Source organism: Zootoca vivipara, chromosome 1 (assembly GCF_963506605.1).
Source record: "Zootoca vivipara chromosome 1, rZooViv1.1, whole genome shotgun sequence".
Classification (NCBI taxonomy): domain Eukaryota; kingdom Metazoa; phylum Chordata; class Lepidosauria; order Squamata; family Lacertidae; genus Zootoca; species Zootoca vivipara.
Window position 1 is genome coordinate 110,030,833 of NC_083276.1, and position 225,761 is coordinate 110,256,593.

The 225,761-nt window shown below is 43.0% G+C and overlaps 6 protein-coding genes across 15 annotated transcripts; 4 read left to right on the forward strand and 2 right to left on the reverse strand.

Moving 5' to 3' along the window:
• The first annotated feature begins 1,439 nt into the window (after positions 1-1,439).
• CERS6 (ceramide synthase 6) lies at positions 1,440-83,531 on the forward strand. Of its 2 annotated transcripts, XM_035133147.2 has the most exons (11): positions 1,440-1,846; positions 23,178-23,283; positions 26,146-26,276; positions 44,152-44,209; positions 64,947-64,997; positions 68,471-68,563; positions 71,034-71,162; positions 72,803-72,909; positions 79,118-79,274; positions 80,057-80,080; positions 80,757-83,531. In XM_035133147.2, exons 1-11 carry the CDS (start codon positions 1,677-1,679, stop codon positions 80,916-80,918), a joined length of 1,188 nt encoding a protein of 395 aa, XP_034989038.1. In that variant the 5' UTR covers positions 1,440-1,676; the 3' UTR covers positions 80,919-83,531. The 2 variants fall into 2 exon arrangements, with proteins under 2 accessions (XP_034989038.1, XP_034989047.1); XM_035133156.2 differs by lacking the exon at positions 80,057-80,080.
• A 5,585-nt stretch (positions 83,532-89,116) lies between these two features.
• Positions 89,117-114,543, forward strand: NOSTRIN (nitric oxide synthase trafficking). 2 transcript variants are annotated; one of them, XM_035133169.2, is made up of 16 exons: positions 89,117-89,306; positions 94,752-94,837; positions 96,978-97,061; positions 97,750-97,812; positions 98,021-98,102; positions 99,321-99,383; positions 101,322-101,420; positions 102,731-102,856; positions 105,667-105,765; positions 106,622-106,747; positions 108,172-108,280; positions 110,325-110,413; positions 111,171-111,293; positions 112,323-112,437; positions 113,675-113,785; positions 114,343-114,543. In XM_035133169.2, exons 1-16 carry the CDS (start codon positions 89,280-89,282, stop codon positions 114,492-114,494), a joined length of 1,554 nt encoding a protein of 517 aa, XP_034989060.1. In that variant the 5' UTR covers positions 89,117-89,279; the 3' UTR covers positions 114,495-114,543. The 2 variants fall into 2 exon arrangements, with proteins under 2 accessions (XP_034989060.1, XP_034989068.1); XM_035133177.2 differs by lacking the exon at positions 96,978-97,061.
• Positions 114,544-114,820: 277 nt separating this feature from the next.
• Positions 114,821-123,156, reverse strand: SPC25 (SPC25 component of NDC80 kinetochore complex). Of its 2 annotated transcripts, XM_035133188.2 has the most exons (7): positions 123,015-123,156; positions 120,051-120,208; positions 119,345-119,410; positions 117,607-117,753; positions 116,450-116,545; positions 115,196-115,294; positions 114,821-114,945 (listed from the first exon to the last, which is right to left on the reverse strand). In XM_035133188.2, exons 2-7 carry the CDS (start codon positions 120,202-120,204, stop codon positions 114,821-114,823), a joined length of 687 nt encoding a protein of 228 aa, XP_034989079.1. In that variant the 5' UTR covers positions 120,205-120,208; positions 123,015-123,156. The 2 variants fall into 2 exon arrangements, with proteins under 2 accessions (XP_034989079.1, XP_060136317.1); XM_060280334.1 differs by lacking the exon at positions 119,345-119,410.
• Positions 123,157-133,569: 10,413 nt separating this feature from the next.
• Positions 133,570-140,449, forward strand: G6PC2 (glucose-6-phosphatase catalytic subunit 2). Of its 2 annotated transcripts, none has more exons than XM_035133202.1 (5): positions 133,570-133,888; positions 134,293-134,402; positions 136,545-136,656; positions 137,247-137,362; positions 138,343-140,449. In XM_035133202.1, exons 1-5 carry the CDS (start codon positions 133,671-133,673, stop codon positions 138,852-138,854), a joined length of 1,068 nt encoding a protein of 355 aa, XP_034989093.1. In that variant the 5' UTR covers positions 133,570-133,670; the 3' UTR covers positions 138,855-140,449. The 2 variants fall into 2 exon arrangements, with proteins under 2 accessions (XP_034989093.1, XP_034989102.1); XM_035133211.1 differs by having other exon boundaries at positions 133,570-133,729.
• A 1,243-nt stretch (positions 140,450-141,692) lies between these two features.
• ABCB11 (ATP binding cassette subfamily B member 11) lies at positions 141,693-192,616 on the reverse strand. Of its 4 annotated transcripts, none has more exons than XM_060280346.1 (29): positions 192,451-192,616; positions 188,383-188,474; positions 187,175-187,199; positions 182,823-182,876; positions 181,022-181,064; positions 179,827-180,068; positions 178,819-178,906; positions 177,210-177,343; positions 175,609-175,780; positions 174,128-174,252; positions 173,141-173,315; positions 172,258-172,371; positions 170,523-170,633; positions 170,287-170,412; positions 168,623-168,826; positions 167,312-167,482; positions 165,479-165,680; positions 163,784-163,847; positions 161,092-161,227; positions 160,778-160,942; positions 158,712-158,816; positions 158,433-158,594; positions 156,374-156,577; positions 154,090-154,331; positions 153,618-153,774; positions 149,197-149,394; positions 147,042-147,248; positions 146,392-146,538; positions 141,693-145,083 (listed from the first exon to the last, which is right to left on the reverse strand). In XM_060280346.1, exons 2-29 carry the CDS (start codon positions 188,456-188,458, stop codon positions 144,883-144,885), a joined length of 4,050 nt encoding a protein of 1,349 aa, XP_060136329.1. In that variant the 5' UTR covers positions 188,459-188,474; positions 192,451-192,616; the 3' UTR covers positions 141,693-144,882. The 4 variants fall into 4 exon arrangements, with proteins under 4 accessions (XP_060136329.1, XP_060136325.1, XP_034989152.2 ...); XM_060280342.1 differs by having other exon boundaries at positions 188,383-188,477; positions 192,451-192,615; XM_035133261.2 differs by having other exon boundaries at positions 187,175-187,196; positions 192,451-192,614.
• Positions 192,617-198,858: 6,242 nt separating this feature from the next.
• DHRS9 (dehydrogenase/reductase 9) lies at positions 198,859-216,738 on the forward strand. Of its 3 annotated transcripts, none has more exons than XM_035133284.2 (6): positions 198,859-198,967; positions 204,492-204,718; positions 206,775-207,126; positions 209,614-209,872; positions 211,990-212,153; positions 213,220-216,738. In XM_035133284.2, the coding sequence occupies exons 2-6, from the start codon at positions 204,710-204,712 to the stop codon at positions 213,444-213,446; spliced, it is 1,011 nt and encodes a 336-aa protein (XP_034989175.1). In that variant the 5' UTR covers positions 198,859-198,967; positions 204,492-204,709; the 3' UTR covers positions 213,447-216,738. The 3 variants fall into 3 exon arrangements, with proteins under 3 accessions (XP_034989175.1, XP_034989186.1, XP_034989165.2); XM_035133295.2 differs by having other exon boundaries at positions 198,865-201,572; XM_035133274.2 differs by lacking the exons at positions 198,859-198,967; positions 204,492-204,718 and having other exon boundaries at positions 206,445-207,126.
• The last annotated feature ends 9,023 nt before the right edge of the window (positions 216,739-225,761 follow it).

A 225,761-nucleotide genomic window follows, 5' to 3' on the forward strand; every position in this document is an offset into this window, starting at 1 on the left:
GGGCTCCTGCACTTGTACTACATAGTGATAAAAAAATAAAATAAAGTAATTTGTCACCGAGGATCCTAACACCCACCCACCCACCCTACATCCCAAATAAACTTCTTACAATCCCTAGGGTTTGAAAAATTATCTTCTAGTTAAAATCTGACTGCTGGGTCTAGTAAACTGTTTGCTGCAGGATCAAGCAATGTGAATCTTTGCTCGTGTGGATTATTTAAAACCATTTATAAACTACCTCACTCAGTACTTTTAAAGAATCTCTACACTGTGTACAATGTAAAAGATAATAATATCAATAAAACAAAACTACAACGCAAAACCAGTAAAACAGCAGCATAGAAGCACGTTAAAGCCAATAAAAGTGGGATTTCAGGGAATTCAAACAAATAAGCACAGGATCCAAAGGCGGAGCTGTGATTTATGTCAGCGGCCGGCAGGACACTAACCTGTCATCATCCTCTGTCTGGCTCTAGCAGCTTCAGAATGAAATGTCTGCAGAACACTTGTTTTAAATTGCTTTCTTTTGACCCCAAGTGCTCAGAAAAAATCTGTCAAAAATCTCCAGTCATTTGCAAACTAGGAAGCTAAATAAAAAAATAACAACAGGGAGTACCTCTTGTGCTATTATCGAGTGCATTTTGAAAAATTACCAAAATAAAAAAACAACCCACCATTTTTATCTTATTCTTTTAAAAAAATCTAAACTAGAACAAATTTTATTGGGTTTGCTGAGAACCTTTCCGCACTTCCTCCTCCAATTCCTCTTTTTCCCAATGCAGTTTTTCTGTGCACACTCAGTAAGCATACCCACATACTCCCCCCCCCCCCAACAACAACACCTAGGCATTTGGGGTGTTCACCTGACAACAACAGCAGCGGGTGGACCCTGGCAAATAGGTTCTTACTTATCAAGAATCAAATAAATAAACAAATAAACAAATAATCTCTCCTAGCTCTCTCCAGTCTGTGAGTAGAGTATAAGATAGTATAGAGTATAGAGATAAGATAGATAGAGATGTATATGAAGAGAGAAGAAGAAGAAGAAGAAGAAGAAGAAGAAGAAGAAGAAGAAGAAGAAGAAGAAGAAGAAGAAGAAGAAGAAGAAGAAGAAGAAGAAGAAGAAGAAGAAGAAGAAGAAGAAGAAGAAGAAGAAGAAGAAGAAGAAGAAGAAGAAGAAGAAGAAGAAGAAGAAGAAGAAGCAGCAGCCAAGCACCAAGTTGGTGCCTTTAAACCAGGCGCCAAGCGGACCCAGCAGCGGCAGGAAAGACTCTGGCGCCGTCGGGCGCGTGAGGGTTTATCGCGAATCCCGCTGCCTGACGCCCCTGCAAGCCAATCAGAGGGCGCGTCCCTGAAGCACCTTGTGACACGCAGAGGTGGCCCTCCCTCTCCTTGCCCCGAGCGAGAGAGGCTGGGAGGCTGGGCGGGTCCAGCTCGGCCGCTGCTCAGGGCGGGGTTTGGAGAGCAGCATCCGCGATCGCGGTTTGTCGCCGCTCAGGGCTTATTTAAGCCGGCCACGCGCGCACACGAGCACAGGCGCGCGTGCGCAACGCAAGGCAGCTGCTGAGCATCCTTAGCAGCAGCAGCAGCAGCAGCGGCGGCAGCAGCATCGGGCAGCCAGGGAGCCGGTGGGGGAGCAGCAGCGGCAACAGCAGCCCGAGCCAGACAAAGCAAAGATGGCAGGGATCCTCGCTTGGTTCTGGAACGAGAGGTTCTGGCTGCCACACAATGTCACCTGGGCGGATCTGAAGAGCACCGAGGAAGCCACCTTCCCTCAAGTGGAGGACCTCTACCTGGCCTTCCCCCTGGCCTTCTGCATCTTCATGATCCGCATGGTTTTCGAAAGGTCAGGCTGCGATCTGGATCTGGATGCTTCTCTCTCTCTCTCCAGCCCCACAAGCCCCCCCCCAGGCCCCCAGCCCAGGAAAGGGCTGCCCTCTTCTACTTCTTCCTATAGGCAAACCAACTCCCAACTCGCTCGTGTGGTGGGGCTTGTTTTCTTTGGGCCATTGGGGTCTCTCCGCCTCTGGGGATGTTGGCTCTGGGGGGTGGGGGGGTGAGGGGAGAGGGCTTTGCAGTTCGTATACAGACAGCCTCATGAGTGCGGATTATATGGGGTGTACGGATCAAACTTCTCTGAAGAATAAGAGGGGTGTGTGTGTGTTGGTCGCCAGCATTGGTCCAATGTTAGCAGCATTGGTCCAATGCTGCCACAGTGACTTAAAAAACCCCAAAAACATGCCCCCTCAAAAGGCGAGGAGGCATTTTGTTTTGATTAGAGAAGCTTTTCGAGCTAAGCTTTGGATCACCTTCCTGGTCGCTCCTTCCCCCAGATGCTACCAATGCAGATGGTTTTGTGGTGGGCAATGTGCCTAAGTGATGGCATTCAAGGCAAATATTCATTGATAAATGACCAGCAGGCTTGCTAGTATCGGATTGGGGGAGGGGGAACTATGCGCTTGACCCTGCTGAAAAATCCAGTGTTGTTTATTTTTGAAAATGGGAACTCCACATTGATGGTTCCACCAACTTCCTTGAAATAGGCTAATCGCCTCATTTCTAAAATGAGGAAAGCAGGGTTCAGGCAAGTCTGCCTGGAGCCCAGGCCTCAAACCTGTAAACTGCTGTCTAATAGCACAGCTGTGAGTAGGTAAGCTGTGAGCAGGAGGTGAAATGCTCTGCATATAACCCAGAGGTACACATACCTTTTACCTCGTGTTCCAGATCTCATGTACGGCATTTTGAACACCTCATGGGTTTATGAGTCCTTGGTCGAAATAATCCTAAAAACACTATTCCGTGTGGAACACCTGACTGGGGAAAAAAACACCATTTCTTTAAAAGGTTGCTTGTATACTGGTGACATAGCTTGTAGGTTTTTAAGTAGAAGAATATCAGTGTCATAAAACAGTAAAATGCAAAATATACTCAATGAATGCAATCTGATTATTAATTAAGCTAGGAATCTATCGGTTTTCAGTCCTTTGTTATACCTCCAGAATTATTTGCTCCAGGAAAAAGCCTGATGGTTAAGTTGGCAATCTTTCCTTTATGCTTTCTCTGTTCCGTTGAAGAGCTGTTTCCCTTCATGATAAACACAGGACAACAACACAACAGAAAAGAATCCTTTTTGGAAATGCAGAATAATAACTGCTGTGATAGTTAACTGAGAACACCTCTTAAATTTTAAGGTTGCTGTTTATAATGATCTACACAGAATATATCACTTTTCTTAAATACTAACCCAAACTGATCATAGACTAAATGTCAGCTAATATACTGTGTGAAGATATTGTGTGGTAAAAATGTCTATTTATTGGCAACTAGTTTTCCTGGAGGGTCATTTTGAGTACTTCTGCTCTAGCCTTTTCTTCCAAGATGGACAACATTTGTTTACTTGTTTTCTCTCCTGGATTCTCAGGAATATGCTTTCCACACTGTTACATTCCTGCATTTTCCCTGTTGTCCTGCTTTTTTAAAAAAGTTTTTTTTTAAAAAAAAAACACTGTTTTGTAGTGATTTTTATATCTATCAAAATAACAGCTCAAAGCTTTCAAATATGACATAGTGCTATTGTTTTCCCTGGTGTAGTAAAGTGCTTGGAGATGTGCCCCTCCCTTTTCTACATTACCTACCTGTCTATAATTAACTTAAATGTCTCTATTGCTCCATCCTCTGCTGTGGAGTTCTTTAAACTCCTTCTGCCTTTAACCTGTATGGTATGGAGGGGGTAGGGGGAAAGAGACCTTATCCACTTCTCTTTTTTATTAACACATTATGGGATGGATGGATGCATGCATGTAAGTCTTGAGAATTTTTTAAATGAAGGACATACGGAGCCAAAGTTATTGACTGTTGCCTAGGCTGCAGGACTGTCTTAGCACGGTAGCCTCAGCAACACAAGCTCTGACTGTCCTCCCTTGGTGTTGCTGGGTAAGTCTGCTCAGTACACCCATGGTAGGAGTGCATGATGGTGATGCTGCTACCCGTTTCATATTGCCTTTTTTCCTTCCAAGTGTTCTCAGTCTCCATTGCAAGAGACCGGCCCATTTGGATAGGTGGAAATGGGGCTTCCTATCAGTCCAAGAGAGGGGTGCAACTGTAGCTCCCCTCTGCTTGTTATTGCGGGTTCTTTTTTCCTTGTCATCTCAGCTCTTTTATGGGGTGAGCTGCAGCTATGACTGTCCTTCTCCACATTCTTTGCAATCGATTGTCCTAAAGCACATACAGTGGTACCTCGGGTTAAGTACTTAATTGGTTCCAGCGTGACATTCGCACCCCGAAAAGTATTTAACCTGAGTGGTGATAGCGTGCATGTGTGAAGCGTCGATAGAGCGTTTCTGCGCATACGCGAAGCACGTAGATCGCTTCTGCACATGCGCGTGCGGCGGAACCCGGAAGTAAACACTTCCAAGTCCGCAGAGTACTTAACCTGAAAGTACTCCACCTGAAGTGTACTTAACCCAAGGTATGACTGTATTGTCTTGGAGACTCTGAAGGAACTTTGGTCTTAAGGATCCTTCTTTTAGGATGATAACACTATAGTTTAAAAACAAAACAAAACCATGCCACTTGGGGATTAGATAATACTCTGCTGTCAAGGAGTAGGACTAACACTAGTATGACATTAATCAAGTAAAAAATAAACTGGTGTGTTTGTAACATATACAAAAACTTTGTCAGAAGGCGGCTGTTTCCCATCCACAATATTTTGCTTTTTATTACTCACAGATATTCCCTATCTGGAATGCCACAATTCTGCTCTTCCCTTCTACTTCAAACATCCAATAATCTCTCTTTTGTTCGTCACCAGTAAAGAACAAACACTTTCTTAACAATGCACATTTTTAAGAGCCCAGAATTGGATGTACACTGAGCAATTTGATAACCTGATGCTCTGCATATGTTTACCAGGATGCCCAGGCCAAATATTTATTTCTGAATCCTTTATAACTACCCTTTCATAATATAGTGCAATGTCCATATATGGCTTTTACATAGTTCACATTATTGCTTTTTATAAAGAAAGAGAAGCTCCCATTTTCTCCTGCCTAAACTCAGGAAAAACGTATGCAGAATTCTCACTTAGGTAAACTACCATAGAGGCAAAATGTACAGTACAACAGTTTTTTATATATATAAAATCAGCTCATAAAATATTGTATTCTACCGAGTTATGGAGGATGGGTTTAGTTACTTGCAGTTACACTTGAATCTCCGCATAATTGGGGTAAACTTTGTTGTCCCCGATCTTTTGCATTGGGGTGTATTTCCCTCCCCCCCCCCAGGAACTGTGAGAAGAGGGCACTCCTTGGGTTCCCTTGTGTGCCTGAGAGCCTTTCAATGGAAACATGGTTCTCTGAGGCCCCATAGGCAATAGACTGAGGAAGTGGAACATAGGAAGGGTAGAGAAATAGATTTTTGGTGAAAGGGCATGGGAGAGGGGGCAACTGAGGAAAGAACAGCTTCATGGTGCTTAAAGGAGTTAAGCACCAAAGACCAAACAGAGTTTGGTCAAAAGAGAGTGGCTTAAAGAAGGGGCACAAAGTAGGCCATTCCCTGTAAAGGTGGAATCGGAGGGAACAGTTTGTAAGGATTTGAAGGGAATAATGGGTGGTAGAAAAATTGGTGTTGAAGAAAGAAGTTGATGGGAAAGTAGGACATGGGGAAACCATGTGGCTTAGAGATGGGTTGTTCTGTACTGTTGGCAGGGTGACAGAGGGGGCCAGGGATACATAAGTACCGGTATGCTAGGTTTAGAGTCTCTTGACTCCGAGGTGTCAGTATCATGGCAATATAGGGAGCTGGCAACCTTAGAAGGACGAGGGAGGGGCGTGATGCGGTAGGTAATGTAATTGATTTGAACTAACTAGCCAATTCTAAGACTGCTGACTTCCAGGAATGTCTTTGAAAAGTGGTATGAAGTCAAAGTAAAAATGCTGTGAGCCCTCTGCCCAGCTGTCGCCCATTATTGTCATGGCTTCTCCCCACAAAATCCCGCAAAGGAAATATGGGTCTCTAACAGACTTTGTAGAATCTCACAACTCTAATCCCCAGAGTTCCTTGAGGGAAGCATATCCACCAGTGTCCATAGAGATTTGGGCCCAATACATTCATTACATTTTGATTTTATTTTTAAATGAGAAGCAGCTTGGGTAGATGGGAATTCTGAATAGATGCACAGAATGTGGAAAGGTGTGTTGAACCCCCTTTGTCTACAGCTTGTTCACACCCACGCTTTTCAGATTTTTCCACCATGCCTCCCCATCCCCTGGGCAAAAGTTTCACTTGCACGTTTGCCCTCTAAAATAAACATTTCAAACTTCTGAATTAGGAAAGACCATGGACTCAGCTACATTAGTAAAAAAACCTTTGTTTTGAATGCATTATAAACACGCACCAGATGGCACTGGAGAGTAAAAAAGAAATTATGCAATTTTCTATAACTTTTTTTCTTATAACGATTTAATTTCTTTCTTATTTATAGAATTTTTTTCTGTGTGTGTATAGATCCACCCTAGCAAAACTGTTTGGAAGTTGTGCTCAGAATGTTGTTTGGGGTCCTGATCTGTTTTTTTTGGGGGGGGGCAAACCATTGTTTGCTGGGTTTGGAAGAGAGAGAAAGCTTGCATAAAGAGCCCATATAGATTTATTTATGCAAATAGATTCTTATCCTGCTATTCCATGACAAAGGCAACATAGAAATTCAATTTAGAACAATAAAACATACCGACAAAAAAACACCCCTAAGGTAATTAAGTGAAATACTGTATTGATTTAAAGCAGATTAGTTACAATTAAAGACCTAGGTAAACAGGATGGCCTTATCCTGGCATTAAAAAAAATAGTAATGACAGTAGAAATTGAATTGTGGAGAGGGAATTCTACCTTCAGGGCTCCCACAGAAAAGGTGGGGACACCTGGAAAACTTGCTAGTCAAGTTAATATGAGAGAATGTGGTTCTCTTGTTAACCTTGACCCCATACTTGGACTCTATAGGTTAAAACCAGCCCTTTGCATTGTTCCCCAGACAAACCGGGCGCATGTGACAATCTTGTAAGTTTGCTAGTGAAATAGTTTCACTAAGAAGAGTCTAGTTAACCGTCTGGCTGCCACATTCTGGATCAGTAAAGTTTCCAAATGCTTTCCAGAGGCAGCCCCTCATATGCAGAGCATCATTTCTGTTGTGTATTGGTGTATATATGGCTGTGTCGTCTCACTACTTTACAATTTCACTACACCTTGAATTATGCTTGTTGTATTATCCTAGACAAAGCAAGCTATTCTGAAGTGCTAAACAACAGGGAGATAAAAATGAGCTCTCTAATCTAGCTCTCGCTGGGCTGGTAAACCTGTGTCTGGCCTGTCCTCTTTTCAGCCTCCTCTCAGACATAGGAGTGTGCTTTTTTTGTTTATGTACAGGGGAGCCATTCAGCCACATGGGCTCCCCCCTTGATCTGAATGGGCAGATTTACCACTTCCGTGTGAACTAGGCTTAAATATCAATTTTAAATAAGCTGATAGACTGCTGAGGTAATACAGGGGACTACATCACTTCAGGTTGTGGAATAGGCCTCAGAGCAGGTGCCAAACAGGCCCTTTTAATGGGGTCCTGGAGTCTACTTATTAACTGATTCCATAAGAATATTCCACAAGTTACTTAAGCAGGTTTTGTCTCCTTAATTTTGCCTCAAAGTCCTTTCAGAATGTGGCTATCTGTGAGTAGTACTTTCTAAATAATATTCTTAGGTTCAACCTTTCCAGCTTTAAAGGATACTTAAGTGTCTTAAGACAGTGGGTTTGTAGGTTAGGTTAGGAAGGTGATCGTGTTAACTTACTTGCTTTTATCAGAAGCATTTTTTCCCCTTACGGAATCATGTTTGCATTCTTTTTACATATAAACACTTAACCAAAATTTCAGGATCGTGGTTTGACATTGGTTTCAGGTCATCGCTTGTCCTGACGTGGGTAACCAAAGCTTCCCTTATAGAAACTATGGTTAATTGTGAAAACTTTGTCATTGTACCCAGGTGAGCCACAAAGGGAGAAGTGAAGGGCCTATGGGCCAAGGGCTAATTTATATCTCAACTTGTTAAACCAAGATAGGTTCACTCAAACTTGTGCCAATTGGTTCTTTTGAAAATGCCTTGCTAATAATGAAAATTGCAGACTGAAGGTGCATATGCAAGGCAAGATGTACATTTTCAGCTGGTTCGCGGACTAAGGCATACAAAAGGCTCACTTTTATCTCTGCTTATTACGCTAAGATAGGTCTGTCGCTCACTTTTATAGTTAACACAATTGTATATCAGTTGACATTTATTCACTGATTATAAGCTAACTGCAACAGCTAGCAATCTAATGAGAATTATTATTTTCTTTGCAGTCCTATGTATGATTACTTGGACGCACGTTTCATTGAATGTAGTAAGCAGGCGTAGAATCAGACTCTGTGTGGCTTTACACAAAGATTTAATAATGTCTGTCCAAAGACACATGACGTACAATACGCTTGACAGCCTGCTTTGAGGATTACAATTTATTACTCTCTATTTTCAAGTCTCCTTTTGACCTAGAAATGGATACAGCTTCTAATGGTGCTAATCTCACCCTATTTAGCAGGGTGTCTTCATGACCACCTCAGATTTCAGTATTATTCACCATAGTATTCCATTCAATATTCTGCTTTTCATCTTTCCTCAGTTGCTTAAATCACTTAATGCAAATGTAGTAGGAACACAAGTTGTAGCCATTTTGGCAGAAAGTGCAATCCTACGTCTTAGGTTGATCTCTATCTATGTTTGTCCCAAAGTCCTGCTGAGTTCAGTGAGGCTTGCACCCAAGTTGGTATACAGAGGATTGTACCCTTAGTCATTTCGTCAAGAACTCGCCTCTGCTTTCTGTATGGAAGTGCCAGTATTATATCTCTCAATTACATCACTTCAAGATAATTGCTCTTTCCAGAAATACCTAAGGGATTAGACGCTCAGATAACTTCTTATTCCAGTCTTGCTGATTTGTCAAGTACAAATTTTGACATCAAACTGTTTTGTTGTTGTTTAGTCGTGTCCGACTCTTCGTGACCCCATGGACCATAGCACGCCAGGCACTCCAAACTGTTATGAAACTGTTATCAGTTGTTATGAAGAGATTAAGCACAGGTTGGACAGGGATGTGCTCCCGTTCCTCTGTCCCTGCTCCTGCCAACCTAGCAGTTTAAAAGCATGCCAAAAGTGCAAGTAGATAAATAGGTACCACTCCGGCGGGAAGGTAAACAGCGTTTCTGTGCGCTGCTCTGGTTTTGCCAGAAGTGGCTTAGTCATGCTGGCCACATGACCCGGGAAAACTGTCTGTGGACAAACACTGGCTCCCTCGGCTTCTAAAGGGAGATGAGCGCCGCAACCCCAGAGTCTTAACTGTCAGGGGCCCTTTACCTTTCCCTTTACCTTTAGGACAGGGTAAGACCAGATTCAAATCCCCACTCAGCTGTGATCTTTCCTGGATAACATTGAGCCAGTCATTCACTTAGCCTCAGTTTAACCCACCTTGCAAGGTTGCTGCGAAAATGAAATTGGGAGGAGAGGCCAAGTGTGCCATCTTGAGTTCTTTGGAGGAAAGTTGAGATATAAATGTAATAAAGGAAGGGAATATATTTTATAAGTTTCAGCAGCTTGGGTAAGGGTTGGTGGGGGGGAAATCACATTCCTAGCTGCATGAAATAACTTGTTCTTCATCATGCTAGGGACCTGTTTTTTGTTTTTTAAAAAAGAGAAATAATTTCATTGACATAAGTGGGGCTGATTTTTTAATACTCCTAGAATTGTCTTGTAAGGTCCAGTTTTCCTTCAAGCTTGAAATAATTCAGATTCTAATGTCTGTTTACTGAGGCTTTAACAAATTATTTGTGATAATGGGTGTAGGTCCTTAGTTCCCCCCCCCCCAATCCCTGCTCTTAACCTTTGAACCTTAACTAATCTAGTCCAGCAGTCCAGCAGCTTCTAATGGAAAGTGCTCATTTCAAAGGGAATGCACCTCACAAATGCCTTTTAATGATAAAGTTATATGGGAGAGGCAGTGCTCCAGAAACAAAGACTGCAAGGCAGAGATGAGAGCAAGAGGCTGATCTTCAGTAAAGCTGGATAAATCTTTTCACACAGTCAATAGAGGGGATGGAGGGGAAATATCTCTGTTCTTCATACGGTGAATTGGAAAACACGACTTAGAGAATGGGTTTCGTTGCAGCACCCTCTGTCTCTTCTCTCCACCCCACCCCAACATAATCTCTCATGATTATGTCACTCTTGTGGTATTTGGGTTTCTTCCATTGTGATTGTCTGGCTGCTTCATGGTTCATAGCAGTCCTACTGGATCAGACAAACAGTTTGCCTAATCCATCACTCTTTTCCTGTAGTGACAAACCGGACACCTCTAATAAACCCACAAACAGGACATGGGAACAGTAGCTCTCCCCTACTGGTAGCTCCCCAGCTGCTGTTTGGAAGCACAGATGGTACCTGCAATAAAGTGTTGCAGCACGGAGCACTCCTGGGTGGGGTTCCTGCTAGCTGTGGCCCTTTTCAGGAGATTCCATTCTCCTCTCACCCTGTTCTCAGACTCCAAAGGATCTGTCAGCATTCCATGCCCAATGGGCACGTTTGGCCTCCATTGGGTTGTTTTTTAAAAGTTCTTTAAGGACACTTTTTTAAAAAAAACAACAACTTGGCAGCCTTTGAGGTTTCCCGAAGCATTGTTGTTGGCTGTTTGCAACTTAATGATGTGGGTGGGTGTGTTTGGTGGGGCAAAATACTCTACATGAGCAAATGGCCAGGTGCTGGTTCATGGGAGAACATGGGCAGGTGTTAGCTCTGCTCCCCTTCATCTATGAGGCGAGGGAGGAAACTTTTGGCCATTGTCAGATTGCTTTGCAAGACACCAGTGAAGAGACTATTTTGGCATCCCTTGCAGCTGGAAGGGAAGAGCATATCATCTCATGGAGTTATCGTCTTCTTTTTTCTTAAAGGGGAGGAAAGGGCTAGTTAGGGAAGCTTCCAAAGCTTTGACTAAGTCATGAGATGAAAGATCTTGGGTGCAGCTGAACCCTTTCATTTTCTGAGTCTTGCAACAGGGGTGAAGCAGTTCTCTTTGGTGAAAGAGGCAGTAGCATAATTCACTGCAGTCTAAAAGATGGGTGGTGAATCTTTTTTATCTATAGTCCCTCTCCTCCCTTTTCTGAAAGCCTGTTCTTGTGCTTACGCCATCCACTTTACAAGCCAGCTAAAATTTGCAGAAATTACTACAGTGCAGTGTGAGAACAGTTCTTGTGGCACAACCTGCATGCTTATGACAAAAACCCCCTTTTTTGTTATGTTTTTAAAACATGTAGGCTCCTAACAAAAAAAGCAGAGTGTGGCAGTGGCGACAATAGTTGGTTTTGCAAATCTCAAGGAGTTGCGTTTGGCAGCCTGCTGATTAACGGAAGCCATGCGATTAAAATGGAGATAGGGCATCTTAATTCGCCGTGATACAAAGAAAATGATGGGGCTTCAAACAAGCTTCAACAAGCCTATGAACTAATTTCTAATCCCTAATTTGCAACGACTCTGTTCCTGTACGTAAAAGAATGCCCGTGGGGGGGGGGTGTATCAGAGGATCAAGGTGACATGCTCTGCCCCCAACCTGTACACATTTAACTGAATGTCTCTGTAGAACATCTGTGTGTACGGCACTTTCTCTGCAACTGGGAACTCTGGGAAAAGCGATCTAATGAACCACAAAAGGGAAAGCCCTATGTTACAGTGGTACCTCGGGTTACAAACGCTTTGGGTTACAAACTCCGCTAACCTGGAAGTAGTTGCTCCGGGATGTGAACTTTGCCCCAGGATGAGAATGGAAATCGTGCGCCGGCAGCGCGGCAGCAGTGGGAGGCCCCATCATTGAAAGTGTGCCTCAAGTTAAGAACGGTTTTGGGTTAAGAACGGACCTCTGGAACGAATTAAGTTTGTAACCCGAGGTACCACTGTATTCACTTTGTGGACATTTTGACTGAGAGTGAGCACATCGCCCCTCTGTGCTTATTTTGCTCTGCACACTTAAGAATGGGGCAAGTGTGCACGGCTGATTGTCACCAGAAGAGGACATTCATAGTGCAAAACCTCCCTTTTCAAATTGCAGCTATCTTCCCTTTCAGGCTGCAACTTTTCTCCATGCCTTCATGTCTATTGAGGACAGTATTCATAGTATGGTGGAGTATGGAGAGCCTATCCTTGGGGTCTTGCTCTGTGCTTGGGTCACCAAACTCTCTGACTTTTTCACATGCTAATGCAGCCTCTTAACTGCTCACCCAATCAGGTAAGGTAGCCTTACATATTCCAGACCTGCCTCCGTCCACCCTACATTCTGCAAACAAAGAAAAGATAATTCAAATACTACACTGCCCTCCTCTTACATTTAACTGGTAAGCTCCACTCTGAAAATACATTTCTTCATCATCTATGTAAAATCTTTTTTTCTATATGATTCACTGGCAAGTTTCTTTCTTTCTTTTTTAAAAAGCCATACACCTGGCTATTTGGCATCTGCTGTCTTTTTGTTTTGTCATCTTGTCACCTCCATTTAAAAAAGCAGTTTCTCTTCTGACATCCCTCCACCCACCCCCTTTTCTCTAAGTGATGTAGTCACTGATCTGTTAACAAAAAAAGAACTAAGAACAGACTTGATAAGATTAGAATTAGTGAAATAGACAAGAGACTACTGGTATCTGGTTCCTTCTTTTGCTTCCCACTGTCTACCTTTTAATGGAGCAATGCATGTCAAGGTCTAGAATAAATATTAAAAAGAAAAGAACAGAAATAAATTCTCAAGACATAGGTGAATTGACTGAGATTGGCCAGAGCCAAATCTAGAGAAAGATTTGACCTAGTTCTATCAAATTGTTCAACATAGCAGACTAAGTTGGTTATAAATCTGTGGGGGGTTTAAAAAAAAATCAAATGCCTGAAATGCAGCTATGTTTCCAATTAGACAAATTCACTATTTTATTTTTAGGGTGTACATTTAATAGGTTAGGCAAATGCTGAAACTAATATTTCAAGCTGTGCTTGTGCCAAGGTGCACACAGGCTTGCTTTGTTACATTGGATTTTCTTCTCATTCTGCAATATTGGGCAGTATTCAATTGCATATGCCCATCTTTGTTGCTGGAGCAGTGAGTGTGCACACTCCAGGTTTTGCAACAGTTCTTTTACTATTGTCTTTTTCATTCTAATTTAATTACAATTACAGGCCGTGTTAAAATTTGGGTTCTGATAATAAGGTTTTTTTTATTGGTACAGATTATGCTTTTTTGAACAAATTCATTTTTTGTATGCACAGACACAAAATAAATTTTGTAAGAAATACCAGAAAGAGTGCTACAACTTAAAAAGTCCCCCCCCCCCTCTTTACAGTACTTACTATTTCTTGGTAGACTTCTTCACATGAGTTTTTCACAGTAAAACAAAAAGCATCTTGTTTTCATGTTTCTCTGTCTTTCCCAGAGGCTCATTATAATGAGTGACTTTCACCATCACTATATGTCAGGGACTTCAAAGCCAAATATCCACCACAGATTTGGTCTCTCCTACTATCTTTACAGTTGAAATACACGATGTAATGAATTAATTGTTTGCCAGACGATTGGTGTATTCATTCTCTCCCTCTCTCGCACATGCACACATTGTCCACAGAACCTTTGAGGTCTAGTCCAGAGGTTATATGTTAGTGGAAAAATGTACATATTTTATCCTATGCATCTGATTTCTTAGCCAAAGCCCCCAATTTAGAAATATTTCCTGTTGCATTAAACCAAGGCGTCGGCAACGTTTTCTGCCCGTGGGCTGGAGGATTCCCACGGACTATCATCCATGGGCCGGACATGGGCCGCACAGGCGCAGAAGCGATTTCCGGTGCCGTGCTGCCCATGTCCCAAACACCGGAAATGGCATCTGCGCATGTCTGCGGCTGCGTAGATGCGATTTCTGGCACCGCTTGGCGAGTCCCCGTGCCGTGCTGCGCCAGTTTACCGCAGTGCGTGGGGGACTTGCCGAGCGGGCAGCTCGGTTCATGGGCGGCCCGTGGGCTGGATAAACGGCCTCCATGGACCGGAGGTTGCCGATGCCTGCGTTAAACCAAGGAAAAAAGAATAACGGTATAAAGGTGGAACAAATTGTGATCTTATATCTGTCCTTTATCTTCATAATTACTTTGTGTACCTGTACTTTGTGTACCTGTACATCATTATTTAATTCCACTTCCCTTTAATCGTTTTCCAGCCAGATCCCAGAAGATAGGAGTGTCTACTCCAAACTGTTTCCGAATAATTAATCTCCATATTAAACCGCTGACACGAGGCAGTGAGATGAGCTTCATGATTATGATGCTCTATATTAGGGACTGCCAAACATCTGTCTTTAGTTGGTTGAAATTATTAATTATGCCAATGAATGGATTAATATAATAGGGTATAGAAGGACTTGTTCCTATGGCTGCACGTATTACAAGTGGAAGATGAGCAAGGGAGATGAATAGTTAAATATTTTGACTGACATTTCAGACAATGGAAAGTTGAAAGAGGAAGGTCTGGAAAAGCAGTTATCATTATTGGATCTCTAGGGCCCGGATGGTTGATGGCCCACCTTCAAATTGGTTGCTGATTCCTAGTTTTGTGCATTCTGTGAGTAACCTTTTCATTTATTTACCATATTTATAGCCCTCTCTTCACCCAAGGAGGAGCAGACCACTGTGCCCCTTTCTCCAGCAGCCTGATCACTTTCCTGCATACAATTTCCTTGTCGCCTGTGGCTAATGGCAGACTTCTTAGATTTTAAACTTTCTCAATTTGAAATTCAGATATTTGCTGAAGTATGCATAACTGGTTATAATTATTAAAACTGGGTCAAAGCTAATACAGCCGGTTACATTTTAATTGCTATTGTCACACACACACACACACACACACACACACGTACACATTCAGGAAGTGTCCCAACTCTTTTTCGTACCAGTATAGAATCCAAGGAGGCTAATAGCTTCTGTGGGGTTATTTATTCAGCCTAGGCGTATAATTCGCAGCTTTGTGTCATATAGCTTATATCAGGGGTCAACAACCTTTTTCCACTGTCCCTCTGACCTTGTGGGAGGCCGGATAATATTTTTTTGGGGGGGGGGGGAATGAATGAATTCCTATGCCCCACAAATAACCCAGACCAGAGATGCATTTTAAATAAAAGCACACATTCTACTCATGTAAAAACCATGCTGATTCCCGGACCATCCGTGGGCCGGATTGAGAAGGCAATTGAGCCGCATCCCGCTCACGGGCCTTAGGTTGCCTACCACTGGCTTATATAGCTTTTTTGCCTGACAGAATTATCTGACTCACAGGAGACAGAATTTTGCTTGGCTCTTTGCACACATGCAAAGATACTAAACAATAAGGCTTGAAAGTGCAGGTGAGTTTTGCTGCGATCCCATGCATACCTATTTGGAGGTGAGCTCTTTTGAACATAAAAAAGTGCTACTTAGTAATTGAGGGTGATGTAGCAAACAGGATGATGTCACAAAAGCACATAAGACAGTTAGATTTGCTTCATGCTGACATCACTGAAATGATACATTTGGAACGTGAACAATGCTTCCTGAATAGGCAGGCACTTCTGAAGCAATTACCTAAAAATCTTCAAAGGCTGTTTCTGACACTGCCTGAAGCTTCCATGGAAAAAATAGTTTTCTTCACAAAATGTGGTTATTAACAATATCTGACTTTACAAGTTTTTATAGGTTAGTCTGTACTCAATATTGGTTGGTTTTAAATTGCCATACTGTATATTAAGAAGAAAAAACAACTGAAAACTTATGACTTTTATTAGTGTATCAATGAAAAATAAGCATATTGCCATTGGGATCTCATAACAAGATCTCCAGCAGCTGTGTTCATTGCCATACATGAAATAATTCTGCCTTCCATAATATTCTTTTATTAAAACACATTACCAAACTGTGGATTGCCCCTCTTCTTGCAAAAAAGCCATGAACAAGAGGTCTGAACCTGGATTCTTTAGAATTCAAGTGAAACCTGCAACAAAATGTTACAACACATTATTATCCTATCTCCTGCCCAGCGTTGCATTCACTTAATCCGTTCTCCAGGATACCATAAGACATGGCACCCTACAGATGTTGAACATCAGCTCCCATTGTTCCTGCTGGCCGGGGCTGATGGGAGTTGTAGTCCAACAACATATAGAGGGCACCACATTGGCTACCTCAGTTGCAAGGTGTAATAACATTCCACTCCTCTTTCCAGTTTCCTTCATTTTTCTTTTCCAACTAACACAACATGTTCCCTTTTCTGTAGTCCCGTTTTGGCTCTAATTGGCACTCATCATTTGAGTTCCCTATTAGAGGGAGTGATAGTGGCACAAAATAGCAGGTGTCAAGAAAATGACTCATATTTTTAAGGTACTTGTGATGTCAAATATAATATCCTCTCTCTCTCTAGATATATATATATATATATAATACTTCCATTGTATAAGGAAGAGCATTTATCTTAAAACTGTATGCCTTCCTCCTACTGTATCAATTATGAAGCTAACTCTCATTCTGTTGTCTTGTCATAATTGTAAAAAAAAACATGAATAGCTTTTCCAGCACTTTTCCTTCAGGTAGAAGAATTCCAAAGAAGGAATCTGTTCCTCTGTTTGGTACAAGAAAAGAAAGTGAAATGCTGTTTTTCTCTTCCCAACCCTCTAACCAAGTGTTTAAGGTAATAGTTGTCACAATGGGCACATGGTGCATGTTCCGAGGATGCACCCATCTATGTTGGGCCGGATTCATGGATGCAGGTAGCTTAGAATCCAGGTGTATGGAGACGGTTCCACAAGGCAAGTAGTTCTCTGTGCACTTCAACGTTGCATCTTTCCACTATGTTGCTCCAAGTGCATCCATATTCATCACACTACTTTTAAAAAGGTATCTTTTGTTCCATCTTTTTAAAAACAGATTGCTTTATTTCTCTTTAACCAGACCTTCACTACTCCCTCCGTCCCTTTCAATGCATAAAGTTTTATATGGGTTGTCCCTAAAACCCAATCTTTCCCTCCCATCACTGTGCATTTGCTGTTGCGTGATTAAAGTTGGTGGAACTGCATGCACAGTTTGCAACTTCATCCAAACAGCTTGAATATTGGAGGAGTCTTCAGGCAGGCACCATGTGGCTCATTGCACACCTGAAGTGACTCTTAAGAGATGGAGTGCATGGTAGCCATTTGAGCCTGATGGATGTGGCCCCAAACTGCTTTACAAGAGAATCCAGGCGCAGAGTAACTGTTGCAAGCATTTGCACCATCCTTTGGGGTCCTGAAACTCGTATGTCAAAGGTGAGGCACTTGTGGGCCTCTAGATGTTGGACACAACTCCCTCCAGCAGCCGCCAGAATGACAAGTGGATAGGGATAATGGGAGCTGTGGTTCAGCAACATCTGAAGGGCAACGGGATCCCCACCCGTACTCTACCTCCACTACCTGTGACTGTGGGGAATGTAGCATTAGGAGTACGGACACTGTCTCCGTTCAGATATGCCAGGCAGCTGGGGAAGGGGAATACGATGCCAGAGAGGGTCAATCTTTGGTGGCATTCCTATAGCAAAAATAATGAGTCTCCTGGCCTTTAGTTTCAGATTGCTTATGTGAAAAGCACAGTGGTATGTTCACTGAAGAAAAGAAGGAATAAATACTCAAGATGTCTCCTATAAAGCACTGATATTCTGAGTTAAATGCATTAGAAGTATTAACATCCAAACCAGCACAAATGAGTGAATGTTTCTTCTCCCCCCCCCAATTGTTTTGGAAAACTTAAGCCTAAAGAGCAATTTTATTTTTAGATAATGCATCAGATGTTAACCAGCTGGCTGTGAAGTATTTATTTTTGACTTTGCAATACATCTGTATATGCTTTTCTAAAATTGTGTTCTAACTAATATGAATGTAGGCTTGCAACATTTGTATCTGTTGAATAATTTCTGGCCCACCTTTCTCTTCCGAAAGAGAAACTTAACGCGTCTAACAAGGTATACAGTAGAAACAACTCCAAAGATAAGAACAATTCCATCATTAAAGCTGTAATTTTAACACTCAAGTCAATTCTGCTGGAGGGGTTTTAGGATTCAGCACCTTCTGGCTTCTGCCAGCTGTGCTCACTGGGACAAGATACTACAAGTTGTAATAAAGGGTGTAGGTGAAATAGCTTCCCTGTGCAAGAGGGAAGTAGGCTTGGAAGTGAAAGGCATGATTGGATAGAAGGCTAATACTTTGTTTTCTGCATCTGACAAGAGGACTACAAATTCCCCCTCAGATTTGGTGATTCCGATTGATACCTTTTGCATTGCTGCAGTCAGCAAACTGTTCCTGTGGCTTACAGCCTGGAGACGCTAGCAAGTATAGAATTAATAGCCTGTTCTTTCACAGAGATTACGTAGTTCCCCAAAGTGCAACTACACTGATATGGCTGTGGCCATCTTTAGCTTTCTGCTTGCAACTGATGTTCAAGTTGCTTGCTGAATTGTTACCTTGACCTTGCTCTCAAAAAAACCCTCAGGATTTTCACACATGCTCCTCTTCCCCTTTTGTTCTTAAGCAATCCTATGAAGCAGACTGAGGGTGGTATTCAACAAATCTTTGCTAAGGGTAGACCTGTTGCAATTAATCAACCCAGTTAGTCATGGCCCATTTAATTTCAGTGGATCTACCCCGAGTAAGTTTGTTGAATGCCACCCTAAGCTGCTATCCAGCTCATGCCATAAGTAGTAACTTGGGAGCTGAACTATAGATGATTGCCTTCTCCTTTCTATTTACCATAGGTGATGTGTGTGTCTGTGTGGTGGGGAGTTCCGGAAGTGACCTTTGGATATCAAGTATGAAGAGGAAAAGGGGTGTAGGCAGGCTGCTTTGAGAGTGGGGCAGGTAAAATATGAAACTTTAGTGTCTGAATGGGTGGCTGTGGGTAGTAAAGATATAGGAGATATGGAATAAGAGGCATAGTGCTTTGGAAGGTGAGAACATGAGTGCCTGGGTTAGCAATTGAATGGACACCTGGGGCAAATAGGCTATGGAGCAGGAGGCTGGGACATTTCAAGTGTGTATTGTATCTATTAAGTACATAGTACTAACATGAGTCTGACCAAACTGCGGGAGGCAGTGGAAGACAGGAGTGCCTGGCGTGCTCTGGTCCATGGGGTCACGATGAGTCAGACACGACTAAATGACTAAACAACAACAACTAACGGCTTAGTGGGTTAGACGGTCTGCAGTTACGTGTCATTTGCATCACTTGAACCTTGGAAGACATCGAAATATTGTGTAATTTTGGACAGTTGTAACCATCCGTTCTAGCACAAATGGGTGCAATTCCATTGAAGTCTGAACTTGAACCACTTAGTACCCTCATCCCACCCACAAATGTAATCCTTGAACACGCCATCCCCATCTGTAAGCATTTGTGATTTGTCCTACATTTAATATAAAAGCTTCTCAGATATACCTGGCATACTTTACCAGTTATTTCATAAGCAGTACTATAGAAGGACTTGACTAAGGGCACAGTGATATCTGTTGTGTGTTTGAATAAATATTTTTTTCATACAGGTATCTAGAAGTCGGGGTGGGGGAATATCCTTGAATGCTGGACTTAATCTGGTGACCTGCAGTAATTTAGAAAAAAACTCTTCTTTCTGAATAACTGTCTCATTATTATTATTTTTTAAAAAATCCTGATCAGTTCAGTTATGAATCCAAAACAAAAGTCTGCTCTTTAGCGAGCAGAATGTAGGCAATGTGAGGAAATCTGCTGTGAAACTGTTGGAAAAGGAACAGCATGTCTTTTTCAAAATACCAGTGGAAATGCCACTTCATATGAGAGAGACTCTCCCCCCATCATGCCCTCTGTTTTTCCATCCTTTTGCTCTTTAGGAAATCACATTATATGTTAAATCTACAAACCAGAAACACCCCAGGCAGACTTTTCAATAAGTGCAAAGTTCTTTCTTTTTGTGGGGGTTAGCTTAAGGCGGCTGATGGCCATCACCCAGTGACGGAGTTGTATTTACACTAAACTTGACTGTCCTTCACATATGAAACACATCTCCCTTCTTGGAGATAATACTTTCAACAGCTTATGTTGCAGATGACGGGCTCCTGCATATGGAGCTCAGTCGTTCCCAAGCACACACACCCCCAGACCACTTGAAAATTGCTGACGGACTTGGTGGACCATTTGATTTTTTTTGCCTGTTTCAGAATTGTAATGCACCGTACTTGTCCTCTCTTAGTTTCTTCCCTTTTTTTGTGTCTACATCCTTCATTTCCACTTTCCATTCCTTTCAATTGCCTTCTCAGCCTCTTTGCTCTGTGCCTTTCCCTATATTTCTGCCAGCCATGGCGTCAATCCTCTAAGGAAGGCAAAGCCACCTTACCGCCCCATCACTTCTGCAGACCACTTGAATAAAGCTGATGGAGCACTGGTGGTCCATGGACCACATTTTGGTGGAACTTTGGTGTAATTGGCAGGTACTGTAATTTTGAATGAACTTCACTCCTTTGCGTTGCAAACAGAATTTAAAGCTGATCATGTTCTGTGTCCAATGAGTCAAATGGAAAAGAGCTATTGGATTTTTTTCTTTTGAGTTCCTTGAAGACTTATGAAGGTTGCAGTACAGTGGTGTCATTTATCTTAAGTCTTTTAATTTGGAGGATTTAACTTTAAAACTGAGAAAACTTTAGATTTCTCCCTGGCATCCATATTGGTGATCAAAAAAACATTAACAAGCAGAATTGAGGTTTTGCTATCTCCCTTGGAACAACCTGAAAGACAAATGAGTTGGTGAAATATTGAAAGGATCTGCTACATTTGGTGCTCAATTCTAGTTGCGTCTGATATTCTCAGGTGCTTTTAAACAAAGTTGCTACAGCTCAAATCCAGAAAATCTGAGTTACGCCTTGGCAGAGAAAATGCTTGGGAACAATGGATCTGTGTACACTCTCTCTCTCTCTCTCTCTCTCTCTCTCTCTCTCTCTCTCTCTCTCTCTCTCTCTCTCCCTGAGTGAATTGTGTCACTCATTACAATGGGGGAGTCTGACCCACTACACATAGTCATGAGAGGCATTTGACAAAAAATGGCATTCGGTTCTAGTTGATGTTTGGATGTGGCCAGCATGGAATTTAGCATGCTAATGCAGAGAAGATACACTTACATTCCCCCACAATACATATATATATATATATATATATATATATATATATATATCTGGGAAGGAGCTGCATTTCCATAGGTATTTGTGGAGAAGTCTATGTATGTGTTGTGTTAGGCATTAGGACTGCAGATGAGATTTTCTGGGACTGATACACTATTTATATTAAAGCCCTCCTCTGTGGAGTACAGTCCATGGTGACAGCCCCTGTGAGCTTGGTGCTCCTCACAAACGGCTGGAAATATAGGCAGGAAACAAAAGAGCAGGGGGGGGGCTCTGGACTGCATGTTTAATTAGGTCCAGCAGGGGTCTTAATTTGGCCCACAAGGCCATTTTCCTCAGTGCATGCCCTCTTACCGCACACCTAACACATAATGTGATGGAGAGGTTCCCTGCAAAACTGACAATGCCAGCTGCGGGCATGCTAAGCAACCAAGATAAAATTCCAGCCCTGTGCAACACAGCAAAAGCACAAATTATAAAGAATAAGTGCAGGGTGGAGACATAAGTAGTTAGTTAATTGCCAATTTGCACTGCATCCCAAAGTTGCAATGGTGCAAGAAAGCTCTGGCTCAGCGGTTAAGATGTAAACATGGCTTAAGTGTTGTGATCATGGGGATCAGTGCTGGCGTATAACCGCCCCCTCCTCCCCAGTTGGCAGTCTCTTTACATTCACTGGAGGTCTCCAGGCTTCACTGATAAACAGAAGTGTTGTCAACAGCTCCATTCTAATATCTGATTTGATTTTTGTTGGCTGTGACTCAGCAATGTTTTATTATTTAATTAATAAGTGATAGACTCTCCCCCCCCCCCCCCGCCCAGACATGAGCTGCTTCTGTATGAAGGATTGCCAGCTATTTCCCCCCATCCCTCTGGCAAGTCTCCCGTGCCAATAATGCTAACATGATAAGCTGAAGCTTTCCCCAACTTGTAGGATTCAAAAGTTGGATGTGAGAAGCCTTTTATCAGCTGCTTGCTCATCATGGAGCTGATATGGGGGCCTGGAGTCCTGCCCAGGCATATTTGTAGGAGACTCTGCAACTGAAGACGCAGAGCAAAACTGAAGGTCGCTTCCTAATCTAGCTCCTTTGGGATATGAATTGAACATAGTTTATGTTAGACACTGTCCTTGCTTATCCATTTTGAATTCATCTGTGTTTTGCTTTTGCCACTGAGAGGGAGAGGGAGAGAGTGTGTTCTGATGCAGTGAATACCCAGTCAGCCAAGAGAAGCCTGATTAGGGGAGATAAATTTCTGCTGGAGTCCAGGAATGCCCTGGCACAATTTTGTTTGTGTGTATATTTGGCTACTATGCAGTATGTGGATATTGCCATTGTCTGCTAATGCGGAAATGCTTTTCTTTTTGTATATTTGATGAGCTGATAACAAGAGAAACTGCTCTTGTCTCCCTGCCACCTCTCTGTAAAATGAGCTTAAATACCTATTGGGTGTTAAGCTTTCTCTGTCTTTAAACCTAGCATTTGACTTGCTCTCTTCTGTTCATTAGGATAATCCAGGAATTCCTCTGTAATTGTGAGCTTTTCTGTTTTAATTACAAGCAGCAGCAGCAGCAGCAGCAGCAGCAGAGGTTAATATTCCAGTTTTTTCCACTTCTCTAAATCTTCAGCTAGAAACAAGGGTCTGTGGAGTAAAGCTTCAGAAGTGGACAATCAGCCTCTGTAATACTCTATAATTATTATTTACAATTTAGCTTCTGCAACACACTTTCATCTCCTACATCTTCTCTGAATAGGTTTGATGGCAGGGGGGCCAGTTGAGACATTCTGGGAAAACACGTTCTCCTGCTATGTGAATGAGTTGCAGTGAGCTGTTTTGATTATCTCACCACTTGTGTCTAATGCCTTATTTTTCCTCTACTTTTTTTTTAACTTTGTAGGTTTATAGCCAAGCCATGTGCCTTAGGCCTAAAAGTCCAGGCCAATGGACCACGGAAAGCTCAGCCTAACGCTATTCTTGAAAAAGTCTTCACTGCAATTACAAAGGTATGGTATGTACCTAAAAATGTTTACTTTGGGAGAAAGGATAGGTTCATCATGAAATATGAAATAACTTGGGTTGGAGTGGGGGCATTGGCAAAATGCCCTTTGGTGGACTTCCTGATGGGCTTACTGTTTGGCAGCAGTGCTCTGGTGAGTGTCTGGCTCTGGGAGCCACCATTTAACGTGCTGGAGTGATGCTACATTGGGAGTGCTGTATGAAAGTGCTTCAAGACCTAGTCACCTAGCTCAAGTTGGCAATAAAAAGAACTGATTAATATTTTAAGAGGCCCAGTGCAATTCATCTCCAAGATCCAAGATTGGGATGCGGGTTGCACAGGGTGTGTGTGTGTGTGTGTACCCTGTTTCCGTGAAAATAAGACATACCCATAAAATAAGCCGTAGCAGAATTTCTAAGCATTTGCGCAATATAAGCCATTCCCCGAAAATAGTGATAGTCGCAGTTCTGGAGGGCGCCAAGGAAGAGGCAGGGCTGGATGCATAATAGAAATAAGATATCCCCTGAAAATAAGCCATAGTGTGTCTTCTTGAGGAAAAATAAATATAAGACAGTGTCTTATTTTTGGGGAAACAGGTATATACAGGTGAAACTTGAAAAAGTAGAATATCGTCGAAAAGTTCATTTATTTCAGTAATTCAACTTAAAGGTGAAACCAATACAGTGGTAACTCGGGTTACAAACGCTTCAGGTTACAAACTCCGCCAACCCAGAAATAGTACCTCAGGTTAAGAACTTTGCTTCAGGATGAGAACAGAAATCATGCTCAGGTGGCGCGGTGGCAGCGGGAGGCCCCATTAGCTAAAGTGGTGTTTCAGGTTAAGAACGGACCTCCGGAATGAATTAAGTTCTTAAACAGAGGTACCACTGTATAGAAGATAGACTCATGGCATGTAAAGTGAGATATGTCAAGCCTTTATTTGTTGTAATTGTGATGATTATGGCATACAGCTAAAGAAAACCCCAAATTCACAACCTCAGAAAATTAGAATAGTGTTTACCTACTCAATCCATAACACCTGCAAAGGGTTCCTGAGCCTTTAAATCAAGCGGCCCTCCAGATGTTTTGGCCTACAACTCCCATGATCCCTAGCTAACAGGACCAGTGGTTGGGGAAGATGGGAATTGTAGTCCAAAACATCTGGAGGGCCGAAGTTTGGGGATTCCTGCTTTAAATGGTCTCTCAGTCTGCATCAGTAGGAATCACAATCATGGGAAAGGCTGCTGACCTGACAGTTGTGTAGAAAGCCATCATTGAGACCCTCCATAAGGAGGGAAGGCCTCAGAAGGTAATTGCAAAAGAAGTTGGATGTTCCCAAAGTGCTGTATCAAAGCACATTAATGGAATGTTATGTGGAAGAAAAGTGTGGAAGAAAAAGGTGCACAAGCAGCAGGGATGACCGCAGCCTGCAGAGGATTGTCAGGAAAAGACCATTCAAATGTGTTGGGGACTTTCACAGTGAGTGCACTGAGGCTGGAGATGATGGTGCATCAAGAGCCACCACACACAGACGGATCCTGAAGGTGGGCTTCAAATGTCGTATTCCTCTTGTCAAGCCGCTCCTGAACAAGAAACAACGTCAGAAGTGTCTTACCTGGGCTAAAGGAAAAAAAGAACTGGTCTGTTGCTCAGTGGTCCCAAGTTCTCTTTTCTGATGAGAGCGACTTTTGCATCTCATTTGGAAACCAAGGACCCAGAATCTGGAGGAAGAATGGAGAGACACACGATGCCAGATGCTTGAGGTCCAGTGTGAAGTTCCCACAGTCTGTGTTGATTTGGGGAGCCATGTCATCTGCTGGTGTTGGTCCACTGTGCTTCATTAAGTCCAGGGTCAATGCAGCCGTCTACCAGGAGATTTTGGAGCACTTCATGCTTCCTTCCACAAACGAGCTTTATGGGGATGCTGACTTCATTTTCCAGCAGGACTTGGCACCTGCCCACACTGCCAAAAGTACCAAAACCTGGTTCAGTGCCCATGGGATTACTGTGCTTGATTGGCCAGCAAACTCGCCTGACCTGAACCCCATCGAGAATCTATGGGGGATTGCCAAGAGAAAGATGAGAGACATGACGCTGAGCAATGCAGAAGAGCTGAAGCCTGCTATTGAGAGCCAGTGTGGTGTAGTGGCTAAGAGCGGTAGACTCGTAATCTGGGGAACCGGGTTTGCGTCTCCGCTCCTCCACATGCAGCTGTTGGGTGACCTTGGGCTAGTCACACTTCTTTGAAGTCTCTTAGCTCCACCCACCTCACAGGGTGTCTGTTGTGGGGGAGGAAGGGAAAGGAGATTGTTAGCCGCTTTGAGACTCCTTTGGGTAGTGATAAAGCGGGATATCAAATCCAAACTCTTCTTCTTCATCATCCTGGTCTTCCATAACACCTCAGCAGTACCACAGGCTGATAGCTGCCTTTTATAATAGCACTCTTAGTTTGTAATGCACCACAAATATTAATAGGCTTTATACCCAAGTAATATGCCTACATTAAGAGCATTATTGCAAACTTTAAAACACACCCACACACATACCTTTAATACATAAATTAAACACCAGATATTTGGGCTGAACCAATGTGGCCACTTCCTGCTTGTAGTATGTTTTAGTTTTAATGATGCTTTTAACTGTATGCTTTTGTAACTGTTTGTTTTCCGATATTCCAGGATCACTACCTAACTGATGAAGAACAGTCTACAAATAAAGTTTAGTTATGGGCTAAAACCACCTTCTCCAACTGGGTCGAGGGGATATTAGTCATTAGCTTGTAGTTACTAATTGACCTTATTCTATCCTGTGTCATGTGAAATGTCAATAAAGGAGTGACTTCTTGGCCCTTTTCCTGTTTGTTTGGTAGCATCCAGACGAGAAGAGGCTTGAAGGGCTTTCCAAGCAACTGGATTGGGACGTTCGCAGTATTCAGCGCTGGTTTCGACAGAGACGCAATCAGGAAAAGCCAAGCACTCTGAGAAGATTCTGCGAAAGCTTGTAAGGAACTGTTCCCGCCTCCCTCCTTTCCCTTTTGGGTCTGTGCAATCTGGATTCTTTGTTTTGCTCCACTGTTTATTGTTTATTTTTGTCCCAAAGTCAAGGATAGGTTCCCTCCCCCCCTTGCTTCTCACAGTACAGCATCACTTCATAACTGCAGCGAATGTGGATTGCAAAATCATTTCAAACACAGCTGAGAAAATCAGGTGTAATTTCTAACTCTGTAAAGGAACCAGGATATAAGGAGAACAGATTTGTCATTTAGCTGGTTCCCTGCGTCCAAACTCAGTGCTAGCTATTGTACAAGGCTGGCTCTGCAGCTAATGAGGTGACCTGGGATACATCTTAGCAGAACCTACTTAATAGGGTGATTCGTGTCCCTTACACCAATTGTGGTAAAATTGGAGACCTATGGGCCGAATTTAGTTAAACCATGACTGGCACTCAGCTACCTGCTTTAGCTGTATATTCTTAGCAGCTATAAGGAGCCAGACTCTTTGGAGTGAGAAAATAGTTGAAAACAACTTGTTTCCTGCTGCCCCCACCTAGGATGCTATCCTGGCTTGTGATTTTTAGCCTTTGCCAGCCAAGAGCATGTTGTCAGTTGTGGGGTAGGGATGTAAAATGGCCTATCATTACTTTGCTCTAGTTTCATTGATCTGCCAGGTCTCCTGGCTGCTGACCATTGGGTAGACTGTTACCTGTGCTTAGTTACCATAGTAGCCCCATTATTAATACGTTGGGGAACGGATCAAATCCAGCTCTGGAAATGAAAATGGAAATATATAAAACAATTTGCCCTATGCATCAAGCAAGCTCCTTAAGAAAGGTATTCTTTCATTTTACCTAAAAATCTCAGGAGCCCATCTCCTTGCACTCAGATTTGTCAGCTGAATTCCTATTGCTTTACAAAAACTCTTAATTAAATTCCCATGCTAGCAGGTTTAATCAGGGCAGAATGAGCACTTAGATCTAATATTTTAAGCAGATTTTGTTTTAAGTGAACCTGCCATGCCTCCAGACAACATAGGATTGGGACACTGCTGCTGAGTAGAAAGGTGGCTGAGCCAGCAGCAGTCATTTTTGCTGGTGAACTGGGGTGCTCTTATGCTACATTTGGGGGGGTGGAGAAGGGGCTGGACCATCAGTACCACCATTAGGGGTGGCGCCAGTCAAAATAGAAGGAGGGAGAGGGCAAATGAAGTCCACCTCAGGGCCTCTCCCAACTCGACATTCCCTTCTCCACCCCAACAGGGCGAGGTTCCATCAACTGCTCAATGGAGAGGGGCCTAATGCGTTTTTAATGTGTTAGTATTGTTTGCTGTAATTTCATTCTACGCAGCGGTTGCTAGCTTGTAAGCTACCACAGAAGGATTTGTATCCTGAAAGGGAGGGTATGAATATGTGCAATAAATGTTGAAGGTAAGGGAATGGTGATTTCAAACCAGGGTTTGTTTGTTTTTTTTAGAATTTCAGGTATTAAGAAAATTATTATAAATTATCTCATCAGATAGAAAAGCAGGTAATATACAACTCAGTTTAGGCAGTATCCAATGCAGTAGTTGGATAGAGAAATAAGATGAGGTTTGTGAAGCGCCTAAAGAACTATCCAATATATAATTTATAAAACCAAGGTTCATAAAACATGCAGGAGCATAAAGTGCCACTCGAGCCAAGCCCTCACCTCTTAGATTATTCCGAGGTTACTGAAGGTGCCTTTAAGTTGCTGTGATCTTGGCCTTGTAGGGAAAAGCTGCCTCTTCAGTTGAACACAGTTTCTAATTCAGGGCTTTTGTAATATTGATGTCCTCTGTTGTTGCTTCCTGCTTAGTGACCTGTAAGACAACGAATGAAAGTGCACTGTGGCACTTAAAAAACAACAACCCAAAAAACTTTGATTTGCGAGTAACAGAATACGAAGAAATCGACCATATGATTTTGAAAAGAAATTGGAAGTTTTGAGTCAGAATTTTATTTTTGCCACATGTTTATGAACTAACTTGCCTTTTTCATAACGTGTAGCTGGGCTTCTGAAAATTGGAGCCCCGGCGCATTGAAACTTACTATCCAGAGACCTGTGTTAGTTCCAAATGTGCAACCTTTTTAAAAAAAGAAAGAAAGAAAGAATGAAGCAGCATTAGAATGCTCTTTTGAGAACACCTGGGATGAGAATTGTTATCATGGTTTTGTGTCTTCAGTGTTGTGGCTTCTACCAGATACTGCATTTTGCATATTTATAAACACAATGCACCTTCCTGCGTACATCGTGTCTTATACTACAAATCTTTTGTCAACGGGTTGGCCAGTTTGGTAGCAGCAGCCTGCAAATCATTCACTCCTGTTTTAGTCATCACCACAATAACCCCGACAGAGGTTAGACCAGGCATCCCCAAACTGCGGCCCTCCAGATGTTTTGGCCTACAACTCCCATGATCCCTAGCTAACAGGACCAGTGGTCGGGGAAGATGGGAATTGTAGTCCAAAACATCTGGAGGGCCGAAGTTTGGGGGTGCCTGGGTTAGACTGAGCTTTGAAAAGACTTTGTGCTTTGAGGCTAAGCAGGAATTTGCACCTGGGTTCAGTCTATAGTTTTCCTGCTCAGTGTTTCTAGCCCAAAACAGTCTATGGATATAATCTGGAGGCAAAATTGCTGGGGAATAGCCATACTACATGTTAGTTGATTGCGGAGTAGGCCCCCGAGAGACTGATGGTACTTATGAAAAGTTGATGTCTTGGCCCCTGTTCCCCAAACTTTATATAGAATTTGATGGGCCGCAAAGCTGATTTTGCAATAAGCTCAAGATGCCAGGGAAGAAAATGCCCTTTCATTTGCTTTCCCATCTCATCTTTCAATACTATATAGCAGGCACGTCCAACTTCCAAGAGACTGCGATCTACTCCCACTATAAAAAAAACTGGCAGTGATCTACCCATTGGATTGACCAGAGTTGAGCTTTTTGGTGGGGAGGATGAGCCAAAATTGTTGAGCTTTGGGGGGGGGATGAACCAAAGTTGGTGGATTTGGGGGGGCGGGCCACGAAAGGCCAGGGACACCCCACGATCAACCTGTTGGGACATCCCTGCTATATAGAATAGAAGAATGTGGTAGGGGGAATTGCCTTGATGAATCCCTGGAGTGTTCCACACTAAACAGAACAGCCAGATCCTAATGAGGGCACTTGGAGGAAATGGCTGCTTTTCCTCTTCTCTGCACTAAAGAGGTAAACACGGCTGCTAAATGTTTAAGCAGGCGACAAAGCATGAACCATTCCTCCCATACGTTTCACCGCTCCCTTGAACGTCTTTTCAATAATTAACTTGTACTCGACGTGGCCTTGTTTTCGAAAGCTTCTTTCACCTCCCCGATAGCTGTTGTGGCTCTGAAGACGCCGCTTTTCAGTTTTAGAGAATAATCCTTCAAAAGTGTGTTATACACAGCGAGCTAATTGCACGTGTTACTTGCTAAGGGGATCTTGCAGCTGTGAGGCTAAGGTCTGGAAACATCTCTTTTACCAACTAGTTTCTGGGTTTTTTTGGGGGGGGGGTGTTACTGGGCCCCAGGTAAAAGGTGCGGGGAAGAGGAGAAATTCCATTCATGCAAGTCCAGTGGCATATAGTTCCTTGTCAACAAGTGCCCACAGAAGATGAAAAAGGTGAGGACATACACTGCCAGCAGCTTGCTGCAGGTGTTGTCCTTACCTTACATTTTTTTACCTTGCAGGTGATGTCCCTTTATCTTGCAATACACAAAAAAACATTTCTTGTGTCTTCTGGAAGCTGCTCTGTCCTCTTATCTGAGCTAACACTTCTTTATGAAACGGAGTGTGTGAAGCAGGTAACAGCTTGTCACCACTGCATACCCATTAACATTTTCTGGGATTTTGTCTTAGAGAAGATTACGGAGATTAAAAGTATTTTAACATGTCTATATATTTCCTACCTTTTTTTTGGAAGAAGCTGTCTGATTATGATGTTTGTCTCTGATAAAACAATAGCCTCTTTTGTGGGCTGAACAGGTTTATTTGCTTTCATTCCTGTTCTCCTCCTCCCTCTGCCAACTTGGCACAGAATGTGGCTTTGTTACAGCCCTTATCGAAAATTAACAGACCCAAATACACTATTCCTCCCTCACAACAACCACTGTATCAAGATGGAAAGTCACTTGCTTATCCCATTAGTCTCTCCGCTGTGGCAGAGGCAAATTATCTGATGATTATTCTGCTTCTCTTGCATGAATGGCATGCCAAACGTTCTCCTGGGAAGAGAGGACCTGCAAAGCAAAGGAAGCAATTTGCAGGCTTCATTTAGGTTTCTCTAAAAAAAACCCCACCAACCGACTAGAGTTTTGTCCCTTTATAAAGCGACTCCTAAACTTTATACAATGATTTGACTAAGCTTTAAGATTACTTAAAACTTGATGACTTCAGTTTATTCTCTAATATTCAGAGGACTGAGAATGTGCTGCTTTTGGTATCCCACAAAACAAGGCATTTCTGGGGCAGGACTGGACTGGCGTAGGACTGGACTGAGCCAGCCCTGCAGTTGGCACGGTCTAATCTGGGGCTCTTTGCTGCACTGTCCCAGGAGTGGGCAGCTGTTTTGGACACCTGAATGGGGGTGGGGGGGCTATTCTTTGTTCCTACAATATTGCTCTGGAAGATCACTTGACGGGGAGGGGGACTATTTCTGGAAGTGGGAGAAAATCTACCGTTCATTTCAGCTGCAGGAAATACTTTGAAGTTTAAATGGGAGCTGTGACGTATTATATATGGTGTGCAGTAATAGCTCTGTCACTTATTTGAGAAGCGCGAAGCATATCTAAGACTATTCCTTGGAGCCCTGTGCTTTCCTAAAAGGTATGTCCTCTTGCCTCATCTCCTTTGCCATCCTCCTACTCCAAACCTTGATGAACTGAGATGCCATGTGGCTTCAGGCAGAAAAAATTCTTAGTTTTGCCACATTCCCTGGGAACATTTCCGTGGGAACATATGGAAAGAGATTAGTCACCTTCTTAAAGGCCTCCTATCTATATCCTGCTTTTTGTTGTTGGATCAATGGTTTTTGATCTATAGGTGTGTGGCTCTTAAAGTGGTTTATTCGACATGTTGGGCTTTTCTCTTTTTTTACACGAATGTAAATTCTATTTACTTAATAATGCCAACTGCTTTGGCTGCCTTCTATTTCTTTAGCAGTCGCACTATACTTTTCTAATATGTTGTTGCATGGTTTTTATGTTTTAAGCCACATGATGACTAGTGGGTTAGTCATTGATATGTGTTAGTGGCACCAATGAAACAATATAAGTTGGCGAGTTGAAGACCAGATCACCTTCAAAAACAACCCTCCTGAACATGTTCCATAAGAGAATGCAGATATTCAGCTTCTAGCATTGCAAAATCTTCATAAAGATAAAGACGGTGATAAAGAGAGTGAGATTCATCCAACTAACCCCATTAGCAGAAGCCCTGCACAAGGACTTGCAACGGGTATTTCCCCCCTCCTTCACCCATGCAGCCCCCAAAAAATTGGCCTGAGGGGGGTTGGGAGAATCCCCAGAATGTCTCATGAGTTTTAGAATGCATCTGATGTTGTATCATGTTTTTAATATTCTGTTGGCAGCTGCCCAGAGTGGCAAGATGGGTGGGGTATAAGTAGTAATAGTAATAGTAGTAGTAATAATAATAATAATAATAATAATAATACCATCATGCAGGGAGGAGAGGGTGGATTGTTCTATCTGGCAAACAGCAAAGCTTCTGCAGACAGTCTGATTGGAAAGAGTGTGATTTTTGAATCCCACCCAAAATATTTCTTTAATAAGATTATTGTCTAGTATAAACGTGCTCATAGGCAACACTTTTCACAAGCATACTTGAAACACGCTTTGCAGCCACAGTGTGCACTGAGTAAAGAACACATCCAAGTGTTAGAAAGGACAGGGATGATTTATAAGTAGCTTAAACATTTCACTGCTACCGGAGAAAGAAAGAAACCAAAGGGCCAACAGATCTCTCCACTTCAGCCTTGGCTTCAGAAATTCCCAGTTCTGTGCTGTTGCTCCTTATGCCCATTAAAGCTCCCTGCCCCCAAGGCAGCTGCATATCGGATCCTGTGCATATCGGATCCTGCCATAAACATGCAATGCTGACTTGGACCATCAGTTTCATCCTTGATGGTCTCAATCTGTTCAGTTTCGACTGAACATCCATCCACCTATAATAACTTTTTGTTCCTCTTTGCTTAGTGAAATCTCTCCCTGATCCTGTCGACAGTGTTGACGAGGAATTGCTCAGAGCAAATCGCACACTTACAAAATTCATCTGATTATCCGTTTGGCTATCTTTATTCCGTGGGTTTCTGCTGAGTCCCCTAGAAAAGGAAGTAGTTGTGTCCTCCTCCCATTCCCACCCCCATAAAAAGTACACAGCTGCTCCCCATGCCTTCCAAAAGGCAATTCTTTATGGTTAAATGGTGGAGGAAAGCGCACAGCATTTAGTCATACAAAAGGTATAAAACATGGTTGATTAGCAAATCGCCATAATGTTGACAAGTTAGATATTTTACTAACATTTTGTGGCTCACCTATCTACTTTATTAAATTTATTTAACTAATTTATATACTATTACTACATTTAGCTGCTTATCAGTTAAAAGTATTCAAAGTCACCCACCAAGTGATTAAATAATAATAATCAGAAAAATAATCCCATTAAAAATAAAGCTAGATGGTAAGTGTAAAAACTGAAAGGACATGAACTGAATCCAATGCTATTTCGCTAGAAAAAGAAGTGCCGGAACTCACCATGAACACCTCCCTCATTCTCTTAGAATGGCAATGGTGCCCACCTGTGAGGTGCCGGAACTGAGTTCCAGCTGGGAAAAAAAGCCCTGACTGAATCCAATTTAATCCCCTGGCAGAAGCTATAATTATCCAGTTGGTGATCTTGCACTCACAGAAATGCTTTTGATCCAGTGGACACCTCTGGAAACAGCAGAGGATTAGTGATTGCCATTTCACTCTTTGCCATGCCATTTTCCACCTTATTTTTGGAGAGACTTATAACTCTCTGGAGCTAATTTTGGGGGAGGGGGAAATTGACCAAAGTCCAAAGTTGAGCAGCAGTCATTAGATAACCTGTTAGTCCATCCATTTTCTTTTAAAAAATCTGCTTTCTGAATTGAGAATTGTACTGTAATTTAAATGCTGCATTTTGCAGACATGGCTGAGTCGTGGCAAAGTGGTGCTTCCTTGCTGAGCACTTTTCCTGCATTTCCTCCAGATGATCAAGCTCCATTAGCGTTTGCAAAGCCCTTCCTAGAAATACCCTCTTAGGAAAGAATTGCATTGAACTGACCTTGATTGAACAGGTGGCCAGAATAATTAGGCAGCTGGGAACAGCTGGAGAGGGGTTCATGAAATTTTATTTTTTAAGAAACATGTTTGTTCAACTGTGTGTTTCTGGCCTACTTATCCAGCCGTACTATATTATTGATGGCCACATACAGCTACAGAAATGTAGTGTATTGTGTTGTATCTCTTCTTCCTCCTCCCCCAACCCTTGGGTTTTTGGCCTCACTAAAATTTCCTCCGATGATCTCAGAGATGCATGGTAAGCATGTTGGCTGAGGATAACGCTGGTCTCAAGTGATGCTGTTACTATTAAATATTAAAGCTACTGTTTAAATCCTCAGCCAAGAAGAAAACTGGAAGCCAGTCAAGTCTCCAACCATATAATTCAATAGAAAGATTTTGCTTTGCATAAGTTACCTGCTACTTTGCATATTTTAACAAGAGTCTTCCTTTTGCAGTGGTGCATCTCCCTGTTCTTTTTAAAATATACATATAAAGTGTTACTGATTTTCATAGTAGTATATAAAGTCTCAAATGCAACACAACCATCAACAAACAACGCAGGTCTGCTGAGTAAACATAGCAATACAATATTTGAGTCCTACAATCTTCATGGCAATCATTGTTCAGGACAACACCACATACCGTAGTTGTGTGGGCCACTCCACGAGTATTAACATAACTCCATGAGTATTAACATAACTAATAAATGAGAATCATATTGTATTAAACAGATCTCATTTTGCCCTATCTTGGCCAGCTCTCCTGTTTTGGGTCAGATGTTTGGACAAGGCAATGATCCAAATTTGATTGTACCTTCCACATTTTGTGGGAGTCGTTTCTCCTTTCTACTATGTAAATGAGCTGCAGCCAATAACAGTGCAAGCAAAACTTGGTTTGATCCCTTGATTGCTCTCCCTCTTGTTTGATAAAAGAGCTAATATCTAAGTGGAATTGCTGATTGGTAAAGCTATTTATCTCTGAGAATACCTCCTTCTGAAACATTTGAGCGAGAGGAGCGCTCCACCACAGCAATCTTCTTTTGCCACATCTTCACCAAAAGAGAGGAGGAACATTCTTTGCCTAGATATGAGAGCTTACAGGAGTCCAATGTCAACACAATGTTAAATTTAGGATAGCTTTCTGTACTCGCAGAAATGGTATACAGAGGAGGGTTTGACCAGACTTTCCCCCACTGTTCATAAGATGGTTTCCCCATACTTTCCTAATACCCTCCGATGTACCCACGGTCTGCTCTGTTAAACTCATGCAAATAGAATAAGTGAAACCCTTATGTTGGGAGTGAAGCAGTAGCACAATAGCGTTTGTAAACCATTAGAGAACAGATCCCCTCCTCTCTTCAGCTAATGCACATCATCGCCTGTGTTATTTGAAACATTTTAGTTTTGCATCCTTCAGTTTATCCCTTTATAATACTACGCAGTCACAGGCTGCCCCCTGTGGATGAAATCTTCCATATTGCCAATCCCTTTGATATTGCAGCCTTCAAAGTGTTTATACTTACTGTTGAGCAGAATTTTGGATGGTCCAAAGTGCGGTAAAATGCGGGCTGGACAATGCTACCATTCAGTGGATTTGTAACTGGCTTACTGACCAAACCCAAAGGATGTTCATTAATGGCTCCTCATCCTGGAGAGTAGTGACTAGTGGGGTGCCACAGGGTTCTGTCTTGGGCCCAGTCTTATTCAACATCTTTATCAATGACTTGGATGATGGGCTTGAGGGCACCCTGAGCAAGTTTGCAGATGACACCAAATTGGGAGGGGTGGCTAATACCCCAGAGGACAGGATCACACTTCAAAATGACCTTAACAGATTAGACAACTGGGCCAAAGCAAACAAGTTGAATTTTAACAAGGAGAAATGTAAAGTACTACACTTGGGCAAAAAAAATGAAAGGCACAAATACAGGATGGGAGACACTTGGCTTGAGAGCAGTACATGTGAAAAGGATCTAGGAGTCTTGGTAGACCACAAACTTGACATGAGTCAGCAGTGTGATGTAGCAGCTAAAAAAGCCAATGCAATTCTGGGCTGCATCAATAGGAGTATAACATCTAGATCAAGGGAAGTAATAGTACCACTGTATTCTGCTCTGGTCAGACCTCACCTGGAGTACTGTGTCCAGTTCTGGGCACCACAGTTCAAGAAGGATACAGACAAGCTGGAACGTGTCCAGAAGAGGGCAACCAAAATGGTCAAAGGCCTGGAAACGATGCCTTATGAGGAACGGCTTAAGGAGCTGGGTATGTTTAGCCTGGAGAAGAGAAGGTTAAGGGGTGATATGATAGCCATGTTCAAATATATAAAAGGATGTCATATAGAGGAGGGAGAAAGGTTGTTTTCTGCTGCTCCAGAGAAGCGGACACGGAGCAATTGATTCAAACTACAAGAAAGACAATTCCACCTAAACATTAGGAAGAACTTCCTGACAGTAAGAGCTGTTCGACAGTGGAATTTGCTCCCAAGGAGTGTGGTGGAGTCTTCTTCTTTGGAGGTCTTTAAGCAGAGGCTTGACAGGCATATGTCAAGAATGCTTTGATGGTGTTTCCTGCTTGGCAGGGGGTTGGACTGGATGGCCCTTGTGGTCTCTTCCAACTCTATGATTCTATGAAATGGGAATTATTGATAGTGCGCCTTCTCTTCCATATCAGTAGGTTCATTTTGAGAAATGGTTGTTCACCTTATGAATGGCTGGCCAGCAAAGGTATGATAATGGGAGTGCCTGAACAGCAGAGGCTGGGGGCAGTGTTTTGATTTGTACCCATGATATATCATTATAGGGTGAATTAAATGTTTTGGCTGAAGAGCCTCATAGTGCAGTTTCAAATTTTTGGCATTCCTAGATCTCCCCTGACTTGTGGCCTATAAAGAGTGCTGTTGCAAATCCTGATCTTCTTACCCATTGTGATGAATTTGTCCAATACTCCCTGCCATTAAATAAACCACTTGTAAGCGGATAAATGTTGGAGGGTATGCTATAAAAGGAAGAATAGTTTCGGTAGAATGGACATCTTTATGGCCGCATTTCTTCCCAACCATGCCAGGTTTCATTTGTTCCAGCTATTTAGGAAAATAGCTCACCATAATTGTGCTTCTACAGCCACATCCTAAAAGCTTCTATAACATGAATGATCAAACCAAAAGTGTCTTTCCCTTGCATGCATCATAAGGGCAATATGAGCAATTTTGAGTAGTTGATCCCTACACCAGCCATGCTGTGAAATTTGTCTACTTCAGGTTTCAGTCTAGTTCAGTTTTAATGCCTGGCTCAGGTTACCTAACATCAATAGCGTGTATTCCACAAAAAGATAAATTTTGTGCTTCCTTCCTTGTCTTTGATGTAAGACTGGTTGTAGGAAGGAGCTCACAAAAGCTGTGTTGGTCCAGTAGAACAAAATTCAAAAACCAGAGAAAGCGGAAGACATTTTTGAGACCAATTCATAAAGTAGTGAGCAGGCCTTCCAAGTCCTTTTGGCTGGATACTAAGCAAAACAACCAGGTGAGTGAGGTGTAAAAAAAACTGGGCATCATGGAAAAGTCTCAGCCATTTGAAATGGTTGTCTTAAGATTGAATGTATGAGATATTGAGCAAACGTGATCAGATTAGATCATTGTTGTTGTTGTTTAGTCGTTTAGTCGTGTCCGACTCTTCGTGACCCCATGGACCATAGCACGCCAGGCACTCCTGTCTTCCACTGCCTCCCGCAGTTTGGTCAAACTCATGTTCGTAGCTTCGAGAACGCTGTCCAACCATCTCGTCCTCTGTCGTCCCCTTCTCCTAGTGCCCTCAATCTTTCCCAACATCAGGGTCTTTTCCAGGGAGTCTTCTCTTCTAATGAGGTGGCCAAAGTATTGGAGCCTCAGCTTCACGATCTGTCCTTCCAGTGAGCACTCAGGGCTGATTTTATTAAGAATGGATAGGTTTGATCTTCTTGCAGTCCATGGGACTCTCAAGAGTCTCCTCCAGCACCATAATTCAAAAGCATCAGCCTTCTTTATGGTCCAGCTCTCACTTCCCTACATCACTACTGGGAAAACAATAGCTTTAACTATACGGACCTTTGTCGGCAAGGTGACGTCTCTGCTTTTTAAGATGCTGTCTAGGTTTGTCATTGCTTTTTCCCCGAGAAGCAGGCGTCTTTTAATTTCGTGACTGCTGTCACCATCTGCAGTAATCAAGGAGCCCAAGAAAGTAAAATCTCTCACTGCTTCCATTTCTTCCCCTTCTATTTGCCAGGAGGTGATTAGATCATATTTAAGTGCAAAAACAGATTCTCACATTTCTTGAAAGTTTAGAGGCCAGCAATTAAACTCGGGTGTGTCTGAGAGGCAGGGAAGGGAAGATCTCCCAGGTGGGGAGAAGTAAGGAAAGCTCCCCCTGTATGGGATAAGGATTAAGATCCACCTCTGACAGAGGGCTTTATATATTTTTTCCTCCTTCCTTCCTTCCTCCTCTTCCTTCCTTTTTATTTAGATTAGTTTGGTTTTTAATGCATTGTATGTTGAAAAGTTTCAATAAAACATATATCCAAAAAATGTATTTTAAGGTTAAAAAAAAGCCCTTGATACTTTTTTTTTATAAAAAAAACCTTCTTATGAAATTACCCCCCTTACAGAGAGTTAACTTCAGTTATTGATGAGAACCCCAATTAGCAAGAGTTCTAATCATACAGGCCAATATTATTTTGAAAAGAAAAACATTTTTGCATTGGTTAAAAGCCCTGGACATTGCACCTTCTTGCTGATTTAAATGCTCAAGCAATCATGCAAAAATTAATCCTCCCACCCCTCAGCTGACAGCATCTCTGAGAGTGGGAGAATATAGATTGCATGGGAAGAAAGTTTAAGAATCCCTCCCATAAATGTGGTTGTTCACCCACCTTTGCATGCATGTTCTGATGAAATTTGGAGTGTGGGAGTATTTAGATTGCATGGGAAGAAAGAGATCTTAAGTATTTGCTTAAGAGGTTGTGTGGGAAGCAAGACTCCTGGCGTTTGTTTTGCAGTGAACCCGGCAAATCTCCGGTGCCCCGGAGGGGTCCCAGGCAGAGATTAATGGGGGGTAAGGGGCATGTCTCCCCTAACCTTTAGAGGGTATCAAAACAGCACAACCCATGGTCATCTGTTAATGCCTTTGTGTTGGGGTGTGTGTGGAAATCCTCGTCTTCCAGATGAAAAGGTGAGGACACTGGACTCATTGGCTCTGTCCAAGGACAGCCCCAGCAAGCTACCATGACAAGCTGTGGAATACCCTTGAATTCGAACATAATTGGCAAGTGAAGAGGCGCCCCCCCCCCGATCCTGATATCCTGATTTATGGTGTAGGAGAAAACATTGGAAAAAATGAAAGGCGCTGATTTATGCTTTTCTTGAATGGTGGAAGGAGGAGAGGCAATATTTTATGTCATGTTTTTTGGGGGGGATCTGTGTTATCTACCTTTCCCTAAAAGCAATGGAATGCAAAGTTTTGGGGGAGAGTGGACTTTAAAGATACCTCTTCGCAATGGATTATTATTTTTTATACTAAGGACTTTACCTGAAAGAAGATGGAGAGTAACAACCTTGAGGGGATTTTGAGGGATTTTGACCACCCCTTGGAACTTCATATTATGAAATAAAAATAGTACAGAAGAAAAGATTGGTAACAACTGGATTGACTATTAAGCACTCAGAAGAGAATAAACTGTGGAGTTGGATGTAATGGAACTGAGGGTCAGCAGGATGGACTGCAGGAAGATTAATTAGTTTTGGAAGGAGGAAGATGGAGAGGAGATATGGATTTTGTTGAGATTACACCAGCCCACCTCCTTGAAGCTTGATGTTGGAAATAAGAATAGTGAAAGGGACAGGATGGACCACAGTGTGTATATCATCTTGATGGCTTCTGAGACTTTCAGACAAAAAAATAAGAGATAATGGATTGTGTTTATTTATTAATGAGCTGGTTGTATGTAAAACTGAAGATTAAATTTGGCGAAATGTGAAGGGTGGGTGACGCTGGGAGATTGGCAGCATTTTCACCCTCTGAGGCTGAGTTGTTGATTACTGGGGCCACATGTCAGACAGCAATGCTCAAGGCCATGCTAATGAGAAATGTGTGTATGTTGTCTAGGAGGAAGCAAGATCTGTTTTTCGCAGGCAAAGTGTTACTCAAGTGGAATCAGAAGGAAATGTTTGAAAATTGATGAAAGACTATTGTAGATAGCTAAAAGAGGATTTACTTTACTTGTCTATTTTGAGGACAGGTTATAACAATGTATAAAAGCCGTAGCAGAAATTGGTAATTGAACAGGTGACGTGTAGAGGTGAAGGGATAGGGATGAGTGTATTTTGAATTATAGTTGGAAAAGTTATTTTATTGGGAGCGGCAAAGGAGGAAGGAAAATAGAGGGGACATCTGGGGTGGGTGGGAAATCCACTTTTAAATTTGTATTGAATTTGTATTAGCTTGGTGACAATTCGTTAAAAATTATGGAATGTCAATAAAAATAACTGGCAAAAAAGAAGAAGACTCCTGGCGTTGGAAGCACTAGCTGTAGAGAGAGGGTTTGGGGGGCGGGCTGCCTGTTTGTTTTTCCTAAAGTAGATGGTATCATAATGAAGGCATGATTGTTCAAGTTGTGTTGCTCCGGCATGCTGCCCCAAGTGTTTAGCAATCCTTTGTCTCCTTTTTTTTTTTTGCATTTTATACATTGGCTTCCGCACAGCAGACTTCACCAGTGTGTCCAATCTGCTGTGACAAAGGTGATGTGATCCTGAGAATGCCATGGGCTGAGAGTTCTTTTGCTTTGCTTTGCTTTGATGTGGATGATCCCACTCACAACCCACTGAGATAATCACATGGGTATATGTAATCCTATGACAGTTACAAAATCTTTATCAGATTTGGCTGCTTTGTTTGTTTCCCTTTCTGGCCAACTATGGAAATTGTAAGTAACTGCAGAAGTTAGAACTTGTAATTTAAAATGTCATTTGTGCTTGCAGTTCTGGTCTCTAAAGCCATTTGGAGATAAGCCAACTGACTTCTTTTTGTTCTTCGCATTTTGCAATATGTAATTTTAAAGCTTTTTCACATTGTTGGTTTCGGAACATTTTGAATCCTGTCCTGAATCATGCAGAGAGGGCAAAAATAGAAATCGGGACAAGAAGTTTATAGCATTTTAGGTGATACAATGCATCTTAGCCTGCATGCTTTAAATTCATAATTGAAGGAGAAGAGCTTCTTTAATATTATCCTTCCATTGTTTTGAGAAGATCGTTGCCGTCACAGATCTTGTTACATTGACATTATTAGTGATAATCAGTATTAATATGGGCTTATTTTAAAAGACTGCACTGTTCTTTGGCAATCTCTGCTTAAGTCTGCAGCTGGTATGAGCCATGTGAACAGGTGTGAACTCACCTGCTTGCCATCCAGATGGTTGCGGAGCCCCAAGCTCCTTAGCCTCAGGAAATGAGCCCTTTCTGACTAGGGACGAAGCATTCACCACTTGGTGAATTTATTTTGTTCATTGCATTTCCTCCCACGGGAGTCCAGGACTATCAGTTCTGGATATAGCAAATCACCAACCAATTAAAACGGTAGAAAACAGCACCAGCAGAGCAAAGGAAGAGAAGAACTGCTGGCCATTCAGCCTCAGTCACTCTCCCTGAAACTCCTAGTCAAAAACACATGGTTGTTTGATGTAAAAACAATAACAATGTGGGGGGGAAATGCAAAAGGGGTGCCATCGTGGAGAAACTCTTCCACCACCTACTGGCTGCAGCACAAACAAGTGCCTTCCGTCCACCGTACATCTCAAGGTGCTAGTTGTCAGGTATTGGAGAAGGAGCCCTTTAAGTATTTGGGGGCCCCAAAGTCATTCAGGTCTCCAAATAACAATAGCAACACCTTATATCAGGAAGTCAGTGTTTTACGAGAGGTGCCATATGATTCCACTTTGCCACCCCAGTTAATAATTGGGTGGTCACATGAAAAAAAAAATTTTATTCCATTTATATTCCATTTTTCCTCCAAGGAGCTCAGGGTGGAGTGAACACTTCTCCACCTCCTTGCTTTATCCTCACAAGAACCCTGCAAGGTAGGATAGGCAGAGAGACTGCAACTGGCCCAAGGTCACCCCCTGGCCCAGGCTCCACCCCCTGAGTGGAGATTCAAACTCGGATCTCTCAGGTCCTGGTCCAAGGACTCAGCTATACAGCTGCAAATAAAACATTTTAAGTTCAATATACAATGTGACACTAGGTGGGGATGGTATGCCTTATGGAAAATTCAGAGTATTTTTTAAAACGCTTTTTAAAAAAGCATTTTCAGAATGGTTTTTATATGTGTCTGGATTCCACCCAACACTCTGACCCCTACACCACACAATCATATGAAAATACGATTAAGTAATTACCAGGTACTGCTATACCACTTTCTATCCTAATTTGCGAGACTTGACGATAATGAAGCTGAAAGCTGTCCATTGAACACAAGGGCTATACACAACCGCTATTACAAGCCTTCGTACATTAGAGAGACCACACTTAGACAGCAGGCACAGTGGGCTGGATCAAGATTAAGTTATTTGATAATTTGACCCTGCCAAAATCAGTGACTGTTATGAGTAACTTAAGTCTGACTCCCACTCAGCAAGCCAAGAACTCTGGACATTCTCAAGAAATATTTCTAAAATTCTATTCGCAGTGCATTGGAAGGGCAGAAGCAACACTGAACATTACCACCCTCAACAAGCTTAAGGCTGAAAAACTGAAACCAGATATGAAGCTACCTCTACAAACAGGGTGGTTTAAGAAATAAAGCTAATTGTGACAATCAAATTTCAAAGTTACGTTACGTTAAATAATGCCATATAATCTAAGTATGTCTCCTGGCTAACAGATGCCTTCCAGAACTATGTCAATTAGAACTTGTGAACAGAAAGGAACAGTTGGACACTGTCAGTGCAGATACTGATTAAACACTGAACTAATTTTTTGCTTGCATCCTAAATTGTAATGACAAGCTCTAATCTGCCCATCGTACTTTTTCTTAAGCAGAGAATGCCTTTGAACAATCATATGGTTACCAGCTCTTCAACTGTGGGGATCCAAGTAGTTTATATGCAACTGTAGCAAATAGCAACGAAATTAGTGTTGACACATACTCATTGGACAGTAAGAAAGCTAGGTAGATCAACAGCAGCTGCAACCTCCAGGCCATTTTCAATGGTAACCTTACATACTGAGCTAGACGAACCAACATGCTGACTCAGTATACAGTAGCTTCCTACGTTTCCATGCAGTAATCCATTAAATGGTTGTCTGTGCTCCTCTACAGTCTGTTGTCTGTGCAGTTCATACCTTTTGACTCTGAAATGTTTACACTGTTTGACAAAACTGGTCTCCCACTGGTATAAATGCTTCTAGGGTACTTTACAGTCCATTATTAGAGGTTACTTGTCCCCCTGAAACAGTAAGCTTTACTGAGATATTTAGAATCCATTGTTTGGTAACTCTTCATTTTCCCAGTGCATTTGTGTTTCACCTACGGTATTGAGCAGAGTTTGAAATTCCCCAGGCAGCAGGCACATTTTGCACCTGGCTATCAGTTACTTGCGGTCAAGCGAAGATGCCTGGGCACCAGAATGGCGCTTCACATCTCCACCATCTGGAGGTGCAGGCCTTGGGAATCTTGGATCTTGACTGTTTTCACACACTAGCAACGCATCCTGTAGAATTCTGCACAATCAGAATGAATTTCAGGAATCAAAAAGTTGTATTGAATAATATGACTTTCAAGCCGTCTGGTCCAAAAATGGCAACTACCGTGTTTCTCCAAAAATAAGCCATACCCCGGAAATAAGCCATAGTGATAGGCAGTTTAACCTTGTAGGTTAAAATGTACCATACTTTTTTTTAAAAAATAAGACATCCCCTGAAAATAAGCCACCGTGTTTTGTTTTGTTTTGAGGAAAAATAAATATAAGACGGTGTCTTATTTTTGGAGAAACACGGTAGGCATTCCGTTTTGCCGACTATAACCCTGGTTTAAGGAGCCATTAAGGAGCCTAGGTTGTATATCTGAGTTTCTAACATAGCTATTGAGGTAGTCACACTTTAACATAAATGGAAATCATGATTCTTTTATATGCATTGTCTGTATACAACCCATGTATGCAGCCTGTGTCTCAGTGATGTACACTTTTACTGAGCCAAACTTAACTACCGTGGGGATTATTTTGATTTGTTTGCATTTAGCTGGGGGGGGGGGACCAACCTGAGTTTAATTTGCTTGGCTTCATCTGGCTCTCAGATACAGTATATATTTAATTGTTTGGCTGTGATGGGTGAATTTAACTTTTGATCAGATTCCAGTTCTGGCCCAAATATTGATGTATAGATGTGTGACACATAAAATACAATTTCTGGGGGGCATTTATAAGCTCTCCTATAAGCAGGCTCTCAGGGCAACCTAAGCAAGGTTAACAAGATAAATATATTTTACTTTATTTGCAGGTGGAGATTTACATTTTACCTTTATATATTCACCTATGGAGCCAGACTCTTGAAAAAGGTAAGGCCCATTTGAATAATGAAATTAGTGTTAATGTCCCATTGTGCTTCTTATGTGTGTCTTCCTGAATCTCCTTTGATAACGGCTTCGCTGAATTAGTCCACGTTGTTGTTGTTGTTAGTCCAGGTGCTTCTTGAACGTGCAGAAGCTTTTTAGGCACTCATGACACACTCCTGAAAGGCTCTTGCTATTTGTGTTTGGGCTATGAAGTCAAGCCAAATGTGTGACGTGAACTTGAAAGGCCAACCTGTTTTAGCTAAAGCACACCTGTATGGGTTATGGAAGAGCTAATAGGCTTATAAACACTTCAGAGTCTGTGAGCAGGGGTAGAGGCAGTTCTATAGAGACTGAGAAAGTCAGAAAATTAGAATAATGTTTACCTACTCAATCCATAACACCTGCAAAGGGTTCCTGAGCCTTTAAATCAAGCATCCCCAAACTGCGGCCCTCCAGATGTTTTGGCCTACAACTCCCATGATCCCTAGCTAACAGGACCAGTGGTTGGGGAAGATGGGAATTGTAGTCCAAAACATCTGGGGGGGCCGAAGTTTGGGGGTGCCTGTTCTAGGAGGTGAACCACAGCCTCTTCATATCATGACACAGGATAAGGTGATTTAGAAATACATTGCAGACAATAGCTGGAGAGAATTGTAATACCGGTATGTGTGCAAGCTGCTGCTAACTCTTCTTTATAATGTGGATGAAGAGCTTCCCTTTATGTGCTTTGCTCCATTGGGGGGGTTTGTCCAGAGAACTTGGATGGGATTGTCACATGTGACAATCACGTCCGCATAGATTTAATAGCTAAGCCACAACTGGCTGTGTGTTGGGGGGGGGGTTGGGTTGATTGGCTTGTTTCTGAGCATGCAGCACTCACTACTTTATTTGGGAAGTATGAAAAGCTTACAATATATTGCTCAGTCTGGCATGCTTGCGACTGGACTTAATGGTCAGGGGTCCCTTTACCTTTATGGATCCCTGTATATTCCCCTCTATATTCAAAATAAATGGGAAAACCAGCTCATCCTTTGCCTGTAGTCAGCCATCAGGTTGCTCCTTTGGTAACTTATACGGCTCTCTCTCTCTCTCTCTCTCTCTCTCTCTCTCTCTCTCTCTCTCTCTGCCTCTGTGTGTGTGTGTGTGTAAGATTCAGGAACCGTTATTTTCAGGATTGAAAGCAATCTGGGAAAGGATGGCATTCATTTAAAGAGCAGATTTTGTCTTGTTCAGAGGACGTAAGCGAAACATGAACAGTTTAGCTTTCAGAATTTCTACTTAAGTGCTGCAGATGTTTTTCTATAAGCTTTATTGTTTCTAGACATATATAGCAGGCTGAAGATATTAAGATTAATTTTTCCACACACTGAACGCACTGACTGTAACTTGCCCATATTTCACAGCTGTAGAATTAAACAAGGAGCATGATACACAAACATGATTATGCTGTTATGTTACCACTCTGGATCCCTGTCAGTATCCCATGCTATCAGAGATTTTGTGAACAGGTGTTGATTCCGAGTAGCATTTGGCAAGATCACCCACCCTGTGTAATCTGCTGGATGATTGTTTGACCGAATTAATTGTGACGCTAAGCTTTGCATACTTGTACATTTGCCCCATTGCCAGTGGAAGGCACTCCACACCGCTGTGCCTCTAGAATTAGTAGTAGATCCAGACGTATCCCCAGGCTATTTCTTCAGAGGGAACAGGTAGAACCCTACGAATCTTGTCTAGGGAACCACACACTAAGAGTGCCTTAGCCTTATCTGGATTAAGCTTCATTATAAATCATATAACAGTCCTGTCTGTATTGGGTGTCATCAAATTAGTATGATAGGTACAGTACACGATATGTTCAGCAGTTACCTAGATCTTATCTTTGTACACCATGTTCTCTCCAGCCCACTTTTTCTGATGCTGCTCTCAAATACTCCATTTGGCAGTTATAGAAGATATCCTAGATGGATAATTTCTCTAATTATGCTGGCTTCTAGGAGAACCTTAAGCCATGAGTTTCCTAGGAGCCAACACAGGCAGGGAGAATACCGGTAATTGCCTAGGTCATCTTGTCCCAGCAGAAGGAAGACAGCAGAAGGAAATGATTATGAGGATTATGAATCAACAGGGCTATCTTCCTGCAGCAAAAGTCATATTGACACAGTTACAAAAGCAGTTTTGATGCTTAAGGCGTAGCCTGTGACGCAACTGAATTGGATCTAGGGTCATCCAAGAGTGCCTGCAGCGGAACAGCATCTACCAATAATAATAATAATAATAATAATAATAATAATAATAATAATAACCTACTTTGTTGCTTGCAATAGGCCTTTGAACATTGCATCAGTTATAGTACCACACTTTTATCAGTGTGGTTTGAAATCGTATCAAAATTCGTTAAGGCATACAGATCTCAGTCTTGCATCTTAATTTACACGTGAGCTAATCCCGCATCTCTCTCTCTTTGAACAAGGTTTATCTTTCTCATTCTGAAATTGTAATGGGCGTCATTACCATGAGTCAATTCTGGAAGTTGGCTACTCTGCCAGCTCTAAGGAGCAAGGAATTTCTGTGTTCAGGTAGCTTAATAGTGCTGTAGATCCAGGCCCGGCTCTAGGGGTAGTCTCGGTGGCGCGGGGCCGGCAGGAGGGCGCTGCGCCCGCCCACCAGGGCGGGGGCGCCGGAGCGATCTCCGTGCCATGGCGCCAGGGCGCCCAACTGGCTTGAGACAGCCCTGTGTAGATCAGAGGTGAGCACACCGACAGGAATTGAAGAGAAGGCAAGGTGCCGGGGGGGGGGGGGAGGTCAGACAAGGATGGCTAGCTGAAGTTGACAAGATAGAAAAGAATCCTTAGAGTTTTTCAGTTCTGTAAATTAATTCAGATACTGCAAGAAACAGTTTTGTAAGATCAACTACATGGTGGGATTCTGTGAAACTAAGCACAGTCATCTGAAGGAGTCCAGTGCATGGATTGGTGCTGTGACCACCAGGTTTTAGGAAAGTTTCAGAAATCAAGCTTGATACCTTATGCATATGTTGAATCTTTCAGAGAACATAGCTTTGCAGGGATCGGACTGAAAAATCAAAAAGTCAGGCAAAGATCAACCTGTTTGTAATTGTTCATTCCGTAAGAAAATGAACCCTTTTCTACTCAAGCCTTTCCTTATTAATTAATAAAATCTCTATACTGCCCTTCATCTGAGCATCACAGGGCATTTTACACAAAACTACATCACATAGTAACAAACATGAACAATACCCCCCCCCACAGTTTAAAAGACCACATAGATTGTTTAATTAGCCAAAGGCAAGGGATAGAATGGGAATGTTTTAGCCTGGCGCCTAAAGATACTAATGAAATCTAAACTGTATTTTTACCTCTTGTACCACAAAGAAAAGCAAAAAATATAAAAGCTTCATCTCTTACACCAAAATTACATCTAAAATTAATTTTAACACATTAGACAAGGTATTAGAAGAAAAGAAACAAGGACAGAAGCAAAATTCTTAAGAGTCAGGAAAGTGATAAGACAATAAAAAAGGAAGTTAGTTCTCAGGGCTGAAATATGAATTGAACCCAGAGACCAATCCGTAGCCAAGGCAGCTGGGCCAGGATTGGTATTTACAGTATATGCTAGGATTGTCTGGTTCTAGTCAGTAGTCTGGCTCCCACATTGTGTATTAACTGCACTTTCTGAACTATCTTCCACATATAACAGTTCAGTATAACGTATTTCAGTTATCTAACCTGGAGCTTTTCAAAACATGGACAACAAGTTAGACTACCGTATATTCCGGCGTATAAGACGACTGGGCATATAAGACGACCCCCCACTTTTTCAGTTAAAATATAGAGTTTGGTATATATTCGCCATGTAAGACTACCCCTCTTCCACCGCACCGCACACCAAATAAAAATTAAAGAAACATCAGATTTGATTTCAATATGGTAATTTTAATTTGACAGTTTCCCTTTAAAAGCCTTCAAAATCCTCCTGTTCATCATCTTATGTCATAAGTATATCAATGACATATTGTGGTCTATAAGCTATAAGGCAACTTCCTATGCTTCTGTGGGGAGAACTGGGTTTCATTGAAACTCGATGGCCTTTTCTCCACATCCTTTCCTGGGAGAGCTGCCCTTTCGCCACCGCTTCTTGCCCCCCCCCCCCTGTTTTGGGGCTTCTTCCACCCACCCAGAAGGCAGCAGAGCAGAGAGACAACAGCCTTCTCCTTGCAGGAAAGCCTTCCCGGGTGGCTGGGCAAGCTGAACGCACCCAGCTCAGCCCCCTCTCCCTCTCTAAAGCAAGAGCACCTTCCACCCACCCAGAAGGCAGCACTTGCAGAGGAGAGAGGCAACAGCGTTTTCCTTGCAGGAAAGCCTTCCCTTTTACTCCTGCTCAGTACCTTTTAACCCCTAGCAAGCCGAGCACACCCAGCTCAGCCCCCTCTCCCTCTCTAAAGCAGGAGCCGACAGTGTAAGAAAGCTTTCCCTTTTGTTCCCTTCCCCCCCTTTTGTTCCCTTTTGTTTGTCTAGGACTCCTGCTATCCTGCCGCCTCACTTCAGGCACCTCCGTGTACCGATGAAGAGGCGCTAATCCGGTCGAAGCCATGAGGGAGCCGTTCGCCCCTGCGGAGAGCAGCCCTCTCCTGAGCACACGCTTCTTCAGGGGCTCCTTTAGGGAAACTGTGCCATGCCCCACGGCCGTTTCTGAGCTCCCCCCACCATATGCAGCGACCGCAGATTCTAGTACCCGGCATATAAGACGGCCCCCCAACTTTTGAGACGATTTTCATGGGTCAGGAAATCGTCTTATACGCCAGAATATACGGTACCCCATCCAGGTACGGCCACAGCTGGGCCATCAGCTGAAGCCAGTGGAAGGCACTCCACACCGCTGTGCCTTCAGAAATAGTAGTAGATCCAGACGTATCCCCAGGCTATTTCTTCAGAGGGAACAGGTAGAACCCTAGCACTCTTGTCTAGGGAACCACACACTAAGAGTGCCTTAGCCTTATCTGGATTAAGCTTCATTATAAATCATATAACAGTCCTGTCTGTATTTTTAATTGGGTGTCATCAAATTAGTATGATAGGTACAGTACACGATATGTTCAGCAGTTACCTAGAAAAGGTATTTTGCTTCATCTTTGAAGATTGCATGGAGGGGCCTTGCCCAGCAAGATAGGATTTCTGTATGACTCATTAGCTACATGAGGAACAGAGGAAGCACATGAAGTTGGGACTCGTCCCCTCTCATCCCTAGATGGGTGAAACTGCCCTCCTCCACTGTTGCATGGGCTCACCACGTGTAGCTTAGTGGGGTGGAGATATCTTTCAGCTTCAAACCTGCCTTCATCTATGCATTTTACAGTGGTGTCATCAAAGCTTTTTGCATACATATATGCATTTTTTTAAAAGTAATTTAATGTCCAAAATTGGTTTCAGCACTTGTACATTTGTACTTTGAGGCAAAGAATGCAAGTGCTGCGTTTTAGAATCTCTTGGCAATGGTGTCCTTGAAACAGGATAAATTCTTAGAAACCCCTTTTCTCTCTTTAGTTTCCAGGCACGTTACCATGGTGCCCAAAGAGGCCATTTTGAGAAATTAGCAGGAAGACTTGTTACCATTCTGTGCTTAATGGATGCTTTTTATCTTGGCTCTTTTAATAGTGACATGGATCACGCAGAGTTATTCACCTCATTCAGTTGATCACTTGGAGGGTTTCACTGATGGTTGTAAATACGTTTTAGAAACTCATGAAAATCAATACAACATAATGAACTCCACACTCTTGCAAAGAATGTCTATTGTGCCAGTGGTACAATCAGTCCGTAAGTAAGCCTTTGGATGCAGCAGGGGAACTGTTTTGTTAATTGCTTCTGCTGTATTTGGGGTTCTGCAGCATCAAATTTTAAAAATATGCATTTTTTTTGAAAGAGTGTTTTTTGTTGGTGGGGGGGGCACTAGGGTGGTATGAAGAAAGAAATGAGAACAAATGCCAAGGTTGCAGATTTTATCCCCTTATGGGACAGCTGCATATTCTTGCATTGCAAGGGGTTGGACTACTACATGGTCCTCAGGATCCCTTCCAACCCAATTCTATGATCCTCTGACTGAAGTCAGAATTCAAGATTCTGTGTACCACATTGGATGTTTATGAGAAGCTGCAAGAGGGAGTGTGAGCAATGCTTCCTTCTTCCACCAATATGAGCCATATTCAAAAAAAGGCTACATTTGCTATGGTGGGATGGAGAACCTGTGGCAACTCTTGGGGGCCATGTTCTTGGACCAAACTCCTGTTGTCCCTCACCACTGAGGGTGAAGAACTCTATGTTGGATTTTTCTGATGGATGCACCAGCTTACTGCTGTTTAAAGTTTTTATCCAAATATATCAGTAGTTTATCAGTGGGAGGATAATGATAGCTGAATAAATGTTTGGCAATATTACGAAGAGTTGGAAATAAGATCTGTGACTCCCAAATCCATGCACACATTCAGGATTTATGCTTGCCATTTGCTTTTGCTAATGTTGCATTCAGTTTGGTTTGTCACACACTGCTTGGAAAGAGAGGTCTAGTCCAAGCATGTCTTCTCCAACATGTTACCACCCCTGCACATAATTACACCACCACTTGCTTGATTGTGACACAGAGAGTACTTCAAAATTTATTGTGATGGACAAAATGCTTCTGCCTAGTAATTTACTTTTCTGTTTTGGAGATTAACTTGAGTTTAGGGCTTGGGTGTCTATAAACATGCTTTTAAAACATTCAACAGACCAGATAGCTTTGCAGAGAGGAATGTCAAAGTAGCACAATTTTGGATGCCTTTCTCTTTTGCATGACAAAGGGATGCAATGTGTAGTGAATATTCATTTGATTCAGCAGAAGGATCTCATTACCTGCTTGCTTTGTGAGGATCAGGAGAGGAAGGTTACTATCAAGGAGATTGTGGTTTGAGACCAGTTTTGCTAAAGATTTTAGTAAGATCCCCCCCCCAAAAAAAAGTTCTTCTAGCCTGTTGTAAAGTATTTTATCTCTGACTTTCCTTTGGGCTTCTGCATTCTTGTCTCCTGTTAAGATTCCTCAGGCCACACGCCACCAAATTTTTACTTATTCTTTTTTTGCAGTTGTCAAGTTTCCTCAGAAAATGTTGGAAACTTCTATCAATGGAAGGGATAAATTATACTTGGCCCTGCTTTAGATAGAAATGGGAGAAGCAGCTCAGTCCAGGACACCTTCCTTTCATTGACTGGAATCTGGTGATTTGAATGTTCATCACTCCCTCTTGCATTGTACGATGATGATTTTGCAGACATCAACAAGCTGTGTTTTAAGAGGCTAGTATTACCCAATTATGCAAAGATGACAAGGAAATGGTGTTTAAGGGAAGAGATTGTTTAAGTCCTTAACTTTTGCTGAAGTGCCTTGGTGTAATTTATTTCTTTGAGAAACAAAAGATAATCTTATAAAGTAATTACATTACACTGGGCTGTCATTGCCAAGATGTCACAGAGAAAAATTGGAGGTTAATAGCGTCTAAGTATATTTAGAAGTGGAGAGCAAATTCTCTTCTGTCTTGAAATGAGGCTGTGTTTCTTATTTATATTCTACAAGCAATCTAGCAGAATATTTCTGTTCAATCTGTGGCGCTCCTGCATAGTGTCGCAAAGTATAACCGGGAGAGTCATGCATGCATGTTGGCAAATTGCGGACTTGTGTTAGCAGCCAGCAAATTTTAGAAAATAAGAACTCTCCCATTTTAGTAGGGATTTCTATGGATAGTAGCGCTTTAAGCAGGTATATGAAATGCTAGATACGTCCCAATGGATCCAGGTACACTTAGAGGATAAATTTGCAGCGGAAATGGGAAGTCAGAAGAAAGATACTGTGCTTGAGAATTGAGTGTTCCCGTTCAGGGTTCAGTCAGCCATTCCCTTGTCAGGATTCTCCATTTTGTTCTTCCTTCATCCCCTGAGTTTCCCATTTTCCTTCACAAGCAGCATTCCATGCCAACTAAGCCTGCTCAGTGGTAGGGAGCTTAGGGTTTTTTAAAAATAATAATTTTCTTCTTCTGCAAATCTTGAGGTCCCCCCGCCCCAGCCTTCTATGTGTGGATGGTGTCATTTTGACTATATTATAATTATTACCTGCCCTTCACTCTAAGGTCCCAGGGTGGGTTAAAACACAACATTAATATTAAAATGCTACACTACACAATATTTAAAAAAAAAACCCAGTTTAAAACAACTTTAAATTACAGTAGTAAGACAGGTCTTAAAATGTACACCTCAGGTGTGAAAAGCCAGGAAAAAGAGATGTAGCTCTGAGGCTGGCGGGTGAAGGAAGGAGAGAGAGAATCCGCGGTACTCCCATGACAAAGACACCGAGTGGGCTTTACTTCACGCCCCCCAGCTGACCAATTGGGATAGCCGGAGGTGGTGGCCGCTTGCTGTTGAATCTGTAATGCAGCCTGGGGGAGACTTCCTTTCACCTCCTCCCCGGATCTCATGGGAACTTGGTTTGGCCTGAGAGATCTCATGAGAACATCCCACAGCTGATGTGTTGTTGGTGTTGCCCCCCCCCCCAGCAAAGTGGAGAGCTTAAAAGCTCTTTCCACACTGGACAACCCCAAGCAAGGCCTGGCATGAAAATAGGTTTTAAATTCTCCTTCTTGCTTAGGTTTAACTTGTGATTTCAACCAGCCTGCTTTCAGCCACACGTGGTTGAAATTGTGCAAGTGAAATCACGGAAGATGTGACTGTACGTCGCTTTGAGATTCTATAGTATTGCATCTGATTTCTGTTTTGTTCATTGCTGTGCAGTTCTTTTGGATAGGAAGCGTTGATAAGAAAATTTCAAAATAAAATGGTTATGCCACTTTCCCACACAGTTGTGCCCAAAGCAGCTCACATGTCAAAATGAACCACAGTGAAGATAGTTTTTATAAGTACTACATAGCTGCTGCTTACAAAATAGATCAGTATCACTCTCCTAGCAACCACCCCTCCCTCCCATTTCAGCACCAGCACTTAATTCTCCAGCATCTAGAAAAATGCCAAACAGTTAATTAACTTGAACACACACCATGAAAACACCTGTAATTTTTAAATAATATACAAGTCTTACATTATAATGTTACAAACAGAGGATGTGTGGTAAGATAACTAAACTGTTCTCTTTTCAACTGTTTCTAATAAACGAGAGCTTTTTGTTGATACAGAGCTTTTTGATAATTGTTTTTCTCTCAGATAATGAACCATGCTTGGTTTCTTCTTAACAAGTACCCCCTACTGTGCACTACATGCAAATATGTGTGACTAAACCCCAGTGACCCCTCTTTCCCATAAGAAAAAGCAAGTGTTTGTATACATTTTTCTTTAAAAAAGAAAATATATCTCATCATCTGTTCAGGTTTGTAGCTTCTGCAAGTGTCAGATAGGCAGGATTGGTAATTTAATCCTTTCACTTACAGTCTTGTCCCCCTATATTATTATAATTTGCTGTTTTTTATTTTTATTTTATTGTATTTCATATTTTTGTCGTATTAATATGCTGTTTATTACTTGGGGGGGACAGGGACATTTAGGCCAAAAAGTGATGTATAATATAACCACTCCTCTGGGTAGAGACATGTCTGGATGGCAATATAGGAAAGAGGAATGCTGAACCCTTCCCCCCACCAAATCCTCATATACGTATAGTTTGCTACTTTACCAGTATAAAGTTCTACGCTGCCAGATATTCAAAACCATGTGAGAGGGAAAAGTTTATGGGGCGGGAGACGGAATGGAAAAGTAAACAGGCAAGTAGTGTGTGAAGTTTTTTTCTCCACTGGTTCCCCACTCAAAACCACCCCATTTGTGTGAAGTTTTTAGCCAGTTCCCCAGTTTCCAATTATAATCTTGCTGCGAAGAAAAGGATGGCAAAAGCTAACATCAGAGCAGGTTTTTGCTAATTACAGAGCTGTCCAACCTACAAACCTCCTGAAGAAAAATGTGGTGGCACAAGGATGACATTCAGCATGTGGTAAATGTTTGATTTAAAACAAAACAGACCCAGATATTTCTGGTCCAAAGGCACCTGGTACTTAAATACTGCTATGGGGCCAAGGAATATTTTCCCCCTCCCCCATGACAGAAGTTGCTCATGTACAAAAGTTGTACTAACTTGAACAGCTGTCATTGTGTCTGCTTCCCCTGGAGGAAAAAATAAAGCTTGAAAATGACTTGTCAGGAAGTCTTGTTGAATCCTTCCTTCCTTCCTTCCTTCCTTCCTTCCTTCCTTCCTTCCTTCCTTCCTTCCTTCCTTCCTTCCTTCCGTTCAAAAATTCTGAAAAGGGATGCAGCGAAGCCTGACCATCTACTCTATGGTGAATACTCTCGTGACTTTTCAGCCTCATTGGACAGGTTCAGAATCCTAACTTTTACCAGTCTTTAACCACAGGAACCTGCATAGGAACCTGGAATGTAAGAACCATGAACCTTGGTAAGCTGGAGGTGGTCAAAAAGGAGATGGCAAGAATAAATATTGACATCCTGGGCATCAATGAACGAAAATGGACGGGAATGGGTGAATTCAGTTCAGATGACCATCATATCTACTACTGTGGGCAAGAATCCTGTAGAAGAAATGGAGTGGCCCCCATAGTCAACAAAAGAGTGGCGAAAGCTGTACTGGGATGCAATCTCAAAAATGATAGAATGATCTCAATATGAATCCAAGGCAGACCTTTTAACATTACAGTAATCCAAGTTTATACACCGACTACCGGAGCTGAAGAAAGTGAAATTGAAGAATTCTATGAAGACTTACAACACCTTCTAGAAATGACACCAAAGAAGGATGTTCTCCTCATTATAGGGGATTGGAATGCTAAAGTAGGGAATCAAGAGATAAAAGGAACAACTGGCAAATTTGGCCTTGGAGTTCAAAACGAAGCAGGGCAAAGGCTAATAGAGTTCTGTCAAGAGAACAAGCTGGTCATCACAAACACTCTTTCCCAACAACACAAGAGACTACTCTACACATGGACATCACCAGATGGGCAGCGTCGAAATCAGATTGATTATATTCTCTGCAGCCAAAGATGGAGAAGCTCTATAGAGTCAGCAAAAACAAGACCTAGAGCTGACTGTGGCTCAGATCATCAGCTTCATATAGCAAAATTCCAGTTTAAACTGAAGAAAGTAGGAAAAACCACTTGGCCAGTAAGACACAATCTAAATCAAATCCCTTATGAATACACAGTGGAAGTGAGGAACAGGTTTAAGGATTTAGATTTGGTGGACTGATTGCCTGAAGAACTATGGATGGAGGCTCGTAACATTATACAGGAGGCAGCAATGAAAACCATCCCAATGAAAAGGAAATGCAAGAAAGCAAAGTGGCTGTCCAACGAGGCCTTACAAATAGTGGGAGAGAGAAGGCAAGCAAAATGTGATGGAGATAGTGAAAGATACAGGTAATTGAATGCAGATTTCCAAAAAATAGCAAGGAGAGACAAGAGGGCCTTCTTAAGCAATGCAAAGAAATAGAGGAAAACAACAGAATGGGAAAAACCAGAGATCTGTTCAAGAAAATTGGAGATATGAAAGGAACATTTCATACAAAGATTACCATAATAAAGGACAAAAGTGTAAAGGACCTAACAGAAGCAGAAGACATCAAGAAGAGGTAGCAAGAGTACACAGAGGAATTATACCAGAAAGATATGGATGACTCGTACACCCCAGGTAGTGTGGTTGCTGACCTTGAGCCAGACATCCTGGAGAGTGAAGTCAAATGGGCCCTAGAAAGCACTGCTAATTACAAGGCCAGTGGAAGTGATGATATTCCAGCTGAACTATTTAAAATTTTAAAAGATGCTGCTGTTAAGGTGCTACACTCAATATGCCAGCAAGTTTGGAAAACTCAGCAGTGGCCAGAGGATTGGAGAAGATTAGTCTACATCCCGATCCCAAAGAAGGGCAGTGCCAAAGAATGCTCCAACTACCACACAATTGCGCTCTTTTCACATGCTAGCAAGGTTATGATTAAAATTCTACAAGGCAGGCTTAAGCAGTATGTGGACCGAGAACTCCCAGAAGTGCAAGCTGGATTTCGAAGGGGCAGAGGAACCAGAGTCCAAATTGCAAACATGAGCTGGATTATGGAAAAGCTAGAGAGTTCCAAAAAAACATCTACTTCTGCTTCATTGACTGTGTTGACCACAGCAAACTATGGCAAGTTCTTAAAGAAATGGGAGTGCCTGATCACCTCATCTGTCTCCTGAGAAATCTCTATGTGGGACAAGAAGCTACAGTTAGAACTGGATATGGAATAACTGGTTGGTTCAAAATTGGGAAAGGTGTACGACAAGGTTGTATATTGTCTCCCTGCTTATTTAATTTATATGCAGAATTCATCATGTGAAAGGCTGGACTGGATGAATCCCAAGCTGGAAATAAGATTGCTGGAAGAAATATCAACAACCTCAGATATGCAGATGACACAACCTTGATGGCAGAAAGCGAGGAGGAATTAAAGAACCTTTTAATGAGGGTGAAAGAGGAAAGTGAAAAATATGGTCTGAAGCGCAACATCAAAAAAACTAAGATCATGGCCACTGGTCCCATCACCTCCTGGCAAATAGAAGGGGAAGAAATGGAGGCAGTGAAGAAATGGAGATTTTACTTTCTTGGGTTCCAGGATCACTGCAGATGGTGACAGCAGTCCCGAAATTAAAAGACGCCTGCTTCTTGGGAGAAAAACAATGATAAACCTAGACAGCATCTTAAAGAGCAGAGACATCACCTTGCCAACAAAGGTCTGTATAGTTAAAGCTATGGTTTTCCCAGTAGTGATGTATGGAAGTGAGAGCTGGACCATAAAGAAGGCTGATCGCTGAAGAATTGATGCTTTTGAATTATGGTGCTGGAGGAGACTCTTGAGAGTCCCATGGACTGCAAGAAGATCAAACCTAGCCATTCTGAAGGAAATCAGCCCTGAGTGCTCACTGGAAGGACAGATCGTGAAGCTGAGGCTCCAATACTTTGGCCACCTCATGAGAGGAGAAGACTCCCTGGAAAAAACCCTGATGTTGGGAAAGATGGAGGGCACTAGGAGAAGGGGACGACAGAGGACGAGATGGTTGGACAGTGTTCTCGAAGCTACGAACATGAGTTTGACCAAGGCAGTGGGAGGCAGTGGAAGACAGAAGTGCCTGGTGTGCTATGGTCCATGGGGTCACGAGGAGTCGGACATGACTAAATGACTAAACAGCAACAACCACAGACTCATTAGAGAGATATACAGTTTGGAACGTTATGACCCTGTATAGGTGTTCCAGGGTGTTGTAAAGAGTATGGAAGATGCTGATTTTTCCCAGGTTTTGGCTGTTTTTCTTGAGTTGTCATATAACTGTTGAATTCTTTTGAAGTATATGACATGGATGTCTAATGGCTTCCCTTCATAATTACAAAACTGTAAATACTCACTTCCGTTGTGGGGCTATGTGGTCTCTCACATGCAGAAATGTGGTGGTGGTGTAGAAACTGCAGATACTTCTGATTTATTACTGGTAGCATCTAAACCAGCATTTGCTTTGGGAGAGTCAAGTTCAAATGAAGCTCAAATGCTGAGACCATGTTGAGAAGTGCTGCTCCCTGATTTCATTATTTTTATTAGCACGCTGACCTTACTTTTCTAGTAGTATTTAAATTATAACAGCAGAATGTCTAGAATATAGAACTGTGGGCAAATGTGAAGAAAGGGGGGCAGGATTTTACCTAAATGCCAAGGTTGGGGTAGAAGAGGGGTAAATGCTAACCTTGTGTTTAGAGAAGAGAGGTTGTGATTAAGATACCTATCCCCCTTTTAAACGCTTCTGTGGCTAATAATTATTATTATTATAATTATAATAATTTTATTATTTATACCCTGTCCATCTGGCTGGGTTTCCCCAGCCACTCTGGGAAGCCTATATAAAACATATTAAAATATCAAACATGAAAAACTTCCCAATACAGGGCTGCCTTGAGATGTCTTCTAAAAGTTATGTAGTTCTTTATCTGCTTGACATCTTACATCCACAGGGAGGGTGCCTATACAGTGGTACCTCGACAACCGAACGATTCGACTTCCGAAGGTTTTGACTTCCGAAGTCGACAACCCCAGAAGTCTTTTTGGCACATGTGCATTCTGCGCCTGTGCAAAGCAGCCGGGGGGGGGGGCGGCGCAGGCGCAGAAGCGGCGCTTCGACAACCAAAGACTTCGACTTATGAAGACGGCCGCGGAACGGATCGTCTTCGTAAGTCGAGGTACCACTGTACTGCTAGTAAGTAGTTAAGTTTTACTTGCATGTCATATTATTGTGTTTCAAACAAACAAACAGCAACTATTGGCCTTAGTCCCGGAGAAATCACCTTGCAGAAATAGATTGAAGCAAACCCACACTGCACGTTCGTAAAATTCTAGCAAATGTTTGTTCATTCAGAGCTTTGGAAAAGGCATTCATATATAGTGATAAAGCCATTGTGCTGAGTGGGACTTCTGCCAACAGAGCACTTAGAGGCATTGGAAGCTAAGGCTGCATCCTATGCACAGCTAGGACCCATATACCCCACTGACATCAATGGATGCTGAGGCTGCGGTTGTCAATTAAGCAGATGAAGTACACACACAGGTTTTGCTTTTCAATCAAAATCTATAATTTGGTTTATTTTAATTGCAAAAATTGTGAACCACTTAATTCAGGGTTTTTATATTGAAAATCTGTAAGGAGGTAAATACCTACAAACTGATGAAAGATAACCTTGCAGGTTATGTGCTTGTGCTGTAATATAAAGATGACTGAAAATTACAAGCAGCTATTAAAGTGGAAGACTTTAGAGGAGGGAAGCTAAAATAGTTATATAGGGAGCGAGGGAGCCATTTGGAAACTATTTGGAAATTGGTATCCTAAACATTTTGAGCTGATTTATGTGCTCTTCCCAGTTCCAAACAAAATAGTGCATTCTGAGAGGAGCTTTTACCTGGAAGATTATATAGATCCTGATCCCAAGGAAAGAGCACCACCTCTATATTCACCCAGTTTGTCCAGTAAGTCATTGATACCTGAGAGTTCTTGTGGATTCCATTACCCCGACCTGCTTTTCCTGTGTCCTCCTGGAAACTTCAAAGGTGTTGGCATTTGTCTGAACATTGGGGATTCATGTAAAACTGCCATCCTGGACTTCCTTGGGAAGAATGGTGGGATATTAATTTAATACACCTATTAAAAATAATAAAATCCTAATTAGATCTTTTCCAAGAAGATACAGGTTTTTCAAAATAAATTAACCATATTCTGTTTTAAGATAGCAAAACATGATACACATGGGTCAGAAGCACTGAATTATACCCTGGGAAAGGAAACATAAAATCAGTATTTTTTTAAAAAAAAAAATAGAGTAGATTGTAGCAAAATAAAATGCATAACTTGATTGTGAAAAGAGAATGGTCAGGGAGAGGGAGAAGAGGTGAAACACTCATTTAAGGTTTGTTTTAATGGAATTGTATGTTCCTCTTGCATCTAACTGGCAAGGAAAATGACGTACTAGATAGCTGCTGTTAACTTTTCACTGAGTGACTTGTCAACTTGGCATTGCTTTTATATAATTGTACATTGCATTGTGATCTCAAAACACCTGCCTGTCGATGATGGTATTCTTATTGACTCAAGATAACATTACAATTCCAGCTAAATTCTATATTGCTTTGTTAGTGAAGAAGACAATGGTGCAATCGGTGTTAGTTGTCACTGGCAAACTAGTTCTTTCCCATCTTGTACTTGTTGCTTCTTGTTTCATACAGTCCATCTCCCCTTCCCTGACATCTCACTCCTTAGCTGTAGATCAGTTGTGCACTTCCCATAACCAACTCTTTCATTCCAGCATAAATTAAGTTTGTGTAAATTTATGTGTAATTTCATTATTATTCAGAATGTCTTATCAGATAATTTCTGCCAGTATCCCACATAAGGATTGGGACTTGCAAATGGCATATAATAGTCAAATGGGTGTTGTAGAACACATTCCTTTTCAGCTTACCGAAGCAGAGCATGATTTCATATTTTGCTATATTTGGCTGTGTTACCAGACTGTCTATTCTTGCACATTCATGTTGATAGATTGCCCTAGTTTTTGGTTGCAGCAGAATGTCTGGGCTGCTGACATGGGGGACTTGAGCCTCAAAGTTATTAATATTTCAATCCTTTGCACAGAGTGAGAGACAGACTAATACGAAAATAATGTTTTTGCAAGCATTGGGTTTGAGCAGTGTGTGTAATAGGAATGTCACATGCTGTGCCTGCTACTCATTAACTCTTCCCTTTTTGAGGCACAGTCCTAATTTATCACACGTTTCCCCTCCGTTTTTCTCATGTCTGCCTTAAAAGTGCCTGATGTGGGGCCTGTTTGCTGCTGCTCCCATCATCTGCCACTCTTCAGGTGATCATTTGGCGGGATTTGGGGGCAACTCTCAATGCAGCTTGAAGTAGAGCTTGGGTAGAGACCCTTTCCAAAACATCACATCCTTTGCCTTTGCTGAATGCTTCAGTGTGCCTTCCTTTCACTTGCCTCTGTGCAATACTGTAGTGACACCGGATACTGCTGGAACATGGCAGAGTGAAGCCGAGTGAGCCTTGCCAAAAGGAAGGGAAATGTCAATAGGGATTTTCAAAATCCTGCTTCAGTTGCATGTTCTAGGACAGACATGGCCAAACTTGGCCCTCCAGCTGTTTTGGAACTACAATTCCCACCATCCCTGACCACTGGTCCTGTTAGCTAGGGGTGATGGGAGTTGTAGTCCCAAAACATCTGGAGGGCCAAGTTTGGCCATGCCTGCTCTAGGACATAGGAACAGTTCCTCTGGAATAAATGGGATGAAGATCATTTCCTTGTCAAAATTAGTCAGATGCGTGTTTCTGGGAAGACAGCTATAGAAACGTGTTGGGAAAAGTTAAGTTCAGTAAATAATAGGAGTGCATTTAAAACTTTAATCCAAAATATATACAGATTACAAGCTCCTAAACTTGAGTAAGCTTAGGACTGCTGCATTATGGGTACCATGTGTACTTCCTTGTGTGCCCCCATGGCAATATAACATATGTCAACGAGATGCAGGTGTCTGGCAATTGGAATGAATGAAGGAAGGAAACCACTTGAAGTTCTTGTAATCAAGAATACTTGTTTAAATGCGCCAGTGGAATGCATATATAATCCTCTGATTAGCATCAGGGAAACTTTCTAACATATATGGGCTTGCTGATAGAAAGTACAAACTTGAGAAAGATACCCTCGTAGTGCATGATGAAAATTCAAAGATGTTTTAAAAATATAATCGGAGTTAATAGAACTACAAATCCACTCAAAAGATTGGGAACTATAGGTTAAGGCTCCTGGACTTAACTTCCATGCCATATAAGCAGTAAACATTCATATTATGCTTGCATACAACTTAGCATCCATGCACCCACACTCTTTTTCAGACACAGTCCTCTTCCTCTGCAGATTGGGGGAACCCAACAGCTCAGTGTGTGAGGAGGGACAGTGAGGGGCACACTGACCCTCTGCTTTCCATATGTATGTATATGTACAGTATGTATTTGTTAGTAATGATAGCCTGTGATGCCAGGGAGGGGCAATCTTTGTTGTTGGAGGGGGCAGAAGGATATTGGAGCGATTGTATTTTATATTGAGGTTTCAGCAGGTAGAAGGAAGAGGCAAATAATGATGAAACATGCTTAGGTTTGGCTTTTATAGCTGGTTCATTGTTTCAAAATGTATTACTAATGTTATTTTGAATTTCCAAGTGGAACATGGCAAGTATGCCACTCCACTGGTTTGACTTTGGATCAAACATGCAAAAGATTGCCCGCTGCAGCTTTAAAACAAGGCTTGCAGGAGACTGGTTATCAGAATTAAAAGTTGTGGAATTTTAAAGTGTATATATCGTTAAACCACTGCTATAGCACCGACCTGACTGTTCCTGTAACCTGCAGTGGGTCATAAAATTCAAAATCCTTTATGGGGGATTTTATTAAGGTTTGGAATGTTCAGATTTTCTTATGAAGTTTGACCTTTCTGTACGGGCATCCTGCATAGTATAACAATAAGTGGCTGAGCTGAGTCACTAAAAATATGATGTTAGATACAGGAAATATATTGGCCGTATAAAGTGTAAAACTACCCGTGTAGTTGTTCCCTTCTCATCCCATGTAGGGAGTAGGATTATTGTATGTTTATTACTATGTTATGCATTTGTGTTTTTGTTGTATACCACCCTGTGATCTTTGGATTAAGGGCAAAATATAAATTTAATTCAACAACAACATTTTTTCTTTTTCAAAAGACATTGGGGAAATACTGCATGAGTACACTTTTCAGTGACTGTATCTTTGGATTTGGGGTTTCATTTGGATGGTAGAAATGTGAAGCCTCTGATCCTCCAGCAAAATGGTATTCTGGTTGGGTTTCAAAACTTCAGGAATTTGTCAAGAACTAGTTACACCCCTCTTTTCAAGCATGCAGTCTAAAGTAGTACATTTGAACCACCTTGCGATTGATGTTTTAGAATTTATTCTTCTTTCTAGAATGTATACATCTGCTAGAAAAATACTGGTGAAAAATATATAGTGGAATGGAATGCCCATACAGAGCTGCCACTAACATCAAAGGGCAAGTCTTTGCATGTCTTGCACAGCTGCACCTGAATGGGTCAAGTAAATTGGAACGAAATGTCAAACATTTAACACTATTTCTTCATATAGATAATTTTTATCCTGTCATTCCAGTGTCCGGGCACCACTTAGGGAAGCTGGAGAGAAAGCTTAAATTGATTTGGATGCGGTGTGGGCTATGCATGCTAATTTTTAGCAGCTCCACTTGAAATAATTTTCATTTTGTAAATGTCAAGAGACCGAGAGGTTGGATTCACCCTTTTATGCACATCGTTTATGTATTCCGCCTTATCAAACATACAAATAACCTTGGTAAAAATAACAGCGCCGAAAAATAGAGAGTATTGCCGTAGCTGGAGCAACCCCGGAGCTTTGTTGCCTTTCTGCAAAAGGTGTTGAATGCAAAATGAGGGGTGGAATTTTAAGCAGTTTTGCCACACACACACACACACACACACAAAATTAAACCTGACCTTTATTTGGCACACACTAGATAAAAGCATTACTTTGAGCTATATATGCAGCTGTTAATGTTCTGGGGCTTCTAGATGCTTGAGCTTAATTAGCCCCTCTTCCTAAAGATAATGAGACGAGACAATGGATGCAAAATGTTCCTTGGCAGCTGGGTAATGTACACACTTTCCCATTATTGGTACGTTGAAAAATTCTTCACCATCCTTTCAAACACAGGAGAATGTTTAGGAGGGTTGCTTTAAAAAAAAAAAAAACCACACAAATCTTTAATCAAGAGGGGATAGACGTGCACCAGGATTCTTGGCAGACATTAGCATAAGAGAAAGTTTGAGAGAATAAAATGGCTTCTTTGTAGATGACTATAATCTATCCAACCAAGATTCAGCATTAAACTGAGGTGTTTTGTGTAGACAGGCTAGACAGGCTGCCTTCATCCTTGTATGCTCTGCTAAATAAGGTACAGTCATACCTTGGTTGTCAAACGCCCTCGTACGTTTTGGCTCCCAAACGCCGCAAACCCAGAAGTGGTTGTTCCAGTTTGCGAAATAAATATGCTATTAGGGTGGATATGTGCACACCTGTGGGCAACACTTAATTTCCCTTCACTTGTTATTTGGCAGCTGAATATGTGAAGCAGCTGCCTGGAAAATCTTAAATGCTAGGTGGCAAATATTTTGTAGATGCCGTGTTTGATCTGCAGAGACTTTATCTACACATGAGACACTCCCTCATCCCTGCCTTTGTCTAAGGTCTATCCTGAGAAATCCAGTGTAAACTAAGAACGTGCGCCATTTTGTTTCAAACTACAGTTGTACCTTGGTTTTTTAACAGTTTAGTTCTCGAATGTTTTGGCTCCCGAACGCAGTAAACCCGGAAGTGACTGTTCTGGTTTGCGAACTATTTTTGGAAGCCGAACGTCTGTCGGGGCTTTCTGCAGCCAATCAGAAGCCACGCTTTGGTTTCCGAACGTTTTGGAAGTCGAACGGACTTCCAGAACGGATCCCATTTGACTTCCAAGGTATGACTGTATTTCTGTGAGCCAAACAGTTACTGGCTTTTCAAATGTCTACCTAGCTAGCCATTTTTGACTTTCTGTGGAAGAGTTCCCAGTTACTGACATTTTAATTTGTGCTTCCATGCTCAAAACAAATCATTTTAAAATGATCGTTGCAATTTTGGTTAAGTATGTGTCAAAATATTCTCAAGCAATAGCAGCACACCCCTTGTTTTTCTTTGCTAATGCAGTGATTGTCATTTAGGAAGCAAAAATGGGACAATATGTACCTTATCGGTAGCTTGATTAGAATCAGATTATTGTTTTCAGGATGCTCCTAATTGTAGAGAGCTTTCATGAATGATCGGTTTCAAAATAATATGAATAACTTCATTTCTGTAAATGCAACAGCAGTAATTGTTTGGCTGTGAAAACGCTCGTCTAAATTCTTTGTGGAGGGAAATTAAAAGCTACCACCAACTCTAGTTGCATTTCTGTAGCGTTTCCCAACATTTAAACTTGTTTGCTTCTCTTCTCTCTCCCCCCCCCCCCCCATTTTTTAAAAGAGTCCCTGGGCATGGAACACTCGGCTGTGCTGGATTGGATACCCATATCAGGTAATGGAGGAAGTTATTACATTGCATGGAAATGAGTATAAAATAGCCCATGATGCTGTTAATCTTGATGGTGGATGGATGGATGGATGGAAGGGAGGAAGAAGCGGAGGAGAAGGAAAACAACTCTTCTTTTTCTTCTCCACTCATTGCTGCTACTTCTTACACGCTGCCAATGAGGAGGGAAGAGAAGTGAGAATGCTGGGGGGAGGGGGGCAAAGACAGGTGGGAGAAGCTACAACTTCTTCTGCTCTAGAAAGGCATTCAGGGCTTATCATCATCATCATCAACAACAACAACAACAACAACATCATCATCATCATTTCCTCTTCCTTGGAGGGAGATTATCCCAGTCCTTGTTTCTGAGCCTGGTTCTAGAAAACTTCACCAGCATCACTAATTAACAAGGCTTTAGGATAAAGCTATGAAACACTGTTAAGGTGTTTCACTGTTAAGATGATGCTGTTAAGGTGCTACACCCAATATGCCAGCAAGTTTGGAAAACTCAGCAATGGCCAGAGGATTGGAGAAGATCAGTCTACATCCCAAGAAGGGCAGTACCAAAGAATGCTCCAACTACCACACAATTGCGCTCTTTTCACATGCTAGCAAGGTTATGATTAAAATTCTACAAGGCAGGCTTAAGCAGTATGTGGACCGATAACTCCCAGAAGTGCAAGCTGGATTTCAAAGGGGCAGAGGAACCAGAGTCCAAATTGCAAACATGCGCTGGATTATGGAGAAAGCTAGAGAGTTCCAGAAAAACATCTACTTCTGCTTCATTGACTATACAAAAGCCTTTGACTGTCGACCACAGCAAACTATGGCAAGTTCTTAAAGAAATGGGAGTGCCTGAACACCTCATCTGTCTCCTGAGAAATCTCTATGTGGGACAAGAAGCTACAGTTAGAACTGGATATGGAACAACTGATTGGTTCAAAATTGGGAAAGGAGTACGACAAGGTTGTATATTGTCTCCCTGCTTATTTAACTTATATGCAGAATTCATCATGCGAAAGGCTGGACTAGATGAATCCCAAGCTGAAATTAAGATTGCCAGAAGAAATATCAACAACCTCAGATATGCAGATGACACAACCTTGATGGCAGAAAGTGAGGAGGAATTAAAGAACCTTTTAATGAGGGTGAAAGAGGAGAGCGCAAAATATGGTCTGAAGCTCAACATCAAAAAACCAAGATCATGGCCACTGGTCCCATCACCTCCTGGCAAATAGAAGGGGATGAAATGGAGGCAGTGAGAGATTTTACTTTCTTGGGCTCCTTGATCACTGCAGATGGTGACAGCAGTCACGAAATTAAAAGACGCCTGCTTCTTGGGAGAAAAGCAATGACAAACCTAGACAACATCTTAAAAAGCAGAGACATCACCTTGCCTACAAAGGTCTGTATAGTTAAAGCTATGGTTTTCCCAGTAGTGATGTATGGAAGTGAGAGCTGGACCATAAAGAAGGCTGATCGCCGAAGAATTGATGCTTTTGAATTATGGTGCTGGAGGAGACTCTTGAGAGCCCCATGGACTGCAAGAAGATCAAACCTATCCATTATGAAGGAAATCAGCCCTGAGCGCTCACTGGAAGGACAGATCATGAAACTGAGGCTCCAATACTTTGGCCACCTCATGAGAAGAGAAGACTCCCTGGAAAAGACCCTGATGTTGGGAAAGATTGAGGGCAAAAGGAGAAGGGGACGACAGAGGATGAGATGGTTGGACAGTGTTCCAGAAGCTACGAACATGAGTTTGACCAAACTGCGGGAGGCAGTGGAAGACAGGAGTGCCTGGCGTGCTCTGGTCCATGGGGTCACAAAGAGTCGGACACGACTAAACGACTAAACAACAACAACATGAAACACTGAACTCTGCATTTTTTCAACCGGGGGGGGGGGGGTGGACTGGAAAACTGAGGGTCTCTCTCTCTCTCTCTCTCTCTCTCTCTCTCTCTCTCTCTCTCTCTCTCTCTCTCTCTCTCTCTCTCTGTGTGTGTGTGGAATGCAGCAACATAAAACAGGACATACCTAGAACCCTGAACAGAAGCATTAATGTTAAGAGGGTGATGCCACAATGCAACATTTTGTTGTAGGTTCTACTTGTGTAAGCAGATTATAGACTGAAAAGCGAACCATACTGAAAGGTATTATAATGAACCCAACCTTTTAGGGTGCAGAAAATCATCTGAACATGCAGGGTGGGAGAAGTGGCTTTCTATTATTTCCACACACAAAAATGTTGGACAGTTTTCATGGTACTGTAATGAGCATAGACGTTCGCACGTTATCCATTAGCAAGGGTGATGTGAAATACATTTACTGTACAGCACAGCATTTAAATCCCCACTAGCTGGTAGGGGACAAATCTGGGTTATCCAAATCATAAATAAATAAAACTCTGCTTCAGAGTCAGCACAAAGGCAGATACATCCCTTTAATTATGCAGAGAATAATTTATATAGAGGTTTTAAGGTGATGGCTGTTGAAATTAGAGTCGGAAAGAACCCAAAGTCTGACTAGGCCAGCTGCTTTGGACAAAGGTAGGGTCACCTACCCATTTCCCCCACAACCCAGTCCTTCTGGCCCACAGTGTGCCATGAATAGAAAACGACAAGTTTTGCACGTGCCAGCCAGCCACATAAGTAAAAGTTTCCAGCCAAAAGGGTTTGTGCAAAGCATTTGAATGCATACAGGAGGCCCTAATTTCCAGAATTAGGCGGAGTCACAGCTCTTTGCTTTATCAAAAAGGCTTGCCCTGCATCATATCCATAATACGTCAATGCTAGCCTGGTTCACGTGTCTCATTAAATCATAGTTAAAATAAATCATGGGTGAATGTGAATGAGCGGCATACTACTGCAGACTCCTAAAATAGTGCTCATATTATTATCAATATCATTATTATTATTATTATTATATCAGGAAGTTTTTTTATGTTTGGCACTTTATTTTGTTTTTATATGTGCTGGAAGCCGCCCAGAGTGGGGTGGGGTATTATTATTACTATTACTATTATTACTATTATTATGGTCCTCCTTCATTCCTGCTGTGCTGGTGGGAAACAAACTACAGTCTGGCTTTTTGTCATTCAAACCAGGGCTTTTGTGGTTTGTTTGGAGAAAAAATAAACCCTGATCTTAGGAGGAATGAAGCTCTCGCAATTTCATCAGTGGGCACCAACATGCAGCTCATTCAAATTACGCCATAGTTTATTTCAGCTATGGTTTAATGTTTGCAGACCAGGCCAGTACAAGGAAGCAAGGTGAGCCACACAGAGGAAGAAAAGGATAAGTGTTGGTAAGGTGGTGTTTTTCCTCTCCATAAGTTTTTTAATGCGGGAGAGGAACTCGCTAGAAATCTTATCAGATAGGAAATATTCTGCAAGTGGCCTGAGGTTGCTATTCAAGTGAGGATCTGAAGGTATTTAACTTCTCTGTTTTAATCTCTTTATTCATATCCCCTCCTTTCAGCCGCTGATGCCTGAACTGCATTACTACTACATAGTTCAGCTGTCGTACTATTGGTCCTTAATGTTTTCTCAGTTCATTGACATCAAAAGAAAGGTAAGAGCAATCGGTGTGTTTTAAGGAGCAACAGTTTTTAAAGAAGGCTGTTGAAGTACGCTTTGGTGAACGCTTGTACGTTGAATTAGCAACAACCTGTTTCTAGCTGTGAACTCCTGTAGAAGTTAAGTGCTGTGGTGGCAGCGGTGGATAACAACTGCATTTTGGGGCAGCAAGATTTGCTGACATTTCCAAACCAGCCTGAAATGGTTTTTAACATCTCCAGTGCTGTGTGGCAATATTGGCCACTGTTCATGCAGGCAACTCCCCATATATGTGGGGGCTACTTTCCAAAGGCATCACACATTTAAGTGACATTGGGTACATTTGAAACGACATTGGAAAAGCCTGCAAACACCCTCTAAACCCTGGAAACCCTTTACAAAACCAGCAGCACTTACCAGACACCAAACTCCATCGGGGGGGGGGGAATTCAACTAACGAGTCCCATCAACTGAAAATGCTTTTGAATCAACAAATGTCACTGATGCTTAAGAGATGGTGGGTGCACATCTGGAGAGCAGAAGAATAAGCATTTTCATCATTCATTTTATTAACTCAATTATGGGATGAATGTAGTTCATTCAAATAATTTGGGCTGGCTTCTGCTCAGTCACATAAATGCTCTGAGCAATCAAAACATTTAAGACAATTTATTAGATCGTTGCACAAACATACGGTGATTACAGAAACTAGCGTTGACGAGCAAACTACAATCTACTAGCAAACTCCAAAAAGCTTTGGAAGAATTCTGTACCAGAACATACAGAGAGGGATTCAGCATCACACTCTTCTGATCATGCCATCCCCCTGCTTCTCCCATGATGTGCTGTTTTAGGGGTTCCTTCCAACCCTCCAGGAGCCACTTTGGGGGAGCATAGAGGGAATGCAGGGGGAGAAGGGGGGGGGAGATCCATTGTGCAAACAGAAGTCCTTGCGCAGGAGATCCAGCTTCTTGGCCTTGTGGGCCAATTTGGTAGGGAGAAGGAATATTCTTTGTAGAGGGGGGAAGATGTGTTGAATCATGTCCAGCAATGGTGTGATCCTAGAATGAGGGTGAACTCTACTACAGAGATGTGCTCACCCTGCTCTTTGCCCTAATAGCAAATTCCTGGCGGGAAAATACCTTCCGATAGAACTGACTGCTGATGTTCAAAAGCCTCTTTCTGTTATTGGTGGGGTATAAATTCCAGTAGATTATCCCTGCCTGACTGAAGATTAATGAGCAATATCTGCAGTCCAGCAAGTATTATCAGCTCAGCATTCCGTGAAAATAATGTGACTGGGTAGATTAACTTTTTTCACTAGTTCACAGTGACACACTTTGCATTTTTATGTATGTGCAAGAGTTTTTTGGGGGTGGGGGTGGTGGTTGTTTTTATATTGTTTTACCCATTCCTACATTGTATTTATGGAAGACAGAAACAGTCATGTGGGGAGTGTGGTCTCCTAAGAAGCTTATAGCTGCCCCAGAATGTCATTACTTTAACATCGGTCAAATTTATGTATGTGTTTGCTGAGTTTTGGTCAGATGACAGATGGTATTTTTAGAGAGAGAGAGAGGTGCTGTTTTGAGGTCAGTTTAAAGGATTTTAGAAAATGGCTACCTCAATTAAATGGTTTATTTGCATTTTTTGAGAGGGAATGAATAAGTTGGATTCATGTGAAACGCAGTCATGTAGTTTTAGCAAAGGCCCTGGCAGTTTCTAGATGTTACTATACTTGAAAATGCTGTGAAGGGACGTCCTAGAAACAGGTGTCCTCCTGCTGCTGCTAAGTTCTGCCTTGCTACTTCAAGTTACCAGCAAATAAAGAATTTAGGGGTGTTGGTATGGTATTAAACAACTTTGATCCTTTTACAACTTCAGGCTCTGTCATAATTCTTCGAACTTGCACAAACATCAGCCTACATAGAAAAAAGCAGCATGGAAATATTGCAGTACCACAATGTGCCTGTCATTAGAATGGGCTGTATTTTACTCCCCCTTTGAAGTAAGACAGGCTCCAACCTTGTACACCTTTGGTAGGATGCTAAAAAAAATTGTGGGTATCAAGTCTCTGTTTGGAAGAGACTATTTGAGTATGCTGGACAGTCTATAAATACTTCAATCAAAAAAACAAAACTGTAGAGCCTCAGGACTCGGAAGGCGCAGTATGAATTTCAGCCTAAAACCCTGGAGAGCAGCTGCCATTCATTGTAGACAATGGTAAGCTAGATGGATTAATGGCCTAACTCAGCACAAGGCAGTTTCCTGTGCCCCTACTAAGTTCCTGACTGCGTTCTAATCTACATATACCGGTATTTCTATACATTTATCTTCTCTCATAAAATATATGTTCAGAGTTTGTATATCTGGGATAGATAGACAGACAGACAGACAGACAGACAGACAGACAGACAGACTAAATGTTTGAAAAGCCAAATTAATTTGTGAACAAATGTTTAACTCTGTTTATCTCCCCACCTCAGGACTTTAGCATCATGTTTACCCATCACGTCGTAGCAGTCATTTTGATAACCCTCTCCTACACAGTCAATTTCATCCGAGTGGGGGTCCTGACAATGTGTCTTCATGATGTAGTGGACAGTGTGCTGGAGGTGAGAGTAAGAGAGAAAAATTTAGCCAAAATAAATCTTCAAAACATTTCTTCCAGAACAAACGTTCTAAAGTAGTAGGCTATAGCCCAGTGTTTCCCAAACTTGGGTCTCCAGCTGTTTTTGGACTACAACTCCCATCATCCCTAGCAAGACCAGCAGTCAGGGATGATGGGAATTGTAGTCTATAAAACAGCTGGAGGCCCAAATTTGGGAAACACTGCTAAAGCCCATGAAAGCTTCTGCTCTGTTGAAATTTGTCTCCAAGGGGGCGCACTGCTGCTTTTCTTAAGCACCGTGAGCACTGTGAAACTTTCTTTTGAGTAAAATGCTTTCAGTTAGGCTGCACTTGTCAAACATGGCCATTTAGTGAGTTCTTGAAAAAAAAAAACATATATGATTTGGGAGTCCATAGAATCTCCACATTTTAACTGACTAAGGCAATACCTTTTCATACTACAGTATGTTGTATGTACCTTTTCATACTACAGTAGTTGCTGAATCATAGCAAAGGTTTACATAACTAGCTTCACTTTTATTATGGGAGACCTGGGTGTATATATAAAGCCTGTTGTAGACAGGGTTATATTTCCCCTGAAAGGGCAGGTGTGCAGTGCAGAGACATTATTTGAGCCTTGGGTATACAGGCAGCAGTGAAGACTTCCTTTGAATGATTTACCTGTTGTTGTCTCTTCCCTTGAAAACACACCTGGCCTCAGTTATTCATGTCTTAGTTAGTCCAAAATGTGGCAGCCAGACTAGTGGCTCCAAAGATTGGAGCTTATTAATCTAGCCAGGTTCTTCATTTTCATTGTTGCCTGTTTGTTTCTGGGCTCAATTTAAAGTGTTGGTCTTATCCTTGGGGCCAGGCTACCTCCAGAACTGCCTGTTCCCACATGAGCCTGCATGGCATTTACTCTTGCTCTCTGTCCCCTGCACACATGAGATGAGACAGGCAAGTCTATGGAACACCTAATCGCTTTTAATGTGAGTTCTCAAAAATCTGTTTCTGCTGTGTTCTGCACCACAATCCTATTCATGCCATGTTTGGTAAGAAGGTTATCTCATATTGCTTGATGGAATTTATTCCCATGTAAATGTATATAGAATTGCAGCCTTAACATCTGTCTTTTTTATTGCTGCTTTGAGTATTATTTGAATTTGTTATTTGCCCTAGGTTTTTCTGATTTTTTTTATTAAAAAAAACAACAACACAGAAAAGAAGGCTAAAATGAGGTTGTTGTTTTTTAAACTCTCCTGTACTGAGACCATGAGTGGTAAACCATGATAACCACTTGTGGTTGGTCTGGAGAGAGCTAAACTGCGAGCCTGTGTTCTGGTGACACATGAAGCCAAGCAATGATTTGGCTCAACAAAACAATCAGGGAGAACAAGGCAGCCACAATCTCCTCTCCCAGAACCTGCACAATTGTGTGGTTACACTAAGCCATGGTTTGGCTTAGTGTGATATGCAAATGAGACCGCTGTGTGAAGCATCGTCAGTAGAAGAGGTCAGGGCACTAAAGAGTTCACACTGATCTGCTATGCATCATTTGAATGTTAATTGTCCGGTACTGTGTGCAATAATTATTTTAGACTTAACTTTTATTAAAGAGATAACCCATGTTCCTTCCTCGTTATAGGCAGCCAAAATGGCAAACTACTGCAAGTATCAAAAGTTGTGTGATTTACTCTTCCTCTCGTTTGCTATCATTTTCATGATTACAAGGCTTGGATTGTATCCTTTATGGTGAGTAAATCTGCTGCTTCCATGGAACTACAGGAGTTTTAAGTCTGGTAGAGCACATGCTGCCTCTAACGTAGGGCAGCATTTCCCAAAGGGGTGATACCGCCCCCTGGGGGACGTTGGAACAATCAAGGGGGCGGCGGTAAATCATATCATTCATGTGCTTAATTGCACGGAAGAGTTCAGAATATTTTTACAGGTCCCAACTTGCTGCCTTGTGCTCAACATCACCATCTTATTTACTGTCGCTTTCTGCGCATGATTTCACCAGCTCCTCAAGCTCTCCATCTGTCAGTGTTTGTGCAGGATCCTCAGTTAACTCTTCTGCTCTTCCTGGAGAAGGTCCCCAAAGCCCCTACAGGACAAACAAAAATCGGGTTGAAACGACCATGTTTTGATTAAGTCCTCATAGTTGTATTGCTAATCTGGTCCATGTGAACAGAGCACCACAACAGGTTGTTTTTGGGGGCATTCAGCTGACCAGCTGGCTCTGCAGCAGCAGCAGGGAACAATAGAGCACAAATTTTGTGTAATCATTATCAATTATGTGGCTTTGGCCTAATTAAATGGTATCAGGAAGATAGATTTAATACATAAACCAGGAAATCTGTTACAATAGTTATCTCCACTGCTTTATACAATAGATGCCAATTGGTTGTGTGCATCCTTGAACATTTGCATGAATTTTAGAAAAACTTTTTTTTTAATGGTTTGGTAGGAAAATATTGCAAAAACTTGCTTGTTTACATATGACGTCCCCCAGTAGAGGCAGGTTTTCCTGTTTTCCCCCTTGTGCAATTCCAAAGATAATAAATTGAGACTTTCTATTGTGCTCAAAAAGCACTAAGTTGAAAGCACTCAAGTTAAATCAGCAGGAAGACCTTATAGATACTGTCAGAAAGATGCTGAAAAGAATAATCTGCTTTCAAATTATTTGGTAATGCAGGTTAGCCTGAGGGAGATACCTTGATGTGTCTGTTAAATGATTCTGAGAAAGTTTGGCACATCTTCAAGATCCAGCTTCCCTTGTGTCAAGGATAATCGTTACAATGCAGAGACTGTGAATAAGATGTATCTCTATCCAAAGTGAATTTCACCACCTGTAAAATGGGGTGTTTTTCTTCCAGTGCCATGAGAATAAATTACTGTTCACCTGCCATTTACAGAGTCGAAATCATCTATTCACTACTAGGCCAAAGATATGGAACTGTCTGATTCACATTTCCCTATCTCTGTGCTACATATGATTTTGCCATGAAATCCAGGAAAAATTTTTAACCCAAAGTCATGTGAAATGTTAGGAATGGTCAAGGGAACCAATCTTGTGCTTCCTGTTTGGCCAAAAAGGGAAAGTGTCTGAGCTATCAGAAAAGTGCACAAAGGACTTATTGATGTTTTTTTTCCAAAGGCAGACCATATCACTTCTCATAATAACATTTCCTTAATTTAGTACATGGAGTGGCCTGGATTAGTTTGCCTATTATGACAGAAAAGGAGAGGCACTCCTAAATATTGGAACCAAGATGTCAACTGAGAGAAGGGTTTGTTTTAGCTAGTTTTACTTTGGAAAAGGCTCTCAATATTCAGTGTTCCATTCATGTGAGATGGGTGCCTTGTACCCCTTAGGTTTCTGGCAGGAGGAGTCCACTGCTTTTTGCCCCAGGAAAGCTGTTGGTTGTTAGGTACAAGCTTGCATTAGCCATACAGTCGTCCCTTAGTTCTTGAACGTTTTGGCTCCTGAACGCCGCAAACCTGAAAGTGACTGTTCCTGTTTGTGAACTATTTTTGGAAGCCGAACATCCAACAGGGCTTCCACGGCTTCCAGTTGGCTGCAGGAGCTTCCTGCAGCCAATCAGAAGCCGTGCTTTGGCTTATGAACGTTTTGGAAGTCGAACAGACTTCTGGAATGGATTCCGTTCGACTTCCAAGGTACGACTGTACTAATTTTTAAAGAGTATGGGGAAACTAAGGAACCACCATTAATTTTTTTGCCCCTGCGCTAAATTTAAGTAACTCTGGTATCCAGTGTCTGGGGTGGTTTAAAAATGCATTTCAAATTAATGCAAAAAGATGGCTAAATATACCCCTTAGTTTTCAGCAGATAAGAATTAATAGAACCCTGTCCAATATGTGAAATTCAAAGGTGGTCATTATTTCAAATTTCTGTGGGGAATGCTAAAACAGAAGGCACCACCACTTTAATGATTAATGCTCCAAATTCTTTATGTTGTGCAGTTGCGAAAGACCTTCCCATTCTGTCACCTCATCTTTCTCCTTGTGTTTAAAAGCCATCTTTCTGGGAAATTCTCTTTTGGCCTGTTTAGGAATACGTAATGGCATATCAACCCGAAAGAATTTTTTTATTGCAGGCTGCTATTATAGCCCCTGTGAACAGGTTAGTAGCATATAAATCAGGCATCCCCAAACTGCGGCCCTCCAGATGTTTTGGCCTACAACTCCCATGATCCCTAGCTAACAGGACCAGTGGTCAGGGATGATGGGAATTGTAGTCCAAAACATCTGGAGGGCCGAAGTTTGGGGATGCCTGATATAAATTTTACAAATGCATAGTCCAGCTGGATAATTAAGCTTAAACTAATTTATCTCATACTGACAAATGTCGAAAGAATGCATTAGTCAGTTAGCTTTCTTTTGCGGCATACGTTTTGCAAATATTTGTGTCAAATACTTTCAGACTTGCTGCAAGAATGGAGAAGTGAATCTGAAAGCCAGTGCATGTGTGCACTTTAGATTTAGATTGCTGTAGTTGACTTAACACTTCTGAGTGTTTTTGCAGAAGAGAACAGGAAAATGTCATCAGTAATATGCAAGCGCACTGACCGTTGAGAGCGAAGAATCCATAGCAAGGTGCAATTAATGGCTTGTGTAGTTACTGCAGCGGTAAAAGTTTAGAAAGATTTCTTCTAGCTCAGTCAAGGAGTGCACAGATAAATTATGTAGGAAATGTTAAATACTTTAAGCTGGAAGACTCTTTTGTGTTTTCCTATTGCTATTTTCTAACTTTCATCAGCCATTCTCCATTCCCATTGTGGAATATTTTTGAGTCTGAATTATATTGGTCTGCCTCCTCCCCCACCACTACTAGGCCATACTTCTGGACTGTCTAGCCCCATTGCTAACCTCATCCACACATGTGCAGGTGTATCCCTGTTTCAAGGCTATGAATGATAAACTCTTTTGTCTTAGCTAAGCAGAAATAGCCAGGTCATGAAAAAGGCTCTGCTCTCCAACTGATAATCTGCTTCTTCTCTGTTTAGTTGACAGTATGGATGTTTATGGGGGATTGTTTTAGTGTGCATTTTAGTGATATTTTTGAAACGTGGTTTTTATACTTCAGAAGCCACTTGGAAGCCTGTTTTTTTGCATTAAGCGGCATATAAATTAAGTAATGATACTAACAGATTCTCATCAACTTAAAATGGAATAATTTCAACTTTTTCCAGATGCACAGTTTTTTTTATTGGAACTGGTCTTAACTCCTCTGTAGCCAGTCCAGGGTTCCTATAGGTCAGTATTTACCAAGTTGTGGGTTGCAAACCACCTGGATTAGGGCAATGGGGAACCGGTGCAAATCCCTGCCAAGCCATGGGCTTTGTTTGATAGCTGTGGTCAAGTCGTACTCTCCAACTTGTTTGTATACCACCCACTGTTACTTCATGTTTCTGCATTTGAGGTCCTAGCTACTTTCTCACATTTTTGGGGCTTCTTTGTCCTACCCAAAGAACATACAAAAATCAGTAAATAAATACATTTCCCCCTCCAAATTAAGCCCTGAGAAGATTCTTCAGAGCCTTTTGTCTGATTAACTTGAGTGTTGTTGTTTTTTGCCATGAGTCTCATTCTCCATCTCTCATCTGAAGTTATCCTGGCACCTTTACTTTAGTTGCCTCTGGTCCCAGTTGTCAGCCATCCCAAGTGTGAGGCTTAAACCCAGCCATGCTGATGATGTTAATTTTCCACCACAAAAGTTTGCAGAACAGTACAGCATTCCAAGCCAATGTATGTCAAGAGGATTCACTGACACAAGCCCGATGCCATATAGACAGCTGACGTTAGCTTGCTAAACATGCCACCTAGTGGTTAAATTCAGTCTACTACATCTGCAATTCAGCCAAGAGTCTTTTATATCAATAAATACCAATTTATTATGACATAAACTTTCATGGAATTATAGATCTATTGGTCTTTAACATGCCACAAAGCTCTCTGTAATATTTGCTGCAAAAGCCGAACCCCTGGAGAAAATGTATTAATTCAGTGAGCTATCATCCATTTTAGTTCCCACCCTTTTGTTGTTGTTGTTGTTTAGTCGTTTAGTCGTTTCCGACCCCATGGACCATAGCATGCCAGGCACTCCTGTCTTCCACTGCCTCCCGTAGTTTGGTCAAACTCATGTTCATAGCTTTGAGAACACTGTCCAACCATCTCATCCTCTGTCGTGCCCTTCTCCTTGTGCCCTCAATCTTTCCCAACATCAGGGTCTTTTCCAGGGAGTCTTTTCTTCTCATGAGGTGGCCAAAGTATTGGAGCCTCAGCTTCAGGATCTGTCCTTCCAGTGAACACTCAGGGTTGATTTCCTTCAGAATGGATAGGTTTGATCTTCTTGCAGTCCATGGGACTCTCAAGAGTCTCCTCCAGCACCATAATTCAAAAGCATCAATTCTTTGGCGATCAGCCTTCTTTATGTTCCAGCTCTCACTTCCATACATCGCTACTGGGAAAACCATAGCTTTAACTATATGGACCTTTGTTGGCAAGGTGATGTCTCTGCGCTTTAAGATGCTGTCTAGGTTTATCATTGTTTTTCTCCCAAGAAGCAGTCGTCTTTTAATTTCGGGACTGCTGTCACCATCTGCAGTGACCGTGGAACCCAAGAAAGTAAAATCTCCATTTCTTCACTGCCTAGATTAGTTTGTACAATCTTCAACACGGTGGTGTTCTGTTAATAATTGATTAGTCCATTAGGGGATTCAAAGGGTCATAGATCATTCACACCAAAATGAGATTACGGGAACTGATCAGTACTACTTCAAATCACATGTTATGCTAGTGTTGATGCAGGGCTTTTAATATGCAGGAACCAGTCCTGGTAAGCATTTAGATGAATATGTTAGTTCACCCAGATTGAATTTCCCAGGTTGATAATTCAGAGGTGAAATAATGAATAAATAAGCAGAGATGGCTAAGGTGAATGAGTGTTTTGTTTGGGAGACTGTCTTGGAAGCCTCATCTTGAGTTCCGTCACAGAAGAAAGCAGGAACATACCGTAAATAAAATGCAATGGGAGTCATTGGGAAAGCAAAGCAATGTGTAGACTTGTCTGCCATGAAACAGGGTTTCTCAAATTTCAGGGCTCATTTTGACCCCTTGATGAGCTTATAAAGGTGACGTTGACACTGACCCAAATTCTTAGGAATGTAAATGAAATAAAAGTCAAGAAATAATATGTAATCGACAATTTTCAGTGATTAGCAACTCATTACTAGGAATCATAACATGTAAGGAGTAAGGAAGTAAAACAAGTGAAAAAATAGCATTCTAATGAGATTTATGGCCTCTAACAAGTGTATGAATAAGTCAGGGCAGCAGGTGGGGTCGTAACTCAATAAAAGCTTGCAGTTTTCCAAATGGCAGCTTCCTTCTATGTCTTTGTGGGAGGTGTTGGAATTATTACTTTGATGCTATAAAAATAATTGTTTAAAAAGTCAAACTCTGCACCTGTATACAGTTTCTTTTAGCAACGAAACAGCGTGGTCTGAGAATACTGTTGTGTTGTGGAGGCATCTTACAGAGGCTCCTCATTGGCAAAGGAAGGGCATGCCCTTTATTTCTGAAACTCATAGTTCCTAATTATTCCCCACACACTACGTCTCACAACCCTATTTTAAATCCCTTTTGACCCCCTATTGACCCGTAGGTCTTTATTCACCTCATGGACAGTTCCACTGACCCCAGGAGGTCAGTATCAACCACTTTGGGAAGCCATGATGCAGATGTATTGATTTTAAAGCATTCTAGAGCTTGTTCATATTGGAGATCATTGATAATGTGGATGGGCTCACTTGAGTGACCAGTTTTCATGCTCTGTTATTACATTCACAATGACTCCAGCAGGGGTGAGAAGCATTGTTGAGAAATGAACCATCTCTCTGTTGTTTTATATTGACTTGCCATTTTCTCTTTTCTCCAGGGTATTGAACACAGTAATATTTGAACTGCCTGAAGTAGCTGGTGGCTTTCCTTCTTTGACGATCTTTATCACTTTACTTCTGGTACTTCAAGTTCTCCACTGTTTTTGGTCCTATCTAATACTAAAGGCAGCCTATAAAGCAATTTTGAAAGGCAAGGTAAGGGGAAAAAATTAAAAACTGTCCCATGCTTTCTAGTGTGCAATCTTTTTTTCATAACACAAATCGGCTAGCACAGGTCCCTCAAGTCACTTGACTTTATCGATCCATGGCAAAAACTTGTCACTCCCTTCCAACAGACCCTTCAAGTCTTGAAAACTGTATGTTTAATATTGACTGCCTGAGCATTCAGTTGAATTGAGCATGGGCTACCCCAGTGCAGCTGTTCCACTTAGGCTTACCTTGGTTCATCTATGGAACTTGTTTTCTGTAACCAGAGAAACTGCTATACTTCTCAAGGCCACAAGCACATGATATTGGCTGGAATTTGCATCTTCCACTTCAAATGTAAACTTGTCCGGAAGCTGCTATCAGTTCCAGTTCACTGGCAAACGCATTTGTATGATCTATGCGCTTGCAAACATGGGTTTGCTTGCTTCCATGCATTGCATTTTTTCTAAAGGGTTTCATAGGTACACCTTGAAACTGCAATGTGCAAAGCAGCCCTGAGCTTTCGCCCTAGGGCTCTGGAATTCAGAGCTCGCTCTGCAACCCCATAGTATTGCAGTGTAGTCTGTATAGACAGTAACAGGGTGCTACTGTGTCAAAAAATGTGGCTTTTATGGAGTTGAGCCGTCAGTGATTCTGGTAGTTCTCTCTCTGTTCTCTCAGATCCGCATTTTGTTCTCTTCCATCCTAGCAGAAGTTGCTTGTTTAACACCAAACAATATGTGTCTTCTTTCTTAACCTTCTTAATTATTTTCTTTCTGCTGCCTTTGAAGGCTGGGAAGTGGAACCCTTTGCATGTAAGTTTCCCTGAGGGGAAAATGAACAGGCATGCCACACAAACATTATTATTATTATTATTATTATTATTATTATTATTATTATTATTATTGCATTTTTCCTCCTTCTTGTTGTCTTTCTGCACAGTCACTCTGCTTAAAATGCACGCTTGTTGAGGGCTTACAAGCCCAAAGGTATTGAACATGTTCTCAGGTGTGAAAGAGAGAGATGTATCAGTTTGTTTAAACGTGGGAAATACACCTCCCTGCATTCTGCAACCGACTTCCTTTCTCTACCTCCTCACATCCTGCCTGCAAGACCAGAAGTGAGCTGGGCTGGAAGAAGAAAGGCTTGAACTGATAGTGTACACGAAGATAAGATTGGGGGGGGGCGTGATTTAGGTCCTCTCACCCATGTGCCCCTCCTTCAATGTTAAAACAACAAATCTTCACTTTATATGAGACAGGACAGACACAGTTGTCCCCCACCAAACTATTGTGTGCAACACTCAAAAGCAAACAGACGAGAAGTTTTAAGAGTAAAGGCTAGATGGAAGCTTGATAGGTTATGTTTAACTTCGGATTTGGGATGTGTGAACAAGGGGAGGGTTGATTTAATTTCCGTTATGCAATAACCTCCAGTGTGTTACCTCCCCTTCCCCCCTTTTTCTCACCCATTTTTTCGTTTTTTTTGCAGTCGAGGGATGACCGAAGTGACATTGAGTCTAGTTCAGACGAAGAGCCCACCACAGCTCCTCATTCAAAGACCTCCCACAGCTCAGCCACCACCAATGGGACGAGCGGAACAAACGGAACAAATGGGTATCTCACCGGGGGCAACTCCGCAGAGGAACACTAATCCCTGGATTAAACACGGATACATGAACAAGATGAACTGTTTGCTACTGGAAGTCAATCGGTTGTGAATGCTGGGTTTTGTTTTTCGTTTCGTTTTGTCTTTTCTCCCTTCCCTTATTCTCCCCTCCCCTCAACATCAGAGAAAAACAAAACATAAGGAGTATTTAAAGCTTCTGATAGCGCACTGCTGTGTTTCCTGTTTGTGAATGACAGCGCCACACCATGTTCTTTATGTAGGCATGCTGTATGTATATAGATATATATATACATGACCAGATGGGAGCAGTACTTTCTTCTGTAGGCTTGGATGATTATTTATTTTAGATCTTATTTTGGGGGGTGACCTGTGGATGAAAGGGAGCAAGATTCTCTTTCAGACTTCACATCAGGGCCAGGGACTGCCAGGTTTTAAGGTACGTTTCCGTGCTTCGTTTCTCTAGCCCGGTATCTAGCGTTACGACAAAACTTTATAAAAGTTCCTCTTTAGTTCTACGTTGGTTTTGTTTTAATTTGCTGTTTTTGTGCTGAGGGATGCTGACTTTAGAAGCTCGCAATACAAACACAGTGGCCGCTCCCCTCACCCTAGAGAGGAGTTTTAAAATGGTGCGGTGCATTGGTATTTCTAAACCGCCTGGATTGGGGCCAGCCCATATGAAACCGTAGTTATTGTAAGATGGGACTTTAGCCGTCTTACAAAATTGGTGGCAAATTAGATCAGACCTCACTGTTTGTGCAAATGCCCAAACTATGTTTACAGCAGGTAGGAAGAACTCAAGTCTTACAGATGAGTCCTGCCTAGCAGTTTTAACCTCCAGTTTGATTTTTTAAAAAATTCTAGAGATGCCTCTTGTTTAGTTTCAGAAGAAAGATGCTTACTTGAGCGCATAGTCATGTATACAAAAGTTGCACTTGATCATATTTAGAACCGGCATCAAGAAGACTAGAGGCAGAAAAGAATTGCTTACTGGGAGTAAAATAGTTACAAGACATTGGGGAGATATTTGCATGGTGCATTGGCAGCCTGTGTCTGGACTGTACCACTGCATACAGCATTTGGGGACTCAGTTGACTGAATACTTTTGCCATGCAAATATATTCCATGTATATAGACGCTAGAAGTTGTGGGATAGGTTGAAGATGTTCTAGCTTAAAGCCATTCTCCTGTCAACCAGGGAATTGTTTTATATGGAGGAGCATTAAATCACGTGTGCCACCCCCTTTTGCCCTGAAGTGGTACAGTCCAGACACAGTTATACTTCCTCGCATACTTTTGTGAAAAATTAGGCCTTATTGAGGAACCTGTGGCCCTCTGATTATTGTTGGACACCATCCGTGACCTTTGCCAGCTCTGGCTGGGGCTGATGGAGTCCAACAACATCTAGGGGTTTTCCATCCCTGTTCTTACTGCCTGAGGTTTCTTTTACGTGCCTGCTAGAAAGCTTTTGCCCATACTTAAAATAAACATTAGGCAGTTCATTCGGGACTCAATGAGGAAACAGACCACCAACCCTTGTAAGCAACCCTGCTTGGTGTGAGGTTGTGTTCTTGTAGATTGTGTGGCTGGGTGGCTCTGGTTTTAAGGGAAGAGAGTGCCCTGGTTCTTCCCACTTCCTCAACTTATTTGTGGGAGGACAGTTTACCTAACACTGGTCCTATGCCACACCACAGAAGAGTCCCCAAGGGAACTTTGATGGTTGTACGAGTCTCATAGCAGTCTTTTCTCTCTTTCTTAGCCCACAACACTTGCAACTATTGGCGCCATTGAGCGCAACCCAGGAACATTGAAAACTGATGGCTAGATGTACCCCAGTATGAATCAGCAACAAGCATCCAAGGCTCTTCTTAATTACTAGAGAAATACAGCTGGCAGTAACTGTAAGCCTGTTGGTTTTCTGCTAAAGACTTACCTGTAGCTATTGATATGTTCTTAAAGGAAATCAGCAGGAATAACAAGAGTTAGATCCTTCCCGCCACTCTCCAATCTCTCTGCAGTAGAGGTTTCCTTGTTTCCCATAAGATCCTTAGATAAAGCGACCTTTCTTTCACGTTATTTCTGTGCTTAGTAAAGCCAGTTTTGGCAAAGGAGACAACTTCTCTTTTCTGTGTGCCATTTTTTGTTTTCTGTTGGTGTTGGGCACAGAGGTAACATGTATGCCAAAGAACTACATGCAGGGAAAGAGGGAAAGAAGCAAGAAGCAATTGCTTGGAATCGTAAGAGCCCTGTCTCCCATCAGAAATTATTTTGAGCCATAAATCCTTTTTGCACATCTCCTGCAACCAAATCACCCTTAACATTTGCTCAAGCCATACAGTATTTATTATACTCTGGCTTTATCCTATACATGAGAGAATGGAAAGGTGGTTGTTCTTTGCAGAGGAAAGGTTATTTTTCATCACAATTCACGCGGCCATTTTTGAAGCCAACCCAACAGAACGTGTTTTTGGTTAATAGCTGTTCCCTAGTGGGTTGAGGTGTGTTGGATTGGTCTCGTGAATCTCGACGCAACAAGTTAAGATTCCATTTCTGTGTTATGTTCATTCATGTTGCGTGTGTTGATACTTCAACAATGTCACTTCAGCCCATGAGAACCCAATGGAAAGACCAGCCTCTTTGGGGGGGGGAGTTATGTGACATGTGCCAACATGCAAAACACAAATTAAGGGCGCTCATAAAGTGAATGGAGTAAAAGTAACTCGAGAGCTGAAGAACAGGAAGTATATTAGAGTGGAGGGATATAAAACAATATCAGAACCACTTTGGATGTTGGAGATTAGTTGCCACTAGAGTCTCTCTTTCCATGCTGTCGTTTAAGAGTCATTGTGGGTTGGCTCTTAAGTTTGTCTCATAACTAATAATCTGGTGCATCTCAGTTTTGAGTCCTCTATGCAGCATAGAACTTGAATATAGAGAGTTTGCATGGGCATTGGATGTGAAGCATTGACATAATAAGGCAAAGTGGATGCATCAATAGTTTATATTCAGTTTTTTTATTAGTTTTACAACAAACACCGATTGGGAGGCTGGAACTTTCAAAATGCTCTATGGCATTGCTTAGGCAGGCGTTTTGGACAGAAGTTTGGTTTTCCCAGAATGTGGAAGCATTGCTTTTGGAGGGAATGTTAAACCGACAGCTGCCACCATTAGCTTCTATAAGCTCACACTGTCGCAGTGAAATGCACAGTAATCAGGTTAGGGGGAGGAAAGCTCCTGAACCTTGCCTCAGGCAGCCAGAAAACTGTTACAAAGCACGCTGTGAAGTTAGCTGGGTTACAAAATGGCTTCATTACAGCTCAATCTTAAACACCAAGGATATATAGACAATTTGATGCTGTTGATGCAAGGATTGAAATGAGGGAGAATACGCTTTGTAGGCCCGTAAGCTCAATGTTAGCCTGCCACTATGGTGTTTTCCAAGTGCCACTGGATCCAGGCAAAAAGAAAATGTAATCAATCACAGGAAGCCCTTCTAGAAACAAACTGGTATTCAGTTTCCTGGATTAGTATTATCAAAATTGCCTTGTGTAAACAAGCTCTTGTTAGGGGGAAAAAAAAAGCTCTTTGGTTTGATCTCTTTTAGCAGTAGAGTAAAAGATGCAGTGACCGAAATGTGTAGCGTAGCGACAAAAATGAAGAAAAAAAACGGTGTGTGGAAGTTAGTAGCCATTAGCTAGAGCGAACTTTTTTATTAGCCAGCTCTTGGGGTAGTGAAGTAAGATCTATTGTTGTGTGCATTTACTCAGTTAAGTATTGGCATGGAACACACTTTTTTAAAAACAAACAAACAAACAAAAGTGTGTGTTTTAATGTATATTTTTAAAGTGGGACAAATGAGTGCAGACCAGGTATCTTCAACATATATATCCACTTGAGGATGGAAGTGTGGGGTTTAATTTGCATTCTCCATCCCGACTGTAGAGTGCCAGATTTTAAAAAATGCCAAAAAGAAATATACATGTATCCTCGTTGCCATTTTTGAATTTGTTCAACACATGACTTCATTTCTTGTGCAGATACTTTCCATTCTCCCAGCCACTCACTCCTTTGTGTATAATTATATCCGAGGCCTGGTTCACAGAAGACCCAGCATGTAGGCTGCAAATCTGGCAGGATGTGGGTTCAGCCTGGGATTCACTCATGCTTTCCCCCCTCTGCGTGCAGAACCTTGAATTTGATCTTGGGCCGGTGCGCATTATCTGTGCATCCTTTTTTTTTTTTGGCCGCACACTTCAGTGGGGCTTGCTGGCCTGTCTAAACCCTACCTGATATTTAAGCTCCTATACCAAGAATTGCCAAGAGTGGTATCTTTGAGATGCTGCAGGACTACATTTCCCATCATCCCTGATGACTGGCCATGCTAGGCTGAAGAGAACGGGGAATCCAGCAACATCTGTAGGGCAACATGCCAGCTATCCCTGCTGTATACAAGGGAGAGAAAGGAACGATGAGTCCCAAGCTCACCTCCTGTACCCTGCCACTGCCATAGTCTACATGCCACTACCCTCTGTGAACTAGCCCAGAGTTTGTTTACAGGGGAGATTATTCCAGATGGGTTGCTAAATGAGAGCAAACGGTGTGCACAGAAATCTTAGCTTCCCTTAGGAAGCATTTGCACGGCACATTCTCCCCCCTTCCTGCTGTCATTCAGTGAAGCTGGTTTCTTCCTTAACAGCTGGCATGTGAAGGTTGCTGTTGTAACTTGCAAGGAACTAATGAGCATATAATCCCCGAAAGCCTAGATTTGGGGCTGTAGGGAAAGGAGGTTAATCGCCAATCTTCACACATAATCAAAAAAGTGACAATATCAAGCCATGGGGGTGATCATGGTGGTTCTTTTATCAATTAATGCACCTTTCCTTTCAAGTCATTCTGCTACTGGAACGGAGCGTGTTGCAACAAACAATAAAATTATTGTGTGTGCCTGCGTGCGTGCGTGCATAGGTGTGAGCGTGCTGTATTTTGCAATAAACTATGGGCAGATAGTTGTGTAACCCAATGCCAGCTTGTTTTGAATGTCTTTACATTGTACATATGAAGGCATAGGTTACACGGTATTCTGGTGGTTCAGGTCAATGTTCTTCTTCTGCCATTCCCTTTTGCAGTGTATGGTAGAGGGTTCTGAATATAGGGCTATTGAAGTCCATATTTCTCATCTCCCCAAACTCATACGCCATTAATTTCAGCTTTCTGTAAGTCCCACAAATGAGAAGAAGATGGGATTTCTTTATTTGCTCCCTCCTCCCAATTGTTTTATATTTACCGGTATTTTTATTTAAAGGCTGCCTGGTCTTATATTTCCTCCTGTATTCATTACTTGTCAAATAATAAAATTACAACCGTTCTGTTAGGCCACTGTGAGAATGACCAAAATACTCAAAACCCACAGTGTTTAATAAATGGAGTTGCCTTGAAATCACAAATCAAAACTTCAAAAATCCTCTGATTGCACTTAGGCATGACTTGAATGCGATTTGGTTTGTTTGGATTCTACTTGGACGTTGTTAAAACTGCCCATATTTTTTAGCTTCTCCTTTTAAAAATAGTTGTCTTGGTATTTATTCATTTGTTTATTTATTGAAAAGTTACTTAGCACATTTTTCCTTACAAGGAAGTTCCAGTTGTAATGACAAAGAAACTGAAGCAACTGAACTGATCTGCTTGTATAAAGTTATACACTTAGGAAATAGCCTCCACTTACTTTATTGGAGGGCAGGAGAGGGTACGTGTATTTTGATAGTATTTATTTCGGCCTTAATTTTAGCCTAGGGCTTTAGTGATGTGTAGGTTGACTAGGACCACCGGTAATGAGAATCATCTCAAAGAAGAACGGTACACGCTGGTTTGACACACAAGAGGGTGTTTTTCTATCTATCTCCCTGCAAATTTCTAAATACTGAAAACAGTAGCCACATTTGTGTGCTCTGCATGGTGGTTACTTTCAGCAGGTCAGGTCAGGACAAAATGGTGCAATTTTCCACCTGTGTTTTCAAGACAATCCAACAGTTTGAGGAACTCTTTGAACTATAACTTACTGGTATATTTCACTGTCAGAAATACAGCACTGTGTTTTAGCCTTGGATTTTGCTTCTGGGTTTCTTTTCTCTCCCCCCTCCCCTTTTAAATATGAAAAATTAAAATTCTTCCTGGAATATTTGGATCCAATCAATATTGTGAATTTTGATTTGAAAACACTTTCATAATAAACACTAAAGTATTAGGCCTCTTTACTTGCCTTCTTTGCAGTGTGTGTCCATCACCTTGTAATACTGGTCTGTTTACATCTCCCCACTGTCTACTCCAGGCATGTCAAACCTGGGGCCCTCCAGATGTTTTGGACTACAATTCCCATCTTCCCCAACCACTGGTCCTGCTAGCTAGGGATCATGGGAGTTGTAGGCCAAAACATCTGGAGGGCCGCAGGTTTGACATGCCTGGTCTACTCGGATGGGAAGTTGCTCTCCGGCATCGTAAAGCCAAAGCTTTTCACATCACCTGCTTCCGGCCTCTTTCACTTGTCACCCATGGTTGTCACCTGTTAAGAACAGGGCTGCTGCTGCCACTTCTCGTTTTTTGTCTCGGGCAGCAAGAATGTCTTGGCCCTGATTCTCCCTCTGTGGAAATCTAGGTTTCTCCTATGAGAGCAGGCACTGTTGCAGACGCTCTTCCCCTTAAATCCACCCGTGGCTGGAACGTGTATGTTTCTTTTCTTTTTCAAATAATATTGATTTTCTAACATTCCAAATTACAAAAAATTCACAAAAACAAAACAGGAATAAAAACATAAAAAAGAAAAACATACCAAATCTAACATTTTGATTAACATTGTAGACTTCCTCGATTCCCCTCGCACTGGGTCCATTTCAAACTCCAAATTAAGCAATTTTCATTTATTATCCTAAATCATTCTAACACATTTTTTCATTATCTCTCAACTATTTCTGTTCTTCAATATATCGACTATCTTCCACCCATAATTTATCTTGATCCAAATCTAAATTTATTTTCCCATCCATCTATCCTCTATTTCTCCCCTTAGCCTCAAATTTATACCCCAAAATTTTCCATACATTCAAATATAATTTCTTTTATCATAATAACATTTAAACACTTAAATCTAAACCAGCCCCCCCCCTCCCCTGGACTCAGGGTCTCCTAGATGAATCAGCCATTTCTATAGGTCATTTCAGTTTTGGGCCATCTTGATCAGTCAGAAAATAACATCCTTTATTACTCCTCCCCCCACTCCTGCTCTTTCACCACCTATCCACCACTCTCCCTCCCTTCTGCCTCCCCAATTTCCTAGCTGTTGCACAATACATCCAACTACATTTCCACTTTCCAGCCATGTCTCAATTTTGATACCACTTAAGTTCTGGCCCCAGCATGGGTCCTGTCCTCCCTCTCTCACTGGGAGGGCATTGTTCCATGCTGGTTCTTGAACGTGTGTGATTCGTGCACCCATTCTGCAGAAAGGCGAAATTGATCTTTTGTTTTGGCAGGTTGAGAAGCTTTGGAGCTGGAGGGAGAGACTTTGACTTAATGTTCAAGAAACAAGAGAGCAAGCCAAAAAAAAAGTTGATAGCGCCCTTCTCTCAACACACTTAGTGAACCCCCCCCCCAAAAAAATTCCATTCCCTTTGATCCACACAACAGGTGTACAAGGTAGTTCAGCCTGAGATATGCAGCTGGTCCAAGATCACTTAGTGAGTTTCGTGGCTGAGAATTTGAACTCTTGTCTCACCAGCCCTAGCCTATAACAGCACCACGACGGAGCCTTGTATGAACACCACAACCGTGTCCCATTAGTGCAGTCATAAGGTTGCCATATTTCTATAAGTAAAATTCTGGACACAAAATTTGTTAAGCTTTTTTTGGGGAAATGAAACAAGGTTGTTGGGCTTTTCTTAAGCAATCAATCTCAAAATCACCATTTCCCAAAACTTCCTCCCGGCTGCTATTTTCACTTGGAAATTCCAGGTGTATGGCAACCCTAACTATGTGCTACATAGGACCAGTCAAACCCAAGTAGCAAAACATTTGCCCAAAGTTAAGCCTGGTTTATTATTAATGAATTAATTCATAAAGAATTTCAAAACATTTTGTAAGTGCATTAACAGAAAAACAAGGCTAGGGGCAATAACAGTTGTTGGTCACCTTGCTGTATACGATTGTTTGAGGGGCTCTGGATCCTGTTTGCATTACCAGGAAGTTGCTGGGATGAAACCAGCTGCAGGGTTAGTCCCATAATTAGCTGCTTGCCTGACACACCGGCTTGATTGCCATGGAACTTCCAGCCTCCTAGAATTCCAAGCGGACAAGTTAGGGCAGAGGCAGAAATACGAGAGTCGAATCCGGCAGTTCAGAATGAAGAACCCACTGGAAGGCTGCACAGTGAGTAACCTCCTACTTCATTCATAGGCTCTCTCTCAGCTTAGTATATGTGGGGTTTGGGGGCCACAATGAACTCATCATTCACAGCCACTGAAGAATACCTGGCTGGTGGTCTACATCAGAGAGAGGGACTGATTTTTCTGCAAGCTTGGTGTCTGCCTGCCCTTGAGCTGTGACATTGATCTTCCAAAGTGCTTTGCTGGCAATGCAACATGCACACACACACACACACACACACACACACACACACACATCCCGATTGCTTCTTCAAGATTCCTCTTCTCAGCCTCGCAGATGGGGCACCGGCTTTCTGGACAGAGGCCTAGCGAAGCTCGAAGAGTAGCCAAGGATGCTGGACTGAGCTAACCGAGTTTCGAGGGTGGCAGGAGTCTCGTCCTATCCTGGTCGGAAACTGGAAGGGAGAGAAAGCTGCTGGGTGGGGTTAAGTTGCTGTTTCTGCTATTTTGCAGCAGGGCAGTTGTATATATTTGTTGTTGCATTCCCACCCATCCCCGGGAGTGGATTGTGGGCATGTGCTGTTGCCAGAGCCACAAGTCTCCCACCCTGCACACCTCTTGCAAAGCTAGGCAGCTTGTCATTTTCAAAGGACCAGATTTGGCCCCAAGGCCTCCTGTTGCTGATTATCTCTACTCAAATGTTAGGCTTAAGCCATATATGTGATGCCTGATCATTTGAATGGTTTCCTTGAGTTCGGTTTGGAAGCTGTAACGTAGATTGGAACAGAGAAGCAGGCCAAAGTGACACACACTTCCCTGGAGCAAGTCTAAATCCTCCTTTGGTTGTGAATCTTACTGGGTTATCTTGAGCCAGTCATTACTTTTGCAGGGCTGACCTGAGGATAAAACGGGGTTTTCTTAGAAGAAAAGCCAATCTGAGGGGAAAGGTGGATAAATATGCAACAGAAAACCGTGGGGAGAACTTAGAAGAGGTATATATCCAAAGATGGATGTGAGAAGCTGAGAAAGAATAATAATAGAATTGTTGAGTTGGAAGGGACCCCAAGGGCCATCTAGCCCAACCCCCCTGCAATGCAGGAGTCTTTTTGCCTAACATGGGGCTCGAACCCACGACCCTGAGAATCGGAGGCCCTATGCTCCATCAACGTGAGTTATCAAAAATAAGGACATAAATAAAAAGTCACATGAAATTGTCTCCTCTAGGGAGACACAGGGATATAGACAAGATATACAGTATAACCGTAAGTTCAGGGCTGCAATTGTAAACACACTTTCTTGGGATTGAGCCCCAATTGGATCTGCTTCTGACTAAACAGAGGGGAGGAAAACGGCGCAGAGAGGGTGGTTTTGATCAGGAACACAGCATGCAATTAAAGAGAGGAGGAGTGCCATAGTGTGGGTTGCCTGAGCCTGGGGCCAAACTGGGGGGGGGGGGGTGGGTGGGTGGGAAGAAGGGAAACAGGTGCAGTATGCATGCACATTCAACTGCCCAACAGCATCCACATCACCTGGGAGATCTCAGCTCCAGAGCTAAGAAGAGAAGAGTTGATCTGTTGTCTGGAGCCCAGGAATGGAAGCTCTACTGAGGCAGCACTGGGTGTCGAAAGTTGGCACCCTTAACAATTTTGCACCTGGGGCAACTGCCCCGATGGGCCCCCCCCCCATTCTACACCACTGGAGAGGAGCACAATTCCCCACTGCAGCCAGTCCCGCCCCCAAGATGCGCACTTCCGTACAGCTGCGTTCAAAAACAAGCCAGCAAACCGCACCCACGTTCACGTGGCTGCTGGATGCCTTGCGCATGTTGATCCTTCAACATCTACCAAGGATTCGAGCAAGCATTTTGTTTCCTTTGCCTCTGTTAAGAGATGGCAGGACCGCTTGCAGTTCCAGGCTTGTTGTGCATCCATTATGTGTGTGCGCGCAGGGGGAATTGCTCCCAGTGCTGTTGTTTTGTTGTTTTGTACGGCTCAGCTTCGTCAGCGAGTGCCGATGCATTGCAAAGATTTAACATCCGATATAAAATATTAATATGGCTGCTGCTTCTAGCAAACTGCATCTTGCACGGGAGGAGAACTGGGAGCGAGCCAGCAGAAGTTTCTGCTGCAAAACCTGCTTCTTTGGATTTGACATATTTTCTTTTAAAAAACCCCTCTAGAAAAGAGAAATGTTACCATAATGCCTAGTAATCAATTGCAGGGTAAACATCCCTCGTCGTAGGCTATTACCAGCATGACAATTGTAACTAATGAAAGCAATAATAATATTTTTTAAAAAAACAATTTATTAAATTTTTCCAAATAAACACATTAAAAACATTAAACAAAACAAACATTCAAAAACAAATACAACACACACAATTATCTTTTTAACAATTCTTCCCAAATCTCTAATTCCCAATGCTCTGCCGAGCTTTGACTTCCCTCCCTCCCTCCCCTCATTTGGTTTTCTCTCCAACTCCTATCTCGCAGTTCCTTGTTCCTTATTTAAATTCATTTCGTAGGATTTATTTCAGTCCTGCAAGTGTTTTTAAACTTCTACAGTTCTTTTCCATATGGTCCACAAATTTACTCCAGTCCTTTTGGAACCTTGTCTCCCCCTGGTTCCGGATCCTGCTAGTTAGTCTTGCTAGTTCCGCATAGTCTATCATTTTGGTCTGCCACTCTTCAATCGTCGGTAACTCCTGAGTTTTCCATTTTGGGGCTAATAAAGTCCTAGCCGCGGTTGTCGCATACAAGAATAGTGTAAGGTCCTCTTTTGCAATCTCCTGTCCAACAAGTCCGAATAAGAAAGCTTCTGGTTTTTTGGGAAAGGTATATTTCAGGCATGTCCAACAGGTAGATCATGATCTACCGGTAGATCACTTGATGTCTGTGGTAGATCACTGGCTCCCCTCATACATCCTCAACAACTTTGGCTCCCCTAAAAAAAGTTCAACAGTGTCGGACTTTCCTTCCTAACAGGGCTTTCCTTCCTTAAAAAAAGCTCAACAACTTTGATCTGAACCCCCCCAAAAGGGGTAGATCACTGCCAGTTTTTAACCCTATGAGGTAGATCGCAGTGTCTTGAGAGTTGGCCACCCCTGGTATATTTTTTAAAAAGCAATAATAATATTTTATAGCAGCTGTTAGCTTTGGTCACTTTGGGAGGAAAGGCATGGTACAGTATTTCTCAAAGCTATACTGAAATTAATATAGGGTGGTGGTCAACCAACTCTATGAGCTGGCACACTGGTCCTCAAAGGGTGTGGCGCACCACACTGGCGTGGCAGGAGAGAATGGCAAGTGCGACAGGAAGATTCAAGGACAATCAAAGAAATATTTAAACATTTCATTATGGCATGGTATGGTTTTGGGGAGTATTGGTCATCCGTTTTCAGAAAACTGTCTTTGTGAGTTTCTCCATGTAAGGGGAGCCCAAGGCGATTCTCTGGGACCTTCTCAGTGTCCCTATTTCCCAGGGACAGTCCCAGATTTACAGAAGCCATCTCAGTTTCTGATTTGATCCCAGAATGTCCTGCTTTTCTTTAGGACGCCCCTATTTTCGTGGGGGGTGGGTGGGAGGTGGTATGCAGTTTTGCGAACCCTGAGCCAAGGAGATAAGTAACTATACAATCTTTTAGTTACAGGTAGGTAGCTGTGTTGGTCTGAGTCGAAGCAAAATAAAAAAATTCCTTTAGTAGCACCTTAAAGACCAACTAAGTTTTTATTTTGGTATGAGCTTTCTTTCGTGTGCATGCACACTTCGTCAGATACAATCTTTAGAAGACATCTGAAGGCAGCTCTGCAGAAGGAAGTTCTTAAATGCTTTATTTTTTTATATGTTGGAAGCCGCCTAGAGCGGCTGTGGCAACCCAGTACGATGGGCAGGGTTGTTGTTGTTATGGATGTCCCTATTTTTATTGGAGAAATGTTGGAAGGTATGTTCCCCCCCCCCACCTCTCCCCTTGCTATGTGCATGCCCTTTGCCATCCCCACATCTGCCTGTCGAGGGGGAACCCAGAACACATTTAGCGGGAATGCCAAGACTGCAGGAGGGAAATGGTTCTGTCATGCAAGGAAATATCCTCGCATTGCTGGAATGCTCACCTTAGCACTATGTTGAATGAAACCAGTGATCTATTAATATAATAATTAAATAGCAGGCTATATGCAGTAGCGGTTGTGAATGTTGAACTCTACTGGTATAATGAATGGGTCTGTGCTGAATTGTCACAGAGCATGCTTTTCACAAAGCAAAATAAAAATAAAAACAACAAAATAAAAAGTGCCTTTTCTTGAGAAATCATGATCTCTTCCTCCCCGTATCTCCTCCACCCTTTGCAAAACACTTGCAGTTGAGGCAGAGAGCATCTCCGGCCACGTTTTTGTGGATAGCCTCCTTTTTTAAAATGTTCGGTGAAACTATATTAAAGGAGGTAATCCATAGCAGCATAGGGAGAGTGACCTTCCGCTTCTGGCTTGCGAAGAGAAAGGGGAGCATCGCATTGCAGAGGAGCTTCTTCAAAATAGTGACTTGCCTAATCGCAAACTGGACCTCGGCTCGCAGGGAGATCTGAATGGGCAAGCTGGCGTTCCCAGGAATGCTTTGTGCAAGTGAGGAAACCTAGCACACCAAATAGGAAGCTGCTTTCTACTGGGCCATGGGTGCTTCTAACTCAAGATTGACAACGCAGGACCTCTCAAGGCTTCCAGCAGGAGTCCTTTCTAGCCCTACCTGGAAATGCCAGGGACTGACCCTGGAATCTTCTGAATGCAAAGCTAAGACTGTGCTACAGCCCCATCTACCCTCCATACACTGGCCTTTCCCCAAATTGGCAGGAGGGGAGCCTTTAATGTGAAAGGAGAGTAGCACAGAAATAATCTCCATTATTTATTTTTCAGACCTGTGAGTGCGTTATAATGGAAATACTTCCATATGGGCTTTGATCTGGCACAATGTTTGAACGGGGTGATGGAATTGGGAATGGAAAACAAAATGAACCCCGAGAACCGTTTTATTTAAGCCGTGTTAGATCTCTCAATGCCAGAGAGGGTGTGTAGATGTGTGGGTGCTACAGAAACTCTGTTGATTTTGTAAAGGTCTCCTCCCTGTGTGTGGATGTTGGGTGGAGATTTTGGCTAGATTTCAGGGAGAAGTTGCAATCCATCCACCGGGAACTTCTACCTGTTGTTTTAGTAATGATAATAGTAACAATACAGGAGTATCTAAGGACATTGTACATTATCGTCAGCTGGTGTTCTGGCTAAAAAAGTACGCAATCACTTTGCATGCCCCATTCAGGGATGGAAAAGAAAAACAAAACCTTTGCTACTGCGAATACTCATTCTCTTCCCACACTAGCTGCACACCTGCTTCCTACTCTCTTTTCTTTTCCTGGATCTGTGTGGCAGGCAGAACAAGTGCAGACCTGAAATGTTGCCCAAACCTTAAAGCCTGTAAACAAGTCTGTATCTTGTTTTTTCAGTATGACAGGGCATATCAAGATCTGAAAAGATTTTCCAAAAATGGAGATAATTTCTGCAAGCAACTCATGTCTATTCTTCAGCAGAGGTATGTATGTGTCCCCTCAACCTGGTAGACTTCGATCTCCTTGTTTGCTCAGATGACAAATTATTTTCTCCAAATGGTATGTGTGTGCTGACGGAGGGAGTGGGGAGAGAGTTATTGTTCTCCGGAACAGACTTCTATAATACAAGGCTGCTTATCATTTCCTCCCTGCGTGTTTGAACAGTTTCTATAAGGCTTGGTCTGATGCCACTTGAAATATAACTTGCTCATCCAGTAATTACTAGGGTGACTGCTGGAATGTGAAAAGGGGGAGTGGATAAAAGGTCTAATAGCAAGGACCAGCTTCTTCCTTTGGCCTGATGAGCTGATTTAGATGTAACCCTAAACCATGGTTTTTGCATGATTGAGACAAAGTAGTCCAGGGAAACCTGCTTAACTGTCCCTTCCCTTAGCTTCTTCTGCTGGATCGTGCCCCAATTTAGCAGCCATACTGTTCCTGCAATTGCTATTGGTTTTGTAAAGTCACAAACAGAGCCTTGGAAGATTTACTAAGACACATTTCACCCAAGGGGGAAGGCTGGGAGGAAGGCTTTTAGCTCTGACTTGTTATTTCCTCCTGAAAACCTAATTCATTTTACTGTCAGATATTCTGAGTAGAGAGAGCAAGGATTTCATTAGCTGTGCATTCCAAAGAGAAATTGCCATTCCATAGAAGATTTGCCTTGCATCTTAAACCTCAAGGCTCCCCTTTCTAGGAGACACCTTTTTGAAAGTAATTCTTTTCTAAATATGATGAAATGCTTTACCACTTATGCAGCAGAACAAGTGAAATTCGGGCACACACAAAAACCCCTCAATTCTCTTCCTTTTTTTACAAGCTTGGGCTATCATCATTACTTCCATGCTACTTGGATAATAAAATATGACATTGGCCAGGAGATGAACTACATTAAGCCACGTTGGTGGGTAATAAATGTACCTTGTGAACATCTAAGCCGCATCATCAGCTGCTCCGATTCTTTTACATGGAAATGAAAAGAATGGAAACTTCTGCCTATGAAGTGTGCGCTCTACTACCAAGTGATGGTTGCCTCCCCTGAATATTTTTTGGGTGCCCCTTTGATTAATGCTGGGGTCTCCAACCTTTTTGGAATTTTGAGAAAGTGCCTTGGGCACCAGCCACAAAATGGCTGCAGTGGGGATGTGGCTTAAACCAAAATGGCTGCCGCATCTAAAGAGCTGGAAAATAGGACCACAAAATGGTGTGAGCTAAGGAAGCACGTACATCAGTCATCACCACACTCCCAGAGAAAAGCTATTTGCACCACTGCCTTTCTTCAGAACAGAAGGGATGGAGGTAATCAAATTATTACCTTCAGTCAAATGTGGGCATCGTTAAGGAGACTTGGGGCAAGCAGGTGCGGAGCAGGAAGAGCAATCAGTCTCATGTGTATTGTGGATTTTTGAAGGGAGATTTACTGAGACCTTTTTGAGGGCATCGTACAAGGCACTGGTGGGCTCGCTGGTGCCCACAGGCACTGTGTTGGTGACCAGTGTTATTGCCTGAACGGTGTATGTGTGAATGAGCCATTGCAAATTAGGCAGTGCACAAATACAATGTTCATTTCACCTCAAAAGACAATGCACTTCAGTGAAGTCAGTTTGAACATTTAATTGCATGCTATTAAATGATGTGTAAGAAGTCGATTTAAGTGAAGTACATGTATGAAGCAGTGCAGAAAACAGTTCCATTTGTGCGCACAATTCACCTTAATGCACCATTTCTGCACCAGAGAATTGGAAAGCTTGTCATTTGAGCTCATTGTTTTTAATTACGTGTCAGGCCTTGTCCTCCGGTTTCTCTGGTACCCATGCCCTGCCGCACCCCTCATTTGAAGAGCATTGATTGGTAAATCAAATTCTAATAAAAGCCAGCAAGAGTGGCTGAGTATTGCAAAACGATTTTCTTGGGTAAATTACATGAATGTTGAAGGCAAACAGGACATAACTGATTCATGATGGTGCATTAGCAGAGCACCGAGGAGTGGTTATGGCACGGCTGAGTGACGTGAATTGTGGGTCAGCATGGAAGAGTAAGAATATACTTCCAAAATGACAGATCATTGCTGTCAAGATACAAGGAGCTGCCTGCAATCATGACCTCTGGTTTCCTTGTTGGCAGGGCTGATTTGGAGATCACATATGGCAAAGGGCTGGATAAACTGGCCCACAAGCTCACCAAAGCGTTGGGCAAAATGAAGGTCGGGTAAGTGACATCATTTCCCGCCCAGCCCCCAGTTGCTCCGATGGGCTTTTCTTTTTCCTTTGTCATGGAAAGTCGTAGTCTAGAGCCCTGGGTGTACATGGGGCTCCCATTGCTTCCTGTGGCAGATGGTGCTCCAGAAGTGCACCTGGTCCTTTGCCCTTCTGTGCCCAACAATGGAAACCCCTTGCTCAACAAAAGGTCTGCCTTCTTGGCAGCCATACTTATGCTGCCTTCTGAGCTAGGCATATGTATTGAGGGAATGCTGATACACAGATGCTGCTGCTGCCACATTCTCAACAATAGGATGGGGTATGGGGGCGGGGGGCGGGGAGAGGTCGGTGGAATCCCCAACATCTAATAGAATGGGGCAGCTGTTCCCTGGAACCAGGTTTGTCTTTTCTCTAAAACGACTGGCACAAGTTTAAAGTCATCTTCTGCGTTTTTAAGGTGACAGTGGCTTGCCAAACAGCTGCAATTCCTCTTGCAAAACAACCGTTGTGGATTGAGTTTGATACCCAGTTATTTGCACAAAATGGCATCCTATGTAAATCTCCGTGCAGAACTGTTAAAATGTATTGTGTCTGAGACCAGATTTTTAGCAGACGTGTTGAAGTAAGAATAAATGTGTATACTATATTTCCTTTTTCCTTTCCTCCTCCTTCTTTTTTTTTTTTTGGTCTCCATTAAGTTATATTTGCAGTGCCTGGCAATGTGTTTCTGAAGGGATGAAATCTGCTTCCGATTTGCACAAGTAAGTACAGTCCGGTCCATTATTCAAAGTCCACTGAGAGCTGGGAGGGTTTTAAAACCTGTACAATCAACATGGCAGTTTTTATTGCCTGCTCTGGGATTGCATGGAGAATATTTACTGCATTTCCCTCGGCGGTTGTCTAGCAAATAATTTTTCGGAAGGCAAATGTTAATGCAGCAGGTGTATATGTTTTATGTTCTGTGCCCAGGAAACTTGGCAAAGCCATTCAGATGGAAGCTATAAGCCCAACAAATCACGTCCTGGAGGAGCATGAGAAGAGGAAAAAAGCAGTGAGTTCAAATAACCTTGCTTTTCTGGTGATCTGGTGCAATGTCTGTGCAGGTGATGATGCATAATGCACAAAGTTTTGTTTCTAAGTAAGGCTGCAGTTTTGCATTGTTAAAGTCAATGGCTTCTGATTGCTGGTGGCTTCTGATTGTTTCAGCAGGAGCAGGATCACAACCTAAGTCTATGAGGATTTGGTTTTGCAAAGGGCCTCTTACAAATCTGGTGTGATGCTAATATTATTGTCCACTTGCCATATATATATATATATATATCTCCTTTAAAATCTTTAGATTCCAACTTTCCTTAAAAGGCCCAATGTGGCTAGATTTTTAGGGACCCAGGTGGCGCTGTGGTTAAACCACTGAGCCCAGGGCTTGCTGATCAGAAGGTTGGTGGTTCGAATCCCTGTGACGGGGTGAGCTCCCGTTGCTTGGTCCCAGCTCCTGCCAACCTAGCAGTTCGAAAGCACGTCAAAATGCAAGTAGATAAATAGGAACCGCTCCAGCAGGAAGGTAAACGGCGTTTCCATGTGCTGCTCTGGTTCACCAGAAGCGGCTTTGTCATGCTGGCCACATGACCTGGAAGCTATACGCCGGCTCCCTCGGCCAATAATGCGAGATGAGCGCGCAACCCCAAAGTTGGTCACGACTGGACCTAATGGTCAGGGGTCCCTTTACCTTTACTATGTTTCCTTTAAAATCTTTAGATTCCAACTTTCCTTAAAAGGCCCAATGTGGCTAGATTTTCTTAGGCTGTACATTGATAATGGAACAAAGCCATATCGTCTCACCCCTCATATACCCAACCCATCACTGTGCTCTGCAGGAGAGGGCGTCTTGCAGATCCCATCTTAACAGAAGATCCATTCCAGACCTTTGGATTTCCCTCCTGTTACATATTAGTCAGGAACTATCTCTGTTGAAAGCCCTTCCTCTTTCAACAAGTTAAGATCTGTACTGTACATGTATCTGTACTAGAACCATTTTTATATATGGAATTGTCTTTCAAGTGTTTGCATTTATTTTTATATAGGTACCTGCTTTTAATTGTTTTTTTGTACTTCAATGTCTCATGGTTGGTTGGTTGTTTTTAATCATTGTACATTTTATGGTTGTAGCCTCCCTGGGGATGTTATAGTTAAGGACAGAGGAGAAATCCAATCAATCAATCAATATGCAATGATATGCTTCTCAAATGTCATCATGTTTCTCTTCTATAAGCTAGATAATACAGTTGTGAAGGCAGCGGACATGGTGACCGGCAACTGGAGCCAACAAATAAAGGCAAGTTTCCATCTTTCGTCGTTGCAAAGGTACCAAGTCAAGATCAACCCACAGGAAACTCTTCCGCATCCCGTTGAATTCAGTTATGTGAAGGGGGCTAAGAAGTGCTTGATTAGATTATGTCCCATGGTTTGAAATAAAAGGCATTGGTTAGCTATGCTAGAATGCAGATATACAGGGAGTTTGAAAACCCATCTATGGAGAGGAAAGGCAGCCCCATGTGGCATCATCTGTATGAGCATAGAAATGATCTATAGGCTAAATGGAGCATAGGAAGCTTCCTTACATTGGCCACTGGTCCATCTAACTCTATACTGTCTACACTGACTGGCAGTGGCTCTCCAGAGCTTCACAAATGAATCTTTAGTTGTCCTACCATGATTTGGCCACCTACTTTGGCCATCTCATGAGAAGAGAAGACTCCCTGGAAAAGACCCTGATGCTGGGAAAGATTGAGGGCACAAGGAGAAGGGGACGACAGAGCAGGGCCGTCTTAAGCATATCTGGTGCCCTGGTGCGAAGATCCCTCCGGCGGCCCCCCCGCCCCGTTTCCCAGCGCCCGCCGCACGGCTGCCACAGGCACAGCAGTGCACGGCGCCCTGGCGCCCTGTGCCACCCAGCCTTGTCGTAGGGCCGGCCCTGCGACAAAGGATGAGATGGTTGGACAGTGTTCTGGAAGCTACGAACATGAGTCTGACCAAACTGTGGGAGGCAGTGGAAGACAGGAGTGCCTGGCGTGCTCTGGTCCATGGGGTCACGAAGAGTCGGACATGACTAAATGATTAAACAACAACAACCATGATTGAAGATGGGTCCTTCACTTCACTTGGGTATACAGTCAAACCTTGGTTTGCGACCACCTCCGTTTGCGACCGCTTCGGTTTCCGACCACCGCGGACCCGGAAGTGTTTACATCCAGGTTCCACGGTGCTCGGATGCGCAGAAGAGTTCTGTGCAGCGCACACGTGCACAGAAGCGCTCTATTGGCGCTTCGGCATGCGACTGATTCGAGGAGCGACCGGCTCTGCAGAACGGATTGCTGTCGCAAACCGAGGTACCACTGTAGAACTTTCCTTCCCCTCACTCCCAATGGAACAACAAAGCTGTCTACCATTTTTCTGGTGCAAGGCACCTTCCTATGTTTCTATCAACTAAAAAGGTATCCAGCACCCAAAATTTCTCTTGCAGGCATTTGAAACTGTATAGATCTGTGGTGCCCATCTTTGCTGTCCCAGACCAGATCAACAAGGTTAAAAATGATTGTGTGTGTGTGTACATATTTGCAAGTAGTTTCTGCTTGCATCCACTCTATAAACTTAAAGCACATGGCTTCCCCCAAAGAATCCTGAGAACTTCAATTTGGGGGGTGCCTGGAATTGTAGTTCTGTGAGGAGGGAACTAGAATTCCCAGGATTCTTTGGGAGGATGCCATGCACTTTAAATGCACAGTGTGGATTTGACCTCTGTGACACAGGTGAAGAAGATACATACATCCCAGGAATTCCAGCCCAGGTTGCTGTTGGTGAGCCTGTGCAGATCAGTTTGCTGCATCTGAATCTCAGTGGAGGTCTTTAGATCAACACCATTTGTGGAGCTTACAGACACAAGGATTAATTTATGTGTTCAAGAGCAGCTAGTAACTGAAGGCAGCATAATGAGAAGCCATCACTTGTCCTCTGCCTGATGATATCTCCTTTGCACCATACGCTGCACTCGCCATTCCAAGACAATGACATCTTACCCACTGTCAGAGTCGCGCCCTAACCCCTTTCGTCAGTGAAAGACGAGTCTGGGCAGAGAACAACAATCACGACATCAAAGAATAAATTGTCTATGAGAGATCCCTACTCAGCTCGACCCCCAGCTCAGCTTGAAAAAAAATACGCAGTTTCCTTCAACCCCTCACATCCCAATTGATTTCTGTGTGTTTGGTGGCAGGCCAAGAAGAAATTAAAGGAGCTAACCAAGAACCACGAAGCGCTCTTCCGCGAAACAGAGAGCTCCCAAGCGTTGGCTTCACCAAAGACCAAAAGGAAGGTAAATCTTCAGACAAGCGCTTGCCTCTTGGTTTGCAGATTACCTGCCTGCAACCACGTGGGTTGAGTGTTAAGAGAATGGGGTGTCCCCAGGAAAATTCCCAGTGTCCCCTGGGCCAAGAGCATTAGGTCACATGATGCAGTGCAATCTCCTCTGCAGTAGAAGCTAAGGTAGGTGACAAATCATGAAGACAGTGTGGTGGCATGGTTAGAGTAGGTCCAGAGAGACCCAGATTCCATACACTCCAACATTTCTCTGATGAAAATTGGGACGTCCTATATATTTTTTATAATAATAATAATATACCCCACCCATCTGACAGAGTAGCCCCGACCACTCTGGATGACTTCCAATATACGTATACAAAAAACATACTGAAACATTAATTAATTATATTTATAAGAATATAAGTTTACCACTTCTCACTATCCTCCCTCCCTTCTTCTTCCCCAACCTTATTTTGTACACAACACTAATGTCTCACATCATATGTAACTGATATATAGAAAAGACTTTACAACCTGAGAATAGAAACAATGCACATACTTCTGTAAATGAAGAAAATCTTTAATAATATTTTTTTTAATAAAAAGTAAACATTTAAAAACTCCCCTATAGAGGGCTGCCTTCAGGTGTCTTCTAAAGATTGTATCGTGGCTCGGGGGTTGCATAACTCCAATATTTATCTGATGAAAATAGGGACATCCTAAGGAAAAGCGGGACATTCCGGGATCAAATAAGAAACTAGGACAGCTTCTGTAAATCCAGGACTATTCCTGGAAAATAGGGACACTTGGAGGGTCTGAGAATCAAATCCATGCTTGATGGTGACCTTGGGCCAGTTACTATCTCTCTTCCCAGCTAATCTCATAGGGTTTATATGAGGATAAAATGGTGGACAAGAGCTGTGTGTGAGGTTATTGAATTGAACAGTGGGCTATAAAAGTAGTAATGATAATAACAGCCTACTTTTCTGAAGCAATTGGTCCCGCCAGGCTGCTAGACAGAATGACAGGAATAGATCTATTAGGTGTCTTTGAGGGGAGAGGGTGACTTTCAGCATTGTGAAGCAAAGACTCATGATTTGCTACACACAAAACACACTTTTCTGCATGTTGTCATGCACATGGCACATTTTAAACCGTAGGCACACTGTTAAGCTGTTGGCCTTGCCTCTCCTGACCTTACAGGTGCATAAATAGAAGATAATTTGCACCTGCCAACACGGCTATGAGAACAATGCCTCTGGTGAAAGAAGTCAATCATCTTTCTCTTTTTTAAAACAACTTACACTTATATTTTCATTTCAGTTGCTCAGAAACCTGGAAAAATCTGCGACAAAACTGGCAAAGGACGATGAAGATTACTATGGCAAGAATCTAGCCGCCTGTAAAACTAGGTTGAAATGGGAAAGCACTTTAGAAAATTGCCACCAGGCAAGTCGTTTGAGGTTCTTTTCTTGTGCTGTTGTACATTTTCATTCTGACACTTCCCCTTGAATATAAACAAGCCTCATTTCTGCACTGCCATTCATTTTTTTATTTTGATTTGCAATTCAGCGGGGACAATGAGGCACCTCCTGATTTACAGCTGTGTGTTCGAGAAGGGAAAGGGTCCTGGGAGCAGAGGACCACTCTTCGAAGTTATAAACATTAAAGGGAGGAGCTGCAGAACAAAATGCAGCTCAAGATTTGAGCACATGTTCTGCAAGCAGGACGGTTCCAGGTTGAGTTCCCCAACTCTACAACTAGAAAGGACCCAGGCTGGAGCCAGTTAGAGTAGGCAACCCCAGGTGAACCAGACCCAAACTCGGACCCAAATGTCCCAAGTTCCATCTCTGGCATCTCTCCAGAGAGGGCTGTATAAAACTCCAGAGCACTGCTGACTTGGCATATCCTCAGAATGACACAGCTTCATACGTTTGCGCATGCATTTGTCACCCCATGCATAGAAAACCGTCCCAGGGAATAAGAAAGTCAGCCCTCCAACATCCACTGGAATTGCTTGATGATTATGATGATGATGATTTTATTATTTATGTCCCACCTATCTGGCTGGGTTTCCCCTGCTTCTCTGGGCTGCTTATATTTCCTAGATTCTTAAGGGAAGATATCCCTTTGGCACCAGCACACCAAGCAACTTAATCTAGCCTTGAGATTGCTTGACTCTCACCCATCTCAAAATGCTTGGTGGAGGCTCACCCAGAGCCCCCGTTTGCACCTAACCGTAAGCCAAGCTAATGAAGAAGCAAACGTTTGGGCTCCTGGAGAGGAGATCCCAGCCTCTTTGCTGGTGATCCCTAGTCATTTTGCTGCATTGAGCTGAGCTGTACTTAGTAGTGTAGTAGAAGTAGTAGAAGTAGGCCTAGTAGTGTGTTGCCTGGGGGTGGAAAACAGCACTCACTGCCATGACTATGACAGGGCGTGGGAGGAGAGAGGCTCAGAAGCGTCACTGAATGTGAGCCATGGGGTCAGTGTGGATGTTTACCCCCATGGCAAAAATTTGTAGATCCAACACAGCCGCAACATCTGGTTTGTGATAGACAAGGCTTTTTAAAGAACGCCCCCCCCCATACACACAAAAAAACAACCAGTGTCAACAGATTGGCCGTAAATTTCATAATCATTTTTTTCTAGAAGCAGAAATTTAATTAAATGCTGTTAAGCATCACCACCTCCACAGAGTTACTGTATTTTTAATCACATGCTGAGCTCTACTCCAAGCCTTTTAGCATTCTTCAACTAAAGGAACACCTACATAAAAGAGACGAAGGGTGCAATGCAGCCAAAGCGAAACACTTTTAAACCCGGCTGATTTCAGTGGAAGGAGAATCATGTGCTTCACATGTGTGCCTATGGCTGTTTGGGTGTGCCCTTTCCACTCACGGGGGTCCTAAGTACCTGTGTTATGTAATGAGTAGGTTGATAGTAGGGACGCGGGTGGCGCTGTGGTCTAAACCACTGAGCCTCTTGGGCTTGCGGATCAGAAGGTCGGCAGTTCGAATCCCTGCGATGGGGTGAGCTCCCGTTGTTCTGTCCCAGCTCCTGCCAACCTAGCAGTTCGAAAGCACGTAAAAGTGCAAGTAGATAAATAGGTACCGCTGTGGCAGGAAGGAAATGGCATTTCCGTGTGCTCTGGTTTCCTCCATGGTGTTCTGTTGCACCAGAAGCGGTTTAGTCATGCTGGCCATGTGACAAGGTAGTTTACAACAATAAAATATACAAGGTAACACAACTTATAATAATCTGATCCAGTAATGGATTGTATTTGGAGAGAATACAAAATATTTGATGCAGTAATATTAGAATAGAATCATAGAATCATAGAGTTGGAAGAGACCACAAGGGCCATCCTCTAAGGTCGCATCAGCAGTGGTGAGTGGGAAGTCATTTATTTGTATTAATTTGGTATTGTAATAATTTGTGAAGATTGGGTTAAAATTCTGAAATTCCAAAAATCAATAAAAATAATTGGCAAAAAGAAATCTCATCCACAACAAAAGTAATAATAAATACATAACTTTAAAATAAGCAACTTATGTTAAATAAAGCAATATTCAACAATCCTTTAGAATGGTTGAGCACATAAAATTAACACATAAAAATAACTCTCAAAATTTTAAGAGTATGTTTATTCCCCCCCCCCCACACACACACGTTCATATATGACCTCAAAAAGGTTTTGAGGGGCAAATCGCTACTTTCCTGCTTAGGGTTGCCATATTTTGAAGAACAAAAAAGAGGACACATTTGCCAACTTCTACTTTTAACTACAGAACACTATGACAACTCTCATTTTACATACTCGTGAAAAAGAGGATGTGTCCTAGAAAAAGAGGGCATATGTGGCAACCCTATCAGTCTCATCATCGGCTAAAGACTCGCCCATTCATCCAGGCTTTGGAGAGCTCCTGATGACTCATAGCGAACTGTATTGTTGCAGTATGGGGGTTCTGTAATGCCATACCCACTTCTGCTTTTTAAATTATGTACAGTTGTACCTTGGTTTTCGAACAGAATCCGTTCTGGAACGCCATTTGATTTCCGAAAACGTTTGAAAACCAAGGTGCGGCTTCCAATTGGCTCCAGGAGCTTCCTGCAGGCAATCGGAAGCCGTGGAAGCCCCGTCGGACTTTCGGGATTGGATATGGGGTTCCTCCAGTGGCTCTGTGTACAGCAGACGTATCTAATCCTTGCAGATTGCCCATTTTGTGTGTAGTAATGGCTTCCTCCCTTCCTTTAAACAGAGCATCCTAGAACTTGAAAAGGAGCGACTCCATCTTCTGTGGAATACATTAAATTGTTACAGCCAGCAACTTTCTAGTTTGGCACAGAACCTAATTGCGGTATGTAATATTAAGATTTTTCACCTCCAGAGGTTAGAAAGTTCATTTTTAAAAAGGAACTGTTTCCAGTTCAAGAACGTTGTTTTGCAAAATGAACTGGTTCAGTTCCAGTTCATCCAAATGAACCTTTTAGTTCATAAAAAGTTCATCCTTGGCATACATTTTTTCAGCATTCAGAATGTTACCAGCCAGTATGTTGAACCATAGAGTCCAAAAGCAAATTGCAGGCCACACACAAGTAATAAGATGATTGACAGACGGAATGTAAGCAGGTTAAACTTTCCCCATGATTGTATTTCCATACTAGAAGACTTACTCTGTTTTATTTCTGCCACCTGCACAGCTTTTAGAGGCACAAAGGAATGTGAGGCATTTCTCACTGTCTTCTAACCTGAATAGCTTGCAGCAAGAAGTACAGGTCCATGAACAGATGCAGGAAATGCCTCACATTCCTTCCAATTCCTTAGCAACAGTGACTGACTTAGTGTCCTTAGCAACAGCCTAATAAGCCTTAGACCGTTCCTGCCACATTTAGCTTTGCAACTTTCTTTAGAAATGTTTTTTTAATTTTTTTTTTTAAAAAAATGAAAGTTCAGAGTCTGGGTCTCCTGGTGAGGGCAAAAGTAACGAACATAAAGATGAACTATAAATCATTCAGTGCTACCCCCAAAGTGAACTTTATTCACCTTTAGATCACCTGGCATTTACAAGTACTACTTTCAGGTTAGTTCAGGGATTTTTTAACTAGTTAGTGAACTTTGTTCAATGGGACTAGTTCATTCCAAGTGCTGTTCACTTCCAGCTAAATATTATTAGAACATCTTTTCATATTGAATTTTGTTTGTCCTTATTCTAGTGCCACACAAGGCTTCATCATGCGGTCAGTGAAGTTGATGCACACAAGGACACACAGATGTTAGGAGAAGAAATGTCCATGCCTGCTACAGAGACCAAGCTGGAGCTGTTATTAACAGACTATTATGTAAGTGCACTACTGAGATGCTTGTCATCACGACAGGCAATGTTTCTATGGAAATAGGAACTGCCTGCTAGGGCTGGGCGATATGTCGTCCAAACCCAGTTTGAAGTCCATATCGTGATATCGGTTTCATAATTTTTGACCTGGCAATATATGGCAAATAAGGACATTTGGGTTTGATGTGTGCTATGCAAAAATCACAATGTAGGAAAAAGCATGGAGCCAACCAATGCTGCTCTTGATTCCTGCAGCCCGTTAGCTCTTCCAGGTCATATGCTGGCATGCTAACATTACATATGAATAAACCATGGTACGTGCATTTTACTGTGACTGAGCACACACGGGATATTCAGGCTTTACCCATGGCCCACTTCTTGTAAAAATCAGGAGTGTGTTGCAAGAGTGGGACAAAACATTGAGAAGCAGCTTGTGTCTTAATAAACAGATACTATGAAAATATTGATTTGCGGGTTGCAAATAGGTTTGTAATTACCCAAACACTGTTTTGTTCTCTCTTGCGATAAATGCCATTGCAACCATGTTCGGCTAATAATGCAAGTTCTAAATTAACACCCCAAATGTAGAGCATCTGAAGCAGCCAAGCCACATTCTAGATCAGGGGTCAGCAAACTTTTTCAGCAGGGGGCCGGTCCACTGTCCCTCAGACCTTGCGGGGGGCCGGACTATATTTTGGGGGGAAATATGAACAAATTCCTATGCCCCACAAATAACCCAGAGATGCATTTTAAATAAAAGGACACATTCTACTCATGTGAAAACACACCGATTCCCAGACCGTCCACAGGCCGGATTTAGAAGGCGATTGGGCTGCATCCGTCCACGGGCCTTAGTTTGGGAACCCCTGTTCTAGATCCTTAAAAGGCCTTGTAATATTTCGGCACCACTGCTGTTTTTGCTTCACAAAGGACTGATCACAAATCAACGGGTACTGCCATTGCTTTATCCACACAGAGGAAGCAGTTGACATAAATCAGAAAGTAAGGTCCACAGGGCCAAAAGCCACAGCGGGTGCTTTCTTGACTATTATACTTTTTCGTGTGACTGTCTATATAGGGGAATCCAACATCATGCAATTACTAAGCTATAATACAATAGCAACAGAGAGCTGCTTTTTCAGCACTGTCGCTTTGCATGCCACTTAATCGCAAGGTTTTATTGGCATAGCAATTATGCTTATGCATTGCAAAAGCACAATATGATAAGCAGAACTGGAGTATCCAAATAATGGATCTGGATAAGCTTATTGCCTATAACTATTACTATTCGTGCTTGAGTTTAGAGTAGTACCAAATGCAGGCTTCATTGTACTTTTGCTCTTCTAATAAACATCTTTCTGCTTGGGTGCATTTTTTTCTTTTCCATCTGAACTGCATGTCTAAAACGTGGGTTTATTTTCCTGCAAAAAGGAGGAAGATGCTACGAGCCTCATCGAAAAAGAGAGGAGGCAGGCTTCCATCAAAGCCAAAGTACTACGTGTTCAAAAGGATTTGGAGAAGGCATTACAAGACAAAACAGGTGCCTTGAAATGCTGCCTGTATGCCTTGATATATTGGGTGTTGTCATTCAATCCTTGGCATTGCTTCTAGAGGAAACTGGCCTAGACAAGAGTCCATAGTCGATAGACTAAAACCTTTCCTTATTATACCCCTGGAACTGAAGACAAATGTGTAAGGAAGCTATGTGTATTATTAGCCCTTCAACACACAGCTTATTTACCTATACTGTACTTATTTATAAAACTTCTTACCTGTTCTTCAGCATAAGATCCTGGGGTGGAGTTACAATAACAGAATATACCATTATAAAAACAGATAAAACCATTATAATTATAATGCACACAAAAGCGTTCCAAATGGAACAGTGCAGTGTACAAAACAGTGTGGGATGGTTCCACAAAACAGCTTAATTTTCAAAGGGCAGGGGAAAGAGATCTCTTTAGCCCAATGCGAGAGCAGTAGAGTCATACCTCGGTTTAAGTACGCTTCGGTTTGAGTACTTTCAAGTACTCCGCGGACCCATCTGGAACGGATTAATCCACTTTCCATTACTTTCAATGGGAAAGTTTGCTTCAGGTTAAGTACGGACTTCCAGAACCAATTACACTCATACTTCGGGTTAAGTACGCTTCAGGTTGAGTACTCTGCGGACCCGTCTGGAACAGATTAATCCACTTTCCATTACTTTCAATGGGAAAGTTCGCTTCAGGTTAAATACGCTTGAGGTTAAGTACAGACTTCCGGAACCAATTGTGTACTTAAACCGAGGTACCACTGTACAATGAAGATGCTAGATACACCTCTGTGGGGAGGGAGGTACAGTCGTACCTTGGTTGACGAACACTTTAGCTCCTGAATGCCCGGAAGCTCCTGCAGCCAATCAGAAGCCGTCCCTTGGGAGTCTAACGTTTTGGAAGTCAAACGGACTTCCGGAATGGATTCCATTTGGCTTCCAATGTACGGCTGTATATCATTTTGGAGCTGCCACAGAAAAAGCCCTCTCAGGCTGCCATTCCTCATCCTTCTGATGTGTTTTAACAAGAAGGGCCAGTAGGGATGGAGATGGTATTTCGTATATTTGGGGCCTAAACTATTTAGAGTTTTAAACACGTGAATTAGCTTGGAAACTGGCAACCTGTTGCATCCTCCGTGGTGGATAGCGAGCGAATGAAAGCAAACAATAAATGCACGAGTCATCCTTAGCTAACAGAGGAATTGCCCACTTAATAGTCCAGGTTGGCTAGCCTCTTCCTTCTTGCCATTTTGAAAGTTAATAAAGGCAGTACTTAATTTAGGTTAATTTGTTCCCCTTGAATCATCTTGGGTCCTCCAGATGACTGTTATTGTTGCGTCTTTTATTATCTTGTCTGCTTTATCACAATATTATTGTACAGTGGTACCTCGGTTTATGAACACAATTGGTTCCGGAAGTCTGTTCATAAACTGAAGCGTTCATAAACTGAAGCGAACTTTTCCATTGAAAGTAATGGAAAGTGGATTAATCCGTTCCAGACGGTCCGCGGAGTAACCGTTCATAAACTGAAGCGAACTTTTCCATTGAAAGTAATGGAAAGTGGATTAATCCGTTCCAGACGGGTCCGCGAAGTACTTAAACTGAAGCGTTCATAAACTGAAACATGGGTGTAATTGGTTCCGGAAGTCTGTTCATAAACTGAAGCGTTCATAAACTGAAGCGAACTTTCCCATTAAAAGTAATGGAAAGTGAATTAATCCGTTCCAGATGGGTCCGCGGCGTTCATAAACCGAAAATTCATAAACCGAGGTGTTCATAAACCGAGGTTCCACTGTACACCACTTTGTGGGCCTATAGCGCCAAAAAGCAGCTCTTAATTTTTTAATATACATAAATCTGTTCTGGGAGTTTTCTAATGGCACTGTAACGCTTTACTGTTGATTTCCAGAAACATTTTATGAAGCATTTGTTTTCCAGAGACATATGCATGAAAGATTAGTAAATGTTCGGGGGGGGGGGGACACACACACAATAGTACAGATTGTTTAATCTTTTATAAATGGTTATTCCTTCAATATTCTTTTTAAAGGTCTGGAACGAATGCTTAACGCTTATACGGAATCTCCACAGTTCTCAGATGCAAAGAATCAGAATGATATCACTGAGCAGCTTGATGAGGTAACATTTTTTGACTGTAATCTATAGTTTTATACCATCTTTTTAATGCCTGCCTGGGCTTAATTTGTGTTCAGTTCAAATCCAGCTTTCACTAATATCTAATGCCCATGCCACCCACAATCACTAGAAAATCAACTGGGCAGGTTTGGAATAGAATAACCTGCCAAATTGGATGTGATTTGTTTTAGGACAAGAGACAGTAAGAGAAGTAGTACATTTTAAACTGGAAGTCTGACTGTGTGTGTGTCAACTAGTGATGGTACAGAAATTTGATTCAGTTTGCATTTAAAGGTGAACCTATGTAATCTGCATTTTTCAAAACAATATGTAAACACAGCCATCCTTCAAAATTCACTTCTCTAAATTATGGCATTGCAACCAAATCCTGCGTACAAAAATTCATATAAGTAGGATAAAGTGTGCATACAAATGCATATATTACTGAAAACAATATACAAAAAATAATTATATTGGGGAAATTGCTTTGCAAGAAATATCTTTTAACAGGCAAACTTGCATACAAACGTGAGTATATTAGGAAAAATGTGCAAACATGAAAATGTGGAGAACTAAACTGAACATAAATTGGGAAAACGTGGAAACGAAGGGAAATCAAAACTGAGATTCACCCATCCCTAGGGTCAACCCCTGCCCCCACCTGAAATCAACATGAAACAAAATACCATTTTACTAAAAGTAAATTGTAAACAATTGTAAAAACTATTTATTTTATTTTAAAAACTATCTGCATTACTAGACATCTCTGAAAGTTATCCTTCTGCAAGCAAACCACTTCAAGCTGGCGACTGTGCTTGCAGAAATTGAGCAGATGCCCAAACCAGTCGAACCCTGGAACTGCATTTCAAAATGGAAGGAAAAGGTACTATGAAGGGTTGTGGCTTATGTCAAAGCACTTTTAGGGAACACTAGCTGGCCCTGCCGCACATTGCTGTGGCTAATCCCTGTGACTGCCCCCACCCTGTGCCGATCCATGACGTATCCCGTCCCCTCCCCCCCAACTCATCCCTGTGAATGGTCCCACCGTGTCCTGACCTATCCCGTCCCCTGGCCCCCCCAATCCCCACCCAGGCGAGTCAGTACCTCCGTTTGGCCTAGTCTGTAAAGGCTTCGGTCTAGTATATAAACGGCAGCCGAAGTGCTGTTGAGAGGGAAGGTTCTATAGGTATAGTACCAGTGTAGCCGCCGCTGGAGGGCGCTGGTTTGCAACCTGGCTCTTTTCCCAGCATGCACTTTTGTCTGATTTGTGAGTTCTGGAACACGTGGTTTTGGGGTTTTTACCTGGCCCAGGTGCAACATCTGTCTACGCAAACGGTATGGGCTTGATCTCATACTCGCATGCGGCATTGTGTCAAAATTTGAACGCAATCGGTCAAGCAGTTTTGGTGAAAAGTAGATACTAACAGACATGGCCAGTTTACATTTATATACATATAGATGTGTGAAACTATTACAGCCTTCTGTACATCCTAGTCCTTTCACCTGCCATTAGTGGGACCAGAATGTCATTGCTGGTAAGAGCATACATTTGGGAAAGATGATGATGATGATGATGATGATTATTTTTATTTTTACAATACAGCTAAACAAAAGTTTTTACTTACTCTTCAAAGTACTTATTTAGTTATCCTGTACCTTGAACTTTAAGTGTCTGCTTTGGCATCACAAATCTTACTATGATAGAGCAGAGTAATCTTTAGGAAGTCTTTTGGATTGCTAGATTGTGCTGTACACTGGTTTTCAACTGCTCACTTTTTAGCTGCAAACTGCACTCCTGTGTTGTTCAAGTATATTTATTTTCACCTGCCTTTAGGTACAGTATTTTTCCCAAAACTTTTAGCATTTCTCCTGTTAACAATAATGCTTTTTTCTTTCCCTCAAAACATGATAGGACTGTGTGCATCACTCTGTGGCAATCACCTGCCCTGTTAAGAAGAAACACTTTAAGCAAACTTTGAGCACAGGGGCCACCAGTGAAGAAGGAATTAACAGGAGTTGTCCGCCAGGTAAGGACACAATCCACTGCAGGATCAGCATGTGAAGTCTAGGGTTCCCTTCTCTCTCATAATCACATAGTTGGCAAAATGGCTGCCATTCTGGTACAGTGGTACCTCGGTTTTTGAATGTCTCCGCTGATGAAGATTTCGGATTTTGAACGCTGTAAACCAGAAATGCTTCGGTTTTTGAACACGCCTGAAGTCAAACATGCCACGCAGCTTCCGCTGAGTGCAAGACCCTGAGGCCTAAGCTGTCGGCTATTGAGTTTTTGGTTTTCAAACGTTTCAGAACTCAGTCTTCCAGAACGGATTACGTTCGAAAACTGAGGTACCACAGTAACAGTAGAAAGCTAAGGAGCAAGTGAAAGGTTTCTAGCTAGTAAGATGTCTCTCAGTTTCGGTACAAATTAGAAGCATAAAAAGCAGCTGAGCCTGCTGGCGGCTCAAATATTGTGTTAGTAATAATGATGATGATGATGATAATTTTATTATTTGTACCCCACCCATCTGACATAATAAAGCATTTAAAAGCTTCCCTATACAGGGCTTCCTTCAGATGTCTTCTAAAGAATAATAATAGGATTATTCTTCCCCTTCCTCTGTGGTGAGGCTCTGCATTTTCTGAGTGCTTGCCACCCTCCGGTCCTTCAAATTGCTGTCAGGTTCTAGAAATATGCATGTACAGCTATATAGTATGGGTGCTTTTTCTGTCCAGAAGCAAATACAGTGGTACCTCGCAAGACGAATGCCTCGTGCAACGAAAAACTCACTAGATGAAAGCGTCTTGCGATGTTTTTGGTGACTCGCAAGACGAAGTTTTCAATGGCCGCACTTCACAAGACAAAGTTTTTTGGCTTTTTTTTTTTGCCGCAGCAACCCGCACTTTGCAAGACGAAATTATTGCTAGACGAAGCGACTCGCGGCACGAATTAATTTTGTCTTGCGAGGCACCACTGTAATGCCACCTGCAAAAAGGGAAAACAGCAGTACAACTCCCAGGCCAAAATGTAAACTATAATCAAACATCAGTTTTCTTAAATAATTTAAAAGAGGGCAACATACCTAAAATGGAACAAAATACACCTGGCCCTTCAGATCCAAGCTGTTTTCAAATCTCTCCATCTCAAAAAATTAATTCAGGGGCTATAATTGGGTTGTTGTTGTTTTAAAAGAGCTAGCTGTTAGCACAAGACAATATTTGTTATAGCCTGCTGTAAATATTATCACTTTTGTCCAAACTTTACAGTAGCTGTTAGCAATTCTCTACCGCCAGAGAATGGTGATGCAGTGTATGGAACTTGTACAGCTTTATATGATTACCACGCTGAAAGGGAGGACGAGCTGTGCTTGAATAAAGGTAACGGCAACATTTCCCCTTCTCTAATCTCAATGTAAGAGAAAAGCCCCACTGGATCAGACCAAAAGCCCATCTACTCCAGCATCCTGTTCTCAGTGGCCAACAGAGGGACTAGCTTGAAACCCTTGAAACCCATTTCTGGCTACAAAACCAGGGGTAGAGTTTTAACTTTATACTGAAATAAGCTCTTGGGGGAGGGACTGAAACCTGCCCACTCTCCATCTAGTTTGGCTCTAAGCATATATATGGAAGAACACTTAAAAGCACAAGCCATACTCAAGAATGGTTTATCTGGTTTGGTCTCCACAGAGAAACCCTTCTGTTCTTTTGAAGGATGGTAAAGACAGAGTACTTTCTAAACCTATGTCGCTCATAGCTGCCAAGTTATCCCTTTTTTTAAGGGATTTTCCCTTATGCTGAATAGGCTTCCTCGCGAGAAAAGGGAAAACTTGGCAGCTATGATGTCGCTTCCTTAAGAAACTTGTGTGAACTGCCCCTAAGATCTTGTTTATTTGACCAAGGAAGTTAAAGTAACACTATGCACATTACTTTATTAGGTGATGTGATTGAAATTCACCAGAAGGAAGAGGATGGATGGTGGTATGGATCTCTCAATGGGAAAATAGGTATTTTCCCTGCTACATATGTGGAAGAATTAATTCCCTCTACCACCAAGAGCCTCAATGAAGATGATGAAACGTCATTTTAAACTGAAAAACCACAACTGGGACAGATTGCAAATGCAACTAACAATATGGATTTATTCACTTTGACAAGACATCAGTTCAAGCTTCTCTAAGTGCCTGCTCTTTCTTTCTTTAGAACTTTTTCACGTTCTAAAGAAAATATTGAGAAAGCCTTGATATGAAACTCAACTTTCATTCGTTAAATTATTGTCATTATCATAAATAATTAAAAACAATTGTAATACCAAATTCAAGCTCTATCTGAAGGTCAAATATTTACGATAAATGCCTACTTTCTTTTATTTAAACAGAAAAGATATCCAGACAGATTTACATATATAACAACATATCATTTGTAAGTCAAAGCGATGAAGGCTTTCCTGATGTTAGCAATAAATGCAGAAAAATTGTTGGTTTCCCTCACTTTTTGCTGCAGTTCTTCTATACAGTCCAGAGGAGGAAAACAAGAAACCACTAGGAGAAAATAGTGATAAACATGAGTTGTTTCATAAATTGCTACTTTATCCAAACCATGAAGTTAGTGAATCTTAATATACAGTACTGGAAGTAACAATTCTTGCTGCAAAGATTAGATGACTTTTAAAAGCAGAATCTAAAAACTAATGCCTTTTTACGTGTGGAGAGAGAATGAATATCTGAGATTAGATTTATAGGAAACAGTTCCACTATGAAATGCAACAGTGCCTGGAAACTTTATACATACCTTCATAAGCTCCCTCTTCATTTATGGTAAGGGTAAGTATGTATGGTTTCTCAAGATCTTTGTGGTCAATACAACGGAATATAAACTGCAAATGATTTGCTGAAGGCAAAAACAATATTTTGTTAAGTGTGTCAGGTAACATAAATCATTTGCATGCGTTTCATGTCCCTGCAACGTTTTACTAAGTCTTAAACTGCTGCTGTATTTTTACCAAGTTAAAGGATTCACATTACATAGAAATGTATCTGCTCAGTCTCGATAGCACCAGTCATCCTATTTTGTTCAAATTACGCTCTGAAAATTAGGGGGGCTGGATTCAGAGATCCACGGATGGAGTTCTGCTCATGGGATGCTCCTGTTCACAGAATGGGGAAAGGCAAGTTTCATCAATCCCACTCCAAGTGAGGGAGTGCCTCAAACCACATAAGAGTTGGTAGGGTAGGCTGCAGGGGAAAGTAGCCCTTTCCATGAGCAGAGGCCTCATTAGAACATGTGCCTCTTCAGTGAAAAGGATTCTCATTCTGATGACTGATATCACCCTATCTGATTACTTAAATCGTTATCATCTAACGTGAACTGCCACCCTCCTATCTGTTTTCCATATACCTAGCACAGTATATTGCTCAATCAAAACTGCATTTGGAAGGGAAGAGAGAATGTGTACAATAATCCCAATTTCTGGCCTCTTCCTTATGGAAGTATGCAAGTAAAACAATCCAAGATTATGATAATTGATTGGATAGGCAACATGAACCCACAGGGGAAAAAACAGAAGCAGGCATAATTTTGGTTTAGGTACTTAGAGAACTGATAGCGTAATGATACATGATGTAATGCTAGGGTGTTCCATCTCAAAAAGCTGCCTTGTGAACAAAAAAGCAACATGTTTGTTGCCATGATTGCAAAATCCTCTTTTCCCTACTGCCCCTGTAAAATGAGATTACTGACAGCACCGAACAGTTGTAGTGGTTGCTTCTCACTCATCTATAAAGGACCCAGAAAGGACCGGCACTATCAGCACCAATTATCCATTAGACAATGCACTTGCAGCACACGAGTATATGCTGGAGGCAGTGGCTTTCTCCTTTACAGCAGCCTTTTGTACAGGTGTTATGGCAGACTTGCATGGGAAACTGTTTCTATTCAAGTTCACTCTTGTTGCATTTTATGGGGCAGTTAATGGATTAATTCTGCTACAGCAAAACATTACTTAGTCACACCCAGAAATTATAGAAATGAACACATCAGTCTTACCACCAGTTTTGCGTATTTCTAACCCAAGCCGCTCTTTAAATAGTTTTTCGGACTTATGAAGTCTTTCCATGATTTCTTCTGTGGGCTTGCTTTTAACTGAGATTTAAACAAAATAAGACGCAGTATTTTTTTTTCATCCATGCCATTAACCTAAAGTTGTATTTTTTAAAAAAAGTATTTTATAAACCTATCAAATCATGGCCTCTCTTTTTTGCTGCCTCGTCTGAATTCTAAAAAATGAGGAATTAATCCATGCTATTTTTAAAAAATATACTATTCAATGAGCCACCTGCCCCATCGAAATTTCATTTTCTAGATGTGGTTTGTCCCTACTCAACCGAATACCTTAATATGAAGACATCTTTCCCACCAATGTTTTTTTATATATATATTAAGGTATTTTGATGGGTCATTTTGCTTCCCAAGTAAGAAAGCAAGTCTTACCATATAATCCTATGTACAGTGGTACCTCTACTTACGAATTTAATGCGTTCTGAACGCACATTTGTAAGTTGAATCCCATAGGAATGCATTGGGAGAAAAAATTCGTAAGTAGAAAAAATCCTATCTAAACCGCATCCAAGATGGCGGACGGAGCTCCGTTCGTAAGTAGAAACATTCGTAAGTAGAGGTACCACTGTATATATACTCAGAAGTATGCCAAGGATTGCAGTCATAGTCCTTTCTATTGCCCTAAATGTAACACACTTGTAAAGCTCCTAAAAGTGTCATATTTTAATGCATCCATTCAGAAGTGACACTTGCATGAGCTGTCAGATTTTTATAAATCACAAGCAAATACATCACACAGTCATACCTCGGTTTAAGTATGCCTCGGTTTGAGTATTTTCAGTTTAAGTACTCCGCGGACCTGTCTGGAACGGATTAATCCACTTTCCATTACTTTCAATGGGAAAGTTCGCTTCAGGTTAAGTACGCTTCAGGTTAAGTACAGACTTACAGATTTACAATTGTGTTTGTAAACTGAGGTACCACTGTACATTTTAGTACACATTTCACTATGGGGAAATCATCTTCATGGAGTTAAACTAATGTGATGTGGCCTTTTGTCACACATTTCTCAAATAGTATGGCATTCTCCAATCTCTCCAGAACTAGAATTCATTACAAGTATCACCATTTTGATTGTGACTTACTTTTACTTTTTCTGATCAATTCTTCTCTGAGCTCTTGAATAGCAGCCAGCAAGTCTGCCTCTTCCTTTTTGCCATCCTTAAGGTCAACAAGAACTTCAGATAATTTCGCCTGTTTTTCCTCCATGGATTTGTTCTTCTGATAAGCTTCTACATGCAACAGGGAGAACTTGTAAAACTTTACTCACTGCTCACCCCATATTCCTGATAATTTACAAACAAGTTGAAAAGCATTGCTACCGATATTAATAATTGGCAGACCCCACCTCTTATATCCTACCATTGTGAGAACTGTCCACTTATTTCTATAATCAGCTTCATGTTCATTATGAGTTTCTTATCCCATAAATTCTAAGTCTGCTGATTAATCTTTAGTAACAGAACAACAGTTTGACATTTTAGATTTTAGATCCTATTTTGCTGCTTGAAGCAAAACGGGAAGTGGCACCCTGCCCTGCTGTTACCCTGCACGCCCTGCCGTATTTGCCATGGCAGAGAAGCGGTGGTGCTTTTTTCAGACAATATCTCACTGATTTGGGGTGAGATCTCACATAAAATGGATGTGATCTTATTCAAAATTGGTGCTGCTGGCAGTGCTTCTCGGCAGCTGGCAGAGGGGCAAGGCAGGATACCTGCAAGAGTGCCACCTGAGGCCGTGGGCTCTCCCTGCCTAATGGCTGGGCCAGCTCTGGAAGCCAATATCTATAAGTTAACACAACAAAGCATTTCTCAACTCCCTTCTCACTATATTCAAACCTTGTTTTCAACCACCACATTTTCCCGTGTCCCCCACCTTCGCTCGCTCTACTCAAAACTCAGCCATGGTTTAAAACTACCACTTCCTGCCCCCCCTCCCTTAGTGTTGCTTCATCCCTGCCTTACTTAAACCTCTCCATCTTCCATTCCAATATTATTTGACTCCTAGTACCATGTGTTGTCTTCTACATTAAGTTCCAGATTCCATGTAGCCATTTAGAACAAGTCTTTAATTAACAAGCAAACACTCATATATTACAGGTAGGTAGCCGTGTTGGGCTGACGTGGTCGAAACAAAAATTAAAAAAAAAATTCCTTCCAGTATGAGCTTTCGTGTGCACGCACACTTCTTCAGATACACTGAAACAGAAGTCACCAGACCCTTATGTATAGTCAGAAGGTGGGGAGGGGTATTACTCAGAAGGGTGGTGGGAATGGGTGATTGGCTATATATACATAAGGGTCGGGTGACTTCTGTTTCAGTGTATCTGAAGAAGTGTGCATGCACTCGTATATTTTCAACATCCATTATTTAACCTTCTCTAACTAAACAAGCTCAGTGACAGGCTTGCTCTAAGATTTCTATACACCTTAAAGATACAGTAAGATACGTCTGCAAAAATGAGAGGGCTACAGAATCAGAGGGAGGAAGAGGCATGGAAAAGGGAGGAATCTCAGTGCAAGCAATAGTTGAGAAAAGGAGGGAGGGAAAGGGAGGTGAAGATGAAAATGAGGGAGTGCAAAGGGAGTTTGCAAAAAAGGAAGGAGTAGGCATCATGGCCATGATTGTGAAGTTGAAAGCAGGAGTATGACGATGACTTCAGAATAGGAGGGGATATTTGCTTCATTATTGGGCAGAAGGTGAAAAGGGTGCTTAGGAGGAAGGTGGGATGGAGTTAGTTTGTGTACAGGGTGGGGCTCGCAGAAAAGGGGAGACAAGGTATGAACTCATGCAAAAATATTTCATGAAAAACTCATACTCTACCATCTGTATACTCATGAAATTTAATGATCATCTTGTCCCCGTCTATTAATCTCTCTGACCATTTATCTGTAATTAAAAAATTAAAAAACAGAGTTATCTGCCAGCCCGATCCTGAAACTTTTGTGCTTTCGAATGACTCGACAACCGAATTTTTCGACTTACGAATGGGGCAAATGGCTGCGTGCTTACGATTTTTTCGACATCCAAACGGAAACTGTGGTGCTTTAAGATAGGGTTTTTTTTACTTACGAATTTTTAGATGGGGTTGCTTCGACTTACGATTTTTTCCATTTCCAATGCATTCCTATGGGAAATCGCATTTCCAGTGGCATTTATCGACTTATGAAGGTGCCTTCGGAACGGATTAAATTCGTAAGTCGAGGCACCACTGTATACCCATATATGCCTCCCCAACCCAACATTGCTGAGAGACACGTGCAGGAGATGGGATGACATGGGACCCAATTTGGCTTTTCTTTCTCCCCCACCAGCCTCCCTCCCAACAGCTTCTTAGCCATGGAAGGGGATTGCTACTAAGGTGCGTCCTGCATTCCACAAATGTTTTAAAGGTTCACCACTTTCTCAGAGTTGCAGTTTAGCATCCCTTGCACGTAGGAAACTGTTTCTGTGTAGAACACCTTTGCCTCCATGGCAGGAAGTGTCAATTAACAATAACTTAATAGCAATAACCCATATAAAATTGTACCTGAAAGTTTACATAAAGACTCCATGCATAAATCACTCCGCGTCAGCGTCTGGTCAATCTTCTCATTGCTACAAGTGATTTTGAACTTAGTCCATAATTCCTTAATGTGTTCTGCAAGTTTTGCTGGTTCATCGTCACCTTTTTCCTGGGCCATGATTCTAAAAAATAGATTATGGCATAGTCACTCAGAAGTTTCTCCAGGTAGACAGACAGGCTTGCTGATTTCCTGGGCAAACGTAAAATAATTGCTTATTAAAAAATCCCACGTACCCAAGTCATTTAGATTTTAAAGGGCAAAACTCTAGGTATCAGAATAAGTGTTGGGCTGTTTACAACTGAATGCTATCATTAATCATAATGAGAGCCATAAAAGCTCTCACAAGACCCTATGTAAATCTCAACATGACAGAGCATATAAAATTAATCCTAACACACACACAACCCTTCAAAATGAATACAGCTTACAGTAATTCTTTAAATACTAAATAATGATGGAGCCAAATAAATTTTTAGTGGGAGTGAGTTTCATAAACTGCCAAGAAAGCCTTGCTCTTGGTAACTGCCTCTTACGGTAGTGATGGGTGAGACTGCAGGACCTGATTTTGTGTTATAAGGTTTGGTATAAGAGGCAACCCTTCGCATAGACAAGACCCAAACTCAAAATATCTTACCAGTACAGAATTGTTGCAATATGCAGCCTCCTGTGCTAAAAGGAATTTCCAAACCATCCTTAAAAGCTGCCTTACTTGCTGTGCTAATAATTCAGCTTGGAAGGAGTCAGAACATGACTCACTAGGGCAAGATTCCCCAGGAATACGATCACAGCAGGCAAACTAGCTTGGCCACAGATGCTCCTTGCACCTCCATTGGCAATGTTTGGGTGCAGATGCTCCCTACAACTACAGCTCATGTAAATCCCTCCCCTCACACAAGACAAGCTGCACAACTCCGTCCAGGTGTTGCCAGCTTTACCATTTTTAAAAAGGGGCATGGGGCCAAAGCTTTCCAGGGGAAGAAATCCAGTAGCAAAATCAAACCATATTGTAAGAAGAGATGAAACTGTTACAATTCTCAACAAGGATAGCTCAGTCAGTAGAGCACGAGATTCTGAATCTCAGGGCTGTGGGTTTGGCCCCCATGTTGGGCTAAAACAGGCATCCCCAAACTTCGTCCCTCCAGATGTTTTGGCCTACAACTCCCATGATCCCTAGCTAAGAGGACCAGTGGTCAGGGATGATGGGAATTGTAATCCAAAACATCTGGAGGGCCAAAGTTTGGAGATGCCTGGGCTAAAATATTCTGGCACTACACGGGGTTGGACTAGATTACCTTTGAGGTCCCCTTCAACCCTACAATTCTATGATTCTTTGAAATCCAGTTGGCAGAGTAAATAAAAAGTCAGTCTTGCTTTCTGACCAGCCACTTGCTTTTTTTATTTCTTTCCAAAATCTTCCTGAGAATGAGACCCTCACGACGTTAATGATGATGTCTATCTAATAAGATTTTAATCATTGGAGTCCATTCCAAATCTACAACTCTATGATTCTAAGCAGGGATCTTAAGGGGCTCCCCAGCCCCCTAAGTATGGAGCTAGACCAGGGGTCCCCAAACTACGGCCCCCGGGCCGGATGCGGCCCAATCGGCCTTCCAATGCGGCCCGCGACGACTCCCGCCGCCCGCTCTCACGGCGCGCGGCGCAGCGACGATCTAAAATATCGGCAAAAAATCGCCGAAAATCCTTTGTGCGCATGCGTATGGGCCTCTCCCGACCCGGAAGAGGTCATTTCTGGTGCACTTCCGGGTCGGGGGAGGCCCATACGCATGCGCACAAGCGATTTTTGGCGATTTTTTCCGCCCGTGTGCGTGTGCGCATGCGCACGGGCGCGCACTCCCCCGCCCTCCGGCCCGCTGCGCGCGCACTCCCCTGCCCTCCGGCCCACTGCGCGGTCGGCGCGGCGGGCACCGGCCCGCCGCGCAGAAAGTCTGGGGACCCCTGAGCTAGACTATTTAACAGAAAAATATCTGACCATTCTCTTTTTTTAAAAAAAAGTTTCTACTTCGTCTGGCAAAATCTGAATTCTCCCTCTCTCACACACAATATAGATCCACAAACTATATAGACATATATACACTACATATAAAAGGTAAAGAGACCCCTGACCATTAGGTCCAGTCGTGACCGACTCTGGGGTTGCACGCTCATCTCACATTATTGGCCGAGGGAGCCGGCGTACAGCTTCCAGGTCATGTGGCCAGCATGACAAAGCCGCTTCTGGCAAACCAGAGCAGCACATGGAACGCCGTTTACCTTCCCGCTGTAGCGGTTCCTATTTATCTACTTGCATTTTGACATGCTTTCGAACTGCTAGGTTGGCAGGAGCTGGGACCAAGCAACGGGAGCTCACCCTGTCACAGGGATTCGAACCGTCGACCTTCCGATCAGCAAGCCCTAGTTCTGATCAGCAAGCCCTAGGCTCAGTGGTTTAACCACAGCGCCACCTGGGTCCCACTACATATACGTACACTACATATACATACACATACACATATATAGACAAAATAAAAATAAAATAGAAAAATTCCTTCCAGTAGCACTTTAGAGACCAACTAAGTTTGTCATTGGTATGAGCTTTTGTGTGCATGCACACTGCACACGAAAGCTCATACCAACGACAAACTTACGGTAGTTGGTCTCTAAGGTGCTACATGAAGGAATGTATTTTATTTTATTTTTATATTGTTTCGACGGCAGACCAACACGGCTACCTACCTGTACATATATAGACACTACTGTACACTACATACACATACACATACACACAAACACATAATATCCACTATCTATTCTATACACACCACACACACACACACGCGCACACACACACACACACTTATATAACGAGAGAACACGCCAGCAGACACTTCCCTCCCCCCTCCGTCAGACGAGTTCCCCCCCCCCCATACCAAGGGACGCCACGGCTGCAAACCCGAGCCTGTCTCCCCGCAGCGAACAAGTGGCCGTGTCCACGCCGCCTTGTTCTCGGAGCGGGGCTGCCACTCAACTCACGCCCCGCGCGCGGCCTCCAGACTCGCTCAGCTCCGCCCTCACTTTGTTCAAAACGCGCGTCGTCTTCGCGCCCGCAGCCAGCGGCCAACGGCCGCTTTCCTCCTTCGCGCTCAGCGTGCGCCGCACCACGGACCCAGCGATTGGTCCGCGTGCGTCGAAGTCACCGGCGACGTCGCGTTCTCTCTTCGCTATTGGCCAAAGAGATGACGGGTGACGATCTGCATGATGGGAATTGTAGTTTGTTTAGGTCTCTGTTTTTCTCTCAACGACGAGAGCGGGTTAAAGCGCCCAACACGTCCCCTAATACTCACGAAGGGCCTCTCTGATCCAGCATCCTGCTTCTCGCAGGGGTGCTACCTTGTCACAGAATCAGAGTTGGAAGGGATCCCCAAAGGTCATCCTGTCCAACCCCCTGCAATGCAGGAAAATCTCAACTAAAGCATCCAGGACGGATGCCACCCAACTATGCCAAGCTCCAGACTAGTTTTTTATATATTGTGTAATATTGTGTGTTAATATTGTAAACTGTAAATTGGGAAGAGTGGCTGTATAGAAATGTAATAGGTAATAAAAATAATAGTAATACAATTATAGGCTAGTGCTATCTACTACGACTACAGTATTTATTGAATTTATATACAGTACTGCCCTATATCCAGGGGTCTCAGGGCAGTTCACAGAATAAAATCAAGATCTAAAACCACAAAATACCTAATAAAAAAACAACAACAACCCAATGGTTGCTACCTGACTTGACTGACACTGAAACACACAAACACACCTTTTAACTGGAGATCCTAGCGACAACCTATATTTAAAGCTCCTTTGTCACGGTGACAGTCATGGCAAATCTGAATCTTGTAAGTGCACTGGAGTCCGGAGCCTTACCTAGGGATAGGGGAAATATACAGTGGCACATAAGATGTGGCCCTGCTGGATCAGGCCAAAGGCCCTTCTTATCCAGCATTCTGTTCTCACAGAAGCCAACCTGATGCCTATGGGAAAACCACAAGCAGGATTCGAGCACAAGAGCCCTCTCCCCTCCCTGTGGTTTCAGGAGCATACTTGCCTTCAACAGTGGATGCAGAACTTAACCATTGTGGTTGGTAGCCATTGATAGTTTTTTCCTCCATGGATATATCTAATGCTCTTAAAGCCATCAAAGTTGGCGGCCCTCACTTATCTTCGGGAAGCAGATTCTATAGTTTAACTATAAAGAGTGTGAATAAATACTTTATCTATCCCGAATCTTGCAACATTTGGCTTCGTTAGGTGTCCCCAAGCTTTGTACTATGAAAAGGAGAGGGGGTGAACCTTTCTTTGTCAGTTATCTCCACACTAGAAATAATTTTCCGCACCTCTTATCATGTCTCCTCTTACCCTTTCCTAAATGTTAATTATAATCTGCTCTGCCCCTTGATCAGTTGGGTTTCCCTTTTCTGAACCTTGTAACTGGTATGGGCAGCCATGGTTTTTGTTTTTTTGTTTGCAGAGAGTTTTACATATAAAAAACAAACGTGTAAAATAATACAAGGACTGTACAGATTCTGTTTCAGTGAAGACTGATCACATATGCGTGAGGTTGTGGTCACCGCATGAAGCATCCTGTTAGCTGTGGCCACAGACCAATCCTGCAGGTGGTTGAATCCCAACACAGCACTGAGCAAAATGTTATAGTAAAAGGGCCAAGAGAGAGGATTTCTAGGGCCTTTACAGCACAATTTTTATAAATCAGAACTCCAAGGGTTTTGTGTTAGCTGTAAAAGATCCGGCTGAGATCAAACTAAAGCAATGCAAACGTTAGTTATGTTGGTTCAAGGAATTCCTGGAGAATTCCAGAATGCCATGATCCAAGTTTGGGGCAAGTACTCTTTGGTGAGAGAACCCCAGTAGAGATTTAAAATCACAGAATATGCAGAAAAGCAAAGCGTGGAAATATAGGCTGTTATACATTTAAAAATATGCCCTTCCAAGTTCCTCCCCTAGTGTAGAAAATGACCACGTTTGGTAAGTTAAAAATGGTTTACTTGCAAACTCTCCAAAGGTCAGATTCATGTACTGTCCTGGAGAGTTCCGGACAGTAAAACTTGGCTTAGTTACAGTGGTGAAAGTTCCTAAATTATTGGTTTTGGAACTCAAGAACATCGTGTTAGAGCCATGCGGTCTGAGCTGCAGCAACCAGCTGAGACCTCCTCACACCTTGAACTTCTCTGGTTGACTGAAGGGGGATAAAGGCTTGATTACCTAGTCCAGGCTTCCTCAACCTCGGCCCTCCAGATATTTTTTTCCCCACAACTCCCATGATCCCTAGCTACCGGTAGCAGGACCAGTGGTCAGGGATGATGGGAATTGTAGACTCAAAATATCTGGAGGGCCAAGGTTGAGGAAGCCTGACCTAGTCCATCCCAAAGTGAGTTAAGCCTGGCAGTACAGCTTACTCTATGTCTTAATCCCTTAGACTTAAGCATGTTGGTTATATGAGGCTCGTTATCCCGTAGGTTATTTGTAATAATGTTGAGGAATCTCCACTGGGGAAGAACAGTTGGTTCAGGGAGAATAGCCTTTGATATTATGTTTGAGTTTGCAGAACCCCAAAATATACCCTAAGTTACAAGACAGTTGGTAGACGGCATATATTTTTGAAGCTGCTTTAGCAGCATATGGAGTTCATAGTCAATGAGCCCATAAAACCTATTTCAAAAATATATATAGTATTTGTAAGGTGGTAATCCCCAATATAATAAAATGTTTTTCTAAGCTTTTCATTAAATACTCAGCACAGAAAGGAAATAAGGATACACTTCTGGTTGTACAAAACCCGACACACCAGGGTATTTTCTCCCTGCCTTGTCAACATGTTGTTCTGAATCCTGTTTTTGCAGACAGAGAGAAAAATCTTTTTAAAACCATCTGTCCACAGAATGTCTAACAATAAATAAATTAGGTTAGCATTGATTTTCACTTCCCTTTCATTAAATTTAATGCAAGCGTAGCTATTTCTTTTCCATTTCAGAACCTCTATATATGTCATTAAGCCTGCAAGGACTCACTCCCCTAGACTGCAAGTGCCAACAAAACTCAATGGAGTTTACTTCTGAGTAGGAGTTCACTGTAAGATGACTAAGTTGCACCTCTCATAAATTCAGGGCCAGAATGGGATAAAGAGCAAAGAATCAGACTGCCAGCTGAACTGCTATAATAAAACAGCTTTTGGTTCTTCTTCAGTGCTTGTAGGCTGAATATTTCTTTCATGTCACCTGCCTCAAGTTTGGGAACACATCATCCTCTTGCTTTTTAAATCACCGTGTGTTGCTTCCTAATGAGTGCTGTGTGCAGCAGGATGAGCTGAATCCATTCATTTACCTGTTGCAAAAATAGTTCTGTGCAGCATGCGTTGATCTTTAGCATCGCTCTCCAAAGGGGAACGATGTTTCCCTTGACTTTTTAGGTCCAGTGAATTATATTGCATTCTTCTATTTTTACCTGTTGTCTAGCAAGCTGCCAACATGTCTTATTCCAGTTCTCCGTCTGTGCAGGTGCTGATGAGAGACAGCAATGGCTTCCTCCCGGCTATATTATTTTCCCATTGACGAAAATGTATCTACAGTACACAAAAAGGAGCCAGCACTCACCCGACAGAGTTTGCTAGCAATTCTCAGCTCTTTTATTAGGACTGCTCACCTCCAATTAAAAAGACCATCTGTTTTGTGTGACAACGACAGAGCATTATTTATTCGCGCCATTAAGAAGGATGAAAAAAGTTTGCAGATTTTTCCAAATCTGCTCATAAAGGACAGAGTACAGGAAGCTCTGCCTGAGTGGGGAAATCCTGTTAAGTCTTTTGCACAGTCTCACCTGATGAATGCAACCACGATGATGATGATGATGATGATGATGATGATGATGATGATGATGATGATGCAAGGCACAACTGATAATAGCTGCTTTTACAAGCAGCTCAACAAGACCCCATAACAAAACAGTAAGGTTGTTACAAACAGGCAGGACAATGGAGAGGAGAAAGAGGATCTTGGCGAGGGGTGTAGCTGCAACTGGGCATAGCTGCCAAGTTATCCCTTTTTTTAAGGGATTTTCCCTTATGCTGAATAGGCTTCCTCGCGAGAAAAGGGAAAACTTGGCAGCTATGCAACTGGGACCCACCGGGGCAAGACAGGGAGAGGGTGGTGTTGTGGGAAGCGCTTACAGGATGACAGGGGACGGCGAGGGGATGGGGTCCAGTGTGCAGGGACCAGAGCAGCAGGACCCATCACCAGAGCCAAAGTGGTCTCCACGAACAAGGCAGGCTCTGAGGTGTAGGGAACCACGGGAGGTATGTTCGGAGAGGCTGAGGCAGGCAAGGGCCCACAGCCGGCCAGGTGGGGCTCCTTAGCTCTGGGAGAAGGTTTTTGATTCCTCAGCTGGATTCAGCTCAGGACAGATGAGGGCCACATGCCTCAGCAAGCCCAGGTACAACCAAGACACAAAAGCAAAAAGGGGAGCAGGCCTGTTGGGCTGTGTCTGCCTATCTTTCTTTGCTGATGGACCTCAACTTGGAAGCTCTAGGACAGGCATCCCCAAACTTCGGCCCTCCAGATGTTTTGGACTACAGTTCCCATCTTCCCCGACCACTGGTCCTGTTACCTAGGGATCATGGGAGTTGTAGGCCAAAACATCTGGATGGCCGCAGTTTGGGGATGCCTGCTCTAGAACCTCTACAGGACTGTGTTTTAGGTTGGACTCTGGACTGTATTTCCTGACCATTGGACTTTGTGCTTGGCCTATTTGGATTGACCCTGGACTGTGTATCCTGGCTGTTGAGCTTTGGACTTGACCTACTGTATTTGCCAGTGGGACTTGGAGTCAGGGGTTCAGGACAAAGGTCAACAATGCTGCTGTGATTGTTGATCCTAGCCCAGGAGCTACCACGTATATTCATTAGGTCCAAAGTGTCAGTACTGGACAATGCACTATAAGATGCACTATTTGGAACTTGCATGTGAGGCATGAAAAGGAATCTCATAGCTGCCAAGTTCTCCCCTTTTTAAAGGGAAATTCCCTTATGCTGAATAGGCTTCCTCGCGAGAAAAGGGAAAACTTGGCAGCTATGGAATCTCATGGTCAGCAATCTCATCCTGTCGCTTCTTGCTCTCTGACCAGTCTTACCAAGAAGTCTCCACAGGACGCACGATAAATGGAGGCACATCAAAATTTGATAATTCTGAACAAAACGAATTAACTGAATTTTGGCTCTTCATCATCATCATTTTTCATTCCAGTCGTTCCAGATGATGGATTTTATCATCACTGTTCCATTCTGACTCTAAGAGGAGGGGGAAGGAAATTTGCTGCCTGATCTAGGATGACGCCTGAAGTTAATGTTATTGTTGCCATGAATGAAAAAACATCGTGTACCAAGGGTAAGTGGACTTCAGCTAATACTGTTAGAGAAGTCATTTTGCTTTGCTGCCTTTCCCTTCTCCTTGCAAACATTTGCTTAGCAACACCTGACCTCGGTTATCACATAGCCTAATGTTTACTTTGATAATATGCATACAGTAATCATGGACATTTTCTTGCATTAGTTAAAAGGTTTGTGAACTGAGGTCTGGGGATCCCAGAGATGCTTGTTGGGTGCTTATCAGGGGCTCCTCAGTGAGAAGACCAGCAATGACAGACAAGCTTGCCGACCACTACAAAGCTACACCTGTCATGAACATACATGACAAAATTCAGGAGTGTCCTAGCCGTCATCCTAGGGTCTCGCAGGGTGACAGTGAGGTGCAACCTGTGTAAAATGCTTCACTCTAGAACACCCCTCAGAATCCTAGTTGATATGCACGGCCTTAGGAACCTTGCAAAATTCTTCTTTGGGCTATCAATTGTAAAATCACTAATAAAAGGGAGCGCCCAACGATTCTCGGGGTCGCCTTCCCATTGATACCATTCTGTCTCATCGTGTCGTTCTTCACTGGCTACAACAGCCTACAGTAGGTCCCGATCTACTTTCTGCCTCCCTCAATGCTATTCGCTCATAGCTGTATACACAGGTTACAAAGACACCAGTAAACCTCTGCCTAGCCCAGGCACCCCCAAACTGCGGCCCTCCAGATGTTTTGGCCTACAACTCCCATGATCCCTAGGTAACAGGACCAGTGGTCAGGGATGATGGGAATTGTAGCCCAAAACATCTGGAGGGCCGAAGCAAATGAAATCGATTCTTCGAAGACTTGATCCGTTAAAGAGAGCACAAAGCATTCCCCCCTCATGAGTAAATTGATTTAAGGTCAACTGGTACTTTGTTGGGGCCAGAAAAAGAAAGAGCTGTCGGACCGTCAGGGATGAGCGCTTAAAGGACTCAAAAATGATGAGAAGCTTCATTTAGAAAGGATTCAATGCCACAGATTAGTCTGTATTGTTGAAACAATAAAAAGAGAGACCGATGTCTTGACATTCCGAAGCAGGCTGGGAGGCAAGGCTGTCCACTCATGCCAATAAGATGCTTGTGCTAAAATAATTTCCACAAGGCTCTAGGTGGAACTAAGGCTATGCACACATTTGAGGCTTAAAATGCAATAAGGTCATTCCCCCTTGCTGCTTTTTCAAGTTGCTTTTTCACATTACAGTACTGTACTCACCAGAGAGTGGGTGATGTCTTCACTCAATGCACATTTACCCAATTTGCTTTCCCTCACCAAACTCCTGTTCAAGGAGGCTGTTGTCTGTGCATGTGTTGTCAACTGCACATGCACGACAGCTGTCTCAAATGCACACACCTAAGCTTCACGTTTCAAATCGGATGGAAGCTGGTTTGAGGGAAAATGCATCAGAGAGCAGTATTTCATGAACTACAGGAGACAATATGGATTGTGGCTAACTTCCTCAGCTTCAAACACCACTGGAAGGAGCACACTGAAGCCAGAATCAATGGCAATGAGTACACAGCCTAAATCAGAATGGAAGTTGTGCAGAGTAGAGCAGAGTTTAAATACTTTAAATAAATAAATGTCTTGCTTAAAACTCTCCCTAGAAATTAAACATTATACGATTGAGATAGCATCATAAAACTAGATCCTACATTGTTTTAAACAGTTGCTGATTTATTTATTTCTCAAGTGGTTGAGCGAAGACATATGGGTATGTTATATACTGTGATAAATAACACGGTTAAATTAATATCTAGCCAGCCAGCTAGCAAACAATAACATGGCCGAGCCACCTTGTGGAGCAAGGTTGAATTTGACATCACTCACACACTTCATCAGGAGAAGGACAAAGAGGAGGGGAGGGGGGGTGCTCCAATCTGAATTACATAACAAAAATGCTTCTCAAACCCAGAGCATTAGGAAGTCAAATTACCTCTCTGATGCCTTTCCTCATAGCTTCATCAAACACTGCAGGACTTGAATCTGCTAAAAGGCTTCTTCAAACACATTTATCTTTGCTAAAGTAAATGAGTGAAATAGCTCTCCAGTAGAAAAGGTCCTTTAAGTTCACCCATGGAAACCATCTGTTGTGTGAATCAAACGCAATACCTTTATTTGGTTCCATTAAACACACAACATATATAGTTGGCAGAACATCTTCTCACCCCCTCATATTTTTTTATTAAAGAGCCACGAGAGGTTATTTACTTTTATTGTTTTCTTCTTGTTGTTGTTGTTGTTGTTGTTTAGTCATTTAGTCGTGTCCGACTCTTCGTGACCCCACGGACCATAGCACGCCAGGCACTCCTGTCTTCCACTGACTCCCGCAGTTTGGTCAAACTCATGTTCGTAGCTTCGAGAACACTGTCCAACCATCTCGTCCTCTGTCGTCCCCTTCTCCTAGTGCCCTCAATCTTTCCCAACATCAGGGTCTTTTCCAGGGAGTCTTCTCTTCTCATGAGGTGGCCAAAGTATTGAAGCCTCAGCTTCAGGATCTGTCCTTCCAGTGAGCACTCAGGGCTGATTTCCTTCAGAATGGATAGGTTTGATCTTCTTGCAGTCCATGGGACTCTCAAGAGTCTCCTCCAGCACCATAATTCAAAAGCATCAATTCTTCGGCGATCAGCCTTCTTTATGGTCCAGTTCTCACTTCCATACATGGATCAATGCCCTTCAATGCCTTGTTGTGGCGAAGTGGCTTGAATAACTCAGAGAAGCTATGAGCTATGCCATGCAGGGCCACCCAAGATGGACAGGTCATAGTGGAGAGTTTTGACTAAACGTGATCCACCTGGAGAAGGAACTGGCAAGCCACTCCAGTATCCCTGCCAAGAAAACTCCATGGACAAAGACAACAGGCATATTGTTTTCTTAATTCCTCTTTTCTTTCATGTTATTGGCAAGGAGCACCATGCACGCTGATTTTAAAAATGCCTAGACTGGTTCCCTCATTCATTTTTTTTTTATTTTTTATTTTTTGATACGGTAGTGTCATATATATTTTTAAAACCATTCTAATTTCATCTGGGGAATATTTTGTATGCAGGCACCCCCCTGTGGTGACAATTGGTATTTATGCCAAGTGAAAAGCTTGAGAACTGAACAGGATTACTTGACCAGGTAGAGATACCAGCCATCTTCACACAGCCAGGGTCAGGACACATTCCTAATTGTACACGAGTGAAATTGAGCGCAACTTTAAAAAATCTCCTCGTGACTTTGCCACATCAGATGTGGTGGGAATCCTTGCTTACCCAGTGCTATTTTTCTAGAAAAAAAGAGGTGCTGGAACTCACCATGAACACCTCCTTTGTTCTCTTATAATGGCAATGGCGCCCACCTGAGAAGGTCTGGAACTGAGTTCTGGCAAGTTCCAGCTGAGAAAAAGCCCTGCTTAAGGCTACTCTAAGGCCAAATATGCTACAGTCCTGTTGTTGTCCATGTAAACCTGATACCTTAGGGAAGGGCCACACATTATGAACGATACAGCGCTGCTGTTTAAATGGGCATCCCCACGGTGAGGTTTCCTCATCATCATCCCTACAATGAGGCAGAATGAGGCAGATGCTTCAGGCGGCAGATTCTGAGGTCCAGGAGCAGCTAGAGCTGTGAGTGCCTACGCCAGCCTCCTGCCCTCAACTGCAGTGGAAAACTCTGTCCTTTCCCAGGAATGGAGTAAGATTCAACGACCAGTCCAACTGGCTCCTATCTGTGCCTTGGGGAAGGCGCCATCTTGTTCTTCACCTCAGGTGGCAAAATGTCTTGAACAGGCCTTGGCAAAAGGGAATGTGGGAGATCTCATAATGGATTACCGTATTTATTAACAGCAAGCCTCTTTTAAATACATGCACTTCTGCCCTTTTTCTCAGTATTTTCTAGACCAGCACAATGACCAATAATAATAAATAAATTAATAATAACAAACCTTTATTGTCACTACACCACCTGTGTGCAGTGAAATTAAATGAGCCCCCTCCCCCCATACACTCAGTCTTGTTTGCACTCTGTGTGCTTGTCGGAAGTCAATTGCATCACTATTCCCCCCCCCCCCATTCAGCAGCCCAACAGCCCACGGATAAAAACTGTTCTTTAACCTGTTGGCGCGGCTGACTATACTTCTATATCTCCTGCCCAAAGGTAGGAGATTAAAGAGGTGCTGGCCGGGGTGTGAGTCGTCCCCGAGAATTTTCCTCACTCTCCTGAGGCAGCGGTCTCCTGTGATGTCATCTAGCGAACCAGGGGACAACCCATGATATCATGTGTTGTATTCACCACCCTCTGTAGGGACTTCCTGTCCATGGCTGTCAAACCAATGCACAGAAGGTAACCTATTTGGACGCAACTGGGTTTTGTTTTTAAGATCTTGTTGCTGCATGATGTATTATTACTGTTTACAATTGCAATTTAGAAGTATAATAGGCTACGCCAGTGCTATTTTTCTAGAAAAAGAGGTGTAGGAACTCACCATGAATGCCTCCCTTCTTCTCTTATAACGGCAATGGCACCCACCTGAGAGGTACCAAAACTCAGTTCCGGCTTGGGGGGGGGGGAAAGCCCTGGGCTATGCTTAGAGATGGGCATGGTGACAGAAGCAGGTTTTAATTTCAAATAAAAACGCAGAGCTTTAATGGCTTCTGCCTGCAGCGATTATTCATGTATTTCTGGTTTTTATAGCAGCAGCGGCGGCAGTAGTTAATCAAGGGTGCAAATGGCCAGTGCCCAGTCTTGAAAGAAATGAGCTGTGCAAAAGATTCAGACAAACATGGCCCAACTGTTCATGTAATGGTTACATAAGAGGGGTATTTAGCATCACACACCTTTGCTCACAATTTGCTGCAGATCAGCATGTCCTTCAGTTCTCTTCCTCCATTAAAATGGCAAGCAAACAAAGAGGCGGCGGGGAGGGGGGGGGGTTCCTTTCCAAAACCAGGGGAGCCATGTGTCTTTGCCAAGAGTCACATGCCCCAGGAACGGACAGTATAAAAGCAAAAAATCAACTACCGTTCACTGCTTTCATGTCCTCGTCTACTCTCCTTCCATGGTTTTAATTCTCCCATTGAAGCTAAAGAACAAAAGGGAACTTGCTTCATGCAAGGGACTCGGTCTTAGTGCAGTTTCTAACAAGTTAAGATGGATCTCCTCCACAGCCATGGCGTGCTCATAATTCAGCATTTGCAGAAGGATTACAGGTCATACCAGAGCTTTCTAAACTTCATGTCACATGTCGGAGATCCTCGGAACATTTTTTCAATTTATTTTCCTCTTTGGTTCCAGCTTAATCAAGTGGTTGGGACAAAAATGATCTGGGTGGCAGTGATCGGTGATTGGTTTAATCTTATATTTAAATGGTAAGGTTCGTTGCTTCCTTGGAAACTTTAAGAATGGCAGGGTCCACAGTCTTCTGAGATGAGAAATCTTCCGGGGACTGTTGGTTACTGAAATTATTTAGGGTTTCATTGAATGCTAGCCGGAGTCGATCCATTAACACTGATGTATATAACTAACTTAGGCTCATTAATTCCAATGAATCTGTTCCCTTAGTTGGATACAACCTGTAGTATATAAGCTTTGAAGAGCTATCTTTCCCCCTTTTAAACAAGACAAAGGAAAGTAAGGCTTCTGCTTCAGCATATTATGGTAAAACCGATCTAGCAGTCAAGCAAGAACCATTAATATAAGAGAGGCTGGTATGTTGCTAAATAACGTGTTGGATTTGTGTGTCCATTGAAGATAATGCTTTCTTTTCTGGCAGGATTTTATTTGGTCATCGTCCATATTGGTGGGTCCAGGAAACAATGATCTATCCAAACCAAACTAGCCCATGCCTTGAGCAGTTTCCTATAACATGTGAAACAGGACCAGGTAAGATATAGGGTATGATCTGAATGCCACTGCAAAGCAGAACTGGGGTTGGTCTGTGCCTGCATGGGTGACTGCCTGGGAACATTGCCTTTGGTTCTATGATAGAAGGAAGGTGGGAAATGAATGTGTGTGTGTGTGTGTGTGTGTGTGAGAGAGAGAGAGAGAGAGAGAGAGAGAGAGAGAGAGAGAGTGATCGCATGCGTGCCTTCACTACTATAGAGTTGCAAATGGCCAGGAGATTTAAATTAGGGAAGAAAATCCCCAGAATGATTTAAAACAGCATGAAGAACTGAAAAGACCTGGTTCAACAGCTTGTGATAACATTCACATCCTTGCCGCCCCCCCCCCCCAATCTGTGGACAAGCATCGTAGAAAATGCTAGTCTTAGCTGGACATTTCAACTTCGGAAGTTGGGTTTCATAAGAAGATTAACTGCAGAAAAGAAAGAAGGAAGAAAAGGAAAATTTGCATATTGGCCATCATTGTACCAGATGGGGTACTTTTTGTTCCATCAACTACAGTGTAGCTGAGTCAATCATTTATATAGGGATGGGCTTTAAGTTCTGGAAACCAATAAAACTGTTTAGGACCAGCAACATACCTGTAAGTAAAATAAAAAAATTCCTTCAGTAGCACCTTAAAGACCAACTAAGTTTTTATTTTGGTATGAGCTTTCGTGTGCATGCACACTTCTTCAGATACCTGTAAGTGTCTTGGTACCCATTTCCCTGAGAAGTTAATATCTAGTCTAGCTGCAGAGAACAGCTGCTTGAAGTGTTTTTTCCATACCATGTTACCAAGTATTACCACAAGCCCTTCTAGTCCAGCTAAATATGGATTTGTAGTGACATGACAAAAAGGAGCTGTGAGCAATTTATCAGGCACAGAAACATAGCAAGCTGCCTTATACTGAGCCAGACCATTGTCCCGTCTAGTGGAGCCTTGTCTACACTGAGTGGCAGTGGCTCTTCAGGATTTCAGGCAGGGAGTCCCTCCTAGCCCTACCTGGATGCTGGGGATTGGAACCTGGGACCCTCTGCGTGGAAAGCAGATGCTCTAACAGATGAGCTATGGCCCTTCCCCAAATGCAAGTGCCATGCACCAGCACCACGTGGTCTTGAGATTAGCCTAAGGCATGGGATGCAGTTCTACTGCTGAAGCAAAGGAACACTGGCCCCATCAGCCAATCGCATGGGAAACTTCCTGGCTATTGCATGTAAGTTGGAGGGCGAACGGGATACAAGTGAAATAAATTAATGTAAGGAAACAGCCAGTGACAATGGGCTGTTTGTTTATAGCTGTCCCACCCCACCCCAGCAGCTCCATACCCTCCAACATTTCTCCAATGAAAATAGAGGTGCCCTATTTAATAATAATAATAATAATAATAATAATAATAATAATAATAATAATGCTTTTATTATTTAAGCCTCACCCATTTGACTGGGTTATCCCAGTCACTCTGGGCGGCTTCCAACATCTATAAAAACATTATTAAATATTAAACATTGAAAAACTTCCCTATACAGGGCTGCCTTCAGAAGTCTTCTAAAGGTTGTATAGTTACTTATCTCCTTGGCTCAGGGGTTGCGTAACTCCATACCCTCCAACATTTCTCCGCTGAAAATAGGGACGTCCTAAGGAAAAGCGGGACCTTCCAGGATCAAATCAGAAACCAGGAAGGCTTCTGTAAATCCAGGACTGTCCCTGGAAAATAGGCACACATGGAGGGCCTGCAGCTCCATTTCTAATAGATTAGAGATTAAAATGCTAATTTTGCTGTCATGAGTATGGAACAGTTACCTTTATGGTTAGCCTCCCCCCCTTTTCATTGGCTGCTAGTTTCTGTGGGTGACTTCTCCTTCTCTGGTCTGATGGGAGACGTCTCTTAAGATTGGGCTTCTAGTTGCTCTGCATGAACTGCATTACGAATACTGCAGGCAATTTAGTCCTATGGGCACATCCCTTACCTGCTCCTGATCACAGTTTGCTGATCCCCACTGTAACTGCAGTACCGTTAATTAAGTCGTTTGGAATGCTACATGCCGACAACCCTGGCTTGCGACAGACACATAGGCTTTGGATATCGTACTGGTGCCTTTTGGAATTTTACCACGGCCCTGTTTTGTTATTTCTCCACAGGAAGCCCCTCTGGACATGCCATGGGGTCATCATGTGTCTGGTATGTGATGGTGTCAGCAGCCCTGAGCTACACGGTGAGGCAGAAAGGGGAATCAACCATTAATCTGCACAGGTCAGTCTCTTTCCCAAAGCCACCTGTTTAGGCCACAAGATGGGCAGTGCGAAAATGTGAAAATGCTTTCAGTCACCTTTTGTTACTCTTTTTTGATCAAGCAGCAACAATGCAAATAAGATTTTGCAGTGATCACTTTGGTAACTTAAAAGCCTTGTGTGCCATTAATGCCAAACTGAAGAGAGAGGAGCGGAGGGTGAGATGATAAAGACACGCCCTCACAGAAGGTTAGAGAGACCCAGGCTACTTCCAACTATGGAGACCTTTTGTCATGAAACAATTAAAAATGACAAAACATGAAAACAAAAGAAAGCAATTTTTTTTGTTTGATGCACATTAAAAAAAAAACAAGTAGTGGCATGCCAAATGCCAAAATAAAAAACAAGAAGTTTCTAAATTTGATGACTTTGACTTTGAAGTCCAGGCCAAATGACCCCTGTGGCATCCACTCTGATCAGCCCTAAACTGAGATGTGGATGCTGAGAAGAGAGAGGGGGGAAAACAGTCTAATCATTTTCATTTGGTTGTTGTTGTTGTTGTTGTTGTTGTTGTTGTTGTTGTTTATTTTCCTCCAACTGTTTCTTTAACAGACTCACCTGGTCTTTCCTGTGGAGCATGTTCTGGATTATTCAGATCAGTGTGTGTGTCTCGAGAGTCTTCATAGCAACACATTTCCCTCACCAAGTCATCCTTGGAGTGATTGCTGGTAATAAGGACAGAGCTTTCTTTTTCTATGGCAGGATTTTCGTACAGGATTTTGGAAATTATGGGAAAGTGGGTTCATAAGTATATTATGTGGATAGTGAGAAAGCATATCTAACCAGATGTTCATATCAATGTGAAAGTTGTTTTTAAAATCCTGACGCATCTTTTAATCTCAGGCGATAAGGAATAAGAAGCAGTGGCAGCGGGGCTAAATTTCACACACTGATTTTAACTTCTTTAGCTGCTGGCTTCTAGTTAAGAATTTTAAGTGAACAGGAAGTGTACTTAGTTTAGGCTGTGTACCCATTAGGGACTTAAACTCCTCTGCATTTCAAATCATATTTCCACATTGCGGTACACACCAGAGTGGCGGTAGGGCTGTCTCCACCTGATGTGCTGGACCTATTTGGTTTCCCCACGCCTGCAACCCCACTCCATTCAAGAAGTTGTCATCTGTGCATGTGCAATGACTTTCTCAAGTGGACACACCTCAGCTTAACTGCCAGAGTGACTGTGGTTTACCTTTTCAATTCAGATGGTGTGTGTGTGTGTGTGTGTGTGTGTGTCTGTCTGTCTGTCTGTCTGTCTGTCTGTCTGTCTGTCTGTCTGTCTGTCTGTCCATCCTCTAAGTGGTTTTTAAAAAGGTAAAACATTAAAATTAACAAAAAAGCAGTTAATAACAGGTAGTTTAAAACGTTTAAATCTTTTGGATGATTAAAATCAACAGTAAACAAAAGGATTAAACACATGCCAGCGTTCTTCAAGTCTGGATACTCTTGCCTAAACAAAAACATTTTAAGCAGATGCCGAAAAGACAACAGCGAAGGTGCCTGCTTTAAATATTTTGCAATACCTTAAATACCACACCAAACTCTCATTCTGGTGTTTGTTTGTTTGTTTGTTTGTATCTTTGCTAAGTGTGGAAACCTATCCATTTCAAGTAAACACATCACTTCTAATGTCTCATTTCTTCATTCACAGGCATGCTCGTTGCTGAAGCTTTTGAACATGCCCCAGCCATCCAAACAGCAAGTTTAAAAACATATATCCAGACAAACGTGTTCCTCTTTGTTTCGGCTCTCGGCTTTTACTTGGTTCTGAAGCTTATCGATATAGATCTTTTGTGGTCTATTCCGAAGGCAAAGAAGTGGTGTGCCAACCCAGAGTGGATCAATATTGACACGACTCCATTCGCCGGACTGGTGAGGAACTTAGGTGCCCTGTTTGGGCTAGGCCTCAGCATTAACTCTGAGATGTTTATCTTGGGTTGTAAAGGTAAACATGGCTATAAACTGAGTTTCAGGATGTTATGCATAGCTACATCCTTAGCCACGCTGCAGCTCTATGATTTTATCAAGATACCCACCCACACAGAGTATCTGTTTTACATCCTTTCTTTCTGTAAAAGTGCAGCCATACCGCTTACGGTAGTGGCCTTCGTTCCGTATTGCATATACTTGCTCATGAAGCCAACAGAAAAGAAGTTTCCGTAGACAGTATGGCCTTGGAAGATCCTGGGACATCTTAAGATGCCAAGGATGCTCTGTGGCTGAAGACTCAAACAGTTATTTCACTTTCTCTCACTCTCCATTCCGAACAATGGTGGGTATATTTCTGATTCGTAAAAACGAAAAGACGCTTACACCCAGGAGTGAGATTCTCATACCAGAAATAATGATCGGTTAAGACCCAAATACTGACAATTAGAACGTTACAACATGGCTGCCTGAGCTTCCAACAGTTATGAAAAGTTTGTATATATGTATGTATTGGTAGTCAAAGCATGCTGGATTTTTTCCTGCCCTGAAACTGAAAAGTGCTTCGCCTACCTGCTCCTCTGTCTCAGCCCGGGAGATGTATAGCTTTTCTCAGCACTGCATTTTATGTATGTGTGTGGGCATGTGTACATTTGTACAGTTACTAGTAAACTAAACTTGCATTCTGCAAGCACCTACCTATGTTTCTGGCGACCCCTAGAGCTCATACTTCCCTCACATCTAAGCCTTAAGCAACTCTGTGACCTGTGTGTGGCTTATTTTGCTCTCTGCTGAAATGCTGACATCTATTCTGAGGTAAATGTCATGACCCAAGTTGTTACTGTTGAGACCCAGTATAGTAATTTTTCAGACTTTTCTATTAATCAGTGTTTTGTGGACTGTATATGTGCCAAATTTCAGTTTGCTAGGTGACCCAGAATTTCCACAACCTTTTGGGAGTATATATATTTTTGTCTTGTATCTTCCCGTCCCCTAGGTTTTAGTGAGAGATAGAGGCTACAACCCTATACTCACTTAGCTGGGACTTAAGAGTCAGTGAACTCAATGGGATTTCAAGTAGAAATGTATAGGATTTGCACTGTTACTCTCTGCCTTTCAGAGCCTTTCAGTTTTTTTTCAGGTAACTGTTGAGTGTTTTGGACAACGAATGTGTAAACTTTCAGCTTTCTGGGTAGCCTGGAAGATGCTCAATCATTTTAGGGTCTTCTTTGAATCCTCTGTTTTGTGGGAGCTGTGTACAAATGTCCCATTTCAACTTTGTGTAGCAACTGGGGTGCTTTGGACTATACATGTACTAAATGTCAAGGCTTTACAATATCGGGGGTCATTTATTCACTGAAAAGAGAGAAAACAAGTGATTAATATTCACTAAAATTATGCTATTATATGATACAACTTATCTGGATCACATAATGATTTGTGAGGTAGCTACTAGTAAAATGCTGTCCTCAGATTTTTCCAAGAATGTGAAGCAAAAGTAACTACTTAGTTGGTCATTACATAGCAGGAAGGCAAGTATTTTTGCACTGATATGTCACTTGTGTTTTTGTATCTTGCATGGTATTTCTGCAGCCTCCCTTGCCTTGAACTGTGCAGTCTAGTGATGAAAATGGAAACATCTTTTATACATTAAACTACTCTTTCAAATACTGGTTATATCTGCATTACTTAACAGGTCAGGATTTTTTTGCACCCTGAAAGCAGCTGAATCATTGTTAGATAAGTATACAGAGCTTGTAGCTTAGAAAAGGACAAACTATTTATTGATATGCATGCTCTGTGCTACATCTACAACTTGTATTGAATCATAACGTTCAGCCTCAGCTTTTCCACCTTGGTAGACCGAGGAACTGAAAGACACAGATATGTGAGAGAGAGATAATGCGAGAGATCAAGTTCATAGCAGAGGTGTGACCTGAAGCCCACATTTCTTCATTTTGGACTGGTACCCCAAATTCAGCACCATTAATTCATCACATCCCAGCTCCTGCTAGGAAAGATCCACAGCAATACCATGGATGGTTGCCATAAGCAGATGTTTAGACAGAACCAAAGCTAGCCAAATTGTCTTTATTAATGGCAGTCACAAAGGTTAATCTATATATCATTCACACCCACTCATCATTTGGCAAAGTCATTTTGCATCTGGAACAATAAACACACACTAAATCTAAACCTGGGATGGGGAATCCTTTGGCCCTCCAGATGTTTGATTCCCAGCTCCCATCAGCCCCAGGCAACATGGCCAATGGTCAGGCACGATGGGAGTTGTGGTCCAACAACATCGGGAGGGCAAGAGGTTCCCTAGCTTTACTCTAGAATACAAAAATATCCTCACAATAAACAAATATGAGTGTACTGTATTTTAATTCTGCCCCTACACACTGGCACACAATGCAGCTTATCTTGGTCACTTCTGGATGTCAACTGTTCTGCTCACATCAGCATTCTTGCACTCCACGACTGTTTATGTAAAGCATTTTAACATTATGCTACATACTTTTCAAATGCAAAAAGTAGGGTGCCTTATCCATGCAGCATACAAGCAATTCTGAATACTGTGTTCATAGTATGGTGCTTTTGCCTTGCTTTAACGAAAGCCTCATACCTAATTGTATTATTATATTGCTGTGTTGTGTTCTCTCTTTTTAACTTTTCTTTTAAATACAAAATTCCTCTAGAGGCACAAAGTCATGTTCCCTTTGAGAGACAGAGGGAGAGAAATGGGATGGTGTCTGAGTAAAGAAAGCTTAGCTGATGAATGATACACTTTAGTGAATTAAATTTACGTAAATATAAAATATTAGTTGCGAAGGAAAAATCTTTTGCTTTTGATGATAGCAGGCACTATATTTGAAGAGGCATTCATTTCTTTTCTGTGTGTACAAGAAGAAGCAGTCCTATACCCACTTCCCTGGGGGTAAACCCCACTGAACCCAGTGGGACTAAGTTTTAGTAGACAGGCATAGGATTGTACTATAATGTTTGCTCTAAATATATTATTGAGCTATTGCCAAAGGATTCCCCCCCCCCTTTCCTCGGTGTAAATGTCAGTAATTTTCACAAACATTTCTGACATTCTCCTGTTAAGTGACAATCACCAATGCTTAACAAGCCTGGAGGATACTAGAATGTCACCTTGTGAACTTAATTTGCAATGCATGAAAAGTTCCAACACAGACCAGGGGGATTTGGGGGAACCGTTTATATCAAGCCAGCTCTAATCCCAATTATTCATTTCCTGTTAATGGTTTCCTCTCTGTAAATTGCTAACAGCTACATGAGGGAAATCTAGTTTTAAATTGATTTATTTTTGGCAGCATGTATATTTCCAAATTAACAGATTGCGTTTACAAAAAGGCCTTTTCCACAAATCTGATTTAAGATTTGGGGTTACCAAGTACCCTTAAAAACACACACACACACACACACACACACACACACACAAAACCCAACGCTCTGGAACATCACACCTCTATAACGATGGATAACCCTTGTTTGAGACTCATCAGTTTGAGCTGCCTTACTGCTAAGTCACTGCTTGATGCCTAGTTTGAATGCCCTTTCCACATTATTATGGGGAAAGCCCATAATAAATCCCATGAACTGCCCAGATGAAAAGGTAGAAAGTATGGGCATCTATAGGGATGCGGGTGGCGCTGTGGTCTAAACCACAGAGCCTAGGGCTTGCCAATCGGAATGTCGACGGTTCGAATCCCCGTGACGGGGTGAGCTCCCATTGTTCGGTCCCAGCTCCTGCCAACCTAGCAGTTCGAAAGCACGTCAAAGTGCAAGTAGATAAATAGGTACCACTCCGGCAGGAAGGTAAACAGCGTTTCTGTGTGCTGCTCTGGTTTGCCAGAAGCAGCTTACTCATGCTGGCCACATGACCCAGAAAAACTGTCCACGGAGCAGACAAACGTCGGCTTCCTTGGCCTGTAAAGTGAGATGAGCTTTGCAACCCCAGAGTCGTCCGCGACTGGGCCTAAGGGTCAGGGGTCCCTTTACCTTTATGGGCATCTATAGGCCTGGCTCTTCCCATTCAATCAGTCAAAGACAGCTGTGACTTGGCTGCACGCAGCTGTTAGGGACACCAAGGAGGATGCAATCCACCTCCGGGTGCCATCATGACCCTGGAGACAGAATCCCCTTCTTCAGGGGATGAGGCTGAGGATTCCGAACCAGAACAGAGAAGGCAGTCAGGGCCAGCTTCCACCAGATGAGCCAGGGGGAAGTTCCCCTCCAGCTTGAGAATGATTGGACTTGGGGGACTCCATTGCAGAAACCCCAGTGAGACCATTGCCTTTAAATACTAGTTCCTAGGAATCAGAGGTGGGCAGGATGACATTGCACCCAAGTCCTGCTTGCAGGCTTTTTATACGTATCTGGTTGGCTGCTATAAGAACGCGATGCTGGACTAGATGGGCCATTGACCTGATCCAGAAAACTCTTCTTATATTCCCACCAGAGGCTCCCCCACTCCACTGTAGTAGGAGACTACAAGAGCAGGTTGGGGCCACTTTAACTGAAGAAACTCCCTTAACCTTCCAGTGCAGGCGGAGCTAACCATTGGGATTCAGCTGCTTCCAATGCATAGGGCCCAAATTGTTTGTTGCTGAAGCAACATCAGAGCTCTGTGTTGCTATAGCACAGCCCGAGCCTTGCATCCACCCTGGATTTTGCCTTGTGCGGCATCCAGCCTGGTCCCTGCCGGCCTTGTCCTGCACCCAACCTGAACTACGCCTCACTGCCGAGTAGCACATCTGATTCCAGATAATAATAACAACAACAATAAATTAAACCACAATTTGCTGCCCTTTCATGACACCTGCCTCACTCAGCCTAATGGTTTTGGATGCCGTTTCTTCTTTCCGTCCTTTTTAAAAAGAATATTTAGTCAGCAGAAAACACAAGATAGCAAAGATCCAAAATGTCACCCCTTGCTTTAATGAAAACATGTCCGTACACAAGTAGCTAGGTAGCCAAGTGGTAAAATTAGGAGGAAGGTAGTGATACAAATTCTCCTTTCTGTATCTCCACTTCCATACAGTGTAGATTCTTTACTTACCAGTCTCCCCAAACCTGGTTTTGGATACAATTCCCATCAGCCTGTTGCTGGAGGCTGGGGAAAGCTAGTTTAGATATTCAGTTAGCATTGGTTGTTCACTTCTGCAAACACATGACAACAAACATTCCCTACCCCAAAGGACTGAGTGTAGTGTGCCTGCATTTGCCTTTTCCTGCATTTTCTTTTCCTGATTCAGCAGCACTGATGGTAATTTCTCTGTCACTTTCTGCAGCATCAGTATGAACAGCCTCCTGCACCCCCTAGCCATTTTTTTCAGTGTTCTTTGTTTTGAGAAAGGCATTGCGGCAGCTCCAGGTGCCTTTTTAACGAGCAAGGGAGAAACTGCAGCTGACTTTTTCTCCATTTGATGAGAAAGCTACCCTAACAGGAACTATAGCTTGCTGGTGGAACACATGCCCTGCCTGATCCATTTATATTCATGTGCACTGAACGGTTTGCAATGGAACTGTTCATCCCTATGTCAGACAGTTCAGTGTGCTGGAATGGTTGCAATATGGATCAGCACGCAAATCCATACATAGATCTGTGTTGGATTTTGTGCGCAATATCTCCCTTGTTTGACCGGTGGTGAATATAATTTCATAACTTGCTGAAACAAGCCGAACCTCCACATGTGCAGAACAGATGCCATGGGTAAGACGGTCTTTCTTGATGGATACACACACAGCCACCTTACAATGCTTCCTTCGTGTTTGCAAATATGTGGACACCTGCGTTTAGATATTTCCATGATCACAACTGTGCAATGAGTAACAGAAGGTCATGCCAGTGGATGCCACTGTTTGCCCAGAGTGTCAAGTGGAAGATCTGCAGTTGTTGACTTCACTGGTGTCGCAGGTATGTGGCTTAATAATCCAAACATATAACCACTTCGGCAGAACTTTAGTTGATTAAAAAGCAAACAGGTTCTGAGCACTCTCCCAACAGCATCACTGTTTGAGTAGATGTTGCCTTTCTTCGTACCACAGCAAGTTTAATGACTGATGTCACAAGCTGGCAAGCAGGCAGGCTGGGGTGTGTGTGTGGCATTTTCTCCTGCATATTTGCAATAGCAGAGTGAATGTGTAACGTAAAGATTGTTGTCATGTTCATCCTTGGTCTTATCACATCCCCAAGTAAATTATATTGATTGTGTTGTGGAGTAAGTGTGAAAGCTCAGCTGATAGGTGCCCCAGTGGTAACCAGTTTGTAGTATGCCCCTTCCTGGGCCATTAGTTCTTCATGAGTGCCCTTTTCAACGATCACTCCTTGCGACATGACAGCTATGATATCAGAATGCTGAATGGTAGAAAGGCGGTGAGCTATGACGATGCACGTTCGGCCTTCTCTAGCTTTATCCAGTGCAGCCTGCACAGTCTGAAGACAAGGGAGAAAGGGACAAAATGAAGGCCTGCAACTTACCGCAGAGTATCTCTATGTTGCGCCTGGCAATTGCATTCTAATCTGGTCATTCACATTATACTTACACACACACACACACACACACACACACACACACCATAGCTGCCAAGTCTCCCACTGAAAAAAGCAGGATCAGCAGCGGCGTGGCACCGGAAGTCGCTTTTACGCATGTCCGGACATGCGTAGAAGCGACGTCCGGTGCCGCAGTACCCATGTATGGGCACCGGAAATCGGGCGGCGCCAGGACCCAAAATGGAGCCTCCCTGGCAGGTAGGAAATCTAGGGGATTTACTGGATTTTTTCCCAATCTGGGCTGCCAGCAGGAAACGGTTTTAAATACGGGAGTTTCCCGCGAAAACGGGAGACTTGGCAGCTATGACAGATGTGTGTGTGTGTGTAACCAAACAAGGCCTTTCTCCCCTGAAGTGGTGCTGTGCTCTAAACCATTGAGCCTCTTGGGCTTGCTGATCGTAAGGTCGGCGGTTTGAATCCGGTTGACGGGGTGAGCTCCCGTTGCTCTGTCCCAGCTCCTGCCAACCTAGCAGTTCAAAAGCATAACAGCGCAATTAGATAAATAGGTACTGCTGTGGTGGGAAGGTAAACAGCATTTCCGTTTGCTCTGGCACTTGTCACGGTGTCCTGTGCACCAGAAGCGGTTTAGTCATGCTGGTCACATGAGTCCCCAAAAAGCTGTCTGCGGACAAACACCGGCTCCCTCGGCCTGAAAGCGGATATTAGCACCACACTCCATAGTCGCCTTTGACTGGACTTAACCATCTAGGGGTCCCCTACCTTTTACCGTTACATCCAAGCATTCAGTCTAATTATTAAGAAAGTCGTTGTGTGATCATCACATGAATGTATGGGAGAGAAAAGAACCAAAGAAATGTTTCTGCACCCAGTGATTCACAATTGAGGGCGCAACTCTCTTTCATCCTATTCATTTGTTATCTTTGAGGCATGATTGATGCTGCAGAACCATTCCTTCACAGCAGGTCTTAAGATATGGTATGGGATTCAGTCATGGTGAAATAGCTTTGCCCCAACAACCAAGGAGCAAAGCCTAAATTTACAGTGAAGAAGGTTGGTAAGAAAGTTCTGCTTGCAAAGTTTCATCTGTGAGGATGACTTGCTCGTAGATGCACATCACCTTTTGTCGCTGCCATCATCGAAAGGTCAACATGCAAGTACGAATTGCCCCACTTTTCTCTATGATTTTTATTTTTATTTTAGTCCATGTGGTTTATTTCCCCTCCTCTTTACCTGTTCACTTTCGGTATCCAGCGCAGATGTTGCTTCATCCAGTAGTAAGATCTTGGGATCTCGGACAATGGCTCGGGCGATAGCAATGCGCTGCTTTTGCCCACGAGAGAGCAGCGATCCCTGAGAGCCAACATTAGTCTTGTATTGCTGGAAAACATACATTGGCTGAATTGAAGCAACTTCTTTTACCATCAGAAATATGCACAGTGCTGCAGTGCTGGAGGAAAAGAATGGCACTGCTTGTGGAGGCAATGTGGCGTGAAACCCAACTCTTCTTTGTGTTTTATTGGTGACATGAACGACCCTTGGGATATGGAAACTTTCTCAGGGCAGAGAGTAATCCACGTTTTATCCTCACAATGAACCTGTGAAGTAACTGAGAGATGGCGACTGGACCAAGGTCAGCCAGTGAACTTTATGGATGAGAAGGGATTTGAACCTGGGTTTCCTCGCTTTTAGTCCAACAACTCTAACCGCTACACCACACTGGCTGTCCAAAAGTGAGCTGCTGTTCAGGAGTATATTATAGCATGTGCATAGCTGCATCTAGGGAAATGGTTGAGATTCTGTAACTCACACACCATGGATTCCTTATTTAGCCACCGTTCCCTTTCACAACACTGAACACTAGTGAAGAAAAAGATGCTTACGTCAGGAAGCGATATGACGAAATCATGCAGCTGGGCCTTCTTAGCTGCTGCTACCACTTCTTCCATAGAAATCTCTCTGGTGTTATCGCCATATTTTATATTGTCAGCAATGCTACAGCCAAACAGCACAGGTTCCTGGGACACTATCCCAATTTTAGATCTCAGAAAGCGGACATTTACTTTCTTGCTGTCGTGTCCATCTATCAACTGCACAGGAAAAACCCAGAAAAGAAAAAATATTTATTTGTGGACTATTGGCGCCATCGTAAGGGAACCTCAGTTTTAAATTTCAAGTTAGGCTTACACTGAACTTACTAAACTTTAAATAATTTTCACATGAATCTATGCTGAATGCTTAAACCCCTTTAAGTAAAATTATATTTGAAGTATCTCTTCATTCCAGTGCCGTTTAGAACTGACCTTATAAAACAGTGCCTTGGGTAACTTATTTTGAATGCATTTAGATGAACCGTTTGTTTGGTAGATTTCATGCAAATAAGTCCACTTACCTTAAATGGTCAGGCGGCATGGCGGCCTGGACACGGCCCCATGCCAGCAATCTGGAGGTCAGTTGGGGAGATCTCCAGGCCTGCCTGTGGATTAGCCAATGGTAGGCAGGCTGGATATGGGGATTCCCCAGGGGGCGGGACCAACCAGCTGGTGACCATTGAGGAGTTGCTTCTGTCCAACACCCAGATGGGGGCTAGAGCCATAGAACTCCTCCAGTGGTGACCTTTTGGGGGAGATACCCTCATTTGATGTAGGCCATAGGGCCTCCACCCTCACCCCATGGCATAGCTGCCAAGTTATCCCTTTTTTACAGGGATTTTCCCTTATGCTGAATAGGCTTCCTCGCGAGAAAAGGGAAAACTTGGCAGCTATGCCCCATGGTGTAGTTTACGCTTAGATACACTCACAGCAGATGGACTGGAGTTAAATAAACAACTTCACCCAATGCCTATGTAACCAATGAAGCTGTGGCCTATTTGAACCCAAAGACTCTATACCAGGCGTCCCCAAATTTCGGCCCTCCAGATGTTTTGGACTACAATTCCCATCATCCCTGACCACTGGTCCTCTTAGCTAGGGATCATGGGAGTTGTAGGCCAAAACATCTGGAGGGCCGCAGTTTGGGGATGCCTGTTCTATACAGTATGCTGCTGTCTGCTTTGGTTATTGCATTACATAGGGGAGCAACTTGGTCACGGGACCTCGGCACTCAAGCTTTTATCCTCATTATCAGCTGTCATTCTGATGCAAGGTAAGTTTATTATATGGAATTTACACAGCAAATTGTTCATCCAAATTCATGTGAAATATGTTACATAAGTGAGTTCGGTGGAACTAGGGTTACCTAGTTAAAATATATATCTGATTGTGATAGCTAATAGATGTATGGATTTCACATAAATTTACCCTTGCATTTTACACATTCATAGCCTCTCTTTACTTTTTTAAAAATAAGGATGTCTGCGTAATTTCATTGATTGGCAGCAGGGCCAGCCAATGCATTAAGTAGAGTGAGGCACCCATGTCAGGCAGAGGTTGCCACCATTTTAGTGTGCATTTCTTTTAATATACACATTTCTGAATGCAATCATAACACATTTTATACACAATTTTGGTGCACATATTTCATATATGTATATGCAATTTTGATCTGGAACCCATAGGGAAAGTGTCAAGTCTGTTCGAAAGCTACCAGACCACAGACAGTGCTGAGTGAGCAGTTCGCACCAACAAATGTTGCAAGCAGACTTTTATGCTTCTGTTTCCAGATTCCACCCTCCCAGCTCTACCCCCAGAAAGGGCCAATGCTCTGGCTTGAAGACAGGCACTCCTATTTTATTCCATGACCTCCCACCTGGTGTATTCCCTGCACTGCAAAGCTGGGTGATTTGCAGTGAGATGCAGCTGCTCCCTTAGGGGAAAATGTCCACGAGAGTTCAGGCTCTGGCCCCATAAGCACTGATGGTCTGGGAGGTTCCCCTAGGAGTTCTCATCCAACCACTTCATGCACTGAAACCAGAACTGGCTGCTTCTGCAGCCTCCGACTGCTGGGTTCAGGGGGTCATGATGGGAGAACTGCGGGTTTGCTTTATAACAACTCTTCAGTGCTCTTTTACTATGTATGAAAGCAGAGAAGGCTACATACCACTCTTCCTTCCTCAGGGTCATAAAAACGTTCCAGAAGTTGGACACTGGTACTTTTGCCACATCCACTACTTCCAACAAAGGCAAGGGTCTGTCCAGATTTCACAGACACCGAAAGACCATTTAGCACTTGAACGTTGGGACGAGAGGGATATGTGAACTTGCAGTTCAAGAATTCAATGCTTCCACGAAAGTTATCCTGATTATACAGAGAGAGAGAGAGAGAGAGAGAGAGAGAGAGAGAGAGAGAGAGAGAGAGAGAGAGAGAGAGAGAGAGAATATGTTCTGGGTGTGGTTGAACTGAATTCACAAATGACTCTTACGGAAGTAATGATTACTATTACCACTATGCCTAGAACTGTTGCGATCAATTACACTTTTTAAACCGATTAGCCATGTAGCTCTTAAATGATAAGCAGATGGGACCTAAATCAATTTGCACGTTGCAAAACCTCACTGAGTAAGGAGACAATTGCACCTTATTGTGGGAACATACAAGACATTGGTTAAAAGGAGAAAATTCTACCACTTTGTTGTAGAAGGAAATAACCTCATGCATATTTCAATCAGATTTGCAACATTTGCAACATTAACACTGCAATAAAAAAACCCCAGGCCCCAGTTAGGCTGCAAAAATATAACACGTTCAGTACAGTGTGGAAGGTTTAAAAGCATAGCTGCCAAGTCTCCCATTTTTATCCAAGTCTCCCGCTGTTATCCCCCGGATTTCCTACCTGCCAGGGAGGCTCCATTTTGGGTGCCGCTCTGCCCATATCTGGGCACCGGAAATCAGGCAGTGCGGGCACCGGAAGTTGCTTCTACGCATGTCCAGACATGCGTAGAAGCGACTTCCGGTGCCGCGCCACTACTGATCCCGCATTTTTCAGCAGGAGACTTGGCAGCTATGTTTAAAAGACATGTTGACATTGACTGCAGCTGACCCCCACCAACCTCTGTTGTTTCCTGCGGTTCTTACCTAAGAGACAATGTCACAGCAGCAGCCTCACTGAGAAAAGTAAACTATTTGCTCATTTTCCATGTAAACTAAGAGCTTTAAGTCTCTTTCCCATCAAATTAGACCCAAGGAAGTCAGCGCATCTGTGCAACCTGCACAGGCTGGCTGGAGCTGATGGAAGTTGTGGACCAAATCATTTGGAGAGTATTAGGTTGGCAAAGCCTGCTAACAATCCTGAGTCCTGGAGCTTTGGCTTGCTGTTACCCAAATTATTAATCTGGATACACACTGAACCTGTGAGATTGAGTTGAATAACTGCACTGATTGATCAACGGGCAATGGACTTAAGTCATTTAATCCCTTTGATTTCAGTGTATCTGCTTTGACTGACACTGAATAGCACCCGCTTTCTTCAAATAGGGATTTCTTGCATAGGACTGCTGCCTGGGACTTGCCCCACAAATACCACTACTTTTCAAAATATATTCCATTTCATCTGTGAGCCGGACGCTCCTCAGAATGAACCTAGCGCAATGCCCCTAGCGCAATAGGAAGGAAAGTGGTTTTCACACTACTTTTATGTGTATGATGGCTGAAATAATTCTGAAGCAGCAGCGTACGGTTCCTGAAGATGCTGAACCAAAAAGAACCACCAATGAAGCAACAGAGGCTGGTGTATCAAGGGAAGCTTCCTTGTACTGTATGGCCCAACATCAGAGAAGTCCACTCTCTCCTATTGTTCATTCTGCGGGGTGAGCTACATCACTGAGGTTTCCGTTCCGTACGTGTTGAGAGACCATTCTAACAGCCGCCAGTTTACACATTCATGAATCTAGATGAACTGCTTTGTGATTTTAAATGAGTCATTTGTGCCTCATTTGTTAAATAACAGCCAACTTTCAATAGCCAAAGGAAGTGGCGCAGGATTCCTAATACACCTTTCTCTGCAGGTATTGCCTAAGTTCCTCATATTTGCACCATGACAAGGTGAGGCGCAGTAAATTCACTGACGTGCGGGTGAACATTACATACAGTATCCAGCATTACAGTCTGTGGCTTGTACAGGGCAAAATAAAACGTTTGCTGTTACCAGGCAATACCAGGCTCTTCATTTGATAAATGTGCCTTCATCAATAAATATTGCAGTCACACTTCAAGACCCTCTCTCTCTCTCTCTCTCTCTCTCTCTCTCTCTCTCTCTCTCTCTCTCTCTCTCTCTCTCTCTCTCTGTGTGTGTGTGTGTCTATAGTGCTATCTTCCACTTGTCTTTTGTGGAATCAAAGTGACCAACTGTGGGCTGCTTTGCACATCATGGCTTACCATGTATGAACAGACAGCTCACACTTCATTCCTCCCTTAGCTCTTGTGGCAGCAACAAACCAGAATCCTTGGCTTAGAGTTGATGTCTGGTCCAGGTACTGTGGTTTGTTTTCTCTCAAACAAGACATAATCAGGAAGCTGAGAATGAGCCTTGGCTTCAGACCATGCTTTGGCGTGTATGACTTGACACAACCCCAAGCCTGGTTTGGGTATGCTAAGCTAAGGACCGTGGCTTGTTGCTTCCACTTGCGCCAAGGGAGGAATGAAGTGGGAGCCAGTCCTTATGCAGTCACACAAACACACACACAAACACACACACATAAGAGGGAGGTAATAGTAGGTTCTGGGGAGCCCCAAGGTTTGCACAAGTGCAAAAACCTTTTAAGGCGAAAACCCCAAAAGGGTGGGAGGGGGCTGCAAAAATAGCCCCCAGGAAGACTGAGCATGCACAGCAGCCACAAAATGCTGACTAACTGATTTGGTTGGGTGGGAATGACAGAAAACCAGGTAGAAGGGCAATGGAATAGAGCAGGCATCCCCAAACTGTGGCCCCCCAGATGTTTTGGCCTACAACTCCAATGATTCCTAGCTAACATGACCAGTAGAAGAAGAAGAAGAAGAGTTTGGATTTGATATCCCGCTTTATCCCGCTTTTACCCGAAGGAGTCTCAAAGCGGCTAACATTCTCCTTTCCCTTCCTCCTCCACAACAAACACTCTGTGAGGTGAGTAGGGCTGAGAGACTTCAAAGAAATGTGACTAGCCCAAGGTCACCCAGCAGCTGCATGTGGAGGAGCAGAGACGCGAACCCGGTTCCCCACATTACGAGTCTATCGCTCTTAACCACTATACCATGCTGGCTCTCCAGTGGTCAGGGAAAATGGGAATTGTAGTCCAAAACATCTGGAGGGCTGAGGTTTTGGGGTGCCTGGAATAGAGTATTCTGAACCTCCACATTTTGCAACATTTTTGTCTCAGGTACGAGACAATATTGAAGAAAGACACCACTTAATGCCAAATCAATACTTCACTCACACATATTCAAGTCATTGTGCGATGGCTGCAGTGAGCAGGTGGCAAACATGGTGAGCCCATAACCTACTCCGCTGAAGAGTTATTACGGTATGTGGTGTGAACTTTCACTAGGAAGCTACGGTAAGTAAAATTCTGTGGAGCTGCTCAGTTCATGGCTTTGTTTCAAGTGGAAACATTTCCCACAGGTTCTAAATGGCCTGAAGAGTTGTCCATGCATGCTGGCCATGACTCTCCAGGGATCCAGACAGGGTACATACCCAGAGAATGGAAGGAATTGAGCTGGGGACCTTCTGCATTCGAAGCAAATACTCTGTGATGGCCACTGAATTTCAGCCCTCCTCCCATGCCAGTGCTATAGCAGGTACATGGCTATGCTGGCATCACTGGGGGCACTGGGTTGACAAGGATGCTCAAAGCACAGCTGCCCCCCCTTCTTCCTAGGAAAGATTTCCTAACAGACCACATTTTTTGCAGACTAAGAAAAAGGAAACCCACAATTGCTGCCTGTTAAACCAGGAGGTTTGATGATATTATTCCTCCTTAGCTGCTACCATCTGGTTGTTTGTTTGTTTTTAATTCTGGGTTTATTTTTTATGTTGTTGGTTTAGTTCCTAATCGGTTTTAATCGCACAACCTATTTTTCACAAGGTGCCTTTGAGTCCTTAGAAATGTGTCTAACTTTCAGAACATCAGTGCTCACAGAAGACTGCAAGAACAATAGTATGTTGGGAGGACTTAACAAGGGGCTAAGACTGGAGGGACAATCTGGAGACAAAGAGCATATAAATCTTGAGACGGGGAGAAATTTATCAGAATCATCACTAAAACTGAGAGCACAATGAAAGTCTGCCTGGGGTATGTGCACTAACTTTATTCAAACTGCAATTGACCCCAAATTGCCTTACCCTGGGCACGTATTATTTGTTCAAGCCAATGCGGTTCTCTTTAATCAAACACACTCTGTGCCCTCAAGGTACCAGCAGACCTTGTTTTGCTCTAATTTTATGTTCTTGACACACTATAATCTTCTTTGCGCCAGTACAGAAGAGGGAACTGGATGACCTTCGGATGCTACAATTATGTGATTCTAATAACACTAATTTCTGCTCTTACCCATTTTTCTCCAGCATCGCTGTAAACACTGATTCGGGGAGCACGATCCACCAGCTGGAAAAAGCGAGCTGCGGCTATTTTTGCTTTGGCATAATTTGGCGTATAGGAGGATGCTTTTCCTAATGCAGTTCCACTGGTCACAATAGCAGAAATCACCCTGAAATCAAGAAGGAAAGACGTCATGACGCTTAGGAAGAAGAGCTCAAGGTCAACGATCCTGTTTCCATCAGTGGCCTGGCAACTATGTCAAGCAAGGCTGGAAGGCAACAGCCTCCCCCCCCTCCCCATGGTTGGTCTCCAATAACATACCTTATATATCCAGAGTTATACTGCCTCTTAACATTGAGTTGTCATTCAATTTTATCATGCCCACAAATGTGTCTGTTGAGAATGCATGATCAACTAACAGGTTCTATTTGGGAAAGATAATTTGTGTGTGTGTGTGTGTGTGTGTGTGTTTCTGTTCCTTTACCTAAACACATAGCTGTAGTGAAGTCCTTCCTTGTCAACTAAAAATCCTCCATACCGATAGGAGACTGAATTGGCTATAAACAGAACACTCTGTGCAAAGCCAAAGCAGATTCCATAAACATTTGCTTTTTTGACTGCTGCTCTGTAAGGGACTTCCAGCTCTTTCTCATATGCTTCAATAAATTTTTTCTCCTTCCCAATTCCAGCGACCGTCCTGATGTTTGCAAGCGCTTCATTGGAAATCTGTTGAAAAGGAAAGGAAATGGAGGAGTAGCAAAGATCTGTTAGATGTCAGTCTGAGAGATATGGGCCATACAGCTGGTGAGCTGCTGTATCTCTATCTATCTATCATCTACCTACGTACCTATTATCTATCTATCTATCTATCTATCTATCTATCTATCTATCTATCTATCTATCTATCTATCTATCTATCATCATCTGCCTACCTACCTATTATCTACTGTATCTATCCATCAATCTACTATCTGTCTATCTATCTATCTATCTATCTATCTATCTATCTATCTATCTATCTATCTTTGGTTTCCACACCAGTTTGGTTTCCACACCAGTTTACTAAGAATCTCTAGTTTTGAACTGATTCAGTCGAACTTACCAAGGTCAGGCCAATGGAGACACTCTAGGCCCTCATACCCAAATCAGCTCCTCAGCCTGAGGAACTTGCCTCATTGAATAGCCACACAGACTTAACTTTGCTTTTCACCATGTGCTCCACCTCTGGCCCTTGACTGTCTATCTCCACCAGCAGCCTGTCTTTGATCATATCCTTGAATTCTGTCTCTCTGATCCTTGCCTGCTACCACTGGAACCTGACTGCTAGCATATATTTGCCCATGTTCTTGCCTTCTGGCCCTCTTACTGCAGATAGTTTCAGAATCCGACCATGCGTGACCCCAGGTTTCCTAATCTAATAAAAATTTTACTGTACTGGTGACTTTTCCAATATTGGGCAAGAAGCAATTCCTGGCATGGGTTCTCATATCTGGGTGAGGGTGATGCCGTCTACACAAGCATCTTAAGTACACATTGACAATACAGCTCAACAAACAAAAGGGTTTTCTTAGCTTGTTCTGCTCCTATTCTTTATCACATTCTTAAGTTGTTGGTAATAGCTGTGGACAGACACTGTTCTCTCATTGTAGGCTTTTACACCATTTGTTCTGCATAGCTATACTGTCGCTTTCAGTCCTGTTATCAAACTTTTAGCAGCTTCGGCTGATTCTCTGGCTGCATCCCTAACTGGAGAAAGAAAGCAGACGTAGTCCCGGTTACATCCGGATTAGACTACTGTAACACACTCTACATAGGGCTGCCTTTTGCAGACCATTCAGAAGCCTCAGCTGGTGCAAACTGAAGTTGCATGTGGAGGCTAAGGAAATATGTAAGATCAGTGGTGTACCAGTTACCCAGGCTGCCAGTACATGTCAAGGCCCACTTAAAGCACACACACCCAGGGGTGTACCCAGGATCAAAACTAGGGGAGGGCAAGAGAGGGGAAGAGAGAGGGAAGGAAGGAGGGAGGGAGGGGAGAGAAGGAAGGAAGGAAGGAAGGAAGGAAGGGGGAGAGAGAGAGAGAGAGAGAGAGAGAGAGAGAGAGAGAGAAGGGAGGGAGGGAAAAAAAGGAAGAAAGGAAGAGGGGAGGAAGGATGGAGCTCCCGCCGCTCCCTCCCCCCCAGCTCAGGCTGCTCCTCCCCCCTCCCATGTTCCTGTCGCTGGCTGCAGCCGCAGAGGGGGCGAAAACAGCCCAATTTCAAGCTGCTCCCCCCCCCCGTTCCTGTTGCTGGCTGCAGCTGCGGAGAGGGCAGAAACAGCCCGATTTCCATAACCCGCAGCGACTTTTCCCCTTCAGTTTTCGGAGGGAAAAAGTGCGGGTTATGGTCCGTAAAATAGGGTATTTTTTTGCTGGGGGGCAGCTGCCCCCTGCCCCTCGCTGGGTACGCCCATGCACACACACCTTTGTGATTCGGATGCAATGCCAAATGTGTCTTTCAACTCTATCCAACCAATTACAACCAGAAGCTAAACATTTTATTTACCCTCTGAAGTCACACTGCCCTTCTGAGAAGAAAAATAAGGCTTACAAGACACAGAGACTTTAAAATACTGCTTGACAAGTGGGGGGACGGGACATTTCAACCCTACATGGTTATGCCAGGCCCAAAATGCCTGTTATTATTGACAACACTGGATGATTGCATTATTACTCACCATCTCATTTAATCTTAAATGATGTGCTTTTTTGTAGTTGTTTTAAACATTACCTTCCCAGTTGCTTCCATTGCTTGTTTGTCCTGAGAGGCAAACCCTGTTAGCATCTGAGACTGCACCACGCCAGATAAAGCCAAGAATGGCAAGAAGCACATGATGACCAAGCTGAGCTTCCAACTGAAGTAGAAAGCAATAACAATGGCCACCCCGATGTTGGTGAGAGAGTTCACAATCATTCCTATCTGGCTGCCGGTTGCCTTAAAACAAGCAAAAATAAAATAAAATAAAGGAAGATCACCAACACACTTCCCCACATTTAGCACTGGGACACTTTTTGCTACCTCAAAGCTGTGAAGGAAAGAGAGGTATTGTTTAACATCCAGCTCCTATTGCCAAAGAGAAGCAAAGAGTTTGAAGGGATGTTAGAGGTAATCAGTTGCACAGCCACCTTATCAGGGCAGGATCTGCAGTGCAGCCTCTCTGATAGATAGCCATTCAGGTGTTGAAATACCTCCAGTGAAGGCAGTCTGAGGCAGTCTGTCCCACTGCCAAACAGTTCTTTCCATTACAAAGTTTTTCCAGAAAATTTTATCTGAAATCTACGGTATTTCCCTGAAGTGTTCTAGACCTGCCTTCTGGAACAAGGAGACTGAGCAAGGATGTGTTGCCAAAGCACCTCTTTTTCCTGCCTATGTCACTGAAAAACCTTTGGCACTCCTAATTGTGAAAACAGGCCCATCAGCAACATACTCACAGAGAGGGTCTGCAATGGCTAAGCTGCCATGGCTGCCATGGGCTTTGTTCATTTTCCCCAGTTCGTAGCAACCTTCCAAGAAGTGGCATATGGGAAGATAAGTTGGGTCCAAAGTGTGAATTATGGATTTGAAAGGAATTCCCATTTATGCTCTAGGCCTCTATCTCAACCACTTCAGACTGCAGGTGGGGCATAGCTGCAGTCTGCAGTCCCGTTTTCTGCGGGAAACCCCCATATTTAAATCTGTTTCCCGCTGTTATCCTGAATTGCAAAATATCCCGTAAATCCCCCGGATTTATAAGACAGCAGCTCCTGCCGGCCGAGTGCTGCCGGAAATTGCCTCTGCGCATGCCTGGTCTAGGGTCTCTTCCCCCTAATGAGTCTAGGACTCTTCCCCCTAATGTTCAATTTCCCATGTACAGAGGTGATGGGGGTGTAAAGGTGTTCCCTCATTTGAGCCCCCACCTCATAGCTGTCAACTTCCAGATTGAAAAATAAGGGTTCAACAGCAGCACGGCACCAGAAGTTGCTTCTGTGCATGTCCATGTGCAGAAGCGACTTCCGGTGCCGGCTCTGCCCGATTTCCAGTGCCCAGACATGGGCAGAGCGGCACCGAAAATCGGTTCTGCGCATGTCCAGACATGCGCAGAAGCGACTTCCGGTGCCGGGCTGCCCGTGTCCGCATGTCTGGGCACCAAAAATCGCTTCTGCGCATGTCTGGACATGCGCAGAACCGATTTTCGGTGCCGCTCTGCCCATGTCTGGGCAATGGAAATCGGGCAGAGCCGACACCGGAAGTCGCTTCTGCACATGGACATGCACAGAAGCAACTTCTGGTGCCGTGCTGCTGTTGATCTCTTATTTTTCAATCCGGAAGTTGACAGCTATGAGGTGGGGGCTCAAATGAGGGAACACCTCTGTACATGGGAAATTGAACATTAGGGGGAAGAGTCCTAGACTTTTCCCTGATGTGCTTCATTTTTCGTGTAGGAATATTTGAATTTAATCTGTGAAGAATCATTCCATCATGTAAGCCCACACTTGGGAATGAAATGGTACAAATGAGACACAGCTTTATCATTTCGGTGAGAACTAGGCCTTATACTTTTGGCTGAAAGTTGCATGCTAAAAGATGCTCCAGTGTAAAATAAAAATAAAAAAATTCAAGGTGCGAAATAGCCATTTTTTTCTCCTTAAAATCACCTTACCAGCAGCTTTCATTTCTACGGAGTTTCAGAGGTGTGTTTATCCAATAAAACCATAACAATAATTATCCTCTCTCAATTTGATTGAGTGGATGCCCAGCTGATGTGGCAATATCTGAAGTGTGTTAGCTACTTTTATATAAAATCTCTTACCCCTTGAACCTGAGAGGCATCAGTTGCTAGTCTTGTGGTCAAAGCCCCAGGGCTGTTCCTGTGGTCATCGAACCAACCAATTTCTTCCCCTAGCATAGCCTCGAAGCCAACCTTCCTTAGCCGTCTTGTAAGCAGCTCACCAGACTTGGCAAATGTATATCCCTGAAATGCATTTAAAGAATGTGTAAGTCTAGACGTGCCAGCCACAAGGCACCTAAAAAGGAGGAAAGAAAAGCAACGGAACAGCCAATCTTAAAGGGGTACTCAATGGTCACTTACCTGTAAAAACTGTGTAAAAAATGATATAACTCCAACCAATACAAAGAGCAAGCAGATGCTGTTGATCTGTAATCTTTGTTCTTCTTCATCCAGGATAGAAAAGGTCTTTTAGGAAAGAAAAGAAAGGGCCATAATATTAAGTGCCGACTAAAATAGTATAATTTTATTATCTATTTAGGCAATTTATACATGGCTTCATTATAATCATCTCTAAGCAGTGAATTGAGAGCCTCTACTTCAGAATCCATGTCACATGATTGCAATGATATTGGAAATCATAGGATTGTGCAATCTAGTCCAGGGGTAGCCTGCAGATGTTATTGGACTCCAACTTACAGCCTGCATGGCCAGTGGCCATGGTTGTAGTGAGTTGTAGGGGGGGTCATTGTATTAGATACTCCTGAGTTAGCCCATTTTGGTTTTACAGTTGCCTTGAGTATGGCTCGTGTGAGATCTCAATGGAGTGCTGCAAGCATATTTTGCCCCTAGTACAGCAGTAATTAAAGGAAAGCTTGACCATACCCTCACATCAGTGGAGGTTTCTTGATTTAAATGGTGTGAATTTCCCCAAATGCAATCAATAGGCTGTAGATTTTTTATAAGGGACTTTTCCTCTACCTAAGTACAACTAGATACTAAAAATATTTCGAGGTGCCAGGCCTCAAATCTGTCAAAAGGAGAGGCCATTCTCTCTAATCTGAAATGCATTTGGTTCTACTATAGTGGATCAGACAAAGTGAATATTGTTTTTCTACCTTTCTCTTAACCTCTTTTCTGTTTTTTCTTTCTTTTTCCTTCTCTATTTCTCCCCCTCCCACACACTCATATTTCTGTGTTTTTATTGTATCTCTATAGAAGTCTTGGTTGGTTAAAAAATGGGAAAATATATCAAATTTTGTATTTTTTTCTATAAGCTTTTATAAAATTATTTTTTTAAAATGAAATGTATTTGTTTCATATAGAATAATTATCCTACTTTTCCTTATGTAGTTTGAGGTGATAAATAGCATAATTATAATAAAACACAATTAAAACCATTAAGAAAAAGGAACTATTGAGAATATCAGACCAGCAAATTAAACTGTGTTTCAGTAAAAAATAAAAAAAATCCTTCCAGTAGCACCTTAGAGACCAACTTAGTTTGTTATTGGTATGAACTTTCATGTGCATGCACACTTCTTCAGATGTGTTTCAGTAATTGCTGCAGGGAAGTATCCCATTTAAATAGTGTGTGCGCTATTCATAATTGATAGTACTAGGCCATTTGAACCCAGGTATGTTTAATGCCCGGGTTTCAAAAACAAAGTATTAATCAGCACCAAGAAACCAGAGAATGTGGACCCAACTGAAGTACAAGCAAATCACTGCAGGGGGGGGGGTGCGGGGACAAAAAAATATATTCCATGCAGTTTTTAAGAGCAGTAAGGGACGAATAACCAGAGGAGAACAACTGCAAGTAGCTTTGAAACATGCTTTTCTTGGGAGAGAAGCAATGACAAACCTAGACAGCATTCTAGACAGCATCTTAAAAAGCAGAGATATCACCCTGCCGACAAAGGTCCGTATAGTTAAAGCTATGGTTTTCCCAGCAGTGATGTATGGAAGTGAGAGCTGGACCATAAAGAAGGCTGATCGCCAAAGAATTGATGCTTTTGAATTATGGTGCTGGAGGAGACTCTTGAGAGTCCCATGGACTGCAAGAAGATTAAACCTATCAATTCTTAAGGAAATCAGCCCTGAGTGCTCACTGGAAGGACAGATTGTGAAGCTGAGACTCCAATACTTTGGCCACCTCATGAGAAGAGAAGAATCCCTGGAAAAGACCCTGATGCTGGGAAAGATTGAGGGCACAAGGAGAAGGGGACGACAGAGGACAAGATGGTTGGACAGTGTTCTCGAAGCTACCAACATGAGTTTGACCAAACTGCGGGAGGCTGTGGAAGACAGGAGTGCCTGGCATGCTCTGGTTCATGGGGTCACGAAGAGTCGGACACGACTAAATGACTAGACAACAACAGTGAAAAATCATATTCAATACAAGAAGGAGGAAATTGGTCATGACCTACTCCAAGAATCTGGCTGAAAAGCAAGGCATAGAGTGGGTTGACCGCCCCGTTGAAGCCTGCTCCAAGGGATCCAATCAGCATGTAAGGCCATTCAGGGGCATTGTATTTCAGAATTCTGGTCACATTAGCAGGCTTCACTTCTTCCCCTTTTACAGCAGTTGGCTCCTAAAAGAGAAAAGGGGCAAATATGGAAAGATGTTTATATTCTACTTTTCGTGCTGCCCATTAGAAACTTCGAGGAAGGGTTATACAGTGAGCTTTTCAACGGGACCAGAGAAAGGAAACAAAATGGATGTTTTTGTCAAATTAATGACCTTCTTAAATGGAGTGCCATCTTCTTCATACTGCCGGGTGCTATAGATATGCTCTGAATGGTTCTGGGCAACTGACATTGGGTGGTCTGGTACTATATTTGACAACTGAGATCTGGAACGCTGTCGAAGGGAAGCTCTATGAAAGAATAAAAAGAAAAGGTGAAGTCTTGGGAACAGCAGTTTGAGTAGTTTGCATCTAGGTGTTATTACTTATCAGGATCACAGTTTACTGAAATACTTACAATACCTATATCCTGAGATTTATGGTGCAAAGCTTGATATGTTTGCTCAGATGTAAGTCCCATTGAGTTCAAAGGGGCATACTTCCAAATACGGGCACCCCCAGACAACCTATTCACAGTATTAAGCCTTTGTCCCAATTTGTTTGCAGAAAACTTAAAATGGAAGTTATATGATGTCAGTTCTAAGATGCCTGTTTTTTATTTAGCTGATTTGTTCTGATTTGCTTGCAGGGAGGTTAAATGAAATGGAGCGTTCAACCTGATTTTGGGGGCATAGGTTATACATCTTCCAATCAATCAATCAATCAATCATTATCCTAAACTTTTTAGTGCATTTCCCATCCCCTTCCTAACTGCAAGATGTCTGTTTTATTTCTTGATGCAGGTGGCAACCATTTTGCATGTGTTCAATTTGTGTGCAACCACCGATGCGCGTACTGTTTTTTTGCCCCAGAAGCAGGCGGGACGGGCCAGGGGTGGAACAGGGCAAAATAGGCTTACACATGCTGCACCGATGCACATGATGGCAAACCCCTGCGCAAACGAGGAGTTGCCTGTATTTATTTTATATACACACACACAACCTACCTGGGTGAAAAAGCTGCCAGGGGGGCACTTCCTTTTACTTGGGTTGTTTGATTTGTTACAACTACCCTAAAATCTGGGTAGGCAGTCAGCGCCCATAAGCTGTTTCAGTTTATATCAGTAACTAGCTGGCCCTGCCACGTGTTGCTGTGGCTAATCCCTGTGATTGCCCCCACCCTGTCCCGATCCACGATCAATTCTGTTTGCCCCCCCCCTCCATCGGATTATCCCTGTGAATCCCCCAACTCCCTCTTCCCGGTAACCCCCACCCAGTGGAGGTGTGGTTCCCTGGGTGATCCTGGTATTTGGGGGTGGGTGGGAGGGGAGGGCTGAGGAAAGGTGAGGGTCCTTGGGTGGTGGTGTTATTTGGGGGGTGGGAGGGGCGGGTTGAGGATTGGGTGTATGTTGGATTTTGATTGGTGGGGTGGGTGGAGAGTGGGCGGGATTTTGGCAGTATGTTGGGTGTTGTTCATAGGATGTCCACTGGGGGGGCAATTTTTGGGTATACAAATCCAGGTTTCTACCTGGCGAGGGCTGCGGCGGAACCCAGGTGGCGCTGTGGGACCCAGGTGGCGTTGTGGGTTAAACCACTGAGCCTAGGGCTTGCTGATCAGAAGGTCAGCGGTTCGAATCCCTGTGACGGGGTGAGCTCCCGTTGCTTGGTCCCAGCTCCTGCCAACCTAGCAGTTCAAAAGCACGTCAAAATGCAAGTAGATAAATAGGAACCGCTACAGCGGGAAGGTAAACGGCGTTTGCATGTGCTGCTCTGGTTTGCCAGAAGCGGCTTTGTCATGCTGGCCACATGACCTGGCTCCCTTGACCAATAATGTGAGATGAGCGCGCAACCTCAGAGTCGGTCACGACTGGACCTAATGGTCAGGGGCCCCTTTACCTTACCTTTCTACCTGTCCTAGGTGTGTGTATGGACAATGTAAGTGGATAGAGACACTCTCACATGCGGTCCCGATGTTGTGGGCAAATTTGAGGGCGATCGGGTAAGCGGTTGTGGGGAAAGGTTTGTTGGAACAAAATGTACCCTCTACATTTTTATATATATAGATGGAATACTAATATGTGACAAGTTCCATGTGTCAAAATTGTGTCTAACCGGCCATGGCAGACATACCTGTGTATAGAACATTCCTCCCCCCCCCCACCCCGCCCTCCAGCTTGCATCTTGGCACAAAAAGGAAAACATAATTTCCAAAGCGGCCCCCTTAATGGGATGCTTTCATGGCTACCACAGTTGCTTATAAAACCCAGACACGCTTATATCCTTTTATAATAGATCACATAACAGTAGAGGAGAAAAGATCAGCATCTCACTTGGTAAACTCTAAAGCATGCAACAAAACCATTCTGGGTGGAACTACACATACACATTTTTGAATGGTATGAGATTCAATATTATTTTTCCTTTTGAGGAACAGTGCTTAAAAATCTCTCTTCAGAAAAAAAAAGCAGAAACTAATACATATCAACTTAGCTATTGTTCCTCTGGAAGGGATACTCGTGTTCATACATAGCTCAGTCTCAAAGTCTTCAGTAAAAAATAATCAGGTTGTAGCCAAATGTTTTAGCTATACCGGCAAGCTATATTTACAAGACCTCTTTAGATGAAGCAAATTTGTGAAACAAGCCTTCTGCTCCCGCCCCTTTGCCAGTTCAAAGAATACCCATTCTCAGTGGTGGGCTGATTCTCAATAAAAAAGAAAGAACTGCCAGGTCAAACTCCAAAAGAAACTGGTTGCTGCCTGTCATATGTCTAGGGGTGCTACATCCTGTTTCCTCACCTGAAGCAAAACAGGAACATGCTGTGACAAGGCTGCATAGTGTTGTGTTTTGTTCCCCACTGAAAGGCTTACCTCAAGCTGTCCCGATAACTTCCCCTGACGAAAGACTGCGTTTTCTCAAGGTTTGGTTCAGCTGCTGTAAAACAAAGCCAAAGAAGCCCATCAGAAAGTGAGATCATCCATTCCATTTTTATTACTTATATTTTGGTTTGCGTTTACAGTGTATAAAGCAAACCCGTTACGAGGCTGAAAGTCTTTTCTTCATGGGGGTTTGCTAAATATTCTACCTGAAGCACAGATATTCTCTTTAGTTCAAAAAAATGTGAGCTTAACTTCAAGTACACTTCTTTGGCAGAGAAGCTTTCTAAGGGTCTTGGATGTGCTCCTTTAGAATCATAGAATCATAGAGTTGGAAGAGACCACAAGGGCCGTCCAGTCCAACCCCCTGCCAAGCAGCCCATCAGTCTTCCACACATGCTCCTATGATCCCATGTTGAGCTGTATGGTTAACACTGCAGTTGCAAAAGGAAGCTATGAAGAACAATGTTCTTTGCGTGTACAAAGCACAGACCACTAGCACGTGAAATGTCTTGAGCAGCTGCCACACTAAGAATAGAAGCGAGCAGACATAGGAGCCAACTCCTAGGGGTCAAGGTCCCTTTACCCCCCCCCCAATAAACTATTTGAAGGGGCTGTCGCCCCCCCCCCCCCAAAGTTGACAGGCATTGCCAGTCAAATGGTGTGCATGCATTGTGTCTTGTGATCTATTATGTGGGTTGGGGCTTATCTGCCCCCCTCCCTATTTTATTCGAGTTGGCACACCTGCGAGCAGAAAAACAACATGTTTTTGTTGGGGTGTACCACTTCAAGCTACAAGGGATAGCTTGCATATTCGAATGTTCCCTCACCTCATATCATCACTGCAAATATCACAGCTAGAATGTCAGGATATGGAAGCTAAATTATAACCATTTTAACCTGATGTACTGATTTTACAGATATGTTTCATTCTGAGCAGAATTCAAGCATGCAGTCTCCCTTACTACACTCTGAAATGGTGAACCCCAGCACAAATTGCACTCTGTCCTTAGTTTCTCCTCACAAATGCAGGGGCAATCGCTCAAGGCTGCTATAACTTTTCTTCTTCACTGGCGATTATGAAACACAGCGGGAATGGAAGCAGCCCTGAGACTATGTAGGCCTTTTGCCTTATATTTCAAAACAATGTATCCCAGTGAAGTCAGAAGGTGCTTTCAATTAGAAGAACGCCAAGATGTCTGAGGTTATATCAGCTCTGCATGCTCCAACAGCTCTTTCGGAAATCTGAAGGGTTCTTAAAAATGGACTGCAGCACAGCAAGAAGGCTTGTTCAGTTCGTGTCAGCAAAGAATGCTGGTTGAGGGGTCATCAAAGTGTGACACTAATAAAGCAGAGTATTCGGTTTGTCTTGCTCCCAGGGACCATAGCTCAGTAGCAGAGCACAGGCTGCAAATACATAAGAATCTAGATTTGAACCTCATGCATCTCCAGTTAAGAAGATCACAGGTAGCTAATGGGAAAGAGCAAGAGCTAGGGACATATCAGTGATCCAGAGATAGATGCACAAATAATATAACCCTGGAATAAGGCACAGCTTGTTTTTTACCTATGTGACTGATTTTTCATGGGGCCATAGGGAAATAGTTGTGTTAGTAAAGAAAAGGAAATTAATTCCTTGAGTTAGTAAACTTTGACCTCGTTTTCAGAAACGCAGAATAAGGTACTTGCTTTGCACCGGCGTGTCAGTGAGTGCCTTGTCCCCTTGGCTTTGCAAAGTTACCAGTGTGAAATAAACCCCTTTCCGTTCCATCAGCTCCTCGTGTTTTCCCCTTTCCACCGCTCTTCCATGCTCAAAGCCAATTATGACATCAGCAGTTCTGATTGAGGACAAGCGGTGAGCAATGGAGATGGCAGTGCGCCCAACGCGAGCCTAAAGCAATATGGGGAAAATATCGGTGAAGCAAACAGATGAGTGAAATAGGTAGGCTTTGCTTCCTTTGCTTGTGTGTGTGTGTGGTCGGTCACGGAGCATGGATTGAAGCCTAACTGGTGTAAGGACATGCAAAGAGCTCTATTGGATCAGATCAAAAGCCCATCAAGGCCACTCACAGTTACAAACCAGGTGCCTATGAGATGCTTGCAAGAGGAAGAAGAAGAAGAAGAAGAGTTTGGATTTCATATCCCGCTTTATCACTACCCAAAGGAGTCTCAAAGCGGCTAACATTCTCCTTTCCCTTCCTCCCCCACAACAAACACTCTGTGAGGTGAGTGGGGCTGAGAGACTTCAAAGAAGTGTGACTAGCCCAAGGTCACCCAGCAGCTGCATGTGGAGGAGTGGAGACTCTAACCTGGTTCCCCAGATTACGAGTCTACAGCTCTTAACCACTACACCACACTGGTTCTCATGACAGGGACATGAATGCAGTGGCACTCTCCCCACCAGTGGCAACGGGTACAAAGAAATCTGTGCGTTCTGTGTGTGCCTGTCATGCTGTCTTACGCCAGTAATCTTTATATTCATTTCCAAGCAAATGTTTGAAGAGGAGCATGCCTACCTCCCATCTCCAGCATTGCTTGCTATTTCCTGAACAATTTCCCCCCTCCCTTTTTAACCTACCCTTAGTGCTTGTGCGCTTGCTGGCTGTGCGATTCTGGTATTGGAACAATATAAATACGTACAAAAGGTTGGAAGCTTAAAAGTTGTGGGTTTCATTTAACTAAGACATACTCAGAGCAGACCCACTGAGATCAAAGGACTTCAGTCAGTCGTGCCCATGGATTTCAATGGGTCCATTCAGAACAGGAAACACTACCACTTCCATGTCATTCCCCAACATGACTCTTCCCAACAGTTCTTTGAGAGCTGTGTTGGGAAAGTCTTTTGGGTAAACTCTTCCCCACCACAGGTCAAGCTTCTGATCTGGCACTGCTCCCTCCCCACGTTTCCACTGCTAACAAGCCTAACAGTTCTGGAAACTGCATGCACGTTCGTTGGTTAATGGGTGGTTGTGAGGTTCTACGCTGTAGAACCTCCCTAGTGGGGGCCTCCCTTACTCCCAAGGGCTTCTCCATTCATTTCAAGAACACCCAGAGAACACCAATTGTGCATTGGAGCAAATGCAAAGCTCTGAATAGCACTGTTGTTGTTGTTGTTGTTGTTGATGATGATGATGTTGATATTGATGTTGTTGTTAATAATAATAATTGCATTTTAGCCTGCCCTTACTCATTCTCTTCCCCACTCATCCTCACAACAGAGATCGCGACTGCCTGAATGTGGGGGTTGAATATCGGATTCCCACTCCTACTCTGGCATGATAACCACTTTTCCACATTAGTTCTCCTAACCACACCTAACCCTAATTTTATATCTTGGAACCTTATTATAAAAAGAAAGTTGTGGAGGGGAAAAGAGACTAATCTCTATCATTAAAGAGATTATAGTTAAGAGGGTTAAAAAACAGTTTCCTACCCCCACCTCCATGATATTGAATTATTATTGTTATTATTATTAGTATTATTATTCCCTGCCCATCTGCCCATTCATTAAATATGCCAAACCTTATGAAGGGCCTCTTGCACTGTAGCTTCACTTTTGTTGTCCAGTGCCGATGTAGCCATGTCCAGTAGCAGGATTTTGGGGTTTCGAACCAAAGCTCGAGCAATAGCAATCCGCTGCTTCTGGCCTCCACTCATCTGACCACCACCTTCTCCAACTAGGGTGTCAAATTGCTAAAATAGTGGGATGGGAATATGAAACCAGTGACAAGGGTCTTTACCTCAATAGGATTCAATGGTGACAGCTTCACCCATCCTCCCAGTGCCAGTGTGAGCTCATGTATCATTCACACATTTCCTTGTTAAGGAAATAAAGCAAGCTTCTATTCCTCTCTGCATGAAACAGAAGCATGAAAAGAAGTCTGGTCCACCTAACCCAGTGCTATCTATCTCTCTTTCTTGAGTGTCCTGGATCTTGGACAATAAACTTCAGCTGGCTTTCTAGCTAAGGTATTTTTGGTGGAGCACCATCAAAGCATGTGCTCTGCCATGGAGATGTGGCTCGGTCCCCTCAAAATTGTCAAAATGGCACCTTAACCCACCCAAAAAATATCAAGGCACCTGAAGAAGCAAGTCTCTTCTCCGTATATTTGAAGATAAGAACACATGTGCCCACAGTGGCCAGCTATGTACCCATGGAAGCCCACAACTAATACCTGCATGCAACAGCCCTCTTCCATCCCCTGACTCATGTTCCCCAGCAACTTTGACAGTGGAGGTAGAACATAACCGTTGAAAGTCCTTATCCTCCATGAAATGTTACCTTCTACTGTATATAGCAGTCAACTTCCTGAGAACAACCATGTACATTTAACATCACTTTAAAGTCTCTTCATTACCCGGGAAAATAAAAAATACAAATAATGGTTTTAATCCAACAGGGGATTGTCTGCTGAAAAGCAAATTACCCAATAAACTCCTAGTGGGTGCTTAGGAACACACCTTTGAATTGCAGTCAATAAACACTAGCATCACCAAAAATCTACTTTCTCTCTCTCTACTTTGAAGGAAGGAACCGTAAGCAAACTTCACAAGATAGTGGCCATTGTAGAAGGTGACAAGTGTCCATATTGTCTTGAACACTGTGAATAGACCTACACAGTAATTGTCCACCACCAGCCATGTATAAGAACCCACCAAGGTGTGAGTAACATTCTGTTCTCAGTGCCTGCCTGAGACTGCAAAAACAGACAAACACTTCTGGAAAGCGACAATGCATGGCTGGTGGGCTGTGTGTGACTTTGTAGGTCACAAGCTAGATAGGCATGCAGTCATGTCAGGATTTTGAATATTGTAAACTGAAGCTTGCTTTACCCCAGGCAGATCCATGATAAAGTTGTAGGCATTGGCTTGTTTGGTTGCTCTGATGATGTCTTCCATAGTGGCATCTTCCCGACCATAGCGAATGTTCTCTGCAATGGTGGTAGCAAACAGGACTGGTTCCTGCTCAACTATGCCAATCAAAGAACGCAGCCACTGAATATTAAGTGAGCGAATATCATGTCCATCTAGAGTAATCTACACAACAACAACAACAAGTTGTTTGCAGGATAAATAGTCATAATACACTTGTTCAGTCACTCAGTATTTGATATTGGAATAGATTCTACACTAGGAATAGATGAATCTGTCAATTTTGGTTTCTCCAATTTTTCATATTTCTACACTACTTTCTGATTATTATTTTTTAAAGTTCCCATGAAAGTTCTTTAGCATGAATTTTGCTTAATGCACACATTTCTGAGATGCATTTTCCCTAATATAATGCAGTTTTATATGCTATATTTACTAATCAATGCCTTTAAGCACTTTGTACCCTACTCTATGAGGGCGGTAGGTGGCGCTGTAGCCAAACCACCGAGCCTCTTGGGCTTGCCGATCGGAAGGTCGGCGGTTCGAATCCCCACAACAGATTGAGCTCCTGCTGCTCTGTCCTAGCTCTTGCCAACCTTGCAGTTGGAAAGTATGCCAGTGCAAGTAGATAAATAGGTTCCACTGTGGCGGGAAGGTAAATGGTGTTTCCATGTGCTCTGGCTTCTATCACAGTGTTCTGTTGCGCCAGAAGTGGTTTAGTCATGCTGGCCACATGACCCGGAAAGCTGTCTGTGGACAAACGCCAGCTCCCTCGGCCTGAAAGTGAGATGAGCACCGCAACCCCATAGGCGCCTTTGACTGGACTTAACCATCCAGGGGTCCTTTACTGTCAGGGGATTCTTGCGACTACTCTAGAGTAACGACGCTCCGCATGCTTGTCTTTAAACAGTCTTTATTGGTACAGTCTATTTACAGTGAAACTGGTGTGTAAAAACATGTCTGCTCAGTCCGATGCAGAATCCGGCACTGGACCGCCCCTGGACCTCCTCCAACATAAGAGTGTCGGGACAGCAAATCTCCTTCCCCTCCTTCTCCTGCGTAATTCCGGAACCGGAGGAAAAAAGGGCCTGCGCTCCATGTTTTCCTCCTCCCCCCCTTCCCCCCCTCTCTTCCTCTCTCCTGTGTGGTAGGGGCTCTCCCATACTGCCAGAGCCCCATCTCTCTCTCTCCACTTCCTGACTGGACTCCTGGGCGTCCTTGCTGCTATCGCTGCTTGTGGAAGAGCTGCTTCTGATGCGGGGAGGAGGATCCCTATATTCTCTTCCCCTTACATCCACCTTTTTTACCTTACCCTATTCTATGTACATGCTACTTTGCTAGAGACCTGCACTGCAAAATTCAGAAAACTGTGAATTTCAAAAGCTGGCTGGATTTTACTTCATATATTGATTCAGAAAGCGCAAATTAAGTATGTTCACCTTTAAATGCAAACTGAATCTAATTTCTCCCCTATCCCTCCCATTCCAGTGGGAATGAATCATGTCCCAGGATTCTTTAAATGAAAATGGAAGTTATGTAGTCATTTTACTGCATTTTTAATTAAAGGGAGGGGATGAAAATGAAAGTGACCACTCTCTTACAAAGAAGTTAGGTAAAGCTCTCACCATGCCTTCACTAGGGTCATAAAATCGCTGGATGAGCTGTATTGTGGTGCTCTTCCCAGCTCCACTGGGTCCAACAAAAGCTGTTGTTTCCCCTGCCTTAATAACCATGTTGAGTTTTTCTAAAATCTGGAAATAAAAATGAAAAATATTGCATGTTTAAAAAAGTGTTTCCCCTGATGTTCAAAGCAGTACCTGGAAACAGCTATCATGGTTAACCAGAAAAGTGAAGCACTTACCTTTACGTCAGGCCTGGATGGGTAGTAGAAAGTCACATTATGGAATTCAATTTCACCACGGACTTTATCCAGCTTGTAGCCATCTTCTGACATACAGTCAATAACAGGTTTCTGGGGCAGAGTTAATCGGTTATATTACTTCCATTGTAGAAAAAGCTGCTTTCTCTCGCTCTCTCTTTTGCACTGGGTAGAATCCAAACATAAGGAAGACCCTTGTAAGAGGGTCTTAAGGAGTCGCTCCAGCTCCTGGCTGGAGCCTGGGGATGGTGCCACCCATTTCAGATTACCAATGGGATGCCTGACACTTGGGTAGCCCCCACACTGCCTCCCTAGATGCCGGTCAACTCCCATGGCACTCCCCAACAGGCGAATTGGGGTGGTGAAGGGGGCTTCAGATGAGAAGTCTAAGAATGTTAACAGATCCTGGCCCTATGCCATGCTAACTCCGCTCACCTCGCTGCAGTCCGTAAAGTTTTGGCCTGTTTTCATCCACCCCAAGTTCTGTGCTGTTCACCTCCCACCACCTGGTCTTTCAGTCAGGGGGCACAATGTGCCTGCTATGCAGAGACCACATGCCCAGACCATGCATTTCCTAGGAATCAATCCCATTGAACTTAGGCTTGCATCTGAGTAGCCATGGACAGGATTGCACTGCTAAAGATATTCTTCAAAAAATGCAAGGCATTATGCACGTTTTGCTACGGCCCACCCATGTCGTTCTCTAATCACGCGCATCAATTGGCTTAGGCATTGGACACATGAGCAAGCATGACTCCACCCCGCTCAGCAGGGAGTCAAATAAGGTTAACAACCAGTGGGAGGAGCCTGTTGATGCAAATACAACTGAAAGCTTCCCCTGATGTCACCGGGGGTCGTGCCATGGCCCTAGCCACCAGCAGGGCATCGGACGGGATCCACAACCGCTGGATCCCTTTAATGGGATACCCCTAAAAGAGGAGGGTTGGATGATGGCCACAACCAGTCCTCAAACACAGCAGACAAATACATATTCCAGTGCCTAAGACGGAGGCAGCCATGTGGTCAGCAACAAGCAGGTCCGAAGTCGGAAGGAGCTCAGAAGAGCCGACGGGATGCAGCAGCAGAAAGAGGATTTGAATGCTGCCGCGCTGCCTTAAATGCAGGTAAACCCCGCCCCCCAGCCCGCCCTATTGGCCAGCCAGAGGCAGGACGCGGAAGCAGGGATAGGTTGTAGCAGGGGGCCGAAACACGCCCCCCCTGCTTAGCGCAGGAAGCGGGTCCTGTCCGCAAAGTCTCCCCTCTCACAAAGAGAAGAGATCTTCTCTCCATTCCCTGAAGCTTTGGTAACACTATGTGTATTAATGTCCTTATCTGAGCCTTTGGCTTCACTTCATTCCTTATAAATCAAGGGAGACCATAACGGCTTAATTCCTGAAAACGTCTTGCAGAGCTGAGTGTCTTGGCGACCAGGCCGCTTATAGAGTTGACTCCTAATAGATAAATATTGGAGCTTGCTGATACTTTGAATATTCATAAGCAATAATTTAGAACTGCCACTTGGATGAATGCGCTCTTTTTCAAATGCACAGGCATGGTGCTGGTTTGCTTTAATCTGCAATCAATTTTTCCCTTAATCACCATAATATTTCTCATCTGTGCTGTTGGCAGAAGTCCTAAAGCTGATGTGAGGCTCATTTATTTCACCTCACCCCCCCCCAACACAGGCTAGTGGCGCTGAACCAGTTGAGCTACTCACTTTATTTATCGTCTCAAAGATATTTGTTGCAGCTCCTCGCCCAGTGGCGAAGGCTTCCAGGCAAGGAGAAGCTTGGCCAAGACTTAAGGCAGCTACCAGAACTCCAAAAAAAACCTGAAAAGAAAAAACGGGGACGGGGGAAAACAATTACGTTTTCTGGATGGTTTTAAAAATTGCATTGGTGCAGAAATTAAATTATAATTAGGAGGAATCATTCTGGGAGGCAGAAAAATGCCCTCACCCTGTGTGATATATTAAGGAGGGTACAAAAACGATATCTATAGATCTGAAGGTGGGAATGCAATTTAAAATGGCATTGTCGTTTTTTTTTCCCAACTAAGGGAAACGTTTCAAATTTTAAGATGAGTAGAGGGAGGTTCCAATGAAGGTTTAAACGATGCTCTGAAATATATCTTATATGCTAATAGTGAATTCGTTGTCTGAGCTGATCCTTGAGTAGTCAAAATGACACCATTTGTGCATAGGAAGAAGGTCTCAGCCAGCTGGAGGGGGAAAGGAGGAAATGACTCCAAGGGACCACCCCCCCCCCAAACACACGCACAAATACCAGCCCAGTGAACCCGAAATAATAAATTCATTCATTCATGAATATGCTTGGTAAGTGTACAATGCTGACTGGCTGTAGGGAAGTTTGACTGAAAAATGTGTGGGATGGTGGCAAAAAAAGAGAGAGAATTTTGCAAAAAGGTTAGCTGGGATACCTCCTACTAGATACACTGCAACTTTACACTACAGGCCCCACTTGTTAAGGTCACACTGAAAAGTTTACAAAGCACCCACTTCGTTTTTCAAAGCAATGAGGTGGCTGGAAGCGCAAGTGCTTTTAGGAAAAAGAAATGGGGAAAACCATTGAAAGCCTTACCTGTATAAGTGTGCCAGGTGAGTACTCCTCATCTTCAAGAACAAGTTTTGAGCCATACCAAAATGCTAGTGCATAACACAGGAAAATGATGCACCAGATGTAACCGGTGAAAAATCCCATTATTATTCCCTTTCTGATTCCCCAGTTTTGGGCAAACACTAGGTTTTTGTCATACCTGCGGAAAGAACAGAAGGGAACTTTAAAAGTGCATTTGAGAAAAATAAAACACAGCAAAGGGGGTAAGTAAGGGCCATGTTTGGGGTTGAAGGAAACTGTTGCAAAAGAGGAACGCTTGCATGCTGCAGGAGCAATGCCTGTAGCTCAGTGGCAGATTACATTCTTTGCATGTGCTCAGTTCAGTCCCTGACTTCTCCAGGTCAGACTGGGAGAGACTCGCACGTGAAACCCCAGAGATCTGCTGCCATTCAGTGTAGGCAATGCTGAACAATTTGGACCAATGGTCTGATTCGGAAAAAGGGGTGGGGAGTGCAAGGGAGAGGAGTCCCATCTTCTAATTTTTGGATGAGGGGTGCTGAACCCCTTTCTCCTTCCTGCACCTTATTTCCTCCCCATGGAAATAGTGGGAGCGAGTTGGAGAGTCCCTGTGGCTCGCAAGGAGACCCTCTCTGGAGCCCGAAGAGAACGTCAGTCCCAGAGCTTCAACTCTAGTTGGAGGCAGAGTTGTGTGGAGAGAGAGAGAGAGCAGTAGAGAGAGCTGGGGAGCGTTTAGAGGCTTTTTAGAGAATGCTCACTACGTACGCAATTTTCGCTTATGTGTGCAGGGGCCTGGAACGTAACCCCCATGTAAGTGGGGAGGACGCCTGTACTAGAAAGTTTGGTGGAAGGTGTATGGGGTGATAGACTGTGTGGATCTAAGCTACAGCAAAGGAGAGGATTCATCTTCCTGCACATGCTATGCTCTTAAAAACCATAGGCTTTGTTGCTTTTAAATTTCTTCAGGTCTCTGAGTCACTCATACGAACCAACCTTTCAACTTCTTTTCTTTCCCCTCCAAAAGCAGCCACTGTTCTGATGGATGAGAGCACTTCATCGGCCACAGCGCCAGCTTTTGCATAAGCTTTTAATTCTCGACCTGTCAGCTTTGCCACAGCCTAAACCAATCAGTAAGAAGATTCATTTAGGCAGTGAAGGTTTTTCTCCTTTGGATTGTACAAGCTCCTTGCTGTCACACTGGGTTATCTACATTTACAAAGGACACATTTATATAGCAAATTTGTTCTTTTTCTTTTTCTTTTTTGCTCACTTCACCTACCCGTAGGTAAAGGTAAAGGGACCCCTGACCATTAGGTCCAGTCACGGACTCTGGGATTGTGGCACTCATCTCATGTAATATTGGCTGAGGGAGCCGGCATACAGCTTCCAGTTCGTGTGGCCAGCATGACTAAGCCGCTTCTGGTGAACCAGAGCAGCGCACGGAAACGCCGTTTACCTTCCCGCTGGAGCGGTACCTATTTATCTACTTGCACTTTGACGTGCTTTCAAACTGCTAGGTTGGCAGGAGCAGGGACCAAGCAACGGGAGCTCACCCGTTGTGGGGATTCGAACCGCCAACCTTCTGATCGGCAAGCCCTAGGCTCTGTGGTTTAACCCACAGTGCCACCTACCCATAGTCATGTGCTAAATAACTTATGTGATAGATCAGGTTGGCTTATCTAGTGCATTATAAATGCCTGCCTTCCACAGAGTCAGCTTTCAGAGGGCTGGATGTGCTTGCTTGTGCAGCAAATCCAAGGAAGAGACTTATGGCACAACAAAAATTATGTAATGCAGCATTCCCCAAATGGATGCCCTGCAGATGTTGCTGGAATACAACCAAAACCACCCTGGCAATGCTGGTTTGGGACTGATGGTAGATGTAGTAACATCTGTAGTCCAATAACTCCAGCTCTAATCCAGTAACATCTGCAGAACACCAAGTTTGAGAAAGGTTGATCTAAGGTTTTGTGACTTCCAACACTGCATGCACATTCCACTGAAGTCAATGGCAAAAATCCAGTTGGGTTCACTGAGGCTCTCAGTTTGGTTATAGGAAACACAGAGAGCACCACTGAACAACAGTGAAAAATAGATATTGGACAGATTTTTTAAAACCTTTAGTAGATGGTTTGACGGAGTTCTGTGGAGTACAGTGGTACCTGGGGTTAAGAATTTAATTCGTTCTGGAGGTCCGTTCTTAACCTGAAACTGTTCTTAACCTGAGGTACCACTTTAGCTAATGGGGCCTCCCGCTGCCACCGTGCGATTTCTGTTCTCACCCTGAAGCAAAGTTCTTAACCCGATGTACTATTTCTGGGTTAGCGGAGTCTGTAAACTGAACCATCTGTAACCCGAGGTACCACTGTAATTGTTTTTTTTTAAAAAAAACGGCCAGTGACTTTAAAATCTTACCATAGTTCTCCATGACTATAAAGCAGCCATAATTAGATAGGAATGGCATTGTTCCTTACCAGGCCAATCATGGCAGCTCCAACCCCAATTAGTGGACTGACTGAGATAATAACCAAGGTCAGCTTCCAGCCTCTGACAAATCCTAACATGAATCCACAAATAAAGGTGGTGAACCGCTGGATAAAGACTGCTACTTGATCAGCAATAGCATCATTTATTTTATTTACGTCACTGTGAAGAACAAAAAAAAGTTGAAGCAGCAGTTGCATATGACCCTCATTGCAATCCCAAATATACATTCAATTTGTTTCTACATTGGAGAAGTATTGATGAGAGCCATTTGCTTTTATCTCTTCGTTCCTTTGTTCAGACATTTGGGAACTGAGGTCTGAAGTAAACAAGCCTTTCCTTTTAGATTCCAGGCAGGCTGTAGGTTCTTGGGTTTCTGGGATGGGCTTTTGGCCTACGAACCACCCCACTCTTGGACTCTACTTGCCAACAAACCTGTGCTTGTGTTTCTCCTCCTCACCCCAGTTCTCCTTGTAAGTTTGGAGACTAGCTGTGCTATGTGTCAGCCATGGAAAAGGAGGGTGAATGAGCATTGGCAGGGTCACTTAGCAACAAAAGTACATGCTCATCAAGCATCGCCAGCTTGTGAAAAAATGGCAGGCCAGTTGATGGTGCAAACAGGGCTGCCTTCTTCCAGATGTTTTGGACTACAACTGCACTGGTTGAGGATGATGCAGTCCAAAGCACGTCAAAGGTACCAGGTTAGGGAAGGCCTTAGATGTTTTTGCTGGGAAAATGCCTACATGGCACACCTGCCTTGTTATCTGTGTGTTTCCACCCTCTCCCTGTGAGGCTCATGGCTGCTTCTTTCCACCTGCTTCTACATCTCTGCTTAAATGCCTATGGTGGTCTTTTCGACATCTGAACACACAAGCAAAGTAATGGTTTCCTAATGGTAGGAAGTTTCAAGCAGAGATAATAGTTTTATCTTCTACCCTTTTAATACCTGTTGTTTAATACCTGCAGCTGCTAAAGATGGACAAATCCATCAGTTTGGGGTTTTTGTTTTCTTGTTTTTTCTGGTCTTTGCAGCACTTTCTCATCAGTTTGTCCTCACAGAAATGCTTCAATGTTTCCTTCTTATTATTTATAATTTCATCAAATTTATGTACCACTTGATTGTTAAGAAAAACCTCAAAGTGGTTTCAGTGTGAACATGTGTTTTTGTATGTAATTTTGTCTAACACACACATTTTTTTGCAAGCTGTACTCCCTTATGTAATGCATTTAGTGTATGTGATTTTCACTAATACGTGCATTTTTAATGTACACTTTCCCCCAATATATGCATTTTTCTACACACATTTTTAATTGAAGAATTGCATCACAAAATTTAGCGAAGTGTGAATTTGGAAAGCCAGCTCTGTTTTCAGTTTGTTTATTGTTCTAAGAAGTGCAAATTCAAACCAATTTTCTCTCATATTGCTAGCAAAATCCAGTGGAATATTAGCTCTGCTTTGGAGTCAGACACCAGTCTGGTACAATAGATGTTATTCTTCACTCACATAACCTTACACAGACTACTCATTAGCATGCAGTGTCTTAAAAACATGCTGGACTTATCCACCAATGGATGTCCCAGATTACTCACTCAGAAATACGTGTACTGAGTTCTCCCACTGATGTACAATCAAACCAGCCTATATCCATCCTCATTATTTTCCTGAAATAGGCTTTTCTGATTTTCTGTGTCTGTCGAGCGGCTGCGATTACCCATAAGCTGATCTGTAGGGGGTAGGGAAGAATGAGAGATAAAGAAGAGTCACAGTTAAAAGGGGGAGGGGGTGATCATCTAGGAACTACTAAACCACAATGCAAATATTGACAACACAGCCAGCTAAATGGAAAAAAAAATTCTAATTTCGGGTATACTTGGCATTGATTATTTCTGTTACAATAACCCTGCACATGCTTTATAAGTTGATTCAGGCATCTACAGATATATGCTGCAATGGCTTGCAGGAACCATTAACAAACATTAGTGGGAATTGCCTGGCTATAACCAGGTACAGAATATATACCGTAATTTTCTGTGTATAAGACTAGGGGTTTTTTCTTTTAAAATTATGCTAAAAAGTGGGGGTCGTTTCTACACGGATAGTGCATAGGGTGGACGTTTGATTGGTTGCTGCCGTGTCTGTCAGCGGCTATGGGCATGTTATTGGTTGCTGTGTCAATGGCTGGTGTTGATTGGCTGACGCTGTGGCAATTGGGTGGGCGGTTGGCAGCTTCTGCCGGCGAGGGGACAGATGAGAGGCGGATTTTTGGACGCATGCGAATGAGCGATTTTGGGCAACCCCCCCCCCAACAACCCTGCATAATCCCCCCCGAAAAAGCTCAACAACCCCGTGCCATTTCCCCCCATTTTATTAAATTTGAGTCCCCCCAAATAGGGGGCGTCATTCACGGAAAAGTACAGTACATAACAGGGTTCTTTTATGTGCTTGGGAACAGTAGTCAAATCATAACATACACTGCTTTCATAAATTTCTACCTCCACAGAACCCTTTCCACATCATATTGTAAGCCACATAGTGTTCTCGAGGAGCAAATTCACTGCTGCTGTCTGAGATAGTTGGGCCTTCCCATCAGGAGTTAGAATACACCCTAGAATATTCCAACCTTGCACATTGCAGCTGCATTTTATAAGGCATGGTGAAATGTGGTGGGCAAGCTACCTCCAGAGAGCCTTGTCTACCATTACTGATCTTGACATTGAGGAGCTAACTGTAAAAAACAAAACAAAACAAACCACTTCTGTTAACTCTTATGATTAAAGGGCAAATAAACACTTGGTCCTTTTGTGTGTATTCTACATGACATGGAGCATGGGGACAAATCTCAGGCTTACAAACCTACTCCAGTATGTTGATAACAGAGGCCTACTAAACACATGGACATGTATTTAACTGGATGTGGATTGTCACCATGAGATAGGAGCATAAAAATTGCCTCGCAATGCCCATCATTGAAGGATTCCAGTCAACAAATGTCCACAGGAAGTTGGGAGGGATGAATGGGAACCCAAGGCAGGGCCTTTTGGGTGGTTGCATCCCAAATTGGAAATGCCCTATGACTGTGCCCCAACTGTGGAGAAAGGAGTTTAGCTGCCTTTTTGTTGCTTTTCAGGTGAGTGCCACCGACATTAAACCATTTTATATTCTGGAAAACAATATGGGGAAGTAAATAATAATACTGACCTGGAAGTATGCCAGCACAAGCACTGCGCAGCCTATTCCCCCATAGTAACTTGCAAAATAACTCATTTCCGTTTCAATGTCCAGCAACCTGATAGATAAAGAAAGAATTAAAGAAGATATATGACCTTGGTAAATCAGTCCATCTTGAACCGATGTGCCTGCAGGCATGTGTGAACAGAGCCAGCTAATTTAATAGCAGAAATAATGTAACTTCGATAGCAGCTAGATGAATATTCTCCATTAATATTAATAACAATAACAATAAGATATCATTTATATGCCATCCATCTGAATGGGTTGCCTCAGCCACTCTGGGTGGCTTTCAACAAATTATAAAACCACAGTAAAATATCAAACATTAAAGGCATTAAATGCTAACTGGTTGGTGCAGGCACCCCCAAACTCGGCCCTCCAGATATTTTCGGACTACAACTCCCATAATCCCTAGCTAACAGGACCAATGGTCAGGGATGATGGGAATTGTAGTCCCAAAACATCTGGAGGGCCGAGTTTGGGGATGCCTGGGTTGGTGTGTAATTCAACAAGGGCAAAACAAAGAAGAAATATTAGTTATTGTTCAACATTTGCATAAACTGATCCAGTTTCAAACTATTTCCTTGTGGAAGACTAATGATGCAATCTATGCACATATACCTGGAAGCAAGTCTATGCAAAACTACAGAGCCAATGCCCAGTTGTGTAATCACACATATATGAAGGCAGGCTGGTAAACTTACCTGGAGTATCATTGGTTTGTCTTCTGTGCAAGAATGCAGAAGATTTCAGACAATGTCATTTAATAACAGAGGAGATAAAATGCTTTGCTTATTTGTAAGGTCTATAAATTTCAAAATATTGAAATATTACTGTAAGGTTATGTCCAGCTTCTACCCAGAGTCGACCTGATGACACTAATGAACCCAAGTTAGTCATGTTCTTTAACTTTCAGTGGGCCTACTCTGAGTAGCATTAGCATTGGACGCAACGCAAAATGTCTTGTTCACTTACCCACAACTCACTGGTGTATTATTGTCATTTTGGTGATGGGAACTGTTGAGCCATACTATAGTGTTATTCACACATCCTTTGTTCGGGTCACTAAGCTCTTGCTTCTCGATATCATATTGAATAAATGTGTCTGTCATTACCCCAAAAACAATCAACATGGCTGGTTGGGCAGCTCCATGAACAGCAGCACAGATGCCACCAAAAACCATCATCAGTTTCTCAGATGAAGAAGCAAATCTAAACTTTAAGAGGAGAAAAAAACAACAAAGAGCATTCACAAAAAAATTATGCAACACTCCTTTGTATATTAATGTTCCAATCGTTTTTTACTAACAATGGCTGAAACCCAAGGCTGCTACTTCACTAGCAGAATGGCTTTGATCCAGCAGAGGCAGCCACTAAAATAAATGGAAGTTGTTTTCTGATCCCACCTTCCTGCTACAGTCCATTGAGAACTGAAAATCTGTTACAGAAGCTTGTAGGACCCTCTAGATAAGTGCGGAAGAAGGCACAAGGGTTGCGCATGAAAGAGAGTTATCAGTGCAAATCACCTCCCTTCTTTTGCATTAGTAGATGCTCTTCTGAGTCAAAAGTCGCTCCATGAGTGGAACTGTAGCACTGGATTTCACCCTGTCTAATGCTAGGCTCCACCATTCCTTCTTGGAGTAAAACATGCACCACCTTCACAGTGAACGTCAGGCTCCCCACAATAGTTTTGGAAAAACAAAATACAAAGCTGTCTCCATTTGAAGGGTGGTTGCGATTATGACGACCCTATAAGGAGTGTCTCTACCCCCATTGTTCTACCCGGACACTGAGGTCCAGCGCCGAGGGCCTTCTGGCAGTTCCCTCGCTACGAGAAGCCAAGTTGCAGGGAACCAGGCAGAGGGCCTTCTCGGTAGTGGCACCCACCCTGTGGAAATGCCCTCCCACCAGAGGTCAAAGAGAACAACAATTACCAGACCATCAGAAGGCATCTTAAGGCAGCCCTGTTTAGGGAAGCTTTTAATGTTTGATGGATTTCTGTATTTTAATGTTTTGTTGGAAGCCGCCCAGAGTGGCTGGGGGAACCCAGCCAGATGGGCGGGGTATAAATAAATTATTATTATCATTATTATTAGCTGGGAATCTGACCACCCTGATCTATAGAACCACAACAGATATATAAAATGGTGGAAAGCAACCATTTTATTACCAACTCAAAGAAGCCAACTCGAATCTCATTCTTCTCTGATGTCCTGTTAAAAAAAAGAAGAGCAAAATGTGTTGTATTATGAAAGTTGCATTCTTTCCCCTAGATATGTTAGGAATCAAATCCCTATTGCTGGATTGCCTGATGATGGAAGAACCTCTTCACAGTGCCAAAGAAGTCTGTGTGTAAAGGCAGTTCCATCCTACCACCAGCAGCCTCTGCTTATTGACTCCCCCCCCCCCGCCCGCCCTGAATCAATCAATCCAAGACAGTCAAGAATTCTCCAATATTTTCACACACACACTGCCTTCTTGAGAAGTCCAGTTTCACGGCATGTTCCCTAAGTGGTGTTTTTACAGATGCTGGACTACAGGAGCATATCTCAAAAGCCCTCCTCATGTAATAGATATTGGCTGGTGTTATAAAAAAACATTTGCAAAAATAGCATATAAAAGTTTGCTGTAATGCCCTTTTCTGACTTCTGTGAAAGAATGTGCTTTCCTTGACAAATTAAAGGAGAATCCTGTTATCCTAGATCCAGCCACAACCAAACCCTATTTTAGCCCTAAAAGGAGAAGAGTGAGCATAGCACAGAAGGCAAGGCGGTTCTTGGAACAATGAGGCAGAGATGGGAGAGGCTGGCAGCTTAATCTGAGGGATAAATTTGCGCTGCCTGAAAGGTTGCAGGCTGTCATTGAACCACCCATATACTTGCACAACATCAATGCTTGCATTGAGAACACACACACACACACACACACCAATATATTCTGACAGAATTTACCACACATTATGCACCAATCTGTATTGCCCTGCCAAATGATGAAGTGAATCTTCTGCACACGAGCAGAAATATTACCTAGAAGCAGGGCTCCCCACCCACCCCCACCAGAACTCAGTTCCGGCACCTCCCAGGTGGGAGCCATTGCCATTATAAGAGAACAGGGGAGGCATTCATGCTGAGTTCCAGTACCTCTTTTGTCCTAGAAAAATAGCACTTGGTCGAAGAGAAGTGGAAAATAATCTTATTGCCACCGTCCATCTGGATGATACAGACAGGACACAGGGGGGGGGGGGAATAGAATAATAGAATCATAGAATTATAGAGTTGGAAGGGCCATCCAGTCCAACCCCCTGCCAAGCAGGAAACACCATCAAAGCATTCCTGACAGATGGCTGTCAAGCCTCCGCTTAAAGACCTCCAAAGAAGGAGACTCCACCACACTCCTTGGCAGCAAGTTCCACTGTCGAACAGCTCTTACTGTTCTTTCTTGTTGTTTTTTAATTAAAGATTTTCTTGGTTTACAAAAATATACGCAATGTCTCTCGTAACATTTTTACAAATCAGTTTCATTTGTTGAGACATTGGAAAGAAAAGGGGGAAAGAGGTAGATGGAGGGAAGGTAGGGGTCGGGTGGCGATGTTTCTATTTTGCTTAGTATATGTGGGGTTTTTTTGTCAGCGTCGCTTGTGTAGGTTCTCTGCTATTCGCTTGTGTTCCTTTGGTGGTGAGAGATGTTGGGGTTGGCCTAGGATATAGTTGCTCCCCATCAACTAGTAATTCAAAGACATGATCCTGGCCACAGTTTACGACCATCATGGCTAGCAGCCAGTTAATAGTCCTAGGCTCCATGAATTATTTTTCTAATCCCCTTTGAAAGCTGTCTGAATGGATGGCCATCAGCACATCTTGTGGCAGAGATTTTGCCTCCTTTACCACCCTCTGTCACTCCTGCAAAGTTTAGCAGAATGAATGAAGGGGTGCAGCAATTATCCTGATAGAAGAGTAAACAGCTTAACTTACTTCTTCCCCTTTGTATTGTTCTTTGAAGAAGTTTCCTTTTTAGTATGGAAATACCTGTAAAAGGCAAGGCAATATCCATGTGAATAATCTTAAGGGGCCTAATTCCCATGTACTTCCATTCAAATTTATTTTATCCACCAAAATGTATGTTATCATCTTGGGACGTTGTTATGGCTTCAGTTGCAACGTCATTTTGAAACACAAGGAAGTGGACTTTATTTTGAATAGACTTGAAATCCGCCCCCTTAAAAAGTAGATTACAATAAAGGTTCTATTCCTTCAACAGGCCTGGTTTTTATGCCCTTCTGATACCATTAGTCCACAGGACAACCCTTCCCCATTGCTGTTGTCTTCACATTTCTACACCAATTTATGATTGTAAAAAATAATTCTCATGAAAATGCACCTGCCTTTTAGTGCAAATTTGGGTTCCTAATGAACCCATTTTTGTATGCGGTTTTGACTTAGATACATATTTTTCCAAGCATCTTCCCCATATATAAATCATTTTTGCATGCTACTTTCTCTAATAGTCATTCATTTTTATGGCATTTCCCCCTAATTCATGCATTTTTGTACACTGCATTGCAAAATTCAAGAAAGTGCAAATTTCAAGGATAGCTGCATTTCAGTTCATGTATTTGTTGGGGAAGAGTGAATTAGAATGTATCTTATTAAAATGCAAATGAAATGAAAATTCTCTTCTATTCCTACAAGAAAGGCAGTGCTAGTGGAATTCTTAAAGGAAAAGAATAAGAATTCTTTTATGCACCGTTAATTTTAAGGTTGGGACTGTCTAGCTGCCTTCACGGTTCTCAGTGCAATGCTGAGGTTCAGAGGATCTTCAAACATACATGATGTGAGAGTGTCTGAGGCAGTTCTGGTTACAGGATCATAAGCTGTGTCTTATCCTATATATCTTAATATTCCACCTCATTGCTTCATCTGGCTGTACTCCCACAGGAAAAATTTTTTGCATAGCACTATAACAATGAGAGAAGAATATAACAGGGGCTGGCACCCTTCCCAGACCCTGCCAATCCCCTAATTGGTCCACTATAGTATAAAGAGTATTAACTATCCTGTTCCCCAGCCTGGGTGGATACGTGAAAAATCAGTATCATTCAGAAGGGAGAGAGAGTTTGATTTACTCCTTAGAGGCCTAGGTTCCTCTTGTACTTCCTGAGTGGCCTCAGGCAAGTCCTCACAGTCTTAGCTGCCATCAAGAATGACACATGAATAATGCCTACAGGTATCTGTGCTTTTCCTAGAAAAAAAAGCAGCTTTGGGGAAAGGCAGTGTTGCGTGGGAAAAAACGAAGAAGGGTGCTTTATGGTCAAAACCTTTCCTTCCTGCTGCCTTTCTACCCAAAATCATTACAGCAGAGGTTTCCAACCTTTTTGAAGAAGAAGAGAAGAGTTTGGATTTGATATCCCGCTTTATCACTACCAGAAGGAGTCTCAAAGCGGCTAACATTCTCCTTTCCCTTCCTCCCCCACAACAAACACTCTGTGAGGTGAGTGAGGCTGAGAAACTTCAGAGAAGTGTGACTAGCCCAAGGTCACCCAGCAGCTGCATGTGGAGGAGCGGAGACGCAAACCCGGTCCCCCAGATTACGAATCTACCGCTCTTACCCACTACACCACACTGGCTCGCCACAGTTTCCTACATTCTTTCTACAGCACCCCTGTGGGTCTCAGGAGCCTAGTTATGTCACCCCTTGCCCGCAGAGCTGGCGGCCTCTCACTCTATTTTGAACACCCTTGTGGCGTGTTCCCTCAGCCTCTTTTCCTCTCCCCTCTGCTTGGGAGTCCTCTGGGCAGCCACAGTTGCCACCTCTAGTCTCTGAGCTGCGCCCCCACCCCAAAGAGAAATGTCTCCTCACAGTGCCCCACAAGGACCTGGGACTTGTCTGTCCATTCCCAACAGCAAGGACTGGAGGACTGGTTGGCTGGGATCCCTCACCTGCTTGCTTGCTTACTTACTCAAAGGCCGCCTCAGCTCCTGGCAACCAGCACCCCCAGCCAGCCCCAGCGGCACCATTTGCATGCAGAGCTTGTAGCCAGGTCTGCTGCAACAAACAGTTGCACAAGCCTTTGGGGGGCAGAGGTGCGAGAGGTCATCAGAGGATGAAGGGAAGGGAAGAGGGACAGAGGCCAGTTTCGCCCCCAGCACCTCTGCCACAGCCCATTTGTTGAACAAAAAAACCACCACCCCGTGGAGTTCCTCAGAAGTGTATTAGTGTGACTCATTATGCAAATCAGTTAATGGGGCCAACACTTTCCTGAATGATAGCTTTCCTGTCTTTACTGGTCTCTCCTTGGAATGCTCATCTTTGCCCTCATCTGCACTTAACACTAAGCCAAACCATAATTTAGTGTAAGTGACCAGATTTGGTGGGCAGAGAAGGCATGTGAGCGCTTTTTCATTCCTATCTGCATGGGCCATATCAGGGAGAAGTACCATCCAATTCCGTGTTAATTAACAGGCAGATACCTTCTGTATACAAAGTTCACGTGTGCTAACATGATTTTTTCAGTTTTGAAAGACATTGGTCATATTGCTACAATGGTTAGGCTACATTATACTTCTGGTAAAAACAGTCAGATCCCAGTCCTCCCAGAATCCAGAATGCATCTCCATGCTACTCTGAGTTTCGCCTCACCAGAAGGCTTAATCTGAAACTTAAATCCCATTCATAGAATCATAGAATCATAGAGTTGGAAGAGACCACAAGGGCCATCCAGTCCAACCCCCTGCCAAGCAGGAAACACCATCAAAGCATTCTTGACATATGCCTGTCAAGCCTCTGCTTAAAGACCTCCAAAGAAGGAGACTCCACCACACTCCGTGGTAGCAAATTCCACTGCCGAACAGCTCTTACTGTCAGGAAGTTCTTCCTAATGTTTAGGTGGAATCTTCTTTCTGGTACCTTGAATCCATTGCTTCATGTCTCTGGAGCAGCAGAAAACAACCTTTCTTCCCCCTCTTTGACATCCTTTTACTGTATATATTTGAACATGGCTATCATATCACCCCTTAACCTTCTCTTCTCCAGGCTAAACATACCCAGCTCCCTAAGCCGTTCCTCATAAGGCATCGTTTCCAGGCCTTTGACCATTTTGGTTGCCCTCTTCTGGACACGTTCCAGCTTGTCAGTATCCTTCTTGAACTGTGGTGCCCAGAACTGGACATAGTACTCCAGGTGAGGTCTGACCAGAGCAGAATACAGTGGTACTATTACTTCCCTTAATCTACCGGTAGATGCTATACTCCTATTGATGCAGCCCAGAATTGCATTGGCTTTTGTGTGTGTGTGTGTGTGTGCCTTGCACCAAACATTGTGACAACTAGTTATGAATGCAATTCTGAGCTGTGGAAACATTTTTAAGGGCTTGGTGTTTTCTCTCTCTATTTCTGCTTATCTGGAGCACAGCTCCTCAGAAATTTGCTTAAGGCTATATTCTCTCCATCAACTGTACAGTGATACAGCAGGAAACTTTCTATTTTAAGACATATTAGTTTTGCTTTCACTAAATTATAGCCTAGTACAAATTTCTTCGTATTTAATTCTGTTTTTTTTTTTTGTAACAGGGGTTTTCAGCAAGAATACTGTATTCTACTCTAGAATATTCTGTTGTGGCATAGACCACAGCCATGCACCCACACAAAAACGATTGATTGGCTGTCAGTCAATGTCATATCTGAGGAAAGCAGCCAGAGTGGGAAATGTTTGCACGTGGGAATTGCTAATCGTCACATCATGCCATGAAACCTGTGAACAGATCCAACCTGCATTGTAAGAGGAATTGATTGAAATAGTAGCATTTTTCTTCTTCTGATATTCTGTTATTGCCTATTGTATTCTGAATTCTTGCTTAACTCATACCAGTTGCATGATATTAGAGCTTAGAAAATTGAAATGGCTGCATTTCCTATCTTGCAAACGCACCAAAGGATTATGAAAACTGCTGTCTAGGCATCAAATAAATGAATAGTGTGGATCTTTTAATAGCCAAAACTGCACCATCCACTCGCAACGGGGGAAGTATCAGCAGGCTCAAGCGACACCCCCCCCCACGAAGTACCAAAGAGGTGCAAAAAAATGGGGGGGGGTTCAATGAAGGGGGGGAACCAACAAAACAGACAAATGAGCTCTGACTATGCTCAGTGGTCACATCATGCTCATTGGCAGTTGGAGAAAGGGGAAGGTGTAAAACCAGGAGAGGGGGAATGGAATGAAGCATGGCAGGCTAAAATCCGGAACAGAAGGACTTTCTACTACACTGCAACAATTTGTCGCATGCCCTACTTGTCCAACCAAATAATTTGTAAATATCTGCATTACTTACTCTGGTTTGCAGATGCCGTTATCTGCTGGGGGAAAACAAATACATCCTATAGTTAGCATTTTTTTGAAAATTAATCCATACTCCTAGATACACACACACACAGCCATTTTAATTATGTACAGGCAGTGTTTGATTAAAGAGAACTCAAAGAGTTCGTACAAAAATCCCAGTAAGATCCCAAATGGACCAAATTGGAATGATTCATGTTGGAGATCTGATTCCACCAAACCAGTTCCCAAAACAGGTCCAGGAAATGGAAAGAGACATAACCTAGTGGTGGAGCCAATGCTTTGCATGTAGAAGATCCCATAGAATTGTATCATCTTGCCACTGCTAACCAAAGACTATGTTCAGGCGCAGGAGTGCTTGTACAAAAGGCTTTGCTTTTGTTTTTTAAGATGCTTCTATTATTACAAAACACTGGGGAAATTCCCACTATATTAAAATGGCCGCTATATTTTATTATTTATGTGTATTTTTCCAGGCTCCTATTCCATTTAGGAATAAATTACAAAGTAACTCTGAAACAGCATAAAATAATAAGCATGATATTGCCGGGGGGTGAGGGTGGGGATCAATCTAATGCAGAAGATACCACATCAAGATGGGGCAGTTGGTTGTTTCAAAATTGTGAGACCTAATCCCCTTCCACGTGCCCAGTCCTATTCTCCAACAATCCACATTTCCTTTCATTATAATTGGACCCCCCCCCCCAGGTTTTGACTGGTTTGGTTTTCAAGGTAAAAGATCATGCAGAAGGGCATGCTTGCAAAGTGGACACCAATGTTTTCAGCCCTGCTCTCTCACCTCACCCTCTTTGCCTGCTCATCACCTCCGCTGCTACCTCTTCCTCCTTCTCCAGCTAAGAAAGGTAGCAACCCGCACCCAAGCTCCTGAGATGCTCAAAAAGAGAATATCAGTCTTGGGACCAACCACAATCCCTGCAAACTGGTCTATTGCACACTGGAACTTGGGGAAGAGGACCATCCTCTTGAGCTGCAAACCCTCCTCCCACGTCTTGCAGGATAATTCGTTAACTTTTCCACCCAGAGGAAGAGGAGGAGTTAGCAGTAGTGAGTGGGTAAGCAAATACTTCCCCCCCCCCAAAAAAAAACATGAGCATGGGATGATATGAGCAAATGGGTCTTGAAGAGATTTACAGAAATGTGTCGAAAGTCAAGAGGTATTTAAAATGGAAAACATCATACGTGATTCTTCCGGCTCAAAGCCATAGTTGTCTTCTCCGATTTTCTTAATACTGCACAAAGTAACTGGCTCGGGCATGATCTTCCTCTTTATGCTGCTAAATAATAATGATAATGATAATAATGATAATGATACAGTGGTACCTCGGTTTACAAACACAATTGGTTCCGGAAGTCTGTACTTAACCTGAAGCGTTTGTAACCTGAAGCGAACTTTCCCATTGAAAGTAATGGAAAGTGGATTAATCCGTTCCAGACAGGTCCGCGGAGTACTTAAACTGAAAATACTCAAACCGAGGCGTACTTAAACCGAGGTATGACTGTAATGATAATGATGATGATGATGATGATGATAATAATAATGTGTCCCATCTTTGCAAACCAAATGACAATTTTCTAAAGCTCTCTTTCATACAGTGGTACCTCGGGTTACAAACGCTTCAGGTTACAAACGCTTCAGGTTACAGACTCCGCTAACCCAGAAATAGTACCTCAGGTTAAGAACTTTGTTTCAGAATGAGAGCAGAAATTGTGCCCTGGCTGTGCGGCGGCAGCAGGAGGCCCCATTAGCTAAAGTGGTACCTCAGGTTAAGAACAGTTTCAGGTTAAGAACAGACCTCCGGAATGAATTAAGTTCTTAACCAGAGGTACCACTGTACTTGTATGATTTCACTTAGCAAAATGAAATGAAATCCTTATAAGTCAGTAGGTCCATGGTTCAGCTCCACTTTGCTTACTTACTTACTTACTTACTTACACTTACTTGCATGGGCGTACCCAGGATCAAAACTAGGGGGGGGCAAGGGGAGGGGCCAAGGCACGGAAGGGGAGGGGCCACAAAGTGGGCGGGAATGGCGAACTCGCGCTCCGCCGGGCTGTGCCCCTCCCTAGAAGCAGGGCTGGTGGGCGGAGGCGAAGCCCAGCCCAGCGGAGCGCGAGTTCAGCGTTCCCACCCGCCGCGCTCTCTGGTTCCCCGCCGCGCTTGGCCTTGCCAGAGGGCGTGACGGGGAGCTGGAGGGAGGGCGCAGCGCGGCGGGCGGGAACGGCGAACTCGCGCTCCGCCGGGCTGTGCCCCTCCCTAGAAGCAGGGCTGGTGGGCGGAGGTGGAGCCCAGCCCAGCGGAGCGCGAGTTCGGCGTTCCCGCCCACCGCGCCGCGCTCCCTGGTTCCCCGCCGTGCTTGGCCTTGCCTGAGGGCGCGCTGGGGAGCTGGAGGGAGGGTGCGGCGCGGCGGGAATGGCGAACTCGTGCTCCGCCGGGCTGTGCTCCGCCTCTGCCCACCAGCCCTGTTTCTAGAGTAGGGCAGCTGCCCTAACTTGCCCCGTGGTGGGTACGCCCTTGCTTACTTGCTTACAATAGCTCTGAGCTTCAGCTTGACAACTTCCAGTATGAGTTACAATTAGTCTTTTTAAAAAAAGAAAAGAAAACTGCAGCAAAACAAAATACAGTACAGTAGAAAGAACTGATTTAAACCCTAGCCAGCCAGTTTTTAACTCCAGATACATTAAATCCCAGGTGCATTAAATTATTCTAGAGCAGGGGTGTCCAGCTCCGAAGAGACTGCGATCTACTCACAGAGTTAAAAACTGGCATCTACCCCCTTTTTTTGGGGGGGGGGAGGTTTCAGGTCAAAGTTGTTGAGCTTTTATTAGGAAGGAGGCAGGCACATTTTGGGTAATTTCCGTAACAGAGAGGTTGGGGTCAAAGTTGTTGAGTTTTTTTCAGGGAGGAGGTAAAATGTTGAGCTATTTTTAGGGGAGCCACAGTTGTTCAGCTTCTTCAGGGGGAGCCATTGATCTACCAGTGATCTACCACAAATGTCCAGTGATCTACCGGTAGATCACGATCTACCTGTTGGACATGCCTGCTCTAGAGCTTGCTGTCTTGTTTGAGTTACAAGGAATTAACAGCTAGGGGACAGCATCATAAGGCTGTCAGGATCAGTTTGGTAGTTTACATTGTTAGACAGCTCTATCTGCCCCCCTTCTACATAACTAAAAGGTGGCAGTGGTCTAAATATTTTGATGGGGGCCTGGGGTAGCTGTTGCTGAAAAATAAAGTGAAGGCCTTTCCCCTACCTAAACCTCAGAATATTCCACCCCTCATGCAGAAGGCCGACCCTATCATGTGACAGAGGGAGGCAGCTGCCTCAGGCAACTGATTTTGGGTGTCATGAAAAGCAGCAAATTGCTACCTGTTTAATTAATTATTGCTGCATTTTTATTTATTTATTTTACCACCTGGTAGCAGTAATTGTGAAGAGATAACTCAACGGAGGGCAAGGGGGAATATTTTGCTGCTCTGCCTCAGGTAGCAAAATTGCCTTGGTCCAGCCCTGCCAAAATAGCCGTCGTTGTAGAAAATCGTATCCCCTTTGCCCAGTATCTATTGGGTGTTCTTGATAGTCAAATTCCCCTTCAGTGACTGAGATTGCAGGGCAGGAAAGTAAAGCATAAATGTAATATTTACTCCCTCTGCTCAGTTCTTCCACTTTCAAGTTGCTGCTCCCTCATCAAGGCCTTCTGCAGGCTTCTTAGTGCAACAGTTATTATCATTGTTATTTATTAAATTTATTAAAGATAAAGGGACCCCTGACCATTAGGTCCAGTCGTGACCGACTCTGGGGTTGCGCGCTCATCTCGCATTATTGGCCGAGGGAGCCGGCGTATAGCTTCCAGGTCATGTGGCCAGCATGACAAAGCCACTTTCTGGCAAACCAGAGCAGCACACGGAAACGCCGTTTACCTTCCCGCTGTAGCGGTTCCTATTTATCTACTTGCATTTTGACGTGCTTTCGAACTGCTAGGTTGGCAGGAGCTAGGACCGAGCAACGGGAGCTCACCCCGTCACAGGGATTCGAACCGCCGACCTTCTGATCAGCAAGCCCTAGGCTCAGTGGTTTAACCACAGCGCCACCTGGGTCCCTTAAATTTATTAGGGTGGGGTTATTTTGCCATGGCAACACAAAGCAACTTATAGTATTTAAACAATTTTAGACAAACACACACACACACATTAAAGTTAGCATTAAAAAAATCTAAAAGACCATTCTATTTTTTTATATAAAAAAACTTGATTAAAACATCCCACTCATACAAAAAAGGCCATAGATAAATCAAAGCCGAAGGCCTGATGTCTAAAGATATATAACAGCAGTTTCACCAGCTGGCAGATGTGCCCGTAGCAACCCCTGGCCTAAGACATTTCCTGTGCCTTTAAGGTTTCAATCCTATGCACTCTTACATGGGAGAAGTATGGTAAGTGGGTAAGTGTTGCAGAATTACAAAGAAGAAAGAATCACAACAGAAATCACTTTGCCCACTTCAGTACAAGTGTTGCACAGAAGGGAAACGTCAACTGAGGTTACAGCAGCCACCCCAGGATTCATAATCGGCATAAAAACAGAGACCTAACTTGTCTCCCTCCCCAACCCCAACCATTCCCACCCTATTAACAAATGCTCTTTGCCCTTCTATAGGAATTTTGAGTTCTGTTAATGAATAACAGCAGCAACATCCTCATCACCATTGTAATAAAATAACAGTTTAGGACAATGACTTTAAGTAGGCTTTTAAAAAACACTCATGCTTATAAGTAAGTATAAATATTTGTTCCCAGTAGGAAATAGAGTAGCTGGAGCATATGATATCAGAGAAATGTTGCAAGAAGGAAGAGATATCAACATATTCCAGTTCTGCTGTTCCAATCCAATTTAGATTCCTCCTTCCCAACACACACCTCTGCTTTTAAATAAAACTTAAAATATCATGGATCTCCTATATCTGTTTGGCCCTAGAATACTCTGAAAATGAGATGTAACTGACTTCTTCAGTTAATATAGCAAATTCATCTTGTGCCCAGGAGTATTTGAAATAGTTATTTCAAATTATTACTTATTCTATAACAAGAGTTTCAGAAAAAAGCAGCTTAACACTTTTCACGGTGTTATTCCCTTAATTACTGTTAAGACCATTACAATCTAGTCACAATATATTTTGTAATTTATTTATTTTTAAGTTGCTTATTGTTTTATCCAAAGCTAACACGGTAACAATACATATATTTTTCCTCACCAGTTGAAGTAAAAAAAGGAAGAAACAGAGAAACAAGTTCCAAAGATCCTATGGAGTGAAATTAGCCAACAGTTTGTACATCCATTTTCAGCACCATCAGCTTTCAGCGTAGTAACCCATTTATCAAGATTTAAGCCTCTAAGTAGTCAGAGACTATTTACACAAAGGTCAGTAACCGAGTGGTCCTCAGAGTTCATTGACATCCAGTGTAGAATTTTAACTTGAGTAAAATTATCATACAGGTGAACAGCAAAATGAGAAAATATAAATCTTTGAAAAACTACGCAGAAAACAAAAACAAATGTCTTATGCCGTCTCAGAAAGGCAATATTATAATAATTCTTGACTAAAGGTCAACAATGAAGTCTCATGTATGTGGATTGGGTACAAAAATCACTTTGAAAGTCCCTCTCTAAATCTGAAGCTAAAAATCTTTGTTCCTTTTCCAAAATTTGCACAACATTCATTCCTTATCTTTCTCAGCTGGAGGCTAAGCAGCTAACTAACCAGAAAGCTTCACAAAGTTCCCCTTTGATTAGACCTAGGCTGGAAGCATTTTTGAAAGCTTTCTAGAGAAGTCATTTATGGATTCACCTCCCACAGCAACGTTTGACAGAAGCAGTAAGAGGTCTCCTCTGGTGTGAATAGTAGAAACCCCTTCTGGAGCTCATGGAGCCCCAATGGAGACATTACCAATTAGGAGCCAACAACAAAAGCTCTGAGCTGTATGTGTATCATCAGTGTGTTGCCAATACACAGGTAACCCTTCATTTGGTCACTGAACATTGGTGTGTGAAGCAACTGGACCCCTATAACAGCAGGTGCAATCGCAGTTTAAGCATCTTAATTCACCTGTCATCTTTCTAATCTTTTCTATTGACTTCACAGATTCTCTACAATTTTAATTACTGGCTTTCAGAATCAAAGACTCAGGAGTAGCTGATCATGTTGGGATCCACCTTTCACACTTCAGTTATGAGCAAGTCTTAGAATTTATTCTAATGGGTCCTAAAGTTGCCCATCTTTGGGGACATACAAAGTCTATGGTATCCCATGGGTGTTTGGGGAGGGTACTCACGTTGTGAGGTAAACTTGCAGTGGGTCTGTCCTACAGACAGGGCTCAGGGAAACTCCAACAGTTGTATTTATTTGCAACAGGGTGAGCTCCCATTGCTTGGTCCCAGCTCCTGCCAACCTAGCAGTTTGAAAGCACGTCAAAGTGCAAGTAGATAAACAGGTACCACTCCGCAGGTACCACTCCGGCGGGAAGGTAAACGGTGTCTCCGTGCGCTGCTCTGGTTTCGCCAGAAGCGGCTTAGTCATGCTGGCCACATGACCCGGAAAAACTGTCTGCAGACAAACACCGGCTCCCTCGGCCTGTAGAGCGAGATGAGCACCGCAACCCCAGAGTCGTTCACAACTTAACTGTCAGGGGTCCTTTACCTTTATACAAATGAGCTTGGACTTGCTTCACAATAAAGGCAGTGCTATGTGTGTGGTGGTACTCATTGGTACAGAGTACCATAACCTTTCTTTCGCTTTTGGCTACCCATGGCAGCCATTTTCTTCCTAGGGCTTGCTGATCAGAAGGTCGGCGGTTCAAATCCCTGTGACGGGGTGAGCTCCCGTTGCTTGGTCCCAGCTCCTGCCAACCTAGCAGTTCGAAAGCACATCAAAGTGCAAGTAGATAAATAGGAACCGCTACAGCGGGAAGGTAAACGGCGTTTCCGTGTGCTGCTCTGGTTTGCCAGAAGCGGCTTTGTCATGCTGGCCACATGACCTGGAAGCTGTACGCCGGCTCCCTCGGCCAATAATGCGAGATGAGCGCGCAACCCCAGAGTCGGTCACGACTGGACCTAATGGTCAGGGGTCCCTTTACCTTTACCTTTTTACCATAACCTTTCTTTCCCTTTTGGCTACCCATGGCAGCCATTTTCTTTCTTTTTTTATAATATATTTATTAAAAATTTTGCAAAAAATACAGAAAAGGAAAAAAACAAGCGCAAAAGGAAAAACATTAGGAAAAAAGGGAAAACCAAAAAATAGGTAAAAAAGAAAAAAAAATACAGGGTATCAAAACGAAACAATATCTCATTACAATCTTATCCCCAACTTCCCCGTCCCTCCCTCCCCGGGTCCATTACAAATCTTGTTTCACAGCATTGACTATATTAAACCTATTAATTATATAATTCTCAAAATATCTTCATTTTAACTATTTCTTTTAATTTCCCTTAGCCTTTAATTTCCCCCTAAAAAGAAATTCTTTTCCTAATTTCAAATTCTAACAATCCCCAACCCCTTTCTTAATCCCAGGTTCCGTCCTCCCCCTCTCCCCAAGTAGCAATTTCCCTAACTCCCCGGCCAGCATCTTTATACCATCCAAATTCAAACCTTTTAATCCATCCATTATTTATATTTATATACCTTTCTCACCCCACACCCACTCTTGTCCATTTCAACCCACCCCATTCATTCTTCCTCCCATTCTGTTGCTTTGTCTCTTCAGCCAGTCTCCCACCCCAATCTTCATTTTCATTGTTCTCTGTTGTAGCCAGTCTTCTATCTGGCTTGCTCCCCCCCACACTCTCACTGGGGGAGAACAAACCAAAATGTTCCCTCCCTCCACGTTTTTATAGTCCATTTCTGGGGTCTGATCCCCCTCTCTCACTGGGCGGACCAGTTCCCCAGGTCCATCTTGGTCATGAGCTTCTAAAGTCAAATGGGTATTCAGCGTTTCCTCTCTCACAGGGTACGCTGATTTCTCAGTCTGTTGCTCCTTGTCTTCTTTCTGTTGTTTGTTATTCCCTTCTTCATCCAAGTCCAAGGTTTCCGTAGGAGGTATTTGCTGCTGATCTTCTTCTAAAGACTGGATATTTCTTTTGCCATAACATATTTCTTCTGTCATTTCTCGGATAAATTCCAGAATGTACTGTAGACTATTTTCCTCTGTTTGCATCATGGTTTGGTATGAGCTTTCGTGTGCATGCACACTTCATCAGATCATGCACACAAGAGCTCATACCAAAATAAAAACTTAGTTGGTCTTTAAGGTGCTACTGAAGGAATTTTTTTTATTTTGTTTCGACTCAGACCAACACGGCTACCTACCTGTAACTAAAACAAAACTAAGTTTCCAACTAGTTCCTGTCACCAAACTGTGGAGGGAGCCACACCTACCCAGGGCGGGCATTTCTATTACAAACCGCCAATTATCACCACCGCCAACTACCGTGCTGGCATTAACGGCAGCTGCACTTACGGTACTTTGTAACTACCATATCCCATCATATTATACAACTCAGAAATGTTGCAAGGCTGTGAGATTTAGAGCAAAGGTCGCGGCTGCACTGCTTCCCACAGTTTTATGACATTTGAAAAAGGAAACATGACACACGTAGGAAGCACAGCCTTCCAACAACCAATTAATTCTTAGGAAACGACCTCGTGTAGCGATGGGCTGGCATCAGCCTGCTCACCTCAGAAATGACAGTCCTCATCAACAAATACTTGAGTGCGCAGAGAAGAATCATAGCTATATTACCATAAATTGTATTGCATTCCTTCTCTTTCTTCCACCCACCTTTTTCACTTTATTTTGTACCACTGCAATACTTTAAAATATTAATACAGTTATACCTTGGATCCCAAATTCCTTGGTACTCGGACATTTTGGTTCCCGAACGCCACAAACCTGAGTGTTCCAGTTTGTGAACGTTCTTTGGAACCCAAATGTCCTATGGGGCTTCCACGGCTTCTGATTGGCTGCAGGAGCTTCCTGCAGCCAATCAGAAGCTGCACTTTGGTTTCCAAACATTTTGGAAGTTGAACAGACTGCCAGAACGGGTTCCGTTCGACTTCCAAGGTACATCTGTACCAGGGCCGTCTTAAGCATGCCTGGCGCCCTGGCGCCGTGGTGCGACGGATCCCTCCAGCGCCCCGCCCCCACCCTGTTTCCCAGCGCGGTGGGCGGGCAGGCGCAGGGCGCAGCAGGGTCGATGCCTGGAGGGCCGGTGCCCTGCGCCACGCAGCCTGGCCGTAGGGCCGGCCCTGGGCCAGGGTGTGCTGCCCACCGCCTGTTGCAACGCCCCTGCGTGCGGCGGAGGCGGCCCCAGGCCCGCGCGCCTTCAGAGAGCGGCTGGGGCTGCATCCAGTGTGCCTGGGGCGGCCTCCACCGCACCTCTCAGCAGGCGCCCCGCGCCACCAGACCTGGGCCTAGAGACGGCCCTGATCTGTACTAATGATATCGTGGAGTTGGCAAAGGTTATACTCTCATACAACAGTGATGTGTTGATGGGAAGTGCTGTAGCTCACTGGTAGAGCATCTACTTTGAAAGTCCCAGGTTTAAACCTTGGCATCTCCAGGGAATGTCTCATCTGGAACCTTAGAGAGCTGCTGCCAGTCAGTGAAGACAATATGGAGCTTATACTGGTCTGACTCAGTATAAAGGAGCATCCTATATTCTTGTGGTGAATATGGGGAAAAATGAACACCATGTTGGAAAGTATTTGTTAGAAAGGGAGTGGTATTAAAATGAGAGAGCAATTGCTCTCAGGGTGTACACCAGCTGCTAGTCTCTTCACATATTGCATCAAGTGAAGATTACTTCATTTGATCAGTATTTCTTCCCCTCTCTGCAAGTTAAATATAGAATCACAGTTGATCACACATTTACCTCATGTTCATCAATGAGAAAAAGCTTTACTGTGCCTTGCCTGCAGGGCACAAAATCTACTTACTTACTTACTTACCAATTTTATATTTCGCCCTTAATCCGAAGATCTCAGGGCAATTCACAAGATAAAAATACAGGATAAAAAGCACAAAATAAATAGTTAAAACAAAAACAAAATAATAACCTCCCCTCCCGCAAACACATTTAAAAGACTGTAGAATATGAATCAACCAAAATTCCTAGCATAAAAGGGTAATGTGATTATCATTCCTGACAGGCTGTACTATTATTGTTCCCTGATGGACAGTATAGTTTGGTTCTATGTTTGTTGAAACTTGCATATTTGACTCATCCTCTAGCTCAGACCTCACTGGTTTATTAAAAGGGTTCTGTACTAATGGTGGGTCACAGGGGTGCGAACTTGAACAAAATATTGGGGGGGGGGTCCCCAGGCAAGCCCCATCTCACATAATCCATTACAAGACACGGTGCACACACATCATTGGAATGGCAATGCCTATCATTGGGGGAGCTGGCCCCCTCAAATGCTTTGGGGGAGGTCAAAGGGACTGTGGCCCCTAGGAGTTGGCTCCAATGGTGGGTCAAAAGCTCAACATATGGCTGATTTTTATTTTTATTTACTTGGGGAGCATGGAGGCATTTAGTGGGCAAAAGGGGCCATGCATCCCCTTTATGTCTTTTTGTGGCCGTTACAAGAGTTTCAAATGGCGGCAACAGTCCTGCTGGTGCTCGTCTTGATGGCCGCCATCTGGTAGCTGTGGAACCACTGGTCTCACCATTCAGGAAAGTGATGTGGCTTGTGAGGGTTGGGGTTAGCAGCGGCAGTTTCTTGCCGTTTCCTCGTGAGCTCCCTCGCCATTGGCTATGTTGAAGAACAGAACTGTGAGTGCTACGCGGCCTACTCAGTACCCTTAAGCCTGCCTTCTGTAGTAGAAAAAGGCAACCCTGAAGTAAGAGCCCTCTCTCAGTTCAGTCAGCTTCTTCAGAGAATGCTGCAGGAAGCAAAATCGCTTTGGCCTAGGATGCCATGTTTTGCCTAGAATGGCAGGTGTGTCCTACAATGAGGTTGAAAATGGGGAGACTTAACCTTGAGAGATGAAAACAAGCATTGATTAGGATGCCAATGGTGCCAGTCAGAAGAAGGCGTTTGTCTTGCCAGAGCTAATAACCAAGCAGGGCTTACTGTGTTCTCCAATATGTTGCTGGACATGATTCCTATGATGTCCATTGGCCATGCTGCCTGAGACTGATGCGAGGTGGAATTCAGGTTACCGGTGGTAACCTGCAAAGTTATAAATATCTAAAGTTATTTTAGATTATTTGTTTGTTTCGTTTCGTTTCTCCCGCCCTCCAGTTTGCAATGGAACTCCCATAGTGGCTCACAAAAATATAACACCACTATTAAAATATAGTAATTTTAAATAATTGGTTAAATTATTTAATTCAATTGAAGGAAGTATTACTCATTTACACCAATACTGTGACCCTTGACTCTGGGCCATGTGTTTCGTAGCTGAGGAACCACAAATGTGACTCACTGCCAAACTGAATACACCTGTACAACATAAATAACTTATGTAATCAACAATGTGACTCATGAGAGCCAACTAAACCTGCAATTTGTTTATGACTTGAGTCAGAAGGCACTCATTGTGATGCCTTAATTTAAAAAGTCAAAAGGTTGTTCTGTGCAGGAATCATCTTTAGAAGATTGCCAGGGAAGAAGGAGAGAGAGAGAAGGAGAGAGAGAGAACACAAGAAGTTTTTGGACTAGCTGTACTTGTAGCCAACCTGCCAACATATTTTCTCCGACTCAGTAGGTACGTACCAATTCCATATTTGGGATGCAAGCATTTTACTAATTGGTGTAATGTAGTGGCTGTAAAAGTGTGAGTTATGAGATGGTGATCCTCTGGTTCAAATCTCCATACTGTCATGGACTCGCCTGGGGGCCTTATACAAGCCAAAGCAACAAAGAGTATTGTGGCGCCTAAAAAAATCCCAACAAACGTAAGCTGTTGTGGGTTTTAAGTCAGCCATAGCCTCCTAGACACCCAATCCTTGTAACGCAGGGACCATAATGTTGTTGTACCACAAGGTGTTATTGCAATGATAGAGATAATGCATAGCAAGTACTTTGGGAACTTAGGGCATAATTGGTACATAGTACATTATTATTATTGTTGTTGTTGTTATTAATTATTCTAACTTTTCCTTACTGAGATGGATAGAAACAGGGTAGAAAATAAAGCATATTGTATGTGCATGTCAGTCTGTCTGACTATCCACCCATCCTTCTCGCTGGGTTGTGAATGATTAAATCATGCTCTATGAAATTATAAATGAAATCAATGGGCATGACTAACTCACGTCGATTCTTTCAATGGGTCTACTCTATTATTTGCCCATTATTATAGTTACTTATTATTTCCTTTAATATTTACAAATGCTGTTGGAAAATAAAGAAAGAAAGAAAGGAGATTCTTCCAAATTATCGTCTGGCAACTCTACAATGATTCCATAGGGACCTTGAGTTGCCACCTTTCCCATGACATAAGCACATGTCCCCACATTCCCTCACTCATGCAACGGGGAGCATGTGAAATTTACCACCCCCCTTTTCTGGTTTTGTCTGCTCTTTCAGCCAGCCTTGCGGTGCTGCTTTCAAACACCAGGTTCGTCTACTGCAGGTCTTTAATGCCTATCTAATTAACTTGGTAACATAGTAAATCTCTTATTACTATCTTAAAATACAACTCTATTCTAATTAATTCTTGATACTCAATACAATAAAACACTTAACTAAATCTTACTATACAACAGTAACTCAACTAATCCTCATCTACAACCTCCTTATACTTCCAAATCTTTTATTAAGCACTGCTAATCTTACAATTATTTTCTAAATGAACTTTAAACTTCTTCCAATCTTCTTCCACCGATTCTTCCCCCTGCTCACGGAGTCTCCCGGTCAGCTTGGACAGTTCCATAAATTCTATCAGCTTCAACTGCCAGTCGTCCACCGTCGGTATATCTTCAGTCTTCCAATTTCTTGCTAATACTATTCTAGCTGCTGTTGTGGCATACAGAAAAAAACGTAATATCTTTCTTAGGTAATTCCTCTCTAATTATAGTCCCCGGTTTTTCAAATCTGTCCCCAGACAAAATCCGTCCCTGGAATGTCCCTGGATTTCATTTAATGTCCCCGGATTTAAGTGTTGTAGATTTATTAGTCGGGAATGAATGATGCGTGATTGGTTCAACGGCACAAGACCCATCATATGGGGACTTCTGGCGAGGCAAAATGGCGGGCGCCAGGGCAGTGAGCAGCTCCTGAAGCCGGCCAGAGCCAACTGCGCTACCAGCCTGGCTCCGGGCTGCTGAGGCTGCCGCTGCCACCGCCACTGCCAAGGGGGAACCGGATACGCCTGCCGCGTCAACTGGGGGAACTGCTGACACACACACTCCCACGACCCAAATCAAGCCGGGAGAGCGCTCGGCCACCCGGCTGACTGCCCAGCGGTGCTCTGGGGCCAGGAAAACCCCAGAGCTGATGCAGGGAGAAGGGGAAGGAAGAGAGAGAAAGACGAAGGAGAAAAAGAGGGGAGGCCTGACCTTGCCATGCTGCTGCCGCTGCTGAGGAAAAAAGGTAGGAGAGCTCTGGGAGGGCAAGGACATGTGGCTGAGCCCAGGCCCGACCCAAGGCTACTCCATGGTGGCTAGCGCTCCAAGAGAGGAAGGCCAGAGGAAGGCCATGCAGCAGAGGAGGCCACAGAAGAGAAGATATTACTTCTTAATTTTTTAAAATAATAATAATTAATAATAATAATAATAAAGTGTCCCCGGATTCTTTGAAAAAAATCTGGTAAGCTGAAGCTACCCTGCTATCTCCCCTTTCAAGCGTTTGACTTCCCACTGGAAAGGTGCCTGTGGACACCCATAAATGGAAGAATTTGGTGAGGAACCAAGGAAAAGGGGAGTCAGAGAGAAAAAGAATATAAAGGAAAGGAAGAAGGAAGCAATTTAGAATGAAAGATAAAGCTAGGAAGAAAGTAGGTGTGGGTTGCTCTGCTGCGTGTGTGTGTGTGCGTGCGTGCGCACACGCACAAACACGCCCAAGGATGAGTATGAGAGAGAGGTGTGTTTGTTTCTAGGAATGTTGGCTCATTTCCTTGTGTGATCTGCTTTGCAAGGGCATGTGATCTTCACTCCATGGATTCATAGGATTTGTGACATCACTAGAGCTTGCCTTGTGACATCACCAGACCCTGCCATGTGAGCCCCAGGCTTTTGGATGCTGGAGACCAGGGAATCTCAAGGGCAGGAGATCTGCTACATTCGCTCTGCCCTGCCAAGGAAGGAACATGGGAGTTGTGTCAGCAACCACTGGGTGGATCCAACCGTCAGCTCCTTACGATCACAAGGGTGACTATTCTTGTTGTCATCTCCTTCATGATCAGTGTAGCTCACCTCTAAGTGTACATAGCTCAATGACAACCTTCTTCCTCAGATCGAGACAGCAAACAAGGAAAAATTAGCATGGCATAATCTCAGAGAGGGTTGGAAACTGAAGTCCACGTCTTTCTAGGTCAGGATACCATTAGAGGGAAAGAAGCGGGTGTACACCTCGACCCTGATTTCAAACAACATTTGGATTTCTGAGACTATTTCACCCTTTCTGTGTGCTAAATTGTAATTTCTTTTTTATTCAGTCAGCAAGCTACAGAGCAGTCAAAGAAAACCCATAACTACAGAAAAGCATGTGTGAGACCGGGAAAAGAGCAATTGAGACACTCTTTCCGATCCAAAATTGTATGGCATATAGTGGGATCTTAAAATACAATATGAGAGACTTTCATATTTTATTTTATTTTTGAAAAAAAAGTACTAGTTTCATGTAATCCAGAATTTGTAAAAGAAAATTCTTAGAAAGGAGGCATTGGAATGTGGCAGTAACCAAGCCACTTATCTCAGACCTGATTTATTGTAAATTAAAGCAAAACTGAAGCATCTAAATAAACTCATTCATCTGTTCTCCAAAAGAGTTTCCTGTGCAAATGCAGGTCAGTGCCTTGACTGCCAGATTAAACATGCACTGTTAAGATATGGGAATATGATCTGAGGCACTATTCCTGACAGGGTGTTGAATGGGCATTCCAGGATAAACTTGGAGGTGAAATGTGAAACTCCTAAATTTACATGGATTCTTAAAAGGAAATGCTGGTAGGTGAAGCCAGAGCCAATGAAAAAAAGAGAGCTAGCCGGTTGGTTGTAAGATCATAGAATCTTAGATTTGGAAGGGATCCTAAGGGTCATCTAGTCCAACCCCCTGAAGTGCAGGAATCCCAGCTAAAGCATCCGTGACAGATTGCTATCCAATCTCTGCTTAAAGACCTCCAAGGAAGGAGAGTCCACCCACCTCCCGTGGAAGTCTGTTCCACTGCTGAACAGCTCTTACTGTCAGAAAGTTTCCCCCAAAATGTTTAGTCGGAATCTCCTTTCTTATAAATTGAAGCTATTGGCTCGAGTCCTACCCTCAAGAGCAGGATAAAACAAGCATGCTTCCTCTTCCATGTCACAGCCCTTAAAGTTATTTGAAAGTAGCTATCATATCTCCTCTCAGTCCTTTCTTTTCCAGGCTAAGCATACCCAGCTCCTTCAAGCATTCTTCAAGGCAGGTGTTGAGGGGCTGATGAAGTAGTTCTCCATTAGCCCTAATTGGTCTCCAGTGGCTTTTCCAGACTTTTCCAGTACTTTGTGTGCTGCAAAGAATTAGGTTTGTGCGATTAAAGCGGATGAAAATGCTTTGTTGCCCTTGTGCGAAAAACCCACTTTTAAAAAATGGAAATGGCCTTTTTGCAGTTAGGAAAGTGATGAAGAAATGCCTTGAACCAGGCATCCCCAAACTGCGGCCCTCCAGATGTTTCGGCCTACAACTCCCATGATCCCTAGCTAACAGGACCAGTGGTCAGGGAAGATGGGAACTGTAGTCCAAAACATCTGGAGGGCCGAAGTTTGGGGATGCCTGCGAACAGTGTGGAATGCATGAATGATTGGTTGGTGAGAAGGTGAATATACAGCCTGTAAGCAAATCAGGGTGAATGTAAAAAGGGATTGGACAGATTTGTGGAGAATAAGGATATGAATGGCTACTGGTCCAGTCTCAGAGGCAGTACAGCTCTGAACACTAGCTCCGTGGGATTGTGAGCAGGAAGGGCTCTTGCACTCAGGTCTTGGTATCTGGTTGGCTGCTGTGAGAATAGAACGCTGGACTAGATGGGCCTCTGGTTTTATCCAGCAGCCAGGCTCCTACTATGTGTGTTTGAAAAGAGAACAGAGAGTTTTAAAGGGTTTCCCCTTCCCTTTCCTGAAGAAGTGAGAGGTGACTGAGAAGCATTTATCCTTCTTCCATTTAAAAAAGAGGAAGCAATGAAGCTGAGAAACTTTACTTATCTGAGAAAAGCTGCCTGGATGATCTAAAATAAATTTTAGATTTAAAAAAATGGGGGATTTTTGAAACAAACGGAAGTTGAGGAATGTCATGCTCCTTGGAGAGGATATAAGCTTCTAAGAACGGAGCCTATACAGTTGCGGCTCTGAAGTCGTAGCAGGCACACCCTTCAAGGGAGGTTTGCCTGTGTTCCTCCTGGGTCTCCTTTCGAAGGCAAGTGAAAACATTTTTATTTCACCAGGCTTTTGGGATGTAACTGGAGGCGTGCTTTAACTGTTGCTCTGTTATCAACAACTTTCGTAACTGTGTATCTGCATGCAAACTGTTCTGGGGGGGGGGAATTGTATGGAATATTCAATATTTGCAGGGAATGACACAATTGGTGGGTTATTTTCCTTGCAGGGTAGAACAAATTTATACATTTGTTTGTTTGTTTTTTAAAAAAATCTTGTTTATTTATTTTAAATAGCGCTATAACACCCCCTTATCAAATTTGGATTCAGGATAGTTTGCAACGAGGGTGATGGGCTTTTGAACTTCCAGGTGCTGTTGGATTCCCAGCTCCTGTCACAGCCGACTGTTGTTCATGCTGGCTGGAACTGAAGGGTCATAGATTCCCCACCCTTGTTTTACAGCATTAACAGTACAATCCTACACATGCCTACTTGGAAGTAGAAGCTTCCATTGAGTTCAATGGGTTTTCTTCCTGAATCGCAGTCTAAAAATTCAGAAAGCTATAAACCATACAATTTTTTTAATAAAAAAAAACCCAACTACTTCTTATGTTATGAGAGGCTCAATGCTAGTCCGTAGCGATTGTTGCAAACTTACTTCAGATCTGTGCGAGCTTACTAAAGAGCAGCTGTATTGTTCCGTAATTATTTCACCAATAGGTTGACTGCATCTTTGCGAGCGAAATTCCGGAGGAAGTGAGGACAGACAACCGCATCTACCTATTCCATTCTGCAACATCGTGTGCGCAATGTCCTGCTTTTAAAATGAGTCCTGCCACACAGAGGGAAGTAATCTGAGAAGATAAACAAACAGCATATTGATCCAGCCAGATCATATAGGAGGAGAAACACCCTTTCCCGGAGGAGCCACAGCCAGCATGACAGCGGTAAATGTATAGATGGACTCTGTTTTGTTTTGCAACTCTTTAGTTTTCAGCCAGCCTCCGAAGCAGGTGATTGCTTTATGCTGCTGTACCTCTATGCGTACAAGTGATCTGAAGCCATGGCACTGAAGAAGTCAAGCCAGCATTGCCTTCAGCAGCACTGCAGAATCAGGGCAAGAAATGGGTGTACACAAGTCTGAGCTCATCTTTGAAATATCTAGATGGCCTCGGTCAAGTGATTCTTTCCCAACCTCAGTTTCCTCTCTCTGATGTGATGATACTGATGTCCTGCCTCACGGAGTTGTTCTGAAGATGGGTGAAGTGATAGTTGTAATTAATTCTGTGCTGTGGAAATGTTACAGGCATGCTCGTTCCAGGCTGAAGGCATATGGTGGAGCCAGCAAGCTGAATGAGCTAAGCAGAGCTGGGTCTGGAAAGTGCGCATAAAAGTGCATTAGACTAGGGAGGGCGACTTGGACAGATGCATAGATTAGGCAAAACTGCATCAAAAACGTGCATATTTCGAGAAATGCACATTAAAAAGCTGAGGAACTTTTCATAATGACTTTTTAATAATAATAATCATCATCATCATCATCATCATCACAGACTGATGCAGAAATGTTAGAAACATATATAATTGTAGAGTTGGAGGGGACCCCAAGGGCCCTCTAGTCCAGCCCCCTGCAATGCAGGAATATGCAGGTGGCCCATATGGGGATCAAACCTGCCACATAGGTGGTGTTAGCACCATGCTCTAACCAACTGAGCTTACTGTCGTTGTGGCAAACTGAATTTAAGACCAGGGAAAGTGTGAAACTGAGAGAAACTGAAATTGGCAGAGTTGTACATCCCTAGATCTTGCCAGTGCCTGAGTGGGGATGTTCAGGAAGCCCCATATAATAAGATACCTTGAGTTGAAAGGAAGAAATGTAGGGTATAAATACTCCCTCCCTAGAAATGCTAGACTGGCTCCCTCCTTGCTGCCCTTCTGCTGGCAGGTGAAGATTTCCTTATTCCTACAGGCTTTTAGGGACTGACTGCTTTGAATGAAAATTTCATTGTAATTCTCTGTATGTTTTTAATAGAGCTTATTTATGTGTGTGTGAGACGCGGGTGGCGCTGTGGGTTAAACCACAGGGCTTGCCGATCAGAAGGCCGGCGGTTTGAATCCCCACGACGGGGTGAGCTCCCGTTGCTCGGTCCCAGCTCCTGCCAACCTAGCAGTTCGAAAGCACGTCAAAGTGCAAGTAGATAAATAGTTACCGCTCCAGCAGGAAGGTAAATGGCGTTTCCGTGTGCTGCTCTGGTTCGCCAGAAGCGGCTTTGTCATGCTGGTCACATGACCTGGAAGCTGTATGCCGGCTCCCTTGGCCAATAAAGCAATATGAGCGCCACAACCCCAGAGTCGGTCACGACTGGACCTAATGGTCAGGGGTCCCTTTACCTTTGTGTGTGTGTGTGTATGTGGTTTTAATTTTATTAATGTTTAATTGTTTTGTTTTACTATGTTTTAAATTGTTCCTATTTTAACTGTAAGCTACCTTGAGTCCCTGTCAGGGGGAAAAGGCAGGGTGTTGATAACACTAACACTAATGTAGTCATACAATACTTAAGGGCAAGTTGCTCCAAATATTACCTTACATCCTTTACTAATTCACTGGCCACTATTTCTGAGTCTCAAAACCTGTTGTCCCTAATAATAATAATAATAATAATAATAATAATAATAATAATAATATTATATGCTATATTTCAGATTCTGTTGCATTCAAGGGACTTTACTCCCCGTATACAGCCTGATTGAGAGGCAACAAGTCTGTGGTGCTTCCTAACTACTTAAAATTTCCACGCTCTGATGAATGCAAAGTGACCATTTTATTTACTGGCCCCCAGGGAAGCTTTCCTTATTTTAACAGAAGTTAAAGGCTGGCGATGGAAGGTGTGAGTGGCTCTCAGCGTTGCCCCGCTTTTTATTTCCTTTAGATTTTCACAGTCAGGAAATGATGCTAATGGCAGGAAAATGCCTGTTGTAACGTGTCTTTCTGTCTCTTTCAAGGAGGAAATGGAAGATAGCGGTCTCGAAATAGGACTTTTTTACTACGTGTTTATGTGGTTTGTCATCTGCTTCATCTGGTGGAAATGGAGAGCAGGGCAGAAGTTAAAAGACATGTACCTTGTAGGGAAATATGTGTTCATCACCGGCTGTGACTCTGGATTTGGGAAGCGGGCTGCCAAAACCTTCGATAAGAAAGGGTTTCAAGTGATCGCTGCCTGCCTGACTCAAGAAGGAGCCGCAGAGCTGAAAGCAGAGACTTCCAGGCACCTCCATGCTGTGCTACTGGACGTGACAAAGACAGAGAGCATCAAATCAGTTACGGAATATGTTAAAAAAGAAGTAGGGGATAAAGGTACGTGATGGGCACCTGCACTCTTCCCAAAATCTACTAAATGCGGTGCAGACCCCAAGAGGGCTTCTGTACATTTAAGAGAGGCATAGAATTGGGGCTATGGTCCATGGGGTCACGAAGAGTCGGACACGACTAAACGACTAAACAACAACAACAGAATTGGGGCTGCCGTGAAGGAGGAAGGCTTAACGCACAGAACTTCCCCTTCTGTGCAACATTTAAATATACAGCAGGCTCCCTCCAGGTACATATCTACCAACCTGCACAAAAAGCCAATGAATTGGTTTTTCCTTTCCTTCTTAATGCAAGCTTTTAATTAAACTTACGGGTTTGAGAAATAAAGGGATCATTGTGCATTGTGGCTTCCGTCCACTGGGCGAGGGCTCAGCCACACTTCTGCTTGCCCCATGTCTAGAAAGTATGGGTCCAAGTGGTTTCTCCCTTTGTCCCACTGCTTTTCCCCAGGGAAAATCCCCTGTTTAGTGCTAAATCGAAGCAAACATCAATCTGGAGGAATGCCCAAATTGCCATTTGCTCCGATTGAGCGCTAAAGAGCAGTGGGTACCTCCTGTGTCTGCTAGGACCAGACTTGAAATTATTTGTATATATAATTGTTACATTTACCTTTTATTTTATCGGCTGTTTTGTGCAGAGTGAGCTCTTCCCCCCCCCTTCCTGTTTCCACAGCCTTCATGTTTTAAAAGCATAGAAAGGAAATGCCAAGTAGGTTGTGCAATGGTGTGGCACAGTGTGGGTGAGGCTGTAAAATTCTAAAACTTAAGAGGCTTGTTGAACAAAATGGGTCTTACTTCTGAGTAGGTATGGGGGTAATAGCATGTGAGCAGTAGAAAAAGTGGTGAACATTACAGGGAAATTGCAGGCATTTTAAAATTATGGCTTTTTACTGTTGTAAGCTTGGTGTTGTAACTCAATGTTGTAATTTAGTTTAGCCACTGCCACACAAGCCTTGACTCTTATTAGGAGCAGTATTGGCTATGGCAGGGTAGAAATAAAAACAATGGTCTTATTTTTAATAAGGGTGTCCGCAGGAATTCTTCCAGGGTTGGGGGACAGTAGAATACCAAAATGATAGGAATGTATGAAATGGCATGGAGAAAGGGGATAAATAAGTCTTTTTTTTCTCCAAGTCTCATGATGCTAGGTAAAGGGACCCCTGAGCATTAGGTCCAGTCGTGACCAACTCTGGGGTTGCGGCACTCATCTCACGTTATTGGCTGAGGGAGCCGGCGTACAGTTTCCAGGTCATGTGGCCAGCATGACAAAGCCGCTTCTGGCGAACCAGAGCAGCACATGGAAACGCCGTTTACCTTCCCGCCGGAGTGGTACCTATTTATCTACTTGCACTTTGACGTGCTTTCGAACTGCTAGGTGGGCAGGAGCTGGGACCGAGCAACGGGAGCTCACGCTCACCCCGTCGTGGGGATTCAAATCACTGACCTTCTGATCAGCAAGTCCTAGGCTCAGTGGTTTAAACCACGGCGCCACCCTCTCATAACACTAGCACTCTAGAATAACTACTCCCATAAGAGGCAGTGACGGCCACCATCTTGGATGGCTTTAAAAGAGGGTTTGACAGATCCATGGAGGACCAGGCTGTCAACGGCTGCTAAGAACAATAACTATATTCTCCCTCCACTGTCAGAAGCACTGCAGTATGCTTCTGAATACTAGTTGCAGGAAACCACAGGCGCAGAGAGTGTTATTTTGCGCTTATGGGTTTCCCATGGGCATCTGGGTTGCCACTGTGAGAACAGGATACTGGCCTGATCCAGTAGGTTCTTGTTACGGTCTGGGGAGCAGGCTAGTTCCTCATAAACCAACAAACAAAAAAACGAGAAGAATACCTGCCTGATTTCAAAACACTTTAAAGTTTTAAGGTCACGCCGCTGTTCATGATTTGGATTTGATTTTAACTACGTCCTGCATAATAAATTGTTGAGGAGGCACTTTACTATTTTATATGGCAAGCTCCCTCATATGACAGGATGCAAACTGAAGTATTGCATTAGTGAGTGAGCAGTTACGCGTACCGGTATGTGTGGAGATAATTGTCCTATTCAGAGCTTTCACATTGCCCTCATAATATAACAGTACTTTTCAGCAGTGGCAACACACACATTCATCAGTGAGTTGCCGCATGATGAAATGTCAAGTGGTGTGCATGCGTGTATGAATTAACCCCCGCTCACTCAGACTAAAGTGTTCAGAGTAAAGAAATGGCATGATTGTGAATTGCTACCAATTAACATGGCTGGGTTACTGTTATGACCTTTCTGTTTTTACGTAGATGTAATGATATTTATATACCATTATGATGATGATCTTATTCTCTGCCTTTCGAATAATAATGATAATGGGGATGTTAAATCTCAGAAATCAATTTCTCCCCAAATGTTTCATTCTCAGACCTAATAAATTATCTTTTTCTTTGTTTTTTTAAAATCTGTCTCCCCTCCGCCCCCATAGGTCTGTGGGGCCTGATCAATAATGCAGGAATTATGGGAGTCTCAGCACCAACTGACTGGCTGACCATCGAGCAGTATAAAGCACCGATTGATGTTAATCTAATAGGCCTCATCAATGTTACATTACACATGCTGCCATTGGTGAAGAAGGCAAAGGGAAGGATAATAAACGTAACCAGTGTTGGAGGTGTTCTACCAATATGCTCAGGTGGTTATTGTCCATCCAAATATGGGGCAGAAGCATTCACCGACAGTTTAAGGTAAAATGGTAGTTAATGGATGGCCTTCATAATGCATGCATGATTCAACCCAAACTGAGCATGGGTTCGGTGCCTGCATGCAGGGGATAAAACTGGGCTTGGTAGAATTCTGTTTCCACCATGCCACTGGCCTCACCACCACCAACATCCATCCAAATCTATCTCTCATGCTACCTGAATCAGGGGTCATCCGGCAAAATGGCGCACCCATGAGACGGTGCTCCTTATATGTATCAGTTCAAAAACTAACATAGTTCTTGGTCATCTGTTTTTTTAATACCCAACTTTCTCCACTTGTCCTCCATTTCAAGATAGTACACAAAATACTAGTATATATGACTTATTTGGGTGTAAATCATGGGCTCCATCTGCCCATATTCTGTCACAAATGATCTCTTACTTGAAACGTTATTTTTTTTTTAAAAAAATATTTTTATTAATTTTCCAATTAAAACCAATTATATCACATTCAATATTTCAAATTATACACATATATATATCAATCAGACCGAATGTTATGCCAAATCATCTAAAGAATTTTTTATTTGGGTTCCCATGCTTCAAGAAATTGGGAATTCCTCGCAACTGTCCACTGCCGTCTTTTTTCTAAAGTTCAAATCGTCCTTCAAGTTCATAATAAACCAGATCTTCCCCTTACAGTCACATAGATGTTTTCCACTTTCACGATTGTTTCCCAGCTGCTGATATAAATATCAAACAAAGTCTCACAGATGTTCTTTCTCCTGTGTGAGTTAATCAGTCCAGCCTCCCCATAAATCTTCTTAATGGAGCTCCTGTTGCGTTGAAGCAATTCGAAGTAGCGCCATCTTAAAAAGCTCAAATCACTTTCGCTTTCCTCTCATGGCCATGAAAATTTACGATCATTATAGAATTTACAGCTTTTCCAGGCAGGAGACCCAAACATCAAACCATAGACTCTTGGTAAATTAATGGATCTCCTTGCCCTATAGCTGAACTTAGCTTCAGGTCGCTGCTCCAATTTAAAGTGCGTCACAGCTCATAAATCCTCCGAACGCATTCAGAACTCCTTCCGTCCGACTAGGGGGGGGCTTTTCTCATCGGCAACTCCACATCTTTAAAAAAAATATGCTCAGTAACAACAGTTATAAGGTTCAACTCACACAGTCTTTTGCTTCTCTTTCACTCCAAACAAGCCAGGACATCGCGTCCGGGAAGGTACGAGGCAACAATATGAAGAAAAAAAATAAAATAAAAACTCACTCCCCTTATCGCTCCGTCCCCATCAATCCTTCTTCCAGATGCAGTACAATCTTTGACTCCTCTCACTCGGCAGCATAAATTTCTCAGCAGTAAACAGCGCTTCTTTCCCTCCTTCTGAAGTATGTCCATAGATTTAAGCCTAATTATCTTCTTTAACCATGGAAATCCCCGCCATGCAGATTAGCGTCCGGGAGTCCTGGCCCTTGTAAGTGCTCAGCCCAAGCTCCCCCCACTCCAAAAACAGTCGGAGTGGGTCTGGGGGCATCGCGGGCCAGCGGCCCCTCTCCGTAACCCCCGGAGAGGGTAGGGGGTTGCCATTTACTCCCCTAGCAACCGCCAAATTCCTTACAAAGGTCAGAGAGATGGAAAACAGGTCCGCCATTCCTGCAGGCGGAAACCGGAACCCCTCTTACTTGAAACGTTAAGTGCTGCACATCATGAAAAGGATTTGAAGGTCTGTGCTGAACATCTGAACCCAATGTCTTCTTGGGTTGCATTGGCGCATTAATTGTGGAGCAAGAACCAATGACCAAGTTATTGCAGAGAGTGGCCCAGATCCCTGGGTTCTGGTAGAGCCATTAATAAAATAAATAAATGAAGAGATACAATCTGGTTTAAATGTCAAGGAGATAGGCAGGAGTTCATATGAGGACATGCATGATGTATCTCTTGTGAGGTTTACCACAAGGACTCCAAAGGCATCCCATGACCTTGACTCATTTTATATATAAACTGAGAAGTTTCATTTATAAGATCTTTGTGTGTGTGTGGAAACTATAATGTGCTGCTGACAGAATCTACATATAGCGCTTTCTCTAAAAATCCACCCAAATCACTGACCAAAATTAATGACAGCTTTTTTACGTTCTTTGCAGACAGGACATGATACCATTTGGAGTGAATGTTTCTTGCATTCAGCCAGGACTGTTTAAAACAGGGCTTTCTGACAGAGACATGGTCATGAGACAAAAAATGGCTGTTTGGGACACTCTTCCTCAAACTATACAAAAGCAGTATGGTGAAAAATACTTAAAGGAAGGTAAGCCATGAGTTGCTTTTGTTTTGTATTAATGGAGAAAGGGCCTAAACATAATTCTGAAGTAGTCAGAAGTAGAGATGCCATCAAAGCTCACCCAAGCTTGGTTGAGAAATTACCAGTAACTTCCAGGTTTCTCAAAAGGGCACCTCAAAAAAGAGGAGAGCACAGTGACTGAGTCAATATATGCCATGGTTTTGTTTTAATATATTGAATATGTCTCACTGAAAATAATGAGAATAATAATTTTAAAAAGAGATTTTCTGTGGCCCGGATCTAGGGCAGAGAAGACTTCCTAGCATTCAACCTCCTCTGCTCTCCATCAGCCCACGGTCAAAGCACACTCCTAATCCTTCCCAGAGCTGTCTTCCCCATTGGGCTTACTGGCGCGTTGCGCCAGGGCGCCAACCTCTCAGGGGCGCCCCAGCAAGTGGGGGAGCTGCACGGTTTTGCCGGCCGCCTCCCCTTTCCCTCCTGCATGCCTGCCAGCTGCGCCCCGTCAACCATATGGCTGGCGGACATGCAGCTTCCTTCCCAAGCCCCCATGGGAGGAGAGCAATCCCCGTAGAGGCTTGGAAAAGGTCAACAACTCTGGGAAACGTGGGTGGGGGCGGGGGCGGAGGGATCCTTGCACTACGGCGCCACATATGCTTAAGATGGCCCTGGTCTTTCCCTTCATTTACCAGAGGTGAATGCAGTAATGGCAACATGTGGTAGAAAGGAGGGAAGCTTTATTGCTTCCTTCCCTCAACTTCATGCTCCACAGCATACATCATGACTGAAGAGTGGTAGGCCTTGGAATCGTCCCAAGGATTACCCACAATGCCAATAGACTTTGCAAAGACTTCCATGTCCTGCCTGCTGGATAATGGGCAGAGAAGGGAAGGGAACGAAAGGAGATAGGAAGCCTTATTGTTTAACTGCAAGTAACAATATGCCAATGCTCTTTGCACAGTGCAAAACTAGCTCCACATCAACAGTACTTCAAAGGATTGCACAGAATTAAGACTCTTGAAGCTTATTGCTGCATATATTTTACCTCCCTCTCCTGGTTTCATTCTCTCTGCAGAAGCAGTAAAGAAGGAGAAACTAGTGAAGCTGTGTCAGAATACAGACATCTCATTGGTTGTGCATTGCATGGAACATGCCTTAATGAGCAAATATCCAAAGGCACGGTACAGTGCAGGCATGGATGCGAAGATTCTTTGGCTACCACTTTCAAAAATGCCATCGTTTGTGCAGGACTTTGTACTCATGAAGAACAAAGTTCAGCTATTTGACCCAAACGCAGTGTAAAATGGCATCCGAAAAGACTCCAATTTGTGCTTTTTCAAGCTGTGCGTACCGAACAATGAAGATGAATGCATCTGTGCTCACAGGTGATCAAGCATCCAGCGATGTTGGCAATAATTCCTTCTCTTTTCTTGTTTACCCCTTTTAAAAAAAAAAGCAGTTGTCATAAGGACTGTTTTGCCCAGGGGTAGTGAAGGCAGATCTAGATGACTCGGGTTTAGCATTTGCCAACTCAAATAAATCTTAGTGAATCGACCAGTCAAATATTGTTCGAGTAATAGTTTGAAATCATCAGTTTGTCAGAACGTTGTCAAAATACACAGACAATTATGCCCGTTACAAATACTACAACCTGTTTACAGAGCCCCGGTTCCTCCTAAGAGCTCTACCCAACACCACAGAAAATACTATTGACTTGTACTATTGACTTCCCAGGAACTTATGACTTGTCCCATTTTTCCTTAACAAACATTTTGGTGCTAAATGCCTCTGAGCATATATAGGCTCTCTTCCCAAAGGCAATAGATCCTTTGGGGCTTCCAAGGGCCCCTGAGCATGTACAGAACATTTTTCCTTTCTGAAGAAAATGTTCCTTTGCGTATCTGAAGACTGGAAGCGCATATCCCATGCCGCCCCCCCCCCCCGGCCGCTTGGCTAGGGTGGTCTCTGGGGAGGCTAGTAGAGCAGTAGTGTGCCAGCTCCTTCCTGAATGAGTAGCTGGCCTGGCCGGCCCATGAGGCAAGCTGAGACTCCTAAATCAGTGGCCAAATGTCCTGGGCCAGCCCTAATGAGCAATGAGTGGTCCTGACACTTGCAAAGCTATGAGTGACACCCCCTTACTTCTCCCACTGCTACGCCATGGTTGCCACTGGCAGAAGGGTGCTCGTGACATATTTGGCTATGGCTGGATGGTGTCAACTAACACAATGCAACTGGTGGCAACCCCATGTTATGTGTGCTGGCTGAAAGTGTATTGAGTGACAGAATGCTGGTGTGAAACAGCTACTTGCACTTTGAACTATGGCACCACAGTCACCTGCCATAGTCAGAATGCATTGCCCACAGGAAGGAAGGAAGGAAGGAAGGAAGGAAGGAAGGAAGGAAGGAAGGAAGGAAGGAAGGAAGGAAGGAAGGAGAAGGAAGGAAGGAGAAGGAAGGAAGGAGAAGGAAGGAAGGAGAAGGAGAAGGAGAAGGAGAAGGAGAAGGAGAAGGAGAAGGAGAAGAAGAGGAGGAGTTTGGATTTGATATCCCGCTTTATCACTACCCGAAGGAGTCTCAAAGCGGCTAACATTCTCCTTTCCCTTCCTCCCCCAAAACAAACACTCTGTGAGGTGGGTGGGGCTGAGAGACTTCAAAGAAGTGTGACTAGCCCAAGGTCACCCAGCAGCTGCATGTGGAGGAGCGGAGACGCGAACCCGGTCCCCCAGATTACGAGTCTACCACTCTTAACCACTACACCACACTGGCTCTTGAAGGAAGGAAGGAAGGAAGGAAGGAAGGAAGGAAGGAAGGAAGGAAGGAAGGAAGGAAGGAAGGAAGGAAGGAAGGAAGAGCACTTGTTAAATACCACCTTCTAGTTAGTGTTTTCAACCTTGTAGATGGTTCATCCAAGGTTTTATAAGTGTTGAGCAGTAGGAGACATAAAGATTCAGCTTTCCAGTGAGGAAAAAAGAGGACAGAATACCTTGGGGCTGAATTCCAATCTGCAAACCAGTTCTTTGTGTGGCTTATAAATTTTACCTGTGAGTGGTTTACCTTGCAGGGAGGGGTTTATTGGGTTTTTGGGGGGGTTGGTTGTTCTTGTTTCTATTATGCATTTTGTGTTTTATCTTGTGTTTTTATATTGTGAACTGCGCTGAGATCTAAGCAGTTCTCAAACCATGGGGCCGGTTTCTCTTCAAGTAGTGCAGGTCACCCTATTTATGGTAGTGTTGGTGTTAGATATTCCAGAGAAGGACAGAGTCCTGAGACAGGTGAATCCTCCTCCTCCAGCTTTGATCCAAGATCTGGGTAAGTGGGTGGGCAGCTGGGTGGGGTGTAACTGCATCCTCACTGCAATTGCTTTGTAGTAATTTTACTTTTGTGTGTGTGTGTGTGTGTGTGTGTGTGTGTTTAGGAAGGGTGAGCAACATATCCTGTTGTACTCTTCTAAGGCCAGTAGTACCCCAGTCCACACATCTGTGTTCATGACTGTAGACCACGAAAAGCTCTGTGTGTTGATATTTGAAACAGATGATTAGTGTTGCCTTAGGAGGGCTTGCAAGGTAGAGTAAATTCAGAACGGCAATGTGAGCGGACAACTTTGAATTGTTTGAGAAGAACTCCTCAAATAGCAGCCAGTGTAAAAACATCTGTCCAGTCTAATTTTTAGAGTCTGTTAAAGCTAAAATAGCCATTTTAGTGCATCTCAGAAAATTACCATATGTATTGTATTATTATTATTTACATGCATAAGTCATTAATTTATTGTGTGTTACAAGCTATACTGTTCTGTATTTCAATTTTACGTTATTTGAACATTGTAAATATTTGTAACGTTTTGTTAGAAGCAACATAGGTACATGTCCCACACAATGGTAAAATGTATGCTAACTTGCCATGTTTATAATTGTTCCTTCCAATGGACATAAGGGCATTCATAAAATAAATACTTGAAGACTATCAGAGTAATGTGCCTGAATGCGCAATAGGTTTATCCAATGTTAGTCCACAGAGTAGACCCACTGAAATAAATGGACCCAAGTTAGCCATTTCTATTAATTTCAATGTGTTTACTCTGAGTAGGGTTACAGACTAATGGATTTTGGAGTGGGCTTTATGAAATTTTACTTCTGTGTCTTGTTAATAGTTCTATCTCAGTTTAGGCATGGCAAAACCACTGAAGCTATGTATTTCTTTTCCCCCTTGGTCAGCACTTTCCATGCAATGGGCAGTTGTGTTTGCTTGCTTCCTCTGTCATTCATTGAAAGCCTTTGCCAGGTTTACATGCAAAAAGCTTATGATTCTTAACTGTTTAGTGCAGTTTAAATAAACATACCTTTCTCCCTGAGGAATCATCCTATATACCCTGTTTCCCCTATTTTAAGACACAGTCATAAAATAAGCCATGGCAGGATTTTTAAGCATTCAAGGAATATAAGCCATACCCCGAAAATAAGACATAGTGATAGGCGCAGCAGTAATGCCGGCTGCGGCAGCAGGAGGGGGGGGGGAATAAGACATCCCCTGAAAATAAGCGATAGTGTTGTTGTTTTTTGAGGAAAAAATAAATACCGGTATAAGACGGTGTCTTAAAATAGGGGAAACATGGGCATACTAATAGTGAAGTCCGTTCTATAAGTGCTTGTCCTTATATGGCCAAAACAGTACCATCCCCACAGAAGAGGGGAGGTATCTATTCAGCACACTTGGCCCCATGAACTTACTTGCCACTGGTTGGTTTCATGACCTTTTAATGGTGACCTGATCGCTTTCAGTTTAGCCCCAAAGTTGGAGATCCTATGCCTACCTTCAGGAAATCACGTTATGTAGTACACAAAGTACTTAACTATTCCTATTAGGCTACTTCATTCATTACTCTATTTGAGAAACAGAGATCTGTGGAAATAAAGAGCAAGTAATTGGGGAAATTCTCAAGGAATTCACCCAATTCGCAAAAATTTGCAAAAATAAATGGAGAGGATAATCCCAAAACAGGCCAATATAAACAGTGGTTTAATTTACTCTCTCTCTAAAATAAAGCCTTAAATTAATGTTTCTGTAACACTGATATGCAATGGTTTCTTGTGGAATAACAGAATGTCCAGTTAATATAAACTTCCTTTTGATCTATTTTGAAAATCAAGGCCAGTCAGTTGTCATGTCAACCAAGTCCTTGGGCTGATGGAACTACAAGTCCCAGGGTGTGTGATATAATCATGGGATGGCCCCATGAACTTACTTGCCACTGGTTGGTTTCATGACCTTTTAATGGTGACCTGATCGCTTTCAGTTTAGCCCCAAAGTTGGAGATCCTATGCCTACCTTCAGGAAATCACGTTATGTAGTACACAAAGTACTTAACTATTCTTATTAGGCTACTTCATTCATTACTCTATTTGAGAAACAGAGATCTGTGGAAATAAAGAGCAAGTAATTGGGGAAATTCTCAAGGAATTCACCCAATTCGCTTTCCATGTGCCTATGTTTAGATCCTATATAGCCTTATTATCAGGGACAGCCCACCTATGAGGCAAGGGGAGGAGACTTCCTCAGGTAACAGGATCCACAGGGGCAGCAGATTCCAGTGTAGATCTTTATTTCCCCCTTGTTCCTGATGTAAATCTTCACTCACACCTTTTTCCCTGGCAAGGAGGGATTCCATTTTGTGGTTTGCCTCAGGTGCCAAAATGCCCTGGGCCGGTCCTACTCATTATTACCTTCATTATTACCTTTGCTGGAAATAATTTTAAGCATCTGATAATAGGCTTCAGAATAAAAATGTCTTTCGAGCATTTTTCCATTGCTCAGGCTGGTGAAAATAAAGCAAGTGTCCCTTTTCACAGTTAATAAGTAACTTACAAGCATCCCATTTGCAATGTGTTATGCTGCCCACGGAGTAAAGAACTCTAGTCCATCTGTCTGCCTTTGGTGGTGTTTTGGGTTGTTTAAGGCAGGACAAACAGTATTTAAAAAGGAGCTAGAGATTAATGACCAAGCACACATTTCCTCTCTTTTGAAAAACTCCAGTCAGTAACTAGTGATCCTGTTGTGTAATAACATTAGTCTGTTATCTCCTCATGGGCAATTCACCACTAAGGACTGCTATTCTGACAACACTGAAAACTTGTTGAAGAACATACAAAGGAAACAAGTACCTGATTTCCGACAGCCCTCCCCGCATATAATAATAAAAAATATTTTTATTATACCCCACCCATCTGGCTGGGTTGCCCCAGTCACTCTGGGCAGCTCTCAGCACATATAAAAACATAATAAAATGTCAAACATTAAAAACGTCCTGATACAGGGCTGCCTTCAGATGTTTTCTGAAAGTTGTACTGTGAAGTTGTTTGTCTCCTTGACATCTGATGGGAGGGCATTCCACAGGGTGGGTGCCACTACCGAGAAGGCCCTGTGCCTAGTTCCCTCTAACTTCTCTTCTCATAGTGAGGGAACTGCCAGAAGGCCCTCAAAGCTGGACTGCAGTGTGGACAGGGGTGGAGATGCTCCTTCAGGTTTTATGTTCTATCAGTTCTGATAGGAACAACCCTTTGTTTGATAGGACAGGAGAACTGCCCAGACCTCACACTGCCCTGGGTGGAAGTCCTATGCATGTCTACTGGGAAGTAACTTCCCTGAATTCAATGGGATTTTCCTCTAGGTATATGTGTGAATAACACAGGTTGGCAACCTGTTATAAGGGGTCACATGTGACTTGTGCTTCACTTTACATGGCACCCTCCCCCCGCTGCCAGCACCTTCCAAAGCTAGCCAATTCTTCCATCCCATCAGTTCCCCCCCCCCGTCCTGGCCCCCTGGTATTTGCAGTATGGGGTGCCACTGAGTACCAAAATCTCAATGCTGCGGCACTCAGCCCCCCCCCTTTAGTGGCTTTCCAATAAGCAAGTGGTTGGTGAGTACAAGATGCTGGACTAGGTGGGCCTTTGGCCTGATCCACCAGGGCTCTTGTGGTTTTTTTTTACATCTATGTAAACCCATTGGGAGCAGTCATTAGGAGTTTCGGGACAAGGTGCCGATCATTATGCTGATGACGCCCAGCTTCATTTCTCGATAATATCTGAGTCAGGTGTGGCTATGTAAACACTGGATGAAACAGAGGGCTGGATGCGGGCCAATAAACAGAGTTTCAATCCTTTCAAGATGGAACTGCTGTAGATGAGAGATGTGCCAGTTGCCTGTTTGGGATGAGGATACATTCCCACTAAAGGAACAGATCGGCAACTTCGTGTGCTCCTAGATCCAGATTTGACTACGTTCTCTCAGTGGTTTAAAAAGTTTGTTCGTTATGCCCAGTACTATCTTTCTAGAAAAAGAGGTAACAGAATTAGGGCTACTATATCTAAAAAAGTAAAATTCCTGACACCCGCAAAATTGTTGAACCTTTTTGGAGAACAAACCCACATTGTTGAGGGAAACCTCCCCCCCCCCAATGTGATTTTAAGCTTTTGGAGCTGTTTCCGCTGCTTTTTCCATCCCTCGGGTCAGAATTTTAACAAAAAATCTGAAGTTATCCACTTCACTAAAAAATGGTGCCAATCTGTTGCAAATTCTCCCCTGAGAGCTTTGGCGGTGGAAATAGAAGGGTTTTTGTAGTAAACCAAGAAATCAGGTCTCGACGCCTACGCCTTCGGAAAAACATTTTGTTGGGGAAAAAAATCCCTAACCCGCGCGGTCACAGTTTCACCAAAAATCTGACATTATCCAATTCACTCAAAAATGGTGCCAATCTCTAGCAGATTCTCCCCTGAAAGGTTTGGAGGTGGAAATAGAACCGTTTTTTAAAAATCATGAATTAAGAAATACGGCCTCAAAAAAATCTGCCGGGGGCCTGGGCAGGCCGGGCCGTCCTCTTATATACCTGTTGGGATTGACAAGGCATCTCACCCTCACCTGAATCTCATAGCTCTCCTGGAGCTGCCTCTGATTAGTTATTATTTAACTCTTGGGGGAAATAATTAGCATCACACATCATGTGCATGGAAGTTGCCAAACCAATTAACCAACTAGAAGGATTACTGTTAATAGCACAAGTTCTCCTATAACTTGATATTGCTGGATAGTTTTGATGAACTGCAAAACCATTTTTAGTTTGCTTTCTGTTGCCACCCTGGATTTTGGAGCTTTATAATTTAGGAAGACTTTGGAAGAACTGGTTGACAAGTCTTATCAGTATGAGTGGATTTCATTTGCTGCTATTCTGGGCTTCTGGTGCACCAGGGTTTACACCAGCGTAATAGAGTTGGCCAGGATGCCAGAAGGGATACAATTTACGAGCTTTCTCCATCATCTGCACATTGTGGCTGGTCTGTGACAGTAAGAATAAAATTCATTATCTGCACAGCAGGGGGTGTTCAGTCAACAGTGCAAAGGCCCCCCTGACACCATTTTTATATCCGAAAATCAGGACATGTCAGGAATTTTCCAGACGTATGGCAAGCCTAGCTGGAACTCGCCATGAACACCTCCCTCATTCTCCCTCATTCAGAATGGTAATGGCGGCCACCTGAGAGGTGCTGGAACTGAGTTCTGGTGAGTTCCGGCTGAAAAAGCCCTGGTTATACCACATAGATCTATTTATATGATTATTCAGTATATATGATTATTCAGTATAAAAGTTGCATTTTTTTGAAAGTAACCCAATAAAATGTTGTGGGGCTTGCTTTTCTGGAGACCTGCATAGGACTGGAAAGTCTAATCTGATGTAGCCATGGTGAAAATCGAAACAGGGCAGCTTTTATTCTAGATTAGGTAATCCAGAACACTTTTGTCACTGGTTCTACACATTATCAGCCTGACTGTGCTGCTATTAGCATGAGGCTCCCGATGGATTATCCCTGAGGGAATGTAGGTCTCAACAGAGACAGACAGACAGACAGACAGACAGGTTCTTTCCCCTGACTGTCTTCCTGGAACTACCGTATATGTTGAATAAAAGGACATTATCTTTCATTAATGACTGCAAATTAGTGAAGTTTTTTCATCTGTACAATGAAGGCTGAATACACACTATATTTTTAAAAGTACTTTCAAAGCACACACACACTGCCCCCAATAATAATGGGAACTGTAGTTTACCTCACAAATAGCTATAACTCCCAGCACCCATAACAAACTATGGATATGTGCTTTAAAGCTGTGACGTGTTCTTAGCCAAAGAATCAGTGAAGAACTGTTTGTTTTCAAGAGAGATTTAATTCTTTATTCTGAGTAAAGATGATAAATTCTTATAGACAGAGGTCAGGATTATCAACAGCTGCTTCTACTGTCAGATATATTATGCCTCTGAATCCCAGTCGCTGGGAATATCCTATGTCCATAAAGAGTGATGCTGTCATGGCCTACTTCGAGGCAAAGGTCCAGGCCCCACTCAGCTGGGCATCATTATTACCACATTATGAAACAATGGCATCTTACCAAAAAATAAAAAAGCAGGTATGGGAAACCTTTGGCCCTCCAGATGTTGCTGAACTACAACTCCCATCAGCCTCAGCAAGCATGGCAAATGGCCTGGGATGATAGCAGTTGTAGTTCTGTGACATCTAAAGGGCCAAAGTTTCCCCACAGCTGGTCAAAAGAGTCTCCTTATGTGGGCTTGCCATATGTCCTCTTTTTCCAGGACACACTGCCTTTTTCAGGAGTATGTAAAATGAGAGTCATCATAGCTACACATAGCTAAAAGTAGAAGTCGGCAAATGTGGCCTCCATTTTGCTCTCCAAAATATGGCAGCCTTGATAGTTGAAGCTGTGTGCATTAGCACGCATTCCCATCGAAAGAGGTGGGCCTCCATAAGGTCATTTAGTTCAGAGTCTTAAATTATCTAACCACTTCGCGGTTCAGAAGCACTTTGGGAGTTCCACAGAAATCACACACCTATTTCTTCGCCATAAGATGACACTTACCTCACAAGACGTATTTTGACAAAGTGAGACCAAGCAGTAGGTGAGTCACATTCCTATGTGGCAGAGCATAAATGAGCACAAGATCTAGTCAACTGATTATGTAAGCCAATTCTATGAATTCAAGATCCAATCTTCATGGGTGTGACCCAAACTTGACTACCAGCGATAAGAAGGCAAAACAGAAAGTGCAGTGTAACTAAACACTAATTTTAGTCATTCCCCCACAGCAGTGAGTATGTTTATATAATAAATCACTCATTCATTATACGATGGACTCATGAAAAACTACAAAAAAACTTCGAGGCCCATAGAATATATGTTTGCAGCATGCATAGCAAATCCTTCATGCTGCACTTGTATCTTTCATCTGCAGCTAATTTCATCCTAAACCATTTAGCAGCCCTGCACACGCACAATACCTTTGATTGCCAAGTGTCTCGTGTTTCCATGTTAAAATTCATAGGTAAGAATGTTCCTGAGGTAAATACTTTAATGTGTTATTCACAGACATTCCAGGAGCTGTAGACAGAGTTCCAAAATCAGATAGGACTTACGGAATCATTGAGAAATGTTGACTTTTCGAGAACTGCTCTCTGTAGAGATGGGAAAGATGTGATGTTCCAGATTTTGTTAAAACTACGGCTCTCATCACACCTGACCATTGACCATTTTGGTGCTGATGGGAGTTGTAGTCCACAACATCTGGAGAGCCACAATCCCTGCTATAGATGAGAAGCTGACAGACTTTTCGTTCTTGCTGAATAAACGTTGCGACACCAGCCCACACTCTGCTTAAGCAATTTCCATTATTGCTTCAGTCATTTCAGTTCCGTTGAATTTTTTTCCCAAGCTCTGAAGAAACCAGAATGTTATCTCAGGCACAGGTGAGATGTGAGTCTGTTTTGGGAGTTTTCTTTTGACTAACAAATGAAGTCCTTTGTAAATCTGTATTGCTAGTAGCTATAAAACATTGCAAAAGCAGTAAAATGCCTACTAGCAGAGACATGACATAGCTAAATATACTATCTGTTTAAAAGACAATCAAAATTAAAATGAACTCTGAAACTTCCTGAGGTTGCTGTTAGATTTAGCCTGCTGAAATGAATGAAGCACTTTGACAAACCACTGACATTTGGTTCAAAATCCTCACTCAATATTTTGATAGGATAGGATAAATATGCATATTTACTGCATAACAAGTAAATCACCATGGGAAGAATTCAACGTGACACTAATGAGATCTCCTTATCAGTGTGAGCATTTCTGCTTGCCTGGTGGAGCAATTCCCACCTCTTCCTCAAAGAGAGGCAGACATACTTGCTTGGTCATTTCAGAGCCCAACACACTCAATAGAACTAGCTTTCCCCATACTCATTCTCCACTCTGATCCAGAGCTTCACATGCAGATTGAGAGTTTGACTCAGAATTTCAAATTGCCATTGGTGCCTTGGCTATAATTACTGTTGTGCAGATACCTGATTATTGTCTTCCAAAGCAACTACTCTATTCCGAACTTAAAAATGGAAAGTGTAATTCTGGTGGTCAACAAAAGAGGTTTAAAGACTGTCTCAAGGCAAATCTTTAAAAATGTAGTATAAACACTGACAACTGGGAAACACTGGCCTGCAAGCGCTCCAGTTGGAGAACACGCTTTACCAAAGGTGTCATGGACTTTGAAGACACTTGAACTCAGAACGCAAGGGAGAAACGTGCTAAGAGGAAGACACGCTTGGAAATCCACACCGTGATCAACTCCTGCCCGGGAACCAATGTCCCCACTGTGGAAGGACATGTGGGTCCAGAATTGGCCTCCACAGTCACTTATGGACTCATTGTTAAGACTGTGTTTATGGAAGACAATTTTACTCAGCTGTGAGTGATTGCCAAAGAAAAAGAGAGAAGTAATGATACACTACATGTGCTGTTTCTCAAATTTTCAAATACCGTGTTTCTCCGAAAATAAGACACCGTCTTATATTTATTTTTTCCTCAAAAAACAACAACACTATGGCTTATTTCCATGGGATGTCTTATTTTCCCCCCTCCTCCTGCCGCGGCCGGCATTGCTGCTGCGCCTATCACTATGTCTTATTTTTGGGGTATGGCTTATATTCCTTGAATGCTTAAAAATCCTGCTATGGCTTATTTTATGACTACGTCTTAAAATAGGGGAAACAGGGTATGTAGCCAGGTTCTACTATTCAAGTCCAAAAACCTGCCTGCCAGATAATGAATGAAATAGTTTACTGGGGGTGCTGTGCAGTTAACACCCACAAGACGGCAAGTACCTCAAATCATTTCTTAGTCTATTTATTCTTTGAACAGTGCAGGGAGGATATCTGCACACAAATGAGCAGGGGGCAGATTTCAGATTTCAAAAATTTATTCTAATTTGAATTGGCATTCTTTGTGTTGGCAGCTGAGGTGGGAGAAGCACACATTAAGGATATAAATCAGGCTAAGCCTGAGTGAAAGGGTCAGCTGGGGGCATTGGCATTAAGATCTCCACCGTCTCAAGGACCTGAGTAGTGCCAGTAAATGCCTGCAAGAAAATCACAGCTTAATACTTGTATATTCGTTTAGACTGCCAGAAAGATCTAATTGTGCAGATGCTACTAAGAAGCCTCATGAGTGGAAATCCCAACTGCCATCCATTCTGAAACCAGCATAAAACCCGAGAATTGAGTGTTCTGACCCTGCAATGAGCTGGAGAGACATCTCTGCAGAGTGTAAGTACAAGTCACAGATAGAGTTGCCAGACTCAATAGAGGACAGGACTTCTGTGCCTATAATTGCCCTGCTCTCTTCTGAGTCTGGAAACCTTAAAGAGAAACTAGCAGACCCTTTGCTTGGAAATTAAACAAAGGGTCTGCTGGTTTCTCTTTAAGGTTTCCAGACTCAAAAGAGAGCAGGGCAATTAAAGGCACAGAAGTCCTGTCCTCTATTGAGTCTGGCAACCATAGTCACAGAACAAAACCAACGCCGTGGCAAAATGGTTCAGAAGATATCACAGTCAGTGTATTCACAGGTGACTATCATATATTGGCTAAATATTCAAAAATAGGTCCCATTCTATGAGTATTGTATAGATGATGATTGTGATCTTCATTTTATTTTATTTTATTTGTTGTTGTTGTTGCTGCTGCTGCTGTTACATTAATATCCAGTCTCTCCTCTACCATGGAACCCAGGGCAATGTAGATGTCTTTCTTAGATAGTCACCTCAGGAAAGTGGTGGCCTCAGATATCGTCAGACCAGCCCCTGGGATTTGTTCATTGGTGATTGCTAAAATAAGTGTATTTAGGCTCGGTGTTTTGCTCTTTCAAGGAAGCAATCCTCAGTCCAGTGAGACCTATTCACAAGTAAGCACACATAGGGCTGAAATCCTTACCAAAACAATTATGGATGTGCCTTAATGATTCTGCCTGGGCTCCCTCCCCCATCACTTCAAGCAGGTCTGCTCAGTTAGCAAGTTAATTCTACCAAGAGCTTGGTAATGGGGTGGCCTGCCTGGGGTGGCATAGACAGGTTGTCAAGGACCTGGTATACCACCGTCAATGGCTGCTGGGTGAGCTATGTCTGGCTCAGTGGGTCAATGAAATGGGCAGTCCTGATTTAAATTCCCCTTTATCTTTGGCCTGCATTTCATGTGGCTGCTGTAATTGGTGCTCTCCTTGAGCCTGCAGGGTATAATT

Excerpts from the sequence above, each read along its gene's own strand:
- SPC25 (XM_035133188.2), bottom strand. The coding sequence starts at position 120,204 with ATGGCCCAGGAAAAAGGTGACGATGAACCAGCAAAACTTGCAGAACAC. Across the intron at positions 117,754-119,344 it reads ATTTCATGAGTATACAGATG|AAGCTTATCAGAAGAACAAA; the intron begins GTAGAGTATGAG and ends TGTTGCATGTAG. Across the intron at positions 115,295-116,449 it reads AGAAATACGCAAAACTGGTG|CAAATCATTTGCAGTTTATA; the intron begins GTAAGACTGATG and ends TTTTGCCTTCAG.
- CERS6 (XM_035133147.2), top strand. The coding sequence starts at position 1,677 with ATGGCAGGGATCCTCGCTTGGTTCTGGAACGAGAGGTTCTGGCTGCCA. Across the intron at positions 26,277-44,151 it reads AGAAGATTCTGCGAAAGCTT|GTGGAGATTTACATTTTACC; the intron begins GTAAGGAACTGT and ends CTTTATTTGCAG. Across the intron at positions 44,210-64,946 it reads GAGCCAGACTCTTGAAAAAG|AGTCCCTGGGCATGGAACAC; the intron begins GTAAGGCCCATT and ends ATTTTTTAAAAG.
- NOSTRIN (XM_035133169.2), top strand. The coding sequence starts at position 89,280 with ATGAAGAACCCACTGGAAGGCTGCACA. Across the intron at positions 97,813-98,020 it reads TCTGCTTCCGATTTGCACAA|GAAACTTGGCAAAGCCATTC; the intron begins GTAAGTACAGTC and ends TTCTGTGCCCAG. Across the intron at positions 112,438-113,674 it reads TAACAGGAGTTGTCCGCCAG|TAGCTGTTAGCAATTCTCTA; the intron begins GTAAGGACACAA and ends CAAACTTTACAG.
- ABCB11 (XM_060280346.1), bottom strand. The coding sequence starts at position 188,458 with ATGCCCGAGCCAGTTACTTTGTGCAGTATTAAGAAAATCGGAGAAGAC. Across the intron at positions 187,200-188,382 it reads CTTTGAGCCGGAAGAATCAC|CAGATAACGGCATCTGCAAA; the intron begins GTATGATGTTTT and ends GTTTTCCCCCAG. Across the intron at positions 181,065-182,822 it reads AACAATACAAAGGGGAAGAA|GACATCAGAGAAGAATGAGA; the intron begins GTAAGTTAAGCT and ends TTTTTTTAACAG.
- DHRS9 (XM_035133274.2), top strand. The coding sequence starts at position 206,739 with ATGCCTGTTGTAACGTGTCTTTCTGTCTCTTTCAAGGAGGAAATGGAA. Across the intron at positions 209,873-211,989 it reads GCATTCACCGACAGTTTAAG|ACAGGACATGATACCATTTG; the intron begins GTAAAATGGTAG and ends CGTTCTTTGCAG. Across the intron at positions 212,154-213,219 it reads TGAAAAATACTTAAAGGAAG|AAGCAGTAAAGAAGGAGAAA; the intron begins GTAAGCCATGAG and ends TTCTCTCTGCAG.
- G6PC2 (XM_035133202.1), top strand. The coding sequence starts at position 133,671 with ATGGATCTCCTCCACAGCCATGGCGTGCTCATAATTCAGCATTTGCAG. Across the intron at positions 134,403-136,544 it reads AACATGTGAAACAGGACCAG|GAAGCCCCTCTGGACATGCC; the intron begins GTAAGATATAGG and ends ATTTCTCCACAG. Across the intron at positions 137,363-138,342 it reads CATCCTTGGAGTGATTGCTG|GCATGCTCGTTGCTGAAGCT; the intron begins GTAATAAGGACA and ends CTTCATTCACAG.